This window comes from Aptenodytes patagonicus, chromosome 9, assembly GCF_965638725.1.
Source record: "Aptenodytes patagonicus chromosome 9, bAptPat1.pri.cur, whole genome shotgun sequence".
Taxonomy (NCBI): domain Eukaryota; kingdom Metazoa; phylum Chordata; class Aves; order Sphenisciformes; family Spheniscidae; genus Aptenodytes; species Aptenodytes patagonicus.
The window spans coordinates 17,805,858-18,094,215 of NC_134957.1; the positions used below are offsets into that span (position 1 = coordinate 17,805,858).

Here is a 288,358-nt window from a genome sequence, read left to right on the forward strand (position 1 = left end):
AATGCTGTTTAAAGGTTTTTACTTCAAACACGAGAAATGAGCAAGGAATCACTGGGCTTTGTGTGTGACAGGTACCTGTTGTACCTCTACTATATTTCGTGTATGTTTTGATAATCCATTTTTCTCTAAACCTCAGTGGTACTTTAACTCTCTTGGCTTTGGTTTCATTTTCTACAAACTTGCATTTTTATCTGGATAAGCACCAGTTCCATTGTATGGTCTTTAATTGATTACATTTTTTACTGTGGTGATACGGATAGAAGTTAACCATCAGCCAGTTGTTTTTTCAGGTCATTGCCATTGGTATTGAACGCCATGTGAAAAATTGGTGTATAAGAGAAGGCTGAAAGATAAGCATTAAACCACTCCAAGTGAAGAGAACACAATGTAGGTGGTACGGAAACTAAAAAAAAAGCCACCAGAAAACCCCACAAAAAACTGATGAGGGAGGTGGAAAAAGTTAGCTTCATTTATGAATACAGAGCTAAAGAAAAATGTGGTATTCTCTTAAAATTGTATGCCTCAGTTCTTGTGTTTCCGACTGAGGCTGAGTGCCTGATTTCTCCAGTGGCTGGCAAAACCATGGGGCCAGAGCATCGTTGGTTTGGGTTCACAGCCTGTTTGGATTGCATTTTTATTTGTTTTTTGAAGGTGTCCTTGGCCAGTTTGGTGGCATGAAAAGGTTGTATTTTCATGCTCAGCTAGAACGCACGGTGTGTACGGGCCAGCATGAAAGAAGGTGGGTGGCTTCTGTGGGAAGTGTGCAGGATAAGCAGCACAGAGAAACTGTTGTATGAAGAAACAAATGCAATGTGTTATTCAAAGGCATTCAAAAACCAGAGCTGTAGCTCTAGAACTCAAATACAATAATTTGCAAAGCACTTTGGTGCCCTTCAGGCTCTTGCAAAGTTAAATACTTCTAGCAGTGCCTTGCTTTTGCCATTTACTAAGGAATCCTGGGATAAATAGCCAACTCATCTGCAGATCGGCAGGAAAACATGTATTGATTAGACAGGCTAGAGGCTGGACATAGCTGTCAGCAATCCAAAGGTACAACACAAGTACTCAAGAACATTTTAGCTGAATTAAAATTACTTTTGTGGGGTAATGCTCATGTGGCTTCAGAGTTGTTTAACTATCTAGCCAGTTTCTTAATATGATAATGAACATTAACATCTGTTCTATCAGTGATTGTCGTTGTTAAGCAATTAATTTCTGATTTTGTGAAGCTTCCTGTGGTGATAATGAACCTTGGGGTATGAAGAAATCCTTTAATGTCTGCCGTGTGTATCTTGTTCAGTAGCTTGCTTTCCTGTGTGCGTCTAGGGTTTTTTTTTTTTTGCCCTCTTAGGATTACATTTTTTGTATCTTGCTACCTTGCAGCAGAAAAGAAATGATTGAAACTACAGGATAGGCGGGGAACACATGGATTGCTGAATCCACTCTGCTGCAATCACAGGCATCTATATACCAGATGTTGAATTGTGACAATTTCACAGAAACATCCATTCTTCTTGCACGTCTCCTGAGCCACTGCAAGTAGATCATTAAATCGCTCCCATGTCTATTAAAAAAATGAAGTTGTTTAGTACAAAGACCAAAAAGTCTCACATACTGTATGTCAAATGCTGCAGTGGGAGAGAGCAGGAGAAAGAAATCCTCATCTTCACCACAAGCCAGAGGTCCATGGAAAGCCCCTGGTTTTCCTAAACGATCTAGATTGTTGCCTTCCGCAGTATCAAAGCTGTAAATATGTCGACTGCCTTTAGATAACAGAACTGAAAATCCCATGAGGGAGATGAGCTATTTTTGCAATGGGTTGAGAGGGTTTTAGTGCAGAGACTTCAGCTTGATATTTTGCAGCCTGTTTTATCCTTTTAACTCTACTGAGGTCACTAAAGTCAGAAGAGGGATGAGGTTGCCCATTTCTGGTTTACTGCCGTGGAAAACAATTTAATGCATACAGAGCTACCCAGAGCTTCCTCTCCTCCCTCCAAAGTCTCTCTTTTTATTAGTCCTCCCTGCTCTCCTCCTCCATAACTTCTCCATCTCGTGCTTTTCTTTCTTTCTCAGTTTCCAAATTGCTACATTCATCACTGTCGGCTTTCCCTTCTTTTGTAAACTCCTTCAACTTATCTTCTGCTTCAGATAAATGGTTTTAATTTAATATTTTAGATGCTTCCAGGTTTCTTCTGAGTTTTCCTTATGCATCATCTTCAGCTTTTTTTTTTTTCAGATAGAAATACTAGATTTGATTTTTATGTTGAGGGCCTTGAAGACTGTTTTGCACTCTGATATTTCATGTGCCAAATTTCATGCAATCAGCAGTGCTTAAAATGAGGAGTATCTTAAGGGAAGAAAATCTACAGAGGATTTTACTTTTCCTGCAGTAGCGGAAGAAACTTTTAGTTTGGGAAGAGGCAGGGAAAAGCATGGGTGGAGTATGGATTCAAAGCAACATTTACCAAAAGTGGACTGAGTTATTTTTGGGCTTGGTTCGATGTATTCAGGCTGACTTTAATGAAATGCACAGATTTACATTATTGTCAGTCTGTTATTGCTAAACTTGCTCCCATGAAGATATCGGATATGGAAAAGATGGAAGGGATCCAGAAAAAGCAAAGTCTTACAGGGATATCACGTGTGGGAGCTTAGACCTCCCCAGCTTTTGCTCAGTGAGCTGGATGCCAGTGAGCCCAGTGGAAATTAGCCATCAGAGTCCTCTGTTCTGCTCCTCTTCTGGGGCTTTTGTAAAATGGGTATCTGTGGAAACTGGATATCATGGAAAACTGCATGAAACGTTACGAACCTTCTCAAAACTGGTTTGTGAGATGCTGGCAAAGCTGTTAAGAAAACAAAGATAAGGCTGTATTAGACTGGATAGACTATCTCAGGCTTTTGAGTCCCTTTTGGAGGATGAGCCGCAGAAGTTTTCAGCTTCTGAAACTATGCTTTTTAATGTCCTTAGGAAAATTCAGTCAAGGTTTTGGTGCTAGAACTGAAAGTTTTTCAGACTCCCTGACTGTGCATGTTGCCATCTGCTGTGGCAGTATGCATACCTTGTTATTGTCTTTGGGTTTTTTTTTATAGGTTTCCTTTGGCACTTTTTTGATGCATGAGCTATGCATTGACACTGCTCCAGAAGAAAGCCTGGGAAGGCTAATGTGAGTACGGAATTCTTCTCACAAGCTGCAGTGGGAGGTTTTGGAGTCAGAAATCTGAGTTGTTTTATTTGAACGTTACAGGGAGGAAAAAAGTCTTAGTTTTGAAATTTATCGCACGGGTTTGCCCTCTCTTTATTTTGGTCATGTTGCAGTCATCTCTTTTCCCATTGCCTCAGATTTAAGCTTGTCATAACCTTGCAGCACATCTGTGATGTGATTTCCTGGCACACGTTTCCTACACAAACTGCTTGCTGTGCTGCTCGGCTTTCTTCCTAGTCAACCGTTCCCTTGTCATCTCTGGGTTGGTCTCCTTTAAGGTGCCACAAATTAACCTGGTTCATCAACGCTGTTCTCTGGTCTGTACTTCTGCATCTCTATAAACTGCGCTTCAGCCATGCAGCCTGCAGTGAATCTGACTGATAATTTTGAGTGTTTGCTCTTGTTTCTTCCCCTCTTGCCCTTCACAAGAGGCTGACCAGAAGCTTTGTGTTACTTTTTTTTAACCATTCGCACATCAGGGGAAAAGTGCTTCTGCAAATCTATAGTAATAATCTTGAGTTTATTGGCAACAGCCTTATTTCTGCATCAACCCTTTTTGTGCAGTCTAGACTGACGTGTTTTTCTGTTTTCAGGATTTTCTATCTAAAACAGTGACTAAAGCTATAGAACTGACAAACTGAGAGTTTAAATAAAGAGGTTTAGGAGAAATCTGGATGTGGTTTAAAATGCCAGGGAGAAGGGAGCTGAAATGCCATTGGGAAGAATGCTTGGAAACATTGGGTAGAATACTTTAAAAAACACATGGCCTATTGCTGGCAGACTAAAACGGTATTATGTTTTTAGTGTTTTATCTGAAAGCTTATAAATAATAAATGTCATTGACGTGGATTTGAAAATATCACTGGCTTTGTAGCAAAACTGTTGGAGTGTGGTGTTTAGTTTTTTTATTCCCCCACTAAAAAAAGAGTAATTTTTGGATACATTTTTTTAATTGCTGCATTCCCTCAAAAGACCCACGCTGAAGCTCTAATTTACTGTCTTCATAACTGTGCAGGGAGTTTACCCTTTCACTTTTGCTACAATGGCCTTATTAAATATGGATGTACTCTTGCCACAAAGGGAAAACTAAATCAGACCAAATTTGTTGCACTTTACATAATTATGTATTGAGAACAATTTATAATTAATAAACTCATTGTAGATTCAGGCTATCGGGTGCTATTACCACTGAAATCTAAAATGTTTTTTAAGGTGAGTGTTTCCTGTGTGTTTTTTGGGGAAAAAAGCCTACAAAGAGAGATGTCATCCTAATAAATGAAATCACTGGAATGATAAATTTCTTCTGTAGAAGTAGGAAACGGTGAACCCAGATGATCTTCCATCCCCCTATTTTCTTTTTAGTTCCAATTTTTGACGTTGTTTCTACAAAGTTGCATAGTTAAATTTAATATTGAATTAATACTTTATTGCTCAGTTTTTAATGTTCCAAACAAAAAGTACTTCTGGACTCTTTCCCAGTGTAATAAGGCAGGAAGAATATGCCTAAAGACTGATGAGGAAGACAGGAATTTGTCAAAGCTTGTGAAACTTAACAGTAGATCTCACATGTATACATATAGGGAAGGGAAAAAGACTGTACTGCTGATTTTTAAATAGGCTTGGGGTTTCTATTTTTAATATTAATCTCTCCTGTCTCCCATTGATTTGCTGTATTTTAGAGGCCTGAAATAGCGAACTAAATCTTGCTCAAGCAAACATGCCGAAACTATGCAAGGGAAGTAGGGGCACCACGTCAGCTGTGCATCCTAGTTCTGCCTAGGCTGGTGGTTCTCCTCAGCCAGAGGAAAGCCTGTGAAAATCAGTGCTTAGGTCCAAAGAGACATCTGCCTGGCAGGTGGCTGGCATCAATTCCTCTCTTGGTTGACACTTTTTTTTAAAAAACAAGTATCCCTACTGTAAGAAGCCAGAATCTATCCATGCTCAGTTTTTTTCCCCATGCTTTTCCATTTTGTGTTCCTCTTCTCCAGGCGTTTCCATTACCTTCTGTGCATTTTGACTGGGGTCAGTGATAACCCAGCTTGGGATTCCCCCTGCAGGGTCTGGGCATCAGCATCCTGGGAGCTGGTAACACGGCTGGAGGGTAGCGCTTGTCATCAGTGTTCGCTGTACATCTAGGAAAGCAAAATCAAAATATGTTTATCTTTTCTTGCCAGCAGGGGAATAGTTGATTGAATGCACCTTTTAATTACTAAGAATTTTAGCATCTTACACTAAGATATAAAGCTGCTTAAATTAATTGCATTTAAAAATTGGAGGAGTGACAGACAGATCAGATGTAATTTCTTCTATTCAGTTGCTTCTTTGCTGTCATTGTTCTGCTGCGTTTCCTACATGCAGCTGTGAAGATGTGATCTGTTGAAACACCATGGTCTGAGACAACTTTAGGTCATATTTCTTCAGACTGACAGGTGATGATCTTATTTATCTTTCCCCTTGCAACACCATAGCAACAAGCTATGTTTTCTTGTTTGGGAATCAATATGGGAATATATTCTGCCCAGCAACTGAATCTTAGAGCAGTCCTGAAAGGAGAAAGTTTAGAGTGAATCTTGATGCCCTCTGGAACTGTACTTGCTTTATTAGCTATAGCTTCACGCTAGAGCTACTGCAGATTTGTACTGAAGACTGTAGGTGGAACAATGAGAAGAAAAACAATATAGACAAAAGCAGAATCCAAATGGCAAAGCATCTAGGCAAAAAGTTTGTCTGTGGGTTTGTTTTTGGTTTTGTGGGTTTTTTTTTTTAGTAGTTGTCAGTGGACTGTTTGGTGGTGGCATTTTAGTGGAGCTATGTTGGGGCAATTACTTAAGCATTGAGATGAATTTTTCCTTTGAACCAGAATTTACAAGATCTGTTAACAGGCACATGGTTTTTCTTGCTAGATGAAACTGGTGACATTACTTTTAGAGAGGAAAAATAGATTTAAATCATAAAGATGTCTTGTCTTTCTTCACAGACTATGGTAGAAAGATGAAATAAAAATTGACCACTCTCCCCCCCGCCCCGAGAGTCCTGATTTCCATGCAACACTGCTGCTGTCTTAGCTCAGCTCAATCTGTGCTGTCAGGGCATGAGGGTAATGAATAAAATGGTCACTTTAGGTCTCCACATCAAGTGGGTTCAAAAGAAGTAAGTCAGACTAGAGAGCAGAAATTATTTTTGACAGCTACAAACCAGGAAGAGATTCTGTTGAAATTCTGTTTAATCAACAGTGTTCACCAGCTCCTCTGCTGGTACTCGCCAGCTCCTCAGCTGTACTGAATAATTCTGTTATGTAAACTTCACCTGCAAAATAGCTTCATGTTAAAGTCTGATATCAGTGGCTGCCTGTTAAAAGCTAATAAATTCAAAGTGCAAATAGGATTTCCCTTCTGCTAACACAGAAGATAATACAAAGTTAGAACAGGAATGCACAATAGTATTTTTCTCCCTTTCTTGATTTCCTTAGACCAAGACTCAAAGCTTGCCTATTACTTTTTTTTTTTTTAAAATATTATTATAACTAAACTTCAGCTGCTGGATTTCAGTGTGGGAGAAAGTGACTGAAATTTCAAGGTCCTTGTGGGGCTGGGCAGAGCCAGCGTTGCCTCCTACCTTAAGTAAGAAGGAAGAAAATAAAGCCAGAAAAATGCAGGGTTAATAGCATTTCTAAATACGTTCTTCTCTTATAGCAGGATCTATTAGATTCTTTCCTGTCCCCCAGGAACCTTCCCAAATCAGATAGAATTTTAAGGATAAAAATTATCTCCTTGAATAGCACTCAGAAGAAAATTATCAGGTAGGGGAAACTTCAAGGAATTAGTGTAATAATTCTTGTGGCTCTACTAAATAAGTAGACAGCCGCTTTGTGTATTAGTTAAAGCTTCTGAGTAGTCTTCAATGTTGTAATATGTTATTAAAGTATAAAACAATTACAGCTTTTACTTGTTTGCGCTTGCAAGTCTTTCACCCATTATTGCAGCCTATGAGACTTTCAGCATCAAGTTAAAAAAAAAAATCCACACAAAAAACAAATGAATATAAAAATATTCACATATTACTCAAAAGTGTGTTAGTTCCCAAATTATCATTTGTTTGTATCAGCATCTATCACCATGGAGTCTCCAATTATTAAATCCAGTGTTAGAAACTCCGGGTATTCCACAGTACGCAGAATTCAAAAGCAAACCGGAATGTGAATCATCTTGCAAAATGACTTCAAGTGTTTTGGCTGAAGTTTGAGGAAAAAAACTATTTTTAATTTGATTTGCCTCCCTGCAGTATACCCTTTATGGCTAGTGTATTTAAGATGTTGTTTTTCCCTTATTTAATGTTCCCAGTCCTTGTGTACTCCAGACTGCTGCTGCATAGGTAATGGTCCAGTGATGTTATACCTGGTCCCTGCTCCCGGTCCCCAGCGCAGGCTTCTCACGGATTTATTAGCAAGTGCAGCAAAATCTCTGGGCTGCTGCATCTACCACCACGAGTACACTTTGGCCCTGGTGAAATCACCCTGCATCTGATAAACCAATAGCGTGTGACTAAACGGCAGGTAGCATGCAGCCCTGACATTTACACTGCAGGATGGAGGATTTTTTTTTCCCCTCTCGAACTAGACACCAGACCACACGTACTCTCTGAGGATCTGCTCAGGAACAGCCAATGAATAATTACTGCCCTCCCGAAGCCAGCCAGCTCATCAACTTGGAGAGAGTATCACTATACTTATTTATTTTCCTTTCTTGTCTGGCTTGGTTTTTCCTGCCTCTTTATTCTGCAGGGTCTGTCGTGATGCCAGACTGACTGACCATCTTGGTGGGGTGACAAATGCTTTCTCTGTGCTTGCCAAGAGATTCACTTCAAGACCAGTGCTGCAGATACAACACACTCTTTAGGCCTGATTTTTTTGCCCCTAGAACTGGAGGCCAGATCCTAAAAAAGACAAACTCGGGTTTGTCTTTTTCCTTTGGACCAAGTATAGGTGCCAAAGTCTAACGGAGCAACCTACAAAATAGCACCTAACTGCTCAAGTGTTTCAACAGCCCATCAGCTGCTATTTGTCAGATGTGGCTTCGGAGCCCGGTGTTGTGTTGCTGTGCACATCTACAACAGTGAATGTATTGGCTAGGTGTCTCGGTGTCAGTAACGGGGGACATCTCTCCGGGATGTGCAAGCAAGATACGGGGGCCCGTGCCTTGCCAGCATGCTGTGGTGTGCCTCTTGTAACCCAGCAGTGGGGTGGTCAGCACAGGGCACTGTGGCTTCAGTCCCGCGACAGCTCGGGCTTGGTAGTTGGGAGTGCTCTCTCTCTTTCACTTGCCGTAGTTAAAGCACTTTCTCAAGAGCAGGGATTCTGGGTGAAGCTCTGTCCCCAGGCATTTGAACCTACATCTTGTGCCTTCTAGGAGTGGGCAAGCTCTGCTGTTTTCTCGAGACTGCCGCAGGGGTGCGGTGATCCCCGTGGTGTACGTGGCAGCAGAGGGTGCCGGCTCCGGGAAGGGCACGGTAAGGCTGCAGCCCAGCAGGGCTCTCACCTGCGAGGAGGAAGCCCTGCTTCCAGCTCCTGCTTCCCCAGTGCCATTCCCACAGCTTGTTTAAAAACAGAACAGAACCAACCCTCCCAAATTTGGCTATTGAAGGTACCACACCCAAGAAATCTCATGTTGTGTATCTGGCATGCTTAATGAAAAGTAATAAAATAGAAGGAATGATAACTTCGAAATGAGATGTGAATGCTTGAGGGGAACAGCCCCTCTGCCTTTCTTGTCTTTTATAGGCCGGTGTTTTCTAAAGAGAGCCTTGTTTTAAATCATTTGCTATTACTAAATATCTTTATTTGTCTTTTTCCTTTCCCTTCAACGAAACGCTGGATTTTGGAAAAACAGCCCTTTATATATAAAGCTTTTTTGTGTGTAATAACTGATACAGGGAAGTCGTGCAGAAGAGAAAGACGACAGGAAAAATACTATTTTTCTTGCTTGTCTTCACCGTGCAGACAAGATTTAACATACAGAGTAGTTGGCTATGGATATACTGTTTCTCATCTCAATGGATTTTGCTAGCAATTTTTTTTCATTCTAATTCTTAACTTTATGCTTACCTGGCTTCTTGGGAGGCAAACACCTCACCTCTTTTCTTCCAGTTTGTTTCCCCATGCTGGCATATGTTGGAAGTATGGCTATGAAGTGAAAATACTGTTATACAACAGTGAATACTACAATAGTTATATTAGGCTGTACTAACCAGCAGAAGATTTAGTATCTTCTCCACGCTTTAGGTCAATTAATTTATAAAATGAGAACATCTTGTACAAATACCAAGATAAGTTGAAATTTGAGACTTAAGATCAGTTGCATCCCATGTTTAATTAGGCACATATAATAAATTACAAATAGTGATTATGGAAGAAAGGAGGGGAAGGAGAGGAAGGCCGCATATTGGGAAGAAAGTTTTCTGCAAGCTACTTAGGAGTAAATGAGCCCCTCCTTTAATTATCTGCACTAGTCTTTGAAATGAGAGTATCTGACTACAGCTGTTCTCAAAAACTAAATTTGTTGTGTTCAGAAAGGGTTTGCCAAGATTTCTTCATGTTCTAAAATAGTAAAAACTGAAGTGAAATTTGGGTGGCAGAAATTCCCACACTGGCCTCTCCCATCTGACCTTTGAGAAGAGAGATGGCATTTTTAGGATGATGATGAGCAAAACCCTGAGGTCTCTGAACTGATAAGTCAGTTATTGAATTCAGTATACCAAAACACGAGAGCGAGGTTGCCATACTGAGAGATTGTGTCTGGATTTTCTAGTGTTTGAGTGGTAATAGCCCCTCTTGGGCTATTAACTGTCTGATAATGTTTAATATAGTGGTGAAGTGTACAAGGTCATGAGTAGCATAGGAAGGGGGAAAAAGGCACTGAGAGAAAAGATCAACTATTGTTGCTGCTTTTAATACAGCGTAAAATAATATGGTCACTGAGGCAGAGTGGCCCTTCTGAAAGTTCACTCTTGCTTGGAAATGTAGGGTTTTTCTAGTTCCTGGTGATAACAGGACTTTGGAAATACAGCATCCTCCCTTGAAGCACTACTTAGCAGCATCTGACAGTGTTATACTGATCGATGGGGTAGTTTGAGAGATGTTTAATTCCCACAGAAATTTATTGCTGCTGGAGAATGATAATGGGGACCTTGCACGGTAAAGAGGCTTACAAGAAATGGCTATTTGTCTTGTACTGTGTTTGTAGCCTTTTGTTAAACCCTTAGCCTAACTCTTAGACTGAAGATTGTCAGTGATGTGGAATTTCTTAAAGTCTATGCTTTGATCCATCAAATATTTTTTCCCTGCTGTCGTGTGTTGGATGAGTACAGTTAATGCCACTAGACGCAGGTAAAAGGATATTAGGAGAGGGCAGGGGGAGAGGAGGGAAAGATAGATGGTCTAGCGGTTTTTAAAGGGTACTACCGGTGTTAGATGCTTAACACCAATTATGAATTGAGAATAAAACATCCAAACAAGTTGGAAACTTGCTGTTGCTGAAACTTAAGGATCATATGTTGCTTAAGGATTATATGTTGCCATATAAAATAGTTTTCTAGATAGTTGCTGACCACGGATAGGATTGCTGGGATGGTGACTTGAGGCAAAACTGCAGGTTATAGAGGCCTTAGCAAGAATGTTGCAGTACAATGGGTGGAGAAGTCGTCTAAGGAAAAAAAAATCAGGTGCTCTTCAGATGAGGGGAAAGCTGTTGAAGTGAACTAGAAGAAATTGCCAAAGACGGTGAGATGGACATACATATACTTCTCCAAATCTTTACTGGAAAAAAACTTGGTTGAGAGTTGAATGAGAGCTTTGAGAAGTCAGTGGACTTTGATAGTGGACATGGCTTCCTAAAGAAGCAGAGACAGGGTTAAGTATCTTCATCACATGTACATTAAAATCCTTCTCACTAGTGTGCATGCACATCTGTTTCTTTCTGCGATTCAGTAGCCCATAATGAGCAGGATAGAGCACCGGGACTGTCAGAGAAATGGACTGAGCAGAAATGCACTTTCTGAATGTGCAGATAGTAGTTACGTCTGTTTGCACCTCTTGCTGAATCGGGTATCATTTTCAAAGGCAAAGTTGTGTCAGTGTATGAAAAATGATTTGGTCTTGCTTCAAATGGAGATAAATTAATAGAAACCACCCCAGAGTGAACTGAAACTTTGGCTGTAAGCTAAAGAAGATCTAAAGGATTGCATATTAATCAAACTGTGACACTTTGTTCCTGACTGCTTGTGCTGCTGTCACTTGTCTGCACGGAAAGTCAGTTTATGGCCATTCTTAACAGAGTATGACTGCCTTTCCTAATCCTTGTTAGAATCAAAGGTGTCATCAATCCTCATCTGATTTTGGAGGTTAACATAAACTCTTTTTTTCTCCCCTCTTTACCTTGATATACAATTGCGTGTGTGTGTGTGAACACTTCCCAATATTTCAAGCCTTTAATTTATTGTTGCGAAATGCGAAACTTAAAAATATATTTTTCCAGCTTATGTTTTTCTGCCAGGTAACTCCCAACCTGCTTATGAAGATGCTGCCCTCTTAGTTTTCGGTCTCAGAGTCAGTTCAGTGGTGGTCTTCCTCAAATGGGCAAAGGCGGCATCATTAAGCTCTACAAGAAGACAGTCTGTATGAGGGTAGCAAGAATTATCATCCCTGCCTGTAGCTAAGCTGAGCCTGTCCCCAAAGTTCTTTGAGATTGGTTTAGTTTTGCTGTTCTTTCTTCTTTGTTCCTGTTTCTCATGCAATAGCTCAGCATACTGTTATTTTTTTTTCCTCCTGTGACAGCAGGCATAAGTGTTAAAATGCTTATTAACATAAGCCAAAGCTATGAATTCGAATACACCCACTTTCAAACTGGAAGCTTGCCATCCGGGCCCACCTCTGTGTAAAACCAATCTCTGGTGCTGTTTTCAGACTATTTGGGTTGAAGAAGCACTGGAAACATCAAGATATTTTGCTCCCAGAGGACTTTGGATGCATTTTGGAGAGCTCTGTAGAAGCTTTTTACTTTAGCTGTCTCTAATTTCTATAGCCATCACTTCCTTGATCTTTAACATAGCTGTAACTGCATTAATATTGCTGTATAGAGGTTTTCATTTGCTATAATGTGATACAGCATGCGTAACATGGAGGTTCTATCAGAATTGGTTGTTTAAGTGGTTTTCATTTGATTAAATATGTAATGGTTTATTTGGCAAACTCACTATTTTGCTTCACTCCTGGCAACTCCATTTCTATTTAATTTGCTGGGTTTGTGTTTTTTAGGAAAGGGCTGGAATAAATAAAAATGCTGAGTGATTACTGACAGTGCTGCCTTAAATGCAAAGAGAAATAAAGTGTGATAGAAAGGTGGTGCTGCATAAAGATGCTGTGCTGGCGCTGGATGGAGTATTTTAAGATTTGTTTTCATCTAGCATGAGTTAGGTTGAAGGCTGGATTCATGAGATAAAATGACATCGAGAGCTAGGTTATGCTGTTCCTATGAGTCTTGCATGCAAATCATGATGTAGACTTCACCATATGAATGATAGCAAAGTTCTTGTAAATGCAAATTCTTTATAAGCAAAAGTTAGCTAAGATTTGCATTTACCTGGATGGTGGGAAGCAAGGTTTGCAGAAGATTAGCAACAAGCAATGCAACTTCATAGTAAGGAGGAAACCAAATATTGTGTTAAATTCAGTGAGCACGTAAGATTGTATTTATAGGTTTCTGTTAATCATTCTTCATCTAATCACTGCAGAAAAAATTGTAACCAAAAACAGGGTAGAGAAGGAAGAGTGCTCAGAACTTAAAGGCTGGATGAGCTAGTAGGGATCCTGCATCTAGGGTAGTAAGTACCTAGTGTGATGGTGAATAAAACAGGTGAGGGCTGCTCTCTAGCACTAAGATCAAGTGGCGAAGAGCAGCACACGTTCTCTCTTCCCTCTCCCCTGCCAGTAGTGTGGCCTCATCAATACCGTTTATTAGGAAGTATCCCCTGGCTGTGCTCGGCTGCGGGGGGGGGGCTGAAGTGCACCAGGGAGGACGCCAGCAGTCTTGGTGATGCTCAAGCCTGGTTAGTCACTGCTGTGAGCCTGGTGAATTCATCTTGTTTCTCTGCCTCTAAATTCCCTGCAGTCAAATACTGTTGTCCCTTTTTTTTTGTCCCTTGTATACCTGTTTAGGCATGGCCTGTGCATGGTTTTTCTTGTCTGGTTATCTGTGGTCTTTATAAGCATAGCTTTCAGTTTATACACTTTTATGAAGTTGATTACTTTTTATGGAGGTTATCACTGATGCAATCACAGTTATTGCTAAAGGCACACTGTGCTGGAAGAACCTGGCTCCATCTCTTCAATAACCTCAACGTAAGGGTAGGGTGGCTGACATCAGGCCCCCTGAAGCAGCCACTTTCTAGGCTGAGCAAGCCCAGCTGCCTCACCCTCTCCTCACAGGGCAAGGGCTGCAGAATCAGGTCATCTACAAATGATTTAGCACCAGGTTTCCTACAAACATTCAGTTTGCAAAGGGTGAGATGTGGCGTGGTGGTTTTTTTTCACGCTCCGGTCTGGCCAATGAGCAGTATTCTGCCTCAGGTCTGCCCCATCCTCCAGCTTGTGCGGGGATGCTGGTGGAGAGACAGTGTCTTGGAAGATAATGAAAGGGGCATGAGTGTATTTTTCATATGCTGATGGCGATTGGAAGCAAATATGCAGGCTTTCCAGCGAGACTGTTTAATGATAAGACTAACAAGCAGAATGGTGTTGCAGGACATTCGGGATTCATTAGTGTTCTGAACTTGTGTTACCTTTCCATTTGATGCTTGGTTTCCTAGTCAATCACAAAAACCTTCTCCCCCCCCGCCCCCGCCAGTTTTATAGTAGGAAAGCACAGTATTGACAATACAACAAAATTCCCTGTCTATTCAGTTACAAAATCCTGTAACAAATACCCTTATCATCAAAATAATCCCACTAGAAAAAAAATCCGAATACAGGATTTCACTGAATGTTTTTGCTCACACTGCTAGATAAAACCCTGTGGTGAGGTGGAGTTAAGGCTGACATGCTTGTAATCATTTAAGAGCAAAAAAATAACGGGGGATATTAGTTATCCCCCAAACAAGTACTACATATCAGAAAATTCATAATTTAATGTTAAAGGAAAACTTAATACTTCAAAATGTGGAAATATAATATTAGGGGCACAAGTAAAATTGACAGTAACAATTCTGCTTGATAACAAAAAAATAATTAGTATTTATGGTACGTCGTGGTTTAACCTCAGTCGGCAACTAAGCACCACGCAGCCGCTCGCTCACTCCCCCCGCCCCCAGGTGGGATGGGGGAGAGAATTGGAAGAGCACAAGTGAGAAAAACTCGTGGGTTGAGATAAAAACAGTTTAATAATTGAAATAAAATGATAATAATAATATGATAATAATAATAATATAATCAAAGCAAGTGATGCACAGTACAATTGCTCACCACCCGCCGACCGATGCCCAGCCAGTCCCCGAGCAGCGGCCCCCCCGGCCAGCTTTCCCCAGTTTATGTGCTGAGCATGACGTCCCATGGTATGGAATGTCCCTGTGGCCAGTTTGGCTGTGCCCCCTCCCAGCTTCTTGTGCACCTCCAGCCTTCTCAGTCAGTAGAGCATGGGAAACCAAAAAGTCCTTGGCTAGTGTAAGCATTACCTAGCAACAACTAAAACATTGGTGCGTTATCAACTTTGTTCTCATCCTAAATCCAAAACACAGCACTGTATCAGCTACTAGGAAGGAAATTAACTCTATCCCTGCCGAAACCAGGACAGGTATCAGGTATCAAAAAAAAAAAAAAAAGACGATGACCTTTTTATATCCCTTCTCCTCTTCTTGCCTTGGAATAAAGTGCTTGATTTAAGGGAAGTTGCTACATTCATGAGCAGTGAGCATGGTTCATTTTAAATCGTGTAGATATGTTTGAGTTAGTGCTCAATGTATGTGTTATATGCATGTTTGTACTGTTTTCTTTCGTTTGTACATGACGGTTTCATGCATTAAGCCTCAGTAAGAAACAACGTTGATGACTTATTGATGTGTAATATGAAAATCAGGTGGATTAATGGGGGACTAAGTGGAGCAGGCAATTGGTACAGCTACATCAAAACATTTCATAGATGGACTTGATAGTATACTGAATGCCAAAAAGTCTTTCAGTGCCCAATTCCTTATCTAATAAGCAACTTACCTTTAGCAGGCAGTCACAATTGGCCCAAGAAGAACAGCCAGTCAACAATAACTCACCTACTGTGTCAGTGCTAGGGTAGCTGATTGCAACCTCGTGTTCCACCGGGTTGCAGAAAGATAGACTTGATCAACTTCTCTTAATCAAAGGACTGGCTAACTTTGCTGAGGAGAAGCCTAAACGCACCCGGGCCTGTTTTGTGCAATGCTGCCATGGAGAATTCGCATTCTGAATAGAACAAAAAATAGATTCTATGTATGTTAATTTTTTGTGTTTAGCTTTCCCTCCCCTGCTCGTCACCCCATTTTGTGTGCTTGTTTATGAGCATAGGAAGGTGTAGGTGCTTTCTGTTAACGTCTGCAAAGGTTTCTTGTGTCATACAGCCCCTCAGGTGTGTCCTGGACTGAATGACTCCGAGGTCCCTTCCAGTCCTGCATAATTCTGTACTCAGAAATAATATGCATGATATTTTAATTAATTTTGATGATGTGGAAGGTTAGAAATATCTCTGTTGCTCATTTGGGATATAAAAAGGCCAACACATGCTAAATTTCTTTAAATTAATTAAACTGGAGTAATTAAACTCAATTGAACTAATGGTTTTACTTGTACAATCTCAGAGCAAGTAAGTAATATCCTCCCCCAACATCTGCGCTATAATTCTCATACCTGAAAAAGTTCAGATGCCTGTTAAAATAGGGAGGAAGGAAGAGAATGCACAGTTTCCTTGGGTTATGTGGGTTTTGTGTAGGGTATGAGAAATACCAGCATATTTGTAACGTTTTTTCAGGGCAACAAGTTGATTTAGATCTAGAAAACCTATTTGCTTTCCCAGCACAGAGCTATGCTGCTGCACAATTCCTCCCTCGCCCCCAATCCAACACGTGGTGCTGAAAAATAAACTCATTTTGTATCTTGGCAATGATTGTGAACTGCTTCAATTTATTAAGTCCCCTGAGGCCTGTGTTTAAACAAAAGTGGACAGAAATGGCAGGTGAGCATTTCCCTAAACTGAGAAATAATTGCCTAATTTGTGGCTGGGGAATGGTGACTACCTGACAATTATAATTTTGCAGAGAATGAGACTTTCTAGTATTTATTAGTTGCATTATTCAAGAGGACAGGAGAAGGAAATTATCGTCATCCCTCCTCTTCCCTCCTCCCGTACGCTCAGAAGCCATCGAGAAGTGGACCTGGTGCTCCACCGCACGCACCTCGAGGAGGCGGCGCTGCTACCTCCATCGCAAACTGCCACCACACGGGAGGGTGCGTGTGGTCTAGGCACAGACCAGAAGAGAGCACCTAACCGTTCCTGTCCTGCCTCTTGGCCTCTGCTTTGGGTTTTAAGTTATTGTCTGATACCATTTTGCAGATAGAAGAGTAAACAGGAGCTTAAGTATGTTTTCTTAAGAAAAGGTTGGAGGAATCTTCTCCTTGCCCTGGTTATCATTGAGGCGAGTGCAGAAGTTTGCACTTAAACCTGTCGAGCTTCAGTGAGATGTAAGCACCTGTGATAAGCTTAGGAAGTCAGTGGACTCTCATATGTTTTGAGACTTGTGACAATACTGCGAAATCCTGCATCAGGCACCAAGAAAATCATAACATTGGCTTAGGTTTTAAGGGAATGCTAAAGTTTTTTTAGATTGTTTTCAGATCTTGGACTGCTTACTGGTTAACTCCGTTCTCTAAAGCCACAAAAGCTGAAAGGATTCTTAACACAAACTGAAACCTGAGAATCTCTCAGGAGCTTGAGCTTGAGGAAAAACATCAGAGGCCACAAGTTAGCAGCACTGTACGACATGCAAGCATCTCATCATGCAGCACCAAAACAATTAATTGTCTTTGGTCAGGGAATAATGTAACATTATCTGAAATCCAGAGGATCCAGGAAAAGCCTCTAAAGATGAACTAACTCATTTTAATGTTTTCTATATTTAATATATGAATAGTTTATTACATAAAAGCAGTTAAAGGATACTCTGTTAATCTGTGACATGGAGAAAGAGATGACAATCAGTGCATTCCAGGAAGCAGAAAGTTTTTAATTAAAAATGCCAGGCTAATTTGTTTCACTCTGAGCTGTTGCTATTGTGTTAGTGGGCTGTTGTGCAGTCTTGTCAGCTGTTTGTCTGAATATAAATAACTGTAATTTTCACACTTGTCTCTTCCTACAGTTTGTAAAAACCGTTGGTTACAACATCAAATTAATTTCATATCTGCTGAGCAGGTTTTAATACAAAGAGTTCTCAACAGAAAATTATTTTATCTTTCATAAAAAAAATAAATGGACATAGCAGCACGCAGGACTCCTGTTTTCAAGCATGCTGTAGTCATTTGTCAGGGAGCTTTAGAAATGCTCTCTTCTTAAGCTCGTTTCTCCCAGGCAAAGCCCCTCTTGCACCGTAAAGGCTGTGTGGCAGGCTCACCCTTCGGGCTGCCAGCGCAGGTGCATTAGCAGCTGCAAATGGAGGGAAGGCTGCCGGCATGGGTGAGTTTCTCTCTGAAAAATGCTCTCCTGCCCTGGATTCTCATTGCTGTCGGAGACGAGAGGCGAGACCAAGGATACAGCTCTTCATATATCAGCAAGTTTCTTTGCATATTCAAGGAGAGCAGCATGGTGTTGCTGAGCTATTTTGCAAAACCTTGCTTTGAACACCTTTTCCATGGCTGAAGGGAGTGTAGAGCCATAAGAACAAATATATTGGGTGAGACCAAGATGCTGTCTGGTATGGTATCCCGCCTTGACCTGTGCTTGCAAGTGAATACTTGCAACAGAGTACGACAGTGGAGGGAGCAGGCATCCCGTCCCGTGTCGGGCTGCCAGCCTCCAGCAGTTTGTGGCTTGTGGGCTCCCTGAGCCAGTGAATGGGTGGGCGTGTGTTATGTAGGATTTGTACCTGAGCTAAGACACTTGTATGAGTCTGGCTTCTGCAGCCTACTACACTTTTCTTTTTCCTGTGCAACACTTTTTCTAAACGATGATTTCCAATGCTTGAGAAATCTGCAAATTTTGATTAGGCTTTCTTCAAGCCTTTCTTGTACCTCCAAGGGAAGAAGACTCCTTGGAGTGCTTTGCTCCTTGGTACTGTTTCAAGGGCAGGTTCAGCCTGCAGGTGGGGGGTGAACGGACTCACATGCGTGCAGCCCCCTGGCCTGGGCCACTATGAGTGCTGTGAAAGCCTTGTGTGGACGTAGGGGCCTCCTTACTGCTCTCTTGGGCTCCTCTTAGAAATGTTCGGTCAGGCTGGCTATCCTCAGTGCTTGCTTTCCCCATTGGGTACAGGAATATAGGACCGGGCACAGTGTGATTCTTTATCTGGTGATAGTGGAAAAGCTTTGCCAAGGTTTCTGTATGCCGGTGTTTTGGAGGCTTCTGGATTCATTAATCAGCTGACCAAAACAACAAGACATCTCTTCAAGCATGCTGATTTCAGAAGGTTTTAAATTATCACTATTTTGGGAGCTACAGCTGCTTTTTGTATTCATGTGACTGGTGAGAGACTGGTAATTGGACTCCTATGTAAAGGTTTTCAGGCATGTAGCAAGGAAGAGCAGGTACTATTGTATCAGACGTCTGGAAATTTTCAGAGTAACGGGTTGAACTTTTCAAAGTTGAAAGAATTTTTATTTGGTGTGTGAGTACGATGACAGAAAAACCTTTAACAATAGCTTACGTAATCTCTTTCTTCCTCTGAACTGGACACAATTAAAAAAAAAAAGTTGGGTTCGCATTTGTCCCAATTATATGTGGAATTGAGTGGATGTACGCACTTGAAAAGCAGCAGCAATGTGGCCCTTTCATTACTGATTGTAAAAATAGCTGGGAAAACCATCTGACTAGGTACCAGCAGTGTCTGGATGTTATAAAACCCCTTGGAAAGGTGTGGCTTGGCTCTCACCTTCCGGCAAATTGGCATCTATGTCAGTGGGCTGTCAGGTAGTACAAGCTGCCCATGGGAATCAACTGAAAGTGAAAAAAACCAAACACACAGAAAAGTAATAGCCTTCGTTACTCCCTTAGCTGTAATATGCGGGATCCTGGAGCTCCTGGGAAGGGAAGAAGTCCACCTGCTATCTGCAGGAGCTGTGTTGGCCTTAGCTGAAAATGAGCAGTTTTCCTCTGTACAAACTGGTACTTTCATTTACAGCCCCGAGTTGCATTTCAGTCCTGTGCTCTCAGGAGAGCTGCTGGAATCACAGGTGTGCAAGTTAATCAGGCAGTAATTGGCTAGTGGGAGAATAACAGGTTTTCTTGCATATGGCTGATCTTAACTCACTTATTAAGGCCCAAAGTAGAAGGCTGTTGACTGCTGCTGTTTTTGTTACTCTCTGTATTTGCAGGATTTCTAATATTTGTAGGCATTGGTTGTACCTGAGAAGCTTGGTCATGAGAGAACTGAGCAGTCTGGTCCTTGTCCACAGTGTTTTTGGTGACAGTATCTAATCCTAAGGAAATAAGGGGGTTTACTTTAAAAGGAAAAAAAAGGGGGGGGGATTTTATTTATATTCTCTTAAAACATTGATAATTTGACTGTGCAGGTTTTCTTCATCTGACATGAATGTAAAAAATGTGATTTGCCATAACATGGTAAAATTGATGTTCTCTTTAATATCCACTTTATTGTTATTGTTCTTGTGCTACAAGTTGCAGGCAAAATGTTTTGGCCATCCTTTCGTCTGAAATCTTCTTGTTTCCGTTATTTTCATTCCCCACTACCATTCTTTTTACATTACTGGGTTTTCAACTGTCTGGCATATTGTCTGTGTTTTCAGGAAAGTTTCCAGTTTTCTAATTACTCCTAGAATCTTAGTTTGATCCCCAAAATGGTTACTAATGATTTAGAATGAGGTCACACTTTAGAGGCTTGCAAAGGCCGTTTTGAAAAGTGTTCTCAAACAGCTTCTCTTTCAATATACTAGCCCTGGAAAGAGATGGGGGCAAGGTAGACTGTCATCTCTTGGATGTGTTTGTTGTTGGTTGCTGGGACCATCTGTGTGGCCGCTGACCTTTGAGGATGTATTCTTGTGCAGGTCATAGGCCTTGGCTTTTTCCAGCTCAGAACAGCGAAAGATATACTCTTAAGATCAATCATTGATTTACCATTCCAGATGTGCTTTGTCTTGAAGACCCTACTGGTTTTAATGAAGTTTCTTTCATACACGAGTGTTTGTCCAAGAACTTTCCTAAAACAGAAGTGTGGTATGTTTGGCAGAAATGAAAAGGCCTTATAGAGGAAGGAGTTAAAACAGTGAAAAACAAAACGAAACAAAAACCACCCCAAAACAACAATAAAAAAAAAAAAAATCCACAAACCCCCACAAAAACGCCCCAAAATCCTGCCCATCTCGTGACACCAGCATGGTCATTCCTGTAGAGCTTGTGCTCTAGTTACTCTCGGAGTCCTTTCAAACCCTGCCCAGTGCTCTGGACTCCTGGGTTCACAGATCTGGCATTTTTTCTGTAACTGTTCTAAAAGTGTCTCTTCACTAGGGCTAGCTTGAGCTATTTTTCTCTGCCTGTCTGTGTTATAAACTGATCCCTATAGAACTGAGCTAATGTATCTGTGCAGTAATAATGCGATATCCCTGTGCTGTTGCACAGAGCTTTTCATGGGTAGAGCTCAAAGCTCATCTCGAGGGAGGTCGGATGTATTGGCTCAGCTTTATAGACACGATGCTGAAGTGAACGGACTATCTCAAGGTCACCTAACAGGCCAGCAGCAGATGGAGCAGAACCCGCACCTCCTATGCTGCCTCTGTCACATTGTACTGCTGCAACTCCTGTTTAACACAAATTACAAGCAGTTCCATAACTGTTGATGTCTGGCTGGATCGTCAACATCCTTTTTTGCTGCAAAGTCATGGATTGGCACTGCTAAAAGAGAGTAACAGGCACGTTTGTATAACTTTTTTGGAGATGCATTGAAAAGCTGATGTTGCTGTCTGTAAAGTAGAAATATGTTAACTCGGAGGAATGGGATGAGATCCCCAAGAGCATGAAACACATTAATATCTGTGGCTAATGCTGTGTTACCTAGGAGATCCCAGAAGAATTAATTCCAGTTGTAGCTATGGCTCATGTCATGATGGTGATGCTTGGTCTTAGTTTGTTGCAGGTCCCTCTCAAGGCATGAAGTCCTATGTAAGGGGTGAAGCATGGTGCAGCCCAGGGCTGCTGCACTGTACTGGCGTGGTGCATTGACCTGTGGTGCAGGGAGCCTCTGGGCTCCAGGAGATGTGCCTTCATTCGCATTTTCAGCCCCAGCATGTCACTATTACAGCAGAGACAGGGTCAGGCCCTGGGAAGCCACACTGATGGTGGCTGCTGCAGCTCCTGCAGTGTGTATGGCCCTTGCCGTGTGGCAGGGAACGTGGAGAGATAAAAGGGGAAGGCGGGGGCAGCAAGTGTTGCTGTCGCCAATTCTCCTTTACTCCAGTGAAGTGAGATTAAAGAGGTAGGTTAATCGAAAGGTATCAGGAAATCTCGCATCCTGCAAGGAATTCAGGAAGGTTCTAATGACGACGGATAATCGTGTGAAATCATGTTGTTATAGCTTAACTACATGCGCTGAGATGCCCCTGTGCTTTCATGAATTGTAAAGCTTTACAAAGCTTCTGCTTGCGATAAGAGTGTTTGCTTTCCTTATTCGTGCGTCTCTGTATTCTTCCGTCATACCCATCCTGTAAGCCCGACTGCCGCTCTCCCTGGGCTGTGTGCAGCAAGCACTCTGCATTGTTCCTTGGTACCGACAGAGTTGTTTCTGAGGAAAAAAATGAAAGGCGTGTTCACTGCATGAAGAATAAGCAAAGATACCAGTATTTAGTAAAGTGCATTTGCAATCCATCTCTGAAGTAACCATTCAGAAATTAATGGATGCTTTGTAGTATGACTTTTCAGTGGCAGAGTATATAAAATTTCACAACCTGTTCTTATTTAGTTGTAAGTCACACTTACTTCAAAGCTTCCTGGATATTGACTGAATTGCCTTTTTACTAATACAGTGACAGCTCTTTATAAATCAGAAGGTTTATGGCCTTGACTCATGCTCTTTTTATTTTCCATCCATCTAAACAACCCGCAACTATTGCTAGATAAGTCTATGAATGTTCTTCCTGTCAGATGTGTGCTATCACAAAATATTGTTCAACAGAGCAGGTTTTCCAACGCCTTTCAATTTTTGGTATAAATATATAACCCTAGGAAGTACTACAGGCGTTCTTCCTCCTCCCTCGCTCTTCCTCTCCCAACCTATAAACTCCATTCAATTCACTTTTGAGCATGGATGGTAAATTACTGTAAGGCAGAAATGCAGTGTGAATTGTGGTGTGTTTATGCCATTGGGAACCCAGTACCTGCAAAATGCCTTGGAGTCTGGCCCAGGGCAGTGGCAATATGATGACTGTACACAGCAACTGAGATAGGAACGTGGGGTACTTCTGTGGAAATCTTGAAGCTTTGGTTTATTCTGTCTGTGGTAAATGCCATGTTACACCCAGCCTGTCCTCAACACCAGCTGTATATAAAAGTTAGTGGCTTGTTAGTGCAGCACCACTTTTATTGATATCCTTCGTGGACTAGACATCCAGGAGTTATATGCTGAGAGAAGTGCTTGTTCACTGATTTCATTAAAATGAAAAGAAACAATATCCTGGAAACTTTTTGTCTTAGCTTTTGCTAAAGCTTGTTATAAACCCTAAATTTTGGGTTTAATTTAACTTGGCAGTATGTGTCTAACTTCTCCCTTTTCTATAGCTGTCAAAAAGCCCTTTATTTATTAGAGCCTACAATGTAGCTGTTTCTGCACTTTAGATTTAAAACACGATCTTTAAAAGTGGCAACTAATATAACGCTGGGTGTCAGCAGCACATCCATCATGTTCGAGCACTGTTTAGGAAGAGAAACCCAATGAGATGTTATGCTAGCAATATTTACATGTCTCCTTTCTCATACTTCATTTCTATGAAATCCATTGCTGTTTAGTGTCTGTCTAGAGCTCCGCTTCCCGCAGGTGGAAACGGGTGCCGTGTTCAAATTACATCGTAGTGCTGAGCACCTCAAGGACATTGCTTTTCTGCAAAAGGAAATTTTGGCTTGAGAAGAGCAATGGTTTTTTGAGGTATTAAAAAGTGTGAAAGCATTTAAAAGTCAAACAAAAGTCCTTAAACAACAAGAAATCCTTTCCCAATCTGTTTTCACTGAAACCTTTGACCAGGATTTTGTATTTCTCTGATGTATCTAATCAGTTTATTAAGGATCCCTGTAAATCTTTTTTTTCCTCCCTGTGTAACACCTAAGCCCAGGGTAGGATTTCTCCCCTTTACTGTGAATGTGAACTTTTTATTCAGATGAGTCATTTGTTCATTCTTCCAGTGGAAATCAATGTCTTATTGTCGTCTTCTGGCATATTTTCTTCTCCCAGGATCTGGGATAAAAAGGATGCTAATGTTCTTTTTCTGTCACAGATCTGTAGTTCTCAAAGGGAAGTTCCCTTGGAGATGGATGAATTACAGGTAATGATTTTGTTTACTAGTCCTGTAATGCAGCAATAGCTGCATTTACTGGAGCTCTTAAAAACTCTGGCTATATATTTTTTTTCCATCAAAGACCAAACCCAAATCACACCAAAGTCTGTGGGAAATTACTGACTTCTTCAGACTTGCATTAGAGTTATAGGCACTGCAGAATGCTTCAAGGAAGAGCTTATATCTGAACACATTTCTTCAGAGCATCTTTAATGTTTTTTCTCTGTTAGCAGAGAAACAGCATTATGAATATCCTCATATTCCTTGGAAAGGCTTATTTGTTTAGATGGGAGCTGCACTCACAAACAAATGTGGCCCAGTTCAGTGTCACAGCACAACTCATGCCCAGCAGAGCCCTTGGGTGGAAGCAGGGAGAGGTGGTGATGGCGCAATGCTCTCTCTCCAGACACTTGTTGCACTCACAGTAAGCTGGACCTGAATGCTTGGATGCTAGGAAGGGTTAAGTGGCTTCTGCTGCATCTGACTTTATTGCTCTGACTTTACTGTGCACAGAGCAGCCTGCGTGGTGCAGTTGCAAAGCTTTGCAGGGACCTCCTGGCCCAAGCACCCATCTTCCTCTCTATTTGTAGGTGTTCCCCTGTCTGGCACCAGCCCCTAAACTGCAATTCTGCCTCTCAGGTTGTGCCTTACGGCTCTCAGATGAATGCGTGAAGTTTAAAAAGTGCACCCTCTCATCTTTGGGTGTTGTGGATAATTTGGGAGCTGGTTACTGAAAACCAGATCCTGTACCTTGGTTTGATGAATCACCAGATGGCCTGGGACACACCAACAAGTGCAGGCTATCCAGAGATAACATTGCTTGCAAAAGCAAAATTCTTCTAGTGGAACAAAGGTTAAAAAAAGTTTAAAAATAGTAAGGTGCGTTATTAAATGTGCTAAACAGGAAGGCCTCTCCTTTGCCCTCTCTGCATCTCATTTTCCAAGGGCGGTTAATGACTGTCTCTAGTTTGCAAGAGCTGGCATCCCCTGTGGCGTTCTCCAGAGAAGGATGGCCCTGCTGGTAAAGGGGGTTGCTGGGACTGCCCTAACCCCTGCTCTCCTCCCTCCTCTCTTTCTCTTTATCCACACCTTGTGCCCATGACTGGGTGTAACACAGCTCGCCAGTACTGTCCGTCCTTACTCCCCTGCTCTTCAAAATTTCCTGATTGCTTTTAATTTGTATTTACATTCATTGAAACGTTCTTGGCTTTAGGCCTGTAGCTGCTCTGTATGTCTTCCTGAGTATTTAAAACAGAGTAGTTTGGCTTCACGTATTGAACGCGAAGAGAAATATGGCGTAAATGCTAGTAAAGATGTATGAAGTTTAGTTTGCTATGATGCACACTCTACAAAAAAACTGATATGAGATGAGGATAGGGCTGCCAACATACTTTGGCAAACCCTTTAGAGATAAGCTTCACATTTAATGTCTGTGTGTGTTTTGTTAATGACCAGCTCCCAAGGAAGGGCAGAAGCAGAAACAAGGTCTTACAAGGATTTACTTTGGAAAATTGGGGATTCACAGCTACACATAGAATAAATAACATGAGGAGAGGAAGAGGACGTCTGACTTCAACAAATATCCTCTAAGCGAATGAAAGCTGTTTGTACCGTTCAATGGCAGATGAAGTACTCTTTCCAGACATGAGGAAAAAGACTGTCATAAATATCTCACCCTTTTTAAAAGGGAAATTACAACTGTCTTCTCGACATTCTTTTTTTTTCTTCTTGATAATAGCACCCATGGTACAGGAAATCTACTGGACGTGAACTGTGTCTGTTCTCCTTTCTTCACTCTGCCAAAGTTTTAAATGGTTGAGACTGAAACTTCTTACCGTGTCACTACAAAAGGACAAGGTTGGTAGGGTACCAGGCTGTCCCTCTGCGGTTAATGATAAATGGGAAAGCCAGGTAACATTAAGGCTAGGGACTGTTTAATAAATGACCTTTGTAGATATCTAATATTTCTTGTCCTTTCTGTATTTCTTATTTTTGCTAAAATACAAGCTGTGTGGTAGCAGAACATGATGCCATGTATTTATACATACCTAATCTGATTTTTTATAGATGTTGAAGCTGTCTGGTTAGCAATGGAAACTCTGAAGTAAAACTCAGCTTGGTAACATCTTAAAGCACTTAGCTTAACCTAAAACACTGAAATTAGGGCCACATATGTAACCTAAACTGAAATACTGTATCTGTGTTTATCTTCAGGTATCTTAGCATCCTCATCACCTCTGGCAATAAGAAAAGCCCTGCCAACTGAGACAAACCTAGTCATCTGAATAGAAAAATGTCTCAAAGCCACCCCTTTTCTCTCGTTAAGTGCAAGGGAGAAAAATCTACTAAAAACTCTAGGTACCTGACAGAATATGAATGCTGAAATGTCCATGTGTTAAGCTTGCCCTACTAACCAGCTTGTGTCATGTATAAATCTGCATTAATATATCCATGGAAACAATTACACTCTGTCACAATAGTAATATAGATGGCTTAGCAGTTTTGTTTTGAGTTTTTGGATTTGTGGGAAAATGAAAGCTCATGCCACTGATGTTCTTTCAGCACTTCCGAAAGCACCCTTTAGCTAAAACTGGGTAGTTGCTGCTCTGAGACAGGTTTTCTTTCCTATACATTTTTGCTCCTAAAGTATGTGCTTTGAAAGGATAGATTTTGAATATTTCTATCTTGAAACAGTACATAAGAACACATAATTTCTTTTTAAGTTACCTTGTTTATTCTGTTTTTCATCCAGCTAAGCGTGCCTGGAATGCTCCTGATCAGTTCCCAAGTTCCAGGCAGTTTCCTTAATTGCAGGTTTCTGCAATACAGAGATGGAACTTCAGCTTTAATTACCTATCTAGTTAGCACATGATGATTTTTCGTTGGCTCATCTCAGTCACTTCGTCTGTCACGGAGTCTGACATTAGCATTTTGTTGTTAGCATTTTGTTCTTTAAGGACAACTTGTCTTATGTGTCTGTATGTAACAGGGAAACTGCTTTTTTTTTTTTTTTGGTAGCTGGTATTTGTCCAGCTGACTTTTGTGAGTACCTTGTGACTGTTGCCTTTTCGATCTGGCCCCGTATCTTGGTGGATCTGGACCTCGAGACTGTAGGAGGTGGCAGGAGAAGCCCTGGGATACGTGGGCAGGTGGAAGAAGTGAGGGAGAACTTTAAGAATGAGCTTTTAAAAAAAATAAATGCTTTAATGAAATTCTCCTTGAAAACAGTTTACTTTTAACACCAGTGTCTGGAAAACCATTTGTTTTGATCTGTGGGTCCTTATTTAGATTAACAGTTACCCTAAAACCGTAATAACCATTAAAAAATATTTGCGATCATTCCCATCCGAAGAGTTTGGGAGTAATTGGATTTGTCTGGGCTGCTGTTAGTAAAGTGCTCACCTACAAACACCTGGGACCAGGAGCTCTTAATTGGGCCTCAGCTGGCGTGGTGGAGCCCTGCTTCCCTGTGGCTGCGGGAGCGGGAGGGAGCTGGCGTTTGCAGATGGATTAGCTGTCGCTGTTCCAGTTAATGATTTTCTCGTTCCAGCTATTTCCCTGCATTTGTAGTGCTGTAAAAGAACTGCACAGGAAAAAAAGTGTAGTTGTGTTTTAGCAAGGGGGGAGCCTGGGTTTTTGAACATTCAATGTTTCTTCTCAGTGTGCAAACATGCAGGCTGGTATATGGACCTTAAAAGTTTTGGCCCTGGGAAGCCTTTCTTAAAGCGGGTCGTAAATCTCGGGAGGGAGATCATGATACGGTTGCTGATGCAACCTGATTATATCAGCGTGAATGGAACTGCCAAAATACAATTAAAGAAACTGCTTATATTCTCTGTCTTCCAGGCAGGCTACAATTGTTCATGTTGCTACCACACTTTTTATTTTCTTGGTGACAATTGATTTAATATACTGTTTGGAAAACGTATGTGCGTATTCTCTCAGTACTGATTTATGACATGATAAGTGCCAAATTTTTTAGCAATAAAACAGATCTTGTGCAGCGTGCTATATATGGTCAGCATTTCATCCTCTAGCCCCCAAATACTAGTGGATAGATTGAGAGAATTACTGTTGGCTGCCATTTACTACAGATGCATTTAATATAGGTGATGTGTGGCACTACTTTGGCTGATTCTGCTGTTGCGCCTGGAGCATGGGAAGGCAGAAAAGCTCACTGCAGTTCTGCTCTGTGTTTTGCGAAGGCTCAGACTTCGTACAGCCTGTGGACATGAGTGCTGGCTTTGCTGGGAAAGGAGATAGGCTGTGCGCGTGCGGGGATCTTGGTGTGGACTTCGCATAGCTCTTCCACCTCTGCCTCGCGTCTGCCCAAGGGATAATACTCCTTTGCTGCTCCCTAGGCACGTTAATGTAGGGAGGGCCTAATCCAGAACGCATTACAGCCAGTGGGGAGGGGAGTACAGGTTTGGGGAGATTATCTGGTGCATTTCAGTGCTTGTCAGGTAGGTCTAGAAAGTATCACTGGAAATGGGTGATCTGAAACAGCAATCAAAAACTTTGCTGTATTGCCATCAGTATTATTCTTGTTTCCTATTTATACTTTTAAAGATCATTTTTCCGAAGGGAGGTTTGTGCTGATTAACTAGTAACCATTAGAATGTGGATTTTCAATGAAGTCAAGTCATTATCCAAAATTTGGCGCTTAGTTTTAGAGTTTAATGATGTATCTACTATATCACATGAACGGATGCATAGCTCTAACACGCATTAGGTTGGCTTCTTAATTTTACAGTTGGTTTTGCTAAACAGGCCTCAATAACTTATTCACTAGATTCTTTTTGACTAAGTTTGATCTGGCTTTTGAATAGAAACTGGAATTAAACTTATGCAGAAAACTGGTACTTTAAATTAACATTAAATGTACTGAATAATGAAGCAGAATGTGATCAAAATACATTTCCCATTTTCTTTTAACATGTCATCTAATGCTGATTTATTAAAGACAGTATTATCAGCACTTGGTGAATTGAACTGATGATTTCTGGTCAAGATACCTATCTGTAGTTTTTGCATTCTCAAAGTTAGTTTTCATTAATAGATTACAGAAAGGAAAGAAACTTCTGAATCTGCAAGTCCTAGCTGCTCTTTTACTTTGAAAGAATTACATATTAAACTGAACTAGACAGTGGGGGGGGGGGGAGGTAAAGACAATATATTATTGGAATCTGTTGGAGAGGGAGCTAAAACGTCAAGGCTTGGTTTATTATATACCAGACTCCAGCTCAGATGCTTAGACAGTGACTCCCTTACCTCATTTTTTTTCATAAACTTTGTCACTAGCATATAGTGCTTGAATAATACAATTTAATTTGTTAATTTACTTCGCTTCGGTAGAAGCCCAGTAACTTTAGGCATTGATGAATATTTTCATAATATATTGAAATTGCTATTTATAAAGAAAAATGCATATTTTAGATTTGAAGTATTTTAAATAAAACCAGCTTCTCTTATTAATTGTTGGGGTGGGGGTGAATCCCTTGAGTCGGTAAGTACCAGTCATTAGATCACCAAATTCCAGTGACAATTTGCTCAGCTCCAGAGCATCAAATTGCCCTGCTCTCCTAAACCAGGGCATTTATGTATATAAAATTAAGCAGATGTCCAAGTGCTCTGCTGTGCAGCAGAACTGATGTTTACTGATGTCATTGCTTTTTGTGAGGGTGCTCTGGGAGTAGCCATTGGTTGGGCATAGGGTAGAGCAAGCATCTGCCAAGAGGCGTTGGCAGCCCAGGGGACTGGGAAGGGGGGAGGATCTAAAATCAACCACCCAAAGGGATGGCGTCAGGGAGTTTGAGACAGGCTTTTCTTGGAGGTGCTCTATGGAAGGGCAAGAGGCAGCAGATGCTCAGGGTAGAGACCTCCCAAGGGCCATTTCAACCTGAATTATTATTTAGAATCATAGAATCATAGAATAGTTTGGGTTGGAAGGGACCTCTAAAGGTCATCTAGTCCAACCCCCCTGCCGTGGGCAGGGACATCTTCCACTAGATCAGGTTGCTCAGAGCCCCGTTCAGCCTGACCTGGAATGTTTCCAGGGATGGGGCATCCACCACCTCTCTGGGCAACCTGGGCCAGTGCTTCACCACCCTCAGCGTAAAAAATTTCTTCCTTATATCTAGTCTAAATCTACCCCCCTTTAGTTTAAAGCCATTCCCCCTTGTCCTGTCACAACAGGCCCTGCTAAAAAGTCTGCCACCATCTTTCTTATAAGCCCCCTTTAAGTTACTGATAGGCTGCAATAAGGTGTCCCCGAAGCCTTCTCTTCTCCAGGCTCAACAACCCCAACTCTCTCAGCCTTTCTTCATAGGAGAGGTGTTCCATCCCCCTGATCATTTTCGTGTACCCTCTTCTGGACCCGCCCCAATGGGTCCTTGTCTTTCTTATGCTGAGGGCTCCAGAGCTGGACGCAGTACTGCAGGTGGGGTCTCACCAGAGCAGAGTAGAGGGGCAGAATCCCCTCCCTCGACCTGCTGGCCACGCTGCTTTGGATGCAGCCCAGGATACGGTTGGCCTTCTGGGCTGCGAGTGCCCATTGCTGGCTCATGTCCAGCTTTTCATCCACCAGTACCCCCAAGTCCTTCTGGGCAGGGCTGCTCTCAATCCCTTCATCCCCCAGCCTGTATTGATACCGGGGGTTGCCCCGACCCAGGTGCAGGACCTTGCACTTGGCCTTGTTAAACCTCATGAGGTTCACACAGGCCCACTTCTCGAGCTTGTCCAGGTCCCTCTGGATGGCATCCCGTCCCTCTGGCATGTTGACCGCACCACTCAGCTTGGTGTCACCTGCACACTTGCTGAGGGTGCACTCGATCCCACTGTCTATGTCATTGATGAAGATATTAAACAGTACCGGTCCCAATACGGACCCCTGCGGGATGCCACTCATCACTAGTCCCCATCTGGACATTGAGCTGTTGACCACTACCCTCTGGATGCGACCATCGCACCAAGTCCTCACCCACCGGACAGTCCACCCATCAAATCCATACCTCTCCAGTTTAGAGAGAAGGATGTTGTGGGGGACCGTGTCAAAGGCCTTACAGAGGTCCAGATAGACGACATCCATACCTCTTCCCTTGTCCACTGATGCAGTCACTCCATCATAAAAGGCCACTAGGTTGGTCAGGCAGGACTTGCCCTTGGTGAAGCCATGCTGGCTGTCTCGAATCACCTCCCCGTCCTCCATGTGCCTTAGCAGAGCTTCCAGGAGGATCTGTTCCATGATCTTCCCAGGCACAGAGGTGAGACTGACTGGCCTGTAGTTCCCCGGGTCTTCCTTTTTTCCCTTTTTAAAAATGGCAGTTATGTTTCCCCTTTTCCAGTCAGTGGGAACTTGACCGGACTGCCACGACTTCTCAAATATGATGGATAGTGGCTTAGCAACTTCATCCACCAGTTCCTTCAGGACCCGCGGATGGATCTCATTGGGTCCCATGGACTTGTGCACCTTCAGGTGCCTTAGATGGTCTCACACCTGATGTTCTCCCACAGTGGGTGGCTCTTCATTCTCCCAGTCCCCGCCTTTGCCTTCTGCGGCTTGGGTGGTGAGGCTCGAGCACTTGCAGGTGAAGACCGAGGCAAAAAAGTCATTGAGTATCTCTGCCTTCTCCGTGTCCCAGGTAACCAGGTCTCCCATTTCGTTCTGGAGAGGACCCATATTTTCCGTCATCTTCCTTTTATCCCCAGTGTACCTACAGAAGTTTTTCTTGTTGCCCTTGACGTCCCTGGCCAGATGTAATTCTATTGGGGCTTTAGCTTTCCTAACCTGATCCCTGGCTGCTCGGACAATTTCTCTGTATTCCTCCCAGGCTCCCTGTCCTTGCTTCCACCCTCTGTAGGCTTCCTTTTTGGGTTTGAGTTTGTCCAGGAGCTCCTTGTTCATCCATGCAGGCCTCCTGGCGTTTTTGCCCGACTTCCTCTTTGTTGGGATGCCTCGCTCCTGAGCTTGGAGGAGGTGATCCTTGAATATTACCCAGCTTTCTTGGGCCCCTCTTCCCTCCAGGGCTTTGTCCCATGGCACTCTACCAAGCAGATCCCTGAAGAGGCCAAAGCCTGCTCTCCTGAAGTCCAGGGTAGTGAGCTTGCTGTGCGCCCTCCTCGGGGCCCTAAGGATCTTGAACTCCACCGTTTCGTGGTCACTGCAGCCCAGGCTGCCCTTGAGCTTCACATTCCCCACCAGCCCCTCCTTCTTGCTGAGAACAAGGTCCAGCGTAGCACCTCTCCTCGTTGGCTCCTCTACCGCTTGGAGAAGGAAGTTATCATTGATGCATTCCAGGAACCTCCCGGATTGCTTATGCCCTGCCGTGTTGTCCCTCCAACAGATGTCGGGGTGGTTGAAGTCCCCCATGAGGACCAGGGCTTGTGAGCATGAGGCTGCTCCTATCTGTCTATAGAGGGCCTCATCCGCTTGGTCTTCCTGATTGGGTGGCCTGTAGCAGACCCCCACCGTAATGTCACCTGTCCCTGCTTTCCCTTTAATTCTGACCCATAAGCTCTTGGTCGGCTCCTCATCCATCCTCAGGCAGAGCTCCATGCACTCCAGCTGGTCATTGACATAGAGAGCGACACCCCCTCTTCATCTCCCCTGCCTGTCCTAAAGAGCCTGTATCCCTCCATCCCAACACCCCAATCATAGGAGCCATCCCACCACATCTCCGTGATGCCAGTAAGGTCGTAGCCCTGCAGGCGTGCGCACATCTCTAACTCCTCCTGTTTATTTCCCATGCTACGTGCGTTTGCATAGAGGCATTTGAGTTGGGCCGCTGATGAAGCTGTCTTACTGGCTGGAGTTTTTTTGTGCTGCTCTTCAGGTGCTCTCCTGCTGACCTGTGTTCCTTCTCCAGGCTCTAGGCATCTGTTGCTGGCCCTGGCATCAAACTGGTAGGAGTGGGATGGATTGAGGTTCCCCTCTACCGGCATCTCTAGTTTAAAGCCCTCTTCACCAGCTTGGCAAGCCTATGGCCGAAGATGCTCTTCCCCTGCTCTGACAGATGGACCCCGTCAGTCCCCAGTAGACCAGGTTTCTCAAAGTGAGTCCCATGGTCTAAGTAGCTGGACCCCTGGCTGTGGCACCAGTTCCGTAACCATTTGTTGACTCACCAGATTCAACTGGCCCTTTCAAATCCCTTCCCTTTGACTGGCAGGATTGATGAAAAAACTACCTGCGCTCCTGAGTCCCTTACCGGGGCTCCCAGGGCTCTGTAGTCCTTCTTGGTAGTCCTCAGACTGCTCCTGGCTGTGTCAGTGGTGCCCATGTGAAACAGCAGCAGTGGATAATAGTCAGTGGACTGTACGAGGCTTGGTAGCTGCTCGGTGACATCCCTGATGTGAGCCTGCGGTAAGCAGCACACCTCTCTAGAGAGTGCCTCCGATTGGCAAATGGGTGCCTCCGTACCTCTCAGAAGAGAGTCGCCTACTACTGTCACCTTTTCTTAGTGGCGCTGGTTGTTGTACGGGGGGCAGATGGGGCTACATTCCTCAGCTCCAGCGCTTCTCTTGGTGTGACAGGACTTTCCTGTTCGGCCTGCAGAGCGGTGAAGCAGTTCTGCAAGGGCACCTCAGGCTTTGGGGGAAGTCTCTTCCTCCTGCTGGTCCTTGCCTTTGCAACCGTCCATTCTTCTGCATTATTGGCCCCCCTGCTCCCTTCTGCGTGTGCTGGTGGGGAGTTTTTGGTTGTTTGGCCGTGGGCTGTGGGTCCACTGCAGACTGCGCTTGGAACCAGCTATCTAGCTCCTTCTCTGCCTCCCTGATGTTATGCAGCCTTCTCACTGCCTCCTGCAGCTCAGCCACCTGCTGCAGGAGGTCCTCCACCTGGGCACACCTTTTGCAGGCAGGTCTGCTGCCTGTCCCTACCCCAGGAGAGAGGTCCAGGCACTCCCTGCAGCCGGAGGTCTGCACTGCAGCCTCTCCCTTCAGCAGTTCGTCTGTGTGGAGGCATCGGCCGCCGCTGGGGTAGATGGTGCAGACCCCCCAGCTGGAGCCGTGGCCTTTACCCTCAGATGAGTGCCCACCATTCTGCCTTGAGGGTCGGGTAGGATGAGTGCCCTTGACCTGTGCCCAGTTGCTGGGTTATGTGTATGCCGAGTCTCCCACTCGGCCCGTGGAATGCCTCTCCTTCGAAGAGATGCCCTCCCTGTGTGCCCTTCTGTCACGTCCCACCTACGAGAAGGGGAGAGTGACTAAGGTCCACAAATCCCCTCGGTGTGGATTAAGGTGAGATAACACTCAAGGTTCGTACATGAACATCAACTGTAATGGAGCGAGCACTCTATAAGCATCAACCCTCTGTGTATTACTATGTCACATAAGCTAAGCGGCTTTATGGGGAGTTGAGGTAGGCCTTGTGTTACTTAGCAGCATCAAGGGCAAAGAGCGAGAAGTGGGGGGAGAGAGAGAGATAGAGAGATCACCAACGCTGGATCCAGCGTTGGACCTGCCAACGGGGAGTGTCGGTGTGGAGAGCGCCCCGAGGAGGCTCGTGTGTGCCCCTATTTATTGGCCCCAGTCCAAGGTTTCTAGAACCTTCTCTCACCCCAGCTTCAGGAGTGGTTGAGACATTAGTCAGTCAAGGAGAGTGACACTGGGCCCCGCCCCGTGGCTGGCTTCTGGAGCTTTCTCTTGGGGCATTGTCTGTGCTTACGGCACAGTCACTTGGGCCTTGTCCCTTACACCTTCTGCGCAAACTGCCGTGCCACGCCCTAGCTGCCGTGCCACGCCCTGTTTGCCCGTCCTGTTGGCAGCGCTCCAGGTCACTAGCGCTCCCTGGGGCTGCCTTTAGTAGGAGTGGGGGTGGCAGCCGTTGCTCCTGGCCCTGCCCACACCTCGTCAGCTGCCCTCGTGAGAGCTGCCGGCTCCCGGTGGGTCTCTGCGCTCCCCTGTGGGTTCCCCAGCTCAGGAATCCCCCCTGTACACCGCGATCCACCGCTCCGCTGCGGGACGCGCCTGCACCGGAGCTGATCGCCTCTGCGATGGTTCTCCTTTCAGTGGTTTTGGATTAGGGCTCTGCTGCTCCCGTCTGTGCGTTTGCAACCAGCTGATGATGCTAGGCCCTGCTACCCCGTCATCTCAAACTTCCGTGGATGCAAATTCCCTATTTTTCAACCTATTCCTATTGTGATAAATTGTGTATTCTGTCTGCATGCTGCCAAGTACTACTGGAAGTATCGTTAATCCATAAGGATTTATTTAAAGCTATTCTCTCTGAGGCCAGGAGGAAATTTTCTCATCGTTTACCAAGCTGAATGTTTAATAAGCACTTGTATCACTTACTGAATTCCTTAGTGATATGTATTTCCCAATAGGTTGGCAAATATCGTTGCAAATCAGCTTCCTTTATGAATGGCTTTGTATTGACTGTCACTTCTAGTTTTGCTGGTTTTGTTTAAGAGCGTTGCACAGCCAATGGCATTTGGCCCAGAGGAAAGATGCCTCAAAGAGTAATGGGGATTTCTTTAATGAGGATCATTATTATTTGTAATGCACTGACCTGGTCATGAATCAGGTTTCTATTGTGTCCTATAAAACCACAGGGCAAAAGCAGTCTTAATTTTGAAGAACATCCAACCAAAGCATAGGTTAAATATCAACAGAGCTGACTATCAAAAGAACAAAGCACACTAATAAAATAACTTTTGGGGAACAGGAAGGAAAACAGTTGTTCATGATTTAATTAAAGAAGCAAAGAAATCAGCTGTTCTGGAGTTGAGGCTGGTTGTGTGCGCTGATGTTGCTCTCTCGTACAGAATCCACATTTGACCATTTGATAGAATACAGTGTCTCATGGAAGAGAAAATGTCTCATTAAAAGTGAAAGTGATAGCATCTATTAATCAATGGTATGGAAATTCGTTAGGCCTCAGACTTGGTGTTTAGATGTATCTCTTGGGAATCAATATTGTTTCCAAGTAACTAAACCAAAATCAATAGGAGACATGGATCATGGATTTCATTTTGGTTACAAATCATTAGTTTCTAGTGTTTCTGAATCTTAAACTGCAAACAAAATCTTTATAAAATTGCCTTTTAAAGAATAAACAGTACTCAGGAGACCTTGACATGTTATGTCATTTGAGATACAGCACCTTGCAAGCATCTAATTCATTAAGAGCTGCTCCTGTGGTCTTGCAATGCGCTGTTATTGCAAATAGGCTGCAGGCAGGATTCTGGTTGAAAATACTCCATCAATGCCTTGGGGATCTGTGGTAGGAAGAAAACGATGTGAGATTTTTTCCTTCACTCCTTCCTGTGTCTTCTCATCCTTCTACTCTTCTTTGGAGTACGCTCTTGTAGAAAATGCTGATATAAAACACCAGGCTGTCAGCCTTGCTTCAGCCATCATTCCCTTTTCCCTGGCAATCCCTTCTTGTGTAAATCCCTCCCCAAAATGCTGCATCACATCTGGTACCCTAAAAACTACTAGTGTTACAGAAGTGTTATTACTGTTTTGCTTTTGCTTCTGCTGTGGCTTGGAAGAGATAGTTTGTTGTGGTGGTTTTCTTAGAAACAAACAAAAAACCCCTTGAGCAGTAGGGATGTAAAAAGCCAAAGGAGTAACAAAAACCTACTGCCTTATGTTACTCCTGGAGGCTTAGATTGGACAACAGTTAAAGCCTAAAGAAAACAAAGTAGTAACAGAGGGTGCGTGGAGCAGAGCACAAACTTCTCTTCAGGGAGCGAAGAAGCCAGTGAGTCATTTCTCCTCGGGGACAGAAACGAGAGCCATTTGTCACACAAAAATAAGAAAGTGTATTTTGGGACACTCTATACTGCACTGCAGCATTACACAGTCACTGTCCGATGTTGTTTCATTGAATTATTATGCTGGAAAGTTAGCACCCCCTCCCCCCAATTGAGCACCTGACCTGTATTCCTCAGGTGCTCAGGAAAGAATAGGCCTACTGTGAAATTGTATCCTCATTAGCTGTAACCTGCAGAACATTCATCCTGCTTCCCATCACAAAAAGCCTAATCGGTGTCCTTGGTTTTCTTCTGTTAGATGATTCATACAGAGATGAGGACATTGCTGTTTTATCTTGGCTAATGTTTTTTACAATGTTGTGTCCCTCCCATTTCTGAAGTTCAGTTTGTTTGAAAAAATATACTGGGGGAAAAGAGGAATTAAAACTACGTGACAGAACTTTCAATCTTCTGCTACAGAAGGTCACGAGCACTTAACACAGACTTGAATCTTAAAGTGTAAAGAAATTTTCTTGGAAATTCTTACTGGTTCCGTATTTGCACACTTTTTTGTTCTTTGCTGTTTTCAAGATGTGAATCCTCCCTACTCCTTGGTAGTGCTTCCCGGTGAAGCTAAGTAGAAAAAATTAAAAAAACCCCAAGTCTAACTTCTCCTAGTTGTTTCTGTGCTGGTATGTTAAATGTGCAATTAACACAAAACCAGATTTAATACTAAGAGCAACAGAGACTTGCAGCAGGAATGAAACTTCAACAAATCTGTTAAAAGCTAGCAAGAGGAGAAGAGGCTGCTGGAAGAAAGAAGTAGAGCCAAAGAAGCTCAGATTGGAGTTGAGTCAATAAAGCAATAAAGTATTTGTGAATTTTCTTGTGAATAAAACCTGCTGATTTGATTTGCTGATATTGCATATCATTTTAATCACTTATTCGCAAACATCTGGTTGAGCTAATCCTTATTCACAAGAACAAAACACAGAAGACAAGCACCATGGATACTTGCATAGATTTCTGAGGTATTCCCACTAGAAATGACTTAGTCCTTTTGAAAAGGTTGTTTTTTTTCTTTTAATTTGCACAAAAGACTATCAAAGAGTTACACATGTAATGAGGGAGCTCTTGAAAATCACAACCTGTTTGTAGAGCATTCATGAGTTAAAGGAAGGGAAAAGTTCTGATACATGGTGTAGATCATACAAAGAAGGGAAAAAGCGACTCAGGTGTGACTGTCATGAAGTGACAGGCATGAATAACATGTGGCTATCAGTTTATGAACAGAGATGGCCTGGGGATGTTATTACTTTCAGTTTAGTTAAAGATTAATCCAAAGTCTGCAACGGTTAACCGTTTAATTGCAAGCCTTGGGTTCCAATGTATTTTGTAACCTTTTAATACAGTATGGTTTGTAATGCAATAAATCCAACTTCGATAAAGTTGCAGCTATTTGCAACCCTTTGAGAAGCACCACAGACGTGTGGTATACAGCATCAACTTGCAGCGGCTTCGTCACTTTGGCTGTATTCAAAGTGTTTTGGTGGTTTAGCTGAGAGTGATGGGTTTTGTGCAGGTTCAAGTTTTGTATCTCTTCATTGTCCCAATTTTATGCCAAATCAAATATTGTTTGCCCTTCCGTAGCAGGCAGTGTATAGTAATGTATATTATAGTGATACAATAGTATGTTTCCTCAACAAGTAAGAGCTCTTTCTGTACTCAGAACAGTATACTTTTCTGGTCTTTGGCGGAAATACCAGGCTATGTTATTTTAAATTTTGTCCTTTTTCAGATACACTGTGTGGCCTCTAACATCCCCCTGAGTCCCTGTGAGACCCAGCTCAGAGGGAGAGGCTTTATTAGGTCAACATCTCTTTCATCTTCTGTTGCCAGTTTTAAAATTTTCTGCGTGAGATGTCATCTGCCTGCTCTCCCCTGAGGTGTGGGAGCCCTGTGCCCCGCAGCAAGGGAAGAACACGCCGGTCCTCAAGGAGCTACCTGGGGGGAAGGAGGCTACAAGTCCTTGTCCTGTCTGCTCCTTGTCCGGGATGGGATTTGAGCTTATGATGTGGGGCTTCTCTATTTCACGCTTTCATTTCTCTCTTGTGTTGAAGTAGACGAAGAAAGGTCTAGAGTCCACATCCTCTTTTAAGGCTTGGGGTTTTTTTTCTTCAGTTTTTCCTGGTGTAGCTTTGTCAGTTGGGGCTGTTGCTGTCACCCCATGTCTCAATGGCATTGCTGTGGACGTGCACAGGAGCATTTATAGCAGAAGAAAGTTCTCTTCCTTGGATAGCTCATAGCTCTCAAAGAACTGCTTTATACCTATATTGTCCAAATAGTTGCTGGCTGGAGTGGTTTGGTTTTTCTAGATCTCATAGCTAAGCATTGAGAACATAAACAAGGTCTTGGGCATCTCTCTGGGCTCCCTTTGCTTTTACTCTCAGCTCTGTGCTCAGTTGTCCTGCCCTGTGGCTGCTGTAGGTTGCTGAGGTTTGTCACTCCGTTTGAGGCTTTGTTAGGTGTGCGTCATTCCTGATGAAATCAACACTAAATGACTTTTACTCCCCTAAAATGTTGATACACCTAAAAAGAGTCTTAAGTGGATGTGCTTGGATGGGTTGGAGGCAGCATTTTCCAGGGCTGAATTTGTAGCCTTTGCTGCCCATTTCTCCTCAAGATGAATGCTTTTCTTGCCATTCCCTCCTGCAGGGTAGATGAGCCTCTTCTCCCTGGCTGGATGTTTATCTTCTCCAAATCTCGCTCCAAGTTCCACTTTATTCCTGACTTCCATGCCTGAACACCCTGTTCCTCAACTTCTGCAGAAACAAAAGTTGTGGCTTTAGATGCCAAACTGTGTATTCTAAACTAAGGTTGCACGTCCAGCTTCCAGCCATTGTCCTTCTCTTGGTTTATGCCTACTTTCATGTTGTCCGTCTTAATTTTTCCTTAAAATATCAAGGGAGATGCTAGCTATATATGGGAAACATTAAGTTGCACTTACTGAAACTGAATATCCCAAGTCCAGATCCGGCAAAGACTTTTGTATATGCTTAACAGTACATAGTGGGTGCCTTCCCTGGCTGCAGGGAGCAGAGTTGAATGCATGCGTGTGGGCAGTAGATTGCAGCAATCTTTGTAACACACCGTTCAGGATTACCATTTGAGTGTTTACATTTGCAAGTAAAAAGATTTGCAAAAATCCAGTGGAGAAAAATATTATTCTCTCTTTTCTCCCTCAGATTGATCGTAGAATAGAATCATAGAATCATTGAGGTTGGAAAAGACCTCTAAGATCATCGAGTCCAACCGTCAACCCAACACCACCATGTCCACTAAACCATGTCCCTGAGTGCCTCATCTACTCGTCTTTTAAATACCTCCAGGGATGGGGACTCCACCACTTCCCTGGGCAGCCTCTTCCAATGTTTCACCACTCTTTCAGTAAAGAAATTTTTCCTTACATCCAATCTAAACCTCCCCTGGTGCAACTTGAGGCCATTTCCTCTCGTCCTATCGCTTGTTACTTGGGAGAAGAGACCGACCCCCACCTCGCTACAACCTCCTTTCAGGTAGTTGTAGAGAGCGATGAGGTCTCCCCTCAGCCTCCTTTTCTGCAGGCTAAAGTTAAAGATAGTATAGTGAGTCACAACAGTGGTATTTTATTTGTTTATTCTTACAGGTTTCTTTGCTAAGGCCATACTCCTATTGCCAATTGTCCTATTCTTGCTATTCTTCATGTTCCCGTATGCAGATGTAGAAAAGAGGCTACCTTCAACCCACACTTGGTACCTGCTGAAATTTGATTTTGGAATGACCCCATTCTCTTGAAGCTTGAAGATGGTACTTTGTAAGTTAATCTGTTCTCAAGGTCCAATCTAATCTACCAAGCGGGGATTGAAGGAACCTGTTATAAAAAACTGATTATAAAGTCCAAGTAAAGTCACTGTAAATTTCACCGTGTACTTCAAACAAAGAGAAATGATTAAAAAAATTTATTTAATGTGTCTTCTTTGAGACCAAAGCTACCAATTAACTAGGACATGTTGCAAGTTCAGAGTTCTTTTTGCTGTCAATAACTGTCATACAAGATACATTAGTTCTCTTACAGGCACTCTACCACAGGAATTTTATGCCTCCCATAAATTTAAGCATGAATTATTGTGAGAGCAACGCACAAGGGCTCCTACTAAATAATATGTGTTCCAGTTAATACAATAATTTCTTTCATAACCTGGTGAAAATAATGATAAATAAATGGTAGGTCATCTTGTTGATAGTAATACAAATATATTCTGAAATGGTTTTGGAGCCAGTGAGAGACCAAGCATCATTACCTTTGATCTAATGTCCAGCTCTATGTTGCCACTTGCTATCTTAATCCTGAACTGACCCCAACTTGAAATTGGTTTACTTGAAAAATATTTTAGGACATGCTAGTGTTACTCTGTTTAATCATATTTTCCTGATCAGGTAAATTTTAATATCTGTTCTCACTGATTTCTGAAGTTGGAAATTGAGTATGCATACATGTGAGTGCAAATTTCAGCTGATGGGACTTTCCTAGGCTTCATCTTTATTCTTGCTTTCAGGAAAACTGGTAAAAGCTTTGATCAGAAGCTACTAGAGTCAAGTCAGTCAAATAAGAGGTAAAAAACCCCACAAAATCTTTTACCTTTGTTTGTGTCACTTTTGTATCATTTTAGATTTAAAGAACATTTTCTTTTTCTTACTACTGTAGTAAGAATTGGAAAATATATGGATTTTCATATCCCACAGACTTTTATTGGGGGAGAAGTGATAGCGTCATGGAAATCAGCAGAACTTTTTCCATTACTTGCATTTTTCTAGTAAATGTGTTGAACAAGAGGTCATTCTAGAAGCATTTATTTGTCAAAGAAAGGAATGATGAGACAGACAAGTGAGCTTCTCAAGTCTATAGGAAGGAGAGTTGGAGCTTAAGGAGCTGGCCGGTTGGAGAAATAGCAGAAGTTCAAGCAAACAGTTGTGTCCATGCCTGATGCAGAAATAGGTATCTAGAAATGGTTTCATTAGGAGGCGAGAAACTGTTTTTTCATTCCCACTGGTACTGAGCTAAGGACCCGTGGGAGGCATTGCCTGGTTTTTATTCCTGGGTATCCAGTATTTATGAAGTGGGACTTTTTTTGTCCCAAAGATTTTAGTGTCTGATACATGGCCTGAGGCACTCAGTTAAGTAAGCTCAATTCACCTCTAGCAAATTATTGTTGGTGCTGATAATATAGTGCCCTAAAGTGCTATAGAACTTATCAGCTGCCCCAACTAAGCAGTAACATTAGCAAAACTTAAATTTGATATAGTCCTACCTGTGTCCTAAGGGTCAATTGAACCAACTTTTTCACATGGGACTATGTAATTCGGTGGGATCACTTAAGGAAAAAGAGCAAGAATAATTCCACATCTTGACTGGGCAGAAGTAACCCATTTGGAGATGTTTACCCTGATTGAAGCAGTAGAGGTCTTCTGACAAGGAAGCCTCAAGGTTCGCATTGTTGTGCTTGTTTTGGCTGGGGTAGAGTTAATGTTCTTCACAGCAGCTAGCATGGGGCTGTGTTTTGGATTTGTGCTGGAAACAGTGCTGATAACACAGGGGTGTTTTCGTTGTTGCTGAGCAGGGCTGACACAGAGTCAAGGCCTTTTCTGCCTCTCACCCCACCCCACCAGTGAGTAGGCTGGGGGTGCATGAGAAGTTGGGAGGGGACACAGCCGGGACAGCTGACCCCAGCTGACCAAAGGGATATTCCACACCATATGACATCATGCTCAGCAGTATAAAGCTGGGGACATTCGGAGTGATGGCGTTTGTCTTCCCAAGTCACCGTTACGCGTGATGGAGCCCTGCTTTCCTGGAGATGGCTGAACACCTGCCTGCCCATGGGAAGTAGTGAATGGATTCCTTGTTTTGCTTTGCTTGTGTGCATGGCTTTTGCTTTCCCTATTGAACTGTCTTTATCTCAACCCACGAGTTTTCTCACTTTTACTCTTCCAGTTCTCTCCCCCACCACACTGGGGGGGGCAGTGAGTGACTGAGCGACTGGGTGGGACTTAGTTGCCGGCTGGGGTTAAACCACGACAATTGTTTGATCCAGGGCTGGACTTGAGATTCTCAAATGCCTCTTTTGGTCAAAAGTAGTGGAGAAGACAGCAAGTTTTCAAGAGTGGAAGAAAGCAGAAGAATGGCTCTGGAGGCATGGTTAGAGGTACATAGACTCTTCTTGGAGTTAACTTGACCTTAAGTGGAACACCCAATTCTACCAGCACTGGTGGCTATTCAGTATTAGTTGTTAATAGTTATGGCACGTACTCTGTTTGCAAGCATATGCTAAAGCTGGAGATGCCTAATGGTTCTGCTGTTATTGCTTATGCTAGATAGATCTAGACAGCATCCTCCCAAATGTGATTTTGTTGCTGTGAGAGAGGAGGTAGGCACTTATGCTGTAGATCATGCAGGATTATTGATTTCAAATGCAATGTACACAGACTTTGATAAACTCCAAGAGTTTAGGAGGATTTCCTTTACTTGAAGTCTCTTGTCAGGTTTAATCAGTCTTGAAACAATTTTAAAGAATATTTCTTAGGCTATTCTTGAACCCAGCAAGTGGAAAAAAAAGAATTAAAAAAATCCTCAAACAAGCCCTAAATCCCTATGCTTTTACAGTCCACTTTTTCCTTTATTGACAACAAATGTACAGAAGCTAGTCTGAAACTAAAGCTACACCGTCTCCCATGGTGCTGTGGCTGCTTTCCTAGGCTGGATGTGTACCTACAAGCAGAGATGCCTTAGGTGTTGTATATGTGGTGCTGTCACCACAGCAGTGACGGTAGAGTAGACACTGCTCTCAATTTTGTGTTAGCAGCAGCTCTGCCCCGTGCAGTGCCTTCATGCCAGGAATGGCCGATGCTTCCCCAAGCTTTACTGAGGTGACACCTCACACAAGGAAGGTGACTACTTGAGTTTGGCTCAAGGGGAAAGGTGGCCTGCCCTTTGGCAGGCAGCCCTTCTCTTGAGCTCTTCATGGAGACAGTGGGAGATGAGGAATAATGGGTATTCCTTTTATAGCTGAACAGAGATTTCAGTGCTCATAATGGTTTCAATTTTCATTTCCTCCACTATCATATGTTTTAAGTAAATACGTCCTGGTAACTTGTTGGGGCTCCCACTGAGTCTGCAGTACATGAACAGGAGTGAACGAGTCTGCTCCCAAATCTTTTTTTTTTTTTTTTTTTTTTTAAAGTTTTCATTTTGAAATGAAAGAGCAGGAAAGGATGGGAGGAGGAATTGAGATAAAAGAGTTGCTCAAGACCATCTGGGAGATCAGTACTGATGGCAAAGCTTATGTTACCTGAATCCCAGACCACTACCATGTTTGCTGTTGAAAGTAGCCTCAGAAAGAGCCAATTTTGCCTGCAAGGCTTTTCCTGCATGTTATTTATTGCTTCCCCTCTCCTGGCCTTTTGCAACGTCTTTAGGAAGACAATATTAGGACAAATGTTTGAAAATCCTCAGTATTTCCTCCTCATTTTTCCTTCTTTACTGTTTTCTTTTTACTTTTGCGGGGCTAGGCTCCTCTCAAAATGTTTAGAGACTTCCCTGACTGACAGTCTTCGTACTTTTCATGACTGAATTGTATTACATTAGCTGTTCCATACAGACATTGCAATGAGCGATAGCATAAAAATAAGACACTGCTGCAGTTCCCACTGAAGAAAGATTAACTGCCTCTATAGACTTCAAAGAACAGGAGATGAATGGAGACAGGAAAATAGGCCAGTTTTCACCCAAATGCATAGAATATACAAAGGGCATCTTTTATGCCAAATTCCCTGTTGTATGTCTGAGAGAAAGGTTAGAAGTAGAAGGTGTGTTGTGAGTGCACAAGCCTGTTTTCTGTGAACGCTGATTTGGCCTCTTGCTATGAGTGGGTGTTTATGCTGATCCCAGGGGGTGGTTCATGACAAAAGGATGGATGTTTTTGGTGCTATTGCTCAATTCTGAGTGCCCTTGACAAGTAGGGAGATTAATGAGTTGAATGCAACAAGAATGTCTCAGGAGGGTATTTGTTCTTTGGAAAGATTAAGAATTCAAAATAAGAATGCTTTGGGTGTAGGTGTGTCGAGACACTTGCAGGATGCAAAGGTGTGTGGGGATCAATGAGACTGTAAAATTAGAAGCGGATGAAGGGGAGTTCCCAAGGTTCCCCTTGGGCACCGCTGCCATGAGCACTTCCACAGCACTGTGCACCTACCTAGAGATCAGAGCTCCGTACCCATTACTACTGACACCTGCCATTTCGTGAGGCTGATAAAAGGAAAATGGGAATTCTTTCACACCCTCAAGAAGTACGGGCCTTGGTGACTGCTGAATGATGCTCTGAATGCTGAGGAGCTCTGTAAGGTAATCTGTGGGGCTGGGAGGTTACTGCATCAAACTGCAGTGGAATTGAAGGTAGGCACTAAGACTGGCCATTCTACTTTGATAAAAACGATTGAGAAATTCCTTTTGCAATGGTGAGAGCTGTCAGGGCCCTAAGTACATCAACAGGCTTTGCCATGTCTTCTCCTTGTTTGGGAGTTTGGCTGCTCAAGGCCAGCTCTGACCCTCTGACTGCCCAAAAGAGCTGGCAGAAATCTCATCCGGAACTTTTTGGTTCAGGAGGCATTTGTAAGCTCAAACACCTTGCCTTTGGCTCTTGCCTGAGCTATGCTATAGATATGCCTGTGCCCTGCCAGGTACCTTGCTGGTCCTGACCTTGTCTTGATGACTTGGCTTTTTGGCTTAGCCTGCTGACCTACCCCTAGTGATCACTGTGGCTGCCATCACGGACCTGCTCTGCTCTTCTTGCTTGGCACTGTGGGACTGTGCCCTTGTTGAAGAGGTTGCTGCCCTATCTGGCGTGGTGTCACCCTCGGCTCCTGGCTCATCTGCTGCTGTGAGGAGCAGCCACTTGACTGCATCCAAGTCCTGGTGGGTAGCACTGTGTGAATTCAGGATCCGTGTCCTCTGTGGACTTGTGTGAGCTACTGTTGGGTCCCATGTAGCTTGACTGAGAGAAGGAAGCAAAACATGAGCTTTGTGTCCAGTTTGCGTGGCCCTGGGACACCTTGGGGTGCAAACTGTGATCTGCTGCCTTATATCAGTTGGGGTCTCCTGAGAATTGCCTGCAGCAAAGGTTGGGAGACCTGCCTGTCCTGTATGGTAGCCTGGGTGCGAAGAGTGGAAGGGGGTGGAGGAGTAGTGAGCATCTGTCTTACTGCAACTATATTAATCTGGTCTGTGTAGCACTTACCTGGGAAATGCTCTGGCTTTGTGTGAGGATGTCCTTTTCTAAGAATTGACCTTAACAATGATAATGCTGCCATTTGCTAAAATCTGTTATTTTTCACTGCAAACCCCAAGCGTGTAAATGCTGAAGGTTTTGTGTTTGATCTTGCTAATGACCTACAGAAGATTTGTTCTGTCTGCCCTTGCGCTTCTCATTCTTCAGTTTATTGAAAGTCCTACATTTAATTACGGTCAAACAGCTGCTGGTTTTTTTCCAGAAACACGCATGTTAGAAACATCAGCACTTAGAATTATTAAATGTAGCGTGATGTACCATTTAGTGTCCATGTGAACTTTTACTCTCTGCCTGATGCCTGTAACTGAGCAAACATGTATTGTGTGTCCTGCACTTTCCAAGAATGAGTGGGAAACTCCCTTTTCCCCGTGCTTTGGAAACGAAGTCCTGTCTTTGCTGGTTTTCTCTGATGTCAGCAGCACCAAAGCTGGATTTTGCAGTTACCTCGCTATGTATTTTTCACCATAGGGTCTTTATGTCTCCTGAGTGAAATTCATTACGTTGACAATGGCTGATCTGTAGGTTTGGTCCACGTCACTGAATACATGCCCACGTGTGCTAGCAATGGTACGGGAAAGAACATACTGGTGTTTCTCGTGGTACCTGCCTCGACATTGTTGAGCTGACATAGATGTATGGCTTCTAGGACCTAATGTGGCTTTTGAGTGCTCACTTGGGTATCTCTGCACAGTGCTGTGTACAGTCTTGTAATGAAGAATGACTTACCATATGCAGACAACGAAACAGTATCTAAACCTACAGGAATTTCCATACCTAGTTGGCAGCATGGGGGATGTTTCCATTTTATCTCCATTCAGACCAAAGGAAGGTGGAATCTCATTGTAGGATAATGTGTCTGTGGGTGCATACGTGCTCTACCTTGAATACTTGGTAGAAGGACTGAAAAAGGAGCTGGTTTTGGAAGACATAATGTGTGATAGGCAATGGAGTAGGGAAGGGTGGGGAGAGTGTGTGGCCCTTGTAGCTCCACGCTTGAATTTCAGCCTCAATGGTTTCTAAGTATGTCTTTTGAGTAAAGCGCAGTTTATACACTAAAGTGTGATTTATGGCTAAGTTTAGATCACACTAATTAGGATAGAGTCCGAGGCAAGACAGTATTTCCCATTATTTATGAGCAAATATGCATTGTTCTATAGGACCCTAGTTGTTAAAAGACAAAATTTTATTGGAGGACTATTTGATATTTCCTACAGTATTTAAACCTGAGCTCTCAGATACAGCTGTATTCAATCATAACCTGAAAAGCAGTAATACTTGTGAGTTTTAAAATCAAACAAAGCAGTATTTGGAATTGAACAGCTGGTCATCAATTCCACAGCGTTAATTCTGTCACAAATCAAACACATCGGAACAAAGGTCTTGTCACCAATTGTTTCTTGCCATGTAGAGAATGCAAATAATTCCATGTGATCATGCAGTTTCTTTACAGGAGCTGTTTTAAACCAGAATCATTAGATGCGGTACTGTGTGTTAATGGCAATTAGTTTCCTACTACCGCTAAGGGTTCATCATCTATCGTTGACATTAATTATTCTGTTTTGGCTCATTGACTTGCAAAATCACTAAACGATTCCTTTGTTACAAAATACCATATTCGAGGAATGTGTTTGATGGAAACACAGGTCTACTCATCATCTTCATATCACTATTGAGAACTTGTCTTCTACCCCAGAATGATTCATTATGGAGAAGAATTGGAGAGAACAGGAATTTTTGCAAATGGCTTTCAAAAGAAATTAAAGTTGTTATATTTAGAGCCTGTCTACTTGTCACTCATACTTAGCTGTCTCACAGTAGAGGGCAGAAGTGAATTCTTTTCAATTTGCAATTTTCAGGCTTGTAAATTGAAAAATCCACATCTGCCCTTTCTAGCTTAAGAAGGATTGACAACAAAAGGTCACATTTTCAAAATGAATATGTTATGCATTGCTCCTTATTGTATCATTATTTTCAGGTTTTATATTGGCCCATTGCAATAGTTTTTTGAGCACCTGGTAGTCATCAATGTAGTTATACTCACAACACCCTTGTGAAAGAGGGAAGTCTTATTATCTTTTGTTTATAACTAGAAAACTCAGTTGCAATAAGTCTCTTGGCTTTGTTTGTGATTGCGTAAAAAGTCTGTGACAAAGTTGTGAAGTTACTGTGCAAGTCGCGGGACTCCTGGTTATGTCATTGTAGTGTCTTCTGCAAGGCGGGACTCCGCTGCTGTTTGTACGGATGAGGGTGCAGGTTTTACCTTCCCACTCCCTGTGTGCTTTCTGATTTACTGCTGTAAAATTTTTGACATGCTAACATACGTTTGAATGTTTTACAAGCTTTCTGACTTAAGAGGCACTGATAAACAAAGGAAACGGTCAACAAAGACCAGCAGCCAATTGGTGCTTGACAACAAACACGAGCAGGAATTCTAGAGATCAGCAGGTAGAGAGAGTGCAAATATTGTTGTCTCTTATTTTTGTGGAAGTCATGAATTTGGGTTGCACAATGTTAATGAGACACCTGCTTTGCTTTATCTGAAGACAAAAAAGCAAGCTTTTCACTTGTCTCATTTTTAACTGCTAGGAGTAGTGTCAGATGGTTTTTGGTGGACAACACTATCATAGCCTGCAAATTGAAGTGTTTAAAGACTGCCTTTGTGCTTTTAAACCTCCTAAACTACTTGCCTGTTGGTGAGGTACCATACATAGTATTCCCACTGGAAGAAAGTATGTGACTGGTAATTTGAGAGCCTGATTCTCTTCATATTTAAAGGCAAAAGCCCAGCTAGAACGCAATCTGGCCGCTGTCGTTAAAGACAACAAAAAAAGTTTTTACAAATATATTAATGACAAGAAGAGAGCCAAGGAGAATCTCCATCCTTTATTGGATGCAAGGGGGAACATTGTCACTGAGGATGAGGAAAAGGCTGAGGTACTCAATGCCTTCTTTGCCTCAGTCTTTAACAGGCAGACCAGTTATCCTCAGGGTACTCGGCCCCCCGAGCTGGAAGACGGGGACGGCGAGCAGGATGAACCCCCCGTAATCCAGGAGGAAGCAGTCAATGACCTGCTACGCCACCTGGACACTCACAAGTCTATGGGGCCGGATGGGATCCACACAAGAGTGCTGAGGGAGCTGGCGGAGGTGCTCGCCAAGCCGCTCTCCATCATTTATCAGCAGTCCTGGTTAACGGGGGAGGTCCCGGACGACTGGACGCTTGCCAATGTGACGCCCATCCACAAGAAGGGCCGGAAGGAGGATCCAGGGAACTACAGGCCTGTCAGCCTGACCTCGGTGCCGGGGAAGATTATGGAGCGGCTCATCTTGAGGGCGCTCACAAGGCATGAGCGGGACAACCAGGGGATCCGGCCTAGCCAGCATGGATTCATGAGAGGCAGGTCCTGCTTGACCAACCTGATCTCCTTCTATGACCAGGTGACCCGCCTAGTGGATGAGGGAAAGGCTGTGGATGTGGTCTACCTGGACTTCAGTAAGGCCTTTGACACTGTCTCCCACAGCATTCTCCTCGAGAAGCTGGCGGCTGACGGCTTAGACAGGTGTACTCTGCGCTGGGTCAAAAACTGGCTGGACGGCCGGGCCCAGAGAGTTGTGGTGAATGGAGTTACATCCAGTTGGCGGCCGGTCACGAGCGGTGTTCCCCAGGGCTCAGTACTGGGGCCGGTCTTGTTTAATATCTTTATTGATGATCTGGATGAGGGGATCGAGTGCACCCTCAGTAAGTTTGCAGACGACACCAAGTTGGGTGGGAGTGTTGATGTGCTCGAGGGTAGGAAGGCTCTGCAGAGGGACCTGGACAGGCTGGATCGATGGGCCCAGACCAACTGTATGAGGTTCAACAAGGCCAAGTGCCGGGTCCTGCACTTCGGCCACAACAACCCCATGCAGCGCTACAGGCTTGGGGAAGAGTGGCTGGAAAGCTGCCCAGCAGAGAAGGACCTGGGGGTGTTGGTCGACAGCCGGCTGAACATGAGCCGGCAGTGTGCCCAGGCGGCCAAGAAGGCCAATGGCATCCTGGCCTGTATCAGAAAGAGTGTGGCCAGTAGGAGTAGGGAAGTGATCGTGCCCCTGTACTCGGCCCTGGTGAGGCCGCACCTCGAATACTGTGTTCAGTTTTGGGCCCCTCACTACAAGAAGGATGTCGAGGGGCTGGAGCGTGTCCAGAGAAGGGCAACGAGGCTGGTGAGGGCTCTGGAGAACAAGTCTTATGAGGAGCGGCTGAGGGAACTGGGACTGTTCAGCCTGGAGAAAAGGAGGCTGAGGGGAGACCTCATCGCTCTCTACAACTCCCTGAAAGGAGGTTGTAGCGAGGTGGGTGTTGGTCTTTTCTCCGAAGTAACAAGCGATAGGACGAGAGGAAATGGCCTCAAGTTGCGGCAGGGGAGGTTTAGATTGGATGTAAGGAAAAATTTCTTTACTGAAAGAGTGGTGAAACATTGGAACAGGCTGCCCAGGGAAGTGGTGGAGTCCCCATCCCTGGAGGTATTTAAAAGACGAGTAGATGAGGCGCTTAGGGACATGGTTTAGTGGGCATGGTGGTGTTGGGTTGACGGTTGGACTCGATGATCTTAGAGGTCTTTTCCAACCTCAATGATTCTATGATTCTATGATTCTATATTCACCTCAGTTTTATACCAGGGCAACTCCAGGAACTTGTATGAGTGGGAGCAGACTCAGGCTCAATACCGCTTCAGTTTGTGATGGGAAATGTCCAACAGGATTAATAAATCATCTTCCTAGCTTTAAAAAAAACCCAAAACCTGTTTGGGTAATAAAACTTTTAGTAATGAAGTAATCATAGATCAGTTGGATTGCCTGAGGGCAAAAACGTGTCTGTCTCTCTGCTTAGTATGTTTTGCTCTTTTGCTTAACCATCCATTCATGGTATTTCTCCACCGCAGAAACACAACCCAACACTTCCGCTGGCCGGACAGAGAGTCAGATCAATGCAGGGCAAATTCCTGTTAATGAGATTTTGATTCTTTGACATTTCCAATCAATGTTTACTTGAAATGTGTGGAGGGAATCTGATGTTAGCAATCCACTTCTCAATTGTTTCTTAAGTAGGCAATCACAAATATTTGTCTCATGTTTTGTTTTTGGTTTTTTTTTAATGGAGGTCATAAATTTGTGTTGCTCAGTGTTAATTAGCTCCTTAATATGCCATGGTCTGCACTTCAGTGAAAGCTTGCTTTTGTTTCTGTCGTTACTACCTTTCTAGAAAGAAAGTATCAGTTTATTCTACTAGACAACCTCAATGTCTCTTAATTAGTAACTTTTCCTAATTTAATTCCTTGGCAGTGACTGTTTGAAAAATGAACTGTTCTTGCATGTGTATGTAATGCAACCAGAATTCTTACTAAACATCAGCAGTGCGCAACCAGGGAACGTGTACACCAGTTATGCCACTACTCATTATGTTTTGCCAACATCTAATTTCTGGGGGATTGCACTTTCCTGTTACTGACCTAACTTTACCAAAGCAGCAGCTCAGAGGTGAAGCCTCTTGTTTCCCGGGGGAATGAGGTAGCTACTCTGATGTTAAAAGATTCCTTCTTGTCCTGTCTGGGCTGTCCTTTGCCATCAACGTGCAACTAGTCACCTGGGTCACTTGCGTCCAGATCCTGCTGTCTGTGTGTAGACCGGAGATCTTAAAAGAATTAGTGTCTTCCCCCCCGCCCGGCTTGTTTCTATTTAAGAAGAGTAGTGAGAGAACAGGCATCAGAATAGCCAGGAACAGGGACTTATGGTAATAATGGTCTGTATATGCCCAGTTAAATAATGTCCTATCTCAGAGAGGGCTGGAATGCCAGGAGGTGTTGAGCTAGGACATGTACAATACAGATCATTGGCAGATAGAGGTACTTGCTATTATATCAGAGACAGATAATATCTTCTGTACTGGTGGCCACATTTTGAGACATGTCATTTCTTTCAAAAACTATTTGTAGGTGCCTGTTCTCACAAAGCATCTTCTTTGGATCCAGAGTGTGTGAAGTCACTTAGACTTACAATACTGTGTAGTATTAGCACCTGCCTAGAGGCTGAGGCTTAGCTCTAAGCTTGAGTTTCAATCCTGGGAACTAAGAGTCTAAATGGTTAACACTGGAGTGCCTGACTTGCAATGCCCATGTTCTGCATTAGATCTCATCCTGACAATCTCCAGCTGTGGGAACTAGGATTGCTGCTGCAATCCTCCCTGTTAAACAGGTCATTTTGAGCCGTTCGTTATAGCTACTGCAATCGTTCTTTTGGGAAGGGTTTGTCACATCTGCCTGGCAGTGAAAGGCCTCTGCTTAAAAGTTTTATTTTAAAATAAATCGTAGCTCAAGGCCTGGTACCATAACTTTCAGTTAGTTAGAAATTTGCTGGAGGCCAGCATTTTCAGAACAAACCAGCATTTGAAAGTTTGGCCAGCTAGAGCTCTGCCAACAAAAGGCAGATGCAAGGGGAGAGTTGTTTCAGGTGCTCCCTCTGTGGTCTGACACTGAATTTTCTTGACATTGGAGACCCTCCGCATAAAACAGAAAAAGAGCCAAGTTCTAGGAATGGGCTGACCCTCCAGCTGAACACGAATGGGTCCGGCAGCCACAAAGCAACAGTCAGAATAGTCACATAAATTGTGATGAATCACAACTTCTGTTTCTGGAGAGGAAAAAAAATCCAAATGTACTGAAATTGAAACATAATAAAGTAAAATGCCTCTAATACAGGATAATCATGTGCATTTGCCTTATATATCATGATTTACAGAGTCTTAAACGTACTTCCAATTTCTGTCCCTTTTATTTTTTGCAGTCTTGGAAAACTGATCGGTTGAACTTGGCTTTGAGAATAATGTAATGCAGCCAGTGTAGCTCTGCTCCCAAACAGAACCATGCTTTTTTTTTTAGATGAAAATATTCAATAAACTTCTTTTGTGCTGGCTTTGCTATCCTTCAGGATAAATAAGTTTCCAGTACAATTAATAGCTCACCAAAAATGAAGAATACTTGTTTGAGATCTTGGTGGAGGAAATGAGTCTCGGAGAATGCTGCAAATTGCTCTGGTAGTATCTTTTCAGAAATGTAATACTGAGCTGCAATTGCAGTCAATGATCAGCTTTTCTATACGATGCTTTGATCCTTATAGCAAATTTTTTTTTCCTTTGCGAGTATGCATACCCCCAAAAAAGAAATGTAACAAGATGCCTAAATTGCTGACTGTCTTGTATGAAATATCGATTGGGCTCATTGATGCTGCGTTATCTAAGACTAAATTGGCATCATTTTTTTCCCTCTGAAGCCTGAAGATTTTGTGTTCTTTTTAATTGTTGGAGGAAGGTCAGCACAGAGTGTACCCTCTGGCTTTTAATCTTAGACAGAAATGTCCTAAATGAATAGAAAACTGCATGTCAGCGAAATGAACTCTTGCTGAAAGCAATGTGTAGGCTTCTCATGTTTTGCGTTTGTGATGACATAAGCTTTGACCTTGGCCTGTATCTTTTTGAAAGAAGAGTAACTTTTGTTCCCTTCAGCCTAATAGCAGCACTGATGGTAGGAACCGTGCACTTGCACGAACAACAGCTCCTGACCTACTGCAATTTGTAGCACTGGTTGGAGAAAGGCTTTTTTTACTATTGAAGTGCTGTTCTTTATAATTTCTCAATGTAAGCTTCTGTCTTTATACAGTCAAAATGTAAGTGGAAGAGACGTGTGGTTAGGGTTTAACGTGGTAAATTAATTTCTTTGCCCATTTGGCTGTTCCTGTAGCCAGTCTGGCAGATGGAGAGCTGAACTTGTGGGTAGGACTGTTCCTACAGCCTATAGGACTTTCTGAGCTTATCCCTTCTCCTTTTTCCCCAGCTATGGCAGGCGGGAAACAGGACTCCTCTGTGATATCCCTGTCTTTGTCTCAAAAAGGGGGGGAATGGATGCTGTGGGGAGAGGAGTCCTGTTTATTTCTCCCTGAATGCTCATTGAGGCCTCTGCTGTGTCCTGCAACCCAGGTCTGAGAAATGAGAGGAAGTATGGATCAAAAAATATAACTCATAAGCAACTGGCAGGATGGAGCTGTCAGCATAGACTGTGGCGGGCCTTCCTGCAAGAAGGGCATCCATCCCAGAGGGATCCATGTCTCTGTGCCAGGCAGTGAGTAATCCTGTGTCGGTGCCCTCTGAGAGAAGGTTAATTTTAGCATCTACTTTTGAAATTATTTCAGGGCACTTGCATCAAATGCTGTGGTTGAATGCAATCAGGTTGAATGCATAGGGACAGAAGTTTATTTTCCCTCCACCTGAGCTCACCAAAAAATATGAAAAAACCTCAAGCCCGTTTTCCTCAGGGCTTTGGCTCGTATTTCCTTGTTGAGACAGGAGATTCATGAGTAGAAGAATAGCTGCCCGCCTGTTAGGGAGGCAAAAGAGGTGAAATACATCTGGCCCTCTGATTTCCTTCACGCCCCCCCGAGTTCTGCACATCCCGAGGAGAAACAAATTCAGTTTTCTTCTTGAAGCCCAATGAGGGCAAGAAGAAAGTGGAACAACTGAAAAACTTCTCAGCATATTAAAGAATAGTTGGAGGATAAAACAGGCCCGGGGGCATCACTGTGACTTTGAACAAAGCTGGGGAGCATTACTGGTCTCTTTTTGCAGAGGTCTGTGTAAACAGTTTCCAGTTGGGTGAATTTCAAGGTTTCCCCGATCTGACCTGAGATTTCACTTCAGTTGTCCCCAGTGGCCCAGGGATACTCTTAGGCAATTGCAGTTGGCAGATTTTTTCATGTCTCCAATTTGACCATCTGCCTTTGACAATGAAATGTGTGCAACAGTTGATGAGATGTCGCAAGGAAACACACAGAACACACTGAGCAAAATGCTGTGAGCTCTGTGTGTCTCATTTCTCCCTAAGCCTGCAGCCAAAGAAAGCTGTGGAGCAGATGTAAGCCCAAAAGTGTGGGGGGATTTTGTACACAGAATAATTGAAAGTTAAATTCCAGTCTTCAGGTGTGAACCAGCCATGAGAAATATAAGGCACCTATACAATATTTGTGGGAGTCTGTACCAAATCCATGTGTAAAATCTCTAAACAGAAAGATTAATGAAGACTTTATACAGAGTGCTGTTTTATCAGCAAGAAGATGTGGTGGGGTTTGTGGTTTCTGCATGTGGTTTAGCTCAGAATACCCAGGTGGAGTTTGGGACATCTCATCCATGGGTTCCTGGAGATGACTGTCATTGGGAAGTACTCTATATCAAGCAAGCCTGGAAAGTGTGTGATTGCCAGGTCTGGCTTTGAGCGAAGGTGGAAGAAAATCCACCAGTTCTAGCTGGTGGGCCAGGTCCCTTTTCATCTTCACGTCCCTTTCTTGTTCTGTGGTTTCTATCAAAAAGTGTGCTTTTGGCCTCACAGCAGGAGGAGTTGGAGAAAGGATTAGAAAAAGAACTGGGTTCCAGTTTCCATTCAAAACTCCCTGATACAGTCCCAAGTTTTCTGCTGTCTAATGAAATGTAAAAACTGCAAGTCCATAGGTCGAGCTGCATAAGTGCTTTACTGTGTATGTAGTAAGTAACCAACGCTCTTTGTTGCTTAAAAAGATGGGTCAAAGAGAGCGTAAAGGGAATGTTTAGTTATTAATCAAATGTCTTGATGGTTACTAGGTGGCAAGAACTGATCTATCTTTAGAAAAATAAGTTCTGAGACTGCAACCAGGAAAGATCAGCTGATTTTTATTTTTTTAAATGAATCATGATTTGAGTCAATGCTAAAATCAGCAGCTTGAATTTCTGACTTAAATAATTTCACCTTGCTTTCCCCAAGCCGCCTTCCTCATCCCCTCTCTTCTCAGATGTCCTTTTTCACCTTCAAGCTCACTGACCTCCTGGCCTGTGCCTAGGCACGAGTTCGGTGCTGTTGCGGGTGTCTCTCGCTGGGGCATGGGGGCCAGAGGGATGCTGAGGGGCTGACAGGCCACAGAGGTTGGTGGGGAGGGTCACAGCCCCCCTCCCTCATGCCTGGTAGTTGGAGTCACTCAGGTGGTACGTCAGGGAGCCAGGCACACTGGGGTTCTGGCTAGAAACCAGGTTTGGGGTAGCATTGCTCCATCCTATCTGTCTTTGGTGGCAGGAGATGCTGGTCCTGTTATGTTTGGGCTTTGTATGCTGCAGAGGCCAGAACTGTCAGAGGAAAACAGCACATACTGAAGGGGAGGTCAGTGAAGAGAAGCAGACAGTGTGTTTATGTAATAAATCCTGGTCCCTTCTCCCTTCGTTTGCCTGGCACGGTCGTTTCCGGAGGGACCCATAACTGTGAGAGGTACCTGTGTGTGCCGCAGCAATGCTGCGGCACTCCAAAGTTATGAAAAACTGAAGGGTGGCAGCAAGGTTTTACTGAGAGCTGTTCTTAAATAATTATCGTGGGCATTCATTTGCAGGGAAGGGGGTTTCAGGAAAAATGGAAAGAAAAAACGTTCCAGTTCCTTAAGAAAGAGGGAATGGCCTTATTTGTTTAGGGAGCAGAGTTTTTTTTCCAGAGTTGGGCCTCATTCATGCATAGCAAGAATTTCCTTTGGTTTATGCAGACCTAATTTTGGAGGACACTTTTCTCTAATGATTAGTAACATTTTGTTAATGTTTCGTTGTGCTATGTTAGAGCAAATGTAGTTATTTTCTGCTGGGCAAAGAACTAAAGAGCGGCATTTTTTCAAATAACCCAGTTCACTGGGATAAGGGAAAACTTGCAGAACTCTCCTATCATTAGCAGGAACCTCTGACTGAAGCTGCACACTGGGAGGTTTGCTGCTTCTTTACTCTTTCTTCTTGCACTTTCTTCTGTGCCGGGGCTAGCTGCTTCTAGCAGCAACAGCGTGCTCCCTCTCTTCTTCCATCACTGAATTGGGGATGGCCATAGCTGTTTCCCTGGAAGATGAGGCAAAGCTTGGACCCCCCGGGCCAGCTCCTGCTCACCTGCTCGGTGCCCCATCTGACCTACCGGCCAGGTCTCGGTCAGAGCTCACTGTGCTGGATCTTTGATCCGCTTACTCGGCACACCTGACACCAGATGCTTGAATTTATTGCTTCACTGTGTTGAGGTTTGACATGAGGTATGGCCCTTCTCTTCCCTCTTTTTCTCTTTGAGACCGTGTTTAGGAGAGCTGGATTTGTTTTACCCTTCCTGCAGCTTTTTAAATGCTAAGGGCTCCTTATAGAGTTACTAGTGTTCTCCTGTCCTGTAGGCTTTGGGAAGTGAGATTTTTTTAGTACATGGGAAGATCAGCCCTTTGGAGAGACTGCTGTGATGTGTTATGTGAAACACTTTGATTCATTTTCTTACAGAGCACATTATGGGTCATATTTCCCTGAACTGTTCTCCTTATACCCACCTGCTGTCTTGAGCTCATTTCCTTACATTGAGAAAGTATCTGGGAAAGAATTGACTCAGAAAATAGTTCACAGTGATGCAATCCCATAAGACTTTAAAAAAGTAGGCAAAAGAGATATTTTAAGTAATATAGCTGTTCATTTTGGACATCTGAACCCGCACCTGTAGATACTTTCTCACTGGTATGGGTAGATCTGTCCTTGCCACACTTGTTTGCTCTACGCTTTTCTGAGCTCTCCGAGGAATCCTAGACACAGATGTTAGGATGCGCAGTAGTGATTTATTACGTGGAATGAAGTAATGGAGAGCCAGCAAAGGTTGTTTATAAATTGGCTCTCTAAGCACTGTTGGACTGTTCTTGTGTTTGTGCAGTGTATTTCCCAGTATCTCATCTGCATGTTCAGCAGTTGATACTCAAGCTTACTTTTCAGTTCTTCATTGTGAGGTCATGGCCTGCTAAAAGAAGCGTTGGACCAGTGTTCTACCTGATCATCTGCTTATGCAGTCATTGAGGAGAACTTTTAAATCATCTTTCTGCTCTGTATTGTAAAATCCAGTGTTACTCCAGGCAAGCATCTTATTTTAATACAGTATGTCTCTCAGATTTTCAGAACAAAACCCATATGTAGCGCTCTTCCTTTCAGTAGAACCCTGTAATAACAGACTGCTGGTGTTTCCCTGTACACATTAATTTTGCCTCAAAAGCCAATAAATATGTTTGATGCACACTTAATAATCTAAAGAAAAAGTGATTTTCTGTTGTGTTGTATTTCCTTTCATTAGATATTTCAAAGAAGATGTAATGTTGGTACTGTTCCCAGATGCTTCATGAAGACAAACACTAATACCTAATTATTGCCTTACAAACACTTTATTCTATGTGGCAGTAATTTAAAATGGAATAGTATTGATTTGACCAGAGGCTCGGTCCTGATCTGAGAGGTATCTCCCTTTCTGATCCCAGTTCTGTTTTTTTTTAAGCACATATATCATTGTTGTCATCATAATTTTGTGATACAGACAAAAGAAGTAGAATCATTGTTAAAAATGCATTCTTACCTATGACTTGGTCAAAACTTTACTTGAGTTTCTAGAAGATGAAAGGTAGTGAATGAAATCATAAAGTTGTCTGGTGTCTTTCTCTACATTGTCATGTGTCATCATAGGAGTTTGAGGACTGGTAATGGGTTAATTTCCTAATTAATATAAATTATTTCAAACAGTGGGATTGTAATCAAACTGGAAACCATTCATGGGAATGAAACAGAGCACAAGCCAAAGTGTTCAGACACAGAAAACACTGTATTTCAGTGTATATTTAGCACAAATCCAATAAAAAGTAAAATCAAACTAACTGTGACATTTTCCCAGTGACACAGAGACGTGGTACATCCAGCAATGAGCTGACTTGTCTGAGGACCCATGGTGACCAGGCAGCCTCCAGGCATGGGACACACGGTACCGAGTGTTCGAAGTATGCTGCTAGTGATCCTTCTTCCTGCATGCTGTTGCTGACTGAAGCCAAAATGTTGTACTATTTGATTTAAGAATAATTTACAATGATGTATTCTGGTCGATACATTTATATCCTGTAGTGAATTTTCCCATGAAATTCAGAACTTGCATTTTATGGAGTATAGGACTCATTAAAACCAAGGAATTGTCAGTAAAGAAATGGTGCTTCTCACAGAAAATACTAAAATGGGCTTTTGATGCATATGAATTCATCTATAGGCTTGGTTGCTACCAACTGAGCCTTATAAATGCAGATTACGAACAATTTCTTACTAATGCCAGCTAATGCACCATCTAGACATGTTTGGACACCAGAAATGTTCATATTTTGCATTCTATTGTAAATCTGTTTCTTGACAACCTGGTAAAATACAAAATAATAGAGACATAAAATGTAGTTAATGTTCATTGGCAACATATTTATACATATGTTATTGTCACAACTGAATTAACTTATGTGAAAAATAAAAAGACCAACCTTCAAGTGGATTTAAATTATTACTTGTCATAGAGTATATGTGTTAAATAGTCTAATGGCACTTTCACTAAAATCTATACTATACCCTTCTCCAGTGGATTGGCCGCAATGATAATTAACCAAGAGAAGAAAAAAGCCATAATATTGTCTGCTTGAAAGCTGGGCAAAGGAAAAAGGTAAAAGACTTTGAATTCACTACTTGCAACTTTTTGGTTGCTTCTTTGGAAGACCATGTTGTTATCAATGAAGGGATTCTCTGAAAATGTTTGATAATCAAGTCCTGTTTATCCTTTTATAAACCCACAAGCAATGAAAATTATTTCTTTTAATAAAAAAGAAAAAATGAGATGGTATAACACCCCATTAAAAGAAGCCAGTAAGTGCTATAGCCCAATTATAAACTACTCCTTTTATGATCAATAAAAATGGTTCCTTGAGACATGTCATTACTTTGGCTGAAATGTGTGTTAGGATTATATGGTGGAAAGCTGTTTTGGTGTTAAAACACAATTCACTGTGAAAAAAATTGCTTGGTGAATTGAGGTGGCAAATTTTGTCCCTGGTGATTTCTGCTCTTTAGCTTGTCCAGCTGGTTTCTGTCCCATGTATGCAGGGGACAGGTGAGGACCAGATGCGGGTCAGGAATGGGAGTCTGGGGACCCGCTGGGCTCTCCTCAGGGTCACGCTGGGTCTTGGGATCAGTCATTTGTGCGCTGTGTTTTTGATTACTTGTTTGTGCTGTAGTAGTAGTTGGGCACTGAGTTTTGTTGCAAGGTCTTGGTTTTTCTAAGTGTGTGTTAGCAACCCGGGATCCTCCAAATGGCTGGTGCAAGCCATCCCTAGCCCGGCTAACAACTGAATTACACTGTCCTACAGTCTCTGGCATACATTGCTCGTGCATTTTGCTTATACACTTGCAAGTTGAGTAAATAGCCCAGAAATTTCAATGGAAGGTGCAAAATCTGTAGAATTTCTCAGACTGGTTCAAGGCTTCTCAGCAGAGCAGGCAAAACCACATTTTCCTGCCCTAGCCTGAGGGCTGGAAACAGAAGTGGGACAGGGAACGACGTGGGGAGAGGTCTGAAAAACTGGGTTGCTGACTCACGCTCCCTGGGGTGGCTGGAGGGAGCCGGGAGGCTGTGACTTCTCTCCAGCCCTCGGAGCAACCTGCGCTTGTCCACTTCATTTAGGCCAGGAGCTGTCCTCAATAAGTAGGTGGGAACGATCTGTCCCCCATTAAAGTTTCATCTCAGTTGCTACTAGCTGCAGAATTGACTTAACCCAGGCAGCTTCTGGAAAGATGCTCATCTTTCCTCCCCAGTGTTTTTTAGCACCAGTCATAGGACTGTTGTTACCTGGGTGTTGTTTTGTGTGTGTGTACCCAGTCTCTCTGGATTGTTCCCCTGTTCTCTTTGTTTTCAGCCTTTTCAAGTTGAAGCATCTTTTCTTAATGGTACGTATTATCTTGCTGAGATGGAGGACATCCCATAGGAGGTTTAGGACACCAGATGAGCGTGATGGCAAATCTTTGTGCTGCTGCAGGATGGTAGCACTGCAGTGGTGGATGCTGGCTGATACATAGTGTTGCTGCCCACAGCCAGGAAAAAGAGCATCCAAGAGGTGATAAAAATGATCTGCTTTTCTCGAGTGGATTACCTGAAGATCTGAAAGTGATCCCTCTCTGTAAGTTCCTTTTATATTAAGGATGTTATCTTCCCAGGGCTGGCATTCAAATCTTAAGTCATGTAACATAGGTGAAAATTATTCTTTTCATACTTCCCATCTCTGAGCATGTGAATACTTCAGCCCAGTTAAGGACATTTCAGATATTTTTCTCTTTCCAAATGGTGTTAGTAATGCACTTCAATGAGCAAAGTTTCCCAGTGTTGCTGCATAGGGATTTATGCAGATTTTTCTTTTTTAGGATCCTCTTGTTGCTCTCATGACTTTATATGAAATGGCTCACAAAGGAGACCAGGTGCGAAGTGTCCGTAGACAGCATGCAGAGTTTAGGCTCACGAAGCCACAGGGAAATGTTCTGTTATCCCCTGTTAGCATATGCAGTTTCACAGCTGATGTAAAGTAACACAAGGATTCAGATAACAATCAGATTCACAGATGCTGTTTCTAGAAAAACAAGTTGCAAAGGACTCTTGAAGATGCTAACCTTACACTGTATTTGCCTGTAATGCGATTTTGAAACTGGAGCAAAGAGAATAGCAGGGTGAGCTATTAAAATTCAGCCTTACAACTGGCGGGAAAGGTAGCATGAGCTGACTTCCACAAGCACTTGTTTCTACTGTCTTTTGTTCTTGTTCTTCTTAATGTTTTGCTTAATTAAAGAGCACAAATCTAACCTGAAAATGTCTGTACAAGTACGGCATACTTCTCTTTCCTAGGTTTATCTGCAGTAATGTTAATATGTAAGATTTCTATTTCTATATTATCTTTTTGCAGGCGGCTGTTTTAGCTAATAAATATAATGAAGGCAGCTAGGCGGCTGTGTATTTCAGTTTTCAGATGGTGTTGGGCATGATTAGCATAGACTACTGGGGAAACAGGCGGTGAGGATTAAACAACATGCTCAGACCACTTTCAGACTCTTCCTCGGGGCCCTGTTTATTAATTCAAACAACAACCCCCACCTCACAAGGCAACACAAAATGAATCGTCTTTCCTCAACCAACACAGCTGCCGGTGGCCTCACTCCCTTGCCTGCCTGGGGCTGATTTCAGGAGTCGCCTTCCCCTGCTGACCCTACGGGTGAGTCCCTTACAAAGTAGGAAAGACCTGGCTCCACACCTGGGACGGGCTGGAAGAAGGGTCGCTGGGTTTTAAGAGGCACACCATGAAACATGTACAATTAATATGATTATATTGGTATGTAAATAATCTCTAATTATCTAGCTCTGTGGCTGAGAACTATTCAGAAGGAGTTATGGGGTTACTGTGCCTTCTTCCCGGACCAGGAAAGGCATTTCCAGCCATTTCATGGAAGGACAGCTCTGCTCCTAGCTTAGGCAGTAAACTATGTCCCTGATGTAAGGCCATGTTGGTGTCTCCTTGAATTTCCTTTTTCGTGCTAAAGTTGGTTCTCTTGTAAATCTGCCACTTTCTGCAGATGAGTATCGTGAATTTGGTCAGTGAATGTTATCATGACCATGTCCCTTTAACAAATATAACAATGTATAACTAGGCCTGCAGTAATTAATTCATTGGACTCTTACTAATTAATTACCTGAGGATATTTATAGTCTGTGCAGCAGGAGGAGAACTGACATTATTATTTAAAAGAAAAAAAGTGTTTGTAGAAATGTTCCCAGTGTAAAGTGTGTTATCATAATGCTGCATTTCAAGAACAAATGTTAATACAATTTTTCTGTTGAAAGAATTTAATTCCAGCCCTTCTGGTTCATAGAAGTAATGCATTTACTCCAAGCAAATATTCCAAAGTCTTCCGCAGTGAAGTTGTAGAAGTTAGAGGTGAAAACTGTGTGCTTATTCCTGCAGCCTAGTTCCTTTCCCTTGCAGGATTGGTTCCTTTAGAATACATGCTGTTTTTTCTTACTGCAGAAGAGCTTTCCTCTGGATATTGCACACAGTGTGTTAAAATCTGGCACTACTGAAATCAGAGCTTTTGATTTTATTGAGTGATGACTTCATATAGCAGATAATCAACTCCAATGTTAAGCATGGCAAGCAAAGAATTGGGAATTCTCCTTAATCTGGGTTAGAGATGCAGTGGGATGGGGGGATCAGATCTTCCCAGTGGAAATTCAGGCGGGCATGTAAGTGCAGAAGTACAGTCTCCTGTCTGTGTGTGTCCTGTTGCCCTAACACCCATGGCAATAAGTCGACCATCTGAGCAGTAAGATCTGCTGTTGGTATCAGTGATTAGGAAAAAAACAATAATTGCTTAACATTCAACAGTCACATTTTCTAGATGAACAAGGGAATATAGTATTTCTCCAATTATTATTACTGATGTCTATTGTAGCTGAAAGCCTTGTCTTGTCAGCTTGACTTGGCTCTCCCAGAGGCTGGGATGATGAGGAAGGTCTGAGCCTAACTCAAGGGGTACCTTAATGAGTTACAGTGACACAAGCTAGCAGGGAAATGGAAGGGAGGGTACAGGAGGCTATGGAAGGGAAGAGATAAGTGGTGGGGATGAAATAGTAATTAACTGTGTCCTTTAATCTAATAAAGGCCAAGCTACCGGAGAGGCTGGGGCAGGTGCTGGTCGAGTCCTTCCTGGGGAGCTGCCCTATGTGCAGCTGGGGAGCTTGTGTCGGGGGCTCAGAGAGGGCTGCATCAAGGTAGCGGGATGACGATTTAGCACCACTGAAGTCTGTGGGTGCTTTGGACCTTGGTCTAACAAAGCTTGCAACAGTGTTCTTGTGTTGCTTCTTCCTCAGTTGCTATACAATCCCAAAAGAGTTTTTGTTTTGTTTTTTAAGTGCATAGTGCCACAAACCCTGATTTTAATGGGTGAAACGCTGCCTGCTGTCACTCCGTTAGCTGCCATATACGGACAGCGGTTCTGACCGTGGCTGTACGGTTAGTGGGTCTTCACATGAGGTCATCCACATATTCTAAAGGTTAAAGAGAAATTCTTCTGGGTCATTCAAGCATTTACTTATTGCTTTGAATGTGTCTGCCTGGACTTGATAAAATAGCAGCAATTAGTATAATCTTTCTGAGAAACAGGAGTGATCTTATCAAATTTTGGGAGGAGGTTAATGCTAATGCAAGTTATTTGTATGGCTTTGCATTGAAGAATTTCAATTTGCAGCATGAATAGTTCAATTTCTATTTAGGGTGCAATTCCAGAGGAAGTATAATTACAGTTAAGGGGTGTCACAGAACTGGTGAAGCATTAGGTTAGGAAAACACAGGAGATAATTTGTGAAAACATTTTAGGGTTATGCCTTGCTAAATACAGAGGAGGCATAACTAAGTGAGAAACAACTTACTGCTCAGTTGGGGCATTTCACCTCTTAAAAGTATGAATGAATAAATAATGCTACTCTTGACTTCATTTTTGAAATAGCCACCTCTGTTAGAGCCAGCATGTATATGCAGTTCTCTAAACTTCCAAAATATACTTAGCAGCACCTAAATCAGAATTTCTTTTAAATCTGTCATGTTTGAGCTATTTTTGTTAATGAGAAGATTATTCAGTACCATCTCAAAGCATACATAAATCTGCTCAGTGGCAGAACTTATAATTCATTTGAAGTGGATACAATTGATATTCATTTAATATGGACAAAATTTGAAGATGCCCATTTTTCTTCACCTTTCCCATTTGTTTTCTCTTGCACAGTATGAATACTTCAAAGTGACCATGATCATCCCCTCTACACACCTGTTCAATCATACTTTCTCTTTTTTTAATCCACCCATTTACAGCAATGTCTGCTTTTAGCAAAATATTGAAATGCAATCAGACAAAGCTGTCAGGTTGCTCAGTGTCTGGAGCAAGCTGCTGATTACTGTTGCCACTGTTAGCTGAATTACACTATTAAAGGCTTTTATGAAGTATTTGCATTGCTTGCTCATACAAATATCAAATCATGGCTACGCCACGGTGAAAAGGAAATAATGCTCATCTTGTGACACATTTCTTCCAAGACAAGACAGCAACAATAATCTGTGGAAAACATCTATATACGGAACACATTTGACAGTGTCTTTTGGTTTGTTACTTGCTCAATTGTTTAAACAACAGCCCTCTCTATTGCATCCAGCTTGTCATACTGCTCTCGGCAACGAAGGCAGAGTTGATGGGGCTAAAACCATCAGCCATGGTTTTGTGAGCCATGTGCCATGAGCACATACACGACTTCAAGCTCTGCACTGACATGCTTAAGCATCTTGTTGAATTGGGGCCAATAAGAAAAATGAAGAAACTGAGCTGCATAGCTATGAAGAAGACAGATCAGCCAGGTATCTTGGAAGTAACTTGCCCAAGAGAGGCATCATAGCACTCTAACTGTGCATCTGTTTAGTATCCGTTGGGTGTCAGATACTGCCATTTCTCAGAGGCCAGGTGTTATTCTGTGAAGTCCCAGCACCAGCGGTCTGAGGTGGTCCAGGGTATTTCCCCATCAGTCTTGTATGATCATCTCTCTCATTATGGATTTCTACAGCTTCTTCAGGACAGGGCTGGGCCTGATCAGTGTCTGGGGGAAGAGTTACAGACAGAGAAATATATTTGGCATTTGGTCCTGGTGTCACTGTGGAGGTAATAGCCTACTGTAGTAGTAGTGTGTGTTAGGTTAGAGGGTGGGCATATCGATGGCTTTGTGGTACAACCACACTGCACATTGCTGCTGCACTGGAGGGAAGGGGGAGGAAATCAGAAAACAGATAGGAAATAGGAAACAGTGAGAATAATAGATTGTGTTGCAGAAAGTTGATCTGTGGGGTGATGAGCCTACCATTCTGAAATGCTTTTTAGCACCGGATAAAGTTGCGTGGAAGACAGTGCATAGAGAGATGCCAGCCTTTGCAGATAATCCTCTTGTCATCAAGGTTAGTGCAAACGGTGTCTGTGACAAGATGGACCAAGAAGCAGTTCAGCCCTGCGTGAATGCTCAAGTAAACTCCTTGTACTACTCAGAAAATACGGTCTTTAGAGAGGTGTCAAGCGAGGGAGCAATTCCAGAGAAATCACACAAAGCTGGGAGGCTTTCTACCTGAGGCAAAGGAGAAAGGGCCTTGGTTTAGCTTACAAAGCGATGACACCCTCGAGCTCTCCTTGCTCTCAGCTGTCGCTGGAAACATCATGTAAATGAAAATAATTGCAAATGGCCAGGAAGCCTGCGTGGTGCGGAGGCACATCTGCTTGCTTCCTGTCTCGCTTTGGTATTGTTGTATTGCTTCTGGCATTCCTTTGTATCAGTTCTGCTACTAATGCAAAAGAAAATATCCCATTGTTTTAACAAGAGCCATTCACTACAAGCTTGATGACAAAGCCCTTCAGCAGGCAGGCACTCTGCAGAGCACAGAAATACAGTGCTGCAGGTTCATCCACGGCAGCAGGGAATGCCACAGGAGTACGGCAGAGGTGTTCAGAAGAGTTTCTGCATTTATGTTTCATTGCTCAGAGGAGTCTTTCCCAGCTGAGAGAATTTGCCCTGTGTTCAGTAAGTTTGATTCACCTGGGATAAATGGATGGGGGACAGTGCTCAATGTCTCCCAGACACATCATAATGAGTGGCTTCCTTTGGTCTGCTTTGCTGCTGTGGCTAGCTCTGTACAGAGCACAGGTGCTGGGAAGAAAACTTTGACTGCTGAAGCTGCTGATTTTCCTGCCTCGATTGTCTCTGCCCCTGGGCTTGTTTTGGTGTAGGAGGCTTTTTGCCCTCCTCTGCAATCCTCTGCCTCCCTGCTTTTCTTTCCTAGCTGTCCTCACTTCTAACAGGGCTGGTGCACCTCTTCTCTCCCATGGGAGGTGCTGGTGGTGGGGTGGGCAGCTGGCTCAGAGGAGGTGGCCTTGGAACGGGCTGTGTGAGCTGGGCTACGAGCTGACCTCAAAATAGCTGCATGTGGGAAAAGATGCCAGAGACGTGCTGGGATGGGCTTCCCAGCGCAGCTCACCCAGGGTGTCCCTCCTTACAGGTTGCTTAAGTATCCCCTGGACTTTGTGCTCGTTGCGCTTTCTGCGGGAGGGCAGGACAAAGCGCTGGCATGCCTGATCTGCCTCTGGACACTGTGCCAGAGATGGGGACGGTCATTTTAGCCGTGACAGAAACAATCTGGTTGGTGACGTTTTGCCTCGCTGGCTGTACATTTGTGATCTTACCTGTGCCTGGGCATGGATTGGTCTTACCTGGTGTGGCAACATGTATGAAGAGTAACCGCATAAAGTAGAGCTGTAAGAAACGGTACAAAACCATAATCCTTGGAGTGACCTGCTGTTGCTCCTTGGCACCTTTCTAAAAACTGTCTCTGTGTTACAGTAATACACTTGGGAGAAAATTGTCTGCTTTGTCTTCTGTGCTTTATTACTTGTAAATGTCATTCTGAAATACTTACTGGTGCATTGCTATTATTTAATAGCCATTTAATAAGATGGGATAAAGATTTTACATTTTGGCTTTTGCTTTCAATCTAACAGGCACCATTCGGTGCAGTAGTGGCTCTGGTAATCAGTTTTCAGTGCCGTGTGACTGAACGTCTAGTGAGTGTGTCTGCTTTTGACCAGCCATAATCTGAAGTTACAAACATTTCTTCCCCCTACACTTGAAGAAATTGCCTTTGTGTTTCTTGCTTTAATTTGTGCCTGTTATAAATGTGGGACTGTCAAGGAACTCTGTTGTCAAGAGAGGAGAAACAGATGTCTAGAGTAATTTAATACTCTATTCTTTTTTGAAAGCTTTTTGGTATAATGATTTATCCTATACTACCTCTTTTCATTCTTACTACTTTGTATCTTTTTGCCTGATAAATATTTATAATAAAGTAGAAATAAATTCAAACTAGAGCCAAGTTATAACTTTTATGCTCTAATAAGAGCTGAAAATATGACAAAAACATTCAACTTACCTGGAAGCAAATATAATGAGAATATGGAATAAAATAGTTGCATTCCCAATGCGGGATAGTCCTTGATGGATTTGTGTTTCCCTGTGAAATGCGTTAAAGCGCTGAGCTCACTTGAGGAAGGATCTGTGTGTCCCAGCCTGGAGCAAGAGACACAGAACTGACGTCCTGGGTTCTGCTTTAGGATCTGCACAAAACCAAGACACCTGTGTTGTGCGTGTGTAGCTTTACCTCTCTGCCTCTGTTTCCCCACCCATCTCACCTATTTGGTGATAATAAAGCTGAATGAAATGTTGTTACAAAAAATTCTATAAAAATCGCATATACTTGAATTGGCCAAATATTGAGTAATTTCACTCCAGTCAGTCCATATCAGCCCATTTCTTTCTGCCAGTTTCAATTAATCGTTGCTGAAATTGTTGACAGCATGTGAATGTGTCTGCTGCCTCCTGTCTCTCCACTTAGCACATGAGAGGGTGATGGGATAAAGACTCTTGTCATCCCCTTCTGATGTGGTTTGGCAACAGATGGCAACAGGTCTTTGAGGAGAACTGTGTTCTTGCTACTTCCAGCATCAACATAGTATTTCAGTGCTGTCTGGGAGGGGGACGTGACATGAACCTGAACTGGCTTCCAGCCTCAAACATTCTTTTATCAATTAGCAAAACCACTGATGGATTTGACGCAACCTTGGGAGTGTCTCTGTGTCCTGCAGGATGCTGTCTGCCATGCATACTGATGATGATCTGCTCTATGCAGAAAGTTGGGGGATATGTAAGTTGAATTTACAGTAGATTTTTTTTTTCCCCCTATTGAGTACACTGTCTTTTGTTTATTCTAGAAAGGGTAGAATACAAAGCCTGATGCTTTCAGGAAGCACAATTATATATATTAGGTAAACATATATATATTAGGTAAACATATATATATTAGGTAAACATATATATATATTAAAAAAAAGGTAAACATTACAAGTAGAAGCCAACAATGTCAGAACTTCATCCAGGCAAGATTTCCCAAGGAGTATCTTCAGTTCAGTGCCATGTAAGTGCTGGTTGGTAACTGGGGGAGTGCTGGTTTGATTAATGTGATCAGTATTTCACAGCGTGACACACAGCATCCATGGATGCTGCTAAATGGAGCAAGAGCTAATGCTGGGGCTAGCCAGGACATGGCTTCCCAGGCATGCTGGTGACTCACTTTCCCTGCCACTGACCCAGCCATGTTTGCCATTCTTGCTGTAGCACCCGTCCTGAGCCTCAAGATGAATAAATTGTGTGTGATTTCATCGAAGGAGAGACTGGAGCAGTGCACAATGCCAGGCTGAGGGTTAGCACCTGGGGTCATGTTCTCATAAGTAGGCAGGAGGGATGAAAGGGCAAGGAGGAGTTGCCATGTTAAAATAAAAGGCTCAGGGAGTGCTGAGATGAGAGGCGTACTGAAGCTTAGCTAAATGCAAGTGCCAGGGCTCCGATATGTCAGTATTTGCTTTGCACAACTCTGTCTTACGGGTCTCAGCCAGGTCCAAATGGTGAGAAACTCCCAGCACATCAAGAGCGGTCATCCTGGCTGTGAAGGTGCTGGAAAGAATCCCATCAGTGCTCAGGCTCATGTTTTAACGTGGATTTAGATCCTCAGTTTGGTTTTGGTGCTTTCCCACCCCCATCCCCCTCCCCCCTTTTTTTCCCCTTTCTCAAAAACAGTACCTGGCTGACAGCAATAGTTTTGGCCTTCATCATCCTCATCCTGAGGGCACATTCGTGTTCACCAGTCTTAGACTCATGTCTGGTCATACTTATAGCTCTTAGACACCTTCAGCAGCCCCTGTTAGGAAGCGTGCTTTGGTATTTTGGTCATCTTCATTCTCCTGTTCACCATATGCTGGGACAGATTTATGAAGGATTACATCTGCATAATCACCAACCTGTTTTATGGCATCAGCTGTTCCAGTTGGCAGCACCAGGTGCTTTCCCCAGCCTTCCTGCTTTTTCCATTTTAGTTTTGATCACTGCCCACAAAACAAACGATCCTCCTACGGCTGCTGAAATGGCTGCCATTTTCTTATTACCGTATGGCTCAGTGCTTCATACGCTGGTCTGGTATTGCCTAGCCAACAAGCTTTGCTGCCTTTCGTTTCTCACAGGCACAGGGCTGTTTGCACTCTTTGGGGATATGGTTTGAGCAACTTCTGACAAGGCAAAGTGATCTCAGCATTGTGTCGTTCCCTGAGACCTCTTCACATGCTTCATCTTCACATGAATAATCCTTCAATCTTATCAGTCCATCCATTTGTCTTCTGCTTAGTGAAATGGGATGGGACTTGTCCAGGAGTAGCTGGTAAAGGTGCTTAACTTAAATTAACATTTCTGTCTTCAGAAGAAAATGTGTTAACTTGACAACGTGTTGGCTGTCCCTTTCTAGAAGGAAACTTTTATTACTATCAGGGTGGTGTCCCTATTAGGGATTGCAATATTAGTCCCACTTGAATTTGTATCACAGACCTTGCTGTGTTTCAGGATTGTTTTGGGGTTTTTTCTTTGTTTAGAACAGCCATCTGGGACCTACTGTGTTATTTACCATAGAGATAGTACACAGTGATACATTTCAAACTGCTTTTTAATGTGTTTTCTGGCAAATTGTGCCTGTTGCTGTGCTAGGTGTGAAATGATCTTAAGAGGGACAAGCGATATTGGCATTTGTGAAGGCTTGTTGATTCTAACTAACATTTGCATTAGATTAGAACAGTAAATGCTGTCTTCAGTGAAGAAACGCTTTGCATTTTCTCAATGGTATTTTAAAATGGAATATTGCTAGTTTGAATGAGTCAGCTGAAATTACAGAAAATGTTTCCTTTAAAATATCATCTGAATAGAAACAGCTGTCATATCACACAGAACCTGAAACAAAGCATAGCACAAAACTTGGTTGGCATGTAATAACCCTAGTATTAGAATCTGTAATGTTTTAATTTCTTCTTTGGGGTATCTTTTGTGCACTTGGAATAGTGCATTTGCATGTGAATGGAAAAAGCTAAATTATATTCCTAGGTTCATGCAAAAAAGCTAATTTCTAACACTGTCGATAGAGGAACTTCCTCATTTTTATTTCTAGCATCATTGTATCAGACTAAAATTCCTCTTATTGCCATCAGTGTGTTTGTCAGCTGAAGTTCTGAGATTATATAAATATTTTATGAGGTTCAGTGAACAATGAAAATAATCTTGCCGAAGACCTGTCTCACTAGTAGATTAATCAGTACAATAGTTTCTCTTTCTTATAGAAAGTTATTGGTAGTCAACTTAGTTTATGCTTGTCTTTTCTATTTACTTTTGGAACCACCCGCTGCAGCTCCATTAATACCAGTTCACTTTAATTCAGTGAAAATGCCCTGACAAATTTTTAGAAGATACATATATTTAGTTATGTTTAGCAAACAAACAGAAAAAACCCAAACAGAAATAGTATCCTATATTGGTCCGTTTTGATGCTATGGCATAATATGAAATATAATTTTTGGAAGGGCAATCAAAATGAGATCTTGAGTGTGTTTGAAATCAAAATGATCTGGAGGCACGGCAAACATAAGGCATTTTATTTATTGCAAAGAAGTTTCACAGAGAAGGAAGATAAGAGTGACTGGGTAAACAAGTAGCTTTTAGATAGCAGATAAAACTGTAAAATGAAAGCAGTAGCCTGATGGACAGAAAATATTATATGTCTATTCTCTGAGCTATATTATCCATTTCACAAAGAGTGAAGCAGCAGACTGACTTTTTCACCTCTCCTGCTGGCTATGTAAAATGGCAGCTACTGTAGTTAGTCAAATTGTCACTTTAGATTAAATATTTCTAGAAACTCAGCACAGAAATATAATCAACACACTGAAAACCTTTCCTGAAAGGGGAGAGAAGGATAATGGTAAAAAATGAGTGGAATATTCAGAGCAACACTTACTTTATAATATTTAGGGCTGGCACAGAACGTAGATGAAGAGGATCATAATCTCTTGCTGCTGTTGCTCGAGGTCTCACTTTGCTTAAAAGGAGGATGTGTCTGGGTCTTAAAAACTTGCTAATGGTGTGCTGCAATAAGGGCAATTTGCCTCTAATATTTTAAGTGGAACTCTTTTCTTTCCTAACCCCTCCCCCAGTGTGGTGGGGATTTCCAAATTCAAAACTGAGGGTAAAACACAGCCTAAAGAAAGATGGTGGAGTGCAGATTAGTTGTTGTGGCTAACTCATTACTGTGGGCTCATTGTCATTAAACAAGCTCAGAAAAACATGCTTTGAAGTCTGTATAGATTTTTTAGCCCTAAAGCAATAGGGCTTTGCTGAGGTTTATTAAGTAGTCAGGGTGAGCTGCGTGCTTCTGAACTTAGTGTGCAAATTAGAGACCTCAGTTTGGGGTTAAAAGGATGAAGAAGGTGAAAAAAAATCTGAGAAATAATGTGGAAACGTATTAAGACTTTCCCTTGTTTTTGACTTACTCCGTTGTACCTGTGTGTTGTAGAGACTACGATCATCAGGTGACCTGATACAGTGCATTGATTCAAGTTACAGTCAATACTAAAAAAAAAAAAAAAGATGAGTCAAAGATGGAGGGGAAGCCTTTCACTATTGACTGTCTTGTGTCTGATGGTCTAACTATCAGAGTCAATTCTGGAAACAGTTTAATTTCCTTTGCCCTGTAGGTGTTCTTTTATTTAAATAAATAAAGTAAGTAGTTCAGCGGGAATTGCATCAAGACCAGTAAAGGCTCCCCAAGTACTTTTTGTTTTAAGTCTCAGAAAGATTTTGCACAAGATTTTTTCATAAAAATACATACATATATATATATATATATAAAACCATGCTCATCTGGGCCTTTGCAGTAGCTCTAAGATGCCTACTTTGTCACCAACTATCTGAAATAGAGGGAGAAGTATACCCAGATGGAGATGCATAACACAAGGACTGGGAGCACGTTCTGTACAAGAAAAGACTGAAATTAACGATGTTCATGTTAGTGTTAACACTTTGGGGGGACCTTTCCAGATACAGGGATCCTCAGTCATCCAACAACTAGACAGAAAGGAGTGCCAAAAAAACCAGTGTAGCATAATTTAACTCCACTGAGGGAGGGGAAATGAAAGTATAAGCACCAGCTCATTTGTCCTCAGTGTCTGACAGCACAGCTGTTTCTGAAAGACATGAGAATCACAGTATTGCTATGCCTAGTAATAGTAGGGCACAAAATAGTGGAGCCTGGTTGTGGCATCTTTGAGTTCCCATCAAATTGCTAGCGTTACTTTGATGCTTGTTTTCATGACCGTGCTTTCTTGTTAGTCAGTGGCTTGCTTGCCTTTCACTGTGTGAGAAACTGTCTTAAAATTAAGTGGGGTCTGGCTTGCTTTTTTCTGCTTGGTCAAGGATCTCAATACTTTTCATACTGAGTATTTTGGTACTTCTTAACCAATTAAAACTCCCCTTCTGTATCTAATAATCTATCCTCCTGCTCTTTCACTCCACTGCACAAACATTATAGATCTTGGAGACGTTAAAGCTTTTCTGTTACTTCCCTTACACTCTTCTTGAACTTGCCTAGAGGATTGATTTTTTTTTTAAATATTCTTCCTAGTCCATGACCTCTCCTGACAGTACCAGCCCAAGGCACATTGGTTGCTGCTGAGTTATAACACTCTAGACTTGAGCATGCTTCTCGTGCTTTTGCTGCTGAGGCTGTCATTAAAGAAAGGGTAGTTTGTGCCTGGTGTGCCAAAATGATGCATTTGAATCTGAAATCAGGGGGTTTGCAGTAAGCGGAGAAACTTGCACCGCCTTTGGTTTAAATATTTATTTTAAATTTCCTTCAAAACCACAGAATAGTTAGTGGGTCAGAGCTGCAGGGCAATAACCATGTTTGTTGAATAAAGGGTTGCTCTTTGATCAAAGACATTCATAACAATTAAAATCAAGATAACAGCTTTCATTTCTCAAACACCTTCTAGGCAGACGGATCCTCAAGCCCATGGCAAAACTATACAGTGTACAAAAGAATTGTTTAATCTTCACTGACTTCCTGTTGCTTCAGGGACATGATACAGCAGTTGTTTCAACTGAGTATGTGTTAAGCATTGCTATGCTGTAGGGAGGTTTTATCTGGAATTTTACCAGGACGTGTGCTGATGGTATTTTTTTCTCATTTGTGTGAAAGGCCTCGGTACTACAAGAAGCAGATTGATGTGCCTCATCCCTCACTTGGGAAGAGGGCGTCCTGCTCCCCGTTCCTCTTGTGGCATTGTCTCTTAGCTGGCAGTATACCTGTATCCATAATTTTCCTTTCCTCATTCCCCTTTCAGTCTGGCATGTTGATATGTGCGGGTACTAATCTAGACGTGTAGAGACAATATATGATGGACAGAAAATCGTCTATATCAACGAACAAAAATCTTTTCAGTTCACAATGGCATTTTTCACTGATGTAACGGTTATCTATGACTAAGAAAAATTAAACTACAGAGAAACTGCGTTTTCTCAATGGGGGGAAGGTTATGTTCAGGCAATTAGCTTATATTGCATTTGAACAATATTTAAAGTAACCAAAAGCAGTATCAGATCACTTGCTCTAAGTTTTTAGCAGAAAAAAATAAAAATATGTACAAATAAAGGGGAATTTGTGCTCAAGTGGCATTCATAAAAGGGATGCTATTGTCATCTGACATATCTGATTGTTATACAAAAGATAGAATCCTTCATCAAAAATATGATCTTTCCATGGATATTGTGATTATGAATCAGACATTTATTAAGGAGAAGACAGGAATAGATGTATCAGCAGAGAGGGTGTCGTGGTTTAATCTCAGTCGGCAACTAAGCACCACGCAGCCGCTCGCTCACTCCCCCCAACCCGGTGGGATGGGGAGAGAATTGGAAGAGCACAAGTGAGAAAAAACTCGTGGGTTGAGATAAAAAACAGTTTAATAATTGAAATAAAATGATAATAATAATAATATGATAATAATAATAATACACAAAGCAAGTGATGCACAGTACAATTGCTCACCACCCGCCGACCGATGCCCAGCCAGTCCCCGAGCAGCGGCCCCCCCGGCCAGCTTTCCCCAGTTTATGTACTGAGCATGACGTCCCATGGTATGGAATGTCCCTGTGGCCAGTTTGGCTGTGCCCCCTCCCAGCTTCTTGTGCACCTCCGGCCTTCTCAGTCGGTAGAGCATGGGAAGCTGAAAAGTCCTTGGCTGGTGTAAGCATTACCTAGCAACAACTAAAACATCGGTGCGTTATCAACTTTGTTCTCATCCTAAATCCAAAACACTGTACCAGCTACTAGGAAGGAAATTAACTCTATCCCTACCGAAACCAGGACAAGGGGTTTTCATATGCTCAGACAGATCGGGAGTTTTTAATTCTGTAGTGTAGTAATGGCTGGTGGTTCAGGTTTGTGCTCAACAGCCATGAAACAAAATGGACGTATGGGGTCCATCTAGTACTTGTCAGAACCATAGTGGAAAACAGGATCACCAGTTTACATATCAGGAAAGAGTGGCTTCAGGCAGTGCTGCAGAGTTTATGCTAAATGGAGAAGTGAAACCAAGTATAACCCACTTCTGGGCAACAAGAGAACTTCATAGTTTAGAACCATGTGCTTGAACACATGATCTGTACACAAGACAGTCATGGGTATTTGTGCATCCAAAAATTAATAAGATGTCCATATTGAATAATGTTATCTACCCTAAAATAATTCTATTTTCAATCAAAGCCAGCTGTCTCCTCACTTCTGAAAAGTTAAGAACACCTTACCTTGATTATTTTATTTCAGGTTTTTTTTTTATTTCCATATGTTTCAGATACTTACTCTCAAGGGCTTAAACTGAGCTGGAAACTCTTCTGTACAAACTAATAAATTACAGGCACTGTTAGCATCCCTTCACTGACCTCAATAGTGATCACTCAATAGTGATCATGTGGGCTTATTTGCTGGTCAAGTAACAAGTGTTGTAATTCATGTACTTTGTGAAATAATTCAGCTTTGATAAGCAGAAATTGCTAAATGGTGTCAAATTTTGGGTAGAAGTTTTAAGAAGCAAGAGCTTTTTCGCTTAGAGATGAGACTGGTTAACAAGTTACCTGGTCTTTTAAAAGAAAAAATATGTAAAAACTGGTAGGCCGTAGAAGATTTTGCATTCTCAAAATCAGCTATCATTGTCTAATTTTTACATCAGAGCCACAATGTGGTAAGCATGTTTCAAAAACTGTATTGTATCATACTTACAGTAAATTTTGCAAAACATATTGTTAGTTTTATGCTTGCCATTATGTTGATTTGTTACTTGCACACCAGAGACTTTTACAGAGAGATGTGAGATTAGAGCATCTCAAAGATAGGTTTTTATGAACTGACTGTGATTTTTATTCTGTATCAAAATTGGAGCAGCTTGCACAACAAGCTGCCCCAAAAGATATGCTGGGCAATGTTTCTTATATAGAAGAAAGTAGAAGGCAAGGTGAAGGCATTGATGGTTCAAACCAGTAAACACTTTCTTCTGTGTTTGTTGTTGTACTTTAGGGATAGCAACTCTCTAAGTCTTCAATAAAATATTGGAAAGGAATATGCCTTTGTGTAAGTTCTATAAAACCTCACTGTTACAAACAAAGAGTCATAGAGCTCTTCGTTTAAATGGATAGTTGTCTAAGAAGAAATGAGCCCTAAGTAAAACAGTCCATTAATTTCATCAGCTTACCACAAATTCATGCTAGTCCTAATATGGCAGATGTAAAACTCAGTAATATGACTGTGGTTTTGCACGGTGGCTGCTTATGACCTCCCGAGAGGCTGCCTGCACCACCTTAGCCACACTGCAGAATCTCCCTGTGATAGTATTTTCACTCTGTTTCTGTTGGCATTAAATTTTTGAGACTTACTAAATTCAGCTGATGACATAGCTTATTCAGTTGTCTCACCACCACATGTATTTATTGTTTCTTTTGTTTTCCTCCCTTTTTATCTTTTCTGAGCCTTTTTGAATGATAAATGACTGCTCTAATTAGCTATTCAACAAAGGTAAGAACTTCTTGAGCTCTGCTGGCTACTGAAATTCTTTCTTTAATACATGTACTTTAAGGTTGAATGTGATTTATATACCGTAGAATAGTTACTAAAAAAACTTATTTCATGAGGAAAGAAATGTTCTTTTTACTTCAATAGAAAACATTCTTCCTATGTGTTTTGCAAAATGTAACTAATTTCTTTTACACTTTCATTGATTGGATTTTGCAATTCAGAACATCTTTTACCCGTACACTTGTATGTATTAAAGCGAAACAATTTGTCTGAAATGAGATGCTTCACACTCAATTATATCTAAATTTCTCATCTACAACTCTTGATTTCAATCTTGGGTGTCTGTGCAGCTATTGAGGCTGAAACAATGTAGAAAGGAAACGCTGTTATTTTCAATTTGTAGCAATTATACTCAGAGTGAGGCAGATGTGGTGGTTTTGAGTTTCTGCATATGGAACAGGCAGGCAACTTGTGGAAAGGTTAGCCGATTCCTGTTATACCTGTGACTATCTTCCTGAGTATGGACTGCTGGACATAATGTCTGAAAACAAACGCCCGCTGGACACAGCAGTACTGTAAGATGCAGTTAAGTCCTCCCATGCTTAGGACAGCACTTAAGCATTACCAGAAGTAGGGCTTGAATCTGTGTTTATCGTGACAGGTATGTGGGAAGGCTTTCTTGAATCAGGGCCATAAGTAGATGCCTAAGCATTGAATAGTTGCACACTGGAGCTGAAATCCTCAGAACAGTGTCGGGAAGTTGTAAGTGTACATTGTTTGGCTGAATTGGAAGTTGTGCAGCCACTGTTGGCATTATGGTTATAATTGGTATTCTAGTAGGACCTGGAGGACTGAGTAAAGGTCTGGAGCCAATTATGTAGATTTTTTCCAAGATATGACAAAAATGTTATTTTGTCCAAATATTATTTAATGTATGATATTTGTAAGTGGCCTTGGAATGGGATGTAGAAACTACAGCCCTCTGCGCTTAGTGCTATAGGCCTGCAGAGCTGTGCTCCATGCTGTTCTCTCTCACTGGCTCTGTGAAAATTTCTGGTCTACGAAGTAGAACAGCTTTGAGAGAAGGAATAGAAAGCAAATGTCATCATCATATGCTTTGGCCTCACAGTGGGAAGGTGTGCTTTCAAAATAAAGGTGATGGGGAGATTATTCAAAGCATAAGACAAAGGTCAAAATGACAAGACTGCCTGCACAGGCCAGGACTTCTTTAGGTCTGACCTTACAATTAAAGGTCCTTTCTGGGAGGAACACGTCTGAGTTGGCATCAGGAGACGATGGAACTGAACCCAATTCACCATGTCCTGGGTGAGCGCTCTGGCTGCTGTTTTCCTGGGGAGAGGGGACAGGGAGGCTCTGATCCTCCCTGCCTCCTTTTGTGATCCTGTACCCAGTCTCTGGGAGAGTTGATAAGAGCTCAGGCCATGCCTTTAGCAGAATGCCAGCCTCTATTTGACAGTCTGGTCAAATCCATGCTCTGGGAATAACTCTTGTCTGCCTTAAAGCAGAACTAGTTGAAATGAGATTCTATAGCAAATTACTCCTTGCTGTGGGGGCTGTAGAGAGAGACAGTGCTAGAGACCATACAGGGCATTGAGCTGCCTTGACCTCCACACTGTTCAGGAATACCTGTGCTAAGGGCAAAGTCCCCTGAAAGTTCAAGGACAGCCCTTTCTTCTATGCAGTGTTTCTTCAGACACCTGGAGTCTTGCCTGGCTGATTTTGGTGCAAGTCAGCTTAACTTTGTACCAAGAGATTCTTTGATTTATAATGCTTTATTTCTTTGTTCATGTGGCATCCTCTTCTATTCTTATCCCTTCTCATGAATTCTTTGGCCAGGTGGTTTTTGGTTTAGTTGCCACCCACACAGAACTCAAATTTGAAACAAAAACCCAGAAAACACACTTGCCTATGATGAGAGACATCCAGGTGTGTGTCTGTTAAAACAGAGCCGCCTAAGGCTGTCCCCTCTGTGTTGTTGATCTTGTCCCATCACCCTTTTGAACTGTAGTTCAGAATAAGGGATGGCAAGGATGAGCCGTGCCATCAAAATGGAGTTTGCAGTCTGACTCAGACTTTACGGAGAGTTTATATGCTGTACACTGATTCCCAAGGCACAATCAATTTTTGTTAGTCTTTTGAGTGCTCATTATGTAGGCAACTGTGACCATCTATGAATCATTTTGAGATTACATTTCTTTTTGAGTATAAACATAATGTAATATAGGCTGTTAAATTAAGCATTTCAGATTGTAAAGGTAGCTATGGGCCAGATTTAATTCATACATTTAGTGGCGAAAAAAAAAGTTTCAAAGAAGTAAAGTCCTGCTGATCAGGTAATGCCGAGTATAATTAAATTGCATTCTGTTAAAGGATACTGTCAGCAAAATAAAATACTGCCTAAGGTGAAGAATATGAAAACTGCAATGCATTACTCAATTGAAAACCTGCCAGCTTACCTGCAGCTTGTTTGTTCCTCAATCATTCTGAAGTTAGATGAGTAAAAGGAATTAGGCTTGGAAAGAAATACAAATCCATTATTACCTTTCATTTTGGGATGCTCAGGCTTGTCTCTGTAAAGCTAAAGCTTCAACTCCATGCAGTGTGAAAAGTGATTGTACTATCTAATCCCTGCAAAAGCAGAGAGGAGTCATGTTTTAAATTGCATTACAGAAATACTAATAAAGAATTTTCAGTTTCTTTAGTCATACCATTCAGAGCAAGGTAAGTGCTGAGAATATGCGAATTGAGTCTTTATGAATGGACTGGTGTTCTGCTGAATTTCCAGTTTGGATGTTGCAGATTCTCCAGTATTCAACATGTCTTTCAGATTTAAAAAAAAAAAAAAAAAAAATAAAATTGCATAGGTGTATTGTCACTGAGATGCTCCAGATTAGAAAAAACCCAAACAAATGGAATTTCATCTCTGCTATCTAGAGTTTGAAATTATCAGAGGCTTTTCTACACTATAAATTTGTCGCTGTTTCATTCCTAGAAATACAGACTTTTTGCATACTGTGAATAGGAAGCTGTTGGGTTGTGTGGGGAATTTGGAGCATATTCAGAACCTTTAATTTTTCTTTTAATTTGTCTCAATTCTCTTCCAATAGTATTTCATTGCCATAATAAGTTCATGAATATTGTGGGTGACCCTGCCTTGCACAAAGCAGATGTGAGATTTCGTAGATATAACTTGCAGATCCTCCTAATTCCAAAGTGCAATTTCTGCCACGTTATTTAGAAAAAAACCCCAAACCTCAAACACCGTAAGTAATTTAGGCTGATAATTTACTTGGAGTTTTCCTGGTAAAGGCTGAAGTAGAAGTATAGTTTAGTCCAGAGTTGCATCTTATTCTTGGGTGTATTTATATGTACGCCCCTGTCTGGGTCTTATTTGAAGGAAAGCTGAAGGCTATGGAAAGATACTCTGTTTAGGTGTATCTCTGGCAACGCTCACAAAAATAACAGTTGTAAAGGAACTATTTCATGTGTTTACTTCAAATTCCTACATTTTGGATGTGTTTTTCTTAGCGAGGACTTGCTTTGCTGTCACAGATGGAATGCAAAATAAAATATTTTTGTATCCATCATAACATAGAAAATTTTGCACTATTTAAATCCATAAACCTCATTAATATTTGGAGACAAATTTTGCCTAGGAATTAAATCCCACTGATTCAGCGATAGCAAAGTGGAAAAAATATGTTAAAAAGATTCCCCCTTATTTTATTAACAAGAGGATGCTGGAGAGACGTGAGGAGACGCTGAAAGAGCCAGCCTGAGCTGAGGAAAGGTTGCAGGGATGTGGGTGAGGAACGAGTCTAAATTCTATGTTGGGGGGCACACACTGGGAAGGGAGAAGCATTGCTGAATTAGGGCTAAAATAGGTCTGGAGACATATGTGGTGACAGGAAAAAAGAAAGTGTGAGGTAAGTATTTTTTTCCCTTGGAGGTGACTTTGAGTTTTGTTTAAAAGGCTTTTCCAGAAAGTGCCAAAGCTGGATGTTGTGACATGGGTCCCAGGCCCCAGTCTCAGTAGCTGCTTATTTAGTGCACTGAGCATCATATATTTGAATTATTAGAGACTCATATGTGCTTAAGTTTATGTGCGTGAGAAGTAGAAACTGAAGGGACACAAAGCGTAAGGCCACGCAGGCGGCCTGTGTCTGGCACCGGAATCCATTTTGTGTCTGAAGATGGCCTCCAGCCCTGGGCACAGCCCTGTCAGCCCTGCTTCATGTGGTAGCAGAGGCGCTGCATATGTGATTCACAGTGTTCAATTACAAAACTAAAACTTCTCTGCTGTATAATAATTGAAAGCTACTGATCCTTACGTGACGGTGTCTGTCAGACTGCTTTAAAAACAACGTACTGCAAATTGGATTTTACCAAGCTAACTAAATGCCTTCAGGGAAGTTATGATGGGCCGTTAAAAGAAAGGGCACTGTCAGGTAATTTAAGCAACTTTGAGCAAAAATGCTGCAAATGTATTTCTTTTTTGTGTATCTTTGAGGGTGAGAGAGGACTGGCATCTCGTTTCTGTTCCAGAGCGTTTCCCTGCCTCTGGGGCCTGCTGGAGCTGCGCTGCTGTGGGGAGGTGCGTTGCTTGTATGAATATGAGGTTACCTACCATTTTATCATGGCACTCAGGCTGGGGCTGACCTGGGTCTGCAGCTCCTTGTGCTGAGGTTTCTGCAGCCTCAAGCTGTGCTGGTCTGCCCCCCATCCCGCTCCCTCCCCAGAGCGCTGGGGCATGTCTTACCTGTTTTTCCAGCTCGGCATCTCAGACCCCTGGCAGATGCTCTCTCCTGCCTGTCTTTAAGTTGGTGTCCGACGTCTCTGCAGGCATCACGGACATTGGAGTCAGTAAGTCTGTCCTTCCCCGGGCAGCATTGTTTGATGGTTGCGAGTGTGATGACACACATTCCCCCTCTTCACCGTCTCAGGGCAGGATTTTAGCTGCAGAGATGGTGGTGGATGTAATTTTTATTGTACCTATTGGGAACACAATTTTACTAGAAATACAACTGATACTTTGCAATATTTAGTGTTGGTTTTAACAGAGAGTTATGCGCAAGTTGAAATAAAAGCCATAGTTTATATATCACTATCTAACAGAAAATATGTACAAGCTGGCTTTTATTTTTGGACATATTCCTTTCACCAGCATCACACCTTATCTAACAAAGCAGGATTTCTTACATTTTTATGAACTGAAGATTGCTGCTACTATCAGGAGAAACTGAAATCTAAACCAGTGAATTCTTCTTGCAGTTATCGTAAAATCCAGAGTGTCTGAATAAAAGAAACCTGCTGGCTCTTTTGTCCATTGGTTTCAAAAGACCTTAGTTAAATGCATTTAGGACCGTGAAACAGAGAAAGGCTTAATAACACCATTTGATTTTCCCAACCATTTAAAAAAAAAAAGTTGGCCCAAGGTTTGTTAGGGACTAAAATTATAGTTACCAAGTTACCAGACATTAACAGCATAGTTCAGGTTCTAATTTTCCTGTTTTCCTCATGATTAGTGTCATACTTTATTTGTTCAATTCTCCAGAGTTTTGAAAGAGATCCCTGAGCAGTTTGGTACTTTCAAACTATTTCTTTAATATCTTATTGCTGTATATCACTGATCTTGATGATCTGCATATAGCTGTGTTGAAGAGTTTATTCCCATGCATTTTATCAATACAGTATATCCATGAATTCTTAATGTTCAAAATTTTTCTCATTTTCTCTTGTGAAATACTGATATTTACAATGAAATAAAGAAATGCTATTGTTTAATTTTTTTTTAATTTATGTGTTTCTATCTCTGCTGGTCAAGCTGGAAAGATTAACTTATTCCTCTTAAATCTTTAGGTATTCTCTCATTCTGCCTTCTTCTGTCCTTTATTATTCTATTGCAAGCCTGTAACTGAGTGTGTAGACTGTCTAAGGTACAGACTGCCCTCACATAACCCACTTGACTGCTCAGCATAAATGAGATTTTTAATGGTCTGGTTACTTGTCATTAATTGGCTCAGACAGGCTTGAATTTTGTCACACATCTTGACCTTTATTGAACCAACAACTTTCACAAATATAAAGGTCAGGAAATTCTGGCCTTAGCACCTCTTTATAGAATTACTTTGATCACATATGCCAAAATCCAAACCTCTGGTCCCTAAAAGTGCTTCTATAAATACACATAATTATTCTAGTACCTGAGTGGAGCTGGAACATTAAAATATACTGTACATTATCAGTGATTGAAGTAATTCCTGCTCCTTTGACACCAGTCTGCTTCAGTCTTTGAAGGGAAAAAACAATCCACAAAACTTAAAAACACCCTATTTTAAGGTTTAGTACTGTCAAAAAATCATGCTTCAGATCCTAATGTCCTTAGGCAGGCTTTTTAGAAGGCTGTTTATGGTGGTTACATCAGGAGAAGTTCAGGGTTGCAGAGGCAAGGAGCAGAGTCACTGTTGTCGGGCACCGCCACCGCGCTGCCTAGCCAAGGCTTACCTCTTCATCCATCTTCAGATGTCTTTTGTCTGTTTGCAACCTAAGCATGATGTGATCTGAGTAATGCTTGGTTAATCTGTGCGTTTGTTCTTTAAAACATAGAATAAAGAGTTAGCAGCATTAGTGGGCCTTTTATATAGTAAAAACATTGTACAGACAGGCATAGACTTAGACAGGTACACCCTCCATACAGAATAAACAATCATAGAATCATTAAGGTTGGAAAAGACCTCTAAGATCATCGAGTCCAACTGTCAACCCAACACCACCAACAATGCTGGCAGGTTCTTCATCTTATCCTATATAAAAAATGAGCAGTTTTCATGGAGCTGCTGTGTCTGTAGAATTCAAGAGGAGAATGAAAGTTTATATACAGTCTGTAAATCAGTGTCTTATTTAAATACTGAATTTTATACATTCTGTATGAAAGCAGTCAAGTTTGGCCTGTGCTTCTGTGTTACTGAGACAACATTTAGTGCATTTGGGTTCAATAGAGGAAGAGCAAAAACATTTTTATCACATGGAAGTTAAAAAAAACCAAAACACTTGTTTGTGGAGCAGACCTTCTATTTGTTAGTGTGATTCATGGCCTGCTCGTGCTCTCTGTAACCTTTTCGTGAATGTAGGGCACTGTTGTCTACCCATGTGTGCCGCTCTCCTAGTCCCATGGGTCTGTAGCTATTAATAGTCCTTATTTCCAGGCTTTCTTGAATTGTGCTTTTCTTTCCCTGTGGTTCATTTGTCCTAGGTGTTTATGAGTCTTGTAGCTTTGACTTTTGTGAGCTGTAATTGGGGCCAGACGCTCTCCTGTGTCAATATTCTCTAAAATCTGTGAGGGTAGGAAGGGTGCAATTTACAGTTGTGCTTGTAAATGGCAGAAGCAAATATACTAATGAACCTGACATATGGCTTTACGTGAGAAAATTCTCAGTGGCATTGCCCTTGATTTTAGCTGCAGTCCTTTAAAGTTGCTCAAGCTGCATGAATCTTTGGGTATGGTTCATGCCTGTAAATAAGTGAGGCATTTTAAATATGCCATTTCAGATGTCTGTCTTTAATTTTATGAGTAAAAGTAAGTGATAATCAGTCCAGAGTAAGCGACATATTGAAAGGTTACAAAATGTTCAAGGTGTAAAACTAGAGAATGGCAGTAATTTGGAAGTCCTACCTTTATGGTAGGGCTTCTCTCATTGTGCTTGGGGTACAGTGCTCCTAGCAAAGGCTGAAGAACAGTATGTGTCAGGTAATGGCAAGAATTGTAAAGGACAGAGAGATTTTGTATTACAGGGACATGTGCAAACAATCTGCTTGGTTTTTATTATGCATATATGTACCACATATCTCAAAGGAAGACAATCAAAAGCTGAAACTTCTTGTGGTAGTGGTTCAAGATTGCAGTTCAGCCTGATTTGCTTCAGAGTTTGGAAACCCCATGATACCAAATACAGATGTCCTAGCTGTCATACTTTGAGATAAAATGAATGAGTTGTTTTTAAACACAGATGCACTGTATGTTCAGCTTAACAAGACTATTTATATTCCTTCATCAATGTGAGACATCTTATGCTCTTCTATGATGAAGAACAAGATTTAATAAGTGAAGAGTCAGAGTTGTGAGCTGATAAACTTGAAGGGCTTCTCAACTTCAATTCTATGCATTGAAGGGCTGTGCTAATGTGTCCAGAGAAGCTGTGAAACAAGTCTGAACTATTTACTATTCAATTTTAATTGTGGAGTTGCTAATTGCCCTACTTTGCTATTTAGTGCTCTAAACAAGCCATCCAATTTGGTTTATTTTTGTCCTTGACAGAATCCTGCCAAGAGTCTTTCATTCTAGAGTAAAATCAAAATGTTTGGAGACAGCTGCCTTGGAGTGATGCTGTAATTCTTCCTGTTGTTTCAGTCATTGATACTTTTACCTCTAGTATGTTTTCCACTCAATATATATTCCTTTAACATCAGAAGACCCTCAAGAAATTGGCACATGCATACTTCTGCTTCTAAACTGTCTTTTTGGCATACAGAATTATTATACAACCATGAGCTTTACTGATTCCAATGGTTATTAATTTCAGTGCTTCTTTTCCCCTTCAGGTAATCTTTGTTAGTCTAGTGAAACAGCTGCTATCTACTCAGTGTCTTAACACATCTAATACAACTGAATTAAAACATGACACAAGGTCCCTCATTCATTTTGAAGGTCAGCAGCCAGGCAGAAGAAAGGACAGGAATAGTCAATAGCTTAGACAGAGAAATGATAAATGTAGATATTTGTTTCTTCATTTAAAACCATCCTTTCAGATGATAAAGAGCTATCAAAAGGAACTTTAAATGAATATGCCAGCTGCCCTCATCCTCTTTCCTCTGTTCACTCTGGCAGGTTGTTGCCACGTGGAGCCTATTTAATAACAATTCTGAAATATGTATTGTGCGTGGTTACTTCTGCACCAGCACAGCAAATGAGCACAGCATAGATGAGTATGCTCTAAAGTCTTTGACTAAGTTCTCCAGGCCAGAGGCTATAACTTCTTGTGTTTAAATTTATGATGCTTAACATAATGAGACCTTGACCTTAAGTGAAGAGCTAACTGAACACAAACAGTATGTTATCATTAATCTTAGAAGAAAGTCGGAAAATAGCATCTCACACCTTAGCCATCTATCTTGGTATGATTTAAAATAGGATCTCAGTATGAAACAGTGGCTAGAAAGTAAAAAATAATTACTATTATGTTAAATCTCAGCATTTATTAGTGCCCACACCAGGATCAGTAATGTTTCATTTCTCTTAAAGGAATTCTTACTGTGCAGAGCAAAAAGGTAGTAAAATTTTCTCACAATTTAGTGCATAGTCACCATATAATAATTTTTATAATTTTAATATCTTTCCAGGTATCTTAAAAGATTTTAATGCAGTAAACGCTTTCCTTTCACTTCTAATCAATATTGACTTCACTATGACATCTTATTTCAAGACTAATGTTCCTGTATTGCGTAAGGTTGTAATTTTAATGAAATATCCAAAATAAACTGTAATTTCTTGTTTTAAGAAATCTGATAATTATTTTGCCCCACGGCAGATAATTTTGCTCCCATTATACTGAAAAATACATTATTATTTTCTTTTCCAATTGCTATTAAGATGGATATTTTTCAACATATTAGAAGATCATTACTAACTCGAAATAGACTTATGAAACTGGTAATTTGCCTGTCAAAAACAGGCCACAGATGTAGCTGAAAGAGGTATACTAATGGAATGGCACTAATGCAATTTCACAAATAACTTAATGAAGCATGTAAAGCATATTTCTTCCATTAAGTACACATAGCATGGAGACACATCTTGCTTACTGGGTGTGAAAAATATTTTTAATTAGCTTAAAGATGAAGAGACTTTTCAAGGTTATGCTACTGAAAGCCATAAAAAGGGAAAAATCAGAGAAGACTGGTAGGAAAAAGCAAAGCAACAGTATCTCTTTGGATAAGTGCCTTTCTTTTGGCCCTTGAGCCCCAGGAAGGAACAGCCTGATGAAGGGGATGATTCTTCAACACTCAGGCAGGTGCTCTCAGAAGTTCTGCAGCCTTATCCCAAAGTGTAGAATGAGGGAAGAAACAAAGTAGAGGTAATGTTTCAGATGGTGGTAAGCACAAAACCACCAAGACAAGAGCCTACACTTAGCACACCCATGAGGCTTTGCAGAGCTCTAGACCCCTTTATAATCCTATTGGGTGCAATCCCAGCCACGAAGCCCCTGTGAGATTTTTTTCCAGCTCTTTAATACTGGCAGGAATTCGTAGGCATTCCTTGAGAGTATTTATGTCCATGAAGTTCATCATAAGCATAATGCTTCTTGAGTGGAGCGAGGGGATGCACACAGGCAGTTATCTTTTCTTCGCCCTTCCTTTGTCCCGTGCTTCGGTGACAGACTGTGCTGTGGAGCCGTGTGCTCACCCAAGTGGCAGTGAAGTTACCTCTCTACTGCTGTGTGAAGTACCTGCACGAACATGCAGGCAGGTGACAAACACTGGGCTTTCCCTGCTGCTGTCACTGCCTGCTCATGTCTCAGCAGAGAGATCTATCATTATTCAGATGAGTAGAGCACTGAATGATAAGAGATGAAAACAAGGCAAAGGAAATGAAGAAGCAGTACTATAAACCAGAGTGTCCCACCATGAATTTATTTAAGGTCGTTATGGCTTAACAAGAATGTGTTTAGAGGAGTTAAATACCAGACCTAGGACTATTCCCATAAGCCTTCCATCTTTCCTTTCCTAAAGGTCAGTGTGATGGAGCATGCAGTTGGCTTCTCACACTGAGAGTGTGTATTGCTGAAAATCTATACTCCCAATTACAATTTTTTCAGTCTCCAGAGTGAGCTCAGCCCGCCATGCCTGGTTACGTCAGTGTCATTGTCTAATGCCATTAACAATAAATGCACTGAAGACCAATACAATGTTAATCTGCACTATTTAGAGTGACGCAGTTCTTTAACCCCTGTTTATTTTAAAAAAGGGTTTAAAATACCTTTAATCTTTTATTTCAACATGAAATATTTTTATTGAAGTATGAAAATAGTTACCACTATTTCCTGTGGTAGGTGCTAGTAAATTAATCTGTGTATGTTCTTGTTTACAATGCTGAATATCAAGGAAGTAATGCGTGTAGTTTAACTGTCCAATGCAGTACAGACTAGAGGAAAAAACTATCTTAGTTACTATTTTAGTTACGATTTTACTTTTAAAGCCTAGAGTTAGCAACACATTTAAGAACAAACTTTATTCATCCAAGCATTTTGGCATATACTCATGTTCTTAGCTAATGACAACAGATAATGTCGTTGGATTTCTGTTTTAAGTTACATGGCTGATGACTACTTGAGCTCTTCTAGTCACCAGTAATTCATCAAAATAGGGAAAATGCAATTTTGAGCTGAACTAAAACAAAAAAAATCAATATTTTTGATGAATTTAAAAGTAAAATGTGGATACTGTCAAATTGAAATGTTTCTTCTTGATTTTATCAAATATCAGTATAGATTGATATTAGATAAAAGGAGTACATTGCAAAAGAAAACATTGCATTTTAATTTTGAACATTTCAGATAAAATTTGTTTTGAATTAAAAATATTGAATTTGGATTAGAAAATGTTGAAGGGAAATGTTCAAATTTATTCTCAGTTGTAAATAATTTTTGCTAAGTTGCTTAAAAAATTAAATTTGTCACATCTTGATGTTGCTAAATCTGCACTAAATACTTAGCTGAAAGAATTTCACTTGGAAATAAAAACCACTGAAGCATTTTTCAAATTAAAGGAACTATAGTCTTTATTAGAAATGTAATAAGTAGCACTTTGAAGAGTTTACATTTTTTTCTCCATATGGAATGGAATGGAATTTATACAGTTACCCATGGGCTTCCTTCTGTCCTTCTGACTTTCTCCCTTTCTTATGGTGCTCAGAAGTGGACTTGGAGGTTTACTAGCACATTACAGTCCTCAACCCAATTCTAGCAGATTGGGTAAAATAGCTCATCGTGGTGTGCCTGTTTCACTACTGGATGCAACAACTGTCCTTCTAAGAGTGGGCTGTTTCAAAAAATGGCAGTCAGGGAAAAATACTTTCTTCCAGTATTCCAAATCCTCCAAATCCTTTTTTCCAGCTATGAAGGAAAAGGTCCTTTTATTCATTCTTTCATAAAAGAACATTCTCTTTACATGAAAAACTGCCATAGTCATCTATAAATGTGAGAACCAGTAAAAGAGAAGAATTGCAGCAGTTCCTTTCACTAAATGACCATAAACCAGGGTGAAGGTTTCACTAATCTTGTTGATTTCTTACCTTCTAGTTCTCTTTAGTCATCCATACCAACAGAACCAATCTGGAATATATTGGATGGTAAAAAGTTTTTGGAGTTAGCAAAAGATTTTACTGAAAAAAATTGTACTTGCCATGTCTTGGAACAACTAGTGTTCACGTTGTAGGATTATCTGGTATTTCATTGAAAGTCTTTTGGAATATATACTCCTAATTACAGCTTTATTGAAGAATACTGGGAAAATCATTCACTGGTTTGTCTAATAAAATCTCTGAGGGAGTTTAATTTGTGACATCTGTATTCATGATTAATTTCTATGCGTATGTTTTGTGTGCAGTACTGCTAAAGTCAATGGGAATTTGCAATGGAAACACTGTAGATTTACCCACCTAATTTTTGCCCCCAAGGCAGTCCATGAAGTGTAAAGTTTTGCAAATCAGATTTACATTCCAGTTCTCAACTACAAGGTTAATTTCCTTCTGGCTGCTACCTGATAGAAATCAGGAATTAATATAATTGATTTCAGCTGTTACACTCATATTAAGCCAGCTTAATGGAAGTTCACTTATTTAACACACCACAGCGATGTAGAACAAACAGGGCAGTCAGTTGTAGTGGAAGGAGTTTTGCTGTTTCTAGTTTCTTTGCTATAGGGCAACCAGGGAGAGAGAGGTCCTTTGTTCCTCCTGGAATTTAAGTTTTGCCAGAGTTAAAAGCTAGTGTTTAGGGAGGAGGAAAGTCCAGTATGTGATCAGTCAGTATAAGCTTTTTAGTGGGGATCCTTTTCTTAAAGATAGAAGAATGACAGTCTAGAGAATATGTAGCAAGTATTGATCCTTTTGTTAAATATCGCAAAATGACATAGCAGTAAGGAAATGGCACTTCTTGCAAAAAGCCACTGAAGCCAGAAGCAGGACAGAACATGGTGTGTGGTTTATTATTTTTTCATGAATGCTTTCTTTCATGTTTAGCTTTCCAGCTTTCTGCTCCTGTTTTCCCTAATGGTTCATAGGTACAAGGCAAATTGGTAAGATCTGAATTCTCAGCAAGCATGATATAGGTAGAAAATTAGCTGATACTTGTTCACCCGTCCATAATGGTAATTAACCCATGTCTATCTTAAGGAGGTTTTCACAACTGCTCGTGGTCCTTGTGATGAATTTGTAAACCCTATTCAAAAGGGGAAGAAAATCTAATTAGAGTATAAATGATATGAAATAAAAACCACCAATCAGTAAACAGAAACTACTTTACATAAATTGGAGTCAAAGTGTCTTTACAGAAATTGAACGTTTCTCATGCTGAATTAAAGAGATCAAGAATGAAGTTACTAGCAATTCTTAAACACTAACATAGGAACATGCCAATAAAGAAAGTATTACCGGGAGTTTATAAAAATGAAGAACGATAGAATCATTAAGGTTGGAAAAGATCTCTAAGATCATCGAGTCCAACTGTCAACCCAACACCACCATGCCCACTAAACCATGTCCCTAAGCTCCTCATCTACACGTCTTTTAAATACCTCCAGGGATGGGGACTCAACCACTTCCCTGGGCAGCCTGTTCCAATGTTTCACCACTCTTTCAGTAAAGAAATTTTTCCTTACATCCAATCTAAACCTCCCCTGGCGCAACTTGAGGCCGTTTCCTCTCGTCCTATCGCTTGTTACTTGGGAGAAGAGACCGACCCCCACCTCGCTACAACCTCCTTTCAGGTAGTTGTAGAGAGCGATGAGGTCTCCCCTCAGCCTCCTTTTCTCCAGGCTGAACAACCCCAGTTCCTTCAGCCGCTCCTCATAAGACTTGTTCTCCAGACCCCTCACCAGCCTCGTTGCCCTTCTCTGGACACGCTCCAGCACCTCAATGTCCTTCTTGTAGTGAGGGGCCCAAAACTGAACACAGTATTCGAGGTGTGGCCTCACCAGTGCCGAGTACAGGGGCACGATCACTTCCCTCCTCCTGCTGGCCACACTCTTTCTGATACAGGCCAGGATGCCATTGGCCTTCTTGGCCGCCTGGGCACACTGCCGGCTCATGTTCAGCCGGCTGCTGACCAACACCCCCAGGTCCTTTTCCGACAGGCAGCTTTCTAGCCACTCTTCCCCAAGCCTGTAGCGCTGCATGGGGTTGTTGTGGCCGAAGTGCAGGACCCGGCACTTGGCCTTGTTGAATCTCATACAGTTGGCCTGGGCCCATCGATCCAGCCTGTCCAGGTCCCTCTGCAAAGCCTTCCTACCCTCGAGCAGATCAACACTCCCGCCCAACTTGGTGTCAAACTTACTGAGGGAGCACTTGATCCCCTCATCCAGATCATTGATAAAGATATTGAACAAGACCGGCCCCAAAACTGAGCCCTGGGGAGCACCGCTTGTGACCGGCCGCCAACTGGATGTAACTCCATTCACCACAACTCTCTGGGCCAGGCCGTCCAGCCAGTTTTTGACCCAGCGCAGAGTACACCTGTCTAAGCCGTGAGCCGCCAGCTTCTCTAGGAGAATGCTGTGGGAGACAGTGTCAAAGGCCTTACTGAAGTCCAGGTAGACCACATCCACAGCCTTTCCCTCATCCACTAGGTGGGTCACCTGGTCATAGAAGGCGATCAGGTTGGTCAAGCAGGACCTGCCTCTCATGAACCCGTGCTGGCTGGGCCTCATCCTCTGGTTGTCCCGCTCATGCCTTGTGAGCCCCCTCAAGATGAACCGCTCCATAATCTTCCCCGGCACCGAGGTCAGGCTGACAGGCCTGTAGTTCCCTGGATCCTCCTTCCAGCCCTTCTTGTAGGTGGACGTCACACTGGCAAGCCTCCAGTCGTCCGGGACCTCCCCCGTTAACCAGGACTGCTGATAAATGATGGAGAGTGGCTTGGCGAGCTCCTCCGCCAGCTCCCTCAGCACTCTTGGGTGGATCCCATCCAGCCCATAGACTTGTGAGCATCCAGGTGGCATAGCAGGTCCTTGACTGCTTCCTCTTGGATTATGGGGGGTTCATCCTGCTCGCCGTCCCTGTCTTCCAGCTTGGGGGGCCGAGTACCCTGAGGATAACTGGTCTGCCTGTTAAAGACTGAGGCAAAGAAGGCATTAAGTACCTCAGCCTTTTCCTCATCCTCGGTGACAATGTTCCTCCCCCCCCCCCCCCCCCCCCCCCCCCCCCGCATCCAATAAAGGATGGAGATTCTCTTTGGCTCTCTTCTTGTCATTAATATATTTATAAAAACATTTTTTGTTGTCTCTAACGGCAGCAGCCAGATTGCATTCTAGTTGGGCTTTTGCCTTTCTCATTTCCTCTCTGCATGACCTAGAGAGATATATTCCTGTAAATTACTTTGCACTCTTCATCTGTGGAAACTCCCTTTGGTCTACAAATTAAGCGTACCAGAATTTTTTTTCCTTCTTACTATATTTATTATGTCTTAGTGATACTGTTGGTGCTACTTTAACAGGCTTACCTGGCACTGAAAGCACAGCTGAACTTAGTACGTGCCAAATTTTGTGCTGAATTCTCCTGTTGATGCTCAGTTAAGTCAATGAGGTTGCATTAATGTAAACAAGGGCCCAAGGACTCCAGAGTGTATTGCTAACTGCCATGGATGCTGTGAGGACAGATACATGAAGATAGCGTGCAACTCGGGAACTCTGCTTGCAAAAGCCATATAATTGCCAGTGTCAGTGTCCAGCAGGTGGGAATTACAGCTTTTTCTATTATCCACAGGGTGATATGCAATCTGCATATTGTTTTATCATCTGCAGATATTGGTGGTCTTTGATTTTTGAAAGTATATCCTACACTGTATTTTCAGAATAAGATTGCTTCAGCTGAAGCATTTTAAGGAGACTGAATCTAAGGTTTTATTTGGAATGATGTTTGCCAATGACAGAACGTATGTTGTCAGAACTGTGTGGTACAAGAAGTTCTGTAGTGGAAATTAAATGTAAGAAGACTTTGCTGAAATAACTGCAGAAACTTGAAGAATTTGAGAGCACTGCACTCTATTTGTATTGCCTTTAAGAAGGATTACCATTCCTTACCAAATGTTTTTGATTTTAGAGCAAGGAGTTTTCCAACTTTATGTTCTTTGGCATCAGGGTTAGTAGCCAAAGAGCTTTACATTATAGTTGTGATGGGAGAAAGGTCAAAGAAAATGTCAGAAGCAAGAACAAACCTACTAGGAAATTCTTGATCCCTGTAAAATACGTAAAAACTTGAGAGTAGAGATATGCACAAATTGGTTATGCTATTTAGTATTGATTTTATTGATCCAGATAATGCAGAAGCTTTATCTGAGATGAAAGCACATCTCTGCATTGTGTTATGTTGTATTGTGTGAACGTTTAGCATTTTGAATTTGTTAGCTTGGAGAGTGACACGGGGATTCAGCTAAGCCTTACTGAAGGCAGAGGGAAAGCTCGGGGGACACGGAGCAGCCGCCATCCTGCTGAGAGCTGCATGAGAGGGGTGGCCCTGCCTGCCCTCGCAGCCTCACCCCCCTGTATGACTAGACACTAATTCTTTTTGTGGAAAAAGAAAAGGCAAGGTGCAGCTGGGTTAGATTTCTTTCCAAAGACGGCACATGCTCCTCTGGCTAACAACGTGGCTTGTAAACTAGTTGTCATGGCAACTGGGAAGCCTCCCCTGTCCCACTGCTCAAGGATCCTTCTCAAAAAGTTCCCCAAAACAAAGCATGACAGCAGCCTGCAGAAAACCTGCAAAGGAGGCAGGTGGTGAGCAATTAATGTTTGGGAAAGGTGAATGAAAGAGGTGGCACCTTGGAGAATTCTTTATTTTGTGCCTCTATGTTTTGTCGGTGAGGCTTGAAAGACATCTGAGTAACTCAGACTAGCGGGGACAGGATTTAGGGTGTACGTAGCATCGGTTAGGGATTCACAGGCAGTCTTAACCTTGATTTACTCAATATGCAAGGAAACAGAGATCAATACAGTGCCAGTTGTACTAGGAAAAAGAAGTTCTTGACATGCAGGAGGACCAAATCTAAGAAAGGGTTGGACTTCCTTATGTTATGCACTGTCCGTCCGCCTCCTGCCCTGAGTCCTTTTGGCTTTATGGTCTGACAAGGCAGAGCAAAACAGCAGCCTGCACTCAGCTCTGTGCTGCCGTGATCAGATTGCTTCTCTGGTGCAACTAGTTAATTTACAGGCTACTTGGGTATGTCTGTGTTGCAGTGAAGGTTATTTCTCCCTCTGTGTTAATTCCTTAAATGCCCTGGTTTCCCTGTGCCCTACTGTAACTTCCTTACCTGCGTATGAAAGCTAGAGCTTGCCTCAGGAATGCAGGTTTTGGCTCTTGCTATTGCTGTTGCTCAGGCTGTTGCTAAGTGTTTTTTTTTTTTTTTTTAAAGAAATTAAAACTGGCAGTTTGGGCATAATAGATGTCAGCTTTCTTTAACTAGTTTTTAATCTATGGTATGGGTATTTGGCAGTTTGTGGTTAGTGAATTTCCTAAACAGCTTCATGGAGCTGGTGTTGCTTTCTCTGTGCTGTTCTCCATTTCTTCAGAAAAGTCAAGTGCTTTGTGGATTAAAGAAAACACAGTAAAAGCCTTTAATATGTCTGCTCCCGATTACATCCTGAGTGCTCAGATGTAACTGATTTAACTTGTGTGACCTTGGTATTACTCTGGTTGATATTCAATCTGTAATTTCACACTTAATCTTTCAAAACATTCAAAAGAGGGAACCAATTTTGTTCAATTTCAACAACAAGTGTTGCATCTCATGTAGTCAAGGTCAGTCAGAATAGAGTAACTGAGCTGAATCCTAGGATTAAATTCTCAGGGAAAATTGGACATAATCAATTACAATTAAAGAGCTTAGCAATACAATCGCAAAATTACTTTGGAGATAAGTGCAAAATCTCATTATTTGTTTATGGATTTTAGGAGGTATTTTTCTCTAAAATGCTTGTGATAGTTCTTGAAATGAAAAAGTAGGAAATTTAAGAGCAATAACAGGTTATAGTCTTCTACTCAAAATGTAGTCTACCTGGGGTGCTCATGATTGCAGGGCTTTTTGCTGGATTTTAAAAATAGATTATTGAATTAAGAGGCAAAATGAATCATAGATGGCAAAGGGATAATAACCTTTGGAACTTCACAAAAAGCATCGGAATTATGAGTTTACTATTAACTGATCACGTACTTAAAGTAATAGATTTGTGGATTTGAAGGTCAGCTGAGACCCTACTGTTCACCTAGTCCAGTCTCGCATATAACATGGCCTAGTAGGTTCCTGCATCTTGCCAGCAGCTTGTGGTCAGCTAGAAGGGTGTACTGTGGTTGAGTCCTGCATGCCTTTCTGCTGGGCTGTGAAGTTTTGACAAATCTGTAGGAACTGGATCATGAAACCAAACTGTGTTTGCTTAAACTGCAGGTGGAAGGCATGCATGTCTGCGTACATGTAGGTGGCATACCTGAGGTAGCTTTCATTGAGATGCCATGGGTTCCCCAGAGCAGGGAAGACCATGCTTTGGTATGAACCACACAAAACCTGCCAGGGACCCTGGCACCGAAATCCATTAATTGCTTAGTGACATCCTCGCTGATATTGCTACCTGACCTAGCTCTGTTAAAGCTGGCATCGGTGTATCTTACGTACATTGTGGTAATACCTCAATCACAACTGGAAAATGGACAGATATATAAAAGTAACTTCAGAATAGCTATTCTGTAGCGAGACAAAAGTATCTCCTGAGGTTTGCATTCACTGCAGTGTTTCTCTAATAGCCTTCTGTAGCAACCTACCTTCATTGTGCTCACTGTTGTCTCTAATTTAGACCAGAAACAGCTGGGCTGTGTGGTTCATCTCATTGTGATGAGCAGTCTGCTGTTCAGTGGGGGTCACCAGTTTGCTGGTGGGGTAGGGTTTAATCATGGGACCTCGAGATGGAGAGAGCCTGTCAGGTCACTTAGTCCCTCCTTTTTTTTGTGTGGGTGGATTTCTCAGATACCCCTCTTCCATGCTGGGTTAAGGGGCAGAAGTATGTTAATTAATGCAGTGACAATCATATATTGCACTGCAAAGATTAGAAGTATTGCCGGGATTTAAAAAATATGTAGACAAATCCGTAGAGAAATGTATTTGGCAAATAGAGCATTAGGTATGTTGTAGACATACAACATGTGGTGTTTGACAAAAATTAGCCTAAGAACTTTTAGTACAATTACTTAGGGCTCAGTTTTGGTCACAATTTACATGTTGTATGGTATGATATTCAACAGGCAGGTGCATTCAGATATTATTTAATTCAGGTATTATTTAAAGAGAGCAAATGTATCAGATACTCCCGACATGGACGAGTCGACCTCCAGAGGTCCCATCCAACCAACATTTCTGTGATTCTGAGAGCATGTTTTCTAATGCACAGTTTGATGAATTGTTCAGCGGAGAGGGAAGCGAGTGGCATTAATTACTGTCTGAATTGATTAAATCGGATTGTTTTAGATTTAGTGATCACACAGTCATCTGTAGTTATGGTTCTGTGAGGAGACATTCTCTCTTATGGAAGAGATGATATCTTTGGTTTGCATTTGTATAGGATTAGATGTACCCTGAGCTGCAGGAGCAACTGATATTTTGGCTTGTAAAATGATTGAAATACAGAAAAAGTTGTTAATAGAAAAAACCTTCTATAATTAATCGTAGGCCTAATTTTGACACATAATAAAAGAAATATTATCTTTTTAAACCATTACAAATAATATTTTTACTTTAAAAAATAGAAAACTTCTGGTTTTGGACTGAAACAATTCAGTTAATTCAGCATGATTTGCAAATAGTTTTATTTGATCCAAGTTATAAATAGAGACTATTTATTGACTACCAGAGATTTTGAATCAGCCTTAATGTAACATATTGTTTTATTTAGAACTCAAAAGACAAAAATGGGGAAAAAAAAAAATCAGTGTGTCTTTCTGGTCTTCCACACAATGTATCACATACTTTTGGAGACAGTGGTAAACAGATCATAAAGATCTACAGTGAGAAATACAGACATTGCAAATGAAAATCTGGTATCTTAAACCCAAGTTGACATATATTTGATTTTGAAGTACAGAATGTTTTAAGTACTGTGTTCTGAAATTATTATTAAGTACAGGAACTTAAAATCCTTTCTTCCTCTTTGTCTCTCAGCAGGCTCATAAAGATGAAATAAAAAAAAGCAGATATACATCCTTCCTCTCAAAAATGTTTCTGAGTTCCTTGGCGCTGAACTAGTCTTCACATTACCAAAAACAGTAGGTAAAAAAAAAGCCTTCTACTGAAGAGTAATGCAGCAAATATATCTGGTTCTATTTTTCTTTTTCTGAGTGCTCCTTACAGGCCTCATTATTACTTGCCCTATGCGAGACTCCAAGCAGCTGTTAAAGCATTTAAACCCCTGAAAGCAAAAATATTCTGAGTATAGGCCAAAATAGTTCCCTTATTTCACTCTCTGTGGCAGTGTGTCTCAGGAAATATGGCCATCTACCAGGAGCTGACTGAAACACAATGAGGTGGAAAAACATGACCTTCAGAAGGATGATTTAGCATGTAGATTGTAGAATACATTTCTATCAGGTTGCTCCCAGCTTGGAACCATTGAGGATATTTGTAAAAGAGCTTCATAAATGCGGCATGTTGCCATGTACGCAAGCTGCTGTCATTAGGAGTAAATCCTTGCTTTAACATTAAGTGTAGTACCTTGACATTGACAAAGTGGAATTCTTGCATCACAGACCTTATTTAACCCTCATGTTGGGCGAGCTTCGCTATCCCTGTGTAGAAATCATGTTTGAACGATTGCTTTTTAAACTCAACGTGGCAGCTGATAACCAAAATTTTACCTCTAAGGGAAGAAGAGCCAAAATGAGCCCTTGCTATATAATACAAAAGGCCTTGATCCAAAAAGCCTTTCTCCTTCATTTGCTGCATGCCCCAAACGAGGGAATGCCTTCATGTGCTTCCTGGTTAATTTTTGCTCATTCCATATGGTGTGTAAAGCTTCAAACATCTCTGTCCAGCCTAGCTGCGTGTAGGCTAGGCCTAGCACCATGTGGTCCTAGAAACAACTTTTATGCCAGAAAGACATTACTCAGATCTGGATGGTGTGTCACACTTTGTTATTAGTAGTAATATTGACTGTGATAATAAGGTTGCATTCTACCAAGACTCTGAAAAACCAGGAATGAGTGGGCAGGTTGGATAAGGGGTAAGAAGTGTTAGAAGCAAAACTATATAAAGAATTGATGTGGAGACTTTTTTACAATTTATATTAATTTATAATCCTTTTCTGTGGTGTTAGAAACAAAATCAGTGCAATAGAGCTTGCTCAGGCGTACCTAACTCACGTGAGTAATTGGACCTATAAAAGTTATTTGGTCTGATTTCAACATGAGGCCATATTTGTCACCCTTTTTTCCTACCATTATGTGTGATCCCACCTCTTATGACAGTTATGCTTCCCCTAATGCTGTGTCTGCAGCTCTCTGGGCAGCCAGGAATGGACACAACATGACTTCATGCCCAGCTGGGGAGATGCACACTGCTGGTCAGAGCCTGGATGAACACAGCACCGTGCCCTGCCTCTTAGCCTCTGTTGGTTGGACAAAGGAATTGTCCTGCATGTGGCATGGCTTACTGTGTTCAAGCATGCATGTTAACACTGAAGCCAGCTCTTGGACCTTTTGGCATTCACCGAGTTCAGTGACGTGATGTGTATGAAGGTGAGATTGGGTCCATCTTCCTGTTTTGATGGCATCTTTGGATAAGAGGCAGATATGTGTGGTGTGCCTACATTAGTGGTTTTAGTTTGGATCAGGAGCACGTTCTGAAGCTAGTCTTCTGGTGATACCTCTATATGTACTTTGGTCAGCATCAGACAGCAGTCTCAAAGCATGTGAAGTGGATTCCTTCTGGATGAAACGAAACTAGAAGACATACTCTGGGAGCGCAGCTGAAGTACTCCAAGTGCAAACGGGCTTTCAGTCCATGGAACCAGACTACAACTAGTTTGAAGTGGAAGAAACACCTTGGAATAGGCTTATCATGGATATCAGGACCTCAGCATCTTTTTGCTCTATAGATCTGCTATTATTCCATGCTGCTTGATAATGAATATATGCATAGCCTGATAGCCATAACTTTTAAAAAACCTGTGATATTTGAGGAGGAGAGTACGAGATTTACAGCCCCTTTTTCTCCTCTGAGCATTGTCTTGCCACGTGACATAGGTGTAGCTCCATGACTGCGCAGTCATCCCATCCACATTATGACATGATTAAGCCCATTTGATATTGAAACATCATAAAGGCAGATGTGGTCTTTCAGACTGACTTCCTCTACAGCACTGACCACAGGTTTGAACAAAACCTCCTCGAACTAGAGTAAGAGAATTGAGTGAACACTGTAATGTTCCTTTCCCAAGAGATAGCACGATCTGTTCATAACCATTCATAGAAGGACTGGGAGACACTGAAAAGAGTTGCTAGGACTTTCATAAGAATAAGTGACAGATGCTCAAGCAGCCTTATTTTGAGAGTGGTTATATGGAGGACTGAGTAAGAAAGTTGCTGGGGTGGAACAAATTGGGTTAGGCAGAGGAGCTAAGACGAGAGAAGAGTCAATATTGAGTGGAGATGCAGACTGTTGTTGTCCAGGATAAGCAGGATAAGAATGCTATCGATCTTAAGTATTTATAGAGCACCCATCACTTTAGTATATTATGTAATCAATACTTCCATTTTCAGGGCACTCATGAGAAACATAACATTTTAGAAAATCTGCTGATGGAAGTTGAATAGGTCCTGGTGCCTTTCTGTTCAGATGGGTACCTAAGGAGACTATGAGAATCAGTGCTCAATTCTCTAGCCACTTTCTGAAGAGAGGAATGGCTAACCACATGTTTCAGATTTGACACTGACTTCAAGCTTGTAGCTTGTCCACAAATCATATAACTTTGATACAAACTGCCCATTTCAAATGTGAAATTCAGGATGCAAATGAAAGATTTATGACTTTTCTGTCTGTCAGTTTTGATTCCATCATGTGCTCATTAGTCATGCCCTACCGTGCTGCCCTGTAACAGTTCTGACTGACATTGACCACAGATATTATAAATGATCCCTTTTGATACATTAGTTAATTACAAAGGAAATCATCCTTCTCCTGGCAAATTCAAATCCATCTTAAAATTTCATGGAGAGGCAATTCATTATGAGGAAAGTTATTTATAAATTTACTAAAAAAATGGATCTGTTCTCATTAAAATAAGCTTAAAGGTACAAAATGATAAAATGTCAGTTGCCTACTTAACTCTTTTGGTGCATGTTTCACTAATGAGCTGAGAGACTCTGAGACTTCTCAGTTAGCACTTACAATTAAATTCAGCTAATGCAAAGCAAAAAGAGACTTGGAAAGGACTTGCTTTATAGGTGTAAAAAATTAAAGAAGGATGAAGGAACAGGCATAATGTATATGCACAGATTTTCATACTTAAAAGAACATTTAGATGCTGCTCAACTTTTGTCTTTGTCTTCCTGTTAACACACAGGAGGTTTTGCATGTAGTCACGATTTACTCCAAGAAGAGGGTAGGATTTGAATTCAGGGTTTGCACAAATACTGTCATTTAATTCAGGGAGACATGATAGAATTGGACATGACCTTTACAAAATTACTTTCCTTCTTTGGTTAGTTTCTGCATCTCTAAGATAGGATTTTGCCAGTATAATCCAGTGCTTTCAGTTACTGAGATGAGGTGTGCCATATGAAGGTAAAGGTATCAAGTTTTCTTTCCCCAGATCTTCATTCTTGACATGTCAAGGGCTCGCTTAAGAGCATGGACTGAGGACCAGTTGGTCACTGTACCCGCACGTCCATCTATATGCAAAGGTTGAGGGATGATACAAAGCCATCCCCTCACCATCACCAACAAATTGTCCCTAAGAGGTGATCTGAAGAGGCTGGAGAGTACACAGATCTGTAAATTTGCACAGAGAAATGTGTAAAGGTGGATTCAGGGCATCTTTTCAAGGAATATGAAGTCAAGAAAATCATCAAACTTGCCAAATTACGTGGCAAATTTGTAGAATGTGGTCACATCTTGGCTGAGAGGTGTAGTATGTCTCTGCCATTTAACACAGATCACTGCTCTGCCAATCAAACAGCAGTGGCTGTCACTCATTGACCTCCTGCTTTAAATTTTCATCATTGTTGATTTTGCAGGATAGCAAAATGTAACTTTCTCTGACTGAATGTGCAATCACTCTTGCATTTGTTTTCACAGGTGTTTCTTCTACTACACTCTGTAAGATCAGTAAAATGAAAAGGAAAAAGATGATGACAAGTGTTCTCGGGAATGTGTTTACCAAATGACTGGAGAGTAGTTATCATGGCATCCATGTAATAGGTTTTCTTCTGCCTTCTTCCTGGCTTCCAAAAATGTATATTTTTTTCATATCGAAATTACAGCTTGCAGAAGAACTTTCAGTGGAAAAGATGATTGCTTGTTTCCTCTCGGTTGTTTCTGTGATATTGAAAGGTTACCAACTGGCAGCACTCCATGTGTATGTACTGCTTGGGCCCAAAGGTACCTCATTCTAAAAGGACCTGGCTCTCCAGCCCACAGTTCAGTGGTTATTTGTGGATATATCTAAACTGCTTTCTAACATTTAAGTCTCATTGGGCCTTGGAAACATTTCCGTTGAGCCTCAGGAGCAGATTTCTGAAGGAAGCATGGATGCGACCCTCTTCCCTCACCTTGTTAGCGTTCCTAGCTAGGTGCCTGCTCTGTGTCATGTGGCAGGAAGAAGTCAACAGCCACCCCATCTGCATCATCAGGTCAGCCTGGTGTGCTGCTGCCCCTGCTTTACCTCTCCTAGGGAGAACTTCCAGCTCAGATGGAACAGTGTTGTCATCTTGTATACTTAGTGGTTTTTTGGAGGGCTCGAATATCATCTTCTAGTCTGGGATGGGTTAGCAGCTTAAAAGAAAAATTGAGGAAAGCAAGTAAAAATGCTCACTATCTCCTGGGACTTTTCTTTCATGGTTATTTTTAGAAGTGGTGATAAATGGAATTTCTTTTGCCATTTACTTTTCCTATCACTGATTTGTACCGCAGTTCTTATGGATCTCCTTGTAATGTAAACTAGATCTAGCAAAATACTCCAGTTTGAATCAGGAATTCTGTGTCAGCCCTTTGTAGACATCTGGAATAGCAATGGATCCACTTGTGATTTCTAGGAAACCTGGGGCAATGTATTCTTATGTATAAAGTATATTAAAAGTGAAGGGCAAAATGATTCATTTAGAAGAATCGACTAAATCAGTTTTAGGTGACAAAGTTGAACACATGATGACACAATATTTAATTTTTAATTATATTTTGTTAAGCTTGCCCATTTTACTCAGCAATAAGTTCACCAAATATCCCTAATATATCCTAAATACTGTCTTCTATGTTTTTTTAAAAATATTTTTCTCTTCTGTTATGTTGTTTACAAGATAATGTATTCTCCCCCTGGCAGTCCCTTGGCAACTGTGTGGCAGTGACAATAAACAATCACCTTTAAATCCAGATATTATAAATCTACATGTTTTTTAGTTCAAATCAATGTCAACTCATCACAGACTGGATAGGCATCCCACTGAAGTGTAATAAAAACTAGGTCAGCTATATTGTACAGTTCTTTTATTTTGCATTAAAAGGGGATGTTTAAGTTAAGGAGAAAAATGTATGGTTTAAAATTAAAGCTGCTGCACTTGTGGTTCCAGCAGCCACTGCTTTACCTGTGGAAAATCTCTATGATCTGTCAAACTTTCAAGTGTACAGTGCAGGCTAGCGTGAACTATCATTAATTAAAAACTGGGCAGAGCCTTAAAATTTATTGCATGGGAATTTTCTGAGATGGATATGAAGAACTTAGATTAAAAATATAGGTCATCCCATTTCCTGTCTTTTGATTCTTTAAAAAATACTTGCTGATGTCTTATGATCTGTGAATTTGCATGCACTTTTATTGTTCCTTCGCAGTCAGGAAATTAATTACCTAGGAGATCCTTTCTAATCCTGCCTACCTCTGCTTCACAATTTGAAGGAGAAGTGGCCTCTGGAAACACTTGGAAGAGCTTTGAAAGTGCTTCAGAGTTCTTTTAAGACCTAAAATTGTTCTTACTTTCCCATGAGTAGCTGGAGGAGAGAAGGAAGTATAAGGGTGAAGGAGCTTCCATTTCCTGTCTTAGCACCACCTACAGCTTCTTTAGTTTTTCTTGTTTTGCTCCCCGTGTAACACTTCACCATAATGAATTCCAGAAACTATGTATTATTGAGTTTCTTTGACCAAGTGCTAATCTAACAACATGGGGCATAGCCTCCCAGCCAAGTAGCGGGATGAAATGGCTTGGTAGTGACAAAATGTTGTGATATATCTCATGAATTTAATTTTCTACTCCAGTAAAGAATCTGAGATGGCTGCAAGGCCAAAGGCTGTTCCTACAATACTATTTAGACTTCATTGGTAATCAGTTTTGTCCCAACTCATTTTCAGTTACAGTGTCTGAAACGTAGTTTCCCAAAATAGTTGCTGCTGCTTAAGCAGGGTTTTGTGGAGGGAGGTGGTTGTAAATCTTTTTCTCCCCTAGAGCTGTGACTCTTCCTAAAGAGGATTGCCACACTAGTGAGCTAGATGCTAAATGTATCTAACATGGTGTTCTTCTGTTGATTTCAATAGCATGAGTTTCATTTAGACCTTCTGAAAATCCAACCTAGTGTATAATCTAAATCTGGCTGGGAAAATTTCCTTCTCTTAAGCATCTCTTGATGCTTAGTAAAGCATCAATGAGAATTTAAACTATAAACCCCACTTACAGTGAAAGCCTATTTCCCAAAAGTTCTTGTGGTGCTTCTGAAGCCCTTTTTGTGTACAAATGATCTGTGAAAGGGCTTTAAGCACTCGTGAACACATTCATTAATTTGAAATTATTCAGTGAATGCCATATGTAATTACAACTCAGTCTGTGAGTTGCTTATAAATTATCAGCTATGAAAGCTGTAGTGGGGATTCACTCTGTGTAGTTTGCTGTTCGTATGACACAATCGGTGATATGATAGTATTGCATCTGTCTCTCTTTCAGTGGCTCTTCAGCTTCCAAATAACTTGATCAATATGAGTAGCCACAGGATACTTCTAAACTGGGGGGATCTGTGAGTGAATTTTAGATCCTTGCTCCAGGTGGGACCTGGCTGTGAATGCAGAGACTGTGCTCCCCACCTGCTGCACGCATGCATTTACATGGAAGGAAGTCTGGGCCTGCTGAAAAAGAGAGGGAGATGGTGGGCTTTGGTAGCCAGTCTGGGTGATGAAGGAATCGGTCTTGTGGGATGGATGGCAGAGAGCGGCTTTTCTCCCCGCCTGCCGCCCTCAACAGAAAGAGAGAGAGAAAAGAGATGAACGTGTGTCCAGCCAGCATCAGTATTAACTGGCCTAGGACCATATTTTCCCCAAATATTGTGTGACATAAGTTCTCTACATTATTTCAGTGGGTTTTATTCTATAAATGCAAATGCTTTACTGTCCTATGCACTTGAGTTGGAAAGAAGCTGCAAAAGATTTCCCCTAAATTACACAAGGGACTGGTCTGGCTGAGGGACTGGCTGCTGCAGTTTTGACCTGTGGTCAACAGGAGCTTTGTGGCAAAATAATGACCCTTATAAAGCACATCCGCAGTCCTGTATTTCTGTCCTTCTCCCAGATGGTGCCTTGCAGAAGAGACTGTTGAACTCTCAGTCCCACTGGGGCCCATCCCAGCCTGGTTCGGAAGCGTTCATGGGCCATGAATTGGAACCACCCAGGTGGAGTACCCACCAACATGCTGTTTCTAAGCTCTTTTCTCCTCTTCAGCGTTTTCTGATGAAACTCTGCATGTAACGCATTCATAATTATAGTACGTAGAACTGTTCCCTCAAGATGTAGGCTGCCACTTACATGATTCATTGAATTCGTTTTCCTTCTCTCCCTTTCAAGACATTTTCCTATTCTCCCTTTGATGAATCTAGCTCTGAGCCTATTATTTATACAGGGCACATACTGTTGCTGAACTGGTGGCACCCATGTGTATCTCCCTTGTTGCAGTGATGCTTTCCTAATACTTAATGGTAGCTGTTAAGGTTAAATCAATCATTTTAGATATGATGAGACAGGAAGACTGAACCTCAGTTTAATAGATAAACCAGGATAGCTTCCTTTAACTCCTCTCATTCACAGAGAGCATTAATTAATAGAAATACAGAGAATTTTAGTGGTTTTGTTTGTCTGATATTTAGCAATAACATAAAAATAAATTTACTGTGCCCTTTGCTAGAAGTTGACTGGACATCTAATTAGTTAATATGATGCCTTTTTATGCTTTCTATTATCATTTTAATTTACTGGTCAGTGAATTTATAGAAAGTAACAAAAGGCAAAGTCCTCAGCTTGGAAAGTGATATTGTGGAATATAGTTTGAGTATAGTGGACAAGATTAACAAATAGGGTGCATGAAGATGAAGGAGATAGTATTTATGCTAGTAGGATTACGTGGTGATTTAGTTAGAACATGTTCTGGTAGTTAGTGTCACTATTTTAAAGCTCTGTTGTTTGACAGAGCTATAATATAATTGAAGTCATAGTGTGTGGTACATTTATGTTTATGCTCTGTGTTTAGAAGGAGGAGCATGCGCTTAGATGCCATAAAATGCAAAATTTGTTTCTTATTCCTCCCTCCTCTGCATAGTGACAAAAATATAAACAAGATCATTTTGTAGTTTGGAATTATATAGTGCTGAGAGGACAGCATCTGCGTCTTAAAAATTAATTGAACCTAAGCTCTATTTTGACCTCTAAAATATTTTGTAATTTTTATATTTGTTTAATTTGTACATTATGTGTGCCTCCAGAAAACAAACCTGTCAAAACCCTGAGATTTCCAATTCTGGAAATAGCTGTTAATGTGGGATTTAAAAAAATAATATTAATAATGTTATTCACTCAGACCAGTATCTGAGATTCCTTCTTGGAAACATTTTCGTACTTTACAGGGCTTGCAGAGATTATTTGCTATTCCAGGTTTCAAAAGAAAAAGGAAATTGGAAAAAATTGGACTTTTGGGTACAGCTTGCTAAAAGAAGTGATAAATGAGCTTTGCCTTCCTAAGCAAGCTCTCTGTTGTAACTTTGCTGATACTAGCTAGCTTTGGGGTTTCTCACATATTGCCAGTTCTAGCTACACCTGTGAGGCCTGTCTTGGAGGTGCATCTGTTATTTTCACGCAGCAGATACTGTAATGTTGCAGTGGCAGCATTTGAACGCAGGATTAGTTGTAGGTTAAGTTCTTTAGGGACCAGGAAAAACAGGGTACAAGCAGAGGTGTTTCTAAAAGACCATCAGTGCTGCACGTTGAGGCATGCTTTCTGGTGAGACTGCATGACTGCACTTTGCTCATAAATCATTGCTACAGAGCGATTGCGGCTTTCTCTGCAGTCTGGAGCAGACGTTGTTTGTCAACACCACACAAAACATATGAAACACTGTTCTTCCCAACACAGGGAATGGGCAGTCATGCAGAGACCATCACCTGGTAAGTGTTAAATGTTCTCTCTCAAAGAGTAAAAACTAGATGGTCTATAGTACAGATTAGTAAATTCTACAAGAGAATCAATTGTCTTTGGAAAAGTAAAGCTCTTTCTCTTACTGTTTCTATGAATATTTATAATCATGGGCATTGATTTTGCCACAAAGATACTACTGATTTATATTGAATCTTTCTGAAAGTTGGAAAACCAACATTGGAATCTTAAAATGGAGATGATATTGGAAATTTTCTCTTGCATATTGTTCATTTGTACTGACATTGATTTTGGGTGGCAAGCAATGCTAGCATAAAAAGAAGTAAAAGGCTATTAATATTTGCACGATCAAAATGAGCATGAGGCACTCACTGGTGATTCATAAGTGCTGCTGTAAATCGGCTTTATTGATGTTACTGTTTTTGCCTTCATATGAGATGTTTCAGTTTCCTGGGAGCTCTTAGGACTTGTCTCAGGTTTGTAAAGAGTTGGGAAAAAGTGTTTTTGCAGTGAACATCCTGGAAGTGTTATCTGGTTTCTTTTGGAAGTAAATAATGTTAAAACTGTTCCCCAAATACAGACAATCTATTCACAGTAATCATGGGGTAATGCTTGCTCTTAGCATATCATGTCAAGAGCTACGGGCTGTGCTCTGTCTCACTGTGAGATGCTCTGCTACCATCAGTCTACCCCCAAGCATTTTAGACCCAGTTTCATCCTGCTGGATTCATCCTACCCACCGGCTTTCTTAATGAGACTGGAGCAGAGCACATTGCCTGAGGGAGCTGCCAGGTGCTCCTCTGTCATGGCCAGTGTCCTTGAGCTGGAGGGGAAAGGGCCAGAACACATTGTACATTCCTGGCACATGTGTGGTGATCAGCTGCAATTTGACACTGAGATTTGACTGTATTACCTGAACTGGAGAAATGCATAGATCAGGCTGTATGTAGGAGGAGTCCTTTAGCTACAAAAGCCCCTTATAAACTGGCCACAAGTTCCTGCCCTAAAAAAGTGAAGGGACAAAATAGGCCTGGAGATGCCAAGTAACACAAAAAATGGTAAGGATTCAGTGTCTGCCCTCAAATATGAGAACTGACACTCCAAATAGAAGCTCCTGTATAGGTTACCCTGCTTTTATCCCAGATGTCTTATTCATTTTACTTCTTTTAGAACAAAAGTATAAGGGGTAAGAGTTTAAATGGCAAACAAAAATTAACAAGCCTGAAAGTCTACTTTCCACATCTGGGAAGTCTAAGTGATATCGAAAGCACTTCAGATATAAAGTCTTAACATCAGAACATTGATTTACCTGAGAGTTATATATGTAAATACCTCTGGAAATACGGATTGAAGAAATTGTAACTTTTGGAGCTGGGATTTAGTATCCCAAGTCGCTTTGAGTTTTTTTGCAAATGTTACAATCAGTTCTGACATGCTAGAAAGATTTTCTGCCTGGGACTTGATTTTAAGATACTAATTAATTATCAAATATGGTAATAAATAACCATAATGATAAAATCATATTGCTATTCAGGTTGGCCCTTGTGACCTCCAAAGTATGCCTGAACTTTTAAATACAGTTTTTTTTTCCCATTAATACTCAAGCTTTACTTAATGCTAGTTTATTCCCCTAGACTGTTTCACTTTAACATCTCAGCTGATTGATCATCAGTTCAAGTCTACACATTACAAAGGCCTTTTTCTTCCAGTGAAACTGAAGCTGGAAGTCATGTCACAACTTAGTGTTCTCCAAGTAGGTGCTTTAAAAGACGGTCTCTGAGCAGGGGCTACCCATAAATCCCACAATTTATTACATTCATTAGTATCTAGATAAAGGTTATTAGGCAATCAATCAGGGCCATGTCTCATTACCCTTTAGTAGTTGGGATGTTTTCGAGGTTTTCATTAGGGAGTCAAGTTATTTTCTTTCCTGCTGCTGAGCAAAGAACTCCTCCATGTGGATATTGTCTAAACTGGAGTACTGAAACATTAAGACCAGACCATGTGAAAAATGGTAATGACTCAGGCAGTTTATTAGCCCTCCTCAAAAGAATACAAAGAAGGAGATGTTCCTTCCAGATGGAGAAGTGGATGAGTCATTTAAAGGGCAGCTAATATGCAAGGACTGTGGGAGAGGACATGACATGGCAAACAGAGGTAGTAGCTAACAGTGCAGCTTTGGCTGTGAAGTTAAACCGGAATGTGAAGGTTTCTGGTGTGGTCTTTTATCTCACTTTTAGCTGTGAGCTTGCAAAAGCAACAGCAAGGTACTGTCAGGCCATTTCTGCAGTAGACCATAGGAGAATGGGTTCAGTTTGGATCAGCAGTCACAGGACTGGGGGGCAAATTCTTTGCCCAGTTGCGTTCATGTATGCAGGCAGGGAATTAGCCTCTGGATGCTAATCTGGTGCTCCAGCCCTTTTCATTCTTCAACCTGGGACTGGAAATCTTATGTCAATTGCTTTTCTCAAAGCATTTCAGCATTCAGTCCCTGTTTATCTGGACTCTTCAAGTACAGAGGCAAGAAAAATCACCAAGATTTTAGAAAAACAATAATAGACTTTATATAAATGTCAGCAGAGGTTCTCCCGAGCTGTAGGAAAAAAAGTTTGAGAGGTTCCTATATATATTGAAACCAATTTACTCTGCTATCCCATATTATTAATGATACTTTTATCAATATTAATGCTCAGGATAGGTGTTCATAAGAGCTCTTTGCTATAAGTCAGCAACCGCATTCATTTTGCCTCTGTGTATATGTATTGTACATAGGGATGACTAATGACTGCATGAGCTGCGTGACATTTACAGCCTAAAATTTAAGCGTGTGTGAAACTAGACCACTAATGGGTTTAGGTCCTAGCTCAAATTTACTGAATTTTTGCCAAAGATCTCACTGAACCTCAAACTCTATTTTGTGTTGGGCTTGGTTTCCCGAACAGTGGTTTTAAAGTACACGTAACACATCCCTGCCCTACTAAAGCTTCTTTTAATTTTATGTTAGGATTTTGTAAGTGTAAGTCTTGGTGTAAAACTGAGCTGTTTTCATTGTGCATCTCAGCTCTTCCCATGAGGTTGATGGTACTTGAGGAGGGGAAAGTTTCTTATTCTTACTGCTCCACCCCGAGCAGTGGAGTGGTGTGTGCTGTTGTCCTGCAGCACTGTGGGAGCTGGAAAGAGCAGCTCCACTTCTGGTTTACAGTGATTCAGTCTTCATGGGGATTTTTCAGGAGCTGTGAATCTGGTCCAGGCAATGATGTTTTTATCATTTTTTCCTAGTGAAAGTTGTGCTTTACTGTCAGACAATGCAAGCATGATAGGAGGGTAATTGCCTAACACTCTTCAGGAGAGGTTTGGGGAGCAGGAAAGCCTGTGACTGATGACTATTGTATGATCCACTTTGCATAATGGAGGCACAAAGTTATAATCAGCACTAGACAAAGCAATGCCACGTAATTGGTCAGTGTGATTTTGAACAATGCAAAGATTGACTGAAATTACTGACTTTTATTTTTGATGATGGAATTAGTGGATTTTGATATAACTGCTACTTGAAGATAAAGTCATTCCAATTTGCACAGCTGACAGGATTATGCCAGAGAAGAATACCAAGATATGCTGTGATATAAAGGCTAATAAGTGAGGACTCACATTTGTAACAAATCTTAGAGTAGATCATGTATATGTGATTTTGAATTTCTTCCCAAAAATTGTTTCTATTGAAATTTATTGATACATCTATTCCAGAGCAGACTCAGGAAACCTGCTTTTTAGTATTCCTGTATGTCACCAAAGTAACTGGGAAATGAACTTCCATACGCTATTTTTAATTGGGATGTGCTCAGTTTGCTGTTGTGTCAAAGGACCTGTTGTAAATTAAATTCAAAGCTGCTTGAATGCTTACCAAGTTCTTTGCTACATCACTAGGAGAACAGCATGCCAAAATGACTGAAAGTTAATATCACGTTCTCTGACATCAGTCTAGTGATGTATCACTCACAGAATGAATTTCCATTGTCAGTAAAACTTTAAAAACATTTACATATATCAAACTCAAAATTCTGAAACCCTGTAATGTCCTTTCAATATATGCCTTGGATCCTAGAAGCAAAGTGACAGCTATGTATCTATCTGGTGGATTGTTCATTATCAGCTGAAGACAGGGTATAATATCATTGCACATTTACTACTGCGAATGCCAGTACAAAGAGAAATAAAGATGGAAAAATGGATAATACTGTTCAGAGATTCTAATTTTGCTTTGGTGACAACATCTAATATAAGATTTAAATGTTTTCAGAGATGCAGAAATCTTTCTTTGCAATTCCTTACTAGCTCAAAATTAGAGTGACCCCAGTAGGCTTTAATATATTTCTTAATTAGGTCAAACCAAATAAATGCATGGTACTTTGACATTACAAGGAAAAGCTATAAAAACATAGTTGGACCACACTTGGCTCAGAAATAAAATTCCCTAGACATTAATACTTAAAAAACCTCCAAACTAACCAGAATTTTCTCCTGTATGTCCAGCAATGCATCATTTTACCAGGATGCCTCCCCTCCAATCCCCCTGCAAGGCCACACATTTGCATGGACCACACAACCTGACCACATCCTGGCAGGATCCTTCCTTGGGACCCCGGGAGTGTGGCTACTCTGGGTGGTGAGTGTCACCACTCTCTAGAGCTCCTTTGAAAAGCAGCAAAAAACAGGACCAGTGAAAGAAACAGCAACCAGCATGAGTGTCTGAGGACTCTTTGGAAAGAAAGGTGACCTGTTGGGTCATATGCACAATATACGTTTGTGTGTATTGGCCACAGCATTGCTGTTGACCAACAGATAGCATCTATTTAATCTTCATTGAATCACAATTAGCAAAGCGGCATACTCAGCAGTCCTAAGCTGGTTCAGTGCTCTCTTTATCTGCAATCCTGTATGACTAAGCCCTTTGGGGAAAGGAAAGCACTGAGCGCATCCCTGATGCTTTGTAACAATAATGCTGTTGTATCCCCTGGGAGAGCCCCACCGATTTGTTGAAGGGCTTCTGAGACATTCCTCTCGATTGACTTCCACTCTGTCATCAATAACAGGAGCAGCTGGATGATGGGGATGGTCTCAGAAGTGATGAATCCACACATACACAAAGGAGAGGAGAACAGACTAGGCAGGCACTAATCCCATTTCAAGTTTAGATAGTCATAGTCCCAAAAGCCCGCTTGTAGCCTTTGCCAATATTCTTATCATTACTTTCTGTGTTGAGAGTTGGAAAGCCAAGAGCTACTCCTCCAGATATGGTGGTTGTCATATCTTGTGTGATTCACGCCTCCTAAAAAGAATTTCAAGTGAAGCAGAAGATAGGAGCCCAAGTTTTACTTAAACTGTTTACTATTAAGCATTTTAAAGGGAAAGAATAGCAAACTCCACTTCTTAATAACATGTCTCTGCTGCAATGGTGCAATCTATCCATCTCATTCCTTTGGGGATAACTCTTTTACTGCTGTGGGTGACTGGCTGTGAATCTGTGTTTAAACATGAAAGTTCACCCAGAACTGTAGCTGCTATATTGGTAGATGCAGTTCTTTGTGGCACACCACAGCTCTTGCACGCTGGCTCTGGCATCCCAGGCTCTGGGATGGTCCTTATCCTTTGACTCTATTCTTTACTCTGGCCAAGCAGAGAGGTGAGGTACAAGGGGCAATACCCTGGCTCAACATCCCATCATTCCCTTACCACCACTGTGCTCACTTAGCAGAAAGTTTTCTGTTGCCGTTAAGAAGGGATATTTGTGCTTGTCACCAGCACAAGCATAGCTAAGGCTAAAGTATATGTTGCTGCTATTTGGACTGGTTATTTTATTTCAAGCTAAATTTCCTATTTTTAGTGCTGTTCAGCATGCTCTGTGGTGACAAAGTCACTGTGTCTCATGTCATGAAGCATATTCACTCCTGGCACAGTTCTTGGAGATTAGAGTGAAGGGACAGAACTAAATTAAAGAGGAATGTGGAGCTTTGCATGGGCTGGCACAGGCCAGGACACCTAGAGGAAGTGTATTTTTTGTGAAAGTAAGCAGTTTAACATATGGAAGCTTCAGTTTTACAACTGCAGGTAAATGCAGGTGCACTTGTTCCTTGGGCCCAAGCCTTATGGCACCTGTGAATTACGCAGAAAGATGTTGAAGTGACATCGATGTCTTTTCCATTTGCCAGTCTGCTAGCAAGAAATGATGGAAAGGAGCTGGGAAAGGGAGAGTGGCTTTTCAAGAATGAATTCCTAACTACAAAGCAGGAAAGTTTTCTCATTGCTGCCCTTAGATGTTCATTGATGCTGATGATCAGACTTTGGGTGTAAGCATGTCGTGTTTAGGTCCTGGTATTATACATTTCATTGTTTCTGCCAATTTCTGCTAGATGTCAATATTTCAAGATACCTTTTCCAAGGGTTCTAAACAGTACATTAGTACTGTATCCTCATTGTATAAGGACTGATCTTTCCTATGTAACTTAGCTCATTACCTTTTATAATTTCTCCAGTAAATATATCGTGCTTGTAGTTAGAGGAATGTAATGTCAATCCTCACCAGTAGTGAGTTCTTTTTGGAGGACAGCTGCATTTTTCATTGTATGTTTTTACATTTCAGCCTTTGATTACATTTCAATGTGCAGCAGGAACCCAGTAAGTCCTTGTGTTTGTCATTTCCAGCAGTGGCTGGCATCACTGAACTTTGGTGAAGTAGTATCCTGGTTTCGGCTGGGATAGAGTTAAATTTCTTCCTAGTAGCTGGTACAGTGCTGTGTTTTGGATTTAGCATGAGAAAAACGTGATAGCACATTGATGTTTTAGTTGTTGCTAAGCAGTGTTTATACTAAGTCAAGGACTTTTCAGCTTCCCATATTCTGCCAGTGAGGAGGTGCACAAGAAGCTGGGAGGGGGCACAGCCAGGACAGCTGACCCCAACTGGCCAAAGGGACATTCCATACCACGTGACGTCATGCTCAGTACATAAACTGGGGGGAGTTGGCTGGGGGGCAGCGATCGCTGCTCGGGGACTGGCTGGGCATCGGTCAGTGGGTGGTGAGCGGTTGCATCACCTCTTGGTTTTTTTATTTTTTATTTCCTTCCTGGGTTTTGTCCGCCCCCCCCCGTTGTTTTACTTTCCATTACAATTTATTATGATTATTACTATTACTATTATTATTATTCCATTATTTCAAGTATTAAACTGTTCTTATCTCAACCCACGAGTTTTCTTACTTTTGCTCTTCTGATTCTCTCTCCCATCCCACTGGCGAGGGGGAGGGTGAGCGAGCAGCTGGGTGGTGCTTAGTTGCCAACTGGGATTAAACCACGACAAGTAGGTTTTCATGTATTGCTTATTTGGGTCAAACCAAATAAATGCATGGTACTTTGGCATTACAAGGAAAAGCCATAAAAACAGAAATAGAATGCAAGTACATCTTGTCATTTTTTTCTCTTGCTCACTTAAAAGCCTTTGCATGTAAGAATTGAGAATAAAAATATTTACATTCACAAAAATGAAAATTGCTTGAAAAGAGCTAGTGCATAGCTAGCAGAGTGCATCCAACAGCACTGCAGGTGGAGGCAGCCACTGCAGACTGTCATGAGGTGCTGAAGATTTGTCTTAGGCTGATGTCAGTTAATTGATAAATTCCACATATTCATTTTTTACTGCTGATGCTCTATCAAACCAATAAAATACATCTACAAGAATATCTTCAGCTGGAAGTCTGTTTCCATCCTGAGCGCACTGTTGGAATCAGAATGTATTTCCCTCTTTACTTTAGATAGATTTCTTATTATAAAATACTGTCAGAGAAGTAGAATTGCCACCCACTGAAACCAACATAAGTCATGTGCAGGTGAGAATATAAATGGATTTAGAGCTGTAGATAAGAGCTTTACTCTATTTGCTACACTCAGACATCATTGCTGGTCTTCAGGCTGGGATACAACTCTATCTTGGCAGAGCAGGTTACCTGGCGGATATCTCCTTTTAGCTGTGGACAGTACGCAAACGTGTACATGCTTGTTGAAATAATGAACCCTGATGTGTTACTAAGTCCTCAGGAGTGAACCGATTTAAAGGTCTGATCCCTCCCTACAGAGAGACAGTGAAGACCCACAAGTGGCAGCTGCCTTGAGAGCATTCACGAGCATTATATTATCTGTTATCATATTTTGCATAAATGTTGTCTCTTTAGAGGAAAAGCCTTTTGCTGCAGTACATGTGATAACTTCACCTTACATTTCCTCCTCAGCTGCCATCTGCAGTTCTGCCATGTATGTTGTACTGCCTCCTGAAAGATGCTGCCTGCAACTATGAAGGGCCAAAGAAAGAATGGCACAGCTCCAACGAGTAACCCGTGCTATAGCCTAACCAGTCAGGGTTGTCTCCTGATTGTTCTGGACTCTTGGTTCAAGTCTCCAAATGTAGCAAACAATACTCTTAGAAGCTATTAGTCTCCCAGCCCCAGCTACAGTGTTCCCAGACATTATACTACCTCCACTGTCAACTAGTGCAACGCTTGCTACGAGGGATGACTGATCTCAGTTGTTGTCTTGAATTTATTTAGCATTTGGACATGGTAGTGGCCATGTTCCACATCAGCTTTCTCACAATACCATCATAATGTAGGAAGAAAAAATTATCTTTCTCAGTGCATAATGAGGCAAGTAGGAGTATGTAGTTTGTTTGCTCTCTGAAATTTTGGTGGTCCATCGGTTACCATGGTGATGGCAGTGTGATACTTAGAATTTGATACCACACATGAGGAGAGGGTCCCTGCTTTGAGCAAGGACTAGACAGTACCGGTGCATGTGAGAGACTGTGTGTGGGCAAGATTCTTAATAGGTCATCGTGCCTGGGGACTTAAAATTCACATTCATCAAGACATTTGTCATTCCTTTAACTCATTACATGAAAAGATTCCACTTGGGTTGAAAAGTTTGTAGGATTTCTTTTAATTATTTTGGAAAGCTTCATAAATTAAGCTGTCTAAATGCACTGGAGATTTCTCTCCATCACTAATAGTTTTCTGCATGCTTCACATGGGGAAGATTGTTTGCATTTAGTTATTGTTCCACATATTTCTTCTTTAAGCAGAATTCTAGAGGGTTTTTCCCCAATCTCTGTAGTATTACTGCTGCTGAAAATTTGAATCACTGTTTGAATCACTGTTCTTTGAGACCATTGGAAATATATGCATTTGGGTGATAAATTTGTTTTTCACACATGCAGTGAATATCATATGGAAGAAATTATTCTAAGGAACAGAAGGCAGAGAGCTGCAGGATTCAAAGTAATTTTCCACTGAACAATAAGGATTGGTAGCTAACAGGGGTGGATCAAGCTGGAATTTTAAATCTTAACTCTTTGATATTTCAGGGTGAAATTTGGACTTCTAAATATTTGAATAGACCCCACTACCCCAAATGTAGATTTTGACTCTGGATGGGAAACAATAGAAAGATGGATCCAATTTACTGGTCTGGATATCTTGTGATAAAATATTTGCAAAATTTCTGTGAACATTAATCCAGACACTGATTTATCTTCTTTAGGAACAATCAAAATACACTTTCTTACAAGCATATTCAAGATTTCAAAATGCTCCTAGAGAACTTGTAACAGCTATGTAGTGTTGGGTCATTTTGCACAGCCATAATCCTATCCTAATTGCAATAGGCCTCTCACTAGGGTTAAGTAGGTTGTTTAGGAAACTTAAGTACTCTGTATTGCCATTTAACTTTCACTTACAATCGTGATTCCCCTACCTTACAGTTTTCCTTTAGTGCAGAATACAATGAAAGACACTGGAGATCTGCTGTTCCTGGTTTGGGAAGCAGGAAGCACTAGGAAGCATCTCAGTGCATGCTCTTACAGATGTTTTGCTGTACTGCACACTGCATTGTTTGTCTGGAACCTCAGGCAACAGCCTGCAGTCATTCATTGTCTCTTTGGACCTTTGGAATTTCACTCAGCCGTAGTCTCAGGTTCTGGCTGGAGAAAATGGAAGGCTTTCTAATATTTTTTAAGGATTTTATTCATAATTTTACAGTACATAAATTTTATGTACTGTAATTTTACTGTATGTACATATGTACATAATGTACATAGTGTACATAATGTATGTACATTATGTACATAATTTTACTGCTGACTCTTCTACCACTGGGAACTGTGGTGTTTTCCATTCAGTTCAGAAGTTATTTTACGTAGGGTGGCTGCAACCTTTTCTTCTGCTGCCTCTAATAAATACTATATATCTGACATTTGAGCCTTGCATCTTGCAGTCACCAAGATTCTTCTAATAGCAGAGCCTGAGGTCCTATTAGGTGAAAAACCAACTGTGCTGACATCTAAGCATGTGAAATGCCTGTTCACCATGAAGTATCTTAAAAATGACCACAGCATCCTGGCTAGGAACAAATTCAGTAGCTCAACTGATCATGCAAAAGCTCCAGTTGGTTGACAGTGCAACATCTTGTCTACTGAATAACACAGCCTAGTTTCATATTAACACTCCAGGATCTATATTAACTCTTTGTGATGCAGAAAGAATCAAATTCAAGTTATCGCTCAAGATCTACATAGTACCTCTGGCAACTTATCTGAGCCAACACCACCCAAAGTGCTAGTATTTTTTTTTTCTGTGACCATTAATCTTTTGTTTATCCTTACTATTATATCCTAAATACATAAATCCTTAATATATTCCTAATATGCAGAGCAATACTTGTATTGCTTTCTCCTTGTATTTTAATTCCATGTTTGTAGAAAAAGGAGGAAGAAAAAAAATTGCATGTGGAATTAACTTGGAACTGCCTGTCTGGCTCTGGGGTCAGGCTCAAAAACTTAATATGCTCAAAATATCACCAAAATTTCTCATATGTTTAAGGCTGAATAACTGTTTCCCTCCCCAAATTACTTTCTCTTTTGATGTCCTAAGAAAAAAACCCCAGCCTTTTCCATATCCATACAAATTTCCTGTTCATAATGCATGTCAGGAGGCTGCATTTTTACTTTTGGAGACTCTGAAATGATCTGTCTAGTAGGTTCAAAATAGAGAGCCAAGAAATGGAAATTGTAGCCGCACATGTAAGAGTTTTAAAAGCCTTGGAAAATGCACAGTCTAAAGAAGAAATAGACTTTCCCCTTAAACATTTGTCATGGTTTAACCCGTGGGGAACTAAGCCCCACCCAGACACTCACTCACTGCCCCCCTCCCTCCCCCCCCCCCCAGTAGGATGGGGGAGAGAATCGGAAGAGCGAAATTAAGAAAACTCGTGGGTTGAGATAAGAACAGTTTAATACTTGAAATAATGGAATAATAGTAATAATAGTAATAATAATAATAAATTGTAGTGGAAAGTAAAACAACGAGAGAGAGAGAGAGAGAGAGAGGGGGGAACAAAACCCAGGAAGGGAATAAAAAATAAAAAACCCAAGAGGTGATGCAACCGCTCACCACCCACTGACCGATGCCCAGCCAGTCCCCAAGCAGCGATCGCTGCCCCCCGGCCAACTCCCCCCAGTTTATGTACTGAGCATGACGTCCCATGGTATGGAATGTCCCTTTGGCCAGTTGGGGTCAGCTGTCCTGGCTGTGCCCCCTCCCAGCTTCTTGTGCACCTCCTCACTGGCAGAATATGGGAAGCTGAAAAGTCCTTGACTTAGTATAAACACTGCTTAGCAACAACTAAAACATTGGTGTGTTATCAACTTTATTGTCACGCTAAATCCCAAACACAGCACTGTACCAGCTACTAGGAAGAAAATTAACTCTATCCCAGCTGAAACCAGGATAACATTGCAGGCCCTGCCCTTACTCAACACAATTATTATTTATAAACATTCATAACTTTTCTCTTTTCAGATATGTCATCTGACATATGTCAGAGGCATCAAGAAAGTAGTCTTAATCTGTGCAGAATTTAGACAAACTAGGAAGATAATGAAAAAAAGGGTGAAAGATGGTATGAAAGAATTACTTGGTGCAGGGTTTAATTGGGTCTTAAACTACCACAGGTCTGTAGAGGAGGCAGAGCCCCAGGGAGGAGGAGAAGAGCAAAGAGCTGAGAAATGAAGTGAGTGTTGACTGTGAGCTGAAAAAAAGAGAGAGAAGAAGAGGGAAGATGCCAGACTTAGAGAAACTGGGATGCTATTCCAGGTTTAGTGGGTGAAGTGACAGAAGCCCGATGACAAGGGCCCGAAAAGCATTCATATAGCATTTCTCCAGTGTGCATATCTCCCTTGCTCCCTGTTTCATTGATAGACACACATATATTATAAAACTGTGCGTGGGAGCACCACATGGTGGTTTCCTCTATCTTTTAAAAAATCCATATGAAACATTTCATGATTTACCACCTGTCAGCTTCTCTAGATTTTTTTGCCTTTACTTTTTCAGTTGTTGAAGACAAATGTTTTCTGTCATTTGTTGCTAGCTCTCTCTGCCCACCTCCAGCCTTCCCCCAACAGCTGCAGTAAATCGGCATGGCCCCGGGTAACACTTCCTGGCTGCCGGTGACAGAAATCCCCCTGCCTGCCTACAGAACACGCTTGCTCTGTGCAGTGCTCAGCAGTGGAATAGGGACAGGAGTGACAGAAAGCTTGGCTTTTTGGTGCTTGGAAGAACAATCTGTGAAGAAGAATGTGGGCATAAGAAAAGGGGAGGTAGGAAGTGTCTGCTGTTTCTCAGGCTTGAGAGACTTGAGGGATGGTTCAGTCTGCACAGAGAAAACTTTCCATGACACCTAGATGGAAAAGATCACTCCTGAGCAGAATTCAGAACCTGTGCCTTAACTGGTTTCTATTCCCCGATCATATGTTAAACAGGATTCTGGAAAATGACGAACACATATGGTGAGACACAACAGCAACAGCAAGAAATGGTCTTCTCTAGAGGTGGTAAGAGAGAGGCTGAGGGTAGGAAATGGGGATTTCAAGGTAATGGGAATAGCATGAGAGTCTGGATAGATTCAGATAGGCTCTTACACGTAGCTGAGGACTGCTGCTTGCAAATTATTTTCTTTAGTTTGTACAGCAGTTCTCCCCTTTACAAGAAAAAAGACAATGTATAAATCTGTCAGACTAGATGATACCATAATAAATCTAACACATATGTGGCATATTTACAGCTTTATACGTGCCATTGTTGATGGATCTGGACAAGCAGCATGCTAATTGCTGTTCTCCAGAGGGGTTAGGAGGAGAAGAATCATTAAAGAAAAGCTCCTTGGTATCATAAAAAATTGTGATTGTCTTTTCCAGCCTTCTTCTATGTGTCCATGGAGGATGGGGTGGGTTACCTAATTTAAAAAAATAGCATGTATGTTGAAGTACACTTTCTTAATATCATTATGTGAAAACTGTTTTCAAGAAGAAAAAGGATGAATAAAGCAGGTATCAGCCCTGACAAGGACAAGCAACATTGGAATTAAACTGCAAAATGGATTATGTTTATTTGGAATTTTCTCTGTCATTTAGTAGAGGTTCTTTAATTTGTTTCTCTCTCCCTAAAATTGCCTATTGGATTTAATTAAGTGCACCATAGATTTATGAGTCAGGGCAACATGAAGAAATTTTTTTTTAAAGCAAGCTTATTTGTTCCTTGGATGAGTTTTCTCAAAGATGTTGTAATTATATGCCTGGATTACTGCTGGCACAGCAGAAAGTTCCCTCAAATACAGCAATTGCAGATAGGCAAGGCACATGTCATGGGCTCAATGAAATCTGTCAACCCCCATGGCCACGCATCTACACCCATCTGCGTCAATTGCTTAAGAAATCATCGTTGATGATGCATCTTTAAATTACTCATCGTGGCTGTAATACTTTTAGATGCTTACATGACATATATCAGGTCATGACATATTTCCTGTAATCCTGGCATGTTTACTTTGCATGTTTGTCTAGACTCTTCTATGATTCTCTTCATCTTTTCTTTCAAGAAATATAAAAGAATATCTACTTGTCTAAATTTATGCTCATACAAATGGCTAGCATATCTGAGGACTCAGTGAAATTTTGCCCATCAACAGCAACAAAAACAATTGAGTCATTACATTTACCACAATACTAAAGAGAGGAAAAAGTCCATTAGTGAAAATTAGTTTTTGACTGTTTCTCACTACAGCATTTCAGATAGGTGGTGCATTAATGTTAATGAGGTAGCTAATCACAGTTTGTCACTGATGGATCTGTAATCATTAATCCATGAAACTTTAGATTATTTCTGTAAATCGAGAGATAATAAGGGAACTGAGTTGGTCTATTTCACGTGTCTGGCTCACTTGAGAGAAGAGCTGTCATTCCCATGAATAAGGGGCAGGTTATTCATGTTCTGTGTGCCTGTATGTATTGTTCTCAAATATACTACATATAGCTATAATTGAATGAGCAGAATCTGACCCCACTGCACCAAATTCAATGGAAAGCCCCTGACTGAATCAAATGAAGTGAGAGGAAGCACAACCTTGCTTTTCGGGTGTCTCTGTTCCTCCAATGACTGTAACACGTTGAAATAATTACTAATTGATGGGTTCTGAACTTCAGAGTAATGTGGCTACAACTTATATATATAAGAGGACAGTTTACTATACCCATGATAAAGTTGTTCCTTTGAGTTTGCATTTATGAAATGTTTACTAGGATGTTTTTAATACATATACACAGGGATTAAAAAAGACATAAATAATGAAAAATGGTTTTTTATTGTAACAAATATAAAACTTTCAGTGAAACGATGAAACTCTGGTCCAAATTGAACTCATGGCAGCATTCCCATTGCCTTCAAATGGGCTGGAGTTCAGCTGCAGTAAGTTGTTTACCAGCTAGAAATATTAGGTTTTCAAACTGGTGCCACACCATATTGTGGGTTAGGGATCAGTCTGAAGAGGTGCTGTGTTAGTCAGGGCTTCACTTTTGGCTGCTATTTGTATTAAAGCTGTGTGAAAAGTTCATGAAATCTGTGAAATTTGAGGCTGATTTATTTCAGTTCAGTAAAATAGGGTAGAAGTAAAAGAAGGAATTTAAGACAATTTGAGGAAGCCAAGGTTGTTTGGGATTTTGATCAGAAACCACAAGATACATAATTGCTTTGATCAAAATGTGACAAACTTGATGGTTTCAGCTGAATTTCCGGTTCCAATCTGAGATTCATTAAAACTCTAACTGAGAAAGGACAGCCGTCAGCTGATACTGAATGAAATTTTGCCTAAAATTTTTCAAGCCAATTCATCTCCATCCAGTAAGTCACATGCTATTGCTACTATGGCTGCATCTTAATAACAGTTCTTACTGTTGTTTTGCTTTCTTTTTAGTAACAAAAGTGGTGAGAAGATCAGGACTGACATTGTTTTGGAAAGGATGAAAACTTGTGGGTATGATACAGGCATATTTGAGAGAAAGAAATGGGACATGGTAAGTAAATCAAGAACCAGTATCTTCTATTCCTCCTAAGAAAAAGAGGAAATACATATTAATCTTTAATTTAGGTCAAAGGATTAGTAATGAAGTAAATATTTGTAAGGAAGATGAGAAGATTCACAATTGCAACATATTAATCATAAACTTTTAAAAAATTAAGATTACAGTTTTCTCTATCTTTGTGGTCTTGCTTGTTAAGTTACTGGTTGCAGTCATGAATTTCGTGTATTTTAAAAAATATGAAAACAGTCATGCAAAGGCTATAAGCCTTTAGAGCTGTATTCTGGTGTATTAGCCAAGGGAATTGCTGTCTTCTACAGGAGAATTTTTTTCAAGAACTACTTCAGAAAGCATTAGATGCTTTCTGTGACTTATGTTTGCAGCTTCACAGATTATAAAAGCAGAAGAGAAGGCTGTGATTGTCCAGTTTGACCTCCTGTGTACCATAGGTTACAGTATTAATTTCTGTTTGCAGTAGAACATGTCTGCTAGGAAATGGGGATATAAATATATTAAATATCCTTTGGTGAACTGCTTCTAATCTCACCGTGAACAATGCTTCTGGTCTGATTTTGGCTAGTCTCAATCTCTAGCCATTAGAACCCATTCTGTCTTTACCTGCCAGACTGAGGTGCCTTGTTAATCGCATTATTACTGTAAACTTTACTGTAGAACAGAATGGTTTTATTTTTCTTTGAGTCTATGTGACTAAAAGTTTCTTCTGAATTGCCTTGGAGAGACATTTGAGAAATAGAATATTGGTAGCTGGGAAGTTGACTATCATCACATTCGTTGACTTGGGAAGGCTGGCCAACAGTACTGCAGGTGTTTTTTCAGACCTTAAGCAAGGTACCATAATGACCTGCTTTAAACATGCTTCTCAGATGGTAAAAAAAAGGATTTGAAGATGGTCTTCAATTTCTTTTCTATATCTGTCCATATCTATATGTACATATGAGCTCTTCTACCCTAATACGGCATTTCTGTGTGGTCCTATTTTTTAGACTGTGCATAGAGACTGTCAGAAAAATAATTTTCAAGCTTTAATTTTTTATGACAATTGTTTGACAAATGAGTGTCTGAGTTTCAAGGGGAGGCTGCATGCTTGATGGGGATGAAGACAAAGACATTTGCACAGGAATGTTACGTGTGAGCCTTGATAAGTTTTTCTGTCCAGGTCCCGATCCCTGGAAGTCCTAGTACAAGCTGGAGCTCTCCAGACCCTTGGTTCAAGTCTGCAGTGGGAATTTTTAGGCTCAGGCTCCTGCAGCAGAACAGATCACATCCGTAGCCAGAGGTGGGGCTGCCATGCAGGCCATGAACAAAGGAGGCTAAAGAAATTAGTGCCCTCAGGGACTGAGATACATTGAGTAACAAGGCTGTCCTTAGAGTGTTTGAGCCATGAAACTTCAGTAGTTTAACTGTAATTTCAGACACAGCTGTCAGAGTCCTAAGAAGCATATTGTGTTTCAGAATCAACATATGCTGGCATTTCCAAAATGAATTTCTCCTCTACCCTAAGATTTCCACTTTATGGGAATCCTGAAATATCAGAATTTCCTCTCTGCTGTTGTCTCTGTGTCCTGAAGAGTTTTGATCACCGTTGCTGCAGTTCTCTGTACCTTCTCTGGTCTTTGGTGCTTTTCAAGATGGGGAAATCAGATTTCATGCAGCAGCAAGCTCACTGTGGAGTTATAAAATGGCATAATGGTGTTTTCTCTTTCATTCTCTCTTCCTTTCTAATAATTCCTAATGCTTTATTTGCCTTTTTAAGTGCTTCTGAGTACCAAGTTTTCATGGCATTATCTATTATAACTCTGAGATAGCTTTCCTGAAAGTTAATATCTAATTTAGACTTAGTCACTGAATATGTATAGTTAAGGTTACTTTTCCATGTGTGTTACTTTACATTTATTTACACTGAATTTTGTCTGTAAGTTTATTGCCTAATCATTCTGTATCATGAAATTCCTATGCAAGTCTTTGCAATTTGCTTGCTTTTTTACTACCCTGAATAATTTGTCACCAGTAGCAAATGTTGCTATACCTGCCACCCCTTTTCCAGATCATTTATGAAAATACTAAATAGCACAAGCCTCAGGGCAGAGGCTTCATTTGAAGTCTTACTATTTATTCCTACTTTAGTTTCCTATCCTTTTAATCTATTAGTCCATAAGAAGACATTCCCATAGCATTTTATGAACCTTTGGTTAAGAAATCCTGCTTAAAACTTTTAGAAAATTCAAGTACAGCATATAAACTGTCTCGTCCTTGCCCTACAGAGAACTCTAACAAGTTTCAGTGGCATGACTTGCCTGTATGAGAACTGTGTTGACTCTTTTTTATTATAACAGGTTTGTTCCTGTATCTACTGTTTTCTTTGCTCATTATTCTGTGATTTGGTTGGGTGCAGATATACTTGCTGTAATTCTCTAGATCCCCTAAAAAATAATTTTAAAAAACTGAGCACCTGTTGGCTCATATTTACCATCTTCCACTCATCTGAGGCAAATGATATTTTAAGTCATCGGTATAGCAGTTCAGGAGTTTTGTATTTAAGATTTATGATGCTCCTCTGTGTCCTATAATGTGTTACTATTCCTTTTGCCAGTTGTTTTTTTTTTTTAATGCCCCCTTCTCCTAACATATCAGTTTAAGATCAATCCTCTCATGTATCCCCAAAGGTTGTTGAGTCTAAGTGGCTGCGCATGTCCCAGCTACAGTAATTTATTAGCTTTTCTTCTACAGCATTATCCTCCTTGAATGTTCCCTTTGTACCTCTGTTGTCTTGGTCCTGCAGAAAGCCTGATAGCCTACATGCTTTGGCTATGTTTTAAGGATTTACTGTTAGGTTTAGTGTCTTCTTGAAGTTGTTTCTCAACAAAAGATCACAAGATCTTTTTTTTTTTCTTTTTTCATTTTTGCATTTTTACATCTAGCTTGCTAGATATTATGTTCTTTCCTGTTTTCCTTCTTGGAGACATTTGCACTGTTTGAAGCATGTCTTCTTGCTTCTGATAGCCTCTGTTAGTGAAGCATACTGGCCTTTTTGAGCTATCAAAGCTTTTTTTCATATGTTGTGTGTTTTAGCTGATATCATTATACAATCTGTGACGTTCAAAAATATAAGTTTTTGGCTGCTGCTTCTTATATAGTTCCCTTTTTGAAACTAAGCACAGGTACAAAAGATTTTTCGTTTCTCCTATGAGATCTTATATCTGACTACATTATGGGACTCTCCCATAACACTAGGCCTTTGAAAGCAATATCCTGAATAAGGTCACAAGCACCATTCAGTATGAAGTTAAGAGTTAGTTTTTTTCTTTTGGTCCCTAACAGGTTTCTCCAAAAAGCAATCGTTTATGTTATCTAAGAATTTTGTCTCAGTATCACCTACACTGACACCTACCCAGTTCATGTGAGCGTGGTTGAAATCTTCCATTATTGTTCTGGTTTTTGTTCTTAAAGATGCTCTTCACAGTCATTGTCACCTTTCTGGTAAATCAGTAATATAAACTTAACACTGTCCTTTTGTTACTGAGGACTGGAATTGCAATCCATAATGATTCTGTTCCTTGTTGATGTATTTTATTTATTTATCAAATTTCATTCTGAACTTTCTTTAGTAAACAGCATATATATATATATTTTCTGGTTGCTTAATTTTAGGCTCAAATTTAGGACTTTGTTACAACTTTTATTTGATGTTTCCTACTTGGATTTTGTTGATTTTTGTCCTATGCTTTGTTGGAGGATACAGAGCTGTTCTAACTTTCCTCCAGGGAGAATTGTTATCCTAAACGGTATGTTCTACTCCTATCAGCTTTCTCGGCTTTTTTTGGCTCAGAAACATTCCCGTAGAACCATTTTAAGTGCCAGCACTGAAATAAATTTTCTTGTGAGTTAATGACATATTCATCTCTGGACGTACTAGACAAATATCTGTCAGGAGTGATATAGAGGCATTTGAACCTGCTGTGAGGCAAGGAGATGGACTTTATGACCTCCAAGCATCCCTTCTAGCTCTATCATTTCTTTTAAATTGATAACTGGATAAACAGATGCAACTTCTGTAATCTTAACAAAGTACCAGATCCATATCTTTTTTTTCTGTAGTTAGAGATTGGAGCTCCTCAGAGATAAAGGTAGTGGATATTCTATTGAAGTGCTGGAGAGATAGGGATTCTGATGTATGCTAACTTTTTATTACTATTAGGATTGAAATAAAGAAAGGTTTTTTCTTCTCCCCAGATTCCTTATAATATTGCCAGCCATAACTCCAGCAAAGTAGGCAATCAGTATTTGCTTTTGAGAAACATAGTGGTTTTTTTTTTTATTGGTGATGACAGTATGTTCCCAGTCCTTTAAAATATCCTGTCTTTAGTTAAATTATTTCCTATGATGTGATGCAACTTGGCAGAATTCTTTCAACCATATTAGTATGGTCAACTGATTTGAAAAACACAGAAGCAAAAACTCACACACTAAAAATAGCTGCAATGAAGACGTGAAAAACAGATTTTTTTCCTGTCTATTTGTTGGTAAAAGTGTGCGCCACTGAACAGCACACCTCTAGTTATTGCAGTTGTTAGGTAACTCTGCAGGCTAGGTTAAGTAGAGTACTTATGAATCCTAATGTAATACCCTTCTGCCTAAACATACCATCTGTGAAAACACTTTGGCTTTCACTCTGTATTTGTCTAAAATAGCACAAGGTGCAGTCATGCCATACTTTATTCCACTGGCGTTCAACACGACGCTTGCTAACAATAGGTGGATATCATATTGTATAAAAAGTAGCATAATGGCATGTGACTGTATTTTCAATGAGGGAGGCAGTATGTGACTGTACTGTCAATGAGACTGCTGCCTCACACTTTGTTATGCAGTCCTGCTTTCATGAAATCAAAATCTCGATGACTCATCGTATCCACTCAAATATTGTCATAGTGTATCTTCATTGCACAAAACAGTATTTAAGACTTCCTAATCACATTACAAACAATCTTGATAATTCCACATGGTGCTGATAGTGAGCAATAGACTTCAGGAAATATTTTCAAAATACCCATTATGTCAAGACATAGACACTATATATATCTATGAGGTACACAAAATCCCTGACCAGAAGCTGCAGAAGAATGCAGATGAAAGCACTGACAGTGTTAATGAATTGTTAAACAGGAAAATTAACACAATGAATTTGACTTTAAGTATGTCTTATTACAGCTGATTTAACATTTTCCTTGGTAATGTCAAACTAGTTTCACTATTGTAATCTACTTTAGTGTCCCTGGTAAAACTTGAAGGTGCAAGTCACAAGGATATAGAAATAAGGTTATATGCTTTTGAATTTTAAATACAGAAAAGATTTAGAAGGTATTTTGGAGATGTTAACAAAAAATGGGGGAGTAGAAGAAAGGTGGAAATAATAACAGAAACACAATACTGAATGATTGAAAGAAAAAATGATATAAAATTTAGTGTTTCAAAAATTAATGCACATGGGAAAAATAAACTGAACTACAGATACACAACAGTGGTCTCTAAATCCTCTATTATTGTTCAGGGAAGAAATCTTGGAGTCATTGTGGACATCTCTAAAGAATTAGTCCATTTCTTATCAATAAAATAGAATTTGAAGCATTATTAGTAAAGGAAATGAGAACAAAGCTGAGAACATTGTTACACCACCATATATTCCCCATTTGCCCATGTGTTGAATGTGCAGTTCTGGCTCTGCCTTCTCAGTGAGGATATACCCAGCATTGGAATGCATGGAGAAGGGTAACATGGATGGTCAAAGATGGTCAAAAGCACTAAAAGGTTTCTCAGAGAGGAGACGCCAAATGGACTGGGATTCATCTGTCTAGAAAGGGAGATGATTAAGTGAAAATATGATAGGTATCTACAAATTCACAAATAACGTGAAGATAGCAGGTAAATAACAAACATTCATTGTTTCCTATAACAGAAAACTGGAAGTTGCTTAAGCTGTTGGGCAGAAGATTTAAACAAATGAAAAGATGTGCTTTTTGTACATACTCAGTTGCAAAATTCATTATTACTAGAAGATTTTGAGTACAAAACTGTAAATAGGTGTAAAAAAGAATTAGGTAGCTTATTAGAGAATAGATACAGCAATGACAATTAAACATGATTGCTTGGATACAGCCACTATTTGGCTCAGGAAAACCTAAATTGTTGATACCTGGGAGCTATGAGTATATGCATCAGTGGAAGTATCACTCCTTTTTGTTATATACTCCTTCCTGCCTGGTCACGCTGCAGACAGTCATACTAAGACTAAACTAATATTTGCTCAGACCTAGTACAGAAGTTCCAGTGTTCTCACCTGGAAAACTAGCATGCAATAACCAAAGATGGTTATAAGATTTTTATGTGCCGTTGAATAACTCAGAATCCCCAGTGTTTATGGATCTAAACCAGAGATGATAGATGGAAAATCTGGTGTCTGGGAATTCTGGATCTCTGGCCATCACGGTCATCTGTGTTCATGTCCAGTACATGGTTATGAAATGGTTACACCATCTCTGGTCTTTCCATTCCTACCACTAATGTGCCCCATTCCTCTGTTTTTGTCTTGGGTTGTAAGCTATCTGCAGAAAAAAAAAGAACAAACCCAAAAGAACAAAATATCCTTCGGTGAATATTGCCTGATTTTTGGCTGAAGCCTGAAGATGCCACTGTAGTAAAGTTACGCTGGTTGATGCAAAGCACTGCTGAGGAAGCACAGCTTCCAATGGATTTGCATCTAAATTGAGCTCACCTCCATCTCCTCTCCTAGGTCTGCAACCTCCCTGTCATACCCCCTGCTTGTCTGAGTGGGTCAGTGGCAGCTTGTCATGTGATGTGCCAGCCGCCTGGCTAGCCACACGTATGCAGCAATACGCTGGGTCTTTCTCTTCTTTTAGCTATAGCTTTTGATGAAATATGCAGAAGTTTTTATGTCTGAGACCTTTAGCCTTCTGTCAAATTGGCTGAAATTGTTCAACAGGTTCAAAATGTGCTTGAGGGAAAATAGCAAACTGACAGATGGCCAGGCAATACAACCACATATGCCTCATTTCTTGAAGAACCAGGCTAAAAATACATCATTATAATAGACTTCAAGAAGGAAGGCAAAGAGTGACAGGAAAACAATAGGTTAGAAAGTCAAGAATTGACTGTTTGATATACACCTCTGTCTCTGCATGGTCCTTCAACTTCAGTGGGAAGTGCCTCCTGTTTTTACATGTGTTTTGGAGCTGCACGTTTTCACTGGATTGGTTGATTCCATCCCTTAGCTCTGACATGTTGAATCTTTCTGTCTTGCTCTGATAGACTATATCACATTGAGATTCATCACTAGTAACTGCCACTAGGGAATGGGTGAAATTAGAAGTTACTTATAGTGTATAGCTATAAGTAACTTATAGAATATAGTGTTATAGTATACAGCTATTAGCTTTAGTTATAAATAGTGGGTTGAAGGTCTCCTTGTAGAAAGCCAAAAAGTGAGGTGAGTTGTGTATCATTTAAATTCCCTTTTACGAAGCAGTTTTCTGTTAAATTAGTGTTCTTGAAAATGCAAGATTAATCATCGTGGTTACAGCTGTGTAACGTTGGCTGGTGTTTTGCAAGCTTCCAGGTGCAAGTATGCCAACTCATTCTGGCTTTTACTTTTAAAAACCTGCTTAGTGGAAATTCTTAGATGTTTTAAAGAGAATTTCCTAACCATTCTCAAGGAGTGACTTTTGCTGTGCTGAATGTTCTTTGAAACTAGTGGGAGTTTTCTATAACTGAGAATATGCAGAATCACTTCTGAATGTTCTAGAGGTGGTATGTGGATAAATGGATTAAAATAATTTCACAGGGCTATTTTTCACTTTGAAATGGATTCCTTGCCCACTCTGTGAAGTCAGCACATGAACACAGTGCGTCACATATTTTTCACTCTTCCGCTTCCCTCAATTCCTTGGTCATATCAAGATAGACAAAGTATTTTCCTCTGCCTTTCTCTGTTACACAGTGGCTACAGCTGTCATCATATTTTAGTTGAAGGAAAACAACAGTCTAAATGTTTCTGTTTGTTTTGCTGCATCGGTTTTATTTGTGAGACACTGAGTTTTTGTGAAAAGTTGTCTGCTTATATTGGAGGATTGTAACTGCCCTTGTGTGGGCAAAGAATACATATTTAAAAAGGATATCAGGAAGAATTCTTCTGCTAACAAGAAAAAATTATTATCTTACACCCATTTAGAGATGTGAAATTGATATTCTTAGAGTTTTAGTAGCAGCAGGTTAATTAAAACAATCACCTCTCCCTTTTTAATCTTAGGAAACTGCTTCATCCCATGAGATAAAGTATTATGAAATGTGTTAACTACAGCACTTCAGGATGACAACATCCTGCACGCAGTAGAAATAAGCAAGAGCTTTCTCAGTTCTCTGTCATTCACAGTATTAGTAAATAGATTAAGAAAAAGGAAAACTCTATGACTGATGTTTTAATTATCCTATACTGTAAAGGCATATAATATGTCGATTTAGTCCTAGTTTCCTTTAGTACATGAGTGCTCCATAACCAAGGAAGCTAATTGCTAATTACTAATAAAGGGCTAATTACATGAGAAGGGAATCCATGGTAAGGTATATACATGCCCAGTGTTTACACACACACATACAGAGTAATGTTGCTATGTCACAAGATATTACTGTAAAAATAAGGAAATGGGTTTTGCTGAGTTCCCCGAAGCAGACAAAATATTGTTCTCTGGCAAAGTCTGCCAATGGAGACTAGCAGATGCTACCTTAAAAGATGGAAGTAAGTTAGGTCTAATTAAGCGTTTGTGCATTTAAACTCAGTCATTGCATTTGACATTTAGTACAATCCATTTAAAAGTTGCAATATTTCTATTTCAGTGTTAAATTTCCTAAAGTTGCTTTAGTACAAGATATTTGGAAGAAATTTAATAAACAAGCATCTCCAGAGCACTGGAAGATGCAATTGCAATCACTCTTCTTACCCAGGCTTGCCTCATAACTCACTGTGTTACGGTTAGTGCTACTCCACTGTCATAGCAGAGTCTGCCAGCACAATAACTTTAGTGTACTGATTTCATCAAACTGGAGTATTAGAGGCAGATCCTTCCTCCTCCATTCTTCTTCCAAGTGAATCTGTCTGCCTGTTACCTTCCAGTCCTCCTGCCCACCTCTAAGAGCTGGCTCACTGGAGCTTTCACCCATAATGCTGTAATCTGTTTCCGTATGACTGCTTACATATTATATTTTAGATACTGTGTTTCGATTGTGTTTAGATTTATATATCAGTGTTGTGTAATATTTTATATAGCTGATAGGTTTTTAGATTTGTTCCCTCTATTATCTGAGTTTTCAGGATTCTGTTAAAAACAAACTGGCAAATCCTTGACAATACCGATGGAATAAAAATGTCTTTGACTCTGCCAGACTAGTCTTCAGTGATAGACTTCATCCTCTGGGGAGTTGTACCTTTAAGATGCCCGGATGAGTCAGTTATGTTTTGCAGATGCTCCCATTGCACCATACTGACCAGGTGGTTAGAGGGAGGCAGATCGCCATCTCAGTTGTCTTGTATTTTCATGAGTATTGTGTCCTGCAATTTAGTACACAGAATCTGATCCTGATCACCATCCCATTGGCTTCTCACAAGTTTTCTGTGAGGAGGTCTCAGTGAATTCAGGTTCTGATGTGAATCTAGTTAGACTGCTAGTGCTGCCAACCCCAAATTTAGAGAATAATGAATGATGTTCAGAAAAGGTTCATTCTTCTTTCAGGGCATTTTTCATGAGAAATGATCTTTCATCCATGAATCTATTTCACTTCCCAATACTGAATATGCAAAGTTTGGTGTCCAAGTAGATTTTCATTGTGGCTCCTGATGAATTGTTCAAATTCTCTAAGGCACTAATTTCAAGATGTTGGATATGACATTTTTTTAATGAATTAGGCAAGTGAACTTATTACACGATGAAAGTTTTGTAATAAAATATGTTTCTATTTTCAGAGGGGTTTTGGATGGGATTTGCAAGACATTTGCATATATGGCATGGCTTTGACTGTATATTGCAAGATAATTCACACAGTTTGAGATAATTTCTACCAGATCTTCTTCAGATCTATCAGACAATATTACTATTTATAAAGCTACTGTGAAGTAAATCAGATGCTTATCATATTAATTGAAATATATCAAAGTGTGTAATAGAAGGATAGCAAATCCAGTGTGTACCAGATCATGTATGTTAGTAATACTCTACTGCAAGATACTGAGAGAATAATAGTAGTTAAAGAGAATCAAAGAATCTCTATATGTTTTTTCTTCCTCTTGATGTTTAATGAAAGCAACATTAATATCAAGCTTTATGCTGGTGCTATTTAACTTCTAACTTTGTGAGTTCATATTTCTGTATTAATTACATAGTTCAATTCAAGGGGCAACTGTTACATACACTAATAACTTAGGCATCCACTTCACTTAGAGCTGAACATCAAAAAATCTTGTATTGTAGGATTATATCCACTATCTACAGCCCTCTGATATCGTCAGCTTCTGAAAACAAAGGCTAGTCAGCTAAATTGACTCTTTTATTCCTTCCTGGGGGAACTCAACAAAAAAAAAGAATTAGGGCTGTTAGCATTTAGCTTGTGAAGCCTCTAATAAAATATTTTGAGTCCCTGAGAAATTTCATTCTGGCAAATATGATTCAGACAGGGGGTTAATTGTCTAGAGGTGGAATTAAGGTACTACTGTGTTGTGTTAGCAGCAGATAAGAATGCTACCATCAGGTGTGGAGTAGCTGTGGGTAATTGGGATAGTGCAGCAGGTCAGCAGATGCTGTAACAGATACTGATTTATCAATACTCAGAAGAGGAAGTTAAAAATTCTGTTAAATTTGGGAGTTTAGGAAGTTTAAGGGTGCCATGCCTTGTCACAGCTTATATGTTGGATTGCAGTCATGCACATTAGCAGTGCGTTTCAGTTGTATATGCTGATTTCAGTGTGTAGCCTACAATGGGTGAGCCTCGGCTGTTGACAAAAATCTTAACAAATGTGGATCTGACTGCTAGAATCCTACAGATTGGTGGTTCAACAACCTAGATGTGACTCTGAAGATGCTCAAAGAATAAAACTGTAAGGAACGGAGGGGCATAGTAATAAAACATAGTATTTTGAAATTGTCTTTTAGAATTATTATACAAGGTGAAAACAGACGTGTTTTAGATTAGCAATCAATGCACACTGAGTTAATTCCCATCGCACCTTTTAGGCCCTGCCTAGAACTTTTAGTACCTGGCCAATAAAGTATGTCCGAGCAAAAAGAAAGTTGAAATGTGTTTGACTTATCTGTGGAGGTTTTTTTAAGTATCTCTTTACTGATAAATAGATGCATAACACAAAATAAAGGAGAGTGTTTGCAAAGGGTTTTGTTAAGGTTAAGTTATGAAGGCATTACTGCTTTTGAACACTACCTAAATTTATGGCTGCCCTACAGCCTAGGGCTGGAGCTTATAGATATTACACCAGCTACACCTGGGAGGCATGAGACTGATGGGTTAGGGAGGGAGAAAAGAAGAGGTAGAAAAAACTTACGACGTACACATGTTTGGTTTTGACAGGAAGCTGATTGTGGCTGAATTTGTTAAAGATTTGGAGAGGCATTGCATGAACAACAAGAATGCCTATATTTTGGTGTAGATGAAATCGGAAATGAACATAAAGGGGTATATAATTCTGCCTTTGATTAATGCTAGCATATCATAGAAGCATATATCTGTGGGCCAGATAAAGTTACCTATGTGTCTCATTGTATTCATGGGTGTCTACCTTGTCCCATTTATTAGGCAGTGCTGTATTCTTCCATTGCTCGCTTTTTCTGACCATCAGGGAGAATGTTTGAAACACCTTCATCATCTTTTCTTCCTTTTGCTTCAGGCCATTAGCACGGGTATTGCAGATACCAAGAAAAATAGCATATTCATAGACAGCACTTTGTATCAACAGGCTTGAGGGGAAACAAGCTGCTGGAGGCAGAAAGCAAGCTCTAGTTCAGAATATTTTTAAAATAAAAAATAACAGTATTTGCCTTCAACAGCTATTAGGGAAAAAATGAACAATTTTGCCAGAAAGGTCTCCAGAACCATGTGCTAATGCTCTTCTTTCGCATCACTCATAAGTAGCAAGTTTTATAGAATCATAGAATCATGGAATAGTTTGGGTTGGAAGGGACCTCTAAAGGTCATCTAGTCCAACCCCCCTGCTGTGGGCAGGGGCATCTTCCACTAGATCAGGTTGCTCAGAGCCCCGTCCAACCTGACCTGGAATGTTTCCAGGGATGGGGCATCCACCACCTCTCTGGTTCCAGTGTTTCACCACCCTCAGCGTAAAACATTTCTTCCTTATATCTAGTCTAAATCTACCTCTCTTTAGTTTAAAGCCATTCCCCCTTGTCCTGACGCAACAGGCCCTGCTAAAAAGTCTGCCACCATCTTTTTTATAAGCCCCCTTGAAGTATTGAAAGGCTGCAATAAGGTCTCCCCGAAGCCTTCTCTTCTCTAGGCTGAACAACCCCAACTCTCTCAGCCTTTCTTCATAGGAGAGGTGTTCCATCCCCCCAATCGTTTTTGTGACCTTCCTCTGGACCCGCTCCAACAGGTCCATGTCTTTCTTATGCTGAGGGCTCCAGAGCTGGACGCAGTACTGCAGGTGGGGTCTCACCAGAGCGGAGTAGAGGGGCAGAATCCCCTCCCTCGACCTGCTGGCCACGCTGCTTTGGATGCAGCCCAGGATACGGTTGGCCTTCTGGGCTGCGAGTGCCCATTGCTGGCTCATGTCCAGCTTTTCATCCCCCAGTACCCCCAAGTCCTTCTGGGCAGGGCTGCTCTCAATCCCTTCATCCCCCAGCCTGTATTGATACCGGGGGTTGCCCCAACCCAGGTGCAGGACCTTGCACTTGACATTTCTTTCCTAAATAGGTACAATGTAGAAGTGTAACTTTGTTCTTAGTAGAGAGAGACTTGGAGAGTTTTTCTTAAGCTCAGAGTTCAGCCCCTGTGGGAATGTGGAGAAAACTCTGTGCTTTCTTAATAAATATCACAAAAGAGTTGAAATCCAAATTTCTGAGAAAATGAGGACACACTGAAAATAGTGCAAAACCACTAGAATGGCACAAACATAACTGGGGAGAGAGTTTACTCTAGAGCTTCTCATCTTCCCAACAAGTTCATTATAATAATACATTATTCAGTCTTGCTTTACCGGATAAATACAAAACACTAATTTATGTATAATGGAAGACAGAGATTTTGCCCTTTCTAGTATGTGTGATCATTCATTTGGAATGACTTGTACAGATCTGCACGTTGCACAACATCAGGTTATTTATTTGTTTTACAATAACAACATATAAAAGAAAAAATTATTTTTCTGAATGATGGTGGCATAGCTGAAGTTTCTTTCGGCCTCTTCAGAAGTCTCAGGCTCTTCTTCTACCTGGGCATCACAGTTCTAACCTACAAACGTGATGTGCAAAATCTGGGTTCCTGTAAGAGTATCCTCGGTTCCCTCCAGAGACTTAACAGCTGCAGAGCAAAGCATGTCCAATTTGTAAAATCTGCTGTTTTGCAATCACGTATCCTTCGGGAAAGCAGCATTTGATGAGGACATAGTTTCAAATTTGACTTTGTATTCCCTTGGTTTTGGTGTTCCTGTCACACTCCTATTGTTAATTGACTGTAAGGAGTACTTTAATTTCCTCCCTCAACCTAGGGCTGTCTGTTTAGCTTCTCTGTATTTAGCAGAGGCCCGTTAATCCATGCTATTGACTCAGAAGTCCATTAGTATAGCAGCAATAAAGACAACTTTCTTCGGTTTTGGTCTCTACAGAATTCTGCTAACCTGTGTATGACTATTCGTGTGGGAATCATAGATGTTGGCTCTCGGGGAGTTGAAACATGAGTGAAATTTCCCAGTATTAGGGGGATTCCCTTGGTTATAAGTTTGCCGACTTTTCCATACAGCCACTGCGACTGGTTAAATATATTAAGACAATGGTTTTTTTTAATAAGTATACGTGTATGTCACTTCCAATGTAGCTCTCAAGGACTGGTCAGAATTCTGGTCTTCTGGGGACATTTAAAAAAAATCTTAGACCTCAAGTCTAATATAGAAATCCCTAATCAATAGATCTCAATAGCTCCCAATTTTGTAAAGCAGTTACCCTACAGTTCCTTAGCAAAACAAATATTCATTGTACAGAAAAACCTCAGTTGCTATTTAAGATGTGTAGAATTAACTTTTAAAGAAAATCTGTTGATGCAGATAAGAAAATTTTCACAAGTTTTTTACTTCATTGCACCAGACATTTATTTGATGGGTTAATACAATATAATGATTGTAGTTTTGAGAAAGCTTGGGATTTTGAATAACATTGCAGAATTTTGCAGTGTCGCCTAGTAACCCACCCATGGTGCAGAATATCTGATGTCATGGTTTTCAACATTGCATTCAGATTGGGCTTGGTTTACAAGGCTAGAAATAGATGAAAATTCCTCAGAAGAGCTTTGTTTTGGCAAAGCAGCAATTCTGTCTCTAATAAAAAATAGAGCTTTGCAATTGCAAATTGTCTCTTCAAAGAGGTCTTTAAACTTTTTCACACGGAAGTTTGTTTTAAAATGATGAAAAAGTAAATGAATCATCATAAAGTGACTCATATTAGAAGATTTTTGCAAAGTGGTTGTCACGTGCAACTTGTCTGAATCATCTGTAACAATTTTTGTCAGGGAGGCAAGGTTGTCAGCTTTCCCTAAACAATGAGATGCAGAATAGCAGCAGCGCGATTAGGGATCTCTTAAAGTCATCAGAATAATCTGCCCTATGATTTTGCTGATTTCTGACTACTGAATGGTCTGACATTAGTTGCAACCAAACGACAACATTAAATGAAAAAGACGTTTCTAAAGTGGAACGTCCAAGTTTTAGGTTATTCCTACCTCCAGATGTGATCTTCATTTACAGTTTCTAATCACTCTATCACATTATATTTTTCCACCTTGTGTGTTGCACAGTGAATGGTGAGCAACTCATTTCTTCTGGCCTCCTTACTTAGAAAGCAGCGATAGGATTCATTTAATGCCAATCAAACTGGAATCGGTTATGTGTTTTTTCTGAAGATTTCTGTGACTTTCCTGGGCAAAGTCCCATTTTGAAAAGTGAGTTAGACACTTTCAAACCTTTTTACTGAGAATTACTTAGGCCTTGCAGAGTGTAGCTATGCATAATACATCAAAGGCAAAAGCCTGTATCCCTGATAAAGACGAACTGCTCTTACAAGACCACTGTGATATTCAGAGGTATTACCATCACTGGAGGGAGGGTGTAGTGTCAGTCCAATGGGGAATGGCCAAAGACTGAATCACTTTAGGTGGTGTTTCCTCTCAGATTCAGCTTTAGGCCATTTCTGGGAAATTTCGGCTCAAATAATTACACAAAGTTGTAGTCAGCCATAAACGGGATTGTGTAAGGGAAACATGGGTTCTGCTAGTGGCACTGCAACCCCAAAAGCTCCACCTTGGCGAAAACTACACAGAGAGTGCTGCAGAGCCACTGACCATCAGTGTCTGCTCTGTGTCTGTGTCGGACACGCAGCTTGCGGCAGCTGAATGCGCAGCCTCAGTCCCAGAGCCCACCCCCTGAGTGCGTGCAGCCCGCTCACAAGAGGAAACCCACTTCTGGAGATGCGTTTTTGCCTGGATATTGTGGTTTGTTGTGCTCTGTGATTCACAAAGAGTTACCCAACAAAGTTGCATGTTGTGTTTGGGATTCCCACCTCTCCTCATTCTCATATTAATGATAATTTTAGCTTGGTAAAAAAAAAAAATTAAGGTCACAGTTTTCTCTTGCAAAATACCTAAAATGAATCTATTGAATGTTCCTTTTGGCATATGCCTTTAACCCCATACCTCTTTGAAAGCTTAGATGTACATCTGTTTCAGCATAATAACTTTCCAGAATATATCAAAGGAAGTGTGACTTCCCACAATATATGAAAAGCATATTAAGATTTAAATTCTCCTTTGTTTGATCCTGACAGCTGATCAGTTTTCCTCTTCTTTCTCTAAATAATTCTTTTTTCCATATACTTCCACTAGTTTTTCTTTTGCTCTAGGAATAGACCCAGCTCATAGATACTCATAATCCTTTCCTTTTGCTAATAGATCCTTCTTTAAGTTTCTGTTCTTTTTTTAGGTGTTGACATCTGAAGCTAATTTTCCTCTTTTCTTCTCATCCCCTCTGTGGTTTTCCTCCCCCCTAAAACTGCCTTTACTTTTCATTTTTCACCTTTTACCCCTGTAGATCGTTGCTGAGTTGTCCTCCCCCCTGTTCTCACTAGTGCTCTGGAGCAGTAGCTGCACAAGAAAATCAGTTTCAGCGGTGCTATTTCTGGACGCTGCCATCTGCCAGGTTTTACTTCCATTTCAAACAAACTTTCAGTTCAGTTTCATCTTTCATTTGGAGGCACAGCTGCTCATGAATGCTTGGTAATCACTGGTGTGCAGCACACACCTGTAGCCAAATATATAAAGGAAATAGAAAGAAAGAGCTATATATTCCCAGCTTGTTAGCTATTAAACAGGTTAGGCAGGAAATGGGGACTCTGTTATCTTTGCTTGTACAGATCTTTATTTTATAAACAATATTTTCTCAAAGGAGTAATAAAGAAGAACAAACACAGAAGAAGGATTACCAAGCTCCTCTTAGAGTGATCCTTTGCCAATAACAAGTTTATCAGGGCAGTGCATGTGCAGGGGGCTTGGCATAGTGTTAATTTGTCGCTACCACCAAATTAACTATGCTCTATTTTGTTTTCTTTCCAATTTTACATCCTTGATTACATATTCATAAAACTGTCCTTCCTTCCAAGCATAAATACAACTGTTTTGAAAATATAATTGTGTGTGTTTATCAAGCACCTAATTTGTTTTACTTGCCAACTACTAATTACATAGGAAATATAAATGAATTGCAGGTCATATATTCCATTTGAAACACTAACAGAAAAACTTTCCAAATCACAAAATTGAATTTAAGTTGCAGCATGAGACACACAACATGCAGTACTGTCTCCAGCAGTACTAGTCAAAGAAAACAAACGTTTGAGCTGATAGCACATTTAAATTTGTCAAAACATACTGAGTGATGTGTTCGTTCTGTTTAAAGTGAATTGTTTTGGTAGCCTAGAGAGCTTTCTCTCTCTTTGTTTTCTACATAATCTGAGTCTATGACTGCTAAAACTTGTTTATAGTACAGCAGAGAAAATCAAATGCAAAACAGACTGAGAACACGCTAGGATTTGGTTTTATCCACTATGTCGTTCATTTTATGTCTCATCCATTTTCTGAAAGAGATATGTAAATTCAGTCTTGCTTCTGAGTTGGATTATTGTACCATCTCAATCCATTCAAAGTAATAAAATGAGATTTAATAGACTATGTTAGTTAATTGTTTAGGAAACATGGAGTTTTAATCACTGTGACAACCACAGATCTGGGAGTAGAGAGCAGAATGTCTTTTGCATATGTAACAACTCTTGCAGAAATTTGGTATTAGCCAGCAAATTACAACTTTCACACCAGTCTTAAAACTATTGCTTAGAATTTATATAGCACTGAACAAACATTAACTAATTAAGCTTCGTAACACATTTGTGGGGTAGGTCACTAAACATCAGTACAATCCTGGATATTTGGAATTTCAGCAGTGGGAAAGAAGAGCAGTGACTTTGAAAAAGGAAGCTGATGCTAATAGAGCATGTTATAAAGAAACAGATTATCCAGCAGGAATACAGTTGTAGTTTTTAACTGTATCACAACTCCACAGCAGACACAGGGCTGAACTCATTATATTATGTGCTTGTAAATAAGTTCTTCTGTAGGTTATTTCAAACATGCATGACTGGATTATCTAGACGGGTATTTGGGAGCCATCAAAGTGTTAGTCGTGGGATTTTCCCTTTAGTTTGCTGTAGCCTGATATTGATGTTCTTACTAGAAAAGTGTATTTACTTCTCCTTTGCTGTGAAAACTTAGGGAGTTAAGATTCCTGCCCCATGGCATGATTGGGTTTCCAACCCTTGGTTATTTCATATTGGAAATACCAACCATGCAGAAGCACAACCTTCAAAGATGAGAGGTGCACATGGTGTTGACAGATGGGTACCATATGCTATCATTATACGTAATATAGGTGTGTTTGAATTCGGAATTTTGTTGAGCTCTGGACTTGGATTAGAACTGGTGTGATAACATCTGACCTCGAAGTAGGTTGAAAGACTTCTGTTGATTTCAGTGTACTTCAGCTTAGATCCTATAATAGTTTTTGCACAGTTTTCCTTCATTCATATTAATTGCAGATGTTGATGCTTCTGACTTGCTTAAGCTTGTTCCGCTTTCCCTCTCTCTTTAATTTTCATGATTTTCATTTGTAGTTAGTTGCATTGTCTGTCACTGGAGGAAGAGGTGGTTGGGGAAAATCACGGTTTCTAATGGTGTCTGCAGGTAGTTTAGGATATTTATTATTAATAAGCAGGAAAGGTGACTGAGCACAGAAAATCTAGAAATAAACCTACTATCTAGAATCCAAAGGTAGTGTGGTATCAGTGTGGCAAAAATGGAGAAATCGAATGTTCTCTTCCATGATGGTAGATCACAGTTCATTAATAAAATATATATTGCTTACATGGGCTTTTAGCACAATGTGCCTGGAAATCCAATAGAACAGTTGGACTAATTAAAATGTAATAAGCCGTTATAAATAAGAATGAGATAAGCAGAAAGGTATTCACTTTCTCCAGTCATAGAATATTTAAACATAGGGAGTAGCAGTTGAAGTGTTTTTTGCAAATAGGATTCACTGAATATGTATAAAGTGTATGCAGTTTCTGTCTCCAACATTCCTTGTTTCCCTCCTTTTTTTCTGCTTGCGTTAAGAAAATACATCTGCAGTTGTTAACCTTTCAGACTGCAGTGGCTTTAGGGGAGTCATCTGAGATTTGGGGTAAGGACTACTGCACTTATTTAGCCATACAAATGAAAGTAGATTTTGGCCCAGGTTGTCAAATGCTGCACACGTCTCAGTGACCTACTGCACTGTGTCTTTTCTTTCTTTTTTCAGCTGGTGAAAAGAAAGGGTAAAAGATCATTCTAAGCTTGTTTGAGAAGCCAGTTTATGGACTGTGTTTCCCAGTGGTTTGTGTTACACAAGATTATTTTAGTAATTATTTTGTGTGGTAGAAATATCCTTGGTGCCATCAACTTAAATTTTGTCAAAACACAGTAACGTGCTGAAAGTACATAATTAGAGCATTTCAGTGGTGGCACTGATGGAATGCTCATTCTCATGACATTTCCAGTAAGGCTCACAGAGGTGCTGGGTCAAAAGATTTCTCTTTTTCCTATTATTCATAAAGATGCTTTTTATATAGAATCATAGAATCATGGAATAGTTTGGGTTGAAAGGGACCTCTAAAGGTCATCTAGTCCAACCCCCCTGCTGTGGGCAGGGGCATCTTCCACTAGATCAGGTTGCTCAGAGCCCCGTCCAACCTGACCTGAAATGTTTCCAGGGATGGGGCATCCACCACCTCTCTGGGCAACCTGGTCCAGTGTTTCACCACCCTCAGCGTAAAACATTTCTTCCTTATATCTAGTCTAAATCTACCCCCCTTTAGTTTAAAGCCATTCCCCCTTGTCCTGACGCAACAGGCCCTGCTAAAAAGTCTGCCCCCATCTTTTTTATAAGCCCCCTTGAAGTGCTGATAGGCTGCAAGAAGGTCTCCCCGAAGCCTTCTCTTCTCTAGGCTGAACAACCCCAACTCTCTCAGCCTTTCTTCATAGGAGAGGTGTTCCACACCCTGATCATTTTCGTGGCCCTCTTCTGGACCCGCTCCAACAGGTCCGTGTCTTTCTTATGCTGAGGGCTCCAGAGCTGGATGCAGTACTGCAGGTGGGGTCTCACCAGAGCGGAGTAGAGGGGCAGAATCCCCTCCGTCGACCTGCTGGCCACGCTGCTTTGGATGCAGCCCAGGATACGATTGGCCTTCTGGGCTGCGAGTGCCCATTGCTGGCTCATGTCCAGCTTTTCATCCCCCAGTACCCCCAAGTCCTTCTGGGCAGGGCTGCTCTCAGTCCCGTCATCCCCCAGCCTGTATTGATACCGGGGGTTGCCCCGACCCAGGTGCAGGACCTTGCACTTGGCCTTGTTAAACCTCATGAGGTTCACACGTGTGTATATGTGTTTATATGTGTGTATAAACCTTCAGTGCTGTGTATGGGCATCCTTATTGTGCAGTTTCAGAGCAGAAAGAACCTATATATCTTTTTTTCCCCCTTTTTTCTTTTTTTTATGTCATGTTTTCCTTACCTTTCACCAATGTATGCCTGACTTGACCTTGGTGACGTGGTTAATTTGAGCATTTTGGTTTTCGGCCGGTGTACTGAAAGAAGAAATTAGAAGAGACTGAGTTGTCCCCAGAACACCAACTCTGTTAACTAGTAAGGACTTGATTAGGTGGAATTTGCCTAAATAATTATAGGAGCCAAAGCTGCAGAGTAGGCAAAAAACCCCAAAGCAGCTGCTGAGGTAAAATAATGAGGTAAAATTTTTATCTGCTGAGGTTAAATATCTGACTTCAGATTTGCTGGCCATTTTAATCTTGAAACAGAAACACTGGTGCTTCTCAGCACCATGTTAGAGTGCTGAGTAACCTCATGTGCAGTCTTTGCTCTAGCTGTAGACAATTTTTGAAATTTCAGGACTTGGAATGGAAAAAATATCCAGAATCTGACCAATGTCTTGTAGGGCCATAAGGGGGAAGAAGAGAAATCATTCCTCAACCTTACAAGAGTCTGCATAGGCCTTATGATATAATATTTAAATAGGTAAGATATCCTTATGCAAAGCTGCAAGTAATATGCAGAAACTGAAGTCAGCGCATGTAATTCCTCCAGGGTATTGAGGATGAATCTTGTGCAGCACTTCAAATCATGTATGGTTTAAAGAACATCTTTTTAAAAGTGTTTAATCTTATTTTAAAGGCTTACATTGGGAGAAGACTATCACCTTCAATGAAAAACTGTTCCAGTGTTTAATTAGCCTCTGTGATGGTAAATTATTTCTTATTCTAGATTGAATTTGTATGACTTCAACTCCCATCTGTTGGGTCTTGTTTTTCCTTTGTCAACAACTTTGAAAAGCTGCCACCACAGCTATCTCTTTCACCTGTATGTACAGTGATCAAGGTATCACTGAAGCTTTTCTTGAGAGTTAAATATATCTAATGCCTTAAGCCCTGCATTGTAAGCCATGTTTCCCAGCTAGTAAATCACATTTGTGGCTCTCCTTTAAACTGCTCGTCACTTTTTCACATCTTCCTTGAATTAGACTGGAAGCAACAGCCTAATAACAGTTTCACCAATGTTGGGCTTAGAGGTGATACTGACTTTGTTCTTCTTCAGTTATCTTCCTTTTAAACATTCGGGGATGTATTAGTCCTTTCTGCCACTGCAGACTATTGGGAAATCATCTTGAGGCAATTACCTGTGATGGTCCCTAAGCTTTTCTCTGTACCTCTGTTTTTGATTGAACACCATGACTTGTCTCCAAATGTAATACATGGCAAATTGCTGTATTAAAATGTATTTTACCTATGGCAGTTAACTGGCAGTAAATATCAGGTTTATACCATCTGTTAATCTGTAAGATGTCTAGTCACTGCTGCCCTTTCTGCATTGCCTTTACCTTTTTAAATACACAAACTAAGCTGGCAGTCCTACCTCCCTTTAAAATTTTTCTCCTTTCTGAGACATGCTAAAAGCAGACCCCAGTGGCTCAGAGAAATCTTCAGCTCTCCGCTCAATATCTGGGCCTGTTAAATGGGAAACAGCAGTAGCTTGGGCTGGCTCCTTCGTGTCTTCAAGAAAATTCCTTTTTTTTTTCTTTAATTCACAATGTTATCCATCAAATACAAACCAGAAACATCTGCTCAACTTTTCTGCATTGACTGAAAAAAAAAAAAAATCTGCCCCAAGTAACGGATTTTTCCCCTCATCTGGAATTGTCTTTTCCTCTTATGTTTTCAAGTTCTGTTGTACTGTATTTAACCGATTGGCCACCCACAGTTCATTGCTTTAACTTCCAGTATCTATCACTAATGTTTTAGAATTAGTAACATGTTAATAGCTAGTTTATTCTCCCTTCACTTTACACATGGAAAGTCCAGATTGTATTGTTATTTTCATGTTTCCCTAGATACACCAGGATAGTACTTGTGATAATATAATTCTTTTTGAACACGCCATTGGAATTCTAACTGTTTGACTAAGCCACTATCCATCATATTTGAGAAGTCGTGGCAGTCCGGTGAAGTTCCCACTGACTGAAAAAGGGGAAACATAACCCCCATTTTTAAAAAGGGAAAAAAGGAAGACCCGGGGAACTACAGGCCAGTCAGTCTCACCTCTGTGCCTGGGAAGATCATGGAACAGATCCTCCTGGAAGCTCTGCTAAGGCACATGGAGGACATGGAGGTGATTCGAGACAGCCAGCATGGCTTCACCAAGGGCAAGTCCTGCCTGACCAACCTAGTGGCCTTCTATGATGGGGTGACTATATCAGTGGACATGGGAAGGGCTACAGATGTCGTCTATCTGGACCTCTGTAAGGCCTTTGACACAGTCCCCCACAACATCCTTCTCTCTAAACTGGAGAGGTATGGATTTGATGGGTGGACTGTCTGGTGGGTGAGGACTTGGTGCGATGGTCGCATCCAGAGGGTAGTGGTCAACGGCTCAATGTCCAGATGGAGGTTGGTGACAAGTGGCATCCCGCAGGGGTCCATATTGGGACTGGTACTGTTTAATATCTTCATCAATGACATAGTGGGATCAAGTGCATCCTCAGCAAGTTTGCAGGTGACACCAAGCTGAGTGGTGCGGTCGACACGCCAGAGGGACGGGATGCCATCCAGAGGGACCTGAACAAGCTCAAGAAGTGGGCCCGTGTGAACCTCATGAGGTTCAACAAGGCCAAGTGCAAGGTCCTGCACCTGGGTCGGGGCAACCCCCGGTATCAATACAGGCTGGGGGATGAAGGGATTGAGAGCAGCCCTGCCCAGAAGGACTTGGGGGTACTGGTGGATGAAAAGCTGGACATGAGCCAGCAATGGGCGCTCGCAGCCCAGAAGGCCAATCGTATCCTGGGCTGCATCCAAAGCAGCATGGCCAGCAGGTCGACGGAGGGGATTCTGCCCCTCTACTCCGCTCTGGTGAGACCCCACCTGGAGTACTGCGTCCAGCTCTGGAGCCCTCAGCATAAGAAAGACACGGACCTGTTGGAGTGGGTCCAGAGGAGGGTCACAAAAATGATCGGGGGGATGGAACACCTCTCCTATGAAGAAAGGCTGAGAGAGTTGGGGTTGTTCAGCCTAGAGAAGAGAAGGCTTCGGGGAGACCTTCTTGCAGCCTATCAGCACTTCAAGGGGGCTTATAAAAAAGATGGGGGCAGACTTTTTAGCGGGGCCTGTTGCGTCAGGACAAGGGGGAATGGCTTTAAACTAAAGGGGGGTAGATTTAGACTAGATATAAGGAAGAAATGTTTTACGCTGAGGGTGGTGAAACACTGGAACCAGAGAGGTGGTGGATGCCCCATCCCTGGAAACATTTCAGGTCAGGTTGGACGGGGCTCTGAGCAACCTGATCTAGTGGAAGATGCCCCTGCCCACAGCAGGGGGGTTGGACTAGATGACCTTTAGAGGTCCCTTCCAACCCAAACTATTCCATGATTCTATGATTCTATGACTAAAACAACCTTTTAGATATTTTCACTGATTTTGTGAATGTTAGGTACTAAAAGGGTGAAATGTAGAAATAAAAAATTGAATCTGAATCTGAATTCCTTTAAGAGGTGAATTCTCATTGCTTTTCAAAGGGATTTGGGAACCCATCTCTCCTTAACCTCCCTGAAGATCATAGTCTAAATCTGGACAAATACTCTGTTACATATGGAGAATTAGCTTGCAAACTGTTCATTTTATCCTTTTATTCCTCTGAAATACCATAGGGACACTTAACATTTTATTCTGGGTCTAGTGATATTAGCAATGTTTCAGCAGTAGTTCCCTTTTTACATATAGGGAAGGCATCTGAATCTTCAGTTTTTCCTGCAGCTAGATGAAGTTCTGCACCAACTTTTCATTTCACCTTCAGATGGTCTCTGTTGTCCTTAAAAAAACAAACAAGCAAACAAAAAAACCCCAACAGAACTTTGGGTAAAAAGAAGAAACTGAAATCTAAGGTAAATTCCAGGTAGCAGAAGCCCGAGTTTGCTGTGACCCTGCATTTACCCCTACATTTGTATTATGGTGATGCTCCAGCGTAGCTGCAAAAAAGTGTCCTTCTAAAATGAGGCAAAATGCAGCATTAGCCCTTGGGGCAACTGTTACCTGCTCTTGATATTCCCAGAGCTTGTAGTTGCAATTACAGAGGTAGCAGTGCTGTCCCTCAGCCACATCTAACTGAATAGGGATGTTAATACTGGCCTCACAGAAAGTGATCATACAGCGAGGTTTTTGTAGCTTAATTAAAACACTTTTCTGTTATGTCATATCCTTCTTCATCTTCTGTGTTGAAGGTTGTCTTGTTTGGTTAAGCATATGCATAAATGACATTAGTGCCAGAGCATGTGTTATGGATAGTGAAGCCATCTCCTCTGTTGACTGATCTTTTCTGCTTAGAAACATTGACCATACAATTTTAATGTTGATTTGGAGATACAGAAGCTATTTCATGGGTGGAAGAAAAATACAAATCAAGAGCTGACAAGTAAAATTTGCAAAAGCGATGATTAGAAGAGTTGTAGGGAGAAAAAAAGCATCTCAAGGAATAAGAAAAAAGGAGAGGTTTTTAAAATAAGTCATAGAAAAAGATGGGGATCTGACTCTCACCTCATAAGTGTGTCCCTCAGGAGTCAGGCAATGTAGCTGGTGGGATTACAGACGGAGCAGGCAGGAAATCCCGGCCTATTGGTTCTGTTTCTTGAGGTAGATGGCTCAAGTGCGCTGAGCCCTGGTGCTTCAGGATGTAGTAGCTTTGTATGATGCAGAATCTTGAAGCCCAGACAGGCTTGTTCTTGGATAACCAGTGGTTGCAGAAGGAGGCAGCTCTCCACGTTCTGTCTTCTGAAATAAATAAGTAAATACATTTTTTTCATCTGGGTTTTGATCTTAATCTAGGCAGCACTACTCATTGAGGAATTTATGAGACTTCAATATTAAAATGATCTCTGTTGAATAGTGTGATCTTTGATGCTCATTGTAATTTCCTGAAAACTCCTTGGACAAAAATCTTTGGATGATTGATACATTTATGAAAACATATCTCAAGCTGCAAAATGTTTAGATATAAGTGTCATGCCTGCAATATAAAAAAATGAATCTTATATAATTATTTTCTTGGTTAGAGTCAAGGTGAATACAGGCTAAGAACCTGATTCTGCCAGAGATGTGTGTTTTGGAAGTAGCCCAGGACTGGGAGATTTTGCTGAAATGTTAATGAGTGGGACCTCAAGACTCCAGGCTCTTTACAAATTTAATACAATTGCAATTAAAGCTGCTGCAGGAGTCTGCACAGAAGGATCTTGCTATACCACGCTGCGTTGTTCAGATTGTCTGTGTGGCTATAGTTGCAGAGGGCTGCGTTTCTTTACCAGTCCCTCTAATATTACTCACTGTGCTGCTGAAGCAGGCTCTGCTGCATCCCCGGCCTGCTCCACATACCCATTAGCTGTCATTAGCGCTTGCTGTAAAACACTCCATTGACACCCACTTTGTGCAAAGAATGCACTGTACTAGGCACTGTGCCTATGTACACATACATACAGCAAAAGCCAGTCCTTGCTGTGGAGGCTGCATGGTCCAAGACCTGCTACGGACTTTGCCTCTGTGCAGAATCACGCTGTTTGGAATGAGGTGCTGTGCAAGCTGTGTTTTCCAGCAGGTTGCAGCTCATTGCAGGACAAGGCAGGACAAAGAGCCTAAGCAGGACAAAGAGCCAGGAGGAAACACAGGGGTGAACCTTGTTCTGACAGGGAAGATACAGGACTGCTGTTACAGAGACCTCCGGTGACACTTACGGCTCCCAACCTTCCCTGAGAGGATCTGATGTGTTCACTGCCCACTATCTCCGTGACTGGTCTGCAGCACACATTTGACTGACCATAGGCTGTCACACTCGTAAATGGGGTTTTGATTTCGAAATACCTGATCCAATGCCTAAAGCATAGTCAGTGCATTTTAGAACAAGATGGCAGTGGACAGACAGCAGAGTAAGGGGGATATCCAGCGGCAGCATGAACTGTAATTAGATAAGGATAATTCCCTCCTGAGCAGTGATCTTTCTTGAGGAAACTGTCCCTTAACCATTTGCACTAACATGATTATTGACACCACAAATCTAATAAGCACCACAACAGAAACTTAAGAAGGCTTGCAGCCTGAATGCACAAACAAAACTCTTCAGTCTGTTTTATGATGATGGAGTGAGAAGTAGTACACTAATGCATTATGTGATTTACCTGCCGCTAAGGTATAGCTTTGTTTCTGTACCTATACTTGGCAACAAACCTCAGAACACCAGTTGTACAAATTCTTATCGCCTCTCTGACAGAGAACAAGACAAGATCTCGACAGATGTACAGTGTGGCTTTTCTCAAGAAATGGGCCTGAAAGATTCACCCCCAGTCCTCTAAGAGAGGTCTCAGGAAGCTAATGCTGTGTGGGAAAGATTAGTCTAAGGGACTCCTACGTGTACTGTTAATTTTGTTGTGAACCTTATTTGAATATCAGGCACAATACAGCTTTCAGTTTTGTACGCCTTTGAAATTGACAGTCAGGGATTTTGCTCAGAAAGAAAGCTTTTTGGTTTCTGAACTGCAAAAATGGGATTCAGGCACCTTTTATTTTTCTTTCTGTTTGGCAGTTTTTCACCACAAAGTCAATTGAACATTGGCTAAAAGAGATAAAGGAAGTATTTTACTTACTTAGAGGTTATTTCTTCTGCAGATATTGTCCTGCAACATTCAGGATTTGTTTGCTTAAATCTGTAATGAATTTAGTTCATCTGAGAATGAGGTGGAAAATTCCCATCAAAAAGCCTACAGCTGAGAAATATATTAGATATGTGAGAGGGGTGAGAGTAGATGCTGTGTCTAAGAAAAGGTTAATGTGAGAATATTGGGGTGGGGGGGGAAGCTAAAGCAAATGCCCTGGGAACAGGGGAGAAACTGCTGTGGAAACAATAAGATGATAATGGAAAAGTCAATTTTTCTCTAGTAATGGCCACTACAGGACATCTAGCAGAGGAGGAAGACTTTAAGCATACCTTATTCCATTCCTGTATTGCTAAGCAACACGCTCAGACTTCAACTGTTTTGGCTCAGAATGGAAACAATGAAAAAAATGTGTGTGTTGTAGGGGAGAAGGTGGTAGGTGACACAGGTCTCATTAATGTAAAGAAAGTGTATTACAAGCAGGCCCCATTTGCCGGATTTTCTGCTCTACAGTTATATGTGTTGAAATGGAGTTTGGGGAGAAATATAGACATTAGGATCCCAGATTCTTTGTGTCTGGCTCTGCATCCAAGTCCAGGTTAGCACTGCTTCGGTCCCAGCAACATCTCTCACCTGCAGAACAGCCAGAGTCCATCTGTCTCCTAGCCAAAAAAAGTTTCCCCTCTGGGTAATGGACCACCGGAGTGGCACAAAGGGAGTAGGACATGGCAAAGGTTATGGCAGAGTGATTAATACATTGCAACTATTGTTTTTCCCCAGGCTACATATGAATTTTTTAAGGTGACCAGGATTTGCCAGGGTCATTTTTAAACTTGAATTTTACTGGGGAGAGCTAAAGATTGGTTAAAGAGTGACACCAGCCTTGCTGCTTGTGGAGGAAAGTGGCATCTGTTCTGGCCTTCTTCCTTTTGTAGAATGTGATCTGAAAAGCGATTGTTGGTGATCGATCCCTCTTCGGGGCAGTGTTGCAGGTTGAGTAGAGAGCACTGTGGGGCAAAGTCGCAATAGCTTCTTTACTTCCTCAGTTGCTGATTAAGCTTAAGAATACTTTTTTTGGGTCTTTTTTTATAAGTGGCGTTTGTGGTTTTTTTTGAAGCCGGCAAGTCCTGAAGATTTGGATGGATATGGTCCTGCATTATTTTCTACTTTTTTGATAATGCTTGTGAAAAAGAGTGTAAAACATAGACACAGCAGTTGCCCTGGTTGTATGTTCACTATGAGGGTGGTGAGGCACCGGAACAGGTTGCCCAAAGAAGTTGTGGATGCCCCATCCCTGGAAGTGTTCAAGGCCAGGTTGGATGGGGCTTTGAGCAACCTGGTCTAGTGGAAGGTATCCCTGCCCATGGCAGGGGGGTTGGAACTAGATAGTCTTTAAGGTCCCTTCCAACCCAAACCATTCTATGATTCTATGATCCCTTCTGCCCAGTGTAAATGACTACACGTGCTGCAAGGAAGCAAAGGTACTGCTCAGGGACCAACTACATTTAGACACATCACGTTACTTTTATACTTCACCTTCTGTGGAAGATTTTTTCTGAGTTGTCCCTAATAATCAGGGCTGCTTAATATAGTCTTGTCTCCCCCATTACATAGAGCTGATCCTTCATTAGATCCCTTTGGAGTACTCAGTCCTCCAACAATCAGTAATAACTTTTTATCAGTCAGCGTGAGCAAGAATGGGCTTAGCGTAATGCCTTATTATAGCCGTAATTTTTTTTGTTGCAAAATCAACCTCTCCCCCCTCAACCTTTAAAATCAACCTCTTCTGACAAGCTTGGCCTTTAAAATGTTTTGAAGTTAAATTATGTAAAGAGAGGAAATCTAGCAGAAGATGCTTTACTGACATAAGCAATGACATTTTTATTTAAAATTCTGCATCTACTGCCAAAGATCCTGAATGCTTTGGTGACCAAACCACAGGTAATCAGAATCTTGTGTCATGTTGCTTGTATAATTGGACACTCCCCCACTTCATGAATATCAACAATTAGAAGTGTTCAGTTAGAAATCAGAAGAAACCTGAAATTATGACAGCTTTTCCCACCAACCGGCTCAAATAGAAGTGTGTAATCCACTTCTGAAACTATGGGCACACGAGGCTTTGCCAGGAGCTGCAAATTTCTCACTAACCCTAAACTAAGCTGATATTTTTCTCTCTCTTACTTCTAACTTGGTCCTTTGGGGAGGTTCCATCCCTCAAATTAGCTTAAATGGAATAATTTTATTTATTTGTTGCAGCTCCTCTGTATACATAGAGCCTGAATTTGCCACTGGACACCGACTCAGCTGAAATCTTAGCATCCACTAGTTGCTCAGCTATAGGCAAGATGCTGAGAGCTGTTAGCGTTACCAGTAGAAGTTGTCAGGGTAATACATAATGGAAAGGAGGTTTTCTGCCAAGATAGCATGTACAGGGTGGTTTTATGGTAAAAAATATCTTGGCTTTGTGTTTAGGGGAGCTTTGTTTAATTTCTAGATTTGTCACAGACACATCCGATTGCAGTTATATCTAATCTCTGTTCCCAGAACAAATGCTTTCCATAAATAATATAATTAGCTAATCTTGTAATAGTATAATACTTTCTGTGACCTTTAAAGTGGCTATGAATTTAAACCCACCTTTTCTTATTCTTTATTTTGATTTTGTAATGAGCAAGAAGATGCAGTACCTTTGCTAGTCCCTGGGAGTCACAGTTTTAATACTTATTGCAGCTGCAGAAGCATCATCGGCTGGATGTCAGGAAGGCAGTGTTGACTGGGACCCTTCCTCTGAGAAATTCTTCTGAAAGAAAATGCCGCTTCTGCAAAAAATATTGTTTCTGCAAAAGTAAGCATTTTTTCCTCCATCAAAAGCTTAAATTCTGCTAAATGTTGCAGATTTTCTGACAAGATTTTCAATTTTTAATTTTGGGTTGGTTTTGATCTGAAACTGATCTCTTTTCATCTCTACTATTGAATGGCTTCAAAACAAACCATCCAGCTACGTTTCCTTAAGAGGGGCTTCAGCTGAAGTAGCATCTGACTGTTGATACATCTGAATATAACTGATATTCAGTTACCTCACTCTTGTACACAGATGTGGTTGAAAATTTTTCTATCCGACTGTTTCTCCACTTAATCATGCATTTCGTGGAGCTATGCCAATTTCAGTAAACAGTTCTGATGTGAAAATTATAAACACTTAATTTTTTATATTATATTACTATGCTTATTTAAAAATTCCCAACTATTAGGGTTTTTTGTGCTATCAAAACATTTTTGTTCCACAAGAAATTTTCAGCTTCTCAGTTTGAATAGGAATTTGAATAACTTCACTGTTGAATTTTGGTACAGTGAGACTAAAATCCTGACAATTCTAATGAAAGTAAGTTAGAAAGCTAAAGAGCTTATTGTAGAAAGACTGTTAGGTAGAGAGATATTGCTCCCTTTTTAAGGAATGTGAAATAAAATGCAGTATTTTCAGTGTTTTGGTCACTATGACCTGCAAAGCTTTGACTATAGCCAAGCATTAAACCCAGCAGTCCTGAATGCACATTTACTTTGTGGCCGAAGGACAGCTTTTTTTGTTGGCTGAAGGCTTTAGCAGACTGAGGTAGAAGTTCAGACTCTCATTTCTTCTGTGGCGAATGGGCTGTTTGGGCAATGGGTCATAGTATGAAAACACCAATAATCCTGGCTGCTTTGCATGACTGCTAGAAGAAACCATGGTATTTGTGAAGTGCATTTGGTGACTTTTAGCAACAGTACTGAGAAACTTACTTGTATAGTAATAAAACTTCCTGGCATGGATGATACAGTAAGTAAAGATTACTGTGAATTCCAAGGGATAAAGGCTAAATAGCTGGAGGTTAAATGTCACAAAGATTACTTTTCTGTGGAAAACACAGCTACAGCAGCAGCCATTCAGTACAGTCCATGTACTGGGGCCACCTGAAATGCCAGATGGCTCTTCTTCCTTCTGAATTAAAAAAATTGCACTGTAGAGTGTTTAAACATTTAAATTATCGTATCGAAAGTTTTTTGAATATTTAAATTAAAACCTGTTATACTTCAGATAATTTCTGTGATTTCATGTAAAAGTTCTGCTTCTGCTATCTGATAGTTAAATCTAAAATCTTCAACTATGTAACTTGAGTGAAAGGACCTGATTTGCAAAACTTTTTAGGCATTTAGATCCATAGAAATAAGTGCATCACTGAAATCAATAGGAATGAGAACTTTAAGTGTATTATTTATTTTGTAGTAGGCAGAAAATTGAGTCTATTGTCAATAGGCTTAAATTTGCTAGACTCCAGGGTTCATATTCAAGGTGATTGTCTTTTAAATTTTGGAAACAACTCTGTTAAATACAAAAAATACTACACTTAGTTCAGTGCCTTTAAGAGTAACTCCAGTACAGCCAAACCAACAATTTGTTGTGAACAGATATATGTGTCCCCTCACCTTCCCTCAGCAGAAGTCTGAGCAGATGGATGAGCATTTGTGCTGTGCCCTGAAGGTGAACCAGCTTTGGGATGTGTCTCAGACCATTGTGCAAAGTGACTTGATTTAAGGGCCCTCCACTGAGGTTGCTTGTCACCAATCCATATTCCCAGCTATAGGGATTTGCTGCAGTTGACCCTGGAGGTAGGGCTTGTACAGGTAGGTCCAAGTGCTTATTTGGCTATTAATGATCTGCGTTATATCTCCCCAATAGTGAAAAGCCGGTGTGGACTTTGTGATGTTGTATCCCTGAAGGAGATGATTCATAATTTAGCAGTGAAACAAGCAGCAAACACTCTACCAAAGCAGAGGTTTTGGTGTCATATATAGTGACCTTTAAAAAAGCTGTCAGTACAATTTTTTGCAATGCTTCCCAAGATACTGCTGCACATTTTCGGTTATAGGGGCTTTAATTCCTTAGGGTTGGATTTTGTATTAAAGGAAGCAAACCATAGAAAACTTGTAACACAATTATTGAATTAGTGTGCAAAACATACATCGCATGCATAGTCTGCTTACAGGTATGTATATATGCAAGTATGATTATTTAAATCACCTCTGAATGTGAATTTGAAGGGGTTGGCAGAGCCCAATGGGGCTCTACGAGTGTGGCTGACACAGGGATCTTGGTCCCAGGACCAGACAGGTCTTGGCGGTCACCCAGGAGCTGTGTCAGGGCTGGGATGGCTGCTGGCTTTGTCCCATTGCATGTGCCGCGTTGGGGCTGCTGGACACTGCCTGCTTCAAGGACCCCTGCTGTACAGAGACTTCTGGCCTGGCCTGGCAGTTGCCAGCACTGGGATAAGTATGCATGTCTGAGTTTTCTCTGGTATTTCTGCACATCTGTCACCTTCATTTGATCTGTTACTCTGGATTAAAAAAAAGATAACTTGTTAGTTAAAGAGTTATTTAATTTATTTCTGTTAAATAAAGAATTGGTTAGACCTAAAGGTGAAACATGGGGAAATTTTCCCAGGAGAGAAGGCAGAAAGGCACATGGACGTCTCCTTCAGTGCTGGATCTTTCCTAAGAATTTCTAGTGGAGGTATTGATTTCCTTTTTCGTGTTTAATGGCCTTTGTTCAGATTTCTGGTGCTGGAAGCTATGGCAGAAATCCTTGATCCCATTCGAGACCACAGTAACTCATGGCAGAGGGCCCAATAAGGCCTCACGTCACTGCCAGGACTCTGTTATCTAAACAGTTGTATAGTTTCATCTCATTGAAGATGCAGTGTCTAGGAAAGATTTTGCTAAATATTGCTAAGACAGGTGGTTTTATTTATTTTATAGAAAGGGGACTGATGGAAGGGTTTTGGGAGGAGCTGAGCCAAGCTGTTAGGATTACAGTTTCTGGAAGGCTAAGGAGGAACAGAGAGGGTTCTTCTATGCTGCAGGTTTTCCTATGATTCCTATGATGTTAGGTCATTTCCAGCTAGCTGCCTTCCCAGTCACTACTGCTAGTCTGACCTTTTGGGATTCTCTGTAGCAGAGAAGATGACTTCCTCAAGAAAGAATAAATGAATTTGCAGATACACTTATGCTAAAAGCAAAGTGATTTGTATGCGATATCTCCTAAAGAGAGAAATCCATAGGCAAAACCCTCTCTCCTTGTAGAAAAATTGAGTCATGTGGGGTTATATGTTGAAGTCTCTAGGAGGATGGCTCTTTCAAATAAGGTTTGTAATACCTGTCTTTACGCGTTATAGATCTGTTGGCCTCCAGGATGGAATTTTCCTGGGAACAGTGTGCTGCAGACATATGTTAGGACTACATGTCTCGAAGATTTTGGTAGAAAAAGTAGTGCAGGCAGGGTAGGATGATGTCTGTGGTTGTGTGGACTGAGTAATATCTACCCACAGATCTGCTTTTGGCTGCAGATGCCTGGCTAGCTGTCTGTCTGGGGGCCATAAACTGGATGGACTTGTGTTTACTTTGTGTTTGGGAGGAAGCCTGTCAGAGGTATTGAGCCTGGCCTCAATAACCTTTTACTTTTCAGATGAGCAAGTGAGTTATTTCTGGCAGAAAATAAGGGGATCTTTGAAGTCTTGAAGAGACACTATGTCCAGTACATTTTTGCTTGGTGGTGGTGGAAATGCCTGTTGGGAGCAGCTTTGGCAAAGGAAACATGACATATTTCCCTGTATTGCAAATATACCATCTACTCACTGTGACAGTACAGTCAAAGTAGACTGCTGTACCTGCTCTTCCCTTGGAAAGCAAAAATAATTGTTTAATTGACTTTACTGAGAGTAAGATCAGGCTTAGCCTCTGTAAATCACCACTTAGGGCTGCCAGTTTCCTGTGATATACGTCCTGTGATTCCTCCATGAACCTGGCTACATCCCTGAGGTACAGATACCTGCTGGCTGTGCGGAGAGCTGTCACCTGTGGGTCCTACTGCCTTCTGCGGCAGTGCTCAGTGCAGGAGAGAGCAGCGGGACACACTTCAGAGTAGCTTTCTCCTGATGTGCAAAACATAGGGAAAGGAGAGTAATCCAAAACGGAGGAGCAGCTGGCACGTCCTGTTCTCTGTCATGGAATGAAGAGCAAGTAGGGACCAGGCAGTGTCCGAATTCTGCAAAGGCAAATGATGATGTTCTGCCTCTAAATTAGCCTGGTTTGCAAAGTACCACTCAATTCTTATAAAAATATCTGCATTAGACTGGAACAGCATGAATATTGTGGTGTATCACAGCTATTACCTCAAGCCTAGCTAGCAGCAATTTAGTGATGAAAGTAATGTAGATTAAATAAGATCTCATTTGTAAAATTTCATTCAAATATCTTTAAAAGAAATCAAGCATCAATATGGTTTGTTAGTTTTGTTTTTTTTAAATGAAATTGGCAAGTCACATCTGTGTTTTGTTCGGTGCCATGACTTTGCTATCAGGCAGCGGCATTTGTCATCACAGCAAATGTCTTGGGTAGGGCAGTGGAGTAAATCTGTAGCAAAACCGAGTGGCATATTTGTGTTTACAATTGGAGGCTGCTATGAGTTTTTATGAACCACCTCAGGTGTAGCAGCTGCAGCTTCTTTGGGAGGATATTTGCTCTGATATTAAGGGGATGGCAAGTTGAGGAGAACAATGAGCTCATATTTGGCTAGGATTTACCAGGCTCTATTAGAGGCAGTATGATGTATATTAAATAGACCCAACTTGCTGATATAATTTTGTCCCTCTAGTAATAGAAAGGAGCCCATTTAATGCCTGTATTTATGGTCATTGCTCCATCCTCCTACACCACGTGGAAGAAAAGCAGGTCTGATAATACACGTATGTATTAAGGATCTAATTTAAATTCTTCCACTGGTTGCAGTGGAATAGGCTTTTGGTGAAGCTGCTGTGGCTTGTCTTCGCTGCTTTTCGTTATTGCACAAGTCTAAGACATTTACATGTATTCTGGGTTAATTACAGCCAGAGTGGTACCACTTCCTGGTAGGCTTATAAAGCCCATGAAAGCCCTGGTGAGGATATCCCTGCAAAAAAAGGACTGTTTCTCAACAGCAGAAACTGAATTTCTGCTTCATCAATTTCTGCCCAGTCCTAACAGTAAAACAAGGCCTTGAGAATTTTAAAGCTTTACGCTGTGAAACGTTGGAAGTTGGGTAGCCTGTTTCTCTGGGAGGTGGTAGAGTCTGAGGCCCTTTAAATGCCACTGCATTGCCATTTTATTTATTATTCATTCAGTGAATGTATCAAATAGCTACAGACATCCATCTGTCATTTTGAGGCCTGTCCCATCAATTTGAACACGCAGCTACACAAAGGGATGGGCTCTCAATATACTCACCTCCATCCCCGGCCTCCTCAGCAGTGTGGAAAACAGAAATAAAGGCTGATGTATGAATTACATACACAAGCAGATATTTTGGTTCTTTCCTCTGGGTTTCATGATGATGTTTTACCCTCTCCTTTCTCTAAGGGAGGTAAGAAACAACTGACAAGTGTCTCCTAGGACATTCAGTGAAATGAAGCTTTTGATGAGTCCATATATGCTTTATAATGTATGAACTCAAAGTGCTTTGCTGCCTGTGCCCCAGCTCCTTTGTGCGCGGTACCCAAGGGTTGCTAGCTTGGGCACACGACCTGACCTCAAGGCTAGACACTGGCTCTGGGAGAGCTTCACAGCTGTTGTCAGATGTTGCGTTCAATTTTTGAGTCTGGAAAGGAGTGACGTGGGCAGACTTTTCCAGTGTTATTCAAAAGCTGCATCTTTTTTTTTGAATTCGTGAAAAACACCGTGAATGGTCTGTCTCAGACAATTTTTTAGTTAACCTGGGAGATTTCAATCCACTTGCATTTCCCTCATGTTTTATCATAGCTATGCTTTTAACTGAAGCTCTCAAGATTTTTTTGCATTTGAAATGAGCAGAGTCCAGGGGAGAAGCCTTTAGTGTCACATCTGTGCAATCTGTTTAGGATATATTTTTGCTCGGGGCTCAAGATACAAAGTTAAAGGTACAGTCCTTTCAGTCCATCTCTCTCCCTCCCTCCTGTTCATGTGTGATGCAAGTGCAGATGAGAACTTCACTGAAACCTGCCAACAGTTAAAATCTTCCTTCAAGTTCTAAAATAATTCATCCAGATTTCAGTCTTGTTGAGCTCATTCTAGGGCACTGGAGAAATGCATGAACCGCAGACAAGGATACAATTTAATGTGCTTTTTAAGTGCATATTCACAGTTAAAATTGACTTTGTGATTCTCCTTGCCTTTCTAATCTTTGCCTAAAGAAACAGGTTTGCAAACACATACTGTCTAACCAATATCTCTGTTTAAATCTGAAAACCTATTCTAGGGAGAATCTTTTCCAGTTGCTTGGTCCTGTTACCCAGAATCACGTCTCTTATAGAGTACCCTATTATTTATGACAACAGGCAGGATGACGATCAGCATAAAACTGTAGAACCAATACGAATGCCTCTTACCAAATGTGTGCTGAATGTATCCTGAGGCATTAAAGAAGTCAAGTGGATCAAGGAGTAGCTACTACTTTGCAGACATCTGGTAAAAGCACAGATTGATTCTGAATATCCCCCAGCAAAGAAGTTGTGCTATAGATAAAGAAATAACTAGTATTGTGAAAACATCTGCTAATTTTTATGCTCTCTGGGGAATATACACTACAAAAAAATGTTGCTCCCTCATTTCCAGTTACCTGGATTGCTTTTTGATTAGGGCTAGATGGTGCAGGTTGGATAATAGCAAAATTGTTTCAAATTGGCACAGTTGTAAAAAATATTCAGCTAATTTTATTTATTATGAGAACCAGTGTGAAATGTCTGACTCTGTACTTCCTGATGGCAGCCCACAGAGGGTCTGTAACTCATTCTCCCCTTCCTCATGCAGTTCTACTTTGCTTGGGGAACAGTCTGTTTCTGCAGCTTTAGGGATCTCTGGTGTGGCTGGGTCAGACTGCATTAGCAGGAGCAAAGCCCCTGACTCTCCTGCTGTTCTCATCTTCAGAAGAAGATGAGGGAGAAGATTTTAGCAATACATGGATTGTACAGGATACGGAAATTTTCAAAGAAATGGCTTTGCAGTGGTTGGAGCCCTGGCCTCAAGCATCAAGAAACAGGGTGACTGTGGGGGAGTGCTCCCCTGTGCTCTTAACTCCCTTTCCCAAAATTCTTCATTCTTCCTTAGGCAGCTCCTCTGTAAGCTCTGCATTGTGGCTCCTCCTAAACTTCACTGAGCAGCAGAAGACAAGTTATGCTGCTTCTCTTTTGTATGAAACATAAATGTAGAACAACTCAGTCCTGAGTGTGTCTTCACTGGGGGCTTGTGCACCTTGGGCTCCTTAGGCGTCCTTGGGCCTGTGTGCACCTGGGGCTCGTTGTATCTGCTGAGGAACCAAGCTGGTTCAGCTACTGAGGAGCTGGCTCTGCCCACTCTGCCATTTCTGCTTTGTTCTCAGTGGTGAAGAGAGCATGGAGCCCATCGTTTCTTGTGGTAGCTTCAGTGGGCCTACTCAACATGAAAAGATCTCCTGCTTTTTGTTGGAGTCTGTGCTGTGTCTTTGTAGAGGGTACAGGAATGGTAAAGCATCTGGAGGGAGCTGAAAAGTTAAGGTTTGTACTGCTGGATAGTGGGACCTTCTGTGAATAACAATGTGTTTGCAAAAGATTTGAGGTTTTCAGTGGGGAACTGCTTTTTTGTTTCAAATGGAAGTCAGCTTTCAGCTAATATAGATTTATCCACTTTGGGATACAAAATCCTGCTTTCTGCTCTGTGCTATTTTTCCTGAATGTCACAGGAGGCTTTATTTTTCCCTGACAGCTAGCTAAAGGGCACGTTTATTTGACAACTCCTTCATCAGTGAAAAAGTAGAAAAGACATTAATCTAAGGTTATATGCAGCATAGTAGTACCAAGGAGCTCAACTGAGTACTTCAGAAAAAAACAATAGCGAAAGCTTCTTTCAGTGCTGTGGGGTTAACTGGGAAATCAAACTTCTGTAAGTCAGTTCTAATGTATGATCTGTGTATGGAGAGAACTGCTTTTCAGGAATAAATCTGGTGTAAGTGGTGGTGGTGGGGGGGGGGGGTTAGGAGGAGGGTGGAGAGACCCCAGATGTGAAAGAAGCATGAGAAGTCAGGGGTGTTCTTGGGTCACACAAGGTTAGCTCTAACTGCTGGGAGTAACAGTATTGCAAGTCCTGCCCCCAGGATGCAGTCTAATTAGCTCAGCCTGGATTTTTAAATTATTTATATTGTAGTATCATGTAGAGGCCTGGGTCAGGGTATTTTGCACACACAATTCAAAGGCATCCTTACACTGAAGATCTTCGCAGCGAAGAGAAACTACATTGGTATTTCTTATGCACATGATTTGTTATTGGCCCCGTGGGACTCCTCATGGTCTCGGTGGGACATTGTATGAATGTACGGTAAGATGTGTGCCTTGAAGGGACAGTAGTCCTCAAGCGAGCACAATACATTATTTATCTGCTGTAGTTAAACAGGTGAACGGCCCCTGGAAGTCAGTAAGACTATTTATATGTCTAAGCGTAGGCGTGTGGGTTATGCTATTATGAAACAGGAAAATAAGCAATGAGAAGGGAGGGGGAGAGAGCAGAGGATTGTGAACTTCTTGTGTACACTAGCTCAGGGCACAGCCCTAAGTACCAGGAGTGAAATCCTGGCTCCTCTGAGGGTTTTGTAGTTCTGTTATTGACTTCAGTTGAGTCAAGGTTTCCCAAGTCTTTGTTTCCTTTTTATAGTCTTTCATTGTGATCCTGAGCAACTGAAAAGGTTTGGGCTTCTGCAGATAAATCCTTTTCAGGCATTGACTTTGCTTGACAATTTTAAATGTCAATCTGTTCTTGGCTGGTGCATTAGTGAGGCTTATTATAGACTATGTTAATTTAGTCTGTATATGTATATCTGCATTTATAAGTAGCATAGAAACATGTGTTAACAGTTTTACATAATGACAGGTAAAACACTTGTCAATGTTTCAGCTGTCGATGAGAGGAGTCTGAAAGCTTGTCTGCAAATTCTTTCCTGGGCAGGCAGAGCTCTCCTGCTTTGCCAGGTGATTGAGAGAGACCTTTCCTTGTGGACAGAGGAAGGAAACTTAGGTAAATTGACAACACAGCCAGCGGGCATTTTGTGTGTAATGCTGACAAGTCCCACCTAAGATGAGACCAATCTAATTTGATTTCCATTAAAATGCAGTATTTGAGGTTTTATTAATTCTTGTCTGCACCCAAGGCTGACGTTACTTACTGCAAGAAACTGCTTTAGTGTTTAAAAAAAAAAAACATAACACAACCCAATCCCCAGACTTTAATTACATGGGATGCTAGAAATGAACCTTGAGAAAGAGAAATCTGTGCTAGTTGTGGGGGGAAAAAAAAATGAGGCAAAGTGATAAATCCTTTAGCGACATATTTTTTAAAAAAATGGATTCCTTTGTCAGATTTATTTTTACACCAGGAAGAAACCGTGCCTTTTACAGATGATGAGCTTGTACTGTTCTTTGTAAGACAGTATTTCTGGTATTCACAAGAAAGTAGACTAAACAGAAAATGTGAGTTAGTAGTTTCTGCAAGTTAAAGTGGAACAATCCCTTTTAATACTTAATTAGATTAAGCAGAATCTTTACAATTTGGAATGCTTATTTGCAATATGCATGAGATGGAAACTGTGTCTTAATTCATATTTCTATTTTTGCATTGTGTAGTTGTCTTATAAGAAAAATTGGGTACAAATGAATACATACTCATTTTGGAAAATAAAAAGACTGTCAGGCAGGTAAACTGGGCGCTGGGGCCTCTGTTGTTTGCACATTATTGGGAATAGTAAAGTTTCTTGTTGTTAGGCAAGTGCAATAAAGAACTGTGCCTCTACTGCTAATGGAGGAGCCAGAGAAGAATCCAGATTTCACTCCTGTGACTTTGAGATAACAGGAGTGAAATGCAGAAATGTTTGTTTAACTTTGAATGCATGAAAAGAACAAATCTGAGTAATGCAGCGCATGTGGGTTGTTTTTCTTTCATAGTCACATTGACATTCTTACTTGCAGGCTGGAATTCAAAGGCAAAATATTCATACTCAGAGGCTCTGTTTTGTATGGGATAGGAAGCTGAAATCTGCACCACTTTGTATGCGACAGTGCTAAGGAATGAGTCATTTTGGTGTAACGCCGAACAGCTTATTCCAATAAAGCACATTATTACCTTTTAAACTCAGTCCCTCTGCTCCACTTGAAATTCCAGTATTTTTTCTGCTGCTCTGGGGATTCATGTTAGAGTTTTAAAGAAACAATCCACATAGTGACTTTAACGAGGAAATCCAATAATGGTTGTTTTGTTTGTTTAGACCCCGCCCTGCACCTTTCAGTAGTTGTTAACAAAGTGAAGTTACTGAAGCCAGTATCTGGTTTTCTGTATAGCCTGTTGTAAAAGTGTGGTATTTGTGCGTGGGGTGAGGGGGTTGTTTGTTTTTAATAAAAGGCTTGGATTATTTCTGTAACTTTGGCTTCACATTGGGGTGGCACCTCTGTGTTAGACACCTATGGCTTGCCCTTATAAGGTAGTAAGATGTAATGGGAAAAAACGGCATGTTTAAAATACTGTAGGATCAAGTGTTTCTGTGGCCTCTGTGTTGGTGGCAGGGGAAAGCAGAGCCAGGCGTCCTCACAGAGGCAGTGAGTGACACCAGTTCCCCAGGGTCTTGTGGGGCTCTGCACATGACTACTGTGTTTTGTATTTTTTTTTGTCAAGGACAAGCAGTCCAAGAGGAGGCCAGACACAGTGTTGCTGTGCTCGGGTAGTAAAGCAGCCGTACCCAGCCTCCTCTGGAGGGGACGCCCTATGGCTCTGTTAGTGCGGTCGCGTGCCAGAGATGGTACTCTGCAGGTCAAAGAGGCAGAGGAAGCAATCTCAGATGCAGCAGTGCTTAGCAGGAGTTTGGCTATTCAGATGTGCTCTTTCAAATATGATCATCAGCTCACAACAGCGAACAGGTCTGGAGTTCAGTGGTGCTGAGTCTTGCCCCCTCTTAAATGAGGTTTCCACTGTGCATTACTTTTGGTGTCAGGGGTGTGCTGATGACAGTATCTGGTTGTAGGTTCAGTCACTGTTGCCTTCACTGATATGGACAATGACATCCTCCATTCCTACTGAGACTGAACTGATCTAACCTTATCGTGCTTAATTTATCTGATAATATACAGTTTGTTTTGATGTTTCTTTTTATGACAGTCACTTCCCTTTCCAAAGAAACAGCATTACTCTAGTGCTAATGATGCACCCCTGTGTCCACATCGTACCAGTGGAGCAGCATGTTAAATGCAAACCTTTAGAAAACACATCTTTGTAGCGGTCTAATCTTTGTATTCACCACCTAACAGTATACAAATGAACCTGGGGTTGTGTGATGCAACATCATGAGATGCACCACAAAACACATATTGAAACGTGTTGATTGAAATTTCATTGAAGTGATTGAAATGAAAAGATTGAAGTGAATTGCTGTAGGTTGCGATGCCCATGACTTTTAGATATTTTTGACAGTAAAGCATAACCTGCTCTCATGAGAAGAAAATCCCCATCACAAAAGACACCTCTTACATTATTCAGTCCTTTGGTGTGTGTGGGTAAGTCATTTTATCTGGAAAAGTTGGTATGATTTCAGCAAGAGGATGCCCTCTGCTTTAATTCAATCTCCCTGACCTAAGTTCAAACCCATCATACATTGTAGCAACTGCAAATAATTCCTTTGTAAAGATTGTCAGAAGTGAAATGAGGTTAAGTCAAAACCCCGCAGCCCTGCAGAATGCATGACTAGCGCATATGAAGGGGTGATTGGCAATTGCTGGCCGGAAGTGTCAGTTTTAAATCGTCCTTGGAAGAGTTGTCATCCTCAGTCAAAGGTTCAGCTCAATGAAATTAGAGAAGTGCCTATAAAAGCTGATCTCAACTTGAAAATGCTCAACAAGAGGGTAAAAGTTCAAGAAGATAATTTAAGAAATGCTAGAAATATAACTTTCCCTCTAAGTGAATATTAACAGCTAATACTACAAGCTACTTCCACACTGATTTTTGTTTTCTGACTTAGCCTTACTTGGTCAAATTTAAAAAATATTCAAGGACTAGGCTTGTAGGTGACAAGTAGGGTTTTCAAAGCGTAAGAAAGGCTAAACAACTAGGTCTCTTTAGCCACCGGTAGGACTTGTGTCTTCAGCCTGACTGGATGTTAGGGCTTGTCAGAGTAAAACAGGTTCTTAGCTTGTAGCTTTGAGATGCCGAAATACTTGTGAAGATAAGGGTCAGTCATCTCTGAGCCTGTAGAGTCTTCTCGTAAAAGCTTTTTTGGTTTTGGGTTGGTGGGTTTTTTGGATGAGATGCATTCAATGCTTTTTTGGAATGTAGATTTTTATTTTGAAATAGAGTTTTGAAACTTGGTGGGTTAAAATAAGGTATCTTTACATTAACAAACACACAGTCAATATGGAGGAGTTGTGTGCTCCAAGTGGAGGTCTTAACTGGGACTTTGCATAGGTGGTGTTCTCACTCCTCTGAGCAGACTCACAACTGATGAGTTTACATTAAACATAGCTTCTTCCTGGCTTTTAGTCAAAGGTCGATATTTAAAGATCTAAATCCTGCCTGTATTAGGAAGGGGGGAAAGTGCATCAGTGTAATTATATCACTATAGTTGCACTGGTGCTGGCTTTCTGAAGTCACCACCTTTCTTGCCTTGTTTTTTCTAGAATTAATCTCCCACCTTATCTCTGGAAAAGCAGGAAAAGACACCAGCCACAATCTGTGAGCTGAATTTCAGGAGCCACTAACAGATGGGGCCAATGGAAAAAAACAGTAGTCTTTTTTGTTTGTTTGTTTTTTTCTTTTTAAAAGTTTATAGAGCTCAGTTTTATTAATGTAATAGCTGTGAAAACTTTACTCTTTAAAAGAAGGTGGAAACTAAGGGGTAGGAAATACTAAGATGGACTGCATATCTCTCTCCCTTTCTCTCTGTTTTTCAATAATAATGCAGAACATCCAGAGAAAAATCAGAAAATTCTTTACCATATTTTTTCTGCATATGTGTAGAATAATTAGAAATGTCTCTTTGTGCAGTATATCCAGCTACTTTTACGAGCTTCTCTGCAACATATCTTTCAAAGTTAAATTTAACTTGACACCTTTCTCAGTGACCATTAATTCAGTTTGTAAGAGTCTGGAAACCTTTGATATTGATGTTGTGTTGCTGCAATTACTGCCCGTGGTCCTGTGGCCATGCTAAAATAAAAAGGCCTGCATAATTCGCTTTTAAGTCAATCCCTTAGAGGCTCAATCAGTTTGATTTCTGAAACCTGTGCTTGGCAGTGAAGCTGATTAAATTCTGCTGGTATCAAGGCTGTGCACACTGGGTTCAAAACCTAGGTGCAATGTCATGTTCTCATAGTGGAAGTTATTACACCAAATTTTGATGTTTTAGAATCCAGGTTTAAAAAAAAAAAAGTCTTCAAAGAGTATGAAAAAATACATGTGGAGCTGGGCAGCAAATGAGCTCAAAAACTGTGGATCAAGACCTACGGGACACAGACATTGTGGACGCGTTGAGTTACTTCTTTAAGCCTGTTTCTTGCAGTGGTAACAGAGGTTGCAGCTAGGAGAATGATCCAAGCAGCAAGGGGACATCAAGTTGAGGCAGAGATAGAGTGCATTAGCAAATTAACACCTACACTTTGATGCAAATTTCTGTTGGTTTTTGCAGTGTAAGGAAATGCAGTAAATTGCCACAGAACTAATTCCTTGTAATTAGAACCCAAGGACAGTATTGCTGACTGCCCTGTAGGTTACCAATGCGCAATGCTTAGAGTCTAATGTTGCATCCAGTTTTCAAGCTGAATGATAGAAAAGGCTGCAGATCTTACTCATCGATTCAACGTAAGTTTATAGGACTCTCATGGATCTTTCTGGCTTTGAGATCATCTGTATTAGCTTTTGTATGACAACTTGAGGCTTGTCTAAGATGCAGCTGAAGAATTTATATCAGAGAAGTGATTCCCACTTCCAGTGCCACAGAATTGCATGCTCCACCTTCCCATTACATCAGACTGTCTAGAAGTGTCCTAGATTACTGTTATTATTTTGGTTAGAAAAGCAACGCTCCTTTTTACCCCCAATTGCTCTCATAAATTATACTAGGAAATGTCTGTCAAGTAATAGGAAGCCATGTATCCTTGGAAATGAAAGGGACGGAACTGTTAAAAAATAATCCACTCAGTAATTGTAGCATACTTCTCCAAGCCTTGCAGTCAGGGCATTGAGCCAGACAAGAATAAGAGCTGGGTAAACAGGAGAGAGGGATTTTACCACATCGTTAGTTAAGGTAATGTTTGTGGAAAATGATAAGCCCATAGTAATTTACCCCAAAGGACTCTGTCTAACAGAGCACTTCCTTAAGAGAGATTTTAATGATTCTTGGTAATGCTTGAGTCCTGAGAAAAACTTAGTCCAGTGAGTGATCGTGGAAATCGATAAATTTCATCTTTTTGAGGGATTGCTCAGTAGTGCAGCAGTCCTACTTGCCTTAAAACAGACATACTGAACTAATGCTCAAAGATTTTCTTGAGTGAATCAAGAGCAGCTCTGAGAATGAAGAGCACTGAGCTATCTTTCCTTTCCCAGTATTGGCTGGTGTAAATCCTTGCGCTTGTGACTGTATATATGGTTTCTGTTTTTCGTTGACTTTCTAACAGGAAACTTCTTGGCAGAAACATTTTTATCACTAAAGTGTCTTTTAAACATATATGAATGGCTATCTACAAAAAAATGAAGGGCATTCTTAAAGGTAATCACATACCTGAGGATATCTGGTTGTACGCCTTTTACTGCTGTCAGTAGGAAAGACAAAATGCTTTCCTATAATCAAAAAAATTAATCATTTGGAATTCAGTATGTGTGTGAATAGAATTAATTCATATCCTCATTCATTTCTGCACTCAGATAATCGAAGAAAACATGAATAGGATAGGCTGTTAGAAAAGGTCAGGGAATTGCAAGTTTTTGCTGCAGATTAACTGTCCTGGGTGACCAAAACTGTGAATGTAGCTGTGCAGTACTGTAGAAGTAACTAAATCCCTTGCAATGGTTTCACTATCTAGGGCTGCCCTGATGAAAGGCTTTGCTTCTGTTTTTCTGCAGTGTATAAGGGTGGCCAGATTTATCCAGAACACTTGTAACTTTTCAGCTCTGAGCTGTGTTATGAAAATTGTCGGTGTCCATCTAAGCCTAGATGAAAGGCTGTGAAATTAATGAAAACAGCCCCACTGACACTACAGTTGAGAATATCTGAAATAGCTAGTGGGATCCTGAAACTCACGGGGGAAGGAATTTTCCTCCACTAGAGGAACCTTATTTAAGTAACTGTAGTTATCTGAATTCTCTTAGGATTGCGAGCAAATGCAACATTGTTCTTTTTGAGTGAAGGTGATGTAGATCCTAACTAAACAGCAGGCTAATGTGAAACAAACCTTAACCACATGACTGCGCACAACCGATGAGAGAAGCGCCCTTGACTTCCTTGAATTAATCTGAAAGATGGAATAAAAAAGTATGAGGCATTATTCTAAGCATGAGAAAATGCATCAGCGAAATGATTTCATTATGGGAAAACAGACTTGTGTTTGATGCTATTGCTTTACAGAAATGAAAAGAAAAGGCAGTTCTTGTATAGCTATGTATTTACTTTCTAAACAAACCAGATCCCATTCAGTCTCAATCCTCTTGTAATTCTTTCTCTTGCTGATGCAGGTTGACCTTTTGCTCCAAAATTTAAAATCAAAATGCAGCTCATCTCTGTGGACACAGTTATAGCCCAGAATGAACGATAAGGTACTTGGAAATAATAGCATAATTTACATGCAATTGTACATAAGAGAGATAAGGTCAAAGCAGCATCTAAGTTCAGTTCTTGGTTTGGGGGAAGGCTGTGTTTTTTCATACATCCGGCAAATACAGCATTGGGAGTTGATTTTTCAGGTTGCTTCATTTTTTTCTCATTCCCCAAAGTAAAAAGGTTTTGAAACAGCATAAATAACTAAAGAGAGAGCAAGCAAATTTTAAGTGGAACATAGTATGTCTGGGTTTCTAAGGGTAGGTAACAAGCCATGTTCACAAAGTGCTGCATGGAGCTCTTTCAGTAGGTGTCTAGAATACATCTAAGCCCCCTAATCTCTTTTGATTCCAAGAAATGACTCACACTGATGTCAGGGCTAAACAGATACAAAAATGTTTTCAAGCCCGTGAGGGTATGGGAGGGTATTAGTGTCTCTTACTCATAAGCAATTGTCAGAGTTGTCAAAAACATACCTCTTTCATAACCTCGTTTGTTGGTTTGGGCACAGCACTGCATGAACACTCTTGTTTATTAAGGACCACAAACATAGCCACTCAGCTTTAGGGATTTGGCTGACTTAATGTTTATGCACTCTTGAAACGTGAAGTATCGTATTCCACTCTTAACCTGGAACTCCTATTCTTTTAATTCCTTGCATCTCTGGATGTGTAAATGAAAGATTGCTGCCCCTGAGCTGATTAGTGTCTTTCCATCTGTTTTCTTTTTCCTGTAAGAATACACTGAATATTTTCTGCATCAAACAGTTTCATTTTTATTAAAGCAGGAGTAAACAAATACTCTTCGCTAACATAATTCTGAATCTCGTGTTTCTGCATTGCCTTATATAAGTTGTACTTCATGTGCCTTATCCTTTCTACCATTAGGGCTGGATAGTGTGGACAGATGAGCACTGTGGATGGCCATAATTATTTCTCTTTGGCTTTGCTGCCCTGGTGCGTTGGAGGAATGCATAGGCTTGTGTCAGCAATGACATAGCAGACAGTGAGCCAAGGAACATAACAGACCTGCAACAAACTACTACTGAATGGATGTAGGAGGAACCTTTCATCCTGTGAAAAGTGTCTGAACTTTTTTATTTTGTGGGGTGTTTTTTTCTGCCCCCCCTCCCTTCATTCCAGTAACAAATGTTAAAGCATTGTGGTGTGTGTATGAATTTTTGGGGAGAGTTTTTTGTAAATGCAATTTCTAGGGTTTGACTAGTTGTATTTAATGACTTCAGGCTGTAGGAGTTGACTGCTGGACTGCATGCAACTTATTTTGATGCTGTTTTCCTCAGTGTTTAATGCTTATTACTGAGTTGACATATTGACCAGTCCAGCAGGAGAGCTGGACTGTTCAGCAGTGTCCTCAGCTGTTGCTGTGCTTCATGTTCTGCTTGTTCTTTCATGCTTTTCCTGTGGGTCATTCAGACCAACTCTGCAAACTGAGTGTAGGGGATGTGCATCAAGTGCTTGGGATTAGCATAAAACCAATTAGGACAAGCTGAAGAGTCTGGTAAGTGAAGGTCCAAGCCTTTGGTGACATGTGTGCTTCCCTCTGCTGTACTGCTGGCACTGGGCAATAGGAAATACCTCCTAGTTCAAACACATAAAATGGGTTCTGGAGATCAAATAGAAACAGAAATGACAATGTCGAGGTGAATTATCTTTAACTGATAATTGATCTATAGGTTCTAAGCTACATGAGAAAAAAGCTTAGGAATTTCTTATCATGGGCAGAATCAGGCCTATGCAAAGGATTGCTAACTGTGGTCTTCTCCAGAAGCTATGCCACTTAATGGAAGTAATTTACCTCTTGGCATGATGTTGAAGAAATCCTTGGTTGTGCTGAATTAAGATGTTTTCACATCTGGTGGTGGAACAGAAAGCTGCTGGACCAATTGTATAAAAGCTTTTTAGGTATAGCCTTCATTAAAATTATACCAAATTATCACTTTTTCTGGTTTTCATTAAGCTATTTATCTTTTGGCTTAAAAATAATTAAATCTGGATTACAATTCTAAACTCAGGAGGGGAAAAAAGTATGAGAAAAGATACTGCAAAAGCAAATGCTTACTGTAGGCATTAAGTATTTCAGGTCCCCATCAGGACTGGAGACATGTTTTTAAGGCATTTTATGAGCTCTTAATAGAACAAAGTCCTTCCTGTGAAGATATACTTCTTTCCGATGAGATCTTTGCTTTAAGTTTTACAGTGGTTTTTTGCTATTTACTGTATTGTTCAGAATTCTGTTTATAAACTTAATCCTTAAAACAGCATGTTTGTAGAAGTACCACATGAAAAATTTCACACTGAATTTGTCTCAGTATGTTTTGTTCAAGTCGATTACCAGTTATTTTCTGGATGATCTGCTTGGAGTGAAGGTGTTAGAACCATGCTTTTTCAGAAGTACAATTTGGGGTCGTAGAACAATGCAGATTTTGATTTGGTGTAACAATAGCGTCTCACTTATGGAGTATGGCAAAGCAATTCTTAGCACTTGGATAGAATTTAAGATCTTCTAAGCAAAGTAAAACCTTAAACTAATCCTTCTAAGCAATCCTGTGAGAATTAGCTGTGTTTGCATTTTGCAGTAATGCAGAATGAGAATACCATGTGACTTGCCACAGGCTAGGCAGTGAGCAAGTGGTAAAGTGGGGATTAAAATTTGAAAGCTCCTGGCTCTCAAGCCTGCACTCAACCCACTAGATATCACCGACTCTTCTAATCAAACCTCTGAAACTACAATATCTTACCATCTGTTGTACAAATTTCCTTGGGGAACTTCAAGACACTCTCTCTTTTACATTGCAGGCTCTCTGAAAACTGTATTAAAAAAAAAAGCAAGCTAGAAGTGAACCAAAAATGCATACATGTCATGCATTTATTCTTGTGGTGTGTTGGTTTGGGTGTTGGAACAGGCTCATTATAGAGGAAAATAAAAGGTGTCTCTTACAGAACACTTCAAATTTTCACCTGTTAAGCAAAATGTTATTTTTCATGATGAAAACAAAAGGGAAAAAACCCAGCTTAATTATTTCCATCTTCCAATTGTCTCTGTCACACTCCTTTTGATTCAGTGACTTGCCAGAATTTACCCATTGGCACAACAGTTATTTTTAGATATGTTGCTAGATTTCAAGTGAAGCTTACTGGTGCATACAAATTATTCATTTAAGCATTGATTTGAAAATAATAATAATATATATCTCTCTAACAGTGTGTCAGGAAAGCATTAAACGTAGTCATTCTGGAAGCAGTAATTGTAAGCAACAGTTTATTGGAAGATCATACAGGTTTGAATGACAACAGAAAATGCAAGCCACAAATAAAGAAAAGCAGGAATTCAAGTGCCTGTTCTGCACTGGCATGCGGAGGTACCCTCAAAACAACAGCTTGCCCACAGCAGCGACAGCCTTGGAGCTGTATGTTAGAAAGCACTTGCTCCATCTCCACTGCTGCTTTACAGCACTGTTGTCTCAAAGCCAGTGAGCATAGAGAAAGCAGCTCATGTGCTGGGGTGAGGAAGAGGGTACTTTTTTACCTCTATTAGCTCATTACCAAGATACAAGTGATCTCACTTTTCCCCTTGTCGGGAGCCTATCCTGCAAGCTGCTAATACTTAAAAGGAGATGCCCAGATGCTTTAACATCCTTCACTGTGCAGCATCAAATGATATGCATTTGATTAACTCTTCATAGCGTTAGCACTGGCCAGTGCTCCTGTATGTTGTGATGCTCCTACACCTGTGCAATGGTCATGTCTTCACATTTTGGATAAAGTTCTGCATCCATCCCTGGTCATAAGCAACTTAACTCTCCTGCATCTCACTTTCTTTAGCTCTCTCCTTACTCATTACATCAGCTGTAAGCTGCTTAGCTATCTAACACCTGACGAGATGTGATTTTTATCCCATCTCATTTATCAGCACTCATGTGTTCTAAAGACACTGGCTTTCACTTGCTTCTTTTTGAATTGTCCCTCATGCATGAAATATTCTCTTTAGTCTGCTTTGGAGTTGCTTCTCTCCTCCATCTGGCCCTTGTGTAGAGGCTGCTGGCTTGGAGGAGCTGTACTGAGACCATAGAATCATTAAGGTTGGAAGAGACCTCTGAGATCATCGAGTCCAACCGTCAACCCAACACCACCATGCCCACTAAACCATGTCCCTAAGCGCCTCATCTACACGTCTTTTAAATACGTCCAGGGGTGGGGACTCAACCACTTCCCTGGGCAGCCTGTTCCAATGTTTCACCACTCTTTCAGTAAAGAAATTTTTCCTCATGTCCAATCTAAACCTCCCCTGGTGCAACTTGAGGCCATTTCCTCTCGTCCTATCGCTTGTTACTTGGGAGAAGAGACCAACACCCCCCTCGCTACAACCTCCTTTCAGGTAGTTGTAGAAAGCGATGAGGTCTCCCCTCAGCCTCCTTTTCTCCAGGCTAAACAACCCCAGTTGCCTCAGCCACTCCTCATATCTGCTGATCGGTTGTGGGAAAGTCTGCGGGAGTGACTGCAGAGAGAGATCTGAGCTGGTCAGAAGCCATGTGTCATATGCAACGCATAATACCTGTGACACCGAAGAGATCCATGGCAATAAGCGGGTGATGCCCATTGCTTCTCTGATCTCTCCTCTTTAGTTGATGTGCTTTACTTAGGCTTATGATACATTTGCCTGGTACTATAAAATCTCCTGAGAGAGCAGTTTTGGGAACACTGGAAACTGTATGGCCTTATAAAGTGTCACTGCATGAAGCTAATACATCATGTTTCTCACTAGGGCAACACTGAGCAAAGATGTTTCCCAAGGACTGTAATATGTCTTGGCTAGAAACCATGTGCTCAGTCTATCCAATATCTAGGACAAGAAGGACCTGGTCTGTGTTTGGAGCTCAAACAGCTTCTGCTTTACATGTGCAGATTACTACCTACGTGAGACACCTACAACTCTGCGTTGCAAGAATTTGTTAGTGTTTTCCAACTCTGCGGTGGAAAACCTGCTCTGAATGTACTTGACACCTAAATATCATCCAGTCTTTGGGGACTATCAGATACTGACTGTTTGCATATTGTTTGGACAGTGTGCTACATAACAAACAAACTAAAAAAGTTACTGATATTCAATAGAATCCACAAGGCAGGGCAGATGGATTTTTAAAGGGGTTGGACTGTACATATGTGCGTCTGTTTCTGCTGTCAGTAACTGTTTTATTTATGTCACTTATTGAGTGGCCTCTGATAAGATATCTACTGACTAGCATTCATCCAGGTTGTGGGTTTTTTTTTGTCTGGAGTGGCGTGTTTTTGTCAAAAGATGTAAACCAAAACACTTTCCCAGCCAACCAAAATAAATTGGAAGGCTGCCCTAATGGCGCCATTGGGACCTAGTCCCCTAAAACAAGGCTGCTCTTTGCTATCCTGTATATTTCTCAAAAAAAAAAAAAAGGGGGGGGGGGAGGAGGAGAGCGGAAATCCCTCTCTCTTAATGATCTGTGAATTCTGTGATAAAAGCTGTAATTTAAACAGGAGAAAAGATCAATTAAGAGATGTGCTAGAACAGCTAAAAAGTAAGAGGGGCTTTCTGTGAAGGGAATGGGATGCCAACAGCTTGTGCCTGCCCCTCAAAAGAGAAGTCCATGAGTTGTTATGATGTTTGTGTGGCTGGTCTACAAATAGACTGTGTATCCCGACACCCATCAGTGTAGTATGGAGATGCTCTGATTTTTTTTTTTTTTAAAATGAGGTTATCAGTTCTGACTGAGAACTGTAGCTCCCATCTGCCTCACGTTGTTATTGTTTTCTTTGGGAAGACATTTTGGATATGAAATGGCTTGCCGGCAGACTGCAGCTGACTTGAGGGGTTAGTGTGTACAAAAAGAGGTGGTGTACTTTGTTAATTCCATTGCCTTATGTGAACAGCCATTGGGAGGAAGTAGTTTTGCTGTAAATAGCGGAATCTTGTATTCTGGGGAGGGGCAGGGTGAAAGGCAAGAAAGAAGAAAAAGCATATTCTGCATGGGAGGGCATAGTGTACACTTCCCTCTGGGGTGTTCTGTATGTGCTCAACCTTTAGGAAATGATGCTGTCTCCTGACTAAAGGAAGGTGCCTTACAAGTGTGGTCTAGGTAAAAACAAAACAAAAGCAAACAAACAAAAAAGGCAAATCATTCTCCTTGGACTCCTGCGTAGTCCATAGTAGGATGAATAATTGCTTTTGTTGTCTGGAGTTACCTGTATCTGAGGCCTGCCATCTTTCTCTCATTTTGGACTCACAATCTTTTCTTCAGTGAAACCACAAGCTAAAGGGATTGACTGAGTGTAGTAATTCCTGGTGTTTCTAGAACAAGATGCAGTGAATTTGGCTGATTGGAAGTGATTTAGCTTCCCACTTCAAGTTAATTAAATCCAATGTGTTTTTAGAATGGGATTTCAAAAACAAAGCTGAAGCCTTAATCTTATTATGTAGGAGTTTGGGTTCCCATGGCTATATGTGCATGACAGTAATATTCAAGCCCATTTGAAAGGGTGCAAATGCAACACAGAGCTGGAACAGCTCTGGCATACTGGGTACCATTGCTGCCCAAGTTTTAGACCACAGGAAAGTACAGGAATGCTGATATAGGAAATATTTCAGTAAGTCCCATCACCAATGAAAGTATTTTCACTTATTCATATTTAAGAGACGTGGCTTTGCACCAGCTCTCTATTTCCTTAGACAGTAGTGGCTTCACTGTCCTGTTAAAGGACTGTCAATAATTCTCATTCCCATTGTATCAAGTTAGTCCTACTAGGATAGAGAGGAAATGTTCTTGTTTTTGTAGAGAGGCAAAGCAAAGGCTTCTGATTTGAAATTTGACTAAAATTGCATTACATAACTATGATAGAAGTGCTGTTTCACTTCATAGCTTTGTATTGGAGATATTTCAACCAATCCACAGAAAGTATTTAAACAGGAAAATACTTTGCAGAAAAATTCTTTGAAAATCTTGTTAAATATGTTATTTGGCAACCATTCTTAGAATACTGAAAGACCTGGAGGGAACCAAATATACATAATGCATTGGGTTACTTGCATTTACTGACAAATGCTGCCTAATACGGTTTTTATAGAAAGAATTCAAATGTAATGTTAAACTACATTAAAGAAACATCATTAAGGTTGCAATATTAAGCAATCAAACATAAGGTTGTCAGTGCAACCCTGATTCAGGCCCCTTGTGTGTATGCATTATGATACAGTCTTTAATTACATGATCATATACAATTATTTTTTTCCTCCTGCCTCATTCAGTGAGCAGGATGAATAGCTCTCACTAAATGAGCAGCTATTCAGTATTATGTTTTCCCCATTGTTCAGTGTGTGGTCCCATGCTTTATTTATGGCACACTATTCAAACTCTGCTCTGAAAAGGAAATCTAAATCTCCTCATGGGCTTTTTAACAGCAGTCACCACTGCAGTGTCTGAGAGCTTCGCAAGCACTAATGATGACTTTATCTTCACAACAAGCCTGTGAGATGCAGTGGTGACAGCAACTCAGGGAAGCTGAAGCAAAAGAGGTAAAGGTCAAAAGTCTTCTGCTGGCTTGGGGTGTCCAATTTAAGACCTTTAGCATCTGATTCTTTAGTGCCAATATTGCACTCTGTTTAAGAGTAGTTTCTGTAAACTGAGTACCTATGTCTGTATCCCTGCCATTCTCTCAGTTGGATAGCATCGTTCTGTTGCCTTAGTTATGAGACTGTCCTTTCTATTCCTATTCTCTTGGGTCTAATTTAGCACGGACCTCTCCACTACTCTCTCAGATGAGCTTCAGTGCTGGCACATGTGTGGTAGTTCTGTATAGCTGCATATGTCACGGTTATGCGTAGGAAAAGATGGAGCACATTCACTGAGAATGAGATTATGCAGTGTTTTAAAGACTAAAATAGAGTGCTTCTGTTGAATGTGTTCCATTTATAGTTCTTCAAAAGTCCTAGTCTGGCCAACTTGGATAGGCCAAGGGACCAGGTGGGATTGGGCAGTTTGCTTCCACTCTGTCATTGAGTTACCTGCATCCATGCTCAGGCTGATACAGTTCTTTACTGTGTTGATGTGGTGGATGGGAGAGTGGAGCATACAACTCATTTCCACTCTGTTTTCTGTAGTGTTTTTGAGTTTTTCTCTATTTAAGTGAAGTATTCCCACTTTATTCTAAGAAAAATTGACTTTTGATCATTTTGGGAGTGCTCATAGTAGAGAAAAATATCTAGACAGATCTCAAAGCTCTGACTGAGGGTCATGGAAGAAAATCCACATGCGCTTTCTTTACTATGCTGTTAAGAACAGCTGAATTATTTTGGCTAAAATTTGTATGTACTTCAAATCAGCTAGAGGTCAAGACCCGTTACAAAAATATTCAGTACTGTGTACATTCACTAACCTTACGGGGAAAGAGAAAACAGGCTCTTATAATGGGAAGACAAGGAATCTTACTGATGCATAGAATTACCAATCTTAGCAATGCAAATGCCACATTTTCAGCTAGCATAAATGGCGGTGACTATGTGGACTTCAAAGATGGCATGTTGATAGAGCAGCTGACAGTCTGGCTAATGTATTTCCAAATAATGTTTGTTAAAGATATAATGGAGAAAAAAAAATAGTTGCAATGCCATCTGTAAGGTCCCATTCTGGACACTATTGAAGTAATACAGCAGTTTGACAGGATTCTCTCGCATGCGTCAAGGATATGAAAATATGTAATATGTCACATTCCGTCACAGTTACTAACAAAAGTTGGGTATTTATGCACATTCTTTCTCATCGGTGTAAATGCCCAGTTTGGCTCTACCAATTTGCTCTTTTACTTTGCTGTGGGTTATTTGTGGGGGGAGGTTGGTGAGGTTTTTCTTAGTATTGCTGAGTGAAGTTGGTGATAAGAGATCTCTTTAGATTGTGCTATTGTAAAATATCATGTCATTCTGCATTTGTGCAGAAGTCTCGTTCACGGCTTTTCTCCGTTTCTCGAATCAAGCGCAAACCCAGCTAAGAAGATTTCATAATCCATGTTTTGGTGAAAAACAAAAGGTTCTTCAGCTCTGTTCCTAAACTGAGTTAGCAATCCATTTCTCTGTAGGGCTGCATTGATGGCAATTTGGAGAAGGGTAGAGAGGTGAGAGAGACAAAGAGGAGGACTTCTATAGTGAGTTTGGTTTGTAGCTGAATTTATGTATTCTGAAGATGTAGGAGTAGGCTTTCTACAGAAACTCTGCTGGTGTCTGGAAGCATAGTGGAGTTCATAATGTTGTGTCCTTGAAAGCAGGGACTCCTGCCTTGGCCATCTCATTCTAACCTGTGCGAAATACTGACTGTGGTGAATTCTCATAGCTGTAGCATAGAGATTTGCCCTCTCTGGAAAACAGTCTGATTCCTTGAATATATGAACAGACAGGCTGGCAAACATCAGCTATTCTCCCTGTCATATATAAAGCTGAAGCTACTGTTGAGCTGCATTTATGGATCCTCCAGTGTTCCTTACCAAATTCTTCTGTTGCAGTGATTACCAATGAAGCCCAATGGGTGACAGACTGAGTTGAACTGGCGCAAGGACAGCCAGATTCTTCATTGGCTGGGCACTTTGTATTTATTTTTGAAATTGTTTTCTACCTGGTTGAAGCAAGCTTTTCTAGTGGTAACAACCACCGCATCGAATAACAGCTATTCAAATGCATTGAGATTAGCCAAACATTAGGGGTTAGATTTTCAAAGAAAAAGGCTGATGTGGACTTTTTAATGTCATAGTTACACTGCTTAGGTAAAAGTGCTTACAAAGCCCTTTAATGGTGGTGTGCTTGTTAAAAAATCAGCCTGACTTAAGCCTTGCAGCTTTTTTATACATGCTTCATTAAATCCACTTGTAGTTAGCTAATGCAGCATAAGCACATAGCCAAGGGTTTAGCTGGCTCTGGCCCACAGGTTTGTGCGTGTGTGTTTGTCTTTGGGGTGGACCTGTTGGACCTCCTATGCCTGTCTAGCTATGTGCTTTGAAAAATCCAGCAAGGAATCCTCTCTTCAAAGCCAATAATAGCCAAGCAAATTGGGCAGGGGTTTCCTTAAACTCCCCTTCTCCATCTGCTGACATATTGCACACAGTTTAACTTGCACATTGCAGAAGCACCTGTTATAGCAGACAGTGAAAAGTCATTATAATCTGCCAGTTGTAGCGTGCTGTTCCATCCTGCATCCTGATCGCACATCCTAACGGGCTGTGTCGCAGTGGGCAGCACGGTGGGCTGCCTGTCATGCTTTGCACAGGCAAAGCTGCTGCATCTTGCCAAGAATTACAGGGTTCAATGTACGATATTAGAAACCTGTTACAACAAGCCTTGTGTGTGCTGCTGGCAGGAGAGGACAATGAAGCTTTTTGTGGTAAAATAAATGATTATCAAGGAATCTCATTTTTCAGAAAGTAGTTTGGGTGCTGTGTGATGTGTGCTCTGGCTACTTTGCCAAGTGCTTTTTGCATTACTTAGTACCTGTGTGGAGAATGGGAAAAGAAAACAGTAGCAACTCATTCTGATATTTGGAGCAGGGCTTTGGGCTGTCTCCTCTCTGCGTACCCACACATTCAGAAGTGGAGCAATTCACTTGCTATGGTGCTTGTGCAGTAGAGAAACTAGACAGTCCTTCTTACACTGGCCTGCTCCCTGACACAGCCAATTTTTCTGTCAGTAGCATCTGGCGGCAGGATGGTCAACCTTAAGTGTCTAGTATCTCAGATGTGGCACACTTGTCATGGTATCTATCCAGAGATTTTGAGGTGAGGCCCTTTTGGCCCAGTCATACTTCTTCCCAGGCTTGTCCCATAATTCTCACAGCCAGGCACTTTCCAGCTTGCCTAACTTGTATTTCTTCTTCAGGAAGAAAAAATGTCCAACTGCCCCTTATCTGCTACTGAAGTCCCTCTGCAGTGTAAAGGCTACCCCTGTTCTCACTGGGATGGGAGGATTTTGGTAGCGCTTTGATTTTTAACACCCCTCTCTGAGGGATTCTCATCTAGCCACAAATGCAAAACACCTCTTGCACCCAGCTTAGTTTTAGTTAGTGCTAGTACAGTCAAGAAATTGGCAACAGGTAAGGAATAGTCGTCTTTGACAGAAGCAGTCTTCAAAGTTAGGTGGCCAGAAAAGAAATAGTAGAGCAGAGCTCTACTGCCCCTTCAAAATGTCACTGCCTGCCCCACGAACAATAAAATCAGAAACTTCTTTGAGTTGTGGAAGACTAACAGCAGCACTGGCAAAATTAATGACTGCGCTAGTAGTGGCAGCAGAGAAGGCTAGTGTACTGTGACTTGGTAGGAATTTGTCTCCTGAAATGCAATGAGGTATCTTTTAGTAGGCAACCAGAAATCCTTGACTTGACTGAAGAAGCCTTTCTCCCATGGTTCTGCAGTGGGACCTCTCTGCACCCTCCTTTAGCAGTGGAGGTGGCTGGGGAGGTGGTGGCAGGACTGGAACAGAGCCGAGATGTAGCAGCACTGAGCAGCCTCCTCAAAACCTTCTCAGCAACTGCTCAATTTCTGGCTGTAGCCTCAGCCCTTCTGTTTATATCCTTTCTTTTGGTGTTCCACAGGGTCTAAAAATGCATACAAGTCACCTTCAAAAGGCAAAGAAGGGTGCAAAGTGTTTTCAGTGTGTGTGTGTGGTGTTTCAGAACCTTCTTCACAGATAAATTTATTTTTTATTCAGAAGGTGGCTCCAAATGGTCTCTGTCAAAGACAACGTTTTCTATTAAATGTAAAAAATGGATTTTTTTTAAGATTTATGAAAAGAGCAGACTTCTGTAGGAACCATACTGGGACAACTTTTCATAAGCCTTTTGAAATAACTTCTTTTATTAGCTTTTGAGTTTCTCCTGCTGGGATTTTAATGGGTTAAACAATTTTAAAGCACTTTTTTTTTTTTTAATGTAATTGAGAACCCTTAATAAGCGATTAGTAAAAGAGGTTGCTGCTATGTTTTGCTCTGAACACTTGGGCAACAAGATGAAGGAAAATGAGTTTCCTGCATCTTGCCTGCTAGATGGCTGGCACTTGGTCTGGGACAGCTGTCTCTGAGTTTTGCATACAGCTGACATCATTTATGTGGGATAAACTTTGTTTACCTGTGTCGTGGTTTAACCTCAGTGGGCAACTGAGCACCACACAGCTGCTCGCTCACTCCCCCCCCCCCCCCCCCCCCCCCGCCCCAGTGGGATGGGGGAGAGAATTGGAAGAGCACAAGTGAGAAAAACTCATGGGTTGAGATAAAAACAGTTTAATAATTGAAATAAAATGATAATAATAATAATAATAATACACAAAGCAAGTGATGCACAGTACAATTGCTCACCACCCGCTGACTGATGCGCAGCCAGTCCCCGAGCAGCGGCCCCCCCGGCCAGCTTTCCCCAGTTTATGTACTGAGCATGACGTCCCATGGTATGGAATGTCCCTTTGGCCAGTTTGGCTGTGCCCCCTCCCAGCTTCTTGTGCACCTCCAGCCTTCTCAGTCGGTAGAGCATGGGAAACCAAAAAGTCCTTGGCTAGTGTAAGCATTACCTAGCAACAACTAAAACATCGGTGTGTTATCAACTTTGTTCTCATCCTAAATCCCAAACACAGCACTGTACCAGCTACTAGGAAGGAAATTAACTCTATCCCTGCCGAAACCAGGACAACCTGCTAACTTCTGTTGTGGAGGAACAAGATGTAGAAGGAAGCTGATATATTTGAGAGCTGGATGTCGGAGCAGAGTGTTATTCTGGTGACAGGTAAAGGTGCACGGTTGTCAGGAGTATATGTGAACCATGTCTGGTGTCTGCCACTTGTGAGTTGGGGCCATGGTTTCTGTAGCATCAAGTTTGGGGACCTGGAAGGGAGCATATCTGAGTTCCCTTTCAAGCTGTGCAATTCTCTCTTCACGGAAACCAGGGATCCTGCAGGTTGGGTGGAGGAACTGAGCATCTAGGTTTTGCCCTAAAATGGAGGTTAGACAAGATGTGTTGTTCTTCCAGACCTTGACTGATCAAAACCACTTCCAGTCTCTCGAGTTACACATTGTTACAGACACCTGAAAAGTGTGTGCTCCTCCTAGGGGAGGGAACCGTAAAGCTCAGAAGTGGTTAGCATCACTCACTGTCTCCCTTACTGGAAGGGTGTGCTATCTCAAGGAGGATTTTCTTTGTGCAATCTGCTCCTCGCTGAACAAATAACATAAATATTTTCTGTGATTCTATTCTGGGTCACTGCCTAGTGATTGTAAGGAAGGGTAGCACTGGGTCAGTCAATGTTCTGCTTTTCTCTGTTGCAGTTATAACTTTATTTTCCTTGTGGTAGTTACTGTATATCACTGTTTTTTTCAGTTAGATATTTAGTAATTATTTTTTTTTATTGATCATTGGTGTTAAATCTGACAAGAATATTATAAACAGAAGAACAGGGAAGCCAGGCACTAAATCCATTCAGACGAACATGTAAATCCTCAGCACAAATCTGCATCTTACCCTGTCTTAACAGTAGAATTATCTATCTGTTCTGGTGGGTAGAACAAGCAAATCTGCAGAGCCAAAGATCATAATTCTGAGCAAATCTTTCAAATTCTTGTATCGGTTATCACCTACTAGCTATTTTAGGGGAAAAAAAGGTCTTGCTGTTCATAAATGTGACATCACTTCACCTTTGAAAATAATTAATGCTCACACACAGTGAGGCCAATAAATAAGCTGTATTCAATATAGGATTTGCTTTCAGAACTGCACAGTTCATTGCCGACTGTTGTTTGCTCATATATCTCTCCAGACCACATTGCCAACTTTTTCTTTTTCCTATTAATACAAACACATTATTATTACTTTCTCTAGAATCTTGAGGAAAGAAATAATATTTTAAGCAATTTTAGGTAATGGTGTTTCCCAAGGATAATCGCGCTTTGAAGACACTAAAGGAACTTGGCTACAGTTTCTGCTCTGTTAAATCTCAGAGGGATGATTAGCATGCGGTAAAAGTTCCCTGGTGAGTTGTTTTTTGTTCTTCCTATACTGTTCTCTCATCTCCTTCTTTATGATAAAGCTCTGAACATCCTTTACCGCTGCCCCTTCTCAGTATTAGCCTGCTCAGAGAACCAGCGGACAGATACTATTTTTATGTGCTTGCTGTTCCTGGTAAAGCACTGCTAGCCTGGCAAAACAGGATGATGGGCTGGGCTGGAAACTGCAAAAGTGAACACAGAGACTGGTTGCCAAGGGAAAAGTGACAGGGGAGTCCTTGAGGAAAATATGGTGCTGCAGAAAGATGAAATGCCAGTACACCTGTTCTCATCTGCTCCGCGTCATCCATCCAATTGTGGAGCAAGGCAGGTAACAGCTTAGCTCCTGAGGAGACTTAGGGCTGCTCTAAGTTGGGATAGCAAGACCTTCCAGCCAGAGGCTGTTAATACAGTTTGAGCTCTAGCCAAGGTTTGTGCCAAATGAAGTTCCTGGTGTCCAGTTAAACTTACATGTTTAAAGTAGCTCTAACAGCCTGCTGAATCTGTATACTGCAAGGCTTTATTCACTTACATTTTTACTTTGGAACAAAAGCGCTAAGGAAGGGGTTTTGCCTCTGTTCTGTTCAGGTCTGAGCCTTGCAGAGTACCGTAATCTTTTGATGAAGAGAGAGACAAGAGGGAGAATAGGCGTCCAGTGTCTAGTCCTGCTTAAATATGTTAGCCTGTCACTAGGGTTTCTTGTTGTGGTTTAACCCCAGCCAGCAACTCAGCCCCACACAGCTACTCACTCACTCCCCCCAGTGGGATGGGGGAAAGAATCAGAAGGGTAGAAGTGAGAAAACTCGTGGGTTGAGATAAAGACAGTTTAATAGAGAAAGCAAAAGCCGTGCATGCAAGCAAAGCATGACAAGGAATCCATTCACTACTTCCCATGGGCAGGCAGGTGTTCAGCCATCTCCAGGAAAGCAGGGCTCCATCATGTGTAACAGTGACTTGGGAAGACAAATGCCATCACTCCGAACGTCCCCCCCTTCCTCCTTCTTCCCCCAGGTTTATGTGCTGAGCATGATGCCATATGGTGTGGAATATCCCTTTGGTCAGTTGGGGTCAGCTGTCCTGGCCGTGTCCCCTCCCAGCTTCTCGTGCACCCCCAGCCTGCTTGCTGGTGGGGTGGGGTGAGAGGCAGAAAAGGCCTTGACTCTGTGTCAGCCCTGCTCAGCAACAACGAAAACATCCCTGTGTTATCAGCACTGTTTCCAGCACAAATCCAAAACACAGCCCCATGCTAGCTGCTGTGAAGAACATTAACTCTACCCCAGCCAAAACCAGCACAGTTTCTTTCATGTCCTGTGTCAGATTGTGACCTGGCTCTAATGTGGCATTGAAAAGCCTGAAGCTTTTTATGGGTTTATTACTAATGATTTTATGAATGCAAACCACAAAGACAACCAATATTATGTTTGTATTGAGTTTAAATCTTATTTCCACTGAATACTATGTATTATCATGAAGTAGTTGATCATTTTTCTTGGGTGGGGTGGGGAAAGGATCAACCACGTGAAAAGTAAGGGGCAGTATCATATTTTGAGGGGCATTTTAGGGAAATTTGATACCGATTAGTATATTATATATTTTTATCTCATGTGTACCTTTGTATTAAACTGCAATAAATTTAAACTCATTTAAAGAATCACTTAACAATCAGTATGTTTTCATATGGCTTTGTCTTTGCTTTTTTAATCAATTAATAGAGCTCTGTGTAGGGACAACTGGAATGAACTACGATCAAAGCTCTTCCTTAAAGAATCAGCACAGCAGAAGGTTCTTCTCTCTGCATACAAAGGAAAAGCTTTTCTTCCTGCACTTAAGGTAGACTAAAATAAATTCTGTATGTCTTAAGATTGAGAACTGGAATTTGAATGTGGAGCATGGGGCCATTTTCCAATGTAAGACTTCAGGAGCACATTCATGGTTCTGGGCATTAATCCTCATGCAAACGATCCTTCTGTAACTGTTGCAAGCTGCAGCTCCTCAGGAGTGCTTACAATTTCTGAAAAGTCAACACTTTGTATTTCATTAGAAGAAGGTCACTGAATGGTATTATGAAAGAAAATAAAAGTAATCACTATAATATAAACAATCACAGAAAAATTCTGTCCATAGTCCTTTCTTTGCAGTGTTTGTTAAAAAATCAATCCTATCACTCAGAAAACTTTGTTTTTTACTGTAGGATATAGAAATAATAGGATAGTAGGATATAGAAATAATAATCCTTTGGGGTCATGCCTCAACTTTTTATGTGTTCAAGACTGATAAAATGAATTATGTTCTTTAATTGTGAAATTCTTTTTGTAGATGAGGAAAAGTGACTGAAAACGTTTTTCATCTTCCGAATTAATGATTTATCTGCACCACAATTCATTACACCATCAAGAACATGAACTGAGCAGTTTGAAGCAAATGTTTATAATGATGTTCTTTTATTTGCAGTTAGAGGGTTGTCTCTGAAAGATAATGTTGGAATTATCACTTGTAACTGATATTTTCAAAAGTTTAAAGCATTTGATTTAGCTACACTTTCATATTTCAAATAGTTCTAGATCAGCTTTACTGTTGTCTTTCAGCTGTCTACTGACAAACATTTATGAAAATCATATCAATGCTTTCAGGATTTGAAGTATTAGTAGCCACAGAGGGGAAAAAAGTTTACTTCTCAGCCAAGTCTATAATTGTTTTCTCATTTAAAAGAGGAACTAATGTATTGTTGGCAGTACACAAAGATTTTGTCCTACTGTAATGTATCTTTTTTTTTCTCTTGGGGAGAGGGGGTCTATTTAATTTGCTGTCTCAGTTAAGTGATCTGTGTGAATAACTGTGGATGATACTGTGATACACTCTGGCTGTTTCTGTAGCAACTACCTATGGTTTTTTGTCTGTATTTTCATGTTTCTTTCCAAGAAATGTTTTTCTGCAAGTTTTGTTCTCAGAAGCGTTGCTTGAATTATTTCTATGTTCTTCATTTGCACACTGTCTTATATGTGACAGTCCACCACAAACAACTGAGAACTTGTATAACTTACCGAAAGCACTATGGCAGTTATAGCGATCTTTAGTGATCCTTACGCTTTCTGTAATGAGTAGAAAATTCATTTTTGTAATTACTCTTCTTCCTTTTGAAGATGGTAGACTTATCTGATGAAATGTTACTTTTGCAGTCACTGTGACAATCATGATTTGTGCAGTGGTATAACTCAGCCAAGTCCAAATATGAGTGAAACTTAAATTGAACTTTAAATTGTGATTGCTGTTTGCTTTGCATTGTTTATGTGCACTGGGGTATACTTCCCAGATATTTTAGTGCTTGATAAATACGTGGCATCATAACTGTTTTTTTCCCAGTTTCTACTGTTCCCAGTAGAAACAAAAGATCCTAATTGCCTAAGTATGTGTATGTGTGTATGAGTGGTTTTGCATTGTTCCTGAAGTTCTAGTTTCATTTTATCAAACCTTTTAAAATAGTTTCAGAAGTCCCTCTCTGGATGATGGCGAATAATCAGAACATGTGCTTCCCTTCATCCCAGTTCACTCTCGCTTTCAAATTCTCTGTCCTCAAGCAGTAGGCATGGGGATTTTTACAAGATCGCTGTGGTGGGTTGTCCTGGTTTTGGCAGGGATAGAGTTAATTTCCTTCCTAGTAGCTGGTACAGTGCTGTGTTTTGGATTTAGGATGAGAACAAAGTTGATAACGCACCGATGTTTTAGTTGTGGCTAGGTAGTGCTTACACTAGCCAAGGACTTTTTAGTTTTCCATGCTCTACTGACTGAGAAGGCTGGAGGTGCACAAGAAGCTGGGAGGGGGCACAGCCAGGACAGCTGAACCAAACTGGCCACAGGGACATTCCATACCATGGGACGTCATGCTCAGTACATAAACTGGGGAAAGCTGGCCGGGGGGGCCGCTGCTCGGGGACTGGCTGGGCATCAGTCAGTGGGTGGTGAGCAATTGTACTGTGCATCACTTGCTTTGTGTATTATTATTATTATTATTGTTATTATGATTTTATTTCAATTATTAAACTGTTTTTATCTCAACCCACGAGTTTTTCTCACTTGTGCTCTTCCAATTCTCTCCTCCATCCCACCGGGGGGGGGGGGGGGCGGGGGGGGCGGGGGGGGGGGAGGAGGAATGAGCGAGCGGCTGCGTGGTACTCAGTTGCTGACTGAGGTTAAACCACAACATGGGTTGAACTTGTCTGGCTGCCAGACGCCCATCCAGCCGCTCTCTCTCCCCCCCCTCCCCCCAACAGGAGGGGGGACAAAATAAGATGTAAAAGCTCGTAGGTTGAGATAAAGTCAGGGAGATCACTTATCAATTACTGCCATGGGCAAAAGAGATTTGACTTGGGGCAAATTAATTTAATTTATTGCCAGTTAAAAATAGAGTAGGATGGTAGAAACAAAGACAAAAAATTATAGAGCACCTTCCCTCCCCAGTTCATCCCAGGCTCGACTTCACTCCTTCACTCCTGACCCCTCTACTTCCCCCGGCCCCAAGTAGTGCAGGGAGTGGGGAATAGGGCGTTGTGGTCCATCCATAACGGCTCCTCTCTGCCAGTCCTTTCTCCTCACACGTTCCCCTGCTCCAGCGTGGGCCCTCCATGGCTGCAGTTCCTGTCAGGAAAACCTGCTCCCCTGGTCTCTCCACGGCCGCAGGGGAGTCTCAGCTCGGGACCTGGAGCGCCTCCTCCCTCCTCCTGCCCGGCCCTCGGTGTCGCGGGGCTGTTTCTCACACTTTTCCCCTCGCCCCTCGCTGACCAGCGGCATTTTGCCCTTCCTTAAATACGCTTTCCCTGCAGCACCAACCTCCACATAGCTGGAACCGGCCATGTCCAGTGCAGGGCAGCCCCTCAGCTCTCCTCACAGAGGCCCCTGCTGCCAGCACTGGGGCACAGACTCCCAGGACAGTAGCTGATGCTCAATTATTTTTTTTTTTTTTCCTTTTTCATCTTTCTTTTTCTTAACAAGTCTTCCCTTGTGTTTTCCCCTGTGGATCCCGGAGGTGTCCTTGGCTCTGAAGCAGTCAGCTTCTCTTTCCAGTGCCTTCCCCTGGCAAGAGGTTCTCCTCCACACTTGTGACCGCAGGTCAGGCTGTCGCACAGGGTGCTATAAAGCCTGTCTTGACGTTCTTCACTCACAAGTTGTAAAATTAGCAGGAGATTTGCAAAGATACTTAGGTACCTCCTTATATGCTGGGGATGACATGGAGTGTTTTAATGGGATGAGTCTCTAACATGAAGCTTCACCAGTTCTTGTAATGACAAGTGTGCAATTCAGTGCAGGCTTTGGGCTATGTGAAAGAAAGGACAATACTGGTTTCCTTAAGTGGCTTCAAGTATTTTAGCATGTTATAATTTTTGAGATGTTAATTGCTCTTAATATTATCTACCTATCTATAAAACTTTCCTAAAAAATTATCTATGTATTTATAAAAATGGAGATACTCAGACAATACAGAGTGCAGGCTTCCGAGCTGTGACGCTTTCAGCTTTCCACAAAGGGCAGGTATATCATACGTTACGCATCTGGGGATGCTGAGGCTTGCAAATTAAATGACAAAGCAAGAATGTAGCCAGGGTAGCTGCTATCCTTCATTAGACTTGATCTGCTTAGTACTTTTATGTTAATAAAGTTAGGAGCTTTTTGGTATTCTTCTGTAATCTAACAAAGCATCAATATTTTCAGTGACAAATGGGTGTTGATTACCTGGTGAAGATTGATTACAGGCTTTAAATTTGCTGGACTGAAGCTTGTGTTAATATCCCCCTTCTAATAATAATTCAATTTACTCAAATCTACTCTAATTTTAGGCCTACGATACCAGTGCTTCCACTTCCTGGTGACAGCTGAATCCTCATTGATATTGGTTAAGCTATTTGGACAATGTGGTGCAACAAGCATGATGGATGGCTTTAATTTGATATTCTTAGCCTGCCTTTGATGTTGCTGCTGCACCAGTGAAAACTTGCTACAGAATTAAATTAACAATGCATCTGCTTTTGTGTTTGTATTCCAATAGCCAGAGGGCATGTAAGCCTGCATTAAAAAAATAAACAGAAACTTCTTTCCTCTGTGGTATTGGAGGAGGAGGGCGGATCTGAAACTCTCAATTAGAGTGACAATGCTAATAGCAAAGATCCCAGTTTTTCTCTTATAGCTTGCATCAGTTGTAGGTAGGTAGGTAAGAATATTATATTTCTACACACATATATTTATATTGCTGAAAATGCAAATAATCTTTTAAGGGGAATGTTTCCTTTTTGTGCAGAGGGTCCTAAAATGTCCCATATTACAAGAAAGTGGTGAAATAAAAGTGGGGGAAAATATATACACACAATTAAATGGTATTTACCTCATGTTGTTTTTGTCTTTCATACTAGCAACTTGAACTTAATCAGTCCCGAACTCTGAATTCTTCTTAAACAATGTCTTTATTGGTCTGAAAGAATACATTAACTTTTCTTTCACATGACCACTCCTGTGAGCAAGGGCTGTATCCCTGTGTAAGCAAACATGGCAGAATGGCTACATCTGTTGGGGCTTTTTGGCCCAGTCCAGGGGACTGTTACCAAATTCAATGACAAGTTCCAGTAATTTATTTAAAAAACCCTCTTGCTGAAGATGTTGGTTTGTAATTACAGCAGTCTGGGATTGACTGTTTAGTGATGATTTCAGAACAGGCTTTTCTAGGAATTTTTCTGACACCGTGCTGACTGGGATGGTGTTTGTTTTGGCATAGTCTGGTGTTATGCAGGAGGTGCAGGTGAAGGGCAGTGGATAAGCCTGCTGCTTTACAGGTAACAGCAGGAAGCATTTTTATTCCTTTCCTTTCTTTTCCCTTGTGTCCTCTTCTGCTTTCTACACTAAGCTGCTTTTCTCTTTATGCTGTGGCAGCCTTACTCCATGAGGGTGCAGAGACTTTCTGAGGCAGGAGAGAAGCCATTTCTGGGTTCCTTCTTGCTGTGCTTGATTGAACCATCAGTTGGCCAGAAATTCTATCCAACCTGCTTGCGGTCTTGATGGTGGACTCATCTCATCTGGCCCACTTGGTAAACTCTATGTCCTTATCAGAGGTCTCCTGAGCGGTGAAGCGCTTTAAGTAGTTGTTGGCAACATGGTATTGTTTAATCTGCAAGCATTTATGTGTTTCTTCTGTTACCCTTGGTAATTACTTGATCACCTCACCTACCCCCTTTGTTAATGTCTAAATCCTGAGGTGCATAATATAAAACAAAAATGTTTTCTCTAGGATCTAATAGAAAGAATTTTCACATGAAAATATCTTAATTAACCTCCCCATTTTTGTGAAATTTCAGCCAGCTAGTAATTGCAAAGATGAAAATGTTTGCCATGTTACACACAGAAATGAACAAATCTGTTTCCAACCTCTGATGTTGAAGTGGTTGAATTCTGTTTTTAAGCAAAGTAATGGTAGAGGTGCATATTTGGTGGATAAAGATGCTGTTTGTTGCTCTGGAAGAAAAATCAAACTGAATAAAACCAATTACTACCTAATCTGAAGTCCGCTCAGATCAATGAGAGCCTTTCTGATGACTTGAATGGGCTTTGGATCAAGTCCTAGGGCACAAATTATAGATACTGTAGCTAGGTCATTTTATTCACGAAATACACTGAGCTAGAGACAGTTCAATTTTCCACTAGCATATGCCCTTTTAAGATAGTTCCTCAAATAGTAACGTACTTACTGACCTAAGTCCAAACTATTTTACTCTGGAAAGGCCACAAGATCTTGACGGACCTGTCAACACTCCATCAATTCTGTTTGCTCGGTTTATATGGCTGGACTTCAATCCATTCAATAGCCTCAATAGAGCCATATCAGTAGAGAAGAGAAAATGAGTTTTACGCTATTGAGGTGAAGTAGTATTTAAAAGATTCAATAAGATCTTTCAAAATCTTAACTTTTCTTTTGGATGCTAAAATACATAGGGGTGAAGGTGTGTGCTGTCTGGGCTGCTTTTTTGTTGCACACTTTGTTCATTACAGCCAATGTATGTTAGTAGGTTTAGTTAAATGTGTTCCTGTATCCCATAAGAGTAGTATTTTTTTAATATTCTAGATAGGCAAGTTATTGAAATACTCACTTGGCACTTCAGAGTGCATGTGGTCTCACACTGGCAGCATTACAGGGGTTAGACTCTCACTGGAGCTGTACAAAATAGATTTTTTTAATTTCATTATACATCTGAGAAGGTTGCTTGTAGGAGGAAATCACTGAATATTTGTTGAGGTATCTGCATTGGAGGAATTTTAACTCCCCTCCTCCCAGCTCCTCTCTCCCCCCCACCAGAGCTAAGCTATCCTAGCGCTAGGGCACAGAGGAAGCCTGTAAGTGGCTGTTTGGCATCCGTGAAAATTAAATCTTTCTGACTTGGACACCTAAGGATTTTGAAAGAAAATTGCGTGGCATTCAAACACTTTCACTGTTCTTGCTGGTTTTAATCACTATGAACCAAACAATCCTCATTCTACACTCGAGATTCAAGTGACTTGGTTTCAGGAAGGAAGCCATAAAAGAAATTTCATGGAAATATTCACAGCTGTAAGTTGAATAAGTTTTGTTGTTGTTTTTTTTTTTAAGACAGGATGACTCCGGATAGATTTAGATACTCAGCGTATCTTTTGGTACATGAATTCCAAAGAAGAAAAAAAAGAAGTCATTTTCTTAATAGTTTTGGGATTTGCACAGATGTTTTCCGAAGTGTGTGTTCCAGCATTTCCTCTGAAATCTTGGAACAGAACAGTGTTAAACCCAGGATAACTTTCTGGCCATTAGGCATGGAGTCCTTTCAGTTATTTCTGCATATTTTTAGTTGCCTATTTTAGTTACATATTTAAATTGACAACACACACACACACACACACACACACCCCCAATCCCCCATATTTTGGACAGTGCAGAGAATACCCACCTCTACTTTACAGTCCGAGAGGAGAAAAATCATACCTGCCCTCTGCAATGGTCACCTCTGTGCTTCTAGGTATTCACTCAGCATGTGCCTCTGGGTTTGGTTTTTTTGTGTTGTTTTTCTTTTTTTTGGTCTTCATTACTGTTATCAATAGCACATCTCAGCAACTACCAATATATCAGCACAGCTTATATTAATATTCCTTCCCCTGCCCCTGTTTTGATTACTGAAAGTATCATGGCTTTATTCCCTATGATGTTTTAAACAAATAATGCCTATATTCCTCTACAGAATCATAGAATCATAGGATACTATTATCATAGTATTCATAGAGTACTAGGAATGTTGTGAACCTAGACTTGCATTCCTTGGCCAGTATAGATTTGATCGTGTTGAATATTGAAATACCACAAGAAGGAGGTGCTGAACAAAGTCATGAAACAACAAAATTTCTCTCATTTGTGTTTGCAATTGCTGGTAGGATTTGGAGAAAATCTTGTAACATCCTGTCCAAGTGGTATTAACACAGGCATTTCCTGTCATCAGTTAAAATCTGCAGCACCTCTACCTTGGAGAAAAGGTGGATCAATTTCTTAAAAATGGTTTTTAACACTTGGTTCTCTCAACAAGGTATTAGACTCTTGGGTCAGCAAGGAGCTAAATTTAAACTTCAACAGTATATCATCACTTTCCCATCAATCTTTGCATTAAATACTTGCACTGCACTTGCCTATATGTACTATAATAGCAATCACAATTAATAGGTGGAATAGTGCATTTATATTATGTGTGAACGTCCCAAGTGCTGGGCGCTCTGGCATTGAACCAGCAGAGCATTTGAGCATCTGCTTAACTTCAGGAAAAATGGGCTTGTTTTTTCTTTTAATGAAATCAACATTCATGGTGCGAGTTCAGAGCTGGTTTGAATTATCCCCGTAAAGCAGCAGGGAGGTGTTTTTGCGAAGTTTAAAGGCTAAAATCAGTGGGCAAGGCTACTCATATCTTTAATGCACACAGAGAGCCTTTATTTGTTAATGCCAGAGTTCTCAGTACCTTGCATGACTGAACCTATTGTGAGGATCAGAAAAAAGGGAGCTGGAATGTTTGCTATTTATGGATTAAAAGAAGTGATTGGGGCTGGGTACTCTGACTGGATTAATATGCTATTGCATTCTTTAGTTATACATTTATTAAAAATGTTTTATGAACTTGAAATAATGCACTCATTCCTGGCATCAAACATGATTTGCCCTACTTAATCTATTTTGCTTCTCTTCCTTTCCCCCTATCTATTTTCAGATTGACTTTGTCCAATTTTTTTTGTAACTATTTTTAGAGGTGAATGTCCTTTGTGGTGTATTTTTAATTATGCTGAGTTGCTATATTATGTTAAAGTCTTATTAACAACTGACATGAACTGAGAATAGTTCATTGTACTGGGCAGTAGAGTGCAATAACTTATGGCTTCTTAAAATAACTTTGGCTTTTTGATTTCTCATTTTCTACTTCTGAGAGAGGGGAATAAAAAAATTAGGACCTTTAAATCCCTTCTGTTACAACATCGTAAATCCTTTGCTTATCTGACTTGCATAATTAGCATGGGGTGACAATGGAGAGGGAGGGGAAAATTTCTAGTACTTGACTTAGTCCCCTTTCACTTTCATTTGTGAGTCAGCTGCACTTACAGGTTGAATCTTTTGGGAATCTGGATGGTTACCTAGTGGATACAAGGTGCCCTGTAGCAGGTGCATCACTGAAACCTGTACCTATAGAAATGCACAGGAGACCCTAGTGGGTTGTCCCTACTGATTGCTGAGCAGAGATGATAAAGATGACCTTTCCAGGGAAACTGAGTGCTTCCCATAAGCTGCTGGCTGACCTCAGTCTATGCAGGGACAGACTGGAAACAGGATTCTCACTACTGCATTATGTCACTCCTGAACACTTCATGTTTTCTAGCACAAATGTCAGTGAGAAAAAAACCTAGCCCCTGTTTCAGGACTGTATCCAGGGATTTATGTCTACAAGAAAGCATCAATGCTAACCCTCACTTTACTTTCATTCTGGCACTCTCCTAATGCATTGTACCATTTGGTTGTTAAAATGTAAAAATGATGGCTAATGCCCACTTCTCCTATGAATTTATGACCATTTACAAAAGTATTTGTATGGACTGGCCGTGGAGGTGCCCAGGCTCTACAGGGGTCTCACACTGCATCTGTCCCTCACTTTAGACTCGCATCTTTCACAGCCTTTCTGCTACTAGGAAGGGCTAGGAGGCAGTAGCACATGGTAGACCTCACTGCAGTCAGTAATGCTACCTCTAGCTAGCTGAGACTTGGATGTAGGTGACTTCATAGAGGTGATAGTAGCAAATGATAATGGAATAAAGGTGCCATTGCTGAGTGAAATGCCAAAGAGAAGCACACCATATTCAAAGCTAACCATAATTAGCTAATGGCAATCATGTTGGCTAATTGTACTTGAGCAGTGAAACAAGATTCTTGAAACAGCTTCCTTAGGGTCCCTCACAAACCACACTGGGAACTTGGGAGCAAATTTTGTTCTTGCAGTCATGAATTCAGGGAGCTGATTTCCCTGGCCCTCCAAAACTCTCCTGAGTTTTGGTGAAGCTGCCTAAGCAGAGTGAATCTCCTGTGGGTGGTGGTGCTAAGCTCAAATAAAGGCCTTAGAGATCTTTCTGTCAGTGCTGCATGGGGACTTTCCAGCCCGGCTGTCGCATGTGGAGTGCCATGGTATGTGGTCTGGTGTCTCAGGCTGTACAGACCAGCATTCCTACAGCTGTTGGCATTATCCCTGAGCTTCCTTTTCTTTCCCAGAGATTTTGAAAATAATGTGTCTAAAGACAAGGATCAGGTGAAAAACATTCTTTATCCCCTTTTTCTTCTGGTTCCTATACCAGAGAGGCTGGTTTTATCTTGCTCTCTAGTTGTGCTTTTAGCTTGGTCTAATCCCTTTCTGTTATCAAGCTTGCCCTTCTGTACACAGATTGTCCCCTTGATTAGTTTTCCACTCAAGAAGAATTAGAGGCATGTATATGAAGGAAAATTGGGGGCTGTGAGAAGGGTTAAGGAATTGAGAAGTCTGTTTCCTCCTCATCAGTCCCAGAGTGATGGGGAGAAGGAATGCTCTGCTCACTGGACCTTCGCAGCAAACTTCACTGTTACTTTCACTAAGACAAAATGTAAAGATTTTATAATCCTCTTATAAAAGTTTATCTACCACACTGTATGCTTACTCATGGTGTGGCGAGATAAGTGCCATATGTGAGGAAGGTGTGTAGGATTTAGATTTGGAACCTGGAGGACTTTGCTGTGATATGAGGTTGGACAGGGTTTATTTGCATAAATGCTTCATTTTTTTAATTGCCTTGTAGTTTGAGTGAAGAAATAAGAAGTTGACAGGTTGTGGCCTAGAGGCTAAATATTGTAAATCAGCTAATAAATTAATACTCGAAGTGTAGGGAAAGTGTTTCAGTTGAATTACTTAGATATGATTTGCTGGTCTTATAAAAAAATGTTCAGTATGATTAATTTGCATTTAGTGATGAAAAAAGCTTAAACTGAGCTATCTACAAGTGTTTTTCATCTTTGTTTTAACACTTTAATCTTCCACTATATTTTAAACATAGAATAAGTTGTATTTCATTTTCTTGGTGTGGTCTTAGCTTTGAACTTACTTGTGGTTAGATACAATAGAAGTTTCAGGGAAGTTAGAGGGCAGTATAGCATCCCATTCGGAGCTGGAAGCTGTTCCACATGTAGTTGTCACTTTGCCTGCAGGGACCTCAACAGGTTGCTCAGTCTGGGCCCTGATGTGCTTGAAGTCCATGCTCTGGGGCACTAGCTGATTGCCACACTGGGGTTGCAACTGAGTTGGATCTGTAAGTTTTGGGCAATGGCGTTCTGAGACACTCCAGTTTAAGTCATTGGCATTTGGCAGTTCTCAGCTGTTTCTAGGAGTTGTGTGATAGAAGTCTGACTGCTTCAGTGATCCTGGGACTTCTCATCGGTTTTTGTAACGCAGCACTTTTGTAAAAGTGGCCAGAATCATCGAATCAGATAAAGACTCCTCAGATCACTGCAGTATTGGATAGAGGAATTGGTGAGGTCATATTCCTGAACTTCCTCTCCAAGCATTGCTTAGAAAATAGTTGTTTAACAAGCCCCAGGAAAGTGACGCCTGGTATGGGCTGTGTGCGTATGTTTGTAAAACTGTGTTCTCCATTTTCCTGGCTTCTGAGACTTCAGGGTGTGACTCTTCTCATCTTTAGTCTCTGTGGGATCTTTGAATTTAAGTACCACCTTGCCAGACAGCATTGATCCTGGCTACTCTTACAGGACTTTGCCTTCAGCAGTAGTAATAAATGCTGTTGTTTTCCAACATCTGAGAAAAGAAAGCAAGCTCTGAAGTGACCTTTCCTGGGTCCTTGTCCAAACCTAAGGTCTTTGCCCTCAAGAGCAATAAAGCTGGGCTCTGCCAGAGCATGCTTCTTATGAAAATCATTCTTTGACCAGTTCTCCCCATCATAAATTGGGGGCCAAGGACTGGAGTGAAATTCCTGATTCCAGCAAGATGTCATGAGAGAGATAAGGAAGAGTGCTTTTCCTTCCCTGGACCTTGGACTGTCGTGCTCTGCATGAAGCACAGGACCTGAGGATAGGCTAGCAACTTGCTGTCCTCTTTGTGTAATTTCCATAGAAACAAAATCCAGGTGCAGGGACTGTGTAAGAGCTGTGATGTGCTCCAAGAAATCTAGATTTGGCCTATAACACTGGGCTGGTTTTGGCTGGGACAGAGTTAATGTTCTTCACAGCAGCCGGTATGGGGCTGTGTTTTGGATTTGTGCTGGAAACAGTGCTGATAACACAGGGATGTTTTCGTTGTTGCTGAGCAGGGCTGACACAGAGTCAAGGCCTTTTCTGCCTCTCCCAGCGAGTAGGCTGGGGGTGCACAAGAAGTTGGGAGGGGACACAGCCGGGACAGCTGACCCCAACTGACCCAAGGGATATTCCACACCATATGGCATCATGCTCAGCACATAAACCTGGGGGAAGAAGAAGGAAAGGGGGGATGTTCTGAGTGATGGCATTTGTCTTCCCAAGTCACCGTTACGCGTGATGGAGCCCTGCTTTCCTGGAGATGGCTGAACACCTGCCTGCCCATGGGAAGTAGTGAATGGATTCCTTGTCATGCTTTGCTTGCGTGCACGGCTTTTGCTTTCTCTATTAAACTGTCTTTATCTCAACCCACGAGTTTTCTCACTTCTACCCTTCTGATTCTTTCCCCCATCCCACTGGGGGGAGTGAGTGAGTGGCTGTGTGGGGCTGAGTTGCTGGCTGGGGTTAAACCATGACAAACACCAAATCAATAAAACAAGGTAAGTATATCAATGCAGCATGGTTTGTGTGTTATAATCTAATTTTTACCCTGAAAACCTTGGGCAAATTTAGGTGTTGGTGCTTGTTTTACTGCAGACACTTGTACCTGAGAGTTGATCCCTTTGCTGAGCTCTCTGATAGTGATAGACCTTCATGCCTTTGGTGAGAGGAGCTTGCTGTTCAACGGCTTGGTTAAGGTACTGATGTTCTTTTGCATTGATTCATGGATAGCTCTAGTGATTAAGCCTATTCACTCAGCTTCAAATAAGTATGTGTTTTTTTCCAGGTCAGTTCAGAATTAGGGTACAGAATAAGCCAGTTAATTAGATCCATATGGTTAGGCACGCTGGTTGGCTTCAGCAGCTTTGTCGGCTTACTTGGTCAATGCAAAGCAGTTGGAGCCTGCTGGTGAATGTCATTCTAAGAAAATGTGCTTGTGCTATTTCAAGACATTTGGTTGAAAACTGTATGAAGAGCTTTCTTTGCTGCACTGAATTATTCTTTCCCAGTAACTCTTCCAAAGAGTATCATCGCTTTGCAGATCTGGAATTAAGCAGCTGAGCTGTCTGCTTTTGGTTCCACTGTAGAAATGTTTGCAAAAGACAGAGTTGGAGTAACTCAGTGCGACAACTGGCAAAGCCAAGTCCAGGAATGACCACTGTAGGGTTCTTTAACTGGCTTCTGCTATGTGCTGCTGCAAGTGAATTATTCACCAGCTTACACTTATGAATAAAATACATGCCTCAGGAAATCCAGCTGGCATGTGCCCTTTTTATGCTGTCTCCTGTCCTTTTTCTCCCCATCCCTTCCCACCCCAATGTTAAGTCTATATTCATGTTTTCTGCGTTTCCAGGCTAGGACAAGTTTTGTGATTTAGTCATAGGATTCCAGGGAATATCTGCTACACCTGAGCCTATTCAGAAAGAAATACAGCGGTGCTTATTCAGCTTTTCAGTAATAACTATGTGTTTTCAAAGTAGGGATTTTCTGCACTTGCTTGCTGCGTGTTACAGAGCACACTTCACATAAGCTGCCTGTGCTGTTTCACCATAATGGTAGGTGCACTAGCAGGAGATGTGAACCTTTTGGGTTTTAATGAATTGTAAACTTACTCCCATCCTCAATGCGCAGTGTATTTTGGAAATCTTTTTGTAATCTGTTAAAATACTATTAATTCTCTTAAAATGTTGTATGAAACATGATGCTCACTTAAAACAAACACTACCACCCTCACCCAAAACCATAACCCCCCAAAGTTAAGTTCAAATAAAAAGTACACCCCCATACATCCCCCTCCACCCCCCACCACATTCAAAAGACTTGCAGTATAGTTAGGGGCTGGAGAAGCTATCCCTGCCTTTCATAAGTCCTTGACCTGAAACGCCTCTGGTCTGCCACTGGACCTTTACTGATTAGAGATTGCCAAATTTGACTGAAATCTTTTGGTTACTTGTTTATGTCGTAAAGGATTAGAATTAGATCACAAAACTATTTTTTTCCACATTTAAAGGATTTAATTGTTAGAGAAGGGGAAAAACCAGTGCATTAACCTCTTCATGAAACCTGTAATCCTGTTTCTTTTCTTCCTCCCCAACAAGAAATATGGCTGATTTATTTAATAAAACATTCAGCAGATTTTACAAATCTCATTATCAGTACACTCTAAACAGATGCTGGTTCAGTTATTGTGTCTGCTGCTACATTCATTTGGCTCTGCAGGAGTCAGATATGAAGGAATCGCAACAGCCTGAAAAAAAATGTAGCCCTTCGTTATGCTTTTGAGTCTTGGTGAAAGATCTTGGGTGATCCAAGTTGCAGCGGTGGGCCTTGTGAGTGTACTTACTAGTAGCACTAATAACCATAATTACAATAAAGATACTAATGACCTAATCAAAGGGTAATTCTGACAGACGTGCTCAAATTCAAGATTATATTAGAGGCTTTGTCATGTAATCTAATACCTGGCAGTACATTTCTACACAGCCTTTCATCTCAAAGATTGCGAAGTGCAGGGCAAAACCTAGAGTGTTGGGAGGAACTAATGACCTGGCAAGAGACTTCTCAAGGGTATCTTTCCCAAAGACATTACCAGGATGTGGAAGTCCTTTTGGCAGTTATGTCCATGTAATTGCCCTTCTGGACTAGCTGAAGTATGCTAGGGAGCAGTAGCATCAGTAGTCTATGGATCTGCAAGGGAATCCCTGCTTTCTGTCCCTCCTGTGTTGGGCTTTGTTGGCCATCTAAATTCCTGCTCAGGTTGGCCAATGCAGGACTACAGCCTCCAGGTTCATTGAAGGGCTTAAATCGGTCATCTGCTGGGTAACTGCTCTGGGATGGAGCAAAACAAAAGTGGGGAAGAAAGTCCAAAGCAAATTTCAAAGAAACTTTTCCTCATCCTTTGCCCAGTTTGAATTTGGTTTTAGGCTTTTCATGTGCTTTTAATATTAAACATAGTAAGGACTTTGTAAATAATGGAATAATGGTGGAGGAGAAGCCTTTCATTATTAAAGGGTCCGATATCATTGCAATGTACCCTTCACATATTGTCTAACAGTAGAAAACAGTGTAATGGCAGGCTTTTCTAGTGGAAGAGAGAAACTTGAATCATCAGCAATATTATTTTTTTTCTTAAAATTGTTTCCTCTTCTTAGTATCCATCGAGAGCGCTTTTTCAATCCAATATTACCGACAGCAAAAACATTATCTAGTGTATAGACAGATGGCAGGACGATAATTGTTTAGAGGGACAGATGGTAGTTTCTTGTACCCACTTTCTAGTTTCTGTGTTTTTAAAGCTCAGCAGTTGCATTGTGCAGCATTCGTGGTGCCATAAAATACCAACCACTTTAAATAACTCTGAACCAGGCTTTCGAGTGATTTGTTTAAAAGGAGCCAGTCCTATTTAAAACATGATCAGCTGAGGATGCCTAGATATTTGACAAAGCAGATTGTAATTTAGAGAAATAGTGCCTAACTTGAAGCTTATATTCTCAGCAAACGCAGAGCCCTTCTGCCTCCTTTCTGTTGGAAATAAGAAGGCTGAAATTACAGAAGATGAATATTCCTTTTTTAAAAAAAGAAAAAAAATAATCGAACTTAGCACTAAGGAGAGGGCACCACAGGAATAAAAATAACGTATGACTTGGAGTGAGCTGCCACAGATATTGTTTGTAGAGACATGCCTGGAATTCCAAGTTAGTTTCTCCCATGGACTACAGTAAATGTGATTAGATCCACAACGTATAAATGGCTTACAATGAAAAAACAAGTATTTAGTTGCCTTGTGCATCTGAGGATTACATGAAACACCTTTATCCTTTTCTACAGGAACTAAGAGCTCTTTTCAGGAGTAATTTTGTGAAACACACGGGGATGCTCCAGGCTGAATCCTGCATGGTTTAACAAACTTTTTGCTTGTTGAAATCTTCTGGTGCGCCTCTTCCTGCCCCCGTTTTTTCTGCATCTCATTCTTAGTAACCTAAGCAAAAGGAAAGACGAGAGATCTGTTCAACAGGATTGCTTTCCAAAGTTAGGTTGGTGGGGGCAGCTTTCAGTATGACTGATGAAGCCCACATCTCACAGGAGATCAAGGATCTACATCATCAGATTATGTTTTCTGGTGGGCTTCTCTTAGCCTCCACACAGTTCCACTTTATAAAGTATGCTGAAATACTTACAGGCTTTCTGGGGAGGCGGCTTCCATTTGGAGGTGAACTACATGGATTCTTGTCTTTGCTCTGATACTTACTGTTTGTATAAATATTATTTATCATATGTGACAGTTCCACTGAAATAGGTACATGTAACCGGAAGACTACAAAGTTATTAATACAGTAATTTTCAGTATAGCAATAGCCATAGGTTAGGTAGCTGCATTCCCAGTAATGATCACGTGGCTTCAGGGGTGGTGCTCTGCTTGGGTGGGGAAAAAAATTAAGCACCTGTTCTTTCGGTACTCAACCTTCAGGATGCTATGCTATGAGAAACTGTTCAGTCCGAGATAGTTATCTAAAATGTGAATAGATATAAGCAGCTGAAATTATAGTTTCAATGCTTTTAAAAAAACCTTTGTGTATACATTCTTTGTCAGCCACCTATTAGATAATGTTTTTGGAGGATGTATGGGGAAAAATAGAAATTTTAAATTAACATTTAAAGAAATGCATGAAAACTGAACTTCCAGCCAGTGAACACAGACCTCTCCAGTTCTGAGACTGATGGCTATCCAATCTGGGAAATGAAAAATATGCTGTGCAACACTAGGCGAACAAGACAGCCCAATTTATTTTGTTTTTTAAAAATCTTGCATAATCACAATGAACTGCTTGTGAACAGTCTGGAATCTCAGAATTATTTGAAAAAGATATTTTGCAAATAATTCCAAATAAGGACCGTGTGTGAAAAATGCCAAACGTTCTTGGACAATTTGCAAACAGGAGGAGGCTAAATTCATTGAGTAAATGATTCACTACATATTAGCTCAGTTTTCCTTCTGAGCTTGGAGCCTGTTGGAGCTGAAAATCAGTTTTGTTGTTTTTTATTAAACTTTTTTTGTCTTGTTTTCCATACTGTAGTCATGTTGTTTGAATCATTAGTGTCAAAATAAACGTGGAGGCAATAAGAGAGTTAAGAGACTTTCTTTAAAGTTAAGCTTCTTAAGGAGCATCACTGTCTGCAAGAACACACTTGTGATGCCCTGCAACTGTTAAGAGGCTGAATTGTGTTGAATTTTCCCTTTTAAAATTGTATTATTCTGATCAACATGAATCTTGCACACCGGGGTGTTTGTATACATGACCAAACTAACGGAAGGTGGGGAGTTGAATTTTTTTTTTTTTTTTAGGGGGATTGTTGAATTTAGTATCTGATATAACTTTGCTATCAATTCTTATGGGGGTCAGGCCTCCCCTTCCTCTGACTTCAGTGGGCAGAGAGTGGTGCCAGTGCTGAGCACCGTCTCTAAGTGCCACTTTGCTGTCAGTAGGCTGAGTCTGTATCTGTTGTATGCATTGATGCAACTGACAAGTTCAATCTGAGCGTGCTTGGGCTGTCCGACAGCAGTCGTGTAGCTGAGGCTCTCCAGTGGTCTTGTCCTTCCTTTCCACTGCTCCAGTTAGCTTAATGCTTTTCCTTAACTGCCTCTGAACTCTTTCATGATAGCAGATATATAAGCCAGTGTCATATGACAGATTTTTAGGCATCTCTGTTGTAAACATGTAAGTATTCATTTAATGCTTGAATTGCTTTACCATCCTCTGTGGCTGTATTTCTCATTCCTTTCTGAAATGATCTTTCTTCATCCTTGGCTGAGTCCCCTTCTATGCTTCGAGAAAAAGCTTCTTGATATCTAACACTGCCAGCTATACTTCTTCCAAATTTATTTCAGATTCTTTCCTGATTCATGTGTCTTTTTTGTGAACTCTTTCTTGCTCTCTGTTGTCTTGATTCACTTTTTTGTATGGCATATTTATTTTAAACTTGGTTGGAACTTGCAGGTCTTCATAAAAGCTTAAAAAGATTTATTGAAAAATTACAAATAGCTACGTAGGTTGGTTGTTCCCCTGGCCTAGGGAGGAGATCTGAGCTGAGCCACCTCTGGTGTCTGTGAGGAAGCCTTCTTCGCCCTGTATCTCCCCCAAATGGCAACATCACCACCACCACCAAAAAAAGGATTTCTTTGGCAGTTGGCATTTATTTCCTTGCAGTGAAGTAGCAGAGCCATTAACTCGCAGCGGTTGATTGGGGAAGGTGGCAGGTGTTACACTGTGATGGGGTTGGTCAGTGCTGTATCCTGGCCATCTCCGTCTGACCTGCCACGGCTTGATCCTGGTGCTGAAGGTGGGGTCTGGGCTATGGGCACCCTTCCTGATGACCGCGTGTTTGATGTGCTCTTTTCAGTGGCCTTGCTGTAACCCATGCAGAAGTAGAATTATTCTTGTTTGTAGGCAAAACAGGCAGTATCTCATAGCAGCAGAGTTGTGGAGGAGCAGAGTTCAGATGACTCTGAATCTTTATGAGGGGAAGCTATGAGACAAAATAAGATAGTGATAAGGTTCGAAAAATTCTATGAATAGGAAAGTCTGGTCCTTTGAACTCAATGATGAAACCCTACCCTTCACAGAGGCTGAAACTGAAAAAACGTGCATGATTATCTCCTTGTTCATAGGAATGGTACTGTTTATCAGGCTATTCAGAAATCTTTTTTGAAAAAAATTCAAAAATTTCTTTACTGAAAGAGTGGTTAAACATTGGAACAGGCTGCCCAGGGAAGTGGTTGAGTCCCCATCCCTGGAGGTATTTAAAAGACGAGTAGATGAGGCACTTAGGGACATGGTTTAGTGGACATGGTGGTGTTGGGTCGATGGTTGGACTCGATGATCTTAGAGGTCTTTTCCAACCTCAATGATTCAATGATTCTATGATTCTATTGCGCACATACAGAACTATTTCTAAATTAAAAAAAAAAATTCTACTCTTGCCCTACAAACTTCCCAATTCACATCCCTCTGCCTAAACCAGCTACCTACAAGAAGGTAGTGATTTCTGTTAGCTTTCAAAAGTTACGCAAAGCACATTTCAAAAATAAGGACAGTTGATTGTCTGTTAGATTATCAGAAAATATTTGCTGCTTCGTGAGCCTTTGATTTTCCCCGCCTCCCTTTCCTACCATTAATCTATACTACTTTGGAACAAATGTTTGCATTAATTGTGCCAACTTTTGAATTAGCAATAGGTGAATCTCTAGTGGCTTAAAAATTTGCTTAAGTAAACAACCAATGAATCACATGTTCCTCTAGGGTTTTTTGAAAGTAAACAACAATTTTTTTTCTGGTATGAAATCAGACATTTCTATTTTAAAGATGGGCTCTCTGCTTGAGGCTGGAGATAGACACAACTTTTCTAATGACAAAACATAATTTTTTAGAATTCTAAAAAGGTAGATTTCTGAAGAAGGCTGCCCTTTCTGCTAGTACTTTGCTTTACTTTGGATTGGCTTGAGTTTGAAGGTGGAATCAGGCCAACGACAGCAAAGGAACTGGAATCTTGTAAACTGTTGTTTCCTCAGTGTGTTCAGTGTTGTGCTGTCCTCTTTGTGCTGCTGTAATGTGATGGCATGAATGATTAATCTTTCTTTCTAGCAGGGCACCTCAAAAATGAAAACCAAGTGTGGAGTATAGAATTGGATCACTTCAAGAGATTTTCTAGGCCTTGTGTGAACTGAATCTTCTCTGTGTGCCAGGTTTTGGTGTTTTTTTTTTTTTTTTCCTAGCACTGCATTAGTCACATCGTTTGGCAGTAGAATATTTATTAAACAGACTATTTTCATCAATTATCTGTCTGTTTTTCATATGTGTCATAAAACCTAGTGGCTTTTCTGCTGCATGCTGCGATGAAACAAGTGGCGTTGAGGTGAACAGAAACTATCCCACTTCTGTTCCTAACAAAAGACATGGATCGAAGCTAGTACTGAAGGCCACAACAGTAAACGATTGTCAGTTGCTTCGCTACGGTCAATATGATTTTGCTCTTTCCAGTTCAAGTTAAAGTGAAGACGTACTCTGTTAGCTGTAAGGACAACCTTTCTTTGAATAATTATTTTTATGAAAAAATAGAAAAGTTTAGCATTGATGTCAAGGTGTTATATGGAACCAGTGACGCATTCAATGTAAATGCAGTTCTGCATCTACATTTTTCTCATTCGCATGTATTTAATAATAAAAACAAAATGAAATATTATGAACAAAGTGTAATGTCTTCCTTGCCCAGGAGAGCTCAGGTTCCTAAGTCAAGACGTGTGTTAGTGAAGACCTCTTTAAAGGCAGAGATCCTGTTGCAAAGCAATAAATTACTCAAAGACTTTATTTTTTAAATTTTGTGCTTGGCCAACCATCTGACATTTTTAAAGCTTTTATATAACAGCTTTTTGAGGGGTCATGGCATTTCAGCCACTTGTGCTTTGCTGCTTCTTAGCCATTACATAATGATGTTCAACACAGGTCCTGGTCATACGACCAGGTAAAAAAGCAAGTTAGCTGAGTAGATGAACTGTATTGATACAGACTTGAGAGCTGACACTTGGTCTTCTGTCAGCTAGTAAACCGGTGTGATAGGCCAGGGATGAAATGCTTAATAGTCGTGGCACAGGAGAGTTCAACCAGCAAGCATTTAAAGTTTTTCTGGTAAACAGAAACCGTAAGTAACCGAAAAAGGCTTATCATAAACTGAACACTGCATTAACTTAAAACCTAAATTAAATTGTGGGTAAAAGTGAAAGTTTATAGCAGAAATTCACAAGATGACAACAACAAAAACATAAACCAGTGGGAGAGAAAGGAAACAGTTACACAAATTCCAAACTGCACATACAATAGCTAACACTCTGGAGATGGTGTTAAATATAGAGGAGGTGGATGGAACAACAACAGTCACTCAGAAGAGCATATTCTGTGCTAACCACCATGGTGGAGATCGTGAAAGGAGGTCCTAAAGGATGGACAGAGCCATGGTGGGAGAATGCATCACTGCCAGGAGCCTCCAGCCTGGTGAGTGTGGACCCGAGGAGGAGCTCCGGGGCTTGTCCCCATGTACAGCTGCTTCCAGAGGAGGCTGCCCAGTGGGTAGGCCAAGCCAGCTTGAAGCAAGAAATATTAGAGTCAGACTAGCAAGCAAAGGGGAAAGAGAGCAGATGCTGTTTGGAGAATCAGGGAAAAGATTTTCTGGATCAGCTACGTGCTGGTGGGTGCCTTTTTTAGTGGATAGGCGCAGCAGGGTCTCACACAGCTGGAGGTATCTGATAAACCGTTATTTCAGCACAATTTCCTCTGAAAATAGTTATGATTGAATGAGGAAGGGTCCATTCATTCTCCTTCCTCTGTAACAGATTCAATGAGCCATGATTTTTGAGTTATTCTTTCTTTACAGCTGGATGAAATTGCAGAAGGCTGAGATAAAATGGTATAGTATGAGCAGATGCAACTTTGTTCTCATTAGTTCTCACCTTTCTAAATGTTTTTCTTTGCTCTGCAGCAACAGCCATGTGACATAAAAATATTTGAGTTAGCTTAGCTGCTGGTAAAAGGTATCATTTCAGTATTGTTATTTTGCTACAGTTACTTCTTTGAGTCAGAAAGTGTTGGCTATTAATGTTGTAGGTCTTTGATGTTAATCCTCTGCTTCTGTTATGTGGTAAGGTATGGTACTGCTTGTACTATGAAACAGTGAGGAGTCTGGGCTCATTTGTTCATTCCTGTAAACATTTTCTGCTCTTGATGAAGATGTAAAGGCACTCTTTGCTCTCTACAAGAAGAGAAGAAAGACTTTCAGAGGCTTGATGTTTTGGAAATCATTAAGAGGCAGCCCCTGGGGGCTGAGATCTCGGGCTTTATTGAATGAGACTGAAACTATGAGTATGTCTCTTCTGGTGTGTACTTCTTTAGATAACCGTGATAATAGTCCAATGAGTGCGAGGTGGTCTAGCCTCATTGGTACAGTGAACTTTGAGTGTGAGCTGTATGTGGAGCTGCTGTGGTGGGGCATGCAGCCCCTGCTACCAAAGTGTGAAGTGTGAACAGAGTCTGGAACTTGGGCATTTCTCCTGGAAAGTTTATGCTCTTCTCACCAGACCAGAGTTTCACAAGGGCTAGCAGCATTTCTACTGCCTCTGCCCAGTCTGGAAAGCCAGGCTGGTTGTTATGCCTCTTCAGTGCTTGCTCAGGCTGATCTGGCTTTAGATCTTATTTAGTAGCTATTTTATTCCAGCCAACTTTTCCTGGCTAGGCATGGCAAGTGACAGTGAGTCACTGAACAAATTTTTTTTCCTGAATAATATTCTCTTTCTAGTGATTAATCAGTTCTCTGCCTCTCATTTTATGTTGGAATGTAACTTCAAGTGTCGCCTCTCTTGTTTAAGACGAGGCAAACTCATCACATAAACAATACACATTAAAAGAAATACGACTAAGCTCTGGGATACTATGGGCAGCAGAAAGTTAATCACTATTTCCTCATGCTTTGTATATCTGTCTCTTCTGGTACTCATTAAAAAAGGACATCAGTCCCCCACTAAGTACCACACCAGATGGTACTTATTCTGAATGAGAACTGAAGGAACCATCATGAAGGAAAATTCACATCGTTTAAGTGTGCAATGAAAGCCATTTGCAGTCGTGTAGGGAAGTACTATTTTAAAAATGCTGTTAGTGAAGTTTCACAGGGATGCAGAGTATGATGGTGACCTCCAAACATGAATATGTTTGTTTTCCAGAAGGTAAGGAATTAATAACTCAGGGTAGAATAATCTAATTCAAACTGGTGCTAAATGATGAGTCACTCCCTATCTTCTCTTTGCTTGAGAAGGTTAAGCTCCTTGCAGTGTTGTTAAATCATTTTGACCCAAGTGCTGTATGAGTTTCAAGGAGATACTCCACTCAAAATCATGACCACCTTCTTAAAAATTGTTACCTTCTAATGTTACATCTTTTTGCTTTCACCTCTGACCATAACCAGTTTCTGACTGTTTGTTTGGATATATTCTGAGTTTGAGGAAAAAACATACTCATGAAATGTTGTATATCTAAAGATCAGGTTCATGCATAGATTTTAACTTAGGTATGCCTAAGGTGAATTTCCTTTTGAAGAAGCCTGTTTCTCCCTCTTGATTATAAAGATAGCCTAAGGTGACTAGCTTATGCTTAGTGAACAAACTTCCACATGCCTATATTTGATTAGGTGAATCCTGTCCAAAGAGACTGACAGTTTGGCTGGAGTGTAGACTGGAGGTAGAGTTTCCATGCAATAATCCAATGTTTTGATTACTTGACATGCAGGATTCCCCTAATATCAAATTGAAAAAGAAATTAAGACTTATGCCTGTTTAAAATATATTTTACTGAAAGCACTATAGGTCTATTTCAGTGAGCAGAAATACATTTTTTTTCTTGGTGGGATCCTGGAGGGTCTGTGCGGTGCTCAGGGTGATGGCACTTTTATGGTTCTTGGGTCTGCGCATTCATTGTGCACTTTTGCTGAACCTTGCAAAAAGAAGCCCTGTAGTGACTGCACGGCCCACAATCCCTTTCTAAATGAAGGAAAGCTTTCTTAGCTGGTGCATTATTTTTTGTTTGCTTCAGGCATTCATGTAATTCTGTAAGTATAAACTCAAGAAAAATCAGAGACCTATTTGTACTTTTGTTGTTCAGAAAATTTGCTGTGGAGTAGTGGTCTAGCACATAAATGATGAGTAATAGCTTTATTACAAAGTGATGTTTTGGGTTTGTTTATTTTTTTTTAAACATATAACACGTTTGTCCGACATTAAAAAGTCCCTGTGAAATATATAGGCACAGATAATATTGGATTTCTCAAGCTAACTTGAGTGCTAGAAAGACTTGCTTATATCTAATGGATCAATGTGGTTTGGAATAATTTTCTCCTTTTCTGAGCCACTGGGAAAGAAGTGTGACAAAATGCAGGTGTCTTCAGATCTACAAACAACAAACAGTGGAGGAACACTGACCATAATGCGTTTCCACCAGTCAGTATATATTTACCAGAATGCTATATAGTACATTTAAAGCTAGAAGTTCTCTTTCTCCTTCCCCAGTGAGCCTAGGAAATAAATTCAGTTTAAGCAAACAAACATTTCCCTGCTGAGAAGTCTGTGCAGTGGCTGTCAGAAAGGACATTTTAATTTATTGGTTACTGAGAAGTTGGCTGGCCCTAGCACACCAACAAAGTGTTCTCTACTGCAGTTGCTCACTGTACAAAGTACACTCAAATCATCTTCAGTGCTGCTGGTAGCATTTTTATAGTTCTGGCTTCTGAGAGCAGTCAGTGCTGAGTACTCCCTGTTTTGCCTTTTTTTCTTTGATGAAAGTGGAAAAGTTCCCAGTCTATACATCTGTCTCTCTGATTTATAATTCTGAAGATAAGATTGACCAATGAAGCTAGTGCAGAACTCCATTTAGTTATGGAATGTGGCATACTCTTTCTCATTATTTCTGTAAAATAGGCAATGCCATTTAGATCTAAAATTTTGCCTCTGGATAACGGGAGATCACACAGCTGTGTGCTAGATGGGAGAGGCATGCTGTGACCTGTCTGCAGAGCACACTCATAACTGGCTGAGGGCATGCTGGAGGGGGGGCCGTGCCACCCTGGGTAGAGGAGAGTCAGCAGCACTCTGTAAGATTTGCTCTACCATCCTCTTCTCTCTCATCCTTATCTGTTTCATTTATGCTCTGTTTCTCAGTAAATCCCTTGATTTTTCGTTGTGATTCCTTTGCCAAAAAGGGGAAAACTTACTGCAGTATTGGTAGTGCATTGTGATGCGCTAGATGAAACTACTAGTTTCATGGATATTTTACTTGATCCCTCTTTAGAGCTGTAGGTTATGCTCCCTTTATGACATTAAAAGGTTAAGAGGAATACTAACACTATGTCAGTGTTGGAAAACTTCTGGAGAGACATGATCCAATTAGTGCTGACTCTCTAATAACTGTTGCTTTATAGAATAGCACTGCTTTGAAAATACTGTCCTTTGTAAATGAAGGAGACTGAAGGGTAGGAGAAGAGGAGGTCCATGTAGATGTGCCTGTCTTCCCTCTGCTGTCTGCTCCTCCATGTAGGATTAATTATTTATTGCTGATTTTATTGCTGGGCTTGGGCTGAAGACGCTAGTGACATTCTACTTGGCTTTCCAAGATGTACAAGGGCCAAGGGCATGCTGCTTGCAGGCAAAAAAAAGACTCCTGATCCTTCTTAGGGAAGTTCCCAGGATCTGCTGCTTTGTGTCACATTCAGAACAAACGGGCTTGGGGTCTTTCAGTGTTTTTTGATGTTATGTTGTGACTTAGTCTCACACAACCTCTGGAGATTCAGAAGCTTCCAGGCCTTACTTCTCTGGACTGTCAAGCCTTGTGCTGTCTATATGAGCCTTGCATGTTTTGGCCTCCATCTCATATTCTGTTGCTATAGCACTGGCATCTTGCACATTTGGAGCTTGGACCTGTGGTGGCTCCCCAGGCTCAGGAGAAGGGGCAGCATGAGAGGTGCTGTGCCTCTGGGACTCCTGTCCTGACACACACAAGGGCAAGAGCCCGTTTGTGGGACATGTGCCCTCTGGCCCTTGGCTGCCACCTGAGCAGCAGCACTGAGGGCACTTGGGAGGTTATTTTGTGTATGTGCTTGCAGCATGAAGCCCTGGTCCGATGTCCTTTTGCTTGCTGCAGACAAGTGAGAAGGTTAGCAAAGAAGGAGCAACCAATTGGTATTTATTTGGCTTTTGTAATTTAACCCTTTCACCCTGGTTCACTATTTGCATCATTACCAAAACCAGGTAGAGCTTTTAGCGCAGACAGCTGTTTAACTTAAAAGCCAAACCTGTTTTGCTTCCATGTGGGAGCAGGCTTTCACCAACCAAGGTTTGTTTGAGAAACGTGGTGAAACGTGGCTAGCCACAGGCTGCGTAGCCCACTCTGACCTGCTGCATTGCCCCTCCAGCTTAGCTGGCCACTGGGTGTAGCTAATGCAGGGGGTGTCCACACTGGGTGCAGCAGAGTCCCAGAACAGCTGGAGACATCAGGTCCAGCTAGTCTGAGGCTGTTTGCTCCCTCCTAGGGCTCCTGCAGGCCATGCACTGCCTTTGTGGCACGGGAGCGCAGCTACACCTGGAGTCTCCTCCTCGTGGGAGCAGAAGGTGTCCAGAGCTAAGCTGTGCACAAATATCCTGGCTTTTGTAATGCAAACTGCAGTCTGGGATTTTTCCTGCATGGTGGTGTTTCTTTCTTGTGCATTTGGAGCAGGTGGGGAAGGTGTTGGCTTAAAAGGTATCCTCCAGAAGGAAAAGGAGAGAGGCTCCCAGGGAGGGCCATGAGGGCAACAGCACTGGTGCATGTTTGTGAAATTGCGTGTTTTCAGTGAAATGAATGGCATGACTTAACTTGCTCTTCTATTTCTTCTGTTCCTACTTTATGCTGTGCGTTTCTGGTAAAGCTTAGTAATAGTCTTTCTATTAACGTATTTCCCTAAGCCCATTTTTGGGTGCTGCCACTCCTGAGATCAGCAGTTCCAAGAATGTGTGTTCATGCTAGCTGAAAGGCTATTTAGTGCTGTGGTTTTGGACTTTTTTTCTTTTTTTCGTACTGCTGCATGATTCTGTCCCCCTTTATGCCAAGGAATTACTACTGAGCTCTGCAAACCTCTCTTTCCACTAATATATCAAGGACATGGAGATAGCTGTCTCCGCCCCCTTCATCTCCCCCCTTTCTTTCTTGATACCATGGATGTAGCTCCATGATAGGATTACCAAAGGGGGTCTAAGTAAGCCTGCCAACCCCTGCCCCTGCAAGCAAATCAGAGCCCTCCTAACAGTGTTTTCTGTGAACATGCAAACTCTGTCATCACCGTCCTTAAGGGAGAACATCTGCTGTTGTCCTATCACCAGTTATCTCCTCCTTATAGCTTTGCTTTCCTCTTAGGTATACTATCACATAGATGCCTTGTTTTCTTATGTTCTACGTGATATGTCCCTCAGGGTTTTGAAAAGACCTGTACATTCACCGACCTGTTTTTTATTACTGTTTCTGTATCCATTTACCCTCTCTTCTCATGTTCTATTTTGCTCAATGATCTTGCTTTTTCCTCTCTGCTACATGACCATCCTATTTTGTGCCGTCTCATAGTTCAGACGTGAGATCTGATGAGCTTTTTTGCATCTCCTTATCTCCCTGCTCCTTTTTATTTTCCCTGCAGACTTTTGCAGATTCACTTTGGTTAATTGTACTTGTGTTCGGCAAGAGCTGCTGGCATAAGCTCTAACACAGCTTCTTGGAGAATCTTACATCTTTCAGTTCTCTGGCTGCTTTGAGCTTTTAACTAATTTATCACCCTCATCTTGGAAGCATAGAGCTTGTAATGAAGAACAAAAATCCATGATTTCTTGAGATATGCATCTGTACACATCCTGTAGAGCAGTATTATGAAAAGCTTTGCTTGGTCTTTGCTACTGCTAAGCTGGTTTTTGAATGGAGCCTGATATTTATTGACTATCCAAATCCTAATGCTTACCTGTTGTATGAGCTTGCTCAGCATCTGTCTGTCTCAGCATACATCTCTGAATAACAGTAATAGTTGCTTCTTTTTACAGAACTGTATAAACAGGTATTTTCCATTGGTTTTCATCACACCACATTTTGCCAGCTTTCTTGTTTTGGCTTCTGAGTTTTTCGTTGTTTGTTTTAAATAAATAAATGCAAAGAGTCTCTTTCCAGGGTGAAAACCTGGGAGGTGGGGTCAGTCCTTCCAGGATTAAGCTCTTATATACAAAGTCGGTTATGGAAGGAGAGGTATTGCCATCCGTTCTTGCACAGAGCAATGTAAAATGTAGAGGATTTGCTTGTGCCTGGAAGGCTTTTTTAGGCAAGCATTTTAAAACAAACAAAATCCACACTTGGTATTTGCTTCCAATGTAAGCAGTACTGTTTTTGTGGGCTGCAGTGAGGACTAGGCCCACTCCCAGTGCTGTCAAAAATGCTGTAAATTAAACCTCTTAGGGAACAACCTGCTATAATGAAAAAATAGTTAATGTTGCATAATATTATTATATGCTGTGTATAACTTTGGTCAAATTCCCATTTAAATATATGTTAGTAATTACTTTCCCACTTTTTCTCACAGAATACCATCAGGCTTTAAGTTTTTGTGACATACTGTTGTAACACTAAAAATGTTCTGCTTTCCTTTGCAGTGTCACTGAGAGGCTCAGGATTTTCCTCTTTAGCAATAGCAAAAGTGGAATATAGTCAGGTCCTCTGAATTACATCTATATAGGGTGACTTCAACAGTTGGCTTGAATTTCCAAAAAATTTGTGAGACAGTTCAGGGACAGAGTCATTAGTGGAGTCATTTAGTGTGCTTTGGTATGCTATAGTGCCTAAACATTTTTAGTGTGTGTGCTATAGGATATCCAGCATTAACAGCTTTGAGTTCCTGGGGGCAGTAGTAAAATACAAATAATTTTGTGCCAGTATCCTTTGTGTTCATCTGTTCATGGTGAAAATGAAGTTGATTAGTCTACACCTTTCCATTGAATTGGATGTTTTGTAATAGGTTTAAATGCAGGTAGATTTGGGCCCTATTACAACTTGACTCTTTCCCACTTCCCTGGCAGCATAGCATGTTCTTAGTTTTCTGTTAGTTATTGGCCCCATGCATATGAGGAAAGTATTCAGAATACAAAACTATTTAGAAAAGCTTATTTTATCAACTGTGCTCAGCAAAAGTTTTCTGTGGTTCACTGAAAGGAGAATTGAATCACATCTAGTTCAAATTTGGAAAACAGGCTGTTGGATAATAGGAGCCTTTACCTGGCAAATATCCAAGCTGAGCACAATTTGAGTTACTGCCTAGCCAGTCTTAATGTCTAAAAGTTTGTCAGACATTAAGGAATATTTTAGAAATTAATCTCTCAGGCTTGTCACTTAATACTGCTGTCTTCCTAGACCTTCCTTTGCAAACAAGAGGTTTTATCTTGGTTATAATAATATAGTGTAATTAAGTGGATGAGTTTATTAATTAGCATTATGAAACTTTTAAATTAAATGTAATGGTGAAGGGCCTCCCAAGGTCTAGCCATGCTGGAGATTGTTGTGTTTGCATACATCATTCTAAACAGATAAGAGGATGTAAAAAGATTAACATAACTGGTGACTCTTTATTTCACTGCTTTATGGTCCTATGATTTGAGTCATCAGTTATCTGTGTTAACAGGTGGATTTAATCCTGAATTTCACCCTTTAGCTCTGAGTTCTTGTAGATTTGGGAAGGCAGTGCTATATAGCCCTGTTGTGGTTTAACCCGGCAGGCAGCTAAACGCCACACAGCTGTTCACTCGTTCCCCACTCCCCAGTGGGATGGGGGAGAGAATTGGGGAAAAAAAAAAGTAAAATTTGTGGCTTGAGATAAAGACAGTTTAATAAAGGAAGGGAAAATAATAATAATAATGATAAAAGAATATACAAAATAAGTGATGCACAATGCAATTGCTCAACACCTGCTGACCGATGCCCAGCCAGTCCCCAAGAAGCAGTCACCCCCCCCGGCCAACTCCCCCCAGTTTATGTACTGAGCATGACGTCCCATGGTATGGAATATCCCTTTGGTCAGTTGGGGTCAGCTGTCCTGGCTGTGCCCCCTCTCAGCTTCTTGTGCATCTCCAGCCTGCTCAGTCGGTAGAGCATGGGAAGCTGAAAAGTCTAGTGACTAGTCTAGTGACTAGTGCTTGACTAGTGTCAGCACTACTTAGCCACAACTAAAACATCGGTGTGTTATCAACATTGTTCTCATCCTAAATCCAAAACACAGCACTGTACCAGCTACTAGGAAGAAAATTAACTCTATCCCAGCCGAAACCAGGACAGACCCAAATCCTTAGTCTTCATCAGACTGAATGTACGTTCCAAAATGTACATTACATTTCAGAGCACTTCATGTGTGTCTGTGGTGCTGCAAGGAGCCTTCTGCTCTTCCTGTGTTTCATTTCATTTCTGGTTTCTTTTTCCCTGGGCTCTATTTGCTCTTGGACAATTTCTGACTGACCAGGAGCGGGTGGAGAAGCTCTGCTGGCTTGTTTCCTAATTCATTAAAACAAGTTGCTCGCCCAAAGGACCATCTGGACTGAACCCCCTCAGCTCCCCAACCTGTAGGCTACTGCTGTGCCCTACTTCTACATGGTCGTGCAAGAACATGGGGCATCAAAGCACCTGCTGTTTAGACTTGGCCTTAGGGCTGCCCTCAATCTAACTTATTCTACCTGAATAGATCCCATTTGGATATTTTCTCCCTTGGAGTGGTCTTAGCTTCACTGAGAAAATCCAATTTCTACACAGAGAAGTGGCATCAGGACAGCTGGGATCATTACTCCACACGTAGTTAACAACCGGCCAGAATTTATGTGAGGCCTCAAGGGAAGAATTTGAAGTTTGATGAGCTCCCGGTGTGTGCTATGTCCTCCCTCTCCATCTTTCTTGTTTCCTGCTTCAATTTAAATTTGATCAACAACTGTCCTGCAGGCACTTTTAACCTTCCCTTGAATTGGAAAATTAGAAAAAAGGAGGGTATCTTGGGTTATCTGCCAGCATAGTCCAATCTATGAGGAGAAAAGCTTAAACTATCTCTTCCTCCTTCATTTGAGGAGTCATATTTCTTGTTAAATGTGACAACTGTTCCTAGAAGTAATAGTTATTCATACCTGGTTATTGGGGATGTTATGTTTACCTGTGCCAAAAAGGTCTTGTTCATATCTGGAAATCGGAGTGAAAAAGGACAGTACATGACATTGCTGAAAATGTCTTTAATAAGGAAAATGGTCTCAATTACTGCCTGGCAATCACAATACTAGATGTTGTAGAGAAGTAAGTGTTGGCACAGCAAGGGTTCAGACCAGCAGTAGAGGCAAGGGTATATTTGTACCAGGCAGCAGAAGTTGGCACGCAGGCATCCAGATGAACGTAAACTCAAGCATAGCCCAGTGCCATCAAAGATACCAGCACAGGTCTACTCCCATATTCACAGCTGAGCTCTGTTATTTTTAAGGTGATGGGGTGCTACCACACTCTAAACCCTGCCTCTCCTTTGCCAGCTTTGTGTTTGAGAGCTTGTTGCAGTCCTAACAGTAGAGAGAAAGAAAAAGAAACACTAGTTGTGAAGAAGAGACCTTATGTTGGTGTGGGTGAAGCTGCAGGTTGTGGAAGGGTGGGGAGCAGAACCACCATGTCCCCTGGCTTGAATCGCTCTGCACCACCTCTCACTGCGGTCACCCCTTGGACTCGCAGCTGTCTCTGGTGTTGCAAATTGTGGTTGGGCTGTTGCGGGGAGATATTGATGGTGGTCGTTGTATGGATCTCAGCAGTGAACATTCCTGTAAGCAGCTGCCCACTTCTCCCTAAAGTACATTGCCTACGCAGTAAGAGCAGCTTGCATCAAGAACAAGGCAAGTACGCAGGTTTTTCTTTCAATAAGACAACGTAAAAAAACATTCGTAATGCTTGCTGGGAGGTGGTTTTAATATGTTCTCTTCTTTTTGATGGGCTTTCATTTTGCTACTACTTTATGGCTGTGGAAAAAATACATTTTTGCCTGACCCATCAGTGCAGTAGCAATATGGAAAATGATTTAAAGTTCTAATATATATTGGAAATCTAGCCATGCAGCCTGTGCTGCAGGAAAGAAATCTAGACAATTATTCATGGAAGCTGATCTAAACTTAAAACCACCACTATTGATATTTTAAACTGGTGTTTCAGGAATAAAGCGGTTAGCGAAATTCACATGCCCTGTGTCTTCAGGCATCTTGATTAGAGTAACCCTTGTGAACAGTCCTTTTTCTGTGGCTATCTCTGTTCAAGGTTTGTATTCCCACAGGGGATGGATCTATGCAGCACGCCGTAAGAAATAATTTCATGCACCACTGCAGTCTCTTGAAACTAATTTAACATCCTATTTTGTTGCAGTACTTCTTTGTGGTAACAGGCACAGCTTACAGTCCACCTCACATGCTGGCCACCTTCCTCCTTTTTTGTTTGCTTTTTTGTTTTGTTTTTAGTACTTAGCATTTAACTGTTTATATTAGCAGTGCTGCTAATTAATGAGGTCTAGTCTAAACAGGTAATCATTCTCTCTTTCCAGGTGGTTAATGGGGGCTCCTATTAGTATCACCAAGGACTAGCCAGGAGTAAGTGTTTGTTTACACACATGAAGTTGTCCTCTAGGGTGCTCTAAAAGGAATGCAAAACGACATATTTTCTAGTATCTAACCAAAGCCTATTTTATATAGGTTAGTCTTCAAATAATGCAAAGTAATTCAAAGGGTCAGTATCCTTGTATTCTTAAAAATTTCTGGGGCACACTTAGTTTCTTTGTGTTCTTTGAGTTAACTAAAAATATCACCAGAAGCTATGTATCTATCTAAATTTAATCTTAATTGTTACTCCTGTATTAATTGAATTGTTGCTAGCAATGTTTGCTGGGCCAAAAGTTTTTTTCCCACTTACCTCAAATATTTATATCTTGGCTCTTTTTGAGGTCTTACATGGGGATTTCAGAAGTCTCTGCAGCTCGAGTCCACTGACTTGTATTCAAATGTGCGCTGCTAATCACTTTGGGACGGATTAAAAGGAATGCTTAAGCAAGACTTCAGCAGTAGGTGCTTAACTCCAAAACTGAATTGGTGAAAAACCTTCAGCTAATACTAGCCTTGGAGGCACTTAGGAGGCCCTGAGTGTGGACCAAAGCACCCTATTCTTTTGGCATGGAGCAGGGGTCTTTCACCAGTGTGCTATACCTGAAAGCTTGTTTTCAAGGAACAGGTTTTCTAAAGGGAATATTCATGAGCTGGACTCTCTGCATTAAAATACAATGGATTCTCCTACCTTTGGAAAAATCATGGCCTTAACGTTTACATGAACGATTAAATGTGGTTCTCAGAAGCCCGGTGTGGTGGTTACCATAAGAAATTAGACCACTTAGTGAGCATTGGAAAATCATCTTGGAGCACCCTTGTGTAGCCTTGCAAAGGTAACTGGGAGGTGGGACACTGCATAGGTGTCTCTGTGCGGCAGGCACGGCTCACTGGCTCGGTGGTGGGCAGGCTGGGGGTCTGGCTATGCCCCTCTGGGCCTTGGGCCCATGGATGCTGGCTGGGCCAGCTTAAAACAACAGGCTTTCCTACAGACCAGAATTTACCATGTGTTGATATTATCTGAGATGGTGTATAATGCTGCAGAGTGATAGAAGCTTGTGGGGGGAGGGTTGTTTTGCTCAAAAACATTTAAAAGGCAACTGATGTACTTCATTTTGACTGAGGTCAATAATATGAATGTGAGGTCAATAATACGAGCTGGAAAACGGTGAGAAAAAAAATATCTGTTTGATAATCTGTGTGTTAACAGTGTTTTTAAGTCTGCGTGGCCAGCTCCCATCTTCAGTTAATTTGTTCCTTTCATAAAACTTTAATTTGGTCACGTGAGAAGACATGGAATATCATTGGAAAAGAGCTAGAGATTCATAAACAATTAGTGGATTTAAATAATTAGCGTAGTAATAGGGTCAGAACATATTGTTAGTTTAGGTTTTAGTATATGGAAAAATGCAAGGACGTAACTTGCTTAAGGAGTCCGCAAAGTGTTATCATAACTTCATTTTTAAGTGTAATGAGAAACATTTTCTTACTCAAAGGAGCAGAGCGGCCGGTTCACTAATTTTCTCCATCACTAGAGGGCTCAGATCACTCAGAACATTGTGCATCTGAGCCAACTTTGGTGTTTAAATAGTCCTCCATCTTTGTGTAGTGCATGTGTGTTTATGTACAGAGGGGGAGAGGCATGTTTCAGTTCTTCACATGCTGAAGCATTACTACGCTTCTGACTTGCCTTTCTCTTGCTATTGGGAAGTTTTATACAAGCAGCTAAGGACATGGCTGTGTTCTGCCCCATGGCATTTCTGTGTTCGTATTTTTTTGAATTTTCTATAATCTGTTTACATCTCTTGGGTTTTGGGGGGGGGGGGGGGGGCGGTTGAGGTGTATCTTTGAAATACATTTTAAAGCTAGTAGATGTGTAAGCAAATGAGAACATTTAAATCTCTGTGGCAGTACCAAGTTTGTACAGTTCAGTCAAAATTAGGAAGCATTTCTTTACCGAGAGGGTGGTCAATCACTGGAACAGGCTTCCTAGAGAGGTGGTTGATGCCCCAAGCCTGTCAGTGTTTAAGAGGCATTTGGACAATGCCCTTAATACCATGCTTTAACTTTTGGTCAGCCCTGAATTGGTCGGGCAGTTGGACTAGATGATCGTTGTAGGTCCCTTCCAACTGAAATAGTCTAGTCTATTCTAAAATGTGAGATGCCACTCTGGTACATGACAGAGTGATCCGTTAATGACTAGACAAGTTTCCAGAGCTCCTGATAAGATGGGAATTGTGGCATAGATGGAGAAACCTTTCTTTTGACCCTCCTAAGATGCTCTTTCTGGGGGCTATCCCCCGTGCGGATAAGCAACAGTACTGCAGTATTGCTGTCAAGTTTTTTTGCACCGAGTATTCACCAGAATGCATTTCCATCTTGTGGAGATGTTTTATTTGGTCTGTTCCTGGACTAATTTTGTCTCTGGAATATTTGCAAGGCACAGAACTAATGATTAAACCCTGGGTTGGCTTATGGCTATCTCAAGGAATGTCAGAGTTCCACGTTTCTTGTCTTAATGGTGCATGCAGCCCAGCAGTGAGAAATTTAAGGAATCCAAGAGGAGACATCTTCTCTCAGCTTTTTACAGTACAGTTGTTGGAGTGTTGTGTTTAGAGACCTGCACTCAGAAAGGCAACATTGCCTCTGCACCTGCAGCCTCTTCTGGGGGCTTCTGAGAGATTGAAGTGAGCTGCCAGCAGAGCAAGGGGGTGAGGAAAATAAGAGTGGACTGAATCTCTCTCAGCTTCCATGAAGACATTAAAAATGCCTTATGCTTGAAATGGGCACAGGAGTGCTCTCAGCAAAAGTGTCACAGATATGGCTCAAGTCCTTGCACTGAAGAGGTCCTCTCTCTTGGAGTCCTAGTGTTGGAAAAAGAAAGAAGGGATGTTTGACACAAATTCCTTAGGTAGCTTCTTTATATGAATTCTTAGATTGTGGCTATGATACTCATGAAGTAATGGATGCAGTTCAGCTCAAGGGAGCATGGGAGTCTGGGTGACAGCTCCAGACTTTATTCAGGCTTTGTTAAACTGTGATGTTCAGAGTCTGCATGCAAGCTTTCCTTGTGGGAGTTTCTATTGAATGTGTAGGCTTACATAGCTCATAACTCTCTAGCAAAACAAATTCCTAAAGAAGCCTGAAATCTTGATGGTAGCATCACTTTCAAGCCTCTCATGTTTTTAGGTGTTGAATCTAAAAGAAACAGAATGAATCAGTGATTGTTATAAGTATCTTCAGTGCTTCATATAATCTGAGTAACAATTACATGTGTCGTAAAGGATACCAAGATATTTTGTTGTGTTGCTGAACTAAATCAGTAGTTTGGTTTTAAGTTGTCTCACATAAGTTCCTGGCTTATTTCATATCTGGCGTATTGTTGAACCCGAGCCAAAGTTCTTTTTATTTCTCTCAATTTTCACATTGACAAGAAAACATGTACTATTTGGGGTAGATCTTGGAGGAAAATGAAGACGTGCTGTTAATCAGAAAGACACATTTGCTTACTTTGTTAGGTGGGAAGTGGGCCAAAAGCTTGGTTCTACTTTGAAGTTCATCAAGGTAGGAAAAGTATTGCAAACTCAAAGCTGTGTTCAGTCTCTCTGAGCTGCACTTTGTTGAATATGAGTGTGGGGCTCCTGCCTCAGCAAAGATCAATCCTTCTTTCCTTTTCCTTCCCTGAGCAGCTATCTGGAAAAGTGTCGTCAACTTTTGTAAATGGGACCTTGATCTCATTCTTTGTTACACTGTTGGGAAAGTGTCCATTAGATTTGATGACCAAAATGCAAGCCGTGTTCTCTTATGTCAGTGATGAAGTTGGTCTGAATTTGTAATTCATTCCCAGTGAGGAATGTTTTCAAGTTTGGAGTGAGTGCCATTTGTAGCACGAGCAAGTGAAAAGAAAAATCAACAAATTATTTATCATTGCACTTGCTTTGTTGTGAGCATTTAAGTAGTTGAAGTGCAGCCCCTCTGCGCTTGTGTTCAGCTACATGAGATGTGCCAGGGAGTCTGTTGAAGAGGCTTGTTCTGGCAGTATGTCATCCCCAAAGTACATAGTGCATTCCCGGGTAAAATTGCAAAGGAGTATCTGCCCTTGGATCAGAGTTTGAAGGTGCATGTTTTGCAGTGCTGGACTCATCTTGCATTCTGTCTGTTGGAGAAATTGGGATGACTGTTTCATTTCATGGTACAAAAGAAGCAGGTGGGTGTTATTTTTGTCCTATACGCTGAACTCTGGAAAGCCCTATGAAGAACAACTTTCCCAGTGATAGCTGGCCAGTACCTTGCTGTGAATGAATTTAGAGTTGCAACCTGCTTTTTTGGGAATATTACCCTACGCTTCCAGACTTTGTAGTTGTTCTTGGTGCTTCCTAGAACATTTAGTGATGCAGTTTCACTAGTCCATTTGCTCTGATAAGCTCAGTAAGTGGATTACAAGGTTTTTCTGTCACTGTAGATCTTGATAGCTTCACAAAATGTTTTTCATCTTGTTTTTGATACAGGAGAGCTAAACAAAAGCACGGAGATCTGTATTTTCATCTAAGTCTAATGAAAAGAACTTTCTTTACTTTGCAGAGTCAGAGAAGCTGAGTTACTCCATAGTTGTTAGATAGGGATGAGACATTAATGATTTTGTGGCTTCATCCCCCAGAACTGATGAGTTCTGTTCTAGGTGAGGATGAGACACTCATTGTAGGAGGTTTCGTAGCCTGAACAGTTTCTAACTCTGTTATGATGCTTTTATGCTCTTTCAGTTAAAGCCACTGAAAGACATTTTTTCTGTTTGGCAATCTTAAAACTTGCCTTGTTTTCTGCAAAAATGAAGATGATTGTTTTTTTCTGAAGTTGTGCTTTTTATTAAAGTGACAGTGAAGTAGGGAAGATTTTGCTGAATGATTTTACATTATGATGTACAGCAAATGGTATATTGAGACACTGGTTCATTTTGTCTGCTAAGACTAGATTTGAGATGCTAACTAGTTGGGAATACTCCTTCCTTGCACCCTCCTACTAGCTGTTATTCATAGCAGGAAGCAGCACTCAAAATCTTTTTGGAAAATGTGTTATCACTCAGGTGTTGATTCACACTACTGCCTATTCCATCAAGTTTTTGTTGGTATTTTTGTAATTCTTGTAAAGTTACTAGTATACCATCTATCTATGGTTGAGAGCCTTGTTTTGTATTTCTGAATATAATCACCCTGTGCTGATTTGAAGAAATTATGCCAGAGTGTTCAGACGAGTCAAAGTTGGGCAAAGACTTCTGAATGCATATAAATTTCTTTTGTTGAACCAAAGAGCGGAGGAGTGGATCTCTGACTCAGATCCCCTCTCTCTCTGCTGACAAACTGTGAGCTTGCAGCTGGGAAAGTGCTATGGGAGGAAAAAATGAAGGCCAAAGTCATTGTGTCTGTGGAGCCATGCCAGAATCTGTGAGGAAAATCCACCCAAGATAATGTCAAAGAATTACCCGAAAAAGTGAGAGGAGAAGGAGGATTGAGAGAAGATGACATTTCAAGAGTATCAGCATGGTCACGTATGATGGAAGTATTGGACAGGGCAGTGGGAACAGATTGGTGTTTCTGAGACTTGAGGAGGATGAAGTCATTCATCTTGGTTAGAACAAATTCAGAGAAATGCCAAGTGAGGGATAGAAATAGTAAGCAAGAAGTATATTAGAGAGGAGCTGAAATGGAAGACCAAAGTATAGTTGAAGGTCAGGCGCTTTAAAATGGGAATGACTGAATCATGCTTGTGTTCTAAGAGGAGACACTAGAAAAGGCCAAAAACATCTGAAAGGAACTGCAAGGAAAGAGTAAAGAAGGGATAGAAAATAGAAGTTGCAGTGGGATTAGTTAGCACCATGAGCAGCCTCAAAGTCAGGAGCCTGCACTGCTCTCAGCAGGGCTGGAGAGGAGCGAGTGAGGGGAAGAGAAGGGGCAAGCTGAGAGATGAGATGACACATATGTTGTTCAACCTGCAGGGGGGAGAGATGAGATTCTATGTGAGGAAATGGCACCACAGGTTAACTTACCTGCATTGCTGGCACTTATGCATCTGTCTTACACTCTTCTACCACGCTCCCCCATCTTTCCCCAAAACTGCACTGCTTTGTAACACTTCCTGTGTTCTACTACGTTGTTTTAAAGTGACTTTTACTGATGTAATGGATTGTCTCTACAATTTTCCTTCTCTTGGCCCTATTTGATGAACAAACAAAACTCCAGTTCTGCTGTCACTTGATCAAGAAGAGAGAGGAGGGGAGATGTCTTGTGCTGGTGACATTTTTGTACTCAGTAGACTTTGTCCTTTATAATGATGTATCAGAGTGTCATGCCCCAGTCTGCTCTGATGTGGCATATGCAAATGAGTACCAGGAACAGGGCAGGATGTCATAGAATATAAGAAGAATGAAACTTATGCATTTTTTTGTTTTACATTTGATGGTGCTCTTGCATGAAAAGTAAGGGAAATATTTTGGGTTTGAGTAAGACAGCCTTTCTGGAAGAACAGTTGTCTGCTAGTGAAGTTGCTGCCTCCTTTTCCCTGCTGCCATTTCTTCTGCCTCTAGTGTTCATTGCTATATTCCCACTTCAGCCTCTTTCTGCTGTTGGCAGCAGATAGTGGCAGTGGGTTCCTGCTTTTGTTTCTACCTTCTATTACTATTTTTTGTTTGTTTGTTTGTTTTCTACTAGAATGAATGAGAAGGGGTTTTGGTGCAATTTTGCTTTGAGTTGCTTACTCTGTTGTACCTTAAGCTATCTGTAGCTTCTTAGTGTTTGCTCACTAATTCCATCAGTGATCCTGTTGGCATTTGGATGTTACTTCCACACAGATGAGAAGTATTTAGTAGCTTTGTGGACTCCTGCTTAGCTGCAGTACAGTCTAATTAAATGCCTTGCCTTGACTGAGCGGGCAATAACCACAGGCTGAAAGGTACAACATTGCAAATAATGGTGTGATTAGGCTCTTAGTCTCTTCTCCCACCCTAGGGGTGACTGAAAAATTCATAAGAAAGTAGCATTTTGGTAGAAAGCTTTGACTTTTAAGTTAACAACATCTTTGTTTCATACAGGAACAGGAATTATATATTAAAAAAAATAAGATGGCAGTATGTGGGTTCAGAAACTCTGCTCGGAAGAGCTGTAGTTTGCACCTGCCTGATGCTCTCATTCTCTCATAGGCAGGGTTCTCTGTGGTATTTGATTCTTTGCCATGTACCACAAGGTACCCAGAGATGGAGTTGTATCAAGAAGCATCTATCAGTAGGAAGTGGGAGCATCAGGCACTGAGAGGCATTTTTGAACTATCCAGTTTTGTTTCTGATGTTGATACATTTCAAATCTCATCCCAAGTACGGACCATTGCTTCTAGTTCCTGCTCTAAGCAGGATGTAATAATGCCATATGCAACACAGACCTCTGTCCCTGTAGAATTGGAGTATTTTTGGTGTTCGTTGGCAATCTCACATAGTCGTGGCAGCGTAGTTTGATCTCCTCCCAAAGACAAGTGCAAAGTTGTCCCCTGACAACTTTTTTTCTTTTCTGACATGAGAAGACTGAGTTTGTCTAATGAACCACTTACCACTTTCTGGAGCACTTTTATTTTCCTTAAACATCTACCATCCAAATGTATTTATTTATTTATTTAGGTTGTGAGGTCCAGTGAAGCTTAGAGCTGTCTGTGGGGGTGTTTCCCTGAAGGAGTTGCCAGTGAAATATATACAGCTGCGCTGACTGCAGCATTTCTTACTAGAGCATACCTCTCAAGAGGATGAATGAATAGCATGGTAAGGATGCAGTGTATCTTTAGTTTAAGGAAGAAAACAGCCCTCTGTGGTCAATCTAGAGTTGAAAGTGTCAGCCACAGAGTACACCATGTTAATCCATGCTTTCACAATTGCAGTATGTTCTGATTAGTATTGCTGTGGAACAGGCTTCCAAAGCAAATCCCAGGGCACTTCTGTTACCTTAAAATGAAAGCCTGAGGAACCTAAGACTGAGCTGCTTACTCTGAGCTGTTCTGTGTAAACTTGAGTGTGTCCTGTATGCTTGAAAAGGAATTAATTTGCATGACAAAAGAGTATCTGTGTCTAAGTCTAACAAATATCTCTTTTTCCAAGTTTTTTCCAAGTTGCAAAATCCTCAGGTCAAACCACACTTGATCCCATTTGTGCTCGAAAATGCTGTTCAGGCTAGTAAAGGTAGCAAAACAGTCTTCCAAATGGTCATACATTGGTACCAAGTTTCAGCGTAGTTCGATTTAGCTAAACTGAATGTCCACTGTGATGCAGAATTGTGTGCTGCTATTTCATTTCAACTGAATAATGAATATATGCTGTAACTGATTACGTTAATATGTAATTATTACCATGAGAGTCTAATCCCCTGAAACCATTGGTCAGTTGGTGTATGTTCATTTAGCTACAAACGTTTTTCATTTTCCATTCATATTTTAACATTTAATTGCTTTACTTTACTCAACATCACCCTTTTTTGATCTCCTGTTAATCATTATTTGGAATGAGAATTAGCCCTTAAGCAAACAGTGCCCCAAATCTGTCTTGCTTCTTTGTGTGTAGTGATGACCTTGTGTTGGACAGAAAAAAAAAAACAATTAGCTATCGCTTTAGATTTATAATAAGAGTTCTCTTAATTATATTTGAAAATGGCAGTTGAAAAAAGAATCTTAACATTTATTCATATTGTAAATCAACAGATTATATTTTTGAAGGACCTCAGATTCTAGAAAGTCTTGATGTTCTGAAAGCCTAGTGGAAACCTTTCCTTAAAAAATAAAATAAATAAATAAAGTCCACATCTCTTTTTCTAAAAGAGATCTAGGCACTTATAATTTCTACAGCCTTTGAAGGGAATCAAGTTTGTAAGCATCACTTTTTAAACTGGGAGTTGGTGCCCAAGGCAGTGATATAGCTGGAAAAATTGACACCCAAAATCACGTGACAGAGAACATTATCCTTCCTGGAGCTGTTTGAACTGGCCTGTAGAACGGCAGCAGGAATAAAAAGACAGGGATTGGGGAGCTGTCTGTGATACACTTGGGAAACCAGGGTAGCTCTGCAATTCCCTCCTGGCCTGTGTATTTGTTTTCCTTCCAGAGGAGTCTTGGACGTGAGGGTGAGGAGGTATCAGGGTTGTCCAGAGTCCTTTGGAGAAGGCCAGCACATGCATCTGGGGACTGGGTCTGCAGGTTGCACAGTTGTGGTAACCCTCTGCACTGTTAAGACAACAGCCATCACTCAGTGCCCACTTCAGAGAGGCAATCCTGTTCCTCTTTATCAGTAGAATGGCATTGTCTTCACTGCACTGAACTGGATTTGTAAGCCCTTAATGTTTACATGTTTTGTCATAAAATTAATGAGCATCCACCCCCTTAAAAATATCATTAAAGTTTGTTTTTGGCAAGTTGCCTCCTGAAGTCTTGACAGTACTTTGGGTGCTGATGATATGATCGGAGTGTCTTCTCATTCCCTCCTCCTTCCCCATCTGTTTGTATCCACCTCTTGTGTTACAAAAATAAACTGTTTGGGGTAGGAACTGTTTTTTCTGTTTTTGCTTGGTGCAATGCTGTCTGGTGTACTACTCTGCGGTATGAGTTCGCCTCTGCTGATTGCTGCTACACCATCTCCTCTATCCAAACAAGTTACTTGAACAGTAGGCTGCATGCTGCAGCATACTTCTAGCATACGATAATGCAAATAACTGTCACGCTTTCCTGTATATAACCTACATCTCAGACCATCCATTTATACTAATAACTCTGGCAACTTGCTTAAAATCAGAGGTTGAAGCAGAGGGACTGTTGAGGAGGTGAACAAAGGTATGGAAGATCAGAGGCTGTGGAACTTGTAGGGAAAAATGAGGTCTGGTCCCGCCTCTTCAGTATAATCTGCACTGCTGCCAAATCATGAAGGGGAGAGTGATGGGAAGCTTGTATGCTATAAATATGAAAATGTAGCTGTATTTTAAGAAATTTTAAGATACTTCATAAAATGCTGCTCTTTGTCTACTGATTTACCATGATCTGAGATGATATAAGGAGCAAAGGAAGGAAACAGGAGGCTCACACAGCCTACAGTAGCAAATTCTTTACTTGCATGCCTTTGAATGTGTTAAAGTTAGGATTCATTAAACAGTTCTTTAGGGGTTGCAGCCATCATTTAAAAATGCCTCCTTTAAACAAACAAGAAATAGGATAGCCAGATGGAAGTAGATAAAATATAAATCAGTGGTTCTTTGGTAGCACTTTATTAAGGATTTGTCTATAAGCAATTTTACAGCAGATTGCATAGTCATGTCTATTTGGTGGGCTTTTAGAAATTGGGGAGATTGTTGTTGTTTAGGAATATCAAAGAAATTTTGTACTTATTATATAGCTCTGGTGAACAATCATTAATAGTCTTAAAAATAACTGGGGACAGATAACGTAATAAACTGCCCCTGGGATGTATTTCTATTTTATCAGCCAGAAGAAATGGTGCTTCTAGCTAGTTTTGTTTAAAACAGCAGGAATGAAGAAAGAATTATCAGGATGTGAAACGCATTAAATCATTGCAAGAGAATTCCTTTCATCTTGAGTATGGCTGCTGACTGTCAATAACTGAGATTAATGCTACAGGAAACAAAGCAGAAATGTTAACTATAATGACATTTAAAGAAGAGCAATAACCAGTTTATTAAAGGAAAGTAGTTTGAACTCTGTGAGGCTGGCAAATGGAGTTTCAGAAGCATTTTAAGATAGTTTTGCCTCATCTAAATCCTCATAGGAGTAAATTACAATATATCCTGTAAATGAAATCTAGTCTCTCTTTGTATTATCTCCTCTAAGGGATATGCATACTCCTAATTTTTAAAAGGAACTCAAATGTTCTAATTGTGAGCCTGAAATTCTGTATCCCAAAATATTGCCACTTCAACAACTTTCCTATCTGATGTGAATACACTGAAACAGAGGCTGCTTTAGCAGTGCATGTTCCATTAAGAATGAAATTGAGCAGGGTTTTTTTTTTAGCTTTCTTTTCTGTCCCATAGCTTTCTCCCTTTCCCAAATTTAATTGCGGCTCCTGACAACGCTCAGTGCTGCTGCTCACAGGGAGGTACAGAGCCAGGCTGGCAAGAGCAGCTCTGTGCCGGCAGCCAGGGAGAGTGCGTAACAGTTTAGTTCAGCCACTGTTTCAGTTAGTGGTGTGGCATTAACCTGTGTGTCTCTCCCCTCCAGTGAATTAAATTATTACAAGTTCTGCAAAAAATATCTTTAGGACTTCTAAGCCTCATTGCCTTGGGAAACCTGGCCAAAAGTCTCATGGTCCAGTGACCTTGGCAGAGACGAAAAGGCTCAACTCCCCTCTTAGTGGGGGAGCTAGAAGGAATTTCACCTCGAAGAGCTTGGTTGGCAGAGATGTTGGTTAGAGGCTGTGGATGAGGATCTCTGTAGTTCAGGATGCTCCAATATTTAAATACATCCTACTTCATAAATTTCTGTGGAGCCCTAAGGATGGAAGGGCCCATCTGTGTAGAGAAGGTGGCTGTAGAAGGACCCTCGGTCTAAGGCTGCAACATGCTTGTGAACTGGACGCCTCTAATGGTCTTATGGGGCACAGTGCCATTCACCACTTACCTACTCCTACCACCTTCCCCTTCTTGCTTGAATGTTGCATTTACTCCATTAGTTCCTTCTCCATTAATGTTATCAGTTTCTGCCACTCAGCTGAAGTCCTGTGTATTCTCTACCAGTCCAACTGTGCGTGTGCACCTGCTTCTTTTAATGAATTAATTCCAAGGCTCGATGATCCTTGTGATCATCTTGCCTGTCCTTCTGTATAACACAGACCATACGGCTTCCCTGAAATAATTCTATGATAAGAGGGAGGCATTTCTCTCTAATGTTCATTTAATTGGGTGCAGTGAATAGTCTTTTAGTCCACTGATATTTCCAAAGAAAGCCCACCCTAACCTATGATTAACTGAGAGCAATAAACACATTTTGGATTGGAAAGTTAAAACTAATAGATTCAAATAGGTTTTTGAAGTTGATTAGTAGAAGTAACTCATTTCTCTGGCAATTTCTAGTCTTTAGACACAAGTCTTAGAGGGACACTTGGCCTTTTTTTCCTGCCTAATGCTGGCTGCATGAGTGGCTCGTATTAACATAAGCAGGATGTCTTTTGTGTAAAGCTCCTCTGTGGCTGTGGGTACGTCTGTCAGCAGCGCAGAGCTATGCAGCGTACCTCAGCAGGCTCCACGTCAGCCCCGTGCTCTCTTCCTGCCAGTTTTGGGCATCCTGTTAATCACGGGAGCTGTCTTCATGCCATTTAGAGTGAGAAACGAGTTTTGCCACTATAGTATCTTGTTGAGACTGACTTGCATCAAACGGTATGCAAGCTGTTTCCTCTTAAGGATAATGTGAAATTTTGCTCATGTAAGAGACGAGAAGCAGAATGTGTTCAAATGTGAGTAGGGCCAAGGACTATTAATGCATGATGGAATGTGGCCCTTGAAGACACTCGTTTGGGAGCAGCTTTTATGATGATGTAGTAATTACTCCTCTAATAGGGGAAAAAAAAAAATCTGCAGGCATTTAACAGCAGCAACAGAGGGGATCAAAGAGAAATGACATAAAGGCTGACAGCAAATGGGGGCGGTAGGTGGGGAAGTACCTTAAATCTGGAGAATTTAGATTATGATTTCTCTGGAGCAGGCAATATACGCACTCTTTTGTTTAGTAGTTGTCCTTTTTCTTTAGCGATAATGAATCTCTGCAACTCTAATAGCAATTATAATTAACAACAACAAAAAGCTTCTGTGAAGAAATGGTTTCAGCCTAATACAGTATGGGAGAAGAATTTATGTGTCTCTGCTCTTTGGAGGCTCTGTGACCTGCTCCGTGGGACCAGAGGCTTAACCGTATTCAGGGATTTGGTGGGACTATATGCCCTTGCTTCAAGGCCCCTTTGTTAATTGACAAAGAAACTAGAATTGCTTTGTGATGTGATAGCCTAGGTCTAACAATACTGCTTACAGTGTGTGTGTCTGCTTGTTGATCTTATCTACATAACTATGAGTTGAGAGGGGGAATGAACGGTGCTGGAGATTGCTGATGGCTTTTCGTGGAGGCAGGGTCTCTGTGGCCTTGCTGTTTGAATGGCTCATGAACATGGCTCAAACTAGAATCAGGCCCAGTTACAGGACTGGAGTGACTGCATTCTTTATTTTATAAAACTGGCACTCAGTGAACTTATGTAACCTTCATTTTTACAGAAAAAAACGAGAGTGACATAGGAAGCAACACATGACATTGGCTCTGAGAGTTGGTGCGATATCTCTGTAGCACGTGGTAGATGAACTGAATTTTCCTGATTCTGGTGCACAAGAAAGCATGGACAATGCCGTACAGTCAGAGTGGTGCTTTGCTTTTTCCTGTGTGGTAGAGCCACTGATCAGACACACAAGTCAATGTAGGGTTGGGGTTTTTTTTGTTCTTTGGGTTTGGGTCCTTATTTTTTTGGTATGCCAGAACTTGATGTTTCACATGACATGGATGGGTCTTTGTTACTATTTGGAAGATTACTTTATCGATCCACCATTTACAAAAGTGAACATGAACTTCACTGCCTTCTATTAATCAGCATTCTGTGCTCATCTGGACTTCTGACTTTTTCACAGATAATAGAATATGTTTCTAATACTATTTGTACTACTGTATCCATATTGACTTAAATGCCGATTCTTACCAATTTGACAGTATGTGGATTTAGAGGAAGAAATGTTTCACTGAGCAGATTATCAAAAACTGAAAGGAGAAAGTAGTTTTCCAGATGACTTGATCCTGCTATATATGTCATTACTAAAAATAACAGAAAGCTCCTAAGCAAATGGATGCAAGGTTCTGGATGACATAGCCTAAGTAAACTCTGTCCGGAGTGGTGTTCGGTTGAGAATGAAGCCACCTGTAATGAGTGAAAATACACCAAATGGGAGAATACTCTTAATAGGGATCTGAGATTCTTTTGATTGTGAGATGGTATTGTCTAACCTGGGTAAAAAGCAGTGGCTGAATTTTGGCTTCCACTGTCAGTAGGTACATTCTCTACAACTGCAGCGAGGGTAGGGATTTTAGGATAAATTGAGCTGGGCTCCAATCTATGGAAGTGGGATTTCCAAATGCTGTGTGCACTGAGGTATGGAGGCTGAAGCCCCAGGGCACTTGCCCAGCCTGGTGCAATGCACACACGCATGTTGTGCTCACCCTCGCACTACACCTGACTTGTTCCATTTTGGGCCTGGAATTCCTATGTGCTGGTGGCAGGGGATGAGTGTGGAGGTGGACAGAAGCGGAATAAAACTCAGAGAGAATATGCTAGTTAGGCATCCTGCTACTACACCAAATTCGGGCTTGTATAACATGACACTGGATAAAGAATTTAAACTTATTGATGGAAGAGTAAATTGGCAGAAAATCCCAAACTGTGGCTGTCTGCAACTTTATTTTGAGAAGTCCTGTGTAGTATCTCCCTGTGCTTCATATTACAGCCATAAATTAAGATTTGCAATAACATTTCATCTGTTCTTTCAGGGGAAGGGATATTAGCAGTGACGGTGAGAGAATACAGAACTGTTTCTCCTTGTTGGCTGAAATGCCGCAGGGATGGTTTTCCCTGCGGCATTTCACTCTGAAGCCAAATGGCTGCATCAAAAAGAGTTTCCCCATCCCAATCTTAATGGTTTTATTTTTCTTGTCTATTGACTTCTTAACTTCAAGTGTTTTGCCCTTTTTTTTAATGAAAGCAGAATAATAATGTTTAAAAATGGGGCTATTGTAGGTTTTAAAATATGGGAAAATAGTATAGAATATAAAAATTATTCAAAATTCAGTTAAAAGTCAGTGTTCTCTTCAAATTGGGTACTTCTCTTTTGTTCTGGAAGAGATTTTTGGGGACTATCTGCGGTGTTCTCAGTGTTTGAAAGATTACTTTTCAGTAACCTGTGTTGGAAGATTAGTAGGTGAATGCATAATTTTCCATACTCGTAAGAGACAAGAGTTTTGAATAGTGGCCTCAGACTCCTCTGGGTCACTCACAGCTTAAATTAACTTCTGTTGGTTTGGTTGTTTTTTTATCTTTTCTCCAAAATGGTCAAGAACACCATAAGGCTAGCTAGCAGAAATTTTCTCTTATCTATTGAATCTCACTTACAAGGATTAATGAAGAGGAAATAGGAGCTTTTGTTGTAGGACCTGAATGAATCTTATGGCCTTTATAGCAAACTATTTGTTGATTTAGTAGAAATTGTGTTTCACTAGTAGGGTAATTCATCAGCATCAGACACCAGTAGTACTGTATGTGCTGAAATCAATTTTGTGTGAGGTTCAGAGCACACTAGAAATCTTATGCTTTAAAATAGCTTTCTGGGTATGACAGAGAAGAATCAAGTGATTACCCTAAACTGAAGTAAACAGACATGCTAAGACATGTCAAGCTTTATCAATCAAAGCTATTCAACAAAAAACCCTATGCATTTGGCCATTTTTATTCATGTTGGCAATAAATACTTCCATTTTCTGAAAAACTACTTGGGGAAATTTTTATCATGTTGAGCTTCTCAGACAGTAAGGTGGTAGATGAAAAATGTCAGAACTGCTATTAACTGGAAACAGTTTATATGCTGGTAAATGATGTATGAGTGCAATGGGCCATGATGGTCAGGACACTGAGCCCAGCATAGGTTTTGCCTGGCTGGTGCTGAGAGATGGGAGGTTATCAGTCCTGTGCTCCTCTTCCCTCCCATGTTTCTGGAAAGCCTGTGGGAGGGCGTCCATGCAGCCGCCAACAGTAACTGGATGCAGCCAGGTGACTGTCACTGGACATGCCACAAAGGGGCATAAAATACGGAGTGAGACATAAATAGTGGGGGAGTGATTAGGGGTGGGAGGTGTGAATATATCCAATAGTGAAGAAAACTACCTGCAACTTTATCTCCTGACAATATTTGTGTACGTGAAAGCTCTCATTAAGCTTGGCAGGACTGTGGATGAGAAGGGGCTTATGGATGAGGGTATGACCAGCTTTGTCCCACAGGTTTGTAATTCTTTAAAACAAACAAACAAACAACAAAACAACAAAGGCAGTTTCTGAAATCTGCTTCCCCCCCAACCTTGCTGTATATGTATGTTAAGAGGAAAATTAAGAACTATTAGTGAAAAAGAAATTAATTACATGCTAAATCGGTCCTGCATATACACATTTCCCGTATGTTATAATTGGTCAGGCTGAGCCATTCACAGAAAGAATTGCTTAAAGCTGAATGCCTAGGGCATAAAAATTACCCTCAGTTGGAAGCTAATAATATCATGTAGTAAGGCAAAGTAATATTTGTGCTAAAAAAAAGTATTGATTAAACTCTTTGCAACATATTGTTGGATTCCTTATATTTGGATTCTTGCTAAAGGTTCACTGAGACACATAATTTTTCCATTAACCACACAGTCATTCCTGGCTTAAGTTTCTGCAGACAGCTATTTTGCAATGTGTGTGCTTCGCAGCTTATCAAAAACCTGATGTTTTGCTCATAGTAATATTAGAGAACGTTATTAATACTGTCATTTCCAGAGCAAAAGCATGTCCAGCCTTACCCTGGGAAATTTGCTTGGAAAATGACCCACCTCTTTTTCTTCAAGCTTACCAGGAATATATGCTTAAAGGACCATTTATTTGCATGTAGATTCCGTGAAGTTTTAAGCATGAGGTGCATATATATCTTCATTCTAAAAGCTCTCCCCTGAGCTCCCATGAAAATTTGGCATTGCTGTAGCATGCTTGCTTCTCTTATATATTCATTTTATATGTGTATTTCTGACAGGTTGATTGGTATCAGCTAAACCTGATTTTGCAAATATAAATAATGGACTCACTTTGTTGTAAATTATTATTTGCATCTTCCATGTAGGCCACCTGTTCTAACCTGTGTCCAAATCAGATGCTTAGGGTATATCTATAGTTAAATTGGAAGATAAGGTTGCAGAACTTGCTTTACTTTAGTTAGTTCCCCTAATAATGTTGAGGAAGTTGCAGTGGCTCTGTAGTGAATATCAAGTACATTTCCAAACACCTGGTGGGTGCACAGAGAGTGCCGAAGCCATACGATGCTGATAGATTCACTGGCTTTGTCAGTTATAAGTAACTGTGTGCCATGTCCATGAAGTCCTGTCACTTGATTAGAAGGAAAACATGAGTTGGGACATCTAAACAAATGTAACTGGAAGCATCGTATCCTAGTGATGGTCTGAGACTTCTGCTGAGGCAATTGGAAAGCAATGCATGAAGCCTGTGTTAGGCTAGCTGTTACCAGACTTCTGGGGTAACCTGTGAAACCATACATGTAATTAGGAAGATTTCATTTTCAAAAAAGAAATTGTGTGTGCATACTTAAGACTACTGCACACTATAAGATTTATTCGTCTATACTTCTTTATTTAAAGATGAACACCCAACTTACATGGATGCCCATAAGCATTGTACTGCTCTGACAACTCTAACTTGAGGGTGGGATGACTGCTGTTTTGTGGTATTCCTGGTGATTAAAATGTGCTGATGGACATAAATGATTGTTCTGGGTCAGATCTAAGATTTGTCTTCCATGCTTTCTCTTATTCCTACAGGAGAAAAATTAACCCCATTCTGTCCATCAGAGAGAGTCCATAAATTTGTATTCAGAAAGTATTTCCTGATTTATAGCTGCTTACAAAAGTAAACCTTTTTATAATACCCTCCACTAAACTGAGTCTCAATATTTTCCCTTTGTGGTCATACCTGTGGCACATAATATACTGAAGGAGCACTGGGAAACCACAGGGTCCACTTTAGCTGCAGCCCAGGTGTTGTTGCTAGCTTTTGGTGCCACTGCTTTCCCAGCAGAGAGGGCCTGCAGCCAGAAAGTAACTGCACTGTCAGAAGCTGAAATGGAGAAGATCAAAATGAACCGAGGAGACAGAGAGGCTTGTTTATAGTATGCCACAGTTTATTGCTTATTTATTGTCCAAATCTTTAAAGATGGGCTAATGAAGAAGGGGAACTAATCCCATGGGTGTTGAATCTCTTCTGATAGTGAGAAACGCAAGCATAAAATTGCAGTAAAGCAGGACAGCCCCTGAAGAATTTTCCTAGGAGTAACCTTTTTTTCCCCCCTACTGTGCAAAACAACTAGAAAATTTCCATTATAACCATGCTCTTTACTTGAGTGAAGCTTTGTATTAGGGACTGACTTGCCTGAGTAGCCTTCCTCAGAAGACAGAGAGAAATATAAAATTTTGTATGCCTTAAACTTCACCTTTGACTTATGTTTCATAATTCTTGCTCTTTGTCATGTCAATAAGGAGATAAAGATGGAAATGTTATATGGAAGAAACGGAAAAAGTAAACACACTACTGAATGGGGTCCAGAAAGTTAAATTGATTTTTTTTTTTTTTTTTTTTGCTTACCAGCAGATAGATCCCATTCTGAATACCCCAGTTTTAGAGCATACCAAAATGATGTGATGTTAATATTCTTAATATCACATTTTAGGAGTGGTCTTTCAGATCCCAACATTTCTTCCTCTGTGGTTCATTGTAAGGCTTCCTGAAATCCCTTAATCTGGAGTCGGTAATCTCTCTCAAACACATTGCTTCTGTCTGCTATTAAAGGATTTAACAGAATTGGTATCCAGGAAGAAGTTCGTAGGGGTTTGGTTTTCTGAGGTTCGTCCTTCCAAAATCTGACCTCATCCATCATTTGGGCATTGATAGTCAAAAGCAAAGGCTATAACCAGAGATTGGAAAGGAAAATAGGAGGAGAAACTGTTGACACTTCTTGTTTGTGTTTAAAACTGTATGTAGTCTGGCCATATGGTTGTTACTCTCTTCCTGACTTTGTTCCCTTTAAATGTTTTTGGTTTGTAGGAGAACTGGGTTATGTTGTGGTTGCCAGACAAGTAAGTGCAGGCTGCGAAGAACAGAAAGGGAGAGAAAGCCTTGAGCAGAGCTTGTGGGACAGCTGGGCCACTGCAGAGGCAGACTGTCTTTGTTTGGTTTTACTTAGTATGCTTTTCTTTTTTTCATACAAAACAACTGGCAGTAAATTCAAGAGCTAAGGAAGGTTCTAGTCCCCCACAAAAAATTCCTACCTTTCTGAGAAGGGATCATAATCTGATCTGAATCCATTGTATGTTGAATGATAAATCTCATTCTTTATTACCTTATGGTGGCACCAGCCACAAATTTGAACTACATTTGTAGACTGAATTAGGGTTCTGAAATGGCAGTGAGAGCCGATTTGTTTTTCTCCCTGTGAACCAGTATCAGCAAAATCATAAAACAGATCATTTGAAAGATGCTTGTGCATACTGAGACTTTCAGTCATTGATCTTCAGAATATATCATACATATCTTTGTTTCAGAATTTCTTCCCAACATTGGGGTTTTTAAAATTTATTTAATTTATTGTCATTGAGCTATGCTCTTCCTAAACTGGATCTAGTTGCAGTCTGAAGAGCCTTGCTCTCTTTTTCCCTTGAGCATTAAACCTCAATAAGTGTTAGACTATAATATTGGCAACCAGAATACAGAAGAACTCGCATTATCATCAACTGTCATTCTGATCTGACAATACCGTATTATATTCTCAATAGATACTTTTGTGAGCAAACAATAAGTGGCATAAATGACTGTGATGGTCTGACATGGGGAATTTGACTTGTCAGAGAAGAATAAGGCAAAAATTGTATACATGGACAAAATATTTAGCATAAAACTACTTGTGCTTCTCCTCCCTGCAGAAGGAAGAAGAAAGTTAAGAGGGAACAGAGGCGCGTATATTTAACAGATGGAAGAGGCTGCCTGATTGTACTACCTCTGTCAGCACTGTCGTCTTCTGATAAATGAAGTGCCCTGCATTTGCTGCACAGCTGTGGATACTGAAGGAGAAACTGGAAATGCATGTTGTTCAATAGAAAAGCAAAGATTATTTGTATGAGCTCTTCACTTATCGGGTGACTCCAATATGTGTGGTGGCAGGGCTGCTGGGTAAATGATTGGGGTTACATTCTTCTGGAGTAGACCCTCTTACGGGCTCTGACCTTCCTCGGCTCATTGCCTAGAAAGCAGTGTATTTCAGCAGAATAGAGCCTCATGAAAGATACATTGCCAGTCACAAAGGAGTTTGGCCTTATTTAATATAGTCTTAGCAGAAATATAACCAATTTACTTGCAGGGCTCAGTTCCTTTAGAGTGGCTTAGAAATGGTCCAGATTACATGACAATTTAGTGTACTTAAAACGAAAAAAATATCTTTCAATCAACTTTAAATATGGAAAAAATTCTTTTTATTATGCAGTTGTCGTTAGTAGCATGACTAATTCTGTTCAGTAGAAAATCTCCAGAGTTACAGTAATTTACCTGTTATATCACTTTATTACATCTTTCTTATAACTGACCTTTGCGAGCTGGTGTTAGTTACATGGTACTTCAGCCTTGCTTACTGTGCCAGAATGTATTTTCCTAGTGTATAAAGCGATCTTTCAAGATCTGTATAACTACCGTAGTATAATGTTATGTGGAATAAGACAGATCTTTTCCATTGGAAGCTTGTGTCAGTCTTTTGACCTTAAATGAAGTAGAATGTAGATAATAGCTGTAAACACAACTGTAGCATCAGGGACTTAAAATGTCTGCCTGGTTGTAAGGTTTACAGGTGCTTCAGAGAGATGCTTTAATTACAGGAGAGTTGTTTCAGAATGCTCTTGTATGTGATAGAATAGTGCTTCGAGGCGCAGCACAGATCAGAGCTTTTCTGGTGTAGCTGCAGTGCAGGCTCAGTAAAAATTTAAAAAGCCAAGACAAACATGAGTGATAAAAAGGAACTAGGGAAAACTGTTTTACAAGTGGGGAACCTGTGGCATGTTGGCCAAGTCATTGATTGCACCTGAACTGGATTCTTAATTGGGCACTTCCACAATAATGTAATAGTTTCTCTTGAGAGAGAAGTATTTTCTGAAGAACAGACTTTAAAACACTACTTTTTTTCTTTATCAGAAAAAGATTTTTAAGATGTCTCTGTATTTTATCATAAGTGGCCAGTCTGAAATGAAAAACACCACTCTGTAATAGAAATTGCTTGTTTCTTACTCTGTAGTACGCTATGTCCAGAAATGTTCTTGGGGATGGTACTGCTCATACATGGATCATTAACTAAGCATTTGAGGTACTGTGACCTAACCCACTTTCATAGGACTAAATTAAATAGAAATCACAAAATAACTAGCTTTACAGATCTTCTCACCTCAATCATTTTGTACTTGTATTGGTGGAATTAGACACTACAGCAGACAAGATGATTTCTTCAGGTAAGAGAAAATTTAACATCATGTCAACAAAATAACTGCTTTTGAAAGTGAAGGAAGCCAGGAAGACTATAGTGAAGGTGAATCATTTTAAGCATAGGTTGTGTAATGCATTTAGAATTTAAGATCTATCCTGTGCCAATAAAAACAACGCAGATAACGTCCATGGGACCTCTGCTGCCTGAAAAGCCTGGGTCAGAAAACAGAAACTACAGTGGTGATAGGGTTTTAAGTTCATTAGAAATAGGCTGTTTGATTGAAGAGCTACAGTCATGGTTGCATGCATCTTTGGGCATTTCTTATTGTCTGTGTAGCAGAGACAAAGTGGGGGGAAAAAGTGAATCTACTTCTAACATCTCCCCCCTTGTCTACTTCACCTGTACCAGAGCATGGGAAAGCAGGGCTGACTGCCTCCTCCCATCTCTGACCGTAACAAAAAATCCCATGCAGATTTTGTGCTCAAGCCAACGTGTACAAATCCTGGGGTTAGAAATATCACTAGCGCTTAACAATACACGCTCAGTGAAACCCATTTCCCATACAGAATCTCACCATCCCAGTAAGAAGTGTCCCCTGTAAGAGAACATACAACCACAAGCTAGTTTACTGCTAGCTTAAGCACCAGAAAGGTGTCTATTGAGAATTTGGGACTTGGGGGGATATTAGTATACAGCATTACTGATGTCATAGGTGAATATGCCAATGATGAAGTGAAAATAAAGTCAGGCAGCAGGTAACATACCCCCAGCAGGTTTGAAAAGACCCTTATGCACCACAGCATCTTTTGTAGCATTGTTCATTGTTGCTGTCATCTGTGCCTTCAGAGCCGTTAGCCTTAGCCTCGGCTTTTGAGATACCTTTTTTGAAAAGAAGTTCTTAATTAATGAATGAATTGATAGCTCCTGTTTTGCACCACAGCTTAAAAATCTCGGAGAAAGGAAAGTAGTGCTGTGTTTGCTTGTGGAGCTGCAATGCTGACAGCAAGGCTGCAGCAGACCTGCATCCGTATAGTATCAGCACAGCAGCTTCCTCTACTCACCATCCTGGTTTTCGCTAGGAAAACAAACTCCTTTTTCTTCCTGTACCACAAGTTAAAATAAGCTTTCTGCCTGTATTTAAATAGATTGATGAATGGGGGCATTCTAGCTGTGTTGACTTTGTCTTATTTTCTTCTTTAAAGACTACTTTTTTTTTTTTTTCTTACAGATTTCAGTCGGAACATGTGACCGGTTCCTCAGCTGACTGAACTCATCATCACTCCACTGACTTTTGTGGAGCTCTGCCAGCAGAAGGTAGCAAAGTGGGTCAGCCACTGTGCTGGGAAGGGAAAAGGGAAGGTGGCACGAAGACCCTGCCAATGACGGATTTGCAGGTTATGTGAATGGTCTGTGATCACACCTACCTATTTTTATATTGAAAAATGGTATTAGGAGAAAATCTTGATTCAAAATGAGGGAATTGTAATAACCTGGGAAAGCGGAAGTGTTCTGCCACTGCGTACATCTCCATTAACTTGAACACCAACTGCCTCATGCAGAGCTGAACTGGCACTCATGCTTACTTCTGCTGATGCCAGAGGGATGGGCTTCCCTGAATAGCCACCACAGCCAGCTGGGAGGAAAGGGTTTTTAGTCTGGCCCTAGTTATCCTGACGACAGCTTTCATTTTTATGGTCTTAATTCCTGGAGATACTCACTGCAGAAGATCCTTTCCTGGGAATCATGTAACTAAGTAAATGTTTATTTTTACTCTTAAAAATACTGCTGAGTAAGGTGGAGTGTTAATTCTAGATTTCAGGATGTGTGCAGAAAAATCTAAAAGCTTTAAAAAGTAGTAGTAGAGTTGCTTCTTTTCCTTTCACGCTAGTTCTGCAAACCTGTGCCTCCTGATCATCAGTGTCGGGCTATTCTGATAAAATCCTTTAACAAAACAGCAGCTATTGGACTTAGTAAGTAGAACTTACTAAGTTGTTGGAGAGGACATTGGAGATTACCATAGTTAGGATGGCATAGCTAAAAAGTGAAAGGTTAGACACACCCTCGTCAAGCTTGCTGTGATGGCTTAATGTGTTAGTCCAACTCACGCTTCCCCAACTTTCTATGCCACCTCTTTGCCAGAAGTTCCCAAGCTACCTTGGAACAGGTGAGGAAAAAAAGCGAGTGCCTGCTCCTTGCTCCCAGGGAAACTGAAGGGTGTTGGCTTAAACCCATCACCTGAGGGGTGGCAGCTGAGCACTGACTTTGCCCTTGGTGGGTAGAGCGCATTGGTGTATCCCTCCCGGAGTGTGCTGCGGGCTGGGAAGCGCTGGCAGCAGGCAGATGGCAGAAGGAGGCTGGCAGCGCTTTGAGCCACCACAGCTGTTCAGTAGGTGAATGTGTGTCACAGCCTGCTTTAAGAAGTTGGCATTTCCTTTAAAAAATGCTGCAGTAAAGAAATATGGTATACTTGGTATTGCTGGCTTCCCTTTTAATGGGAGTAGCTTTTGGTATCATTTGCCATATGGAAAGTGTTTAGTCTGTTCTTAACCATAATTATTCTTTTATATAGTCTTGGCCCTTTAATCTCCTTCTGCCCTTCTTACCAGCTAATGTAAAAGACATTTATGGAAAGTTTTGTTTATAAAATTAATGTTCTTGCAGAGAGTGCATTTTTAAGGCCAAGAAATAAAGTTTTCAGGATGGTTGCATTTTCTTATAAGATTGTGTGTGCTGCATTACCTTGAACAATTCATAGGCACAGTATAGTAGATTTCTTATTTAAAAATATGACTGCTGTAAGTAATTTTTGTTTGGTTTTCTATAAAGAAAAAATATATACTTTTATTGTGCAGAGACAGACTGACTACTGAAATTTGTGCTTTGTGCTTAGTTTTGAAATACCATTTAGTAGCTGTTTTATTTTTGCTGCATTTCTAAATAAATCTGAGAGACTGTAAAATTAGACTTCATTGTCTTTGAGAAGAACCGGTGGTCCATGCATTCTCATTGAGTTTGGAGGAGATGGATGCTAGTTTATCAGCTGGTGAGTCTGAATCAATAATTCAACAGTCAGCTGTCACTTTAGAAATAAAAATTCGTTGGTGATGTACTGAAACAATGTTACAGTTTTCTTTATTAATAGTACTTTACAGTTGTACAGCAATTTTCACTTAAGGGTCTCAAACCATTTTAATAAAGTAGAAAAAAGAAATTCTACCTCCTTTTCTTGAAAATGGAAAAACTGAAAAACACAGTGATTAACTGCCACGGTAGAGAACCTATATGTACATTTGAACGTGCACAGGACCATTCCTGGCCCTGCAGCCATTTGGTATGTAGTGGCCTGTGTCCATATTACTAAACTCTCACACCTGCCAAAACAGGGAGCTGCACTCAAACTGTTTCTCGTGAGTTAGCTTAAGGCAGGGACCGTTCTTAAACATTGCCTGGGAAATGGGGGGCAGAGGGGCAAGTGGTAGGATTTTAAGGTGTATAGCGCAATATTTGCATGGCAGGGAATGTTGTTATTGTTGCCCTTTTTTTCTGGGATCCCTGACCCCATGGGTTCCCGTTAGATGCTGACGCATGTTGTCAATGGGAGAGACTGAGTGACTTGAGCTGAACACTGTAGGGTTCTCGCATGTCCTTGGGCAGCGGCCGTCGTGTGGGAACTCGCTCATAATACAGTGTCCTTAACGTTGCCCAGGGAAATGCTGAGGGAGAGAAAGAGCTGGCTAACGGAGCTGCGCTGGCTGGCACCTCCTGAGGGTCTGGCCCAGGATCTATAATTGCAGGAGAATTTTCCTTTACAACTGAGCTGAACAACAAAGTAGAGATAAATGGGAACCATGATTGTAAGCCATTTCACATGGGCTGTTTCAGAGCCCACGACAGACCAGGATTTCTATTAGGAAGGCATGGTTTGTGACATTTCATAATGCTATTTTCATCTATTTTGAAAATGGTCAAAAATGGAATTTTTCTGTGGGAACACACAAATTCATTTTATAAAGACAGTCTCTCTCTCTTGGGAGAGAGCACGAGCTTTATAGATCACAATAAATCATAGTGACTGGTGATAACAAAATATTTGTTAGGATGAAACTCTGTTATATTTGATTGGACATTAATCATCTTTTCTGTGTGCTGTGGATATGGTTTCCATGTAAATTGTTCACCAGAAAATACATAGTTGGTGTTGAAAATTAAGTGACACTTTAGGTGGTAATATATCCCCTTTGAAGTAATAAAGATGGATGAGTCTTTTCATTGTAACTGGGATCTGAATAAGAAATATTTTGAGAATTGACAAATAGCAGAGGTTAGGGCTACAGTCAGTGATAACTTGCAACCTGTGTGTTTTCACTGAAATTTTCAGTATATGTGGCATGGATCGATCCTGATCTTAGACATTTACTAAAGAATTCCTCCTGTTGCAAGTAACAGCAAAACAGCACTGACTGTAGCAGGAATAACTTGGGCTCATCCTCAGTTGTTTGGGTATACTCAATGAGATCTGACATCTTTTGTAATTTTCTGTGAATTAAACCTGTCATGCTCATATTGGACAATGACACTTGCTCAGTGAGCAAGTGAGGTGAGGCATAGGAGCCAGCAATGTTTTGCTTTGGAGACTAGATGGCCTTTATCATGCCTTTCCCCTGTCGCTGCCAGAATCTTGAAGGTTCCCTTTGCCTACTTGTGATGCTTGGGTTTAAATAATACCTGCTTTGTTAAATAGCTATCCTGCTTCTAGGAACAAAAGGGAGTAAAATGAAGTACATGCAGCCTTGAAGTTGGCATCTCTTTATTTCATAGAAATTTAGCAAGTTATGTTCTAGCATCACGTGAACATTTCTTAAAATGTACCACCCTCTACGGGGTTTTGCAAAATGCTAGTAGGGTTATGCATAACCCAGCGCCTTGCACTGCTAACACGTCTGCTGTAGCAGGGCCCATTACTGCTGCCCTCCCCAAAACTGTGCTGAACGGCAGGACTGGAAGAGCAGCACAGCCTGCATTACCCCAGGCATGTGTCCCTTCTTCCCCTTTTTCCTTCTTTGACGCTAGTTTATCCAGTAAAATCAACTCTTGCCATGTTTCAAGGTCATGTCTGTCTGTCCCAAACGTTTTTGGGTTGGTCTATCCTTTCTAGAGCCTTTCTAGAACAGTCTTCTTTGAGAGGAAATACAAGTTTTTTTCTTTTACTTTCCTTGCTCTCTTTCTCCTCCCATCTCCTCCTTTCATAGCTTGTATTTCTTTATTTTCATATAGTTTAAATACATTACACAAATGTATGTGCAACGTATTTGTGTACCATCATTTTATAGATTGGTATTAATCTGTGAAGCTTCATTCTTCCTCATACATTTGCTTGATTGTGGTCCAGTTTTCCTTTCAAATGAATTTATTTGGAAGCGGTTTCATAGGCACGATTATGCTACTGTTTCCTTACGTACCTTACATACGTGACCAGTAAATAGTTTCCCTATGGTTCCTTATGACAGAGAGCTCTTAAATTACATCAGTAATGAGCTCTGTGATGTGATAAACAAGAAGGTATTAATAAAAATCTTGGGAGAGGAGATCCAAAGATATTTCTTCCTCTTCATTAAGTTAGTGCTGTTTAATCTTTGTGGGCAACATGCTGGGAATTGATGCTGGCTACTGTGCTTCTGATAGAGCATTTAATGTATTTAGGGTGGGACTATCCTGGTCAGAGAGAGCAAGAACAAATTGTCCCTGTCCCCAAAGTATTACCTTAAGCAATAAGTTGTGGCATCAGATTTGTGTAAGGAGGGAGCTTCAGTTCTGAAGAACAGGGCTTTTTGTTCCTTGTGTTGCATACTACAGTGCGTGATACAAAGTGTCATTGAACGTGGAAAACCTGGGGGTTTTGGAGTGATTGAAGATTTTATTTTTTTGCTGCTGTTAACGCTTTACAATTTGAGATTGCTGCTGCTTCAGTATTACTTATTTCCTCAGTGTTTAAGATTCTTTTCATTATTCTCCTTCCATTTGATTTTCTTTAAAATGGTATATATTATTAAAAAAAAAAAAAAAAGGCAGCAGCAATTGCATAGGTCCCAAGATATAAATGTAAATTTCTTGAGACTAGTGTTCATAGTTCTTCATAAATTATACACTGGAGCCCTTTGCGAATGGGTAGAATAGCTCTGATTAAACATGCAACAAATGCAGAAGGCTCAGTGTGGAAATGAAAGTAATTTACATTACTTTGAGGAGTCACTGAGCTCCAACAGCCATGTTTCATAGGCAAAAGGAAGGCCAAGAGAGGCTGTTAAACTGCAAAGCAGCATCTCAAATTCTTACTCAAGAAGTAATGTAAGGTCTGAGAAAACCCTTCAGCAATCATAATATCCCCTTGCCCCACATTTTTATTGACCTGCAATAAAACCAGTTTTCAACCAACTTAAAGGAGGTTTCGAAAAAACAGAAGGTCAGGGCACCAGAAAGTTAACTTTAACTTCAAGTCACTGCTAAGTTGGACTGAGGAAAGCTCTGAGAGTTTCAGTTCAGGTGGAAGAAAGAAATTCCCCTAAGGAAGGCCAAATAACCACAAGTACATTTTATTTTGTCTGGTGGTAGATTCAGTTTTGGCCTCTTGTTGCAACAAGCTTTGCACTATTCTTGGTGCCCGTAACCACTTTTTTTCCTCAGAAGAATCTGGAATATTTAGAGACTTTTGTACTACTTTACATTGCCTCTCTAGCTACTACCTCTCATTAGATCACTTTTGTTCTTATTTATAATTCTCCAAACATGACAAGAGCTGCTAGTTTAATTCAGAATATCGGCAGCAGATATATATTCTTGGGATTTACCATAGGCCTGACAATAATTAAATGAATAGCCATGGTTGCTTGCCTCACCCAGGGAACACAGAAGGTTTTTATAAGAGAAAAACATCACTGTCCTGAAGGCTGATGCTGTAGGAATCAACAGGCTGGATCAAGTTCAAGGACAGTCGATATGCAAAAACATTAAAAGGAGAAATTAAGAAAAGTGGGGAAAAAATGTGAAGCCACCTTGGGAGCAGATAAGAAACTATTAGGCATGAAGCTGTGTTGAGGGGGGGACCATAAAAAGTTATGGGGACTGGACTATGCTAGAGGATGCTAAGGAGAAACCTTAGTTGAAGTGATTTGCTGCTTCTTGTTTGATGCTTATTTGTGATTCCAAGTGTGGTGAGCTGGTTGATGACAGAAGGGTGGTCTCTTAACGAGGTGAATGCTAGCAGAGGAGAAGGCTGATGGGGTGAGATCAAGGCTTGCCACTTGCTCCAAACCCAGGGTTCTTCTCCAGAGGTTTCTTTGTGGGGGTCTCATGAGGGTGGGGTAGACCCCTATGCCAAGTGCCTGCTCAGCTGCAGGAGGAACCTACCTAGTATTGTAGGAGTAGAGGAGGCTATTTGGGTGATGTAGCTACCCTGGCTATGCGCTGAAAAATGTTTTATGTGACTGTCTCTCGTCTCCAGATTTGATGGCATGTTTTTTAAGGGTCTTTTCATGAATGTCTGAATCCCAGCAGTTATTCTGGTTTTGGTGTCCTTGTCAAAATAACTCCGCTGTGTAGTTTGCTAAATACCCAGCTTTCTTTGAGATAGCAGTTTTATGAATACAGTATCTGTGCATGGCTGGTATCTGTTTTCCAGAGTGTGTGTAAGGCCCTGTGGGAATGTCTCTGGCCAGACATATTGTGGTCATACAGTGATGGTGTTCCAGTAGTTCCACCACAGCTATTTGCTATTAACACTAGTGCAATTATATTAGTGCAATTAAATTCTGACTTAAGTCTACTGGGATATTAGTGCAAAATCACTTGTAGATAGATTTTGTTGCTTGGCATTTTGAAACCTGTCTTTGCCCGCAACATTGAAATGGGTTTGCATTTTCCAGTTCCTGATAGGTATGTTTCATGAGTTTCCTTCTCCCCCCTGGGGCAATTGGGTCAATACTGATTGCATGCTTTATTTCTATTACTGCCCCACCACCACCACCACCACCAAAGAGCTCTTCATAACTTTCATTTTGCAAATTGCACTGGCATGGTGCACTTTTTTGACCTTTTCAATATTCTGTAATTAGATTGGCTGCAATTCCTCGTTTCTTCCTGTTTACAGTCTCACTAGCCTCTGGGAAAGACATGGGATGCCCATTTGCTCAAAATATAAAATACTGCAAAGGTCAAAGCAGCATAGTATAAAACTGCATTTCACTGCATGTATTAATATTTTGAAGGGAGGCTGGAGGAACATGAAGCATTCTACTTGTAATTCTGCAGATCAGGTATTGTCATGCAGATTTCCTGGATTTTCTTCAAAGCATGTCACCTTAGTGCATAAAATTTCTTAGCTTAGCTATGGCATAACTTGGCATTGCAATATATTGCATTCTATAGGCCTCCGTTAGAAGATTCTTCAACAGTTTTGGGTGCTTTAAATTCCTCTTGACATGGACATTCTTGCAAATGATTGCAGGTTTTGAAGTTAGGGGCCTATGATGTATTAAATTGAAAATCAGCGTGGTTTTTGGTTTTGTTTTTTTTTTTCAAACTGTTTTATTTATAGACTTGCTTGACTAAGTCTGAGGTCTTAAAATGGTGCCAGTCACAATAGCATCATCATAACGAACTCAGAACCCTATAATACAAGACAGGTTTGGTTGGGGTTTTTTTCCATTTTGCTCTTGTGAAGTAGTAACAAAATTCTATGGACCATCTCTGGTTTCTAAATGTATGCCCTTGAGCTACCCTCTGGTTAGTTATGGTGGAGATAAGGTCTTGATATGTGTCACATTTGTTCTGATTGCTGTCTGTGATGCCTCACTCATTTTCTGGTGGGAAGTTGTAAATACTGTTCCATGTCATTTTACTTGAAACCATAAGAGCACACAGCCCTTTTTTTCCCCTGTCTTTTGTAACCTTAATATTGAGCAGTTGTTGTTTATGTGAAGTTTCTTCAAAACCTCGAAGTAAAATGAAGCTCTACTCACTTAAGTCAAAAAAAAAAAAAATCTCATGTCGTGTTTTCAACAGGCCTGTACACTACTTATGCTGTATATCATATAAGGAGGATACATATGTTGTATATTCTTTATACTGCCTCCTACACAGAGCAGAAGTTTCATATGTGCTTGCTGAGGTGATCGTGCTGGAGATGAAGGCATGCAATGCTCTCTGGAGTGGAAACATTCAAGTTGGCTTGATGCCATTCTACCTATCAATAGAGATTGCCTGTATCAATAGAGATTGCCTGTTTTCATTCAATAGAGATTGCCTGTTTTCATTCAAAAGTGTTGAGAAATGCTGAGGTGGAGATTCTGCAGTATGTAAATAATATTTGATCAATAGTTAAATCTCAAATATGAAGCAATTCTGCTTTGGAGACAGTGGGTGGTGTCTGAATGTGGTTTTTATATTGGTATTTCCTAGAGCTACTCTGGTCTTATAATAACAGATGAGATGTTTGTCATTTAGAATGGAGAAAAAAAAAGCAGGAAACAATTTAATGTTCATAAAATGGCCTCCAACCCAACCTTGATGCATATGGTGTTTTTATTTAATGTGTGAGAACTTAAATGCTATAGCAGTGAGCACTACAGAAATTCTAAATGTGAGTAGCTCATCTGCACTTATAGTGAGCTTCTAAAAGAAACAACATGCACGTTTACTGCTATTTTGTAGCAGTGCTAGTCTGTCAAAGCATTTTTATCCTAAAGCTTAATTTATGCGATAGTTGCACTTCCTTCTGTATTTCAAGTATTAATATAATTGCCTCTGGGTACATGGAAGGGCTTTGTGGTGGACAGTTGCACTCAGTTACAGTGTCGTTTATTAAAAGGTCTGTATTGTGCCAGGGATAGAAGGAACTCTTATAATGAACTTTTATAAGCTGCAATTGCACAAAATTATTCATTATGACTTTCTCCACGAGTAATATTATTTTCTGTGGGAATAGAGTCAGAAGGCAGCTTAGAAAGATTCTTGGGCTGTGTTGTCCAAGCGTCCTGGATCATTTAAGGACGGTTTGGATTCGTGTCAGATTTGCCATATAGTAAGCTTGTGCAAGCACTCAGTTGATCCGAAGTGTTCCATGGTTTTTAATCAGCTTGAAGGGACTTGAGATCATGTTTAATACTTTAATAGTGCTGAACACAGCCAGTGTTGGTACAAACATTTATCTTCAACTGCCTGTGGAAGGTAGCTCAGCTATACCAGCCCCAGTTCCTACGGGGGGAAAGGGAGACATCCAGTCCTCTGGCTTGCTCCAGGCCACTTACCTGCCCAGGGACAGAGACAGGACTTGAGGTCAGATCCTCTGAATCACCACCCTTCACCTTCCTTTTGCTGTCAATATGCGAGGAGAACATTTTTGTTGCAGAATTAAAATACAACTCCTCCCTTCACTGGAAGACAAATGAGGTAATGCTTCTGAATTGGTAGAGAAGGGATTTATGGCTGGGTCTTTCCCATCCCTCCTGTCCACCTTAACTTTTGGGCTGTTGTCAGTTCTGGCTGTAGGGCATTTAAGTCTCCTTCCTTTTGAATAATTTTGAGTAGAAATCCTTACCTGAACTGGAAAAACCTTTCCCAGTACTTTCACTGAATATGTGTGTTTTTCCAGGGGGGAAAAAAAAAAGTCTAGAAAAGCAATTGGGTTCCAGTGAATCAGTATTTTCTGCCAAAAGAAAATGTTTATTTGAAAATGGAGACCAACATCCTGTGCTGCTTTGAATATACTAGTATTTATAAGTCTACACCTCTTTTGAGTTGAGGGCTTAGTCTTTTACTTCCAGAGTTTAAAACATCGAAACTATTTGAAGTGTGTGTTCAGTTCTCTCTGTGGAGAAAAAAATAGTGTGTTCCAGGAGAGTTTTCAAATTAAGCTGATGTTATGCAGTCTTCTGCTGAACAGTACCGTTTCACCCCCAGAAACCATCAACAGTTCCCTTTTGATAATATATAGTCGAATCTAATTGGAGTTCTCTCTGGCCATGCTTGCATCCTTAATGCCGGCGCTCTCCGTGAACTCCCTGGTGATGTTTTTGCTTGCAGAACTCCTTTCAGAATGTGAATTTTAAGCATTTCTGAATTTTAAACAGTGTGGTACATTTTACAGCATTTTTGGACACTATTTGTCAATTGGATTTTGCTAATTTATCGTGGGCTAAAGCATTGTCTCTCTCAAGCATATTAGCTCGTCTGCCTTGGGCAAGGAGATTTAATTTCTAATCTATGTGAAATGCGAAGTGTTTAGAAGGTAATCACTAGCTTCAGCAAGGGAGCAGTTATAATTTCTTCTTTTTTTAGGCAACATAGTATAATAAAAAAATTATTTTTAAGAGGTTTTTTTGTGGCTAAAATTGAAATGATGGCTTTCTCAGAAAGTCAATCTCTTTTCTTTTGGGGAGATTCTTCCCCATTTCTGCCTGTAGTTTGCCATGCAGATTCTATATATATATCAGGCTGGGATTAATAAAAAACCCCCAAACAAACAGGTTGTTTTTTTGTTTTGTTTTGTTGGTTTTTATTTGCAATAAATATCAAGAAACATTTGAAATTATCTAGGTCATCAGAATTTATAACTTAACAGAGTTTCTTTTGGGGGTTTGAGATCTGTGTATAACCATCACTTCAGTTCTTCCTGAATGTATTCAGAATTTGTCAGTGTTGAAAAGTTCTTGTTAGTCTATTCTTTGCCTGTTATGCAGTAAATCACACATTAAAATGCATGTTAAGTGGATGCATATTCAATTCTGTGATCCCCTAATAGGCTAATCTCCTTGCAGAAATCTCCATCGATACTGCTCTGCTACTGTAATACTGCAAGTCAGATACTCATTAAAACTAAATTCACTGTGTAACATTTGCACTTCAGAGGTTAAACAGACTTCTGTATACCATATTCTTTAAGTACTTCTTTTTCCAAAGTGTGAAATCAGGGCTTCTCCGATTTCTAAGTCATTAATAAGTAAATTTCTGTGGGCCGTGTCACCTCTCTGTTGGTCTTTCTCCTTCTAGGAAAGGTAGGCCTGGAAGATTACTGAGCAGGCTTGGCTGCAAGACAGAACATTAAGGTTTCTGTTGCAATTCTTGGAATATTCTTCCTATATTTAGACATCATCCTTTAGATAATAAAATGCAGTTCTGCAGTACTTGCTTCCTGACAAAGGTCCTAGATCCAATAGTACAGCTATTGCCTTGTTAGGGTCTGGAGTGCCTTTGTCCCTAAAACAACGTTAATAAAAATCTAAGTATAAAAACCTGATTTCTGTGTTTATCCTGTGATGTCTTATTGTGACTTGGGCGGGGGGAGAGCACACACATGACACAACAACATGTAGAAGGAAATGGGAATAAAAAAGGAAAAATAGACTTTTATACCCAGAAAATAAAGAGTCCACGCAGAAAAACTTTGTGAGGAGCAAAGACACTTAACATACCTCCGAGTATTTCAAGATAGTGTCAAATACCCACAGTTCAGTTAAAGACAGGTTTTCTAGCAGATAAAACATCAAAATTACTGCAAATCATGCCTGTGAGTTGCAGGTGGTGGGTTTGGGGATAAAGCCTCCTTATCCTTTGATTATTCTGAACTTACAGTAATCCTCTCTTTGCAGTTCTTTAAATGTATAATTGATCAGAAGAAATAATATGTACCAGGTGCTGTGCTTACAGAGTTTAGCCTCATCACAAGAACCGATCAAAACAGCACTTGAACACTGAGCAGTAGTATTTAGTTAGTTAAATGTTCCTGATGACCCTTCTGTACTGAACTTCGACTCTTGCATTTCACTGCAGAGCTCCAAAGCCACTGCAACTTCTTTCTGGAAGAAGTAATAAATTCAAAAGTTTGAGGAATTTTAAGCGACGTTAATCTTCCTCCCAAGCTACTTACTTCCTATCTCTCTGCTTGAGGTACCACTCCTGGAAAAAATAGGCTGTATTTAAGATTTCCTCAGGATACATTTTACTCAAGTGAGTAAATAGTGGGTATGAAAACCTGGTCTGACTAATGGTTTGTCTCCCAGGGCTCCCAGTAATGGGTTTGAGGCTACTGTGAAGTACTACATTAAAGTTACCAGTTACATGGGGATTACACAGTTTTTATTGAGAACATAAATTGCAGATGCTGAAGTTGCATGGGCTATGTTTTCATTCTTGGTGGTGATGAAAGAACATAGTTTATACTCACGCATCCTGAGGACACCATACAATGTTAGCATCTATATTCATCTGGCTGGCCAAAATAAGGTCAGCTGTGTTAAGTGAACACTTAGAAGGCATTTTTCAGATAAGAAGGCAGTTTTTGTGGAGGTTTTTCAAAGCTGCATCAGCAACCCATTCAGCCTTAAAAGCTCAGGCCTATGATACAGTTGAGATGTGACTAATCTTACATGTTATAAATCATAAATCAGACCTTGAAAATCAAAAGATTAAAAATATATGTACTTCCTTGCCTGGTTTCTTGAGCGTGTCTGTAATATTTCTCTGCGCTGATAGGGGCTACGATTTTTATTTTTGAGAAAAAGATAAAACTCCCCTCAATGCCGTGTGTTAAGAAATATCCAAATTATTGTAAAACTGATCACAAGAACTGAGGGCTTTGCATGCTTAATATGGTTAGCTGGAAGCATTGGCCAGAGGTAATTGTTTAGTATGTACTTGTACATACTGAACATCAGCGAGCCTCATCAGACCTATAGCAGTTCATACAGTACAAACGTTCTGTCTGGGCTATTAAAACAGGCATGCAGACATTGTCATTACAGCATCCTGTACAGTATGGTCAAGCTAACTTACAGAATGATACTGTTTCTTATACATGTCTGCATAGCAACTGCCAGAATTTGATAGTTTATATTCTTTTTGAACACAGATAACTTCCCATGCCCTAAAGGCTTATCAGTTTTGCTACCTCCTGGACCACTGTTATGCCCTCAGAGAAGACCTTTGGGTAAATTTCTGACAATGTAACAGCATTCCAGATTGAGCTGCTTATCATAATTCAAAGCCTATAGGTCATTGAGTGATGGGGCACTACCGTTTTCTTCATAAGCACAACATTTGACTACTTCAAATAAAAGGGAAATAAAGCTAAGAGTGTGCTGAATTACTTAAAAGTGGTTATGGTGGGCTCACTCTAATTTATACAAAGAATTAACATTGTAGCATGCATCATCAAACCATGCTTCTAAAATACAAATATACACTTCCAAAATAATAATATTAATCACAGGGATCTGATATAATTAGGGGTGGGTGATGATAGAAAAAAATTCTGTCTCGGAAAATTTTTAAGAATTTCAAACTTCTCCCTTTCTATGTCAAGATGAATATGAGACTTTAAGAACAAAATAAAACAATGACTCATAGAAGAATGTGCCCTTCTGGACAATGCCTATGAATTGGTTTTTAAGGGCTTGCCAGGAATGTGGCTAATGCATTTTCATCTCTGCTTTAAATCAGAAACAGAAGAGATTTGAGATGAAGTCTTTGTCTCGGGTGAAAACCTGTCTCTCCAAACTACAACCTGCTATTCCAGGTTAGCTTGAATGGTGAAAATTATGTCCTTTACCTGGAAGCACTTCTCCAAAGAAGTTTTGCTACAACTAATACATTTGGACAAAAATTTAGCTTTTAAAAATAATTTTTCAAGAAAACCTTGTTTAACTCTAGATCATATTAAAATGTAGCAGTGCTTTTGTCTATTTATTTTCACTATATAAGGTATGATAACATAGAAATCTCCTTTTGAAGGGTGGTCAAGAAATAAATGCTACTTCAGTTTTTACAGAAGATGAAAAATTTTACCTATGCTATCATATTTATTATGATTTATCTGGTGTTGAGAGCTCCATTCTGGGGCTGCTTTCCATGCATGCTGAGAAGACGTAATCTTTGTACCAAAAGACCAAGATAGACAAGAGGTGAGAGTGGTAAAACCAGTTATTCCAGAGACCAGTAATTTGCATGACTTGATTCTACCAAATCAGTGAAGAATGTCACTGTTAAAGATTTATGTTCCCTGATCTTCTCATCAGTAATTCTTAAGTCCTGAATGCCTGATGATAAAAGTGAAATTTGAGTGGGGATCTGAAGAAAAATGAGTTTAACTACAAAAGCTAGGAATTGCAGCTTGTACTGCTTGCATATTTATATCTTTTAACATTCTTGTATTGAATTTTATTCAGACCACATTCCATGAATATGTACTTACAGGATGTACCGGTGTTTAATACAGGGTAATTCTAAAAAGACTGTGAATGCAGCATGAGGATGAAACTGAATCTCCAGACATTTCTGCATGTTCCAGTGCAGTATCCTCCTGAAATAAACGTTGCTCCTTGCAGTGGTTTGCTTCCACAAGCATGGTGAAGTTTGGAGGATTAGAATGCAATAGAGAAGGTAAGAGTGGTAGGATTATGAAGCAAAGATTCAGAAATGGTGTCCTGTTGGGATCTTTGGTTGAGACTTGGATTTGGGATGTACTTACTATTTGTCGTGTTGTTCCCAAAGGCTGCATCATGTGCAGTGCTTGGAATGCAGTAGAATACCGTCCCTCATAAAAAGAGCTTTAAATTCCATATTGAGAGTGACCAAGGCTAGGAGAGAAGGGGTGACTTTTACAACAGTAAAAGCAGTGGTGCTTCTTTTTTTTTTTAAACTGTGAAGCAGAGAGTGAGGATACTTTCAAAACTTGGGGTTGTTTGGATTTGGAATTATGCACATTTTGAAAATGGTGTAAAAATGGTTTCATATACAGCTTCTCAAAGGAAACTGCCATAATAAATTAGGAGCAAGGCTCTTGTAGGCTTGCTTTGAAACTGGATGGGCAGATCAGACATAGGAACCTGATGACAGGCAGGTAAGAATTGGGTGGGGAGGCCCAAGAAAGCTTCAGCCTCTCCCTTTACCCTCTGTTGCCAGCGGAGGGCATTTGCTCAGGATTTCCATTCTGTCGTTTGATGTATGCATGTGCAAAATATATGCTTGGTCTTTACAAATAGCCTATATATTCTCGTTAATCTCTGCTCTCAGCCTTCAGTATGTCTGCAGTAAATCTACTGATTTCAGTGAATTAGAGCTCTATTAAAGAAAACCAATCAAGCATGGAATTTAAAATGGATACCCGCCTGCTTAAAGTTAAGCTTCTGCTTTGCTGATATGGGGCTTGCTTCATTTCTGTATCCATGTGGAAATGAAATGGATGTACAGGAACTAAATTGGTTGAGAAACTGTTTTATGAATAGATGCATCTTCTTTGTGGGGGAAAAAGATCGGTTTTTTTTTTCCCAGCAGTGTCATAGACAACTGTTTAATTAGGGATCCACCTACCAAAAGTGTCATCCAGATTCTATTTTTGCTTTATTTCTATTCTCATTAATGCAATTTTATTTGAAAAGCTTACTTCCACAGATTTCCATTAATTTCCTTCAGTACGTTAATGATAAAATGTATTATACTTCATACAAGTGAAATTTCCTCATATGTGTGCTATTGAGTGGCAGTATCTCCTACCAGCTGTGGATTGTCATTAAAACCTGATTCTGTGTATTTTATAAGATTTGGGATTTAACAGACTGATGCAATCCACTTGTTCGAATGTAGTAGAAAACTACTATGTAGTATGTAGTAGAAAACTACATTTGAACATCAAACTGATGGTGAAACTTAACCTTTCAAACAGAAGAGTTGGGAGGCTTGGGAGAAATGGATTCTTTGAGCAGGAGGGTTTATTAGAAATCTGCAAAGTTTTGAGCTGAGAGAAATCCAGCTCAAACCAATTTCCTTTTCCTACTAACTTTTTTTTAAATCAGGGTGGCAAGTTTTTCTAGTTAATGACTGGCTGTCTCTTACCTTTACAGTCATGATCACAAGTGTATTTACAAAAATTAGATAAAATATACTTAAATCTGTGCTAAAGCCACTGGCACTGATGACCCAAATATAAAGGTATCAATTATCAATGTATAGATGGGGGACGAGGGAAAGGCCAGGCCAGCAAAGCTCTTATTTTTCAAGGTATTATCTTAAACTTCCAAGGTCTGTTCCTTTTATAGGGAAAAATCTTAAGGTATGCACAACACCCCCCGGCACCACGCTCTGGCCTTATGGGAGCCTGCCGGAGGCTTGGGAAGTGAGGTGCTGTTTTTCCGGGGAGCAGGCTGGGAGTGAGGGTGGTGCAGAGCGAGATCGAGATGGGCTGAAGTCTGGTTCCTGGCTGCTTCTCCTGGGGCACCTCGACCTGCTGCGAGGTGGTCTCACAGGTGAAGCGTTTCAATAATGGTACTCCTTATTTTTTTCTTTTTCCCCCCCTTTCTCTTTCCTTGTGTCTCTTTGGAGCTGAGATAGCATTGCAACAATAACAGCCCTTGTCTGTTGTGTTAGCGACTACAGCCACAGCACACTCACCTCGCTTCAGGCCCCGTGGGAATGCTGCCTTTTGGTTCCCTTGGAAACAAGCATTTTGTTACCATGTGCTGATGAGATGTGCCACGTAAAACTGTGTACCAAGTTAAAACAGGATGGAAATAATCCCTTACCAATATAATTTTAAATAAAAGCGATGAAAAGACTGTTCAGGCTTGCTGCCCAATTACTTCTTGTAACCATTTGGCTGCAGTGCCATGTCAGCTCCAATCCAAGCTTTTCTCTCAGCCTTGGAACAGAGCTGAAATGAATAGTCACTACGTGATAATATGTCATGCAAGTGTGTAATCACTACAGAGTGCAGGGTAGATACACTGTAACTTCACATCTGTAATGATATCGAGGTGAACAGTCAGCAAAAAATTTTAGTACAATTTTCTTTAAACTTAAAGATGTTGATAGTTACCAGGAACGTTCTTCTGACACAAGACTGCAGCTCTTGAGCTTGAGTGATTTTTGTGGTTTTGTTTTTTTTTTTTTGTGATGTACTTCTATGAAAGTTACTGCGGAGCTGATGTTTGATAGCAGTATTTATGGCATTTGTGGAAATCGGGGGGCAGAGTTAGTGAAGCAGATTTTCAGTGCTGTTCTGGGTATAGCTAAGTACAGAGTTCCCAAATTACAGTATTTTGATGATACAAGTTTAATAACTAAAACAATAGCAAACTTTCAGGAATCAGCATAAGACCAGGGTACATAAAGGGGCAATGAAACGTGAGTGTTTAATGAATTTGACTGAAGAGAAAAAGAAAGTAAAACAAATCCTTTCCGTAAATGAGACGCACAACTGGCTGTTTTCAACAGGCACAGCTCTCCAAGCAACAGTTCTGTGTGTTGATCAAGGTCTGTGCTATAGGTAAAGTAACTTTTTAAAGGACTGGCTATAGAGTTTTATGGCTGTGCCAGGCTGTAGCACCCTTTTTGTTTTTAGAAAGACAATTCCATTGAGTTTCATCCTATAGACAAAAGATGTATGCATAATCTGAAAAAACAAAGACAACCTTAGATGACTTGTAATGCAGCACAGTACGTGTTCTGGTTTGGAAATGGTGGATTACCAGATACAATTATTCTGCAACAGAAGACTCTCAATCCTCAATAATATTGCTTCTAAGAGCTAATAAAATTTTTGTTAAATGTGTAAATACGTAATACATTTACCCAGATTTTCTGGAAAGGACTTTACTGCATTCCTGAAAATAGACTTCCTAAGGGAAAGGGCTGATTCACATCAGTTCTTGTTAAAGTTGTACGCTGAAATAAAATGTGTGGTGTTTGAATGGGTAAACTTTAATTACTAGTGTGATATGCATTTATTGAATCTGTCTTGCAGAATTGAAAGGATTTGTTTGCATTCTGATGAATTACTTGTGAGATAAAGTTTACAGGATCTGGTCCTTGAATGTTAGTTTTGGAAGAAAACTGAAATATAGGGCTTAGTTTCTTCTAAATTGTAAAAATAATTCAAAAAATTTTACCAACATTTGGGATACTCTCCCAAATGGAGGGAAATGCATAGATTGGTCATAGCTTTATGTGTTACAAATAAATGTTTTTCTTAGCAGCTTTCAAGAACAGTCCAACGTTAAAAATAGAACTATGTATGGATGGTATTTAGAAGGCATTACCTATGATGATCTAGACATTTATAAGAGTGTTTCAACAATATTTCCTCATTTCAATAAAATAGGCTGTTTGAAAAAATCCCTTTCTCTTTTTCCCTGTTGGAGAAAAGGAAAAAGTCCCCAGTCATTTAAAGTTATAACTTGTTGTTTACTTTCATGATAAATGGATTCTGTGATGTAAGAACATACTGTGTACCATTATAATGGTTTCTGGTATATAAATGAGCTCTTGTCATCCTTTTCTGACTTTAAGCAGCCTGGACTATGAAATTGTCCTGGTTTCGGCTGGGATAGGTTAATTTTCTTCCTAGTAGCTGGTACAGTGCTGTGTTTTGGATTTAGGATGAGAATAATGTTGATAACACACCAATGTTTTAGTTGTTGCTGAGCAGTGCTTACACCAGTCAAGGACTTTTCAGCTTCCCGTGCTCTACCGACTGAGAAGGCTGGAGGTGCACAAGAAGCTGGGAGGGGGCACGGCCAAACTGGCCAAAGGGACATTCCATACCATGGGACGTCATGCTCCGTATATAAGCTGGGGGGAGGTGGCCAGGGGACAGCAATCACTGCTCGGGAACTGGCTGGGCATCGGTCGGCAGGTGTTGAGCAATTGTACTGTGCATCACTTATTCTTTTATTGTTGTTATTATTATTTTCCCTTCCTTTTCTGTCCTATTAAACTGTCTTTATCTCAATCCATGAATTTTACTCTTTTTCTTTTCCTGATTCTCTCCCCCATCCCACTGCGGGGGGAGGTGGGAGTGAGCGAACAGCTGTGTGGTGTTTAGCTGCCTGCCGGGTTAAACCACAACAGAAATCTGTGGAGTAAGTCTTTCTGAGGTACTCTGACATATCCAGAAGCAGATAAATAACTAAATTTAGTTCTGCAGGTGTCATTGTCAGGAAGAAAAAGAACACTTCTAAACCAAAAAATTCTTAAGCACTTGCCTCTATTCACAGTGCATACGAATCACTTCTTCTGTTTGATTTTTTTTCCAAATTGCTGACTAGTGAGGAAGCAGGGGATAGCAGTAATGAGGTTAAAAGAACCAAGACTGGCTTTGTGGAAGAAAAATAAATAGATTCCAAATGTGAATAGCACAGATGCAAAAGTCACTCTGTGGTCAATGTCTGTTACATCATTAAGAAAACGAATCTGTAGTAGTCTAGGGCTTTGCTTTCCATCTTCAGTCAGTGACCTTTTCTTTACCAACTAGAGTGGCTGAGTGAGATTTCCTGAGACATTCAGAAACTTACTTTATAAATAAAATCTCCAATCAACTTATGAGGCTTAAGAGGAGCACTACACATTCATCACATTCCTCCTTTGTCTCTGCATCCTGGCAGAGGAATTTATGTTTGGTGGTGTTGCATACAGCTGAACAGAGCAGAGTATTATGTTCATATTCAGTCATGTCATCTTCTTTATGAGAGCCAATATCTATAAAAACTTAAAACCAGTGGAAAATAAAAGGAAAATCCTTGAAAAATCATCATCTGGTAACATATGTTGATTCTTCTATTTTTTTTTTTTTTTGTAACTGCCATTATCGTGCCTATTTTATGTTTGTATGTGCATTTTATCTTCAAGAAGGATATATAGCCACCCAGTTTCTTTTATCTGCAAAATGTGTAAAGCCAGCTGACTTCAATGCTTGTCAAATATGTAATGTAACATACACTATGGCTGTTACTTAGATACAATTTCCTTACACATCTGAAAATCATCTGAAAGTGAAGGATATTGGGGAAATATTTTGTCTGATACAAAACAGAGGGGAAATTGGAGCAAGAATATTTGTCAAGCTCTCATTCTTAATGAAAATCAGTTACTTTTTTTAATACCTGTGGGAAGAGGGAGGAAGAGCTTGGAGGGCTTTTGATGAATTGTGACATAGTTGGTCTCTAGTCTAACCTCCTGCTGAAACAGGGTCAGCTGTAAGAGCAGACTGGGTTACTCAGGGCTTTATCCAGCTGGGCCTTGAAAACTGCCAAGGATAGAGGCGGCACAGCCTCCCTGGGCCCTGTTCCACTGCTTGACTGTCCTCACAGGGGAAAAGTCTTTTCTTAAATCCTTTATGAACTTCCCTTCCCTGCCCCACCCCCCCCTCCAATTTATTCCTCTCTTGTTCTCCCATCATGCCACCTCTGTGAAGAGCCTGGCTCTGTCTCCCTGATGCCCACTCATAGGAATCAGGAGGCTGCTGTTATGTCGCTCCGAAGCCACATCTTCTCAGGCTGTAAAAAATTACCAGGTTCTCAAGACTCACATGTACTTGTTGGCTGGGAAAAGAGTACAGTTTCAGATGCCTAGAAAATTTCAGATGACCTAGAATCTGTAAGCATAAAGAGGTGTCTTACTAGAGGTGTAAGACTGCCTTTGATCATTTCCAAAGCAACTAATTCATATAAAATTTTGTCCATTTTGTTATTTTTAACACCTGATACTATTAGTGTTGCAGAATAATGGGAGATCCCTGGCTTCAGAAATGACCACTCACTGTTACCTTCAGACCATTCATTGTTTTCCATAGGTGACACACACACTGCAAACCTTGAATAGCAATAGTCAAAGTTAATAACTCTCTGGAATGATAAGAGTAATTATAATGAAAAAGAGAGTAATTAAAAATTAAAGTTATTTGTAAATATTGAAAGGCCAGTAGCTTTGCAGAATCTGTTCTTTGTTATTTGAGAAATTCTTGTGGGAATTGGGAGTGTCTTGTTATAGTGATGTAATGATAGTGATAAGACCATGTTAGGAAACAGGACTAAACTAAAATCCTAAAAAGCTGTTTTTCAAAACAAAAATGCTAGTCTACAAGTATAAATAGTTTGGCTGGTGTCATGGTTTAACCCCAGCCGGCAACTAAACCCCCCACTGCCACTCGCTCACTCCCCCCAGTGGGATTGGTGGAGAGAATCGGAAGGGTAAAAGTGAGAAAACTTGTGGGATGAGATAAAGACAGTTTAATAGGGAAAGCAAAAGCCGCACACGCAAGCAAAGCACAAGGAATCCATTCACTACTTCCCATGGGCAGGCAGGTGTTCAGCCATCTCCAGGAAAGCAGGGCTCCATCGTGTAACGGTGACTTGGGAAGACAAATGCCATCACTCAGAACGTCCCCCCTTTCCTTCTTCTTCCCCCAGGTTTATGTGCTGAGCATGATGCCATATGGTGTGGAATGTCCCTTGGGTCAGCTGGGGTCAGCTGTCCCGGCCGTGTCCCCTCCCAGCTTCTCGTGCCCCCCCAGCCTGCTCGCTGGTGGGGTGGGGTGAGAGGCAGAAAAGGCCTTGACTCTGTGTCAGCACTGCTCAGCAACAATGAAAACACCCCTGTGTTATCAGCACTGTTTCCAGCACAAATCCAAAACATAGCCCCATACTGTGAAGAAAATTAACTCTACCCCAGCCAAAACCAGCACAGCTGGCTATGCGTTTAAAAATAATTCATCCTCTAGGGAGGGTTGGTTGCATGTGAAACATAGGCAGTGGTCCCTTAAGCCTTTTTGTGAAATCACATAGAAGCAGGCAAGGTTCGATAAAAAAACATTTCAAAGTGTCAGGGCTTTGCTGTATTCAGAAATGTCCAAGGTCAAATTCAGTTAGGCTTTGCTTGTTCTGTGTTGGCTTGAAGTGAATTAGGTCTGTGGATGCTTTTTTTTTGCTGAAGTGAGATCACAATTAAATTGGAGGAAAAGTTTCCTAAATTATTATATAAAATATATAAAATGTTCAAAATCTGAACGAAACAACTGTCTTTGATCAGCAACAGTGACTGAGTACAGGGAGTTTTCAGGAAAAGGCAACCCTCTCTCCTTCCAAATCCCCTCCAATTAACTTTATAGCTTGAACTAAGTTTTCTCTTCCTCTGTCTGGAAACTGCTGCAAACTTCCATAATTTTTTGTGCACCTAGATCAAAAGGGATATATTGCTCACGGGACAGGGGATTACCAGTGTATGAAAGCACTGGAAGTGAATAATTTTAGGCCAGATCTAATTGAATCTCCTACTGAAACATTGTTAGTTTTGATTGAGGTTTCTTTGACCAAAAGACCTTGAAACGTTGCCAATAAGAAATGTATAATCTTCTACTGTGATTCTTTCTGTTACAGTATTCTTCACAGGAAATCCCTTTTCCTCTTGTTCAAAGACGTGGTGCTATGCATGCTTGTGCTCTAATGAGTTTGGGAAACAGAAGGAACATGTGCAATGGGAAGGGGCTGCATGTGCATTTCAGGATGAAAATGAATGCCTTCAGTTCCGATTTTTCCTTATGACTGGTGTTAGCAATTTAGATGCCTATTTATAGGTTGAGATCACCTTAGTCTAGTCTTTTAGCCCATTCTGATGCATTTCTCAACAAATTCAGAGGAAGTAGCTATGCTGGCCTAGCACTTGCTGCACAATTCACATTATCCTGTTGTATCTGATCAAGAATTCCCAGCACTTCTCTCTTCCACAAAGGAAATGTGTTGTGTGTGCATTTAAGTAAGCTGCACAGCTCTTAGCTTGTTTAAATCTAAGGATATTTCATCAGCAGCTGAAAAGGGATTCAGTATTACTTTGAACATCTTGAGTAGATTCTAAGGCTATCTGAAAAAGGTTGTACTCATAGCTATACCATCTTGGGGAAAGAGAGCTGGCTTTCCGGCAAATTTGGCTTTAAAAGGATGCAAGTGCTTAAGTCCTTTCTAGCCTCCTGCTATTGTTTTCCATCTGCCGTATGATAAATGAAGGAAGTCCTGGGAAACGTAAGGCAGTTTTTGCAGTGATACTGTCCTTTCGCCTTTCGGGTTGGAGCTGCCTATGGAGGGAAGACTGAAGGAAGAGTGGACTGTGCTATCTGCAGAGTCTGAGCAATGAGGGTAGAGCTTCATAGACAGTCAGTCTGAAAACAGGTTATGATGAGGTTCTAAGTGACTACTAGTAAGGAGCAGTCTCATGTAATCAAGGTGGTAAATGCCACAGGTGATTTCATTTACATGTTTGATTACAAAAGCTTGAATGTGTCTCTCAACTTTTCAGAAGTAGGTGATTGTCTGCAGTTCATAATGACATATATAAAAATGTTTTACTGAGTGTTGGAGACATTTTAAGGCTTTGCCCAAGAAGAAAACCCAATGACTATTTACCATAATGATAGGGGTTTTTTTTTAAAACATTGCCAGTCATTTTCTTGCCAGTCCTGAAACGCTTGTTGCAAGCAATGAAATCCTCATCTTATGTTTTGTCAGCCTGCAGTATTTTGCAATGCAGCATGCTGTGGGTGATCATATAATTTGAAGTGTAAATTGTAAAAGAAAAATGCGTTAGCTCACCTGGGTTTCCCGCTGTTGTTGAAATAAGCAGTAGAGCTGTGCATGTCACAGTTAATTTGCATAATAGAGGAATAGAAAATATCTAGATTTTATTTTATTCTGCTCACATTAACTGTAGCAACACAGCTTTGATTAACTTCAGTGAAAAGAGGCTGGATTCTTCATGGTCCATGATTTTTTAGCTCTCTACTTCTGAACAACTGTTTAGTATCAGAAAGAGTTTATATACCAGGCAAAGTTAAATGCTTCACCTTGAGATGGTTGCTAGTGATAATGGAAGTGTGCAGCTTAAAAAGGACCCAATTCCTTTTCTTTCCCAATTCTTCTATTCCTTCCCACTCGAGACTCTTGCAGTTTACAGTTTCCCCGGTTGGAATTTCTCCATCACGAGAAAATATCCTCAGTGATCCAAAGTGTGATACAAACCGGTTTTACACACACAAGAAAGCTATTCCCTGCAGCAGAACAGGAGGTGGGTACTGTAGAGGGTGATGTTTTCTTGGGAATCATTGCTGAAAGCTTTAAACCTGCAAGAGAAGGTGGAGAATTGTAAATATGTCACTGATGTCCACCTTGTTGCCTCCGGAGAAATAGAAAACTTAGGTCAAACACGAGTAGTTTTAGTTCAGATGCCATCTGTTTGCAAGACTAGGCCCTTAATTTGTATGTTCCCTTTGCCTTCAGTGTGATTCACTGTAGCTTGTAAAGATCTTGGACAATGGCATTAAATCACTGACTCTGGATGAAACCTTTGTTAGTTCTAGTGCTGGTCAACATGTACAATCTTCTCTAGAGACTGAAGAGGCTCCCAGGTTAGATGTCTGTGTGTAAGCTCTGTACTTTGAATTACAGTGTAAAAAGGGCCCGCTATTTCTTGCCTTCAATAAAGCTGTCTGTGTTACCAAAGAATAGTTAAACAGAGAAGAAGAGTAGTAGAAGCTAAAAGTAAACGCTAATGTACCTTTAACATTAATAATTCACTGTATCATTCATAATTTAAAACTTAGTGAGAATTATTTTGCTTTATCTTGTATCACAAACCAGTTTGAAAAGAAAACTAAGGAAGCCTGATTATTCTCCATAGGCATGTACTTACATTGGTCTTCAGCTCAGTTTATTCAGCCTTTTAATTTTAATGCTTCATTTAGTTGCAATGCTTATATTGAATGTAATAAATTATTGTTGTATTTTTTATAGTTGTATTTTGAAGTCAGCAAAAGGTAGTCTAGCTAATTCTTCTATCGGAAGCAACGCTCAACAGCCATTCTCTACCCCTGTTTACGATATTCGTGATTTCATAGATCTATGCCATATCTCCACTCTTTTCTTTTTGCAGGATGATTAATTACTATTCAATATGGAAGTTATAACATATTTTTGATAATCATCTCTTTCCTTCTCTGCATGTTTCCTATTTCTGCTCCATTCATTTTAAAGTAGGGCAACTGGAAGTGTTTGGAGCATTCAAGATATGGTCACACTATAGACTCATGAAACCGCATCATGGTTCTGTTTTGCTTTTTACTTCTGTCCTAATAATTCCTAAAATTTGCTTCCTTTTTAAAGCTACTTTTTTGAACTGAGCTGATGTTTTCATAAAACGATCTTTTCTAACACTAAGGACTTGTTCCTAAGTGATGGTAATTTTATATGGAAAATTAGGTTTGAGCTCACTGCCCCTTCCCCCCTCCCATGTGCATCACTTTATATGAATCTAAAAGCTACCCCTGAAAAATATCACAGAAGCAAACATATTTGCCTGTAATCAACATATTTTCTTGACGACTGGATACATATCCAAAGATACTTAACTGGTGTCCACAGCAGAGAAGTGTCCTCTCTCATTCTCACAATCTCCCCTTGCTGCCTTCTTTCCACAATGATTTCATTGAGGAAAATCACGAAGATAAGAGTCTGGTTAATCACATTTTGTTTTTACTACACAAAGATTCTGTTTGGTTCATTTAGGAATGCAGTGATTCTTTGTTTTACTCATAATGGTAATTCAGCCATAGACCGTATTTTCACGATGGGGTAAAATTGTCAGTGTAAGTTGCATAGGTTTCCTATAGGATGTAACATCGCTTTGTAGGGGGGAAAAAATCTGCTGCTTTTCTCCCCGTCTTGCTTGTTTACTGTTCTCCACAGGGGTCTGTATCACATCTTTCAAATGTGGATCAAGTTTTTGAACTCTCCCCTCCTCTAAGTGTTTGGGTATTCAAATGTAGGTCAGGCACTACAAATAAACAAGATGTTGAATCTCTGCGCTGGATCTGCAGCTCCCAATCACTTCTTCCTTCCCTCTGCATGGCCTGCTTGAATTCACTGGTTTTCTAGATGTGGCTTACCCAGCCTCTGAAAAGTAAGTGAAATAGGAATCTCTTAAGACTTTCTCTTTTGAGAAGGCACCATTTTTAAAATGGCCATAAAATTACCGAAGAATCTCTTTCTTCTAATGTACCACGACTAATGAACTGCAATAGCTTTTCCTTATTATATCACTGCTATTTTTGCCTTTGAAATACCAAAACTTCAATCGCTGTGATTATAGCTAACAAGACAGGCTGACACTTAAACTGTTGAAATGTGTGTTTTTATTATAACTTCTATGAGTGCATTTAGAAATTGTCATTTTTGTTTTCATGACTCTAAGGTTTTAAAATTGTATTATATAGAAATGAAAATAACTCAGGCCAGAGTACATTCAGATGTGGACCTCTCTCAGCTTTCAATTTACAACTTTTACAATATTGATATGCTATTAGGAATAGAGGCATGAAAACACAACCAAACCCTCGTTTTAGAAATCTGTTTAAGAACATGTACTGTCTTCTGTATTGGGCGATTTTCAATGGCCAGTACCATTTCTTTCAGAGTCTAGCAATGATACACTAAATCTCACACGGGACATTCACTGCTGATGGTGGGAGAAACTAATACTTGCGTGAGAATTCAGTTCATGTCCTGCAAACGTGTTGCCAACACAAGAAGCGTGGAATTAGCCATGAGAAATCAGCTCAAATCTGACATGCCATAGAATTTAAAGACTTTTTTGTTATCGCTCAACCACCCTCTTTGACCTCTCTAATGATGGATTTCTTCTGTGTGGGAACATAGGAATCACGTAGGTTTTGGTAATATAGGAAGAGCATTCCTTACAGTTACCTGAGAATTGATAATGAGAACTCGATTTTCAGTCTGTGTTGCTAGTTCTGTTGATCATGAGGGAAGATGCATTTGATGGCAGCTAAGGGCTTCACCTTCAGTCTGAAATTTAAGGCATATTTTTCTCTATCTCTCAAAGGTCTAACAAATCTTTTGTTCCATAAAAGATATCAGTCCTCATTGCCTGCACAGCATTGCTTGATTTTAGGCAGGGCATCTTATGGGGATGCAGTAGTATGCAGTAGCCAAATGAATAGAAATTCAGTTTATATGACAATTTTTGAATGTTTAAAGGCAGAGTCACTTTTTCAAATGCTAAACAAGACATCAGCTTTTAATTCTGTTTTTCAAGGTCTTCAATCTACAGAGATGGCCCTTCTCATTAAAAGTTTTCAAACCATTGAACATTACTCTCTGAAATTAACAAAATGTAACATTCATGGGTAGCTTCAACATGATATGCTAAGTTTTAGTTTAAAAATGCCCTTCGGAAATAAAATGATGCTCTTACATAACATTATTTACTTTTTTAGAATTGAAAATACTTTTTTTTCTTTTCATTTAGTCATAGCAAAGTAGACATCTCCTTTGAGTACTTGGAAGAGAGACTCTGCTAGCTATGATAATCTTTTTATTAAAACTTAATGATTCTTAACCCAGAAAATTATTTTTGGCTTTTTTATTTTAGTGATTAAAAATACCTGACATTTATATCTTGAAGGTCAGTCAACAACTCTGTGCACAGTGCGCACGCGCGTGCACACACACACACACGCACCCCCCCATAGCTGGAGACTTTTTCAAAAACACTTTGAGTGGTCTCTGAATAAAAAACTTCACATTTTCCCAAACCTTCCCAAATCTTTTGGAAGAGTTCGAAAGCCCACTGAAGTACTGTGCCCAGATTTATCCAAAAGGAAGAGATTATTATCCAAACTGCTGCACAAATAAGATTTTCTTTCCTTCTTATATAATGCAAGTATAAAATGTGAATCTTTGAAAGGCCTATGTGTGCCCCTGTCATGCAAAAGGACAATGATCATATCTGTCTATGCTCTGGAACAGCCACTGTTTGCACCCTTATTTTTGATTTCCAGATATAAGAGATACCATCTCCTACTTTGTGGAGGCATGGTTTGCTCTTTAAAGCCTCATTTGTTTTGGCTGGAGAAATCTCAAGAGTCCTTTGCAGGGGGAAACTGCCAGTTTCTTCATCAAGCAAAAGTGCACGCTGACATAACACTTAGTTCCTGCTTAAAAATGTCCTCTTCAGTACTGGCAATCTTTGCAGTGATTTATTGTGCGGTTAATGTTCCATGTTAAGTTGGAGAATAGGAAATTGTGGTGTTAAGGTGATTCTCAGTTTGCTTCTCATTTCCTTCACTTTTTTCATTAGCTTTTCTCATTAGCTATAGCACTCATCTTTGATCAATGGCCATCCACCAGTCACTGTTCTCTGGACCAGACTATGTTTAGATGTTGTCCTCTGCTGGGACGTGTTTTTGGTGCTCTCCTGTGGTTAAGTTGCTTCTCAGAGATCGCAGGAACAAATCTGTGGCTAGAGTACTCTGGAGTCCCAATACTGTTGCTGTTCTTAGCCCACAAGCATGCAAGGGATTGAAGTGAGGAGACAGAGAGATAAGCTGCTAATTCCCCAAAATGTTTGCCCCTTGCCTATGCTAGGGGTATTAATCTCACTGACTTTGTCAGGCTATGCTGAGGAAGGCTGCTATGCATCTCAGCAGTCTAATCTTTTGCCAATTAAACTGGTGGGCTGGAGAAGCTGCCAGAGGATTTGAATAGTAACAAACGATAGCTGCAATTGCACAGCTGGCAAATGGGATGTCTACTAGTTCCCAGCCTGCTGTAGGCTCTTAAACAGAACAAATGACTAGTTGTGGGGTTTTTTTCTTTCATTTTCTTGTTTGATCTACATTGTCAACAAAGATGCTACTTCATGTAGGTATAGGCTGGCTGGCCTCTGTATTACAAAGTGGAGTTAACAGTGACAGAACTAGGTAAAGGAAGGTCTGGTGCCCAAGAGGAATTTCCACCTCTTGCTGTAATCCTTGCTGCCAGGACTATGCTGCTGCCGGTATTTGAGTTTCCTAGTTTAAAGCTAGGATGGGAATCTCTGAATGAATGGCACTTCTAGTTCTGGTTGTGCGTAGACACATACCAAAGTCACCCGAGAGGTTACAACCGCTTCCTTCTGCTTTTCATTGCTGCTGACCTTATTTTTGTTGCCTAAAGGTAGAGGTGTTGTGTGTTGTGAACTCTCTCTCAAAAATGCATCTGCAAACAGACACTAAAACAACGGGGCAACCTGTTCAATTGGTAGAATTATTCTCTGTGAGCAGGTTACAGGGGTGCTCTGAGATATTCGCTGGCAGAAATATAAGGGGTTGGTAAAAAGATGTGTATTTCTTGAAACAAGTGCTTAGATGCAGCCTCTTGCATGGCTACAGTTGCAGCTACCAGAAATGTTTCACTGATTTCTCCCTGCTCGGAAGAGAGTGTCTTCATAGTTTGGGATGTCCTTTACCCCTCAAATTGAGCTTGGCAAGGCTGGACTTCAGAATAAAGTGCAGAGTCCAGCTTTTTGAAATGGACCCAGAATGTGTAGGGTGAGGTTTGTTCTGGAGCTGTCAGAAGGGATAAGGTTGTTTGGTCAGAGTTGTTGTTAGCTGGTAGTTTTATATTTATTTGGCTATTCTGCTGGTTTTAGGGTTATGATTTTTATTGTTATATCAGGGCACCTAGAAGCTGAGATGATCTTCCATGGTATGTAAATGAAAATAACTAAATAAAATATGTTTGGCTATGTTATGTGGAGATTCATAAATTGACATTAATTGGAAAGCATAGGAAAACTTGTTTTGTTACTTACAATGTTATTTTATTGCTTTTGACAATGACATGAGTTGTGTATCCACCATAAATGTCCTTGGAGAAATGATTATTATTATTGTTGCGCAGCAGCAGTATTAAAGTTTTCTTTTTTCTGGTATTTAAGTATGCAAAAGCCTCCCACACTTAGCCAACTGTGCTGCTTAGGTAAACTAAAGACTGACTAACATATATACATCAAACTCTGAAGCAAGACAAAAGAAAATTTGCTAGCAATCTTGCCTTGACATGGTTTACTTGCCAGAGAAAAATCCTTTCTAAGTTGCATCCCACACAGAGACTTACTTTTCTTGTTAGAATTCTGTGCGTGTTGCAAGTAGAGCATTCAGTAATTGTGCGCCAGGATTTCAGCTTTATGTAGGTGTCAGACTGGTTTGTCATGGATTTTGTTTTTAACACTGAATGTATTTTGCAGGTTTTTACTTCCCATAAAAGCAACTCTCTCTTCCGGGCTGGCACACACCCCATTGAATAGACTCTACCAGTTATAGTTCTAGGTGGGACAGAGGGGGTTTTGGCCTGAAAAAAAATGAATGAACCACAGCCCACAATAGTCTAGTGCACTCAAATACAGAAGAGACTTGGATTGGATTCCATGCTCTCATCAATAATTACTTTTCCAAATGTTTCATTTCCAGCAGGAGAGATTGCGAGAGGCTACCCCTTAAACCTCTACTAGCCTCGTGCCTAGCAGCCAACTAGAATACATGAGGCAGAGCAAACTGGAACTGGAGAGGCCCTAGCTGGTAATGTGGGGGAGCAGTTTATTCCTGTCCTCTTTGTGCCTAAACATTTGAAACAGAGAAGGTTTTTGCAACTGCCATTTTACTTGACTAACACTGTTCCAGCAAAACATTTTAGTTTTAGTTGAATGATAGTTTTCTAATAGCAATATCATTTAATCCTCACTAACCTCTAGCCTTACACATTGCCAAGATGTTAAGCATAGTGTGGCATTGCACACTGTAACATAAAACCACTTTCTGTTGAAGCGCAGGGCTTTTCAGGCTGCTTTGTTTAAACGTTAAGAGTAGGCAAGCTTACTTGGTCGAATTTTGAACCCACTGTAATCACTGAGAGTTTCAAGGACCTCTTGAAGTCCTCAGGACCAGGTGCTAACAGCAGAAATACTGGTTCAGTGCCTCTTACGATAGTTGTATTTAAACCTTTGATGAAGGACACTATTTAAAAGAGCTGGAGAATTTCACAGAATACTCTGGGAACATTTGCTTTTCTTTTGATTCCTGCAGACTAGCATAAAAACGCTGAATTAGTGTTCTTCCATACTCTTCTGCTATGTATGTTGAGTGCAGATTTAAAATACGGTTGCTCAAACCTCAGAACTTTTGCTTTATGAAAAATTGTGTATCTTTGATTGTTTTGGGGGTGGACATCAAAACAAGCAACAATTGATTTTGAAACTGCTGAAGAAAATTTTGAAAAAAATTTGGAAAAAAATGAAGATTTAATTCAAATATCCAATTGCAGTAAAGTTTTGTATTTGTATTTATAAGAAAAGAAATACAAAGATGGGTATAAAATAATAGAAAATGGAAAGAATAAAATTAAAAATAATAGAAAATAATTTCTTTTTATCAATTAATTTTTCAAATGAGACTTCTGAATTTTCAAATTGAAAAAAAATGTTTTGTAGTGTTATTTTTGTAATTAGTAAGAGCTTACAGCCACTTCAGATTTGTCAGTATTGTATTTCGTAACATGGAAACTGGACCAAGTAGCTTAAAACTAGCAATAGATGCTACTGTGATAAGACACTCTTGAAGCAGCCCAAACTTGAGTGACAGCAAAAATTATTCAAGTTTTCTGAAGTCTCAGAACTCCCCTGTTTTCCCGCAGACTACTTATTTATGAATATTTATACAGATCCTGTCTGAACTTTAGACCATTGCATACATAATACAGAAATTATTTCTGTAATCTGTCAGGTATTGTTATAAAAGTAAACTGATAAGCACACACATGAACGCTATGCAGCACAGGGTCTTTGCTTTGAAAAAAAGGGTAAATGTATTCAGCCTCTGTTGTCTTCATTTCTTACACATGTATATCATATTGATACATGGATCTCACATAAATTTCGACTTCTGAGAGTACTCTTCCATGAGGACTATACTTAAGTGTTTTGGTTATTTAAACTTTGGAAGTTATCTTCACAGCGTATAGCTTATTTTTACCTAAATTGTTGCTCAAGACTAATTGTTTTGTTTTATGGAAGTCTTGAGAGGTGGCAACACAACCCATTGCTCAGTGTACTTGGTGTGTGTGAATAGCAGCACCTGCTCTTGGGAAGACTATATATAATTTGCAATTTCCTGTTGCTGTTTGTGGAAAAATGTTCAATTTTCATATCTGTCTTTCTACTTGACTAACAGCCAGTCGTGGTCAAATGAAAAAGCACTTGACAAACACCTTTGCTGGTATTTCAAGTTCTGCTTTTGGTCATTGGAAATACTTAACCGAGTGCCAGCAGAGTCCTGAATTTTATGAAAAGCTCTTGCTGAAAGCAGCTTCGTTAGAAGTTTCTTGGGAGAGAACTATTGATTTTTTTATTTTCTTTTTTAAATCTTTGGTCATTTTAATACATTATGACTCAGCAATCAGGCAACAATTCAGTTCAAGCAGAATAATCCAGTACACAGCTGAAATGTGCTGGCTGAAAGGAGTCAAGGAATTTATGTCAAATATTCTGAGCTGAAAGAAACTAGGATCAGCTCCCAAATGACTCAGGTACTCCAAATTTACCATAAAATAATGTCATGATGACAATTTCCACCAGCTGTATTTATTTAAAATCAGGACAAAGATTATGCTTGGTTTCACCAGATGTCTGTCTTGCCCAGTATCCTGTTTCTGGCAGTAGCCAAAATGAATGACTAGGAGAAAAATATTCAACAGAGCGAACATATTGTGATAGCTCTCTGAATATTCTCTCAACCTCCAACACTTTTCAGTGGAAGAATTTTCTAAGCAAGAGGTAGTGACATTGTACTCAATAGGCCTAGAAGACTGCTCTTCCATGAACTTGTCCCATTTTCCCAGGTACTTTTTCGGCGTCCTCATCTTCTGCACTAAGGGCTTGCAGAATCAAAACGTGTGAACTTTGTGTTTGGTTTTTCCTGCTGATTTTCATCCAAAGTTCCTTAACTCTATTTTTGATGGACAACTGATATCTCCTTTACACCACTAATGATCTTACAGACTTCTTTCTCAGCTCTATCATTTGTCCCTTCCACTGACAGCTGTTCAGCAGCTGTTCCTAACTTTGCCTATCCCTGTCATGCTTTCCTGAACTGTTTCCAGATCTTCTATGTAATTTCTGAAATGGTATTGGGGGAGTAAGAGGAGACCAGAATTGCACACAATATTATATAATTATGTAATGTAATTTTTCATTTTAACCTCCAGACCTGATTTCTGAGTGGGCATGTTTAACTCGGCAGCCCTCATTCTGTACATGAACTCTGGGCTGTTTTCCCACATGTCTCTCGCTTAGTTTTTCTGTGTTTCTTCACTTGCCATTTGCATTTCTAGTGGCCCTAATGTAGCTCTTCAGTCAGCCCTCATTTTCACTGCAAACTTAAAGACAAGCAAATAAGATGTTTTCATCTTTCTTTTTCATTTTTGTGGCTGAGTCAAAGACCCTGTATACCACAGTGGAGCACATCCAGAATACTTAGAGGATAAAAACAGCCCTAACCCTGGATTCCATGCTTTTAGTGATTTGTCAGATGCAGTTTTACATCCATATAACACTTATGCTGGACCTAGTGTACAGCTTGTTTCTCAAATGTGTCAGAAAAGGTTTTCCTGAATGCATTTATTTTTATGAGCACCTAGAAATACATTTCCTTAAGTGCATCCTAAACATGAACATCCGTGGAATAAACCATCTTTTTTTTTTTTTCTTTGACTCTTGTGTACCTTTATATTGGTTAGGCTTTTGAGAGATTTCTGCAGCTCTTGTTATGCTGTCCTCTAGCTTCTTTCTGCTCTGAATTAAGAAAGTAGCAAACTGTTGTGTTGTTTCTAGGCAAGTGGGACTCCATGACCCACCTCTGCTTTAGAGATTTAAAGACATGTTCTTCAGCTCTGAGCACATTCTTTAAAGAAAAATCAAAACGCTAGTGTTTTATTAATGACATCCTCCTACTTTGCCTGGGTAGGCTGGTCTTTTAAAGCACTAGATTAGCACTCAGCAGCTTATTTTCTGGAGACTGAACTCACTTCAAGTCTCTCAGAAACAGTCATTTGTCAATGATTTGGATTTAATTTCTGACTATTTGCATATTGGCTTTTCTGACGCAAGTGAAAGTAGGAAGCATTGGTTGTCATAGCTAAAAGCCACATCTCAGGGAAAATCTCCCACTGGAATTCTAGAACAAAGGATTTCTAGAAAAGACAGCTATGCCCTGGGATGACTGAGTGCTCATCTACTGCTACTCCCCCCCAAATTATAAATCAACATTCTGGATTTTTAGTCTAGATAGGAATCTTCTAATACTTTACGTCTAATTTAATTCATGGCATTTCCACAGCAGAATGTCAGGCTTCATCTCCATTGTCTAATTAGTGTTATTGAAGACCAAAGCTTTCTCTGTGTCCTAGTTGCTGTGTGAAAATCTTACTCTGAACGTGATGGTACAGGTACACGCAGGTACAATGACTGCATATGTAAGCTTCATGTGGAGTCACATGCAGACATCTGGAGACAAGGTCTTGAATATGTGTATACGCTAGACATTTTCTTTACCTCTTTCAACACTGTAGACACTGAATTTGCAGCTTTGCAACACTGTTGTAATGCTGAAAACTTGGGGTATGATTTGAGTAAGTTAGGTTGACTGTAAGAACATTGAAATAGGGATTCCAACACTTAGGCAAAACAGAAACAGAATGTCATTGATGATATTCCTCTCTTCGTGCACCTTGTTGGCTAAGGTCTCATTTTTGGGGAAAGCAGGCCCTTTCTTTCAAGGAGCATCTTTCGTCTTGTGGGGTGAGAGTTACGAATTGCTGTTACAGCCCAGATAAAATCTGCCATTTAACATGCTCTGTGAAGACAACAAATCAGCCCTACCTTTATACAAAGATTACAACTCCAGAAAGGCAGCTTTGTCCTTGAACTGATGCAGATGGCAGGAGTCAGCCCAGTTGCTCAGAGTAATTTTTTTTCCCCAAGGTAAAAGTCAGACAAGCAATATCTAAATTCTTTCTATGTGAATTGTTGTGATCTTGATTGAAGTCTCAGCTTTGGAAAGGAAAGTCAGTAGGGAATACTCACATTTTGAAATAGTTCTGCTTCAGCCATTTCCCAGGTAGAAAATGCTCAGTGCCATGTCACTTGGCTCCCATTGCTTCCTAAAATGCTTACAACCAAGAATGTTTCACCACAAAGGACCAATTATTAGATTAAGCGTAGGTTAAGTAGTTCTCACACGCATCCCCCTTGAATTTAGAATACTTCTTAGGAGGGCTTCACTCGCAGTGGGTGTATCAGCTCTGATGAGTTCTGGTTATATTATAGCAGCAGAAAGCGAGCTTGAAGGTCAGCTGTGCCTTCGTTTCCAGAAGAGATCTAGTTAAGTGTGTTGTACGTGTTTCCTCTAGTACTTACTTTGTGTGCTATCTTGCTGATGTTCCCCATAAAATTTCAGCATCTAGCCGCTGTGCAGGCTCCCTGTGTACTCAAGGGTAACTTATTGCATCTGTCTTGGGTGGCTATCTCCATTGACTGGGAATGACCAGCTTAACTTTTAGTTCATTAAATTAGATTTGCATTGTCATTGACCAAAATTTTGATACTTGTTCTGATGGCAGCAAAGGGAGAGAAACTATATTCTTCGCTTCGGCAGCAGTGTGTAAGCGTGATTGCTGGTTGGAACCTAACAACTATGGGTCAAAGTTTGTGGTTTTGTGGGGGTGCTTTTACAATTTTTTTTTTTCCTTCACTGATACAAATCACCCAACTGAGAAGAGTTAGGATTACTCACGTCTGCAGACCCAAGGCTGAGTTGCTGGTCAATTCACTTTACATCTATCTGTGTGATAATAAAGAGTCTGTCATGCTTAGACAATCAAAAATCACGGTCCTACAAATATGAATTTATAAATGATCTGATTTATAAACAATACGAATGAGCCCATCTTCATGGATGGGGTTTAACATTTACTTTAAACATCTAAAATGGAGTCTCTCCTGAAACAGAGCATTTGCTATACAGTTATGATTTGGGAATGCTTTTCCTTCCTCTATTTAGAGTATTCTCTTGACCTGAAAGCTGAAACACAGAGGCTGATGAGTGCTGACCCACAAAGGGAAATTAGACAAAAGAGGCCAAATGATCAATTGCTTTGTTGTAGGTTGCCATTAATTAAAGTTCTGGCAAATGCTGTATAAGGTTATATTCAAGGATATTTCTTTCTTTTGAGGTTTTGACAAGCATTGCCCCTGTGAAGGAGGTATTTGTATTGGTCTCCTCTATTTATTCTGTTATATTTCAGCATTCTTTGAGCAATAGCTTACAGTATTCATATTTATATTACTTTTTTCTTACTGTAGCTGACATAAATATTGACTTAATCCAGCAATTTGTAAGATTTTAAGGCACAGAAACCCACTGAATCAATCACTTTGTATGCATATCGCAGCATCAAGCTTGTAAAAGTAAAATGTAAACTTCTAGAATCTGACTAATTCAAATCAATTTTAACACTGAGGAAAGAGTAAATTTTTCTCCTCTGGAAGCAATCTCACTACATTTGGAACACTTCTACTTGAAAATAAATATCAAAGAAAGGATCATCTTAAAATCCCATGCTAATGCCCTATGTGTGAAATCAGTTTAGTTTGATCTAACATGATTTTATAATAGTATTGCAATCAGATGCAGCATTCTGAATTGGGTTGGAATTGTATAACTTTCATATACATCAGTAGCTGCCTCAGTGGTCACATCGCAGTTTCTTGTTGATTTTGGTGTGAAGGTGATGAGGCAATAGCAGTCTCAGGATTCCCCTGATAAATTAACTGCTAATGCCTATGACCCTCCATTTTAAAAAACAAACAAACAAACCAACCAACCAAAAAACCCCACGGCAAAATCCAAAAAACTTAGCATCTCTGCTGCAGTCATTGGATCTAACCACTGGAGTGACTGCAGTTTTCACGGTGGGCTCAAGCTACGGGATTTTGAGTACAGCATGGGATAAAAAAGTTCAGATGTCCCTTGGGACCAGTCTAGTGCTACAACAGTTGAGTAATCTCTGGCCTGTCCTTTGATGTTTTCATCAGGCACCAATTAGGCGATTTGGTAATAAAACTTAAATGTTTATAAAGCACTTTACATAGTGACATATGTCATGATTTATCAAAGCCATAGTTAAGCTATGTTTTGTGTGAACATGCAAAAAATTCTTACAAAAATAATTTGCTTTATGGTCATTTGCTCGTATTCAGTAATGATGCGGAAATGCAGTAGTATACTTTACTAGGCTTCGGCCTGAAAACTTGTGCTACTGTATTCCTCCTTTGTTATTTATTTAATCCACTGTTTTTTTCTTGTCCATTTGTGCATTGGCAATAGTATCTTTCAGATTTATTGGAAATGTTTGTCCTGTCATGAAGCACAGAAATGCCTGCAGAAGATGACGGCTGACATCTACCATCTCTTGGTGAACGTCTCACAGTCTCAGCTAAATTATATTCTCTGCAGTAGAATGTAACCTCAGCACCCACAACCATTCAAAAACTAATCAAAAGGAGCCCCTGAACGCTAAAATCTTGGGGTTTGTTTGTGATAGACATGCTTATGTCTTACATGTCATCTTTTTGCTTGAATGTGCATCTTGGGTGAACACAGGTGCTACACTTGTCTTCCTGTTCTGTGGCAGAGATGTGTCGCTCCAGTAGAATTAACACTAGATCCATTGGAGTCCATTAGTGACTACAAATCTGCTTGGCTGTATTCACTTAGAGGTTTTATCTGTTCAACAGTAACAGTCACAAAACTTTAAAATGGCAAGAGAACCACTTTTTATGGTTTTGAAGGATTTGGTCCAGACAAAACCCTGTGGTGGCTTTCTTCTACCAAATTAATTTTTGTGTGTGCTGTAGTGATATTAACTACCACCATTTTAAACATAACAGGTTTGCAGATGAAGCATTTCTTAACATTTAACTAGGTCGGTGGACCTAGTTCACTGAAATACCTTGGCAATTAAATTGTCAGAGCTACAACTTTTTCCACAAAGTAGAAACAACTGAAGGGGCATTTGGACAGTGATTTTGCTGGTGGAACTCATTTAATTGTTGGAATTGGTTTGTTACGTTGATTTGTCAAGAACACCCAAGCTTGGGCTGGTGACTCTATAATTTAATACAGTGTTATGGACAGTGGTGTTACTGTACAGAATCTAACAAGGTTTTTCCTGTGCTGCTTGTGTAAGGTTTTAGTGTTAGAAAAGATGCTGCTTGTGTTTATTAGTAGTATTTTTAAGTTTGCATAGTGGCAGATCTGATTTGTGTGAATAGGAGGAGGTTTTGCTCTCTATACAGGTGCGTATCAGTACAGCTCTGGAAGGAAAGGTGTCCCTAAGAATAGGCATTATTGATGGACCAAGGATGCTGAAAGAAGAGATTGTTGCACCTCTTTTTCCAGGGCTGATTTAAGTATGAATACAGAGTGTGCTATGGATAGTCTGTTCAGACTCCATGTCATTGTTCTGTGAGAAACTGCCCTTCATAGGTTCCACATTCTGCTGCTTTCAGCACAGGCGCGAGAAAGGTGTCAGATGGAGCAGCAGAGTTGAATAAAGCAGAGACAAGAAACACAGGACTGAATAATTGCCTGGGGAAATGACTCCAGAGCTCTTTGTGAACCAAGAAGAGTCAAAAGTTTGCATATGATAGAATCAGGAGAACAGGGCTTAGACCACAAAACTCTTCCATAAAAATAAAAGAATGGAATATTTCTTTTCCTATTTTAGCAATTTTTGAAAATAAATCATCCCATTACAAAGGAGACAACTCCTTAAAAATAATAATTGGTGTGTTAAAATACCTCCTTTAAAAAAAAATTGCTAAGTAAAACATTTGCCTTCTTTTATAGTGCATTATGTTTCTTTTCCTTGTCCAGACCATTGGCTTCTTTGTACTAAAAGATGCTAATTTCTGCAGCCTTTCAGAGCATTTACTAAACCAAAATAATTAGTTTGCTTCTAAATGTCAAAGTTTTCTTGCATTTTCAGCATCTAGGTAACTTACTGACATTACAGTCCTGAGAGAGAATTATGCCTATGGGAAGACAATTGATAAAACAAAGGATATTTAAAAGAGCAAGCTATGCATCCTCAAGGGGAAAAAAGAGTATTTGAAAAAAGGCCGGTGCACAAATTTAGGCACTGCTTGCTTACACTCGTGCTACCTACTCAATAAGTTTGCTAGGTAATTTCTATCATGTTACTAAAATAATTTTTCTCAGCAGTTCATGTATAACATCTGTTTAAGAACGACCTGCATTTCTTTTCATGAGAATATTTGAACTTTGAGTCTAAGGGCAAATATTTTACTGGAAATGATAGGGAAAAAGAAAAATTGCCAAGTTTTTCCTTTGAAGCTGCATTATTATTTCATCTAACAATTTAGTTGTTTTGGCTTATTGTAGAAGTTTTCTGTTTTGGGAAACAAATTTTAAGGTTTTTTCAAATATAATTTAGAATTTCATGAAGAACGTTATCAGATATCTGGAAAGGAGCCGACTTTTTCAGTGAATATGGTGCTTTTGGAAGAAAAACAGAACAACTGTAACATGAATAGTGTCAGACTTTCCTGTATCTTGCCTATTTTCCTGCTAAAATCTCCAATTCCTTTTAGGAAGAATGACTTCTACCAGGCAGTAAAGATATTTCAGTCTTTGTGCCTCTCCAGATCAATCTCCATAGGTGATGCTGGGTGGGATGCTAAATTTTATAAGATAAACTCTTGTCCATGAAGAATGATACTGAAAACTACTACTTTGTTTCAGAACAATGAAGAACCATCAAATTATCACTTTAAAAATATCTGAGCTAAAGACGGTCCCAATTCATTTACTACTAGAAGGAAAAGCTTAACACAAAATATGAGTGTTTTGTGTGTTATTGATCTTGTATCCCAAGACACAATTGGTTGTATTCCGTAAGTGGCCAAATTATTTTCAAGAATACTTTTACAGTCATGAACAAAGTTTCTAAGAAAGGCCGTTCATAACTATTTAACTGACATTGCATTCTAGGGAGACAATATCTAAGTGGCAGCAACAATATCTTCATGGCACATACTCGATACGCAATAGCTGATAAACAAACACATTACTCTGTAATTGCTATCCAGCAGAGAATAATTCAATTAAAGAATAATATAATCAGGTGTTAGAAAGGGAGGTTGGGGACCATTTACCCCAAACCCATTGCTCCCCCATTGTTTCTGGTCTCAGTCAGCAGCCAGTCACGAGCTAGCTGTCCTGTTTAGGCCTTTGTATCGCAATGGTTTGGATGTAGTTTCAGATGTAAGCTCCAGCGAATGTGTTTCATACCAAAGAATGCCTGTAAGGCACTAAGGTCATGGGACAGTTTTACCTCTGAGGCGATTTACTACTCATTTAAATGTGTGAGGTGATTCTCAGTCTAGCAAAAAGTCATTTGTGTATTTGAGGAGTCTGACCACTATTTTATTTAAGAAAGCTCATGACTGTGTGTCCCTTGGAAAAGGGAGGCACAGAATGAGTTTAGGCGAGGAGAGGCTGAATCTCTCTGAGATACTGTTAAACCTACAAAGGCAGCACCAAGGCAGAGTTGCTCTGAATGCCCCGAGGTTTGAAAGTTTGCCCAAGGAGGGCCTCGGGAGCTATTTTCTGTGGGAAACTCTCTTACAGGTGACTTTCCTAAGGCAGAGGCCCGAGTAATCCTCTCTTGGGCATTTCCTTAGGCAGACACGAGTCATTGAGAGTTGACCTCAGTGCTGCTACCTCGCAGTTGCCAACTAGGTAAGACAGAGAGCTCCCTTCCCTGCTACAGGGTCATTTCATTTTATCCTGTGTGTCTTTTATAAACGTTTTTAACCGTGTTGTCTGATTTAGGTAATTTGTATTTCATTGTAACTAGGCTCAGATAAGGAGTTCTTTAAAGAAGGGGGATAATGGAGCATTCCTTACGTAAGAAATGGAGGCATTAACCAGCTCCTATCAGTCCTCCTGCAAACCTCTGCCTACCCCAGAAGGATAAGATGATGAACTTAGCTCTTTGGCAATAAGTTTATGCAAAATTTTATCACCTCTAATTTTTATTGTCACATTAATGTTTAGCTCCCACGTGGTGTAGGTAGTTATCCAAAAGCGTGCTATGTAAGAGGTCCTTAGCTGAGTGGTTTTACCTCAGTGGACCTTTAGAAAAGTTCTGGGAAGAGGGCGTTGAATACCAGTGCTGATATCCAACTCCCTGAAATCTTGCTCCAGGTAACGATTTCCTGTACTTGAGTTGCGTTTTTTGGAGTGATGAGAGAAAACGGTGTTAGTTATATCCTTCCCTGTGAGGTTCTGGATGTGACTCAGCAGAGTAAGGAAGAGCTGGGGAGCAGATTTGTACAGCAGAACTAGTATCTGCAGGTGTTTAAATTTACAGTCCTGATTTGTTTCTTCATGGGAGTTTTAAGGTCTAAAGTGTGCTAATAATAGGATAAAGTATGTATAAAGGTAGTTTGTCATTTGTCAAATGTCTCTTTTTCTAGTTTCCTCATCTTTCAGTATTAATAAGATATCACAGTTACTGACCAAATATCTTTTGATTTCTGGCTATTCTTGAACAATATTAAGCCATCTGGCAAAGAAGTAGAGGCTTAAAAAGCCTTCTTCCCAGAAGAAGCATGCCGTATGGCTGAATAGAGTATACACAGTATACACTTTTAGATTTTAAAAAAGTTTGGGTTTTGGGGTTTTTTTTTTTTGGAGAGTGAATCCTCTGTTTGGGGCAAATGAGAAAGTGAGCAAGTCTTCACCACTTCCACATCAGCACGTGTGTTTTGAAGAAGAGCTATTTATTTTGCGAGTGAACATGTTGGAACATCATCTTCAGTACAGAGTTTGCGGTGTTCTTGTAATTCATTCTTTTCACACAGAACAGACCTAGCTATAATTCCTTGGCTGTGTATCTCTATTTGAAAAGCGTTTCTAAGGATGGTACCGTACATAGGTTCACTAAGCCTGATGACAGCCTGATTAGAAACCAAGAACTTCCCAGCCTCTGTTCTGCCCTGCCTTACGCATGGTACTCAATAGGGTAGCACCTGGTGCATCGTTCGTGGCTCTTGGCAGCCTCTCTCTCTCTGTGAGCTTAATGGAAATGTTAATGTTTGCTGATGGTCCAGTAGTGAAACAAGCTGGAGAAAAGCCTTGTGGTGTCCTAGTGCAAGGCTCAGCTCTGGTACAGAAGCTTAAATAAGTCTGTAGTAAAGCTGGGGGGAGCACAGTAATATTGTCCTCAGTATATCCTGAAAGCATGGCTGGGCTTTTATTTCTCAGAGGACGGGGAGGTGGTCACTAGTATATTTGCCTTGCAGCCCCCTGCTTGATGCAGGGACTGGCTGGCTAATAGCTGCTTTCTGTGGGCCCTTGAGCCCCCAGGAAGATGACAGGGAGGTCAGCTCTGCTCTGGCCTTGCTGCGTAAGGGAGAGCTGATGCGGCAAGATAGGGAGATGATCCCAAATCTAGACAACTGCAGGACGCAGGATACTTGTTTGCCCTGGGCAAAACTGGGTATATTTAGAGCTGTGGTGCACCCAGAAATAAATACTTGATTTTTCACATTTCATTTCTCTCAGCATCACTGCGAATTCCTTCTGTTGATGCAGTGTATCTGCAGGGGAGAGTTTTATTTCAGTGAAGCAGTAAATAAGACAAGGTAACTGCTGGGGGTCTGCTCTTTTAGGCATGAAGAGTCTGTTCATGTTTAAAACAAGGACTGTCCTCGGACCTGCATGTAGAATAACTGTGGAGTTAGAGATGTGGTAAAGCTGCAGTAGAAATGCTATTTTTTTCTAATAAATAATGCCCCTGGGGGGAAGAGAGCATCCATATGAAAGAACCCAAATACTTTGGTAAGAATTCTGTTGTTGCAAAACTACTGAATATTGTCCTTAAAGCCCCAAAACCTTTGCTTTGTGTTGGTGCAGATGCAGGTCTGTTTTAGACTGGTTTATACTGGTTCAGATGGGGTTTTTTTAGCTTACTCTATTTTGAATGAGATATTGGGAGCCCCCAGGTTTAAACGGGTTGCAGGTATCACCAAAGGTCACGTGATACAAAGTTTCACTGAATCCAATAAAAAAATCTCTGCCTATTTTAGGAAGAGAATTTAATAATGTGGCAGCATTTATTCAGTTATTTAGACTTAAAGCATCTAATTACTAAAGTTAAGTCTTCCGAAATTTTGATTACAAGTGTCAACAATCATTCTGAATATAAGTATCTTGACTGTTTAAACTTCTCTCATCTAAGACTATTTTATATTGTTTTTCTAACTATGCTACAGTTCAATGAGTCCTGTGAGCACTATCCTATAGTGCTCTAATTGCATGGCTTCTACAGATACCATATCAGCCCATCAGTATTAATGCAGCAAAAAGCGAGTACCCTTGTGTCTCTACAAAGCCAATTTAAAATATTTCTAGAATATACTTTTGAATTACTTTTTCCTTCATCTTATTTTAGATAACACTTTGATTTAAATAAAACTGCCTGTGGGGCATTGTAGATTGATCAAAAAGTGCTGTATTGTTCTATTAGTTTAAATTCTTGGTGCTGCAATAAATCATTTTCTGCCTACTTCATTTGCATTTTTCAAGTTCTTAATTTAGTTCCAGCATGGGATTGTCTCAACTGGAGGAGGCAGAGATGTGAAGTAAAGTGTGGAGGACCAACGTTTATTCAAGAGGTACATACAGCAAAAAGGATTTTGGCTGAAATATGGAGTAAGAAGCTTTTTAAGAATGAAGCAGAGGATTTCAATTTTCTTCCAGTCTATATGAATTGACGGAAATGTAAAATGAGGGCTGGAGTCTGGGCAGGAAGGAAGATTACAGGACGCACAGTGTGTCAGGTGCATGTTTATTAGTAAGAATTTGACCTGTAATATTCAGATGAAAGCACCCATTTCTCTGTGCGAGTAACTTCAGATAAATGCTAATCTTTAGCCCATGCCCTTGAAAGAACTCACAGGGAAGCTTTCGTTCAGGGTTTTACTGCTTTTCATGTAGCGTTGGCTTTGAAATGGGGTACAAAATTTTTATTTGATTGTACTTATAGAAAGCAGTTGACTGCTTTTCTTCAGTGAAACAGAACAATGATGCTCTTTAAATAGGTACATTTATTGAAGAACTACTACATTAGGCAAGCTGAAGATTTACCTTTTTCTTCTGCCCTCTAATGGATACATATAACTTTACAATCCTATAATTATGGCTTCTGATTTTTGGCATACAAATTGTTGACAAGTGTTTTCATTTGTTCTTTTGTGCTGAAATGTAGAACCTGGGACATTGTCTTCTTCCTATGTGTGTACAGCATGATTTGGATTCTGGGCATCTTTACTCGTCTTCTGGCTTGTTGTTGCCTCTGTAAAATTAGTGAACAACTGAAAATTTTTCTCTAAGAAATGGATGAAAGGAAAATTTTCTTAATTTTGGCCTGTTAATTTTTTTCAACATATTTTTTTGGAAGATTTAAAAAAAAAAAAAAAATCCAGAGTTGTTCCTGGGAAGATATTTTCTGGATCTAGGCCTCTAGCTTGTGATCAGTTATGCACAAATGTAACTTCATGAATCTGGGTCAACTTGCACGTAGTTGTCTGACTGGACTTGCAATTGCTGCCAAAATCTTTAACCTAGAATTCAAGAAAACCACACACCAAAAGAAACCTGATGAGAGCCTAATATTTCTTCTCTATTAAGCCCTCAAAAACATGCAGTAGATGTCATGTGGCATAGTCTCCAGATGAAGCAATAGAAACAGGTATGAAGTTTGTGGAATCTACTTGGCAAACTGAGATTTAAACATTAGCAAGAAGCCAAAGGTCTGTCTTAACTGATGTTCAGGGAAATAAAGGTTTTAGTGGGGTTGGGAGGGGGAAGGCACTATTTACATATCAGAGTTACAGTGCTCTGGCAATAGCATGTAGCTACTAGCTACCAAATTTCTACATTATGAACTATCAAAATTCTTCAGTTTTGATGAGAATGATGAACCCAGCAGCCACTTCCAAATTCATGACAGTGCAAACCTTCAGAACACAAGCAGACAAGGACTAATTTTAGCCATGGAAGAACTGATATGCAGAAAGCAATTGTATCAATTATTATTAGATTATTATACTAGAAAGACCTCTGTCCTGTTGCATGAATGGAAAAGAATTCACAATTTATAATATAATTTGGCAATGTGTGGCTAGCAGACTATAATTTCAGAAGTGCCTGCTGTCTTTGTGTGATGGCTCATAGGTTTTGGCTATGAAATGTGCGATTCCAGAGGTCTGAATTGTTTAAGGCATGTGAAACAACCATAATTAAGTTGCTGGTAGCTGTATTGCTTAGTTCTGCTGGAAAATATAAATTTCTCTCTGATATTAAAATGTCCTAAGGTGGACATAGTTCGTTCACTCTACCATTCTCCACAAATGTAATAGTTAAATTTCAGATATTTTCAATGCGCAAACTACTGTGGAGCTGAAAAATACAGAATCCATTTTAGAAAATGATGAGAAATGTGTATTTTGCTGCATGTCATAGGTCAATTTAGATAGTTTCAGTTCTTAGTTGAGACATATTGATTTTCATGCTTTTCCCATTAGTTAGAATGGCATATACAGGATACCAAATGTGAATAGTAGCCGAGGTTCATATATCACAGTCCCAATGCCAACAAAGACCTTTTTAACTCTCAGAAATAATGGAAACAAAATGTAATAAAGGCCAATATTCAAATACCAGCTTAATTGAGAAGCACACAAAAAAGATTGCTTTTTCTGTAATTTTTTAATATTTCTTTATTGAAGATGTGCCTGAGTGCAATGGCTTAGATAGTTTGAGTAGCTTGCATCTGTTACAATTCTGTTGTCTGTAAATCATGTATCAGGCACAACAATTTTTTTTACTTTTTCTTTTTTTTCTCCGGGCCCCGCAAACAAACCAGCTTAGACTTATTCTGTTTTAAGGGTATTCTTCTGCAGCTGATCACACAGATGGAAGTGGCATGCTGTTTGTCCAGTGAGTCTGATGAGCTAAAGCCTGTCCTGCCTTCTAGCTCAACCTATTTCAGCAAGAAATTCCTTCAGAACTTTGTGCAAGAGACAGAGCACAAGGTTGGGATATTTTAGATGAGCTCTCTGGCAGAACTGGAAAAATCTAGGAAATACAATTTTTTAGACCAAGATATTACCTTGTGGACTAGTATAGATAAGAGAAACTGCCGGTTTTCAGCAGCTTCCTTTGTTAACATATATACTTTGGCTTTAAAAAAAAAAAAATGTGGAAAAAGGCAAGTATTTAAGGGCAAATGTAAAATTTTGTCAATAGATCCATTGAAATATAAGCTGTATTCTGTTATTTTATTTACCCATTTTGTGTGTGTGTATGCATTTATATGTTTATATGTATTAAAAATACACACAGAGACATATAAACATATGATTCTATATATGGTTCTACTTTTTAAAACTCTTGCTGATTATCTCTCACTCATCTGTTTGCTTTTATGCATCTTGATATTCAATATTGTAACTCCAAGAGGTGTGAGAACAAGCCATTTGAAAGATAGGCCGTGACATGAATGTGCAATGGGGACCAGCTGGTTCACTGCATCTTTTAGAATGAGAATTTTTTTACTTTTGGAAAAATAAAGGCAGTAAAATCTCTGTATTTCCAAGAAGGCGCCGTTCTTCCCACATAGGTTTCAAAGGACAGACAAAGAAATGAAGAGGCTGCTTGTAGGGATTAGAAGGAACAGACAGTGGCTCTTTTCTAGAATTTGCTGCCTGCACTGGTGTAAAAGAGCAGGCGGGCAGGTGCCGTGTGGGTGCTGTGATTTACAGGAACAAAGCAGTCATCCCTGGTGAAACAACACCAGAGATCTGCGAGCCTGGTCCCCGTTCTCTTGGTGTCTGTAGTTGTTAATAGCCCTTGGATCACGTACTCAGTCGTTTTATTATTCTTTTTTTTAGAAGATAAAACTTTTCCAAAGATGGCAGACTCTTGCTTATGTAAGTATGCTGTAGGGTCAGGATTAGGCGTAGGGGTAGTAAAGTAAAAACTGTAAAGGCTGACTGCTGGCAGCAGTCTGCATTTTCATTAGGCTCTGGTTCCTTTCTGCTTCTGTACGTGCAATCGTACCCTGAAGGGTTAGGCTTACTTTAAGTCAGGTAATGGTTAGGAAAAGGAGGAGCTGCAGAGTTTGGCCACCTGTAAACCTCTGCAAGTTTCAGAGAAGGATGCCAAAGGCCAGCATTGTTTGACGTGACGGTGCATTGAATGGGGCCCTTTGCTGTGATAGGGTTTGCTCTGATTCAGGGCTAGGGCTAGCATTGGGAAGAGCAGAGACTGCCGAGGCTGATGGCCTGCAGGAGTCTGTTACTTCCCGAGCAAGAAGCTGTGGTTTGGCACCGTTAGATTCCCATTCCTCACTTCTGACTGATGTGGACCAGTTGGGTCCTGAGCACTTGTCTGGATTCCTTTCAGCAACAGGGGTGTAGGTGTCAAGGTTGGGGACAATTTGGAGCTAGACTCCACCTTTGCCAACACCTGCAACAATTTGCCATTTCCAGAAAGTGCGTTAATGTAGTGTAGCATTGGCTCTGATGTATTGCTCTTCTGTTGGCATAGCGCACATTTTCTGCTCTCATGTATGATTTACCTGGGGTTTTGAAATACAGTTATACTGTATTGTAAAATTGCAAACTGAATGTCTCAGTGTTTCCTGGAGTTTTCTCAGTTCAGAGAGACAGGGTAATGGCTGGCTTCTTTCTACTCTTGTTTTTACCTAGCTTACATTAATTTCCTTGTTTACTTAGCTTACGTTTTGAATGTTATAAGCTTTCATCTACAGCAGTCTCATCTGGGCATCATCTTATTCGAGTCTTTTTTTTTTTTTTTTTTTTTTTGCATTTGGCTGGTTTTTTTGCAACAAGGGTAGAAGGGTCACAATTTTGGGACCTGCTGCCGACTTCCTTCTTGCTAGAGACTGCAGGAGGAGAGGGTTAGCACATTACACTCTTGTTATTCCGCACTTTATGTTATTGCATTGCTGTGGCTATTTATCTTATATGTTGGATTTGTTAGGTTTAGAGTTTGGAAAAGTACAGCACTTGAGATCTGAACTTTTAGAGTGGGAAGACGAGGTCTGCTTTTAGATTCTCATTCATCTGTAGTCTTCATGAAAAGGGAACAAACTTGGGAAATTTTCAGCTTGCTTTGGGAGTAGAAGAAATGGTGAAATGCTCCGAGTGGGCTGTTTGTTGTGAACTACACGCTCTAGAATAAAGTGGACTGAGAGGACATGAGCAATTCATAAGAAAAATTGATCTGTCCAGCCAGAGAAAATTGACACTAAAATTTAAAACTTAACCCAAACAAAATCCATCAATTTTTCTTTATTTTTCCTCTGGAATTTCAGTGCTTGTGGAGACTAGAGAACACTGGAAATTGATTGATTGGGCGGTTCCATGTTGTACAGGGAGCTTTTTCTTTTGATGTTCCCGTCTGAAATGCGGCAATGTCTTTTAATTATATAGACTAGCAAAAGTATAAGCTAGTGCTAAGAAAAACTGAACCTAGCCATAACTCCCCAGAAATAGGGGTGTTTGTCCAGAAGTGGCAAATTGACACAGGCAGGTAGGCAATAACAAATCAATCCCACCATATAAATGCCCCTTAAGTACACAGTAAAATAAAGCATTTACGCTTCGGGGGGCGGAAGATATATTTATTTAACAAAGTGTAACCTTTTTAAAATAGAAAAGGTATTTAAGCATTTCTTTGTAAAATTGTTATCAATTCTAAATATCTATTGGATAAAATAAAAGACTCAATTTACATGAAAAAATGGCCTGGAAGACCCTGTCCAGAAATGTATCATTTTGTCTTTTAACAGAAAGAAGCCATTTATCTTTTTTCAGAAAACAGACTCCAATTATAGATTTTGTACATGTTACACTCGATATGCAGAAATGCGATCAGATCAAATGCCTACACACAGGTCACACCACTTCAGAATTACTTTGGAACAACAGCTTGCAATCTTTATATAAATTCAAATGTGTCTCTATCTTGTTCTTCCAGTGTTTGGTGTAGCATGAAAAACTGCATACATCATCTTTTTTGAAGGGAAACGACTGATGCAATTTTAATAAAGGTTACTAACAGAGTGTTGTGAATCAGGTTCTCTGAAATAGTAAGGGCTAGATGGCAAACAATTTTATTCTGCAACACTGCAAATTCTTCTGGTGGAGGAGGAAAACCCACCTGCGGAATGTGACCTCTTCTTTGTAGTAGTTCAGAAGGCATTAAAATGCTTCTGATTCAAAATTTGAAGATGACTTTGTTCTCATTAATTTCAAATACCAAGTGAAAGAAATTACTTTAAAACGTATCCGCCACATTTTGAAGGCCATGCTTGAAACCTGTAACTTCCTTTTGGTCTTGTCCCTCTGGCCTGAACATTGCACAGGGCTTGTGGGGGTGCAGGGAAATATGTTCTGGTCTGAATAGGGGCATTAAGCTTTCTTCAGAGAATGGTAGGGGTGGCTGGTGAGAGAGTTAAGGAAGGTCGGCCATGAAATCACCCAGGGATATGTCCCACTCCCCCAGTCAGATCAGATTAACTTTAACATAAAGGTTGGTATGTGAAGAGTGATGCCTTTGACCTTTTGA

General features: G+C 40.6%; 1 long non-coding RNA gene across 2 annotated transcripts; it reads left to right on the forward strand.

The window, feature by feature from the left end:
• Positions 1–56,784: 56,784 nt before the first annotated feature.
• Positions 56,785–59,854, forward strand: LOC143164741 (uncharacterized). 2 transcript variants are annotated; one of them, XR_012996125.1, is made up of 4 exons: positions 56,785–56,841; positions 58,213–58,371; positions 58,801–58,903; positions 59,518–59,854. It is a non-coding gene; the product is annotated as an uncharacterized LOC143164741 (long non-coding RNA). The 2 variants fall into 2 exon arrangements; XR_012996124.1 differs by having other exon boundaries at positions 58,801–59,854.
• The last annotated feature ends 228,504 nt before the right edge of the window (positions 59,855–288,358 follow it).